The sequence below is a fragment of the Agelaius phoeniceus genome, chromosome 5, assembly GCF_051311805.1.
Source record: "Agelaius phoeniceus isolate bAgePho1 chromosome 5, bAgePho1.hap1, whole genome shotgun sequence".
NCBI classification, from domain to species: domain Eukaryota; kingdom Metazoa; phylum Chordata; class Aves; order Passeriformes; family Icteridae; genus Agelaius; species Agelaius phoeniceus.
In genome coordinates this window covers 26,737,811-26,975,139 of record NC_135269.1, presented here as the reverse complement: position 1 = coordinate 26,975,139, position 237,329 = coordinate 26,737,811, and the positions used below count along the sequence as shown (strand labels likewise).

Genomic DNA, 237,329 nt, shown 5'->3' with positions numbered 1-237,329 from the left:
GCTGTCCTGGCCATGCTCCCTCCCACTTGCTTGTGCATCTGCTCACTGGCAGAGCATGGGAAACTGTCTTGGCTTAGGGTAAGCACAACTTAGCAACAATAAAAACATCAGTGTGTTATCAACACTCATCTCATGCTACATTCAAAATGCAGCACTGTGCCAGCTACTATAAAGAAAATTAACTACCCAAGCCAAAAACATGGCAGATATCTTAATGTCCCACAGTCTTGTTTAGTGATTTTCTTAGCTTTCTTTTTAGTTATTTTTTGTTAGCACTTTTTCTGTTAATAATGTTTGGACATGACACAATTACCCTGAAAGGGGATTCAGAAGAGCATCATCATCATCATCAATCAATATTCTTTGTGAAACTTGGATGAGTTTCTTCACCTGGCACATGTATTTTGAGCACAGGGATTTTCTTTTACAGAGATGTCCCATAATTGTTACCACTTTATATCCAGTAATATCACTAGGGTACATTCCCAAGCATCCTTTTAGAAACTTTTTTCTAGTAGTAATTTTATAGAAGTGCCTGTTGCACAGACTGTGTTCTGTTTGTGGGCAATAACAAGGATGCAATGATATTTGCAAGTGTCTTATGTCTTAAAAACAACCATAAGCATAACAAGTTAAATATTTCAAGAAGCATGGTTCCCTAATTCCATGTCTGTCATATTTCCAATCCTAATCCTATCCAAATCCTACATTTGAAGAAGTGTAGAATTGGGAAAGGTCTTTGCTTCAGACCCTAATCATCAGGAAGTCCTTCAGGGTAACAACTTTTTTCTTGCAGTGTTTGTCCTCTCATGCTTAGCATGTCTGGGACACAAGGACAGAAAGACTGACTTGCAAAGAAAGAGATCAACAAGGAGAAAAGAGCCATGGTTTATGTCGACATTTTGAATGACGCCTTAGTCGTTTGTTTTTTCTATGTTCACATTCCACTGAAATTCAAATGAATGCAGTTTGCAAGGAAAATAATTTAAATGTGAGTACTTAATGGTCTTGAGAAGGGAACTTTATATTGTGTAACCAACTAATACCAACACACCTTTTAAAATCAATAGTGAGTGCTCCAGGATTGAAGGAAGTACTTAAGTTAGCCTTGACTACTGAGCATTTAAATCTGAATGATCAGGAGTCTATAATGCATTTGCTGGAGAACTCTTCTCTTTCATCTAAAAGAACAAATTTCAAAATATATTTATGGCCTGTCCATGCAGTGAGATCTAGCATACATAAATACTTGATCACAAGAACAATTAGTATGGGAATAAAACTGTGGTACAGATTTTACTTCTTTAACTCAAATGGATAAATAAGTTACATGTTTGAACTTTATTCCCATGTCTTTGGGATCTTTTGTTTATTTAAGGTGTTCAATTCTGCATCAACAGAATTACAATTCAACTAGTTTGCTTACTTGCAGTTAATGTATGAGAAAAGGCTGTCAAATGTTCACCAGAATGATGAACAAAAAATTGATTTTTTTTCTGAGTAAATTATTCTGAACGTCTGTATTCTGTTTCTGTTGTTTCCCTCTTTTTTTCACTACCTGCTATCCAAACTATCTCAGATCACATGTTCTAGCTGATGTTGTTTTGATATGTGTTTGCTTTAGGTGTACCATGTAGGGTACTTGGTTATGCAGCTTGGCTCCCTGCTGAAGGAGAGAGACAGGCTCTGCAGAAAGAAACTGTTGCTTTGATATGCTCCCTGGAGGAGCCTGTCTCTTTGCACTTTCTACAGAGGAAGCCTCTGGAAATGAACCTGGTAACTCTGCCACTTCAAAATACTCTGAAAAATGTTGCCTGCCACTGCCCCAGTGACCTAACTAGCTTTTTGATTATTTTGATTTATTTTTGCATTCATAATCCAGAGTGTCTATCATCAGTTCTGACATCTCCCTTATTATCTGCCTCCCATCCTCCTTTGTAATTGCTACTGCTGAATCCCCTGTGCTCCCTCAATCCTTTCATCTCCACCCCCATCTCTTCACATTAAGAAACTTTCTCTTTCTCCTCCCTCTCACACTTCTTCAAGAATCCTCTTCCTTTAGGACCCGCAGTCCCATGAGGCATTTCCCCCAAAATTGCTGTTTCCTATCCACTTCATTCTTCCAATTTTTTAATGTCTCTAGGAACTGACTGCCTTGCCTCTCATTTAAACCCCTTTTTGGTCATCTTCAGTTCTTCTACTCTCTGCCAAGGCTGCCCATGCTGAGATCACACAGACACATACATTGCTTGGAAATGTTTGAAAGCAGTTATGCATATTTATACCAGCTCTATGTGTTTAATTGCTTTGTTTGTCAGACATCCTCAAAGCAACATCCATCACCAAAAGTAGATAAAGAAGGAGGTTTTTCCCTCAGGTCCAACCATCTGCATCTGTTGACTTTGGCTTGGTTTGTTTCTTCTGTTTCCCTCTATAACGTGAGATTTGTTACACCTATTTCTGATGCTATCTGGACATTTCAAATAGCAAATCCCTGTTTTTTTCTGGAGAGTAGAAACCCTGCCAGCCTCCTTGGTCTCTCCCAAGATGCTGCTGGGACACACTGCAGGTTTTTTGGCCTCTTGCACTGCAGTCTTATGGCTGTTACAGGATGCTAAGGAGTGATGGATGGTCTGTGGTGGGTGGGGGACAGTGGATATGTGTCATGTGGATGTTCATGACCAAACTCCATGGCATGAGGATTTTATTAATCCAGGCACACTAAGACTCTTAAAATTAATGTCTGTTGCTTTAGTGTATTGTTTTCCAGTGTTAGCATGTGTTCAAATAGACTACTGGGTGGGGTTTGATGAAAATGTGGATTTGGGGCTAAGGCAATGAGGAAGAAATAATAACTTTAACATGCTTTTTTAAACAGGCAAAAAAATGTATTGATCTAGCATCATAAAGCCTCCACACCTTCTACACAGTCAGTTTAATACCATGTGATAGTGTTAGCAGTGTGCAAACTTGGTGAATGATGTGATGCACAAGGAAGCACAGCAGTAAATGGCATTCGAGGAGAAGCATTTTGGCTGCAGCTGGATTTAAGGGACTCCATCTCTTGGTACAGCAGGTGCTCTGTATCTGTACAGTGCCATTAGCTGATCCTCATTTTAAAGGGGCTCATTTCATCTCACACCAAAAGAGGCACTGGTAGACACCCTGCAAGCAATCTTCTATTGGCTATGAACACCAGGTGAAATATAGCCCTCTGTGCAGCCAGCAGCTATAGCCAGAGAGGTGAACTGCACCCCTGTGCTAAGTGTTGGCCCAGTTCAAACAGCCAGGACTTCATCTGCTTCAGAGTCTTTTGGGTTTTCTCTCTTAATTGGAGATGGAGGCTCATTTCCTTTTCCTTTATTACTGAAGTGTCAATCTCCACCTAGATATCTTTTACACAGGGATCTATTATTTCAGTATGTTTGTTTTATCAGTTCTTTCAATGGCTCCTATTTGATCTAATCATAAATTAGACCCACAAATCGGTATTGAAAGCAGCAGCAGTGTCCAAAAACTTACTTAAATTTTATGATAAGAAGGGACAGTCCTAATTTTCTTTTTCTTAGTGTTAGCAACATCTCTGCAGTGACAGCATCAATAACATTTTTTTGGTGGTTTTTTTGGTTGGCTGGTTGGTAGGTTGGTAGGTATGGTTTGATTTTTTGGTGTTTTGTTGGGGTTTTTTTTCTGCTTTATATAGACCAATATTGGAAATTTCTCATAAAGATCTGTAATTTAGCAGCTGGTATCAGCAGCTTATGACACGGTGGAAGAGCCAAGAAGGGCTGCTTTGTCTCTTGATGTTGTATAACTTTTTCTGCTTTTCTAAGGTACTCACAAATATTTAACTCAACAGAACACATCAAAATTAGACTGCTTCCTAGCAGTCTCAGGCATGTATGTTTAAATGTTTTTCCTTACAGTACACTGCAGAGCTGAGATTATTAGACCCTTTCTTCAGAGTTTCAGCTTTTGTACACTATGTCTCTTGGATCTATGAGATCAGGAATGGATAACTGAAGTACTGACTCTATTGGAACCTGAAAGCAAAGTTACAGCTGCATGAATACTATGACAGTTGAAACTTCAAATAAGAAAAGAAAAAGCAGCAAATTAATTAGCCAAAACATCAAACCTACATACCTAACTTGCATTCCATGAATGAGATGGATGCAGAGATATGAAGAACAGTACCAATTGCTTTGTACATAACCTTCTCTTCCATGCCAGGAACATACCATTCCTTTCAGTGAGCCTGGCCTTGTTTTTCCCTGAGTGGCATGCTGTAAACAGACTGTTAGTAGTCCCAGACACATGACAGCCAGCCTGAAATCCAGAGGGTTTCTGTCAAATCCAAATGCCCCTCATTTTAATGGTGAGCGTGAGATGCAGCGTGAGATGCATTCACATCTCTCTTCAGGAACAAGACTCCATCCTGCCTTTTAATTTTCCTTTCCATGCACCATGATTCCTCTGTGAATCCTCTTCCTGCTGCTTCCATTACTGTTGCTTTCAACAAGGCTGTAGCCAGTTCTGTTGCTGCTGTTGTGGCAGAGCAATGGATGAGGAACAACAGCTGTAGCCACCACTGCAAACCTCTCCTGTCCTGGGTCTCTCTGTGAACATGTGGTCTGTGCAGAAATCAGACCCTTTTTCCTTCTAACACAAATAATTTCTAAAACTTTCTTCTCCACCAAAAAAAAAACCCACCAAGAAAAACAAAACAAAAAACACCAAAAAACCAAACCAAACCAAACCACCACCACCAACAACACACAAAAAACCATCCCCCCCCCAAAAAAAACCCAAACAACAAACAGAAAACCAAAGCCTAAAAAAAAAACCCAGGTGTGGGTTCCTACTGGGCAAAAAACGGACATGAATTGTGGCAAAATTGTGCCAGGGATTTCATTGATCATCTATTGGTGTGGACAGTCCCTGGTACTGTTCAGTTTACTTCAAGAGATGGAGCTAGTACAGCCCACCTATTTCAGCTCTGCAGCAGGACCCTGACTTGAAATAGATGAGTCACTGGCCTAAGTGTGTCTAGGGTTGAACCAGGTTGTCAGTGCCCCTTTCTGTGAGGAAAGTCCCTAAGTTCAGGATATTTCAGACAGAAAATCTGGGATGTAAATTCCAGCCCCTTGTTCAACCCTCTCTGATCAGCAAACCTAAGGGTTTACTCTTCTCCCCATGTAATTCTCCCCATGACTCAGCTAGCATTGACCTGGAGTTGCATTATTTGCAGAATCTCTATGCTTCAGGCATATTAGAAAAAATGTGGCCCAACAGTTCCACCACATTGCAGAACAGGATTCCAGTATCTTGTCTGCTTTGATTTTGAAGTGCTCTCAACAACACCCTACATAATCTTGTGGGGTTTTCTTCCGCAAGGCAAGGCAAAATGCCAGCTAGAAGCTGAGGAGGAAACTGGCAGTGAAAATATGTCATTGTGTTACAAAGGGCTCATCTTGCTTTGCAGACAAATTTAAAAATTAAAAATCTGTTTGCTTCATTTGAAAGAATACACCAAACTACATGATACACTTGTATAACCTGCCTTCAACTCATGCCAGCTTCTCCCTACAGGAGGATTTTGAAGAACTCCTGTGATGCAGTAGGTTTACAGCCACATCCACCCCATCTGTGTGGTGACTCGAGACAGGCAAAGAGAAAGGCTTCTGGGTTCACAACCAGCTCAGATAACTGTTTAGTGTCTTTAATATTGATTGAGAAACCTAGCTTTGGGCATCCAAGATTGGAAGTTGTTTGGTCAAATTCACAGTTGTTTCTGTTCGTCTATTAGCCTGTTATATTTCATTTTGAAAGGATAAATCCTCACACAAGATAATTACCTATGCAAACTCCACTATGCCTCTATGAATAGGGTAAGAAAATGAAAATTTGATCGAACTCCTGTGCATCTATGCAATCTACAAGGTCCTCTGGTTAAAAATAGTCTGACCTGGGTGCTCATTGTCTTGTGTCAGGTGACATGTCCTTTAAGTCAGAAACTCAGCATCATATGGGCTTCAGGAGTATGTGCTGTGCTTGTGATTAATACACATTAAATATGACATAAGTAGGGCAACTCAGTAACCCTGCTTGGATACAATGTATTTATGTAGTTATTGAGCCATGTCATGTTGGGGGCATCCACAGGGGCAGTTACAGATATGCGCATATAATAGACTCATCCAGACTTCCTGAGACTACCAATTCTAGGATTAATTCTATTCTAACACAGATGTTTCAAGTACAAGAATATGTCTAGAGCTTCAGTGAATAGAAAAGGAGCCTGAAGTTGATGCTCAAAGGCAGACACATGCATTTTAAACATATAGGTTATATAACCTGAGATTAATTCTGCCCTGTGAGACCACCCTGGGTTAAATTTGGAGGTATTTAACCCCAATTACTACTATTAGACTAAACTACAGACTACCAGAGGGCAAGCCTGCTTTGCTTCTACATAAAGTGGCTCTGGCTCTTGCTGAGTCCAGCAAGTAGATTTAGAACTGCAGGACTAAAAAGCCCAGGAATGGAGGAGACACAGGAATCTTAGACCTGTTTCAGGAGTGCTGATGGATTAGAGTCAGGGACTGGTGGCTGTAGCCCACACTGGGTGTTTGAAGAAGTTGGATCTGAATTGGTGACTACTTTGGTAGACATGCATGCACTATTTTACAAAGGTTTCCTCTACATGCCTCTACTAGTATTACTACCAATAAGCCATTACTCTTCAGAAAGCCATCTGCTTTTAATTTTTAATGCCTGTAGCATAAATTTCTGAAGGAGAATTGCTGGCAGGAACTATCAGATAATCACAGGGTGCTGGAGCTGGGGCCTGCCCACAGATGGGAAAACCACATCTCTTACTGGAAAAGTAGAAGTCCTGAGGCTTGAGGCATTGCAGTCAGAGGGGAGTGTATGTAGTAAAGATATCATTAACATAGCTGCAGCTCATACACAAGCGGGGAAGGGCCCTTCTGGGTCACTGAACCTTGCCAGCTGAGGCACCAGACCTACTGTCCTGGCCATACTAGTATTGATACCTGGGCTATGAGCCTGAGGCTCACTCAGGTGTACCTCCAAGTGTGGTATTCAGTGCTGGCTGACACGCAGGCCGTGAGTAGCTCTTGCAACCAGAAACTCTCAGGAACATCAGCAGCTGCAGGTTTACCTTGTCTCAATCTTCTGAGAAATTGCCAGTTTACAAACACAAAAAGAGCATTTTTAGCCTTTTAAAAACTTCCTCTAATGTCTTTTATTTTTGCTGATGATGACTTCTGCAAGCCAGAGCACACCTGAGCTCTTCTCCCCATTACTTTACATGAATGTTAGATTTGGCTCATTTCCTTAGATGATTTTGTAGTGCATGCATCCCAAAAAGTTCTACAGCTCTATGAATAGATGCTATTCATAATGGAAAAAAGATGACTGTTTTTCACAAGTATACAATAGGTAGGAGACATAGTAAGTGAATTTACTAACCACTTCTGGAGGGTTGTTTGTGCTCTTAAACAGTTGCATATTGGTTCCTAAGGTCTTGTGGATCCAGACCTCCCAACATGCTTTTGGCTGCACTTTCTATGGAGATATTTGGCCTTGAAATCGCTTAAGCCAACCTTTTCAAACTTAAATACCTAATTAGGCATTCTCTTCCCACCTAATGCAAACGCCAGAAGTCCTTTCTATTCCTACAGCAGAAGAACAAGGTTTAAAGCTGTCTCAGTAGCTCTGACTCCACAGGTGCTGAAGCAAGCACGTTCCCCTACCTATCCAGATGACTATCATGCTAATGCCTTACTGCCTGCCTGTGGGCAGCCTTTCTGGACGCACCTGGCACTGTTTAACCTGCTGGGTCTGTTCGAAGCTGTGGGTCCCTACGTGCTCCTAATCGTGAACTTCAGCGTGCTCAAATCCACCTGTGTGTCTCTCCATCGGAACAGCCTGCAAGCCTGGTTTCTGACAGGGGCCTGGTCTGAACAGCCTGGAGCCTGGTTTCTGACAGGGGCCTGGTCTGAACAGCCTGGAGCCTGGTTTCTGACGGGGGCCTGGTCTGAACAGCCTGGAGCCTGGTTTCTGACGGGGGCCTGGTCTGAATAGCCTGGAGCCTGGTTTCTGACAGTGCCTTGAGCTGCCTGCAGCAGGCAGGACGGGCAGCCTCGGCAGGGACAAATTCTCAAGCTGGGCAAGACGCAACCTCGAACGACGGCGTGGTTCTGAGCTGTCCTTACTACACCTGCCCGCACCAAAGCTCCTTCCCACTTTAACTTCATCTCCCACCTCACTGACACGTCCTTCCCCTCCTGCAACTGCAGCCGCAGGCAGAAGCTCCCATAAACCGTGGTATTGCAAGGGACGACCAGTCCATAACCATTTGCTCTTGTAAGAGAACTTGGTTTGCATGCACTTTATCTGCGATGAACATTTTTGTTTAAATTGTTGAGGTCCGGACAAAAATCACTACTGAGATCAGGGAGCTGGGCAGCGGCCGTTCCGGGACGAGCCATCAGGTCTGTGCTGTGGGCTGCGCTCCGCCCCATCATCTTTCGCCATAGCACAAACTGCTCTTCCCTGGGCACCGCTGTGGCCTCCCCCGGGTACCGAGGTGCCTCAGCCCGCCGCCCTACACCACAGCGGCGGAGCTGGCCTGCTCTGCCCACGGCGCTGGGGAAGACCCGCTCGGTGCCAAGGTGAGCCGGGGACAGGACCTCCCCCGGCTCCGGGCACAGGTCCCGTTTGGCATCGCCCGCCCCTTCCGCCGGCGGTCCCGCCCCTGCTCCCGGCAGCCCGTGCCGGCATGGCGGCGCCTGGTGCCTAGGGCCGCACGTGTGGGACCCGCTGTGGGGCTCCGCCGCCGCCGCCACCGCCACCATGAAGAGCAAGCCCACGGCCCACAAGTCGGGCAACACGCACCGGGTGAGCGCCGGTATTAGTTCAGTGGTCGTGCCCGGCTGCCGAAGCGGCACCGCGGCAGGAGGCGTGAGGGTCGGCGGCGTGGCGGGCTCTGCTCAGCGCTGCGAGGGTCCCCGGGGCCGAGAGCGGCTGCTGCCCCGTAGCCGGCAGCTCCGGCCGCCGGGTCACCGTCCCTGACAGGCAGCAGGCTCACCGCCGCCCTAGCGTAGGAAATAATTCAGTGAAATTAACCAGGGCTGTTTCAGGAAGCCTGAGAGCGGGGCAGTTTGCTGAAATCTGGGTAGATTTCTCTGCATCTGTGTCATCGTGTTGTGCAGACGCGTGGGCTGTGAGCCTCTGTGTGCAGGTTGCGGGGTAGAGGGTCAGTCCTGCTCCTGGGTCTTTTGCCTTCATCTTCCTGTTGGGCTGATATTGAGGGGTATTATCCGGCAGCCCGTCTTTAGGAGTGGGATTTCTGTTTGCAGTGTGTGTATGCTATTGAGAGAGATTTGGAAGGGCTGTGCTCAGAATTGAGCAAGAAATGTGTCCTTTTTTTTGCAGTTTCTAACCTTTTCGGAGCGCCTAAGCAACATTAATATTGATATTATTCATCGGATTGACAGAACTGGGAGCTATGCTGAGGTGAGAGCAGCAATTGTGATTATTTTCTGAAATAACATCACAAATAGACATACTCCATGAAAGAGTCACTTAAGAAATTCATTTAGGAGGAAATTAGAAAGAAGCTCCTGCAAGAACTGCTTTTTCTGGAGCCTCATTTCATGCTTTGTTCCCTTTTACTTTTTTACCTGGTCTGCAGTATTGTCAATGAGGGACTTTGTCAGTACCACCCTGATGTCTTCCATCTGGCTGGTGGACCTGTTTCTGAATATGAAGGATGCTGCTGTTTCATTTAGCAGTCCTAGGACCAGGCTTGGAAGACTTGCATGTGCTTAGTAGCTGAGTAGTTGCAATAGAATCTGAAGTTTGAAAATCAAAAGCTGAAAAAGACCTCTAAGATTATTGAGTCTGACTGTTAACCTAACACTGTCAACTTCATCATTAAGCCACGTCCCTAAGTACTACATCTGCACATCTTTTAAATATTTCCAGGGATGATTGTTCTACCACTTCTCTAGGTGTCCTGTTCTAATGCCTTACCACCCTTTCAGTGAAGAAATTTTCCCCAATATCCAGTCTAAACCTCCTCTAGCACAACTTCAGGCCGTTTCCTCTTGTCCTATCACTTGTTACCTATGGACACCCATGTACTGGCAACATGTGTATAAAGTAGCAGCATGTGTCTTTCTGGATCATAAGGATCATTTCTATGTGTCATATATAAATCATCATTAAGATTATAGCACTTTGAGGGTTATTGCCACCTGGCCTTCTGGATTGTTCTGAACTTCCCACTCAATAGCTGAGAGGATGCCAAAAGAAAATCCCAAGGCATTGTGCTGGGTGAACTATGGCTCAGCATCTTAGATTATCAAGGCCTGTCAACGGAAGTATAAAAAGCAGTTGTGTAAACAAGTCCTGTCATCAGAAAATATTTTCAAATGTGTTTTGAATATTGAAAGAAAGGCTTATTTTCAGGGAAACTCCATAGTGCCTGTTGAAATGAGTAATTAAGATTTCTTAGAATATTCTTTAAATGATTAAGGCACTTGATAGTTGTCCTTATTTGAACCTCTCATTTTTACAGGACACATTCAGTAGGGTTGGTAGCTATTCTTCATCTTTGTTTTGGCAGGAGGTTGAAACCTACTTTTTCGAAGGACTGCGGAAATGGAAGGAGCTGAACCTCACTCACCATTTTGGTATGTCATTTATATTCATGTTTCCTGCTTCCCTTAGACTGCTAAAATATGGTTTTCTTCATCCAGAGCCCAGTGGGAGATTATTGACTGGCTTTTGGACTGGGCTCTGGAGCACTGTTATTCTTTAACACCCTACATGCTTACCAGGGATTGGACTAGTTTTCAGGCCTTCTCTTTTGTTGTTTGAACAGTGCAATTCTATAATGAAGTGGCCAACAAATGCCAGTCCTTCAACCAACTGGTTTATTACCAAAGTGCTGTTGTGCAGAGCTTGAAGACACATCTGCAAGTCGAAGGCAGTCTTGCTTACCAGCCCCTATTAAAGTAAGTATATGGTCACAAGAAGTAGTCATAACCCTTGATGGTATTACAACTAAGCATGATTCCTGTTGTAAGTGTTCTTTATCTTTATTGTGCTTGAGGAAATAAGCAATGAGATGCCCAAAGGGGTCATATTTCCCTGGTAGAGCTTTACAGTTCTTCAGGTCTTCAAAAAATACAGTTGTGACAAGGCAAACAAATTAGCTGGAGTGTTACTGAATGTCAGACATTATATTAATGTGCTTTGTTTGACATTAATAATTTGTTTTCTTGTTTACTGTTGTCTGCTTGATTTTTTGAAAATCTTAAGATTCTTGCTATCCGCAGCTGCCTAATAGGTGATATTTTTTTAAAAGTGGTATGTAAAAGTGATGCTGCCTTTCTTTCCAAGGAGACTGTGCTGGATTATGCAATGTTTGACTAGGTTTTGATTAGTTTGTTTTTGAAATGCACTAACACTGGTGTATTTTCTGAAACAGTCTAGTGGTGCAGCTGGCTCGAGATCTTCAGGCTGACTTCTATCCTCACTTCCCTGACTTCTTCCTGGCCATCACCAAGTTATTAGATACACAGGATACAGAGCTGCTAGAATGGGCTTTTACCTCTCTTTCCTATCTCTACAAGTATTTGTGGAGATTGATGGTGAAAGACATAGACAATATATACAGGTAAAAACCTTATTTAATGTCTGTCTTGATCAGCAGTTATTAGATGCTGTCGAAGTGTAAATGCCACATGAATACATGGTTTAATGCTTCAGTGTATTTTTTAGCATGCTTTCTCAGCTTTTTTCAGAGAGGAACTGGCCAAGCTCCAAGGAGTTACCAAATGCAGGGACTTCTAGGCTTGGGAAGTTCCTGAGCTACAGGTGCTTGAAGGCTGATTTTTTATGTGCTTGCTGTGTTTTTAAACCTTTCCTAGGTATCTGCTTTTGGCAGGTGCTGTAGACTGACTGAGCATGTGGCCTGACCCAGTGTGACCACTTGTTCAGTTTGAAATTGCTGATGTAGCTGGGCTCTTACTTTTGACATAGACAGTGGTTCCATGTTTTTTCCTCCTAATTTCAGTTTGGAACAGATGGAGCAAAAAACTGGTTACAAATTTCCTCCCCAGCCCAGGCTAAGCTGTCGAACATATTGAAAAATGATCTGCTCAATTTGAGAGAATCTGAGGCACCACTCCCTCTGCAGTGAACCTGTGATGAGCCATCTGCCACTGTTACTGATACCAGAAAACTGCAAATATTTGTCAGCCTTGCAAACTGAATCTTTCAAAACTTTTAAGTGTACAGGAGAGCCTGTTGGCTCAACTGGAATACAAATCTGTCATATAAATCAACTTTTGTCTCACTTATTGCTGCTAAACATATATCTTAAAAATCTTGATGCTGCAGTTGAATCTGTGTAGATCTGCAGATTTGAAAGGTATTTCTGATTGTGGCTTAATTTGCTTGGCACTGTCATTTGACCTTCTTTGCAAAACTCCTGTTCTTTATGCAGGGAGAGTGGAAAGGAATATAGATGAGGGAATGTATTGGCACAGGTTCTTAGTGTTTGTAAAAAGTGGTAATGTAAACTGGAAACAATTTTTTAACCAGCTAATGGCAATTCTTGCATTGCCCCTAAGACAATGGGTTATTTTGTGTCTTTGTAGCCTGTACAGCACCCTGCTGGCTCACCACAAACTCCACATCAGAAACTTTGCTGCTGAAAGTTTTGTCTTTCTAATGAGAAAGGTAAGTCAGATGTTTGAACTTTGATGCTATCTTCATTTTGAGGTGGTTTTTGGATTCAATGTGCAATATTAGGTTTTCTCCAGAGAAGGGTTATCAAAGCCTGAACTGGCATGCAGCGTGTCCTGAGTTGTCATTTTGTTTTTTGGGTTTTTTTTTGTCATACTGAGAATGTCATGCGTTCTATGTCAGTAGTGGCAAATAGAGGCCTTATCACTCTCTGTTTAGAGACGTTAAATGCCTTGGTTTATGTAAAATGAGTAGAAATAGTAAGGTTATCCTGCAGAAGGGAGGCTTGAATTTGTATGTGCACATTTTTTTATTGTCTTTTTCACCAATACTTAAAGCCTTTGTAGAACTGAAATTCTTGTGAGTTTTTCCACTCCTGAAGATCACTGTATGTAACATTCCCGGGCAGATCAGCCAAGATCAGGCAGCAGCCTTTCATGGAGTAAGGAAAAGGGAGTGTTAGTATTTGGGTTTTCTTTAGTCAAAATGTACAAAAGCCAGGATTCCTTAGACTGGCTAGCAAGTTTGAGTATCCTCATTTTTGTCCTAAGTTGAGAGACCTTAATAAAACGTGTTCATTTGCTTGGTTGTTTTTGGAAATTTCTGAACTTCAGTCAAATGATCGGAAACTGAGGTGTTTACAGTATTGGACCAGAGGTCCCTGCAGTATTCTCAAGTGTGGTTATAGTTTTGGACAACTGGATTCTGTGTTCAACTGATTCATGTCTCTGTCTCATCAGGACAGGGACTTTTTTGTTTCAGTTGTGACCAATTTAACAGTGCATTTATGCACGTGTTTAAATGTGCATGAGAAGAATGAAACCCATATATTTCAGCTGCAGTGACCTCAGCAGACCTGTGTACATTCTGGGGTTGTGGGAGCTGTAGTGACTGAATAGCTGATCAAATTTCTTCTTTGAATTTCCTTGTGTGGTCACAGAAATAATGAGTTTGAACTGTTGTAGGAAGGCAGAACTAGGAGAGCATGGTGCTGTGGAGCCTTTTGATTGTCTCTGTCCGTCTGGCAGCTCTGAATAGAAGATAATGGTTTTTTTCTCCTTATATTTTGTAGGTTTCTGATAAAAATGACCTCTTCAATTTAATGCTCCGTGACCTGGGAGAGCACCCTGAAAAGGTGGAAGGTGTAGGACAGCTGCTGTTTGAGATGTGCAAGGGTGTTCGGAACATGTTCCACTCCTGTGCAGAGACGGTAAAGACAAGATTGCTGCTTGAACTGTTACTGTAACAGGCCTTAGGCAGTGCTCACTGAAACCAGGAGTGTTTTCTCTTTCACCTCAGTGGCTCCTTGGTGATAAGCATGTTGGTAATTACATGGTAGGATCTGAAAGCCTTCTAAGAATATTTTTGGAGACAGGAAGGTTGTTTTAAGTAGTTCCTTTTCAGTATTCCTGTATGCTGAAATCACACTTCTTGCTGAGACATTTCAGATTTTAGGTGATAGCCTATTTTTTTCTCAATTCTAGAAAGAATTGAGGTCACTGGAATATTTTAGCAATACCTTGCACTAATTGGTTTTAGAATTGCTAGATTTATTTTCTAAGTGTAAGAACACTATATACTCTTTTCCTGTGCAGGCTATGAAGTTAATTCTGACGAAGCTGGGGCCTATGACTGAAGAAGAAATTGAGCTACCATGGGTAGCTGTTGGAGAAGCCTTCAAGCAAATGATCAAATCAGCTGCAGTGCATATCCATAAGGAGCATTTTGACATTGTCTTCAAGTGCCTGGAGGTACACTAATTGTTTTTCTTCTTACTGTTATTTTTTTATTCATGAGTGACAGAGAAAAAATTCTGCACTTATTGAGGAAAGTGTTTGTGTTTTACTGGACCAGAAATGGGTTTTTATCTGCTTTGGAAACACAAAATACAGAGTCATGGGAAAAATTCCACCCTTCTTTTCTAAGCTCAGAGTTACCCTGGTGGCTGTTTTGTGAGTGAGAAGGGAGCTACTGCAGGTGAGACTTGGAACTCAGTCCTGTGGCTGGGCAATGATGGTTTGTACAGTCTGCCTTTGCATGCACTGCAAAACCCTTGTTGGAATGTAGTGCTTGTTTTATGTTGCTGAACTATTGGTGGTTCAAAACCACTTTATGACAGTAAAAGGGAAGCTTTTTGCCCTTCGCATCTTTTTAAGGCAAAGAGTTAGGTTAAACCTGAAAATCCAAGTTTGAGCCTTGCAGCCAAGTAGTGAAAATCAGAATGTTTTCAGTCTGGGTGTTCCTGTGTTGCTGCTTGGGGGTTACACTCTGGTTTGAAGGAGCACAGCTGAGTGGTGTGGGCTGTGCTGTGTTGGATCAGGGTGATGTAGAATAATCAGCAATGACACAGCCTGGCAGTGTGTTTTGCTTACCTGGCCAATATTTAAAAGTTTGCAAACATGTGGTAGGGGGATTGAAGCCTTTTGCAACTGACAACAGACTGTGTCAGTTGTGCTCCTGAGGGATAAAACGGGAAACTGCAGGAAATGGTTCCCATGAGCTTTTTTAGGGTAGTCCTTCCAGCATGGGTAAATAATTCCTATTGGTTCCTTCTTGAGACTGCTTTCCTGTCACTAGCCAGTTTCCTAGAAAATCCCATTCTATTTCTCTGGCCACACCCAATATGGTAAGCAGTTTTTACCTGACTGTTATTAGCTACAGATTTGTTTATCACTGAATGTTTTGTATCTCTGAGGATACAAACCCTTTGTATATTTGACTTATCATCTGCAGTTGTTAGAAAATCTTGGAAATTTGTGACATATTTCCTTTTATTTTTAATGAGGCTTTTTCTTTTGCCTTGGAAACTGATGGATGCACAGGGGATATCTTGCTCAGAGGGAAGTATTCATGTAGTCTGTGATAGCTGTCTAAATTGAGTTCAATTTGTTGGATCAAGGGTAGAAGTTTATATCTTCTGTCTCTCTGGACAGAAAGAGACTAATGTAGAATGTAAATTATATAGGTAATCTCTCAGCATCCACATTAGCAAAATGATGCATAAAGTGTAAAAGTACCTAAATTCTGATAATTCCAGTGAAAGCTGGGTGCTTCCAACCCATTGTGGGTGTGGAACCCAATATTTCTCTTTCCTCCTTTGTATGTCAAGTGTCAGCCTTTCTGGGGACCCTTATTTTATGAGTTCCTTGTGTTTCTGTCCAAGGAGTCTGGGATGTGTTTTTACCTAAGGGAAATTTCACAGTGTTTCTGCACAGTTTAATTTGTGGAATATGTATGAAAGAGCCAGCAATAGTTTGTTGGGCAGCTGAGATACTGATTCTTCTGAATGTCCTTCAAATAGCAGTAACTGAAAGAGAGTCTGTTCATTTATCTGAAGCATTAAAGTTCCCTATTTTATTTAAACAGGAGTCACTCCTAGATTTGCAGAAGAAAATAACGAAGGTCAATAGCTCTGTGGCTTCAGAGCAGATGGAAAGGATTCTGCAAGCTTATCTGATCTTAGTGGAACATGCAAATGGATCTAAAATCTCACTGCCTGAAGATGTCTGTCAGGTGGGTCAGACTGGCACTTATATGTGTCAGAGAGGTATTGTTTGGATATGGAAGAGGTGTGGTCAGCTGAAGCATTTTTACACATTTCTGATGCATGTCTGGGCTTGGGATTTGAGTGAATGGAGACATACATATATTTTGAGTATTGCTACCTCTCTGATCCTGTGAGATTTTACCTCTGTATGGTAATGCTAGTGTAGCCCAGCTTCAAATGAGCAATGGGGAAAATGAGCTACTGCTTCTAGTGTCTGTTCCTGCCACTGTGGAGGAGATCCCCCCATATCACTGGTATAGAGCAGTTCTGCCAGATTCACATACATTTGACCCCATTAGGCTAGATTTAGGGCTTTTGGACTTCAGTGGGGCTAGTAGGATTTGTTTCTATGGGCTGAAGCTTAGAAATCTGTGCCCTCCTGATCCAGGGACTGTCCAGGCCATTCAGACCAGATAATCATTATCTTCATGGACAAATATGAGTTCTCTCTTTTCATTTCAGGTTTTAATGAAAATGTTACAGACACCATATCTCTCATCATCTTGCTGCAAGATGCTGCTGAATGCCATTTCTGCATTCTTGCTGGCAGAAAATGTTTTGTTGCCAGATTCTTTGACCAAGGAAGCTATCCAGAAGGTAACAAGGATTGCTGCTTATACCAGAAATCCCAGTCTTCAAATTCCCTAGAGCAGGGTGATTACTGGACATTCTATTTCAGGCTAGGAAATATGCTGTAAGGTTCCCTTCAGTCTTTTGCACAGATAATGAAGAACCTGCCCAATGCCTTAAATGAAGTCTGATGAGGTGTTGGGATTACCTGAGAGTCTTGCACAGTCTGTCAGTATAGCAGTGTCACCATGGCAGACATCATTGCAATGAAATCCAGGCTCTAATTCAAACACCTACAGCCTCTGTAGAGAAAGGAAGGACAACAGTGAAGGAATGCATCCTGCCTGTGATGATAAATGATAATCATCTGATAAAGCAGATCATTGAGTCAAACTTAGTGGAAAAAAAAATTTAATTAAGTTTCCAAGCATTTAATGAGCATGCCTTAGCCTTGTGGACAAGGTTCACACAAGTGCAGTTTTGATTTAGAAAGTACAGGGGTAAGCATATTTCAGTACTACCTTTGCTCCTGGAGCATTGACATTATTATCTGCATACATTCCTATCAAATGTAGTGTTGCAAAGATCAACAGGAGATTATACTATGGAGTCTGATTCCTTAGTTTTCATGTTACAGTAAATTATATTTTTGCAACTAACAGTGTGGACCACAGTTTGTAGTGTGTGTGAAAAAATATTTCAAATAGAAATGCCACGCAATTTACAATGGGAAAGCAAGACTTGCAATTGTTTAAAGAAGATCAAATTTCATCTGGTCTTCAGTGTTGACTTGTGCTGAAGTAAGATTGGTTTTGCCTGTGGCATGAGGCCAGTTTTGCTCAGCAGACTTCGTCAAACATTTGAGGATATTTGCGTGGGCTTCTGTTAAACTGGAAGGAGGCTTAAAGCTGTCCTTGTGTTCTGAAGGGTCTGGGAAAGAGAGATCTGGGTCTGTCTTTTATGTTGGCATTGAGGAGTACTGATCCTGGGTATCTCAAAGGACTGTTCCTATTTTGGATCATTCAAAAGCACAGAGGTTTGCCCATGAGGTAGTGAGCTTTCTGCAACCTGCTATGAAAAAATGCCGAGTTGAAATATGTTTTGGGCCTAAGCTTTTTCCTAACACTTAGTGTGTCTGTGCTGCAGTTCTAGAACTTTCAACTTCTGTTTTCCATATCACACTGAAGAGATAGCTCAGTTGGCTTTGCACAGAGACAGTAGGATTGAGTAGTGTTTGTCAAAAAGGGTTGTGTCAGTAGGTTTTGTTAAAAAGGACTGTACATTTCTGTACCTAAATTGTCTCTTGGAAACAATGTTGCTCTGTGTGCTGGAATTAGCAAGAGGGCCAGGCAGAGTATCTCAAGAGTTCAAAGAATGCTTGATTTGTATACCAAAAAACATGTCACAGGGGTAGTGAAGAGCTCACTATGAAATGTTTCTCTTTCTGCAACCTTTCACTTGCATCTTTCAGGTATTTGCAAGTAGATTTGAACGGCATTTTCTTTTGGACTTCTCTGAAGCAATGTTCACAATGAAGCAATTTGAGAGGGTAGGTGGAAGTGATTGTGCATTATGTTTATTTTTGTTGCTAAAGGGAACTGGAGATTCCACAGTATACTTACCTGCCTTGAATGCTGAAGGATTGTTGTGTATTGACATGATGTTTATTTAAACTTCTGTTATGATCTGATAAGAAGGAAAGAGGTTACTTGTGCTATTGTGTTCAAGTTGTTAAGGCTTCTCAGAGTTGGAGAAGGTGATAGATACCTGTTCACAAAAAGAAGCTTGTTAAGAGGGTGAGTGTGTTATGGGTGGGAGGAAGAGAATGAGTTCTGAAGAAATTAAGTAGAAATGAAAAATAAGCTGTATAAGTGGTGATCTGGGAGGAATCAAATTAATTAAATGAAATGGGAAGTGAAAGCCAAGTCAAGGATCTGGAGTGTCCTGATAAGACTGGATTTGGTGCAAAGTGAGTTTTTGCATTAAATTAACAGTCCCTGCTGGTGTCTAGGGGCACCAGAACTAAGTCCAATGCTTTGCTGGCTTATTTGTGAGCATTTGGATTTCCCTGTGGTTTGTGTCAAGGGTTTTTTTGTGGATTTGATGATGGTTAAAAGACTTTCCAATCTTTGACCTTTTTTTTTTTGTCTCTTCAGCATTTTCTCCCATGCTTTCTAGAATACATTGAACATTGCTTCTCTGGCACAGATGCAATCACAAAGGATGAGGCCGTGGCGATTCTGGCTAAACTCATTTTGGTGAAAGCAGAGCCTCCTACAATTGGTTCAATGGCATTTGAAAAGTACCCTCTTGTTTTCAGTGAGGCATCTGTCAGGTGAGACTTGTCAAGTTCAGCTGACACTAGATGTGTGTGTGGCTCTAGGCCTGAGGGCAGTGCAGAGCACATAAAAGTTGCCCTCCAGTATTTGCTGGAGTTGCATAAAATGGCACATTGCTGGCAGATTTGCAAACCAAGTGATATAGTATGACATCACTTGGCTTTTTGAAATCATATGAGAAGAGATGCTGCTTTGGAAAGGTGGTCACTGATACAAACAGTGTGTGGTGCACATATGATGGGGATCTGTTACACCATGATGCAAACTGCATCCCTTGGCAGTTAACCTTTGTAGTGAGTGCAGCAATTCAGCTTTTCATCATTGCTAACCTCCTGCCTGTGCCCCAGCTTTTTTCCCTGTATGCATGTGTCTTGTCCAGGAGCTTTCTTGGCAGCAGTACAATAGTCTTGCCATAGAACCCAGCTGGATATCAAAGGACATGTAATTAATCCAGAAGCAGCACTGTGCTGGCACAGCTTGACTGCTTTTAGTTACAAACCTAGCTTGGTTGCAATGAAGTGGTTGCTTTCCCTGGAGCCTCTTCAGAAAATTAGGGGTAACCACTGAAGCACAGAATGACCATTGCTAATCTAATGATAGTGATTTTTCTAGTAATTCTAACTCAGCTAATTCAAAACTTTTGACTTTGTATTGCCTTTTATGTAAGGTCTGGTTTTTCCTTTAAGCAATCTACTCTGTGTGGTTTTTTCCTCTTTTTATTTAATAGTAGTGGAAGCACTGAGGTTTCAGGAACAGAAGGTTGAGTCAAAATGATTAAATTTGGTTTTCTTCCCTTGTTTTCTTTTTTTCTGGATCTCTATTTTTTCAGTGGTTTGGAGTACAGAGCTGCAAGGACCTTGGTCCTGCTTGGACTGGCTTTTTGTGCTCTTGCAATGTCAGTGGTGTAAATTACGGTCAGGAGACATCTCAAGAGTTGCATACCCTGTCTCCTACCTAGTTTTTAAATACTCCAATTCTGGAGATTTCTGAGCTGCCTCTGGCAGTCTGGGCCAGTACTTTGGTATCTTTACACTTACACAGGTTGTGTTTTATTTATTTGGGCTTTTTGGCTTTTGTTTTTTTTTTCTTGGGTTGTTAGGGGTTTTTCCCCCAGTCCTCAGTGTATAACTTAAACCTTCTTTACAGCAGTTTAAATCCCTTGCTGCTTATCTTATCTGCTGGAAACATAAAGAGCAGAATATTTCTTACTCTTTGCATCAAGCTTTTACAAATAGCAGGCTTTCATCATCAAACATGTCTAAGATCTTCTTTCTCTGGACCAACAATCCTAATTCCTTGAGGTTTATTTCATAAACGTATTTTCTTATGCCTCTAATAATTCTTATTGTTGGCTTTTTATGAGCTTCTGTATTTCTTGACAAGTGAAGCCTATGCAGCCTTCTGACTGTGATGTTGCAAACACTGGGTGGAATGGAAAGATTGCTGTGCATGAGTGTGAAGGACTCCAGTTCATCTGTTCCAGTATGGTGTCAGCCCTTTCTGCCTGCAAATAGGCTTGTTGGTTTGGGCTCACCTTGTGATTCCATTTAAGTCCCAAAACTTTTACCTCACTGTTCGTTTTCTGTCATCCATCTGTGTCAATGTTATCATGGTATATTAACAACAGTTATAGAGATGACTCTCAGGTGTTTCTAGAGTCTATATGTCCCAGTTGTGAGGGTGTCCAACTGAGAACCAGTGTCTTTCTAGAAATATTATTTGACCTTGAAATAAAGAGCTGATATTTCTTGGGGGCCATGTTTTATGCTCTTCAGCATGACTAGATGATGTTTTGTGCAGTAGAAGGTACTAAGAAGAAAAAAATCTGTGTTATGCAAGTCCTTTTTGCTAGAAGTAGACAACGTAATTTTGAATATCATAGGAGCAAAAAAAAATCTCTGATATACAGTGGTGAATTATTAAAAAATTTGGGTTTATTTTTAGCTCTAATACAAGGCAACAAACAAGTAAAAGACAAGGAGAAAACACAGGAGTATCAGTGTTGGATCATGTACTGTCTTTAATGCATTTACCGAAGGAGGAAGACATCACTGACCTTTCACAGTCTTGGGTTGCCTTGGTTGTACTACCACATATTAGGTAAGGGATATTCTAAGGTACTGTTGTCATGTATTTCTGTAGTACTGTCTTCTTTCTTAGTGCCTATTTGCTCTCTTTCTGTAAGAAATCACTTTACTAAGGAAAGGACAATAAGTGCTAGTGCTAGGCTCAGGAAACTGGGGTTAGAAGACAAAAACAAGTGCTGTATGGAAATACCATGAGTCAACAGTAAAGACTGGAATAGAATATCAGCTTCTTGATTGCCTACTCACTAAATATGGTGCTTTAGTGTATAGAGATGTTCTTGACACATTTCAGTTTGTGTGTTTTAAGCACTATCCTCTCTCAACAGTATTTTTTCAGTAATTATTGAAGGACTAATTAGAAAGAAGATGCAGTGAGTGCTACAACTTAAATTGTGAGTCAGAAATAGCAAAAACATTTTGCTGCTGGTTTCAAACTTGGAATGAGCTACCTGTAATTTAATAAAGATAAACAGGATAGAAAATTTTATATGTAGGTGTCAGTGTAACAGAAATAAAAGTCTTCCCATTTATTTTGAACAGACCAATGAACAAAGACCACATTCTGCCTCATGTGACGAATTTTATAGACTCTCTCTTCACAGCCATTGACAAAGGAAGCCTCTGCAAAGGTCAGTTACAGTTACTTCCTGTTTATTTGCTTTTTGTTGATATATAAAAAAATAAAAGCAGTTTTTCTGATCTTACAAAGCATGAAAATGAATAGTGGTAGCATTGTATCCAAAATTACCAGCTTGACTTAAACTAGAAGAGCAAAGCTTGGGAGGAAACTACCTCCAGGAAAACGGAGGAACATTTGCTGTTCCTAATAATGATGGGGTGACAGATGTCCTGCATAGTGGAAGACAGAGGTGATTGGGAAGAAAAAGAAGAAAGTGAGGAAAAAAAAGAGGAAGGAAATCTATCTAAATCAAATCCAGGCTGAAAAGAAGAGACTGACTCATAAGCTCCAATTCAAACCTATAGTGCAAAGTTTAGGGTGTTAGCATCTGTCAGTGAATAGCTACTCATCAATGACAGCTATAAACTCCAATTAGATATCATTGTCTCAAACCCTTTGAGCTCTGTGTTGGGTGCCAAAGAAGACCCTTGTGGTTTAACCCCAGCTGGCAACTAAGCCCCACCCAGCTGCTCACCTGCTCATACTTGCCCAGTGGGATGGGGCAGAGAATCAGAGTAGTAAAAGTGGGAAAGTTTGTGAACTGAGATGAAGGCAGCTTAATAGGTAAAGCAAAAGCTGCACACAGAAGCAAAGCAAAACAAGGAATTCATTTACCACTTCCCATGGGTGGGCAAGAAACTTCCAGGAAAGCAGCATTATGCCATGCATAATAGTGACTTGGGAAGACAAACACCATCACTCTGAACATTCCCACTTTATCTGCTGAGCATGACCATATGTTTTCAAATATCCCTTTGGTCAGTTGGGGTCAGCTGTCCTGGATGTGTTCCTTCCCAGCTCCTAGTGGGCTGGTGGGAAAAGCAGAAAAGGCCTTGATGCTTTGTGAGTGCTGCACGCTGATAACAAAAACATCCCTGTGTTGTCAACACTATTTTCAGCACAGATCCAAGCCAGAGCCTCATACCAGCTGCTATGCAGAAACTCAGCTCTATCCCAGGCAAAACCAGCACATTCCCTGCCTGTTATTCAATGCCATTTATGTCATACTCAGGTACCACACTATCCAATGCAGCCTCATTATCCACCTCTTCCCCTCCCATCCTTTGATATATCATTCCCTTAGTCTGTGGACCACCCCTGTAAAATGTTCACAGAATTATCTGCCGAGTTCATTTTATCCACAAATCTGGGTTCCATCTGTTATGGTGGTCACTCAGGACAGGAGAGTTGGTGTCTTGTGTGGAATTGTTTGCCACCAGAGTCAGCTCATGTTAATTCACTGCTGCACTTACACTGCTTCTTGTAAAGCTTGTCTTCCATTGGTTTGGGTGGTTCCTGCTATAGTAGTTCCTACAACATGTGCCTTAAACCTACCACATACAAATGAAATGGGTTACAACAATTTAAAGTTGTATCTGTTATAATCTCCACCCCAGTCCCTTTGGGCCAGGCCACAGGGCTTAACATTGCAATGAACTCTTCTCCTTGCCCCTGCTTGGGTTTGAATTTACCCACAGTCTTGTGAGGGGAGTACCTGCTCCAAGTGGAGTCTTACATACAAGTCCCAGTTTCTCCTGGGGTTTACCTGCTGTGGTGTAGGCTTCCCCATCACCACAGGTGTTTTGGGGTGCATCCGTTCCAAGGTAGCCTTATCCATGGGCCACAGTGCCTTCAGAGATGTACCTGCTCCAAATGTGGCCTTACCCATGGCTGCTCTCCCTCAGGAATGTACCTGCTGTCATGAACTTGTCTGTGGCCACACACTTTGAGGTGCTCCAGCATGACCTCATGCATACCTGGGGAGGACTCACAGTGTACCTGCTGCAGCATGTACTTACCCACAGGCACAGATGCTTCAGGTGTACTTTCTCCAGCCTGGAATTACCCTTGGGTCACAATTCCTTCAGAGGTACACCTGCTGCAGCATAGACATAACTAAAGCCATAGTTGCTTTGAGATGTATCTGTCATGGACTTAACCACAGCCACAGATGCTTTGGGATATCCTGCTCCTGTGTGGACTCGTCCATAGGTCACAATCTGATTGACTCAAGTTCACAGTGGAGTTCCAGCCTGGCTGGTACAGCAGGACAAAAAGAGCAGCACTGCCCTGGCCACCTGCCCACCTGGGCGCATTGCCATGGCTGTTACCAAAATGTTCCCAGGTACAGCAGAGAAGGATGCTAAGCAGTACAGCACTACAGCTGTGAAAGCAAAGAGCAGTCACTAATGATCAGGGGCTGCTAAAATACAGTAAGACAAGCAAGCCTTAGGGCAGGCACAGAAGCTTGCCAATTAATATTAATAGCTAAACAGCAATAACAGCTTTCAATCAGGGTTCAGCCTGCACATTGCAACCTTGCATTGCTCAGGTTCTGTGTGTGCCAGAGGAACACTGCTGTTTCTTCTAACCTTGCAAGCCACATGTTGGGTACCAGAAAGAAGTGTTGTATTTTAACCTCAGCCAGCAACTAAGCCTCACACAGCTGCTTGCTTACTCAGCAGGGATGAGGGGAGAGCATCAGAAGGGTAAAAAGGGAGAAAACTCAAGGGTTGAGATACAGATAGTTTAACAGATAAAGCAAAAGCCATGCATGCAAGTGAAGCAGAATAAGAAATTCATTCACCATTTCCCAAAGGCAGGCACGTGTTCAGCTATCCCAGGAAAGCAGGGCTCCATCACTCATAACAGTTACATGGGAAGACAAATGCCATGCCTTCTTCTTGCCCCTGTTTTAAATGCTGAGCATGGTGCTGTATGATAGGGGATATCTCTTTGATCAGTGGGGTCAGCTGTCCCAGCTGTGTTCCACTGGTGGAGTTAGTTTTCATCACAGTGGCTGGTATGGGGCTGTGTTCTGGATTTGTGCTGAATACAGGGTTGATAATACAGAGATGTTTTCGTTACTACTGAGCCTACTGCTGCTGCCAAGGCCTTTTCTGCTTTTCATGGTGCTGTGCTGCCAAGGAGGCTAAGGGTACATGGCAGGCTGGGAGGAGGCACAGTCAGAACAGCTGACCAAAGGGGGATATTCCAGACCTTATCACTTCATGCTCAGTATATAAATTGTGGGGAAGGAGGAGGAAGGGAGGGGATGTTTGAAGTGATGGCATTTGTCTTCCCAAGTCACCCCTACATGTGATGGGGCCCTGCTCTCCTGCAGATGGATGAACACCTGCCTGCCCATGGGAAGCAGGTTCTTGTTCTGGTTTGCTTGTGTTCATGGCTTTTTTGCTTTATCTCAACCCACAAGTTTTCTGGCTTTTACCCTTCTGATTCTCTCCCTGATGCTGCTGGTGGGGGAGTGGGCAAGTGGCTGTAGGGGGTTTGGTGGCTGGCTGGAGTTAAATGACAACACCCCTCCCAATGCCTTGTGTACCTCCAGCCTCTCCACTGGTGGAGTGGGGTGAGGAGCAGGAAAGGAGCAGGAAAGCCCTTGTGTGAGTGCTATTCTTTGGTAACAGAAACATCCTTCTGTTATCAACAGTTTTCAGCACAAATCCAAAACAGAGCTACATACTAGCTGCTATGAAGAAAATTGCCTCTATCCCAGCCAAAACCACTGCACCATCTCTGACCCAAGTGGCACCACCAATTCTAAATGCTGCATCTTTTCTCCAGGAAGAGTTGGTTACTGGTTGTCTTCCCTCTCTCGCCAGAAAAAAAAAAATTAACTGAGCCTGCATAGAGCAGGGCAGTTACTCAGAGATCTAGAAAGTATTTGACCTTGTGACAAGCTAAAAACAACTTTCTGAATGCTTCACGTTGAGTATTCATTGTTCCTTTGTTTGTAAGAGCTGTCTGTCATTTTCCATTTATAATACCTTTGTTACTATTCCTAAATGTATCCACCAATCAGCTCTATTGCTTTTTCTTCTTTAAAGAAGCTTTGTCAAGCATTTAGGTCTTTCTTTTATCATATTTGCAGGTTTTTCATGCTGTCATGATTGTTTTATTGGTAATGTACTTAGCCTAAAAAAGGAATATCTAGAATTTCTTTTCTTGGGTCTCATCTTTGCTGGCAGTAGTAGCAGCACTGCTCAGGCTCTGTGTGCATGCCAGAGGCACATTGCTATTTCTTCCTTTGTTGATAAGGGAAAAGAAAGTAAATGCATCCTCAGTCCTGTACTCATGCCTCCTATTGTCCCATATTACACTTAATTGCTTGGTTTTCTTCACCCTTCCCCCAAACTAGAGTTCCTGGATACTTTTCTCAACCCCTGGCATTCTTTCCACCTCCATGACTCCTGCAATTCCTTCACCTTCTACTAGGACTCCAGTCTTCTCTCACTGCCGCTGCAAGGCTCCCTGTGCTCTATTTGACCTTCCTGCCCTCTTAGCCCTGAGGCAAAGTGCAAGTTTCAGAACTGGGTATTTCTGGTGTTCTGGTTGCTGTGGAGTGCAAGGAAACGGGCTTGAAAACTGGGTCAGAGCAACAGCAAGGTATCTCTGGCAGCTCTTCAGGGCCAGTATGGAAGTGCTTCCCTTATTGATCACACAGGAGTGTCTGTAGTGAGGTGGAAGCTGCTATCTTTGTCCAGCATGGGCATACTGCTACCAAAGGGCATGCAGATTGCACCTTGGGAACGGTCCTTACACTATGCAGATAGATGCAGAAAGTTTCCTCCTGTCATTACTTGATGTTTCTTCTCTCTTTGAGGAGCTCCCTGTGGAGGTTAATGGTTAGCAGGATCTGGGAAATTACATACCTGGGGAATTATGCAACTTAGAATAGAGGAATGTTTGCAGAGGAATAAATAGGATATGAATGTTCACTTCCCTTTCTTTTCCATTGGCAGCATGTAAGAGAGCTAAATCTTTTAAAAACTTTCTTTAATTTGCCTGGTTTAGGAACAGTATTTCTTTAACCTGGAAAGAGATGAAGGAGGGGAATTACTTTTTTTTCTTGCCTGGCATGGCATTGGCTATCTTGTGCTTCTGGCAAACCCTCCATCTCGAAAGGAGTCTGAGAGGTTTAGAAAGGAGACAGAATTCAGCAAATCCACCTGCCATTCATTAATATATACTCAGTCTTTAGGTACATGGGACAGCTTTAAAGATCTTACACAGTAGTGCCTTGCCAAAGTTCCAGTTTTATAGGCACCTGTGTAGTGGTGGCATCAGTATGTATTTTTGCTTTGTTTTTGCTGCATTCACATCAATTTGGCAGCATTTCTTCCTTTTGAGCAGAGTGCTGTCTGTGACTCCTGCCACAGTGCTTAGCTCCAGATCCCTGCTTTCTGCACATGTGGGTGTGATGGAAACATGCAAACTGGGAGCTGTCACAGTTTTCAGTGCTGGCTTGCTGCAGGAGGCACTTACTTTGATAGCCAGGGAAGCACTTCTTTTATGTGTTATGGTTGTGTGTTATGGTTAGAAAATACACATGCCAGTTCTGGGCTCCATATGCTACCTTATTTCTCTGACTCCAGCCGTACCAGGATGGGAATGCACCATACAAGCACAAGTCACTGAGAGCTGAGTAAATTTACAAGATGTTCTTGTTCTTTCTCTGCTCCAGGAAACCTGTTTGTGGCCTGCCAAGCTGTAAGTACTCTCCTTAGTTTGGTGGAATCTGCTGAAGTACTCCATTTGTTACCTGTGGAGCGTGTCAAGAGCTTGGTGACGTAAGTAAACTCTGCCTGTTCTGTGGTGCTTCATGGTTTTCCTTGGAAGGGCAAAAATTTGCCTTTGCCTTTACATAAGAGCTGGTTAAATGCTTCTTTGTGTGCTGTCCATTCTGTTATGCTGGTGCATTGCTGGTGCATTGCTTCAGTATTGTGGTTATGTAATGGAGCAAAGTTGTAGGCTCTTTCTTTGGAGAGCTAGGTGGATGTAGTTCCTGTTCAATGACATTTTCTCTGCAAACTGATGCTTTCTTAGCTGCAGGGTAGTGTGTCAAGTAAGTTGGTTCTAGTTTTATGTTGGAGTGCTACCCTGGTTCTGGTTTTGCTTTGGAATGCTGTACCTAGTAATTCTGTGTTACATTATAATGACAGAAGAGACAGGAACAGCACTTTCTGAGCTGTGTCAAAAGCCTGAGTTTGCTCCTGGTGTTGGGATTACACCATGTCCTTGCATACCCATGTTTGTGCTTGCTCCATGATGGGAGGAGATTTTGTGTACTCCATTTTATTTATTTTCACTCTATTTAACTTATAATTAGCACAGAAAACTCTCTGGCTGGAGGGACAGGGAGAGAGCTGAATGCTCTCTCTGGCATCTCCAAGTCTTTAGTGGCTTGAGCTTCAAAACATCCTGTTCATTTAGGAAGTTGTGGTGCTCATGTCTGGGGCATGATGGACATAAAACAACTTGCCCAGATCAGACAGGAATTATTGGCAATGAGCTTTAGCCTAATATTTTCCTGTCAGCTCTGTGCAGAGGATGTGAAACCTGCTTGGAGCAAGGGATGTAAGGTAGCAGAAGGAGGTTTCTCTGTGAGCAGACAGGATTCCTGGGGTCTCACCTAAACCTAGATTATTTCTCTTCTGTTGAAGTTGATCACTGACTGAGCACCTGGGCAGTACCAGAAGCCCTGGTGTGACCTATGCAGATTTATTTTCTGCAGCTGTGTGTCCAGCATGCAAGCCTCAGCTTTACAAGCCTGATTGACACAAAGGAGGGATCTCATGCCTCTTGGGCTGTCATGGGTTTTGCAGCTACAAGTCATTGTGCTGGTGAAGTTTAATTTCACTGGCCTGCTGGTGCAAGCAGAGTCTGAAATCATGGAATGTTCCCTTAATGTTGTAGTTATCACTACTGCCTTGTTTTTTAATACCAGTGTTGTTGCAGTGCTTTCTGTATGCTAATAAAATCATCTGTTGTTTTAGCACTTTCCCTTCAGACCCCTCTGCATTGCTGTTGGCTGATCTCTATTACACGAGGCTGGCATTATGTGGCTGCCAGGAGCCCCTTTCCCAAAGGAACCTAATGGACTTGTTTGAGAAGTTGCATCCTAATATTTCCACTGGTGTTTCCAAGGTAATCTGCTGTTTTGAGCACATGCAAAGTAATTTGTATTTTAACAATCAAACAAAAGTAAACTTAGTTAAATGATAAAGTCTGGAAGGAGAGGCATGATGAGACTGTAAAGCCATTACTGCCATAGTGTCTGCTGAGACCTGTGTCAATGGGGCATGAGTTAACAGAGGTTAACTGTTAGCCCTGTCAGCCTTGCCTCTTCCCTAGAGCTAAATCAGGGCAGGAGCATAATGCATTCACTTCTAATTGCTTTCTAGACTTCAGGAATTCATCTGTTTCTCAGCACCAAGGTGAACCTAGTGAAATCAGTGTGCTGTACCAGACATTAATCTCTCTGGAGGTGTGTATTTGTCAATTCATATTGCCTGACATATGCTTCTCCTTGGAATAGGTCCGGCTGTTGACGGTTCGAATTCTAAACCATTTTGATAATCCACCTTCTGCACAGATTGAGGTAGGGCTAAAGCTTTTCATTTAACATTTCAAAGCTATCTGTGTTTTGTGTGAAGTGTTGTTCACTTAGCAGAAACAAAATGTATCTGGTAGAGGTGGTCCTCTGCTTTTGTCCTTTCACATTCCAGTCTTATTTCTTAGTCCCCCACCTCCTGGTGTTCTCAGATGTGTTCCTAAATGGTGGAAACCAGAGCAAGTCCTTTGACTTTGTTCTTTTGTCCAGAATGGCTGTGAGTCTGTATAGTTTTTTTGAAGTACTTTTCAATGAGATAAAGGTACTCTAATAGAATTCATGTCACTTGTTTGTTCAGGGTGATGGCACAGGGGAATTCCAGCCATTATTTTCCATATTGCTCCAAGCAGAACTTGTGCCAGCAACAGTGAATGATTACAGAGAAAAACTTCTCCATTTGAGGAAACTAAGATGTGACATAGTGCAGCCTGCAATACCAAGTGGATCCTTGCAGGAGGTAAGGATTTATTGTCAAAAAGCAGTTGTCACATTCCTTTATTCCAAGAGAATGTTCTTATTTCATCACATGGATTGCAGAGTGTTTAATGAGAGTGCATCAAAAAAGTCAATTAACTCTCAGATTATGTTTTAGAAAACTTACTTGTTAGTAGGGATCCCAGATCCCATTGTCCTCAGGAGTACTGTGTTAAGTAGTAAAACAGTGGTATCCAGATAAATGGCCCACAGTCAGATTAATCTGCGTTTGAAGTCATGGAAAGGAAGGCAAATGATTCCAGGGAGAAACGAGATGTGAGCAAATTTAAACTCATGACCTTGCCATGTCCTCAGTGTGGTTGAACATTGGTAGGACTCTCACTGGCTATTGGTGACCTCACTTCTGGATCTTGCTTCAGCAGGAATTTTTTTTATGCCTCTAATTGTTGAATGTCCTCTGCTGCTGAGCTAAAGGGGGTCTCACATCCATGAGGAAGGATTGTAGGTCACTCCTCCATGTAGCTCAGTGAGGAGATCATGCCATTAGGCCTAGTGCAGTGAGTACTCCTCTGGGCAAACTTTCATCTGTCTGAGGTCCCTCATTTTGCTGTGGCAGCACTGAAGTTGATGAGAGAGACAGTCCAGATGATCTGTCCTGAACTGGTTTTTCCATATTCATGTTATTTTGGTATAGTTATGAGATCTCAGTGTAGCTTACAGTAAATGGGTTCTAGATTTCCACATGAAGCTATGAAGAAGTAAATTGGTTCTAGATATTCCACATGAAGAAATTATTATGTATGTGACATCCTTCATCTCTTGTAGCAGTCCTGAAAACATCTTAGACCAAAGTTTCCCCTTTGAGAGAAAGAAAGGTTAGAGGAGCTTGGTTGGTCTTTAACTAGTGTTTCTGCATCTCACAAGATGGTGTTGTGTGTCGTTCTAGGTGCCTCTTCGGTATTTACTAGGAATGCTTTATATTAACTTCAGTCCTCTCTGGGATCCTGTAACTGAACTTATAACGTGAGTATATGCAGTTGGATGCTGCAGTCTGTAGTTGTGTCACAGGACATTCCTTTCATTCTTCTGTGAACTGAAGCTGAGGTAAAAAATGCCCAGTTTGGAGAGATTTGTGCAAGAGAACCTTCATGTGAGATCTTCTGAAATTAATTTGATCTCTCAAATCTCAGCCTGTGTAGACTCTTCAGTTTACTTCCTGATTTTTTTACTTCAAAGGGAACTTGCAACAAATACAGTCAAATAACATCAGAGTTTCAACAAGAGTTTTTAGTCAGAGGTAGCAGGATTTGATTTATGTTTCACAAATGTTTAAAGGAACAAGAAATCTCTCTGTTTCCTCATCTGCTAACTTTTCTGTCCTTACTGGAAAACCTCTAAATCGTACTAAAGAGTAGGGAAGTCTTAGCATGGTGAAAAAATAAGTGACTTCTTTCAGCATGACTTCATCTTCTTTTTTCCTCCCTTTGTTGTATGATTAAAAAGGATGGGATTTTCCTCTTCAAACCAGTGAATTAATTAAAGAAAAAAATTAAACCAGCTCTTCAAAAGATATGTCCATGGTAATTCTTCCTTTGATTCTATATGATTTGCTGTACAGAAGTCAGTAGAAAGCTTGAGAATATTTTTACTCAATTTTGAGTTCATTTGAAGTCATGGGATACAACCAGATTATTTTAATAACAGTTGACATTTGGGATCCATGAGAAAAGGCAAGGAAGTGCTACAGCTGCATTGTGCAGATGTCCTGTCTCTGGACAGCCACATTAAAGCAGTGATCAAAGCCTTTGATTGTGGTAGTTGATAACTAGCTGAGTGACGCTTGCCTTTTCTTATCTTCCTTCTAATTTCATGCTGTATTCTGCTTTGTTAGTTCTCATGCAAAGGAAATGGAGAATAAACAGTTCTGGAAGGTCCTGTATGAACATTTGGAGAGGGCTGCTAGCTATGCTGGTAAGTCACCTATCCTAAGCATGGTTATCATAGCAACCCAGGTAAATGGTGAATTATATGCCTGTTTTTCAAGTTCCCCAAACTTATGTATGATGGGGGAATTCAGAACCAGTACTGCTGTCATGTCCAGGGCAGGAGTAGAGAGGCTTGTGAGGAAGCTGTGTCTCCTGTCCTAAACACCAAACAGTAGCTGGAAAAGGCCACCTGCATTACAGGAGGGAGTTGCAGGTTGTTGGAAACCCTTCAGAGTTTCATCTCTGCTTAAGGCTGGCCCTGTTCAGACTGGTCAGGAGCAGTGACAAAACCTGTGTAATGGTGCAGACCATCTTCCTGCTCCGTGGAATTTCTGCACACAGTGTGTGCTCTTGAGGTTCACCTATGGGTATATGCAATCTAATAGTTCAATACAGAGTCACAAGTGTGCAGCCATTTGTGAACTTCCCTGTTACTGAGGGGAACTGAGCCCAGTTGAGAAGTGCCAGGGTTGCAAGGCATCCTAGAACGCTTTCTGAGCAATGCGTGTCTTTCAGGTCAGTGTTAAATACAGTTGTGTCTAAACAGGAGCATGTCACCAAATGTATTACTTTTGTAATGGGGGATGGATTCCTTGCTATTGGTGATTATGAAGTAACCTGAAAAGATTTTCTTATCTCTTTTGTAGAAATGGAGCTGCAAGATGAATTAGATGAACAGGAGGAGAGCATTGCTGAAACAGAAAGTGAGAAGATGCCAGAAGGAGAGGTGGGGACTGTCTTTCTGGAGCAGCTGAGGAGTAGAACAGATTGCAGTGAACGGCTGGACCACACAAATTACAGGTTCCTACTTTGGAAAGCACTGGATAAGTTTCCGGACAGAGTGGAGCCACGGTCGAGGGAACTTTCCCCACTTCTTTTGAGATTCATTCGGTAAGTAAGATTTATTTTTCAGTTGAGTCAACACATTGCTTTCAATGTATTGCTGAGCTTTAAGAGTGGCTATCCCATTAGAGACTTTATTTCTTGAATGCATGGCTGATGACATGTCTGTTTCCAGTAGAGGTAACCTTTTAATTGGAGTGTGGATTCTGTTAGAAATGAAGCAGGCTGAAATGAAACTTACAGTAGTAGGTCTCTGCTGCTCATTCATTGACTTGACATTGTCACTCTCGTTACTCAGTTACAGAGTGATTTCAGTGGAAATGAAGTTCCTCTTTAATGAAAACACACTTTAGTTTGGAATCGCAGAATACCAAAGTGTTTTCCCCCAGGATGGGGAAAATACTGATTTTGTTAGAGGCTGATTCAAATTTCTGCCCCTGGAGGGAAAGCAATGGTGTGCTTGCATATGTGTGCACATATCAGACAGTATGATGGACATAATAAGATGTTACAGTAAGAATGGTGAGGTTTTTAGTTGATGTTGTTGCCCTAAAACCTTGAGAAATGTTATGCTTCTAATTCCTTCCTTCTTTTTTTTAAACACAGAAATGAGTACTACCCAGCAGATTCCTTAGTAGCTCCATCTCAGGATCTCAGAAGGAAAATTAGTGGTACCATAGCAGAAAAACAAATAGTCGCTGAAGAGGTGAATGATGTTGCTATGGAGGAGGAGGAGGAGGAGGAGGAAGAAGAAAAGGAAGAAGGAGAACCAATTAGTATAGGAGTACCGAAAAAGAAAACAAGAAGAGCTGCTGCTAAGTAAGTATTTTTAGTTTTCCCTTTTGCTAGTGCTCTCATGGAAAGGCAGATTCAACAGCTCACATTGAGATACAAGCTGTGGTTTTGTATATATTATTTTTTCTTCTTTTGCTTGTGCTTCATCATTTCTCAGTGGATTACAAGTCAGAGATTCTGCCTGTACAGTACTAAAACACATTGCCCAGGTTTTATCATTATCGCATTACCTGCTGACCTGTCTGTGGTGTGTTTTACTTTGGGCAAAAAATGTGTAGTATTCTGAAGTTTCCAGAGACTCTTGTACCTGGTTTCCCTGGCTTCTCTGTGCATATCTGTTAGTCTTTGAAAACTGTGGGCATTGCCAAACACTTCAAAAAATTAGATTATTTGTTTAGGTATAGAATATTTGGATTCTGTTATAGAATATTGGTATAAAATATTGGGATATTTAGGTATAGAATATTGGGATTCTGCCATTTCCTGCCCATTATAAATCTTGTCTTTGTAGGGACCAAGGTTTTTATTTGGTAGACTGAAGCTGCATGTTGCTGAGTGTCATTGTTGCAGTGCTGAATGCATGGAGAAAGTTGCTCTTTGTATGAATTCTCCCCAGTGATGACCTCTGTCTAATATCCCTTACAAATACAGCACAAAGAGTTATATTCTGACACTTCTTTTGCAAAGGATCGCCCTTGTAATGACAGAGAACTTCAAAATGTCACCTTATATGTTGGAACAAGACAAGTATACAAGTATTTGATATGTGACCTAAAGTGTCATTTCATCCCAGGTGTCCTATGGGTGTTTCATTTTTTTTCCCGGAGTCTGGCTTGTATCTGCAAGTTATCAGCAATTAAAATACAGTGACAGTCCAAGATATTTTTTTGTTTTCCCAGCCTCCATCTCAGAACATCTGTGCAGTGAAGTGGAAACATTAGCACCCGGTAGCTGTAACAAAGGCATGAAAGATTTACCGGGGGTGTGTTAATGAGTTGTGGAGTGACCTCTCTTCCCAGGTCAGGCCTGTGCCAGGGAGGACTCCCTTGTGGGGCTGCACCCTGTGTCCTGGGAAGCATGGCTGAAGCAGGGAGCACCTGCTCCAGGCTCCCCGTGAGGTTCCTGGAAGGCATCCTACTCATCCCTTGTCTGTGCCCAGCCATGGAAGAGGGTGGCCCATCTCAAGTGTGTGGAGGTTTCACTGTAAATTAGCAGCTGAATGGGGACAGCTTCTACCAGTCCCACAGCACACTTGGTAGAGGAGATCTCATTTATCCTGGTCTTCTCTGTCCCTTTCTGTCGCAGACATCTTTCATGAAAAATCCTTTCTTAGGATTTTTCCTTGTGAGAAGCTGCAGTTTCAGCAACCAAAAGTAAACAATGGTTATCTGCTGCTGTGGAATGCAACAGGTAGGCCCGTGATTGGTCTCCTGTGGGTGTTTGGATTTCCTGACCACTCATGGCAGAGCTGGCTCTTGCTCTCTATCTGAGACACAGATCTTTGTTATTCATTCTTTTCTATTCTTAGCTTAGCTAGCTTCTGAAGAAACCTTTTCCTTTCTATTTCTTTTTAGTATAGTCTTAATGTAACATATATTATAAAATAATAAATCAAGCCTTCTGATCATGGAGTCAACATTCTCGTCTCTTCTTCATCCTGAAAACCCTTGTGACCACGGTCACACCTTTCCATGAGGAGGATGTGGGGCAGATGTGAGGTGACCCTGCCAGTGCTAGAGGAACTGACTCCCATCTGTCCTTGCAGCCCCAGCCCAGTCTGTGGCTGAATGCAGCCCATCACATTGGTAGGAGCAACATGGGCACCAGTTATGGGCAAGTGAATAAACAAAAAGATAAATACAGAGTTTTGGTGTTCTAGGCTGGGTTGGCAGAGAAAAGTAATCATCCTTAATTTAAAAAGTAAGCATCTTTAATTTAAAAAAAGTAAGCATCCTTAATTTACCCCTTTCTCATGAAAAAACTGAACCTATCCAGTGCTGCTGAAGTAAAGGCGTTCTCTGTGCAGTGAAGTGACAGCTGGAAGGAGCTGCTTAGGGAGCAGGACACTCCTTGAGATGTCTGAAATAGTGCTGAAGACTTGGGATCCTCTTGTGTTGTGTTTTGTTTTCTTTCTTGTTAATGAATTTTAACTTAAGTTCCCTGTTCGTTTGTCTCCTGGATCTTTTTAAAAATCATTTCTTTGTTTTGCAGGCAACTAATAGCCCACTTACAAGTTTTCTCAAAATTCTCAAATCCTCGTGCATTGTATCTGGAGCAGAAGTTGAATGCCTTGTATACCCAGGTGAGGCTCTCTGCTTACTTTTAGAAATACTACTAATAAATCAACACTTTATTTGAGTGCCATGTCTAATACTGAGGAAAGCTGTCATTTTTTGATCTCAGCTGTGATAGCTGAAAAAGGAGCTGTCCTTGAGGGGACTTTCTAACAGGCTTCACTTGAAATGAGCCCCTTAGGCTAAGACCTGCTTAAGATACCTGGCTTAGTTTTCCAGGCACTGGCAAACAGATCTGACAGCTGACAAGTAGTAGTCTTTGGCAAGGTGGAAGAGTGGCTGCAGAGTATATCTGTTTCACTTACGCTTCATGCAGGATATGGGGGAGGATTTAGAATCCAAAACTTGGGGAAGATCTAAGGAGATCTGTCTTTGTCTATAGTGTTTTGTATACTAAGAGTATGGCCAGTATGTACAAGAGATTATCAAGCATCAAAAAAGGAATTTCTTCTTGAAGAATATTCAATTTGCTTGATTCTAGGGATTTCCCTGAAATAATTGTCAAAAGTATGACTTCAAAGAGGGATTCTAATTCTTTATGTTACAATCCTTAAAATGGTTTTGTTTTTTAATTTTTTAATTTCACAGGGTTGTGTTGGTTCCCAGTTTGTGGATTTGTTCAGGTCATTTGGGATTGCTCTCATTGTTCCCAGTTTGTTTTCTGAGGCTGTGGGTGTTGAAAGCTCCATTCCTTAGTCCCTGAATTTGACAACCTCTAGTAGACATCCACTCTGTTTCAGTCTATCTCAAAGTACTGCTTAGAAAAACAGTTGATCGATGTGTTTGCTTGCCTGTGTTCTTAGCAAAATATTGGGCAGTCGTGTAAAGGTCAAATCACTGTGGGAAGAACAGCCTGGCACAAGAAGAAAGATTATTTCATCACTTAGTGTTTGCATTTCTGTGTCTTAGTATATGCATTGTGATGGCTGGTGTGTCCATCTGGCATAGGGACGTCATGGCAAAGTGACCTCTGATGACACTTGCTGTGCTATTTAGTAGAAGACTGAAGAGCTGATAAAGATGCTGCCTGGGGAAATGATCTGTATTTCTCAACTTCTTTTCCCTGAGATTTTCCCTCAGATTTTCTGAATCTCAGAATCACAGAATATGCTGAGTTGGAACAGATCTATCAGGATCATTGAGTCCAGTACCTGGCCCTGCACAGGCCACCCCAAGAATCAAACCATGTGCTTGAGTGCATTGTGCAAACAGTTCTTTAACTCAGGTAGTCTTGGTGCTGTGACCACTCCTTGGTGTTGTTTAGTGCCTAGGTTATGAAGAGTCATCTTCAAGAGAGGGAGAATCTCACTGAGACTTTGCATACCAAGTCTTCCAAGTAGTTTGTGTTTGTCATAGGAAAGAAATACAGATATCTTGGAATGGTTTGGGTAGTCTGCTTTTTAATCCACTCTTCTTAGATACACAGCTGATAACTGGTTTTGATGATGAATGCAAACTCATAGTGGTCCAAAAGACAGCTATAAAAAAACCCATAATATTATAACTATCCTATGTAGGTAAGAAGGAAAAGTATATATGAACTGTCAGCAACCATGTCCATTTTTATGAGTGGAAGTTGTGCATGTACATCTTGGCTTTATACTGGCAACACATACATTCTGCTTCCATTTGAATAAGTTAGTCCAAAACCTGCTTGAGCCGGTAGCCTTTGGGTTGTTTCACTATTTTCAGTAAGCATTTCTGCCTCCTAGATAGGGACTCATTTTCTTTCTTTTGTTATTTGCAGTTACTGTCTCATCAAGATCAGAATGTGCAGAGAATAGCTCTTGACTGTATAATGACATACAAGCATCCTCATCTACTGCCATACAGGTAAAAGCTTTTATATTATTTTAGCACTGGTGAATTAGCCTGCTAACATATCAGAAGCCTGCTTTGGGGTCAGTTTTATTTGGGGTCCTGTATTTGTTGAAGACATATATGTAAAGTTTAATTTTAGTCAGCTGTATGTTTTGTATCTAAGAGAGGAAATCAGATCTTGAGGTTGATCAGTGTCTCTTTTTTGTTTAGAGAAAAATAGCAACACTTCCATTCTGGGCCAGAATAGTGTCAGTAGTGTTAGTAGTTCCATCATTTTCAAAGATGTCTTTTGTACTGATGATTTATAACCACCCAAAGAAAGTGACAGCATAAAAATGTAGTTTATAGTTAAATAATTTCCTTGGAATACATCCAGGACTTACCTGTCTACATCATTAGCTTGAACTTATTGCTTGTAAAATATTTTTTTAAATAAAAGAGTGAAAAAATAGTACTTTAATATTTTGTATACAGCAAGGATAGATAGGTAGGTAATTAGATATAGATGCATCTGTGTGTCTATCTGTCTATGTTTATAACCCTACCTGCCCTCAAATAATGTTTATTACTCTCAGGGAGAACTTGCAAAGGCTGCTGGAGGACAAGAGCTTTAAAGAAGAGATAGTCCATTTCAGTATTTCTGAGGAGACCACAGTAGTAAAAACAGAGCATCGACCAGATCTCATCCCTGTTCTTATGAGGTGTGTTCTGAAGTGTGAGTTCAAAAGCTTCATGGTGAAGTACCATGAGCAGATAGATGTAATGCTGCTTCTCATTTTGGATAGTTGGGATAAACCCATTCTTAATGGTATAGTTTAATGACTTAGTTTGTGATATTCTGTATGGTTTTCTTATTAACACATTTATATAATGTGTTATGCAAATGGTGTTTTCTTTAAAAACAGCATTTTGGTACATACTGTTTCTACTAAGGATTACAGAGGACTGTGAGGACATTTCAGTTCATGGAGTGTTGCCAGCTATTTGCAGTGATGTGAATTGTCCTGCAAAGTAACCAGTTTTATACCTGAAGTTTCCAGCAGAGCTTCCATTGTAGAAGCAGAAGCTGATCTTTCACTAAGATGTTTTTGGGCAATATGGAATAGTTCAGTGGAGAACCTGAAGGGAGAACTTTCATTAGAGAATATTTTTAAACCGAGTTTCTCCTGCAGAATAAGAGGCTGGAAAACAGATAGCTTGCTGAAAGCTAATGCAACCTCTTTTTGGTTTTTGAAGGATTCTCTATGGCAGAATGAGAAACAAAACAGGGAGCAAAACACAGGGCAAGTCTTCAGCAAGCACTCGCATGTCGATCGTTCTGCGATTTCTGGCCGGCTCGCTGCCAGAAGAGATCCGGATGTTCTTGGATCTACTCTTTGAAGCTGTGAAGCAATTCAGTAATGGTAGGTATGCCATAGAAGCTGGGGGTGTGGTATTTCCTGACTGTAGAGATGTGGGAGGATAAATAGGCTTAGTACTGTTATGTGCTTCAGTTTGTCTCTTAACCAAGCCTTGAAGGGATGAAAGTAAACCCTTGGTAAGGACTGGTTTCCCCTAAATTTCTCCTTACAAAGCATGATTGCTCTGTTTTACATGTCCAAGGCCAGAAAAACTGAACAACTTGCCACAGCTGTGCAAAAAAGTTGTAGCAGGCCAGGAGTGGGTAGTGGCTGGCATCATAGGCTAGCCTGAGTATCATGGCAGTAAAAAGCTTGTAAAGTGCTCTTATTCTGTAGCAGTGGGAGACGTCTAAATATCAGAGAGATGGAGACACAGAGCTGTTCTTATTTAAAAATCTGACTGTGAGGATCTGTAATTTAGGGCCAAATTCCACTATTTTTCACTGAAATTATTCTTGGTGGTGGGTGTCTCCATGATGCTTCCCTAGATAATTTGCTATTCCTTTGCCTATCACAGGGCCTTGCCAGACTGCAGTCCTTCAAAGTATGTCAGAGCTGGATTTAGCTAAAGTCCTGCCTCTTGGGCGTCAGCATAGCCTCTTCAATGGTCTTGAGGTTGTGTTGAAAAACATGGGACATTTGATCCAGCAATACCTGCCTGAAATTCTACAGATTCTGCTCTGCATGACTGCAGTGGTATCCTGCATCCTTCAGCAAAGAGAGAAGGTACAGTATATGCAAACAATATACAAACATGTAAATTAAGTTTCTTTCTCTCCTCCTCCTCTGAGCTTACACATATAGACAGAGCTTTACTGATTCAGATAAAGATAAGATGATGGTGGATGGATGGATACTCATGGTGGAGTGAAGCTTAGCAATTAGAAGTCTGTCAAAATAGAGGCAAGTGGTGCTTGTCTGAAAGTGCTACAGGGCTCAAGCTGTGCAGGCAAAGTTAATGTACTTAGAAAACTGATTTGAACTGTGTTTTTGTTTGAGCTACTGAAGAAGGAGTTGGAGGTGATCTCTGTGCATTGTTCCTATCTGTTTTGTGGAGAGATGGGCATGAGAGAGAGATAAATATTCTGTTGAAAACATGTAACAAGATGGAAGTTGAAATTTGCGGTAAAGATGGAGTTTCTTGGCTGCAAGGATAAAACATTTGAGCAGGGGAAGGAGGGGTTTAAAGTTCCTTCCCTGAAGACATGAGAGCAAAGCTTGTCCATGAGGTGTTTTGTTGCAGTGCTAGACCTCAGGGGAGCTCAGCATTGTGGATGATCATGGTGATTATCTGCCCTTTGTGTCTCCTGTCATGGGACACGGGACATGACTACCAGCCATGCTTTCAGCACACTAGAAGCATCTTCAGCTCTGTATCAGAAGTCATACTAATCCAGTGTTATTATTTGGGTCCTAGCCAGGTATCTGCAGAGCAGTGGAAATGTTTTTTCCCTTGCTGAGCAGTGGCTGTACAAGCAGAAGGGGTCAGGTGAGGAAAACATCCTGTTAAAGATTGGTTGCACCTGAAGGTAGGGGGTATTGGCTTATTGCTGCCCTGTGTGCAGGGAGCAGCACAGACATCCCTCAGCTCTAGTCCAGCTAGTGGGGTCTGTTGGCAGCTGCTCAGAAACTCTAACACTGAGCCAGACTTTTCTGTCTTCCTGGTGCAGAGCCTGCTCATTTATTAGGTAGGAAACAACCAAACTGCACAGTCATCATCACTGTGGTGTTGCAAGGTATTAGGAGATGATGGCCTGAGCAAGTGGGAACGAATGTTTCGTCACCATGAGCATGTTCTTGCCAAGACCCAGCTGTGAGCATTTGAGGTTAGAACTTGCTTTGAAAAAAAATCTATCCAACAAAGCAAGTCCTTGCAATAGGCAGTATCCAGGGTCTCATAGTTGCCTGCAGGCTGGACAGAACCTGGTAACTGTCTTAATTTACGAAGAAGATGAGCAAATTTGAGGACGTCAGCATCCCACAGTCTGACTTCAGCAGTGCATTGCATATGCCTGCATGTTTTCAATGAGGACAGGAGACAAGAGTTCTTAAAACTGCTTCATTAACTGCTAGGAAAGCCACATTTTGCCAGAGTTGCTGCAGTAATTCTGTCATGGTTGTGTAATATCAGGATTGACAGTCTGTTGTTTGTCTGAACTTAATTTAGCACTTCATTAGCCCAGGGGCTGTTAAAAGCTCCAGGAAGAGTGTGAGAAATCTGTTTATCTTGACTAATAATTAGAAGACATTCTTGGAGTTTGAGAGTAATTTATTGCAGACTGATACTGCCTGGAGAGTTAAACATCAACTTTGACCACTTTAAAACAAGTTATTAATTTACCATTTGTGGATGCTGTGGGACAGAGAGAGAGAAATGCTTACCATTTCTCTCTGTCTGTCCCATGGCATCCACAACCATTTCCTACTGATTGTGTTCACTATTGAGTTTCTTTGTCCTCTCAAAGGCTTGATGTCAGAGAACTCATGGTGATTGGATAGTGGGAAACCCAAAATGACTTCACTTGGAGGTTGCCATTAGCAATAGTATGGTTTGTGCTTTCTTTGGGCTTTCAAACAGTTCATTTGCCACCTGGAAGCTGATTGCACTCCATTGTGCACATTCAGCATAGCTTGGGACGTCCTGTTGCAGATTGATCAGCTTGATCAGTTCCTTTTCCACCATCTCCTCTTTGTCTTTTTTACTTGTGATTTTATATTCTTGGATCCACTTGTGGATCATGATATGGGGACCCAAAAGAGCTCCAATATCAGACAGTGGCTTTCATCTGCTCTCATGTGGCTTTGTTGTTTCTGAGGCTGAAGTTCATTACCTCTGCACTGTGGAGCTACTTCTTGTGCTCATGCTGTGAGCTGCATTGCACAGTATGGAAATAATTTAGGTTACTCAGGTCAAGACTTCTCTCAGGGAGGAGAGTCAGAATGCAGCTCTGCGTGAATTCCCTTACTGAAATGTTTTCCCAAAGAAAGGCTATGGAACATAGCCACTAAATGGGTACAGGAAGCACCTTCCTGTAAGCAAATGCTATAGCCCCCACCCTACTCCACTGGAAGACATAATTCACATTCTTTCCTTCTCTGTTCCTCCCCCCTTCTCTTCGTCTGTTGATTTCTTCCCAGAAGATCTCAGTGTACAAAGTACAACTTCACTTTGAAGAGGTGATTTCGGTCCTTTCAAGTGTAAAACAGAATTGTTTAAGTGTCAGAGTTGGAAATCTAATTAATTGCAGTGCAGCTTTCTGCATTGCATCCAAAAGGGGCAGATGCTACGGGGTTGAACCTATCAGCATGGATTTTTTATGACCTGAAGGAGTCCTCTGTAACTGCCTCAATGCAGGAACAGGCAGGCCCCTTCTAGAAACATTTAGGTCAGCTCTGAGGTGTACATTGCTACTGTGAACAAGTTACAAGAGAAAACAGAAGTTTCTGCACAGAATGTGTCTGGATGTGGTCAGTCAATTGCTGGATTTAATTTCAGAGCAAGTAGTTGGTAGTTGTTCTGCCAAGGTCTTACTGGGTTGGGTTTTTTGTTGGTTTTCATTACAGGTCCAACCTAGGTTGATTAATCCACTGAAGAATTTGAGACGTCTTGGTCTCAAGCTTGTGGCAGAGTTTTTTTCTGATTATGAGACCTACAGCTTTAGTGTGGAAGAGATCGATGCTGTTTTCCATGCTGTGGTATGGCCTCAGGTAAGTATTTCTTGTTTTTCCAAATAACTTGTTTGAAACATGCACCATGCAGAAAACTCCAGCTGTACTGCAGTCCATCATGTCAGCTCTGTCCATTGCTAGACTGGATGTGGCCTTGGACAGATTGTGGCATCCCAGTGTGTCTGTGCAAGGCCAGTTTCTTGGCTCTTCTCTGATTAGTCCTGGAATAATCAAGTCACAGATTAAAGTACAAATTAATTCATCTGAATAAAATGGATGCTATTTCCTTGTTCTTTAACCACAGAAGCAGAGTTCTTCCCTAGATGCTTCAAGGAAGCTAAATAATACGAGTCATTTCTAGGTGTACTTTGCTACTTTTCTGTGTGACAGCTGTTGGGTAGGGGACTGCAGAAGCAAATGCTGCTGCAGGAAAGGAAGGACCCAGGAAGGTCTGTCAGTGGGCTAAGTGGTCTTGAGCCTGCCTGCGAAGAGTTCCATGTGAGTACAGTGACAAAGCACAGGCACGTGGCTTTTATCAGAGAAATTCAGATCACCTCTGAGCTTGGAAAATGCACTGCTGTGAGATGGAGAGAGAACACAGGATTTAAAATTAAATTATATTGTCTTTGTCAGTGCAGTGTCTCTGAGGTTGTCAGGGAGTGCCTGTACCAGCTGCTGGGTTGTCTCTGCTCTAAAAGCAAGTTGTGTCCATGAAAAGGTTAACTGAGTAAGAGGGGCTGACTGCAAGCATGCTCTTCAGTAGAGGCTTTTAAGGTATCCAAATGCCCAACTTCCCTGCAGCAGAAAAGCCTGTTAAAGAGCACTGGTCTAGTCTGTGAAACCACAGAGCTGCTTCTCTAGACATTGTGTTTGTTTACTCCTACACTGTTTCTCTGCTCTACCAGTAACAATATGTGATGTATAGTATGGTTATGTGGAAAAACAGTAGATAAAAAGTACCAGGCAGTGCATATAGCTCTGTTTTGCACTGGGCTGGGCAACAGGGAAGTGCATGTTCCTGGTTTGTCCGTGGAGTCTTCTTACAGCTGAGGTGCTCCGTGAGAAAAGCAGTGGACATTTATTGCTGTTCCAGAGCAGTTCAGGCTATTGCAGTTCCAGGCAGTCAGCAAAGCACTTAAAGCTTTCACAGAGCACAGTGTTTGCAAATTCTGAGTAACTCTGAACAAGATGTACTTTTGTTACTAAATAGTTAGAATGCCTCTTGTCCTTACATATGTCAGGAAGATAGATGGTTTTGAAGCTTGGATGGTAGTATGATCCAGAAGCTCCCTCTGGAGTATTTTCTGGTGAACTTCATGAAGATTTGGTTTTGGCAAAAGAATCGTTTTGACTTGTGTGCTTTCCTTTTTTAAAACTACAGAACTGAGGTGTGTAAAACTGATGGAGAGGGCAAATTGGTTTAAGCCTGTTGAACCTGCAATTGGAGTTTGCTGTTGTTCATAGCCCAGGATTTTGCTGCAGAGACTTGTTAGCAGCAACACAACCCCAACACAGTTGGGGCTGTTTTGGACACAGAACCCTGTTAGGAGATCCCATTCATGGGAAGCAATATGATGTTCCAGCCTCCCCAGTGTGGAGATACAGACCAGGTGCTGCAGTCAGTCAGGGCATAGGAGATGTGAGAGGAGTGAGTTTTGGGTGCTGTGCTTGAGATTTCCTAGGTATGTCTGGGAGAGTTTGCTAAGTCTCTGTGGCAAATGTGAGGTGTTGTGGGAATCTAGTTTCAAGGGAAGGCAAAAATGGTAGCTGGAATATTGTATAAACAGGAGTGAAATTATCTAAGAGTCATTTGACAAATATTGAAGAAGTTTATAATTACCTTATAAAAGGTTGAAATTACTTTATAAAATAAGGTAAACTGTAGAATGTGAGGTCTTTGTTAGAGAGGACGTTTTCAAGTGGCTTTACTTACTTATGTTGCATTGGTATCTGATTTTTCTCTCCTTTAGGTCTGCAGATTGGCTTCAGAGAGTCAGTATTCTCCAACTTTTCTGCTCAAACTCATTCACACCTGGAGTAAGAACCCCAGGTAAGTGTTCTTTGGCAAAGAAGCCTAAGTACTTCGGAATACATAAAACACAAAGAAGAAGGAGCACACTAACAGGCTGTGAATAATTGTGTCCAAACCCATATTTTCTTTCTCCATTAGGCTCTTATTCTTTTGATAGCAGTCAAAGCAGCTGGGAAGTTTTCCAATTTATGCAAGAACTCACTTTTATAATAGGCTACTTTTTCCGTGTATTAATAACTAAGCAAATATGCAGCCCAAACTCAACCCACAGGTGAGGAGGAGGTCTGATTTCTTAGGGATATGTTTGTCTTGACCAATGACTTCTTAGTCTTGTGAGATGGGAAGTCAGTTTCACAATATATAATTTCGTTCATATTTTTAGAGTCTCTATTTCTTTCTATTTTATGAAGGAGTATGGGCAAGTTCAGCACAGAATCTGTGACTGAGAATCTGTTACTGAAAGTTGTAAAAGAGCTTTTTTTGATTGTGAGAAGTTCCAGCTCAACTGTCTTGAGGGATTTTTGCCTCTTCCTCAGACTCACTGTTTTTCCTTTGCTAAAGTACCAGGTGTTTCTTTTGAGACACTTCATTGGTAGGCATGAAGACCTTATGCACAAACTTCTGTTAAAAATTATGTTGCATCACTAGGTTAGGAGCAAACTAAGAGGAGACTCAGGCTGTGGAGAAAGGATTAGAAAAGAGACTTGATAACCTCTCAACCTCCATTCATTGCATTTTTGATGATGCTCTTCTGGTTTTTGTGCACTTTTTTCTTGGTTGAAGTGGAAGACAGTCATTATTTTTTGTGTGACTTCTCACACAGAAGAATTGTTAGCTGAAAATTCTGAACCTAATTTTCAGTGAACCTTTTTATAACTTTCTCTCAGGTATTTCCCTTTGCTGGGCAAGCAGCAGCCAGATCATCCAGAGAGTGATATACTGACAAATGTTTTTGCTGTGCTGTCAGCCAAGAATCTGTCTGAGGCCACATCCAGCCTTGTGATGGACATTGCTGATAGCCTTCTCAACAGCCCAGATTTTGAACCCACGGAGCAGGTTTCCAGTTTGAGCGTGACTGACTGTGTTGTCATGGCCACTGGAGACATGACAGAAGGTATGCCTGCCTGAGAGTTCTCAGAGACCTGTTGGGTGCTTTAGATGGAGGTGTTAGATTATGGTGAGGCTGTCTAAGAATACTGGGGAAGAGGACCTCCTGGCAGAGATGGAAACATCAAGGTACAAACTTGTCTTGTGCTCAAGAACTGTAAAGTCCTGCTTGCTTGATGACTGATGAAGTCCACGTTTGAGTGTCAGGATCCTGAGCACAGAGAGATTCCTTATGAAGGAATGTTGACCTGTTCTGTGTGTGAAGCTTTGACTGATACAAGTTCAAGAACTGCATTGCTGACTTGGCTCTGTGCCTAACACCAGGTTTTATATAAAGGCCCCATTCCTGTATGCACATGATCCTGTATCACTTTTATGTTTAGTCTGTGCTCCCTGACTGGAAAGACCTGGCGTCTTTGAGAGTTAGTAGACAGAACAGTAGTGTGCTGTGTTTGATGCTGTGGAGACAGCATCACTGTGCTGCTTTCAGCAACACTCAAAGCTAGTGGAAAGGAGCATGTGCCCTTGTTATGGCAGCTTTCATTTTACACAAGAGGTCAGTGGTGGAATAAAGAAAACCACATCTACAAATGTTCCAGTTATTTTAGATGTTGATACTGCTGAGGAATGTCCTTGGTACTTTCTAATAAGCCTACGCTTACAAGGGCTGTTACTGAAATCTGTGAGGAGAGTGGTTTGTGCTTTCTTTGATCCCATCTCAGACATATTAGACCTGGTCTCAGCAAGTGCTGGTGCTTCTTCCCAGCCACCAGCTGCCCTGCATGTTCATAGCTCCCATTTACTAATGAAACCTCCCTTATCCTAATTTCCCCTTTGTATAGTGTTGGATCTCCCTTCTGTTTCTTGCAGCAGAGTTTCTTGGGTGTTGCTAACTGTTGTATCTCTTACAGAACCCCTCAGCCTAGGTTGCCAGTTGGTCCTGCCTCATGTTCCTACCATACTTCAGTACTTCAGCAAAACAATGTTAAACGTGGAGAAAGTGAAAAAGAAGAAGTACAGAGCTCAAGTCAGCAAAGAGCTGAGTATACTTTCCAAGTAAGTGATTCTTAGAGCCTGAAATAGTTAAAAAGCTGGAAGGAGGGAGGAAGAAAGAGGCTTATTGTAATAGTTTCCAAATTAAAAAACACTGTGTCTCAACTTTTTAAAATCTGTTGTAAATACCTGGATCTGTCATTGACCTTGTTATTTGCTGGTTATTGAGGTGATAAGTTTTCAGAAGTTGATTCTAGCTGGTTTTGTTGCTGGCACTCAAACCTAATATCTCTTGAGGTTAGAAAAAGGTGCAGAAATGCCTGCAGTCATGTGGAACTGAATGCTTAGGCTGGGACTGTGAATTTGGTAGGCACGCTCTGTTGGCCTGGATAGGCTGACAAAGCCTTGTGAAATGACACTAGTGCTGACAGACTTCTTTGCTCTGTACTGGTGATTGAAATGATATCAAAGAGTAAATTATCTTGTCCAATTTTGCAGGATCAGCAAATTCATACAAGAAAAGAGCCAGAATTCAGTGCTTGTGAGCCTTCTCATTCCTTTCCTTTATCAGACTAACATGGAGCAGGTAGGTAAAAATTATTTCCCCGCCCCTACTTAACATATGATTTTATTTTAATCAAGTATATTTGTTTGTTTAAAAGTCAGATACATGCCATTTCTCATTATCAGCCTGCAATCAAGTCTTCACATGTTAGTAGTCTGTTCAGAGTGCAGTGCCACTGTGTGTAGATGTGCACTACTCACCCAGAGGTGCCAGTGTCCAGACTGATTCTGTTCCCCCTTGTCATGGGGAAGGTCTGCTGAAGTTATAATGCAGTCTTTACTTTCTTTGTCAATGTATTCAATCCACCAAATTGCTTGCAGTGTTTGAAATAATTGCTCTTCTTCAGTGTGTATTTTATGCACCCCAAAGCCACAGGGTCTGGACTGCAATGTGAATATATGTGGTTGAGTGTGTGGTGTACTGGGCAGTGCTGCATTAGTCTGCTGCTTTATGAAAGGCAAAGGCAAACTGTATACAGTAATATTTTGGGGTTTAAATCTGTGAAATATTAGGCCACCACATGTGATTGCTGTTGAGGGAGTTCGTTCAAGACTTTACTGTGCAGTGGCCGGGCCCCCTCACTGGAGATACTCAAGAAGTGTCTGGATGCAATCCTGTGCCAAGTGCTCTGGGATGACCTTCCTTGAGCAGGGAGGCTGGACCAAATTCACCCCTATGGTCCTTTCCAACCTGACCTATTGTGTGAAGTATATGGTGCTGTTAATGTTCACCTCTGGTGAACAAGACTGCTTTTTAAAGCTCTATTAGTTCTCCTGACCTTTGAGTCATGAGGAAAGACACATAAAAGAAGTCTTTATCGTGCTGACAGTCATCTCTTAACACTGTATTGTTTCTAATTGAGAGGCTGCAAGTACTTCTGAGAGATTTGATGATTGCATTGTGTCCTTCTAATTCTTTGTTCTCCTTCAGTATCTCTGATCTGAATGAAGTACAGCAATGTGCACTTCGTGTCTTGAAATATGTCCCAAGGAAATGAAATAATCTTGTGAGGTCTCAGTACTTATTGAGAGTCGTGTGTCTCTTTCAGGGTACACAAATTGACATTCTGGAGACGGTGCAGAACTTGCTGAGGCATTGCTCAAACCCTACAAGCTTTCTCAAACCACTGGCAAAGCTTTTTTCTGTCATCCAGAACAAACTGTCTCGAACTAAGTTGTGCTTGGTATTTCAGGTATTGCATTTCTACATCTTTCTATGCCTTTTAAAATTTGTTCTAAGAGATCAAGAACAAAATAATAGGAGTATTTCTTTTTGTGCATGACTTTAAAAACCATTTTACTCTACTTCTTGTGTGAAGTGAAAATAACAGAATTCTATGTGATAGAAATTAATGAGCTGCACAAAGATTTTTAAAAGTTTTGGCTTGCAGCCTGGTTGATGTGAGCCAGGGGTCTTTAGTGTAAGAGAAGCCTAGCAAAGCATTTAAACTGCAACAAATCATGCATGTTGTTGAAATAAGAATGCGTTTCAGTATCCTGAAGACAATTTTTATTTGTATTCTTCTCTCACAGTTTATAGTAGGATGTTCTGTATTACTTTGAAGTGACTAACATAAATTCTTAGCAGTAGAACACGAAACGTACAGTGTAGATATTTGGAAACTTAGGACTTAAAACACATATCCTCCAACTTACATGAGAAAGGCTCTTATGGAGGTTCTAACACGAGAAAGGCTAATGCTGCTGCTTTATTTATTTTTTGTCTCAAGTGGTAAAGTCTTGAGTTATCCAAATTTTTAACAACTATAAAAGTTAACTGGATTTTTATGTTTTTTAGACTTTATCTGACTTGGATGCTAAGTTGAAGTATATTACTGATGTTGTTAAGGTATGCACAGTTTCTCTCTCTGCTCCCTTTTTCCCCCCAATGATATGATCACATTTCTATCATTTTTCATTAATGACTTGTTGCTCTGTCTTAGCTGAATGCCTTTGATCAGCGACATCTGGATGATATCGACTTCGATGTGCGTCTGTCAGCATTTCAGTCAATCACAGCCCACATCAAGGAAATGCAGACAGTGGATACTGACTTCCTCATCCCTGTTATGCACAACTGCTTCTACACCATCCAGGTTGGCTGAATGTTCCTTCCCTTGCTATATGCACCATGTGTCCCTGATGAATCTAACTTTCAACTTACTTCCATTGCTGTTTTTTGGCACCACATAACATTCAGAAAGTATCTTTAGGTATTCTTACAAACATGTTTTTGAAGTTTTGTCTGTTTACCTTTTCATCTGTGTGTCCCAAAAGGCAAATACAGTGCAGCACAACTTTCTGTTAGTGAGCCCCGCAAATGTTTGGTCATTTGTACTGGATAAAAGGCATATTACAGGCTTGAAAGGCTGATTTTCAGTTTGTTGCAGCACGTTCTGGTTGTGTGGGTCTGCTGGTAAATGTAAAAGGTTTTTTCCTGATGGGTAGTTTAGACATTAATTTGGGACTAGAACTTCTATAGGAAAGCTCTCAAGAGTTTCTGAGTCTCTACAGGACTCGCTATGTTGTGTCCAGTGGTGCTGTTCTGTCCCAGCTTTTGGGTAGAGAAAGGTGTCACAGCCAGACTCATGTGGTGCCATTTCTTCATCCACTCAGCTCGGGGATATGGCTCTCAGTGACAACGCAAGCCTTTGCTTGACCAGTCTTATCCACCGACTGGCAGAGATCAGCCACACAGAAGATGAGTACAAGGAGCTGATCCAGCACACTCTCCTGGAGTCTGTGAGAAGGGGTCTGAAGAGTAAGACTGAGGTAAGGCAGTGGTATCTGATCACACATTTCCAGCTATCTTCATGAGATGTTTTTTGGGTGAGTTCTCAGAGTCCTCTACTGGGATAAGAAGTGCAGGTACCCACTGTAAACTTACCCTTAATTTGAAACCTTATAAAATTCTAAAAGATTATAGAAATTAACTGTGTTTCTCTGCTGTTGCTCAGCTTTTCTTAGTTGAAACTCGTTTTTTGGAAGGGAGGCTTTAATTTATATGCAGGCCATAATGGGTGCATTTGTTGTTACCAAGAATTAGGACGTTTGACTGAAACACTTGTTAATGACAGCACTGCTGTTCTCAGGAGTTTGTAGCAGCCTCTCCAAGGGATACTTACCATTCACTGCTTGCTATTTTTAGAGCATCCAGCAGGACTACACATCACTGCTTTCCTGCCTCATTCAGACATTCCCAACAAATCCCGAATTCCAGGATTTGGTCCAGCTGACCAACCGCCATGATCCTGACATGGACTTCTTTGAGAACATGAAACACATGCAGGTAAAAGACAGCAGGCATTTCTTAGTGCCTCTCTTCTCCTGCCGAGCAAAAGCGTCTTACTGTGAGGGGATGTTTTGAAAAGCATCTGTGTGTTGTCTGCAGAGAAATTGAACCTGTGTCATTAGATACTGTTACAAAAAAGAGGGATGTAGACATGATAAAGAGTGACTGAGAATCAAAGTCACATTTCTATCTAGAAATGTCTTTGGTTTATGGTATGGAATGGGTCTCTTTCTGGATGCTCCCTGCTGCTCTCAGTCTGGAGTCTCTGCAGCCCCTTCCCATTCACAAACCTTAGCAATATAAATGTTACACAAAGCCTGGTTTTTCTTGCAGTATGAAAATACATTTCTTCTGCTTTCAGAGGTGCAATCTGAGAGAGTCTTTGCTGTATCTGTAGTTATATGCAAAGTTGTAAGTTCTTAACTTGTAATTTTCTCTGGTCTTTGCATTTCATTGCAGCAGCTGCTGTTTGCAGTTGCCTCCCTTGTCTAACACCTCAAGATGGCACAGTCTTATGATTGTGAATCCACAATGCCATTGACTTGGAATATCTGTTGAGGCAAAAGGCTAGTGAAAGCCCAGAGATTTAAGGAAAAAGGCATGCCTTAGAAATGACTGTAATATGTTTATGCCATTACCTAAAACTGAGACATTTTCAGAACTAGGGGATGTAGGTACTCTCTCGTGCTAGCTGTGACTCAAGCACCACCTCATTCACCCTCTCCCATGTGACATGTCTCAGATCCACAGGAGAGCACGAGCTCTGAGGAAACTGGCAAAGCAGCTCACTGAAGAAAAGCTTGTGCTGTCTTCTAAATCCCTGCAGAATTACATCATGCCTTATGCTACAACTGCAATTTTCAGTGAAAAAATGCTTAAGGTAGGCTCTTTCAATTGAATGCATCTACTTGAATATTTTCCCCCTTCTTATATATACCATTTCCCTTAAAAACCTAACCCCCTTAGACAGCTGATATGTTTGTGAAGTGAGTGTCTCCATTGTAGATAAAAGTGCTGTGCTGGTATTGGTGGCAGAAAGAGGGTTTGGAAAGTGCAGAAGCAGTCTGGGCCCCGTCCTGTATCTGCTAAACTTGTCCTGCTTTTCAAAGGTTGATCTCTTAACTGTTTGGGTTAGGGTTTTTTGTTTTGTTTTAGTTTTTACTTCAGGTTTTATTTGTCTTTATTTTTTGTAATCAGCTTCTTATTTTCTTCCCTCTGCCTCCAAACTTCTGTCTTCCTGTTTAGTTGCAATATTCTTTGACAGTAGACTGTGGGAATATAATCTGCACCTAGTAACAGAGGTGGGAATAAATACAGTTTTCTCTGGATTTAGAGGGAAACTGCAGGAATTGGCTGGAAACATCTGAAATCAATAACAGCTTTGTAATTAAAATTTGAAGGCTGACGGTTTTTTAGTCACTTTCAGTGAAATTACTTGTAATGTCAGTGTGGACAGACTTTCCACCTGTGGCTCTTAAAAGCCAGGTTTCACACTTCTGTAGTTCCCTGCACACTGCCAGGAGAGCAGCAGAACTGCTTCCATCAAGCAAAGTAAATGTCTAATTTGCTTACTGTCAGAAATATTATTCTGAAGCTGAAACAATTAGAGCTCAGGCACAGGACCCAGCCCCTGCAGCAGTGCAGTCTGTGCCCCTCAGTAGAGTGACTCTTTGACCAGAGGACAGTAAAATGTGTTGATTGAAACTTTAGTGAAGAAATAGATACATTTTATTTCACATCTGAAATGGGTTTATAGTTGACCAGCAATGTGCCATGTGTTTGTGATTGGATGCCTTGACACTGGTTCTTGTTCTTAGTTCTTAGCACAAGTGAGCCCATAGGTTTAAGTATGTGAGGAAAAGTTAAATGTGCAGAATAATTTGGAGGAAGTGGGTCTGGAGATCTGCTTGATGGACTGTGATTTTTTATTTTTTTTCCCTACCTTGATGCTCAGGAGGAGATCTAAAAATACTGAATCCCAAGCATCCCCGCTAGACAAACATTACTTCTGTCTCTTGTTGCTTCAGGTGCTTTAGATGCACAATCATTATGAATGCTAACAGCAGCTGAATTTCTCTCTTTTGAGCAGCATGAAAACATGGTAACAGCCTCAGTTGAAGTTGTTGGAGCTGTCTGCCGACATCTTTCATGGTCAGCCTATTTGTACCACTTAAAGCATTTCATCCATGTCTTGCAAACAGGACAGATCGGTACGAAGCTGGGAGTCAGGTGGGTACCACGAGCAGTGCTGCTCTGGGTTTCTCCAAAGACTGCTTAGGCACAATTCAGTGGTTTTAGGAGCATCTCATGGACTTCTGCCTCTTCTCTGAGGTGAGAGATTGCTGGCTTTGAGGTGGATTTAGGCAAGTGAAGGTAGGCACGGCTTGCTGCCTGGCGCTATGAAGTTTTAACAGGTTGTTACTTAGTTACACCATGTCTCACTGAGTGCATGGCAGCAGTTCTGTCAGGCTGTCCCTGCTCCTGGGACACCTCCATTGCTCCAGTACCACTCTCTGTGAGGTTTCACATTGACCTAGGTCACAGAATATGTGTAGCTGAGAAGGAACCAGTTTTTATTTTCTGGAGTTTTTCAGGATAAACCTCGTTATGGTGAAATGTCACTAAATCTGATGTTTTCCAAAAAGCACTTGTAAGATTTTTCTGTTGTATATGCATCCTTTTCTTTTTGTGCAGAGGGCTGATCTTTCTTCATGTTTTCCTTCTGCAGCTTGTTAGAGACAGTGCTGGAAGCCTTTCACTTTGACCATAAAACACTTGAAAAGCAGCTTGTGACCATTGACAACCAAGGTGAGCTTTTTGTGTCTGCTTGTAAAAACACTCCTCAGACTACTCAAATGCAGCTGATCAAAGTTTTGTGGTTTACTCTTGACATCAGCTACTCGTGTCTTTTTAAAATGGGCATCCTGGAAGCTAGTGTTGACTTGTCTCCTCAAGAGCAGTGCAGATTTTCCTCCTGTGTGTTGACAAAGTCAGGAGAGGTGTAGGGAATCATGTCAACATTACCACTCCATCCCAGGCTTCTGTAAGCCAAAACAGCCCAGAACCTGTGTGGTTCTTAGGTTATCTGCAGCCAAGATGTCCTCACCTTGCTTCCCTTGCCATTGCATGGGACAAAGTTGTATCTTCAGCTTCTTCACTATTGTGGTTACCTATGTTGGGACCTTTGGGTGAAGGAGGAAGATGTCTTACAGCTGTGCTTGTCAGTACCTCTTGCCTTGTGAAATCCTCAGTTTTAAGTGAATGGCAGCTCTCTAAAGTTGAAGCACATTGACCTTTGCTCAGCTAACTGAGGGGTTCAGACACAGAGTAATGTAATCTTTGCTTTAAACCTGGCCCTGAGGGGTGCTAATCAGAAACCAGCAAGCCAAAGCTTCTTTTCCATGTAGAAGAAGCCTGGTGCTTATTGGTGGTTTGCTGTCAGTGGTGGTAGCTAGGAGCTTTATGTAGAACCAAGCTGTCACAGGAGTCTCAATTAAGGGCTCAAGTTTTATTTTCTTTTGTATTTACCTGTACTTTTGGCAATTACTTGATAGAAGCTGCTGCCATGGACCTCGAGCCAGTGGTGGAGGCTGAAGAAGCCATGGAGCTGGAGCAGAGTGAAGGGGAAGAGGAGGAGGTTGAAGAAAAGAATGGGAAGAATCTCTCTGAGAAGCCAGTAGAACCTGAGCAAGCAGCTGAGCCATCTGAAAATGCTGAACAAGTGCCCAAACCTGTTTCATTCTTACCCCGAAATAAAGAAGAGCTCCAGTGTCTGATCAAACACATTCAGGAAACAGTTACAGTCAACATCTTGCCTAAATTGCACAGGTGTATTGTTGCAAAGGTGAGGAGTTAATGTTTAAAAGGTATTTTGTAGGCTGCTACTTTAAGGATTGGGATACAACTTCAGAGCCAGTGAAAAAGCAACACATTAAAAAAAAAAGACACAACTGGAGAGAGACCTCTGGAAGCACAAAAAAGGCTTCATGCCCTTTGCTGAGTCATGGAGATTACTGACAGACCCTCTGGTCATGTGAATATGGTTTCCTAACTTCCCTGCTGAGAACTGTCTCAAACTACACAAGTGAAATGATTCATTTTGTCCAGCCTGTTGAAGAGTTCTCAGCCACTTGCTTGCACCAGCCTAGTTTCTGTATTGAAAACACAGGGATTTATCTCACCTGTCCTTTAGCTGTCTGGGTTTTTCCTGCAGTCATCAGAGGGTAGCAGCCTGCCATACTGGCCTCTTACAGGGTTTGTTGAGAAAAAGCAGAGTTTGTTTCTGTATATTAAAAGTGCATTATGTCTTGCTCTCTTAAAAAGGTTAAAAGAGACGAGGAGCACAAGCTTGTGAAATCCAATGTTGTGAATGATGATGAGGTAGTTCGTGTTCCGTTAGCTTTTGCAATGGTCAGAATGATGCAGTGTCTTCCCCAGGAAGTGATGGAAGCCAACCTACCAAGGTAAATCCCAGTGGGGCTCCTTACATCCCAGTGGGGCTGTTCATTGTTCAGGGAAGTCGCGCAGGCACCTTTCTTGAGCTGTGGTTACGTATGTGGTTAAAGAGGGACATCCTAACAGACCTTAAATACTTCTTTTGGAAATTCCTGTTCCTAGTGACATGCACCTCTGCACCTCAGCATTTAACTGCTGTAAATCCTGTCCCAAGAGCAGAGCTGTGAATCAAGGTGCAGAGGCAGGGCTGGTTGTGCGGTGGAAAGAAAAATGTACAGAAAGAAAGGATAATCAGTAGAACCTGTCCTGAAGGACAGTACGTGTGTGTATGCCTATAAAACCTCTCTGTGAGGCTGACTGTGAGTACAGCTGTGGTTGTGAAACAGTGCTGAAAAGCAGCTTCCTTGGCAGGGTAATTAGTTCTGCTCTGCTTGGAGGTGAACAAAGCTGTTTGTCTTTGTTTCCAGCATCTTACTGAAAGTCTGCACATTCCTGAGAAACAGATTTCAGGAAATACGGGACGTTGCCCGCAACACCCTCATTAAAATCATGGAAGTGTTGGGAGTGCACTACCTTCTGTATATCCTAAGGGAGATGCGGTCTGCACTCATCCATGGCTACCAGGTAATGCTGAAATTCTTCCTCTTCTGCTCTCTGTAGGCTTTTTTTCTAGTATATTGGGAGGAGAATCCAAAGGGAAGTTGCTATTGGAATTGTTATGCACTGGTAGAATAGCTTGGTATAATACAAGTAAATATTGTTGCTAATGCCTACATCAGTCTTTGTTATGCCTTGCCAAGTGTCAAATAAGGGTCTGTACCCTCAAAGAACTGAGAGTCTAAGCCATTTTCCTAGTGAAGACTTGAGGTATGAAGGGGAAGGATGAATTTCTGGTTCCAGGCAGATTAGAGGACCTTTCCATAAGGTCATGAGGGCTAAGCAGTATTCGGGGGGGGGGGAGTTTCCATGGAGACTGCACAGACTCCTGTGGTGATGCTAGTTGAAGGATTGCTTCCTAGATCCAGAGCCAAGGCTCTGACTATTAATTCATCTTTCCTCTTTCCATGGTTTGGGTTAAGAATCATTTTTCATGTGAATTACCACAGCGGAGTAGCATGAGCTTCTAGCTGCTGTAACAGTGAAAGAACCAATTAGAACGGCCTAGGTATATCAGTAAGAGCCTTGGAGAGAGAAGAGATTCCAGCCCTCTTGCCAGTATGGGGTGGGATAGTGATCCTTTTTCTTTTGCTACTACATAGATTCTCATCCTCCCAGTGTCTTTTTTTCCTGTAATGAAAGCTCAAGTGCAGTATGTGTCTTGTGATGTCTCTGGTATGGGAGTGTCCCCATGCAGTATGATTAAAGAGGTCAATGCAGAGGTTTGGAATAATCTGTTCTCTTTTTCTGTAGCTCCATGTGCTGACTTTCACGGTGAACCTGTTACTGAAGGGCCTTACTACCAGGCTCAGTGCTGGTGATTTGGACCCCTGCTTAGATATCCTGATTGAGGTAAAAGCTGTTCAAGGCTAAAAGAAAAAGCATCATGAAGTGCTTGGGACATATTCTAGGAGGGGAAGGTTTTGTCTGGATTGTCTCTGACTTGGTGGCAAACCAGGCTGTTGTGTGTGTATTGCCAAGGAAGGAGGCACCAGTAGGCCCTGTTGTAGATGGGAATCAAGAGAAGTCAAGCGTCTCTGGGGCTGTATCCTGAGCCCTGCATCCTGAGAGGGGATGGATTCAAGATTAAGACACCTACCTGTGTTTTCCTGTACTCTAAATGGCTGAGCGAGTCAGCAGAGATCTACTCAGTGCAGTCCACAGAGCCCAGGAACTCAGCTGGCCACACAGATGGGGTATAGTGGGTTGTATTGATCTGACTACAGTCCCATTCCTTGTGTCACAACACCACAGAGGGGTGTGAGAACAGTGTTCTCATCTGGTGTACTTAAACAAGGATGTTCTGTGTTGACAAAGGAAAGATAGACATGATTGGTAGGAGACCTGGAGAATTGTTTTTTCTGTGAGTGGGGGAAAATAGTGTTGTTCTGTTGCTACTGGAGAGACCTGCTTTTCTTCAATCATTCATTTCTCTTGCCTGTTTTCTTAAGATTTTCAACCAAGAGTTGTTTGGGAATGTGGCTGAAGAGAAAGAAGTGAAGGGTATTGTCTCCAAGATCATGGAAGCACGCAAAAACAAGAGCTACGATTCCTATGAAATTCTTGGGAAGTTCATAGGAAGGGGCCAGGTGACAAAACTTATTCTGCCACTGAAGGAGGTAAGAAAAGTCAGCCAGAGTCTCTCTTACAAACTGTGAGCACTCTCAATTCTGTAAGGTGATTCTAGAGCCTCTGGGTGGCTACTTTGAAATCACCTATGGAATCTTGCTTTGGCTTCCCATTTTCCTTTGGGAAAGCAGTGAGACTTTACTGCTGATGTCCAGGGTAGGGAGTGGCATTCTGGGAAGCTTTTAACTGCTGCTCAAGTGGATACATCCCACTTTGAGTTCTCCATGCACTCTCCCTCTGCCCACTCTTCTTTCCTCTGGAGCTTAGAAGTCCTGCAAGGAGCAAGGCTGCTCTGTGGTTTAGTCTCTTGTGCATGGAGGAAATGTCAACAAAATGTATACAGGGACTATCCATGTGCAATAATTGCCTTTTCAAAGATGCAGATTTTTTAGCAGAGTGCAAGCTCACACAGGAATGGAACCCTGGTTTGCTCATTAGCTCTTGTGTCCTGGTGGCTGTAGCTGAACTGGCCGGAGGCTGACAAGAGGAAGGGAGGGATGTTGGTGCAGAGCTGAGGCAATGGGATGCTATTCACCTAAAGAGCTGGAGACTGTGACAACATGATGAGAGAGAAATTTTTTTTTAGTTTTTTTTCTAGTTTTTCCCATGATTTCTGATTACAGATAACAGATAATTGCCATCAGGCTGTCCTCTTAAATTCTCATGTTTTTACCTTTGCAGACTCTGGAGAGCACTACAAGCTTGAAGATAGTCCGGAAAGTGCATGAGGCGCTACGTCACATCATGGCAGGGCTCATCTTCAACTCAGACATGAATGCAGAATCCCTCCTCCTCCTCAGTCATGGTCTCATCAGTGAAAATTTACCTCTGCTCACTGAGAAGGCCAAGTGAGTTCCAGGGTGTTGTTCAGCTGGTCTGGTATTGGTTTGCTTGCAGAAATGGCAGTTCTCAAATCCAGCTGATGAAATGCATGAGAGTTTAATTGCTTTCATTCCCCTTTTGTTTTCAATGTAACTGAATCATTTGGGCAGTTACAGGGCAAAGAGAAAGCTTAGTAATGGGAGTTAGCATTTGTGGAACTCATGGGAGTCTTCCCTTGCAAGGTCTCTGGACCTTCAGCAGGGCTTTTTCACTGTCTGATGAGTTGATAACATGCATTAGGATGTTAGGATGGAGGAACAATGAACAGTGTTTAGAAGCAGGCTGCAAACATTTCCATGGGGCCAGGAACAAGGAAAAGCATGGTCTTTCACTTTATTGCTTTGCTGCTGGGGCAGAAGATGAGGAGAACCATCAGATTTTCTCTCCATCTGGTGGTGTCACTGCTCAGAGCTGGGTTTGGGTGTCCTGCATTTGGTGTTAGGTAGGCTGGCTTTCTCTAGAAGTCTGCTGTTTGCAGGCTTCGGAGCACTGTTTGTAAGCCATCAGTAACTGATGTAATGATCAGTAAAGAAGAGCAGTGGGTAGTGGCAAGACGTGTATTTGCTTGAAGGAACTTCCAAAGTTGATCTGTCCACTAAGAAAAAAGTGAGGATGTTATACAAATGATTGTGTTTTGTTATCTCTGGAATAGTGGCATTGTTCTCAAGTCTGAGTCCTGTCTAAAACCAGTTTGAAAGCAGCCCTCATGCTGCTTTCAAACTGGTTTTATTTCATTGTGGTCCATCTGTGACCTGCTTTTGCTTGCTGTGTGGGAAGCAGCTGAGCACAGTTCAGCTCCTTTTACTCCCAACAGCAGGATTGTTATGGAGAGGGTTCATATCTGAATATTTTCTTTTGCCATGCATACACTGCTTTTCAGGAAAAAAGCTGCCCCTCCTCCAGACCCTCGATTGCAACCAGAGAGCTGCCTGCTGCTCCAGCCCACTCCCACAAGAGGAGGGCAGAAAGCTCGTGTCAGCAGCAGGACTAACACATATATCCTGGTTGATTCAGGACTTCGGGTAAGATCTCCTCAGATAAAAAATTTTGCATTCAAAATTTTGTTAAAGAGTATGCAAAGGAAAGTATTCTGGATATATTGTTTTAATAGCACAGCCATTAGCCTTAACTTCACTTTGTATATTGTAATTCCAGTGGTGCTTTTAGATACTTTTTTTAAAGTACCCAGCCTGTTGAAATATTTGTGTGGGATATGGCATAAATTCTACTATAACCTGAAACAGTTGTGGGACCTTACTTGACTCTTTTGCGTTCTGGCTGACTTTGAGATAAATGTCCTGATTTTTCTATGACAGCTACTGCACATGAGCCTGAAGAGATCCAAAGTAAATTCTTCTGAGGAGCATGCTTTGGAAATGCTAGACCCTTTTGTTCAGCTGCTTATAGACTGCCTGAAATCTATGGATGTCAAGGTACAATTCTGAGCTGAAGTCTGTGTGTTCTGTCTGCTGTACTAAGAGTCCTGCCCACAAATGTCATCTTAAAGTTAACTTGCAGGAGGAGAGAAAGCCACCAGTTTTTCAAACCTGCTTTAATAGGTGTGCAGATTAAATTGTTTGAGGACATGTAATCCCAAGGGAGTCTTGTGGCTGATGGAGGACTGAATGCTCTGCTCTGTGTTGCAGAGAGAGAATGTTCATAAGAGGAATTTACAGACTATTTATGAGGATGTTCATGAGATTCTGTGGCTGCTGGGAGCAGTGTTCTCACAACTGTTGTTTCTTCTGATCCAACTCCAAAGTCTTTATTCCTAGCACTGTAGGCAGCCACTTTTTGGGACAGCTTTTGGTTTGAGTGAGCCTAGAGCCCAAGGGTGGAAGGCATACCTCATACCCTGTCAGATACTTGGAGTGAGGCTTTCCATGTCTTGAAGGCAGCTCTGCTTCATATCTTCACCTGATAAAATCAAAGTTATAGAATATTGAAGTCGCAGATAGTGCTTTCAGAACTAAGAAACACTTGTGTTACCCATGAATGGTTTGAAATAGGTTGGGTTTGTTAGCTAACTGCCTTTTACCACAGTTTTAGATAGCCTGACCATGTCTGTCAAACAGTGAGAAGAGTTCTCTCAGTGTCATTGTACCCACATGCTGTCCTTTGGCTCTTTCTTCCAGGTCATAACTGGTGCTCTGCAGTCCTTGGTATGGATTTTAAAGTTCCCTTTGCCTTCTATCAGTACGAATATGGAGTCACTGATCAAGCAGCTTTTCCTCTTGCTGAAAGAGTTTGCCAAGACAGGAATAGCCAAAGGCCAGAATTTCCACCTGGTTGTGAGCTGTTTCAAAGTAAGTCAGACGCAGCTCTGCTCATTTCTGCTTTAGGATTAACTTTCTAGAATGAGACTCTTCTAGCTACAGATCCCTCCTGCAACTATCCCTGGAGAGGTAGTCTGGAGATCAAAGCTAGTGAGGAATATGTGGCCTTGCTGATTCTTTCCCAAATACAAACTTAAAGATAGTTGCTCCCTAAAAATGGACAGCTTGTATCTGAAAAAAATATCTTTATAGAAACATGTTTGCCTTTTTTCTTCATTATAGTAGTATCTTGTTCCACCTGAGTAAATCCTGGTAGCTGAATTGAGACGTGGGAAGGGTACAATTCACTTGTTTACTTTTGTCTCACAATTGCCATCTGAAAGCAAAATGTGATGAGAATAGTGTTGGCCACATGTTCTGGAGCAGCAGTTTGTCTTTTCAGGCTGAACTTGTATAAATGAAGTCAAACTTTGGCGTGCACCTTTACTTTATGGCATTGCATGTGTACTGACAATGTGCAATTTGATTTTGTAGTGTGTAACAATACTTGTGAAGAATGCAAAGAGTCAGATAACAAGCAAACAGCTCCAAGTGTTGCTTGGCTTTGCTGAAGAAGACATTTATGACTCATCACGCCAAGCCACTGCCTTTGGCCTTCTCAAGGTATTTCTGTGCAGCAGTTGTGAGTGTTCTGTGAGCCACTGGAACAGCAGTGATCCTGCTTCCTGGTGAAAGAAAGGCTGTACATTCTCACATCAGGAACAGGTTGCAGATGCTGTTGAAGCTCTCTGTTATAAGAGAGGAAAAGTCAACAAAATTTTACTGTTTGACTTGTAGTCCCTGTTTAAAAGTGTTTGGGAGGTTGTTTTATACACAATGCATATGAGGATGTATTTGGATCCGAGTATGTTTTTACTAAAGAATCAACATCTCTGATCATTAGACCAGATATTCTGTGTTGCCCAAAAGAAACAGATATGGATGTGTAAGCCATCTTTTGGTTTTCTTTTTTTTTCCTTTGAGTTGCATTGTCTGTGTGTGAAAAAGTCAGTGTTAATGTACCACCTGAGACCAGTGCTGTCTGGGTTGTAGACACTGTATAAGCAGAATGATGTGACTCCAGCTGTGCTTTCACATTTTCAGGCTATTTTATCCAGGAAGCTGATTGTCCCTGAAATTGATGACGTGCTGCAGAAGGTTGCCCAGCTGGCTATCACAGGTCAGAGTGAGCCAGTGCGAGTCCAGTGCAGGCAGGTTGGTGGAGTGAGGAGTCTCTCACTTTTTTTACAGCTGTCTAACAGGCCAGAGGGTTTAGTGTGACCATACTGCCTCTTACAGATATGTGCCTTGGCCCTGCTGAACCCTGAATTCCATTTCCCCTTCTTTGCTGATCTTTATTCCCCTTGCTGTCTGGCTTCAGTTCTTGAGACTGGTGCATAGCAGAACCATAGACTTCTTGCCTATAGTGAGACTGTGGTGTGCCTTCATAGAACTGTAAAATTGTTTAGGTTTAAGGTCACAGAGTCTAACCCTTAACCCAGCACTGCCCCATCCACCACTAAGCCATGTCCCTGAGTGGCACATCTATACTTCTTTTAAGTACCTCCAGCCTATTTTAAATAATCCACCACTTCCCAGGGCAGCCAGTTCCGGTGCTTGACCACCCTTGCAGTGCAGAACTTTTTCCTAATATCCAGTCTATACTTCCCCTGGCAAAACTTGAGGCCATTTCCCCTTGTCCTGTCACTTGTTACATGGGAGAAGAGACCAACCCCCACCTGGCTACAGCCTCCTTTCAGGCAGGTGTAGAGAGTGATGAGGTCTCCCCTGAGCCTCCTCTTCTCCAGGCCAAACAACCCCAGCTCCCTCAGCCGCTCTTCATAAGACTTGTGCTCCTTACCCTTCTCCAGCTTCATTGCTGCTCAGCACCTCAATGTCTTTCTTGCTGTGAGAAGCCCAAAACTGAACACAGTACTTGAGGTGCAACCTCACCAGTGCCAAGTACAGGAGAGCTGCTTAGCAGCAGTGACATGGTCCCTCCTCTGGAGGCTTTTAATCCTATGTAACTAAGCTTTGTTCTTTTTTAAGCCTCAGGATAAGCGAATTTGCCACAAATCCATAATTGCTTTCCTCTACTATCTTATTCTTTCCAATGTAAAACCAACTGAAAGACAGAACTGGTTACTTTGTCTCAAGCATTGGGATATAGGTGCAGTAGGATCAGGAAATACAGCTTTCATAGTTACAGGATGGATTTTGAAGGATGCAGGATCTCTTCACAGATGCCTGTGCAAATCACAGTAGTACTTTAAAAACTGATCCTGTTCCAGGCACAGAGCTTGGCAGCAGTTGTTGACCCTGTGTATAATAGGAACAGGATGAAAGGGATGATTCTCATAAGCTTGCTGCTCCGTCACTAAATTGTCTTCATAACCTTTTTACAAGCTTACCTGAGTGTTTCTTTTAACTCCTCTCCGTATTGTTTTTTCTTTCCAGATTTACTTGAAATACATTCTGGATTACCCTCTTGGTGACAAACTGAAACCCAATTTGGATTTCATGCTTGCACAGCTGGAGTGAGTTTATATTTCTGACTTGCAGTCACTGTTCTGTGAGAACAGAACTTTGTTTTTAAATATTCTAGTATGCCAAAAAGCTCTTTGTTATGAGCAGAAGGCATGGATGAAGTCTTCATTTTCCTACTTGTGAAACACTTCCCTTTTCCCAAGTCTGGCTGTTGGATGAAGCAAATGCTTTTTTCTTATCCCTGTTTCACTGCTAATATCGTTCTTTATCTGTTTGTAAGCAAAATTTCTGTTGTTTGCTTAATAGTTTACCACCTGCACTGGCTGTGAATCATCATAAAGTCACCCTAGGACACAGGTGAAATGGAAAATCCAGGAGGAATAAGGGAAGGTGCATTTTTAGGGGACTGCTGTCCCATGGCAGCGTCTCAAGTGCAATTGCAGGCACAGTTAAAACAACTGTACCGATTCCACAGGAGTGTTGTGCCTCCAACCTCCTCCTGAGCTTCACCCCTCCCTTGTTCAAGGTGACAGCAGTTACCAGGTTCCCCAGCACAGTGTGGCTGTGCTGACTCAAGTGGGCTGGAGTCAGCACTTCCTGGGCTGTTTGTGTCCCTGTGCTCATTCTCTGACAGACAGAGCTCTTGTCCACAGTATCAGACCAGGTCTGGTAGCTGTTGTAGAAAGATCTCTATCAGTGCGTGTTTCTGGAATTGGTTGTTGTAAATTATTGGCAACTTCATAGGAGGATTAACTCATTCCTAACAGTTAATCCTTTATTTCTTCACAGGTATGAGTATGAAACTGGCAGGGAATCTGCACTGGAGATGATCGCATACCTCCTCGACACGTTCCCGCAGGTAACGAGCACCCCCTGGTGTTCCAAGAATCAGGCAGTTACTGTGGGTTGCAGTAACAGCATTTTCCAAGCAGTTAATTTTGGAAGCATTTCCTAGTTCCTATTATCTCTTATCATGAGCAGAACATTCACTTATCTCCAAAGAACCTGGCTTTGCTCCAAAAGAGGAATGACATACTGGAAAGTCTGCAGTACTTCTTTGCCTAATGTGTTCTGTTTGCAAGTAAAATAAAGCTGTGTCAGCTGGAGTTTGGATAAACTCAGTTGTGATTTATGGCAGGAAGAAACACAACCAGTTTAGGAAACAGGGTAGGAATAGAAAGTGAGAGTTTTCTTGCTGTAAGGATTTTTCAATATTCATGAGAGATTGTTGACAGAACTGGTGTGTTCTGTTCGGTTGGCCTGACTGGAGAGGAAGGGCTTCTCAGTGGGGTGATCAACATAAAAGCTATAAACTAACTGCATCTATGCAGGATCACATAGGCAAAATCCTAAGCTGCCTTGAATCTCTGCAGCTGGAGCTTAACTGTGCATTCAGGACACTGGGAGAAGTGCAATCAAGCTAGAATTTGGAAGGAAGAGAAATTCTGCACAGTAAGCTGTGCTTCAGCACTGCCTGATGAATTAATATTTCAGATTGGTTCCTGGGAACTCTTTAAGGTGGCAAAGAACTGCAGTCTCTGAGAGAAGGACATTTGGGTGTTGCTGCAATGCTGAGGACTTAAGCCTGTTTCAGTGAGAGTTGGGCATGAAAATGCCCTCTAAGGTTTCACACTCACTTTGCTGACCCAGGGATATGGTAGCAAGTCAGAGTCAAAGCAGGGCTGGGGCTGCTGTACACTCCCTGTATTGTCCAACAACAGGGTCATCCCATTTTAGCAGTTCAGCTGCCTTGACATGGAGCCTGCTCAGGGCTAACACTGCTCCTGAATATAGTGCAGCAAATACTCCTCTTTTTCTCTTTTAATCCTGGAAGCTCCTTGTGTGTTTGTGGTTGATAATGGTTGTTTCTTTCTAGGATCTCCTGCACAAATACTGTGGGCTGTTTTTTCTCTCTCTTTGTATGATGATGATAAATGATGACTCAGCCAAATGCAAAAAGATGGCAGCTTTGACATGTAAATCTCTTCTCCGTAAGATCAGCAATGAAAAACAAGATCTGATGTTTTCACTGGTCACTGAGTGGTTTCACAGCAAAAAGGTATTCTTTGGTCTTTTCACTGACCAGGTCTGAACTCTATTGGAGGGCTGAGTAAGATTAAGGCAAGCAAGAGATTGCTAGTAGCAGAGTTGGTGGGTTGGTGGATTAGTTGTTCCTGACTTAGAGAGCAAGAAATGGTACGGCTTCATAAAGCTGCACAAATATAGGGACCTGCTGATGCTTTAGGTCAACCTACAGACTCTTCCCAGCTGCATTTTGCAGCTCTCTAAAAGTTCCACTTTTGGCTCAGTGTAGTCTTTGCTCAGGTTAGAGTTTTGAACAAATTCCTTAAAGCTTTTCTGATCCCAGCATTTTGTGCTGACTTTATCTCAGACATGCTTCATTCTGTTGCTGGCAACTGGAAGGCAGCAAACGGGGTCTTCAAGATCTACTGTTTGGATCTGGATGCTTGGGTGATAAGTCCTCTAGCTGAACCCAGGTTCTGTCCCTCTACACTAGTAGAGTTAGCATTCTCAAACACTTCATGGTTTCCATCCTAGGATGTTCAGTTTTGGTTTGTAACTGTAAGCTGCCTGTTGCATTGTGCAGAGTTGAAAAGTAACTCCCAGATTTCTGCAGTTGGGATTTCAGCAGTTCTGGCATTCAGTTTTAGGGTGCATTCCCAGGGATAACTTGTGCTGCCAGGTGCTTTTATACCTTGCTGGCAGCATCTCCTTTTTCAGTATACTCTGAAAACCAGCTTCTCTTAAGGTGCTATTGCTACAGGCAGAAAGTAAGGTTTGCTACCAGCTCCTGCACTTGGGAGCTGCAGGATTTGATTATAAGAGTTAATTTTTTGTTATTTCTTGTGTGTCAGAGCTCACACAGGAGGTTGGCTGCCCAGGCATGCGGTTTGTTTGTTGAAGTGGATGGAGTAATGTTTGAACGGCGCCTTGCAACAGTCCTCACTTTGATTGAAAAAGAAATCAACCCAAGTAGATTTGAAAATGTAAGTAACTTTTCTCCATGCATGAAGCTCAAGTGAAGAGAATTTAAAAAAAGGGAAAAAGTGTAGGAGAGATTTAATGGTTAAACTTAACTGTTCAAGACTGAGGAAAGGCACAAAACACATACATCTGTTCTGAAGAGGACCTCACTGACCTAGAACCTTATTTTTTTGCCTGTAAGCTCAAGTTTGATGTCATATGTCACAGCACAAGGGGAAAAGAAACTTTGCAAAGCCACCTAGCCTGAGCCTGCAACCATACAGTGTAACCAGCAGATATATTGTTCCTTGGAGTGTGGGAAATGTGTCTGCTAGCTGCAGAGATTTGTGCAAGCATTGCATGTCAGGAGTGCATGCATGCGACTGTCTGCTTTGTCCAGGGTTATCTACAGCTTTAACTTTCAAAGTACTTCCTGTACTTTAAGACCATGATTTTGTTGTATGGAAAATCTTTTTAGTGCACTTGATTAACTCAGAATAACAAGGCTGCCTCAGATTCTGCTTGGCATGTGATAATCCCAAAGGGATCCCAGTCACTGTGCCTGGGGAGTGGCCATGAATGTTACTTATGTTCAGCATGCTGCCCTTGCACAAGAGAGAAGAGACTCTCAAATCTGTAAATTGGCAAGAGATGAAAATAAAATACCTGCAGTGAGGAGAAATTTGCTGTAATCACACTCTGTGCTGTGACATTTACTGACGACTGACATCAAGCCAGCTGGTGGTTGCAGGCACAGTGAGGCCCACAGGCAGCACACACAGTGTTGTCATAACAACTTGGGGCTTCCCAGGTGATACAGACAAATCTGCACTCAGCTGGGCTCTGACGATGAGAATCAAATCTGCACAAGTACGTGCACAGACATAATGTGTGTAATTGCTTGCATGTAGAAACCCAGCAGTTTGTTACAGTCATGTCTGTATGAAAAACAAGAAGAATGATTCTAATACAATCTCCTGCAGAGATTGTCTCCAGAGGAAATGATTCAGTGAAGGTGCTTCTGTTCTGTTTACATTGGGAATTGGGTACAAGTCAGTCTTCTGGCTTTTTTTGAACAGTTGATCTGAAATTTATTTAGCCAGGACTAATCAGGACTATCCTCAGGTTCTCATAAGTATCTTTCTTCACTTGCTGATTTTATTAGATAACTGAAGAAGAAGAGGAGAAGGCTGCAGATAGGCTGCTATTCAGCTTTCTTGTGCTGGTAAAAAAGCTAATCACAGAGTGCAACTTGATTCAGTTAACCAAGCACAGTGATGTTGTGAGCAGGATCTGGGGTAAGTATCATTCAGGAGCTAGTACAGCTGTGCTCCAAGAAAGATTGTGTGCCTTCTGGTTTTTCACATGCTAATAGAAATGACTGAACTTAATTATACAAGGTTTCCATTCTGCAAAGTGCTAACACACAGCAGATGTTGGGCAATGAAAGAGAAGTTGCTAATGGAAAAGGTTACATGCTTGATGAAAACAACACACCCTCTGTCTCAGTTGCTGGGAAGTGCTTTCTATTACCCACAGAGCAAATAATTGGAAACTATTGCATGTTTCACCATAATTACATTCTCTTGGATGAAAACATTGAGGTCTCCTGAGAAGATGAGATTTCCTTGATCACACATACCAGCCAGAAAATGATGACACATGGTAATAGTGCTCTAAATACTGTGCCTGTCAGGATGTGAAGACCTGGAAGTTACTTGATTCAAGCAATTTCCCTGTGTGCAAGATTATAAAATACGAGGCTGGTTATTGCCATTTTGTTGCCCTTATTTTAACTTCTTCATTTGCTGCAATCAGAAGACCTGATGTGGCTGGTTAGTGACTTTGAAGAGTCCAGCCTGCCAGGTGCCTTTAGTGAGATAGCAGATAATCATTGTTATCCTGGATTTTGGCCAGAGGTGAGACAGGAGAGCAGCTCCATGTCTTCTCTGAAGGGGTTTGATTGGACCATCAGCAGCAGGCCCAGCTGACACAAGCCAGTCCCCCAGACATTCTGGGCAGATGAGCTGTGGCACCAAGTCCCCATGGGGAGTGTAGTTGTTGCAGAAACATGACTTGCCTGATCACTGTGGGGACATTTGGCTACCTGTAGGTTTTTGCTGCTCTTCACTTTGGCTGGATTGAGTTGCTAGAAACTCTTTTATTATATTCTGAGCAGATGAGCACAGTTCATTTAATTCACCTTTTTATTGCAGCATATGTTGCAATAAAAATAAATTGTTGGGAGTAGCCTCATTCTATTTTTGCTCTCAATGGACCATCTCCTTTGCTGAAAGAGGTTTTCTTTTCCCCAGATCATGTCCAGTCTCACCTGTGGTATCCTCATAACTGGGTCTGGCTGACAGCCACTGAGATCTTTGGCTTGTTGTTTGCATCTTATAAGCCAGAAGATCTTGTCAACAAATGGAAGGAAAGAAAGTCAGGGAAGAGAAAAAAGACACCAACAGAGCTGTCTGCATCCACAGTCTTCTTGACTGCTGAACTGGACAAAAAGGTAATGATGTCCATACTACTCCTTCACTCTGCTCATGCCCATTCCCTGACTGGGACATAAAAATAGTTCAGTTTGGCATGTATGTTTCTCTTTTAGTCACTTGTCTGCTGTCTAATCCTCATCACTCAAAGCGTTTGAGGAGGTGGCTCTGCTGCTGGAAGGGGGCTTCTCTGGGGTCTTATTCTCAGCAGCACAAAAATACCTTTCCAGTTTGTAAGATGCAGGCAGAAGTTGTGTTGATCCTTTGGTCTCCCCTGGGAATTGCCTTTGGTGACTGCAAAGTACTGCTTTGAGTGTCTGCTGCCAGCTCCCTTCAGTGGAGTCATTCCTTTCTCATTTTTCATTTCCCCAGATGAAGGAACTCGTGTTTGCATTCTGCCATCAGCTGCAGTCCAAGTTCCTGGACATGTCTCTGAGCGAGCAGGTAAGGGCAGGAGCCTGTCTGGGGCTGCAGGAAGGCACAGAGCAGGCCCTGGCATGTGAGGGATGTTGTGTCCTAGGTGGTGGCACAGAACAGATACACAGTTCAGGGCTAGCTGCTCTCTGCCCAGGGCACAATCCTCTGTCAGATCAAGTCTTGGCTCTTACAGAGGCAACCCACAGTGACTGACTCCTCTGTTTCCACACTTCAGGTTATAAAGAATTTACTTTTTGTGGCCAAAGTTGTTTACTTGCTAGCTCCTGCCTCAGAAGAAGGTAAAGAGGCAGATGGAGAGCTCAGGTGTGAAGTGGAAGAGCAGGAGGTCTCAGAGGATGAGAGAGATACTTCTGCTCAAGGAGAGGAAGAAAGAGAGGACACACAAGAGAAAGGCCAGCCAGCCACACTACTGTGGTTAATGAAGAAGCTCTCTGTCATGGGGAAGAGAGAAGCAGCATATTCCCCTAAGGTCCCTTTAAAGGTAAGAACAGTGTGGGGTCCCACTGCTTTTGATGAGGTGGGCACTTCTACAGGACAGTGTTGCTCTGGCTCTTTGCTTTCAGGGGACAAGGGGCAGAGGGTGCTGTGAGCTGGCACTGAAGCGAGGATTAGTAGGTGCTGAAGAAACACCTACTGTGTTTTGGGGCTCTCATGAAAGACTTGTGCCAGTCCTTGCTAATGCTTCCAGCCTCTTGAGGGGTGGGGGAAGAGTGGTAAAACCTCAAGGCACCAAGCTGAAGAGAACAGAGCAGTACCTTTGAATGCCCAAGAGTGCTCCTGCAGGCAGGGGAATGGCAGCAGGAGTAACTTGCTAGGAGGAGGAGGGGGGAGGTGTGGGAGAGCATCACCAAAAGCACTGTGGTTCCCCATGGTGCAGAGATAGGTTGAACTTGTGTGTCCTCAGCTGTTGAGAACAGTGAGAACAAGCCTGTTGTTCAAAGTGCCAACAGCTGCCAACCCAGTCCCAGCTCACACAGCAGGGGTTGTGTCTCTCTAAAGGCTGTACTTGAAAGCAGTAAGACCTTGAAACAGCAGTGAGTTTGTGACTCAGGTGTCTAAAACAGCACCTGCTGTGTTGAACAGTGATACATGGCCCTCTGGTAGTAGTTCAGTTAGGAAGCTTCCTTCCAGCTTTCCTTACTTCATGTCCCACACACTTCTTTTCAGAGAAGCTGCATCTTTAAGTTCCTGGGAGCAATCTCGGTGGATCTGGGGCAAGACAGGATCAAGCCCTACCTTCCAACAATTCTCACCCCTCTGTACAGGGAGCTGAACAGCAACTATGCAGAGCAAGGTAAGGGATTTCCCTCACAAAGAGGAACGTGCATCACAGCTATGCCCCCGTACAAACACTACCTGCCATTCCTTTTGTCTGCTGAGGCATTGATACTGTAATCAGTGAATTTCACCTGCTTGCTGCCTAACCAAAATACCAGGAAGGGAGGAGGGTGTATGTCAGCTGAAATAGAAACATGCATGTTCAAAGACTGGAATGAAGTTAGGAATGCTCCTGTGTTCAAGTGGGTAAAGCTTGAGCATGTGGTGTAGTGGTAAAAAAGTAGTACTCAAAGGTGGGCTCATGGTGGCAAGACTTAGAGAGTCCTTCCTGAGAGGAGCTTGGAAGAACTGTTTGAGAGACCAGGGGAAGTATTTGCCCTGCTCTCAGTTTTCCTTTGCACCTCTTTGTAGCCTTTTTTCACCCCCAGTATCTTTTTTTCCCCCCCAGTGATTGTAGTTAATATATTGCCATTAACTAGTGATTCCAACAATTAAGTCAGCCCTTGTTTTGCTTACCAAGGGTGCTGACTGGAATAATCTTTATTTCCAACAAAGCCTATTTCACTAGAAGCCTACTGGCTATATCTAGAAAGAAAGCCTCTTGTAATTACCTTTGGAATGTCTTCACCCTTCTAAAAATTTTTTTTGCTTCTCAGAAGCTTTGTTTGTTTGTTTGTTTGCTGGTTGAAAAGCTACTCTCTGGGAAAGCTGGTGGAGCACCAGCAGATTTCACAGGCACCGGTTTGGGCAAGGTTTATCAGTGCAGCCATCCTTTATTAAAGAAAGAGTAATCCATATTGTGCTCTTGGCTTTTGTTCCATATGCTGAAAAGATTAAGTAAGTAAGTCAATTTTGTTTTAATAGATCCAACACTGAAGAACCTTTCCCAAGAAATCATAGAACTTCTCAAGAAGTTAGTGGGGCTGGAGGCCTTTTCGCTGGCCTTTTCTTCTGTGCAGAAACAGGCCAACCAGAAAAGAGCAATGAGGAAAAAGCAAAGGGCTTTGCAGGTAAGATTCCACTTTCTCTTGAGAGGAAAAGAAATAGGGCTTCTCTAAAGGCTTGAGAGATGCCCAGGAACAGGAGTTTGAGGAAGAACTTCATCTTTATTTAGGACAGTTTCATCAGTTCCTTTATAAAACTTGGAAGAAGCTGTGTATGATCGGCCTCTTGCACAGGTTCTGGCTGACAGGGATGATTTCCTGCTTACCTGAAGGGCAAAGCAGCCTGAATACCACCCATGTGTTGTCTTAGCAGTCACCGATTTCTCAGGAAGTTCATGATTTTCACAGGGACTGCTGTTAGTTGTCAGTGAACTAACACTGTACTGTTTTTCCTTAGACTGTAGCAAATCCTGACATTGCTGCAAGGAGGAAGCTGAAGAGACACAAGAATAAAGCAGAAACCAGGAAGAGAAAGATAGAATCCCTGCGTCCTATGTACAAGGCCAAGCGACATCGAAGTAACGCACTAAAAGATTTGGCAATGGTGGAATAAAAGGGCTTTTCCTTCCTGGAGGATTAATTTATGAAAAGTAATACTGAGTTAAAGAACTAATTACTGTTTTAAAAAGTACTTACATATTTCAATTGTATTTATTAGTATTTTTATGTCCTTTTTCATCAAGGATCTTAAGTAAAAACGTCTAAATTTTTTCCAAATCTGTATATTTACCAGAGCATGTACAGTTGAATGGGCAACAACTATGATATTTTATATTAAATTTTACTTCATTTGTAAGAAATGGGTTTTGTGATGATTGCATTTCTGCCTGTGAACACACTGGTCTTGGAGAGACAAGTCTGCCTCCTGACTTTGATTTGGCCTTCAGTTTCTGCAGCTATATTGAGCTACTTACCTGTCACTTCTGGCTGAGAGTGCAGGAACAACAGCTCATGAAGGTGGAAGTTAAATTCAAGTCACTGCCCTGGCACATCAGGGCAGTAGTGTGTGCTGAAGACACTGGTTTTCCTTTCAGACACCCACTGAATGCCCTGTTGGCAGCCAGAGGTGCTCTCTTGCTGTACCTCACTGTAACAGTGTGTCTGCACTGCAGGTGCACCTCTGCAGGTGTTCACCTACATGGCTGCTGGAACTGGCAGCCCTTGGCCTCGTTCCTGTAAAGCAAGCAGCAAGCAAGCAGCCTCTAGGAAGCAACACACCCTGGGTATAGCTGACAGTTCCAGATTTTATTAGTGTTCTATCTACACCAATATGCTGGCCACCAAAACCATCAAAGGAAGGGGGGATGACAAAAAAAAACCCATCAACTTTCTCAGTCAGTAAGACTTTCATACAAATTACCATAAGTACATTCTTTAAACAAAAAGTAAGAAATGGAGTTTCATAATGTACACATTCACTTATTTCAGTTTTACAATTGGAGAGAGGCATCCACATTACAGAAGTCAAACTCAAATCTGATCTATTTACAAGTATCTGTGGCCTGAACATACTTAACTGCAGAAAGGAGGATGCTGGCTATAGCTGACATTTCCTTGCACTGGTCAGTTTTGTATCACTGCCTGCTCTTCAAGGCCTCCACCAACCTAGGAAAAAGGTTAAGTCAGTTTACTGAAAGGTCATTTCAATTCTGCTGAAATACTTCCAGCAGAAAACCAGCCATTCTTCTAATGTGGACTCTTTTATGTCAGACTATCCACAAATCCAGTCTTATAAAATCCCAAATGTGTAAAATTAGATATATGAATGAAGCATAACTAGACTGGTACTCACCATTCCATTGCTTCATCAAGCCCTGTGCCTTTAGTTGCAGAGGTTTTGAATATCTGCCATTTTCGGTCCTTCAAAGCTGGTAAGCCAAGGGCATTTGCCATTTCTGTGGGAGTCATGGCCTGTTCCATGTCCTGTTTATTTGCAAACACCACCAAAATGGCTTTCTTCAGTTCTTCTTCCTAAAAAAAAGGGAAATTGTGGAAGTTGTTGCAGAGACTTCTATGGAATTTAAGGAGAGAAAACCTATATAATAAAAAACTCTACATATAATAAAAAAGTACTTCAGCAGCTCTCAATTATTTTGTTTGCTGATTTCTGTTCTGTAGAAAATTCTTCAGTGAAAGAATGATGTTTATTTTCAATTCCAGTATGATACTGGAATTTCAATACCAATATGAAACTGTTCCCTATAGGAGCAGTTTCAAAACATGGCCAGTCCAGGTTATGAAATAAGCTGGTAGCTGGATTTAACAAGGCACATTAAATGAGCTTGCAGGTATTTTGGGTGGCAAGGCAAGAGAGAGAAAGGAAGTGTTGCTCAACTGATCTTACTTCTATTACCTTGTTCTGCATTTGTTCTTCAGCTTCAAAACATCGTAGGATGTCAATTACTAATTACTGTCAATCCTTCAGGGCCTGATCTTGCCACACTGCAGTATTGAGCAGCTGTCCTGGCAGGCAGGTAAATTTTCATGTGACTGCAAGGCTACATGAAATTAACTGTCCAGATAATGCTGCACAAAGCCATGAAATACCTGCAGAGTATTCAGTGCTTTTGTCAGTCAGAAGTGCTGCATGGGCTATGCTGAGGGCTGAAGTTTCACAAGTGAAGTTGAGTTTCACTTGGTTCACTGAATCAAATTTCATATTTACTCCAAAAAAAAAGTTTTAATTTCTCAATTTATTTTACTGATAACGACTGTGATCCTTGTTTTCTTACCTCTAACATAGCAACAAGCTCTGATTTTGAAGTGCCAATTCTGTCTCGATCACAGCTGTCCACTACATAAATGACAGCGTCTGTGTTTGAATAGTAACACCGCCAGTAGGGCCTGCAGAGGAGACAGAAGTTCCAGTCATGTCATTTGCATGTTAGCAGTTCCTTTTAGCTACATAATTAAAAACAGATCACCCAGAGGAAGTAAAAACTGTCCCTGGGGTGAAAAGCCCCAAGAGGCAAGAGATTTCTTCAAGAGGCTACAAAAACTAACAGATAGTACAAATACTCTCCGAGGCACAACAAAAAAAAAACCACCCAAAAAACTCCAACCCAACACAAAGCAAATAAAGAAGCAACTTGAAAACAGGGAAAGAACAGATATGCTGGGGACAGATTTATTTGGGAATCACATTGCAGGACATCAGACCCATAACTGAGGGACAGGAAAGCAAAGAAAGTTTAAAGACATAAGCATCTGCATTATAATCACCAAAGAAGGGTCACCGGAGAAATCTTAAATGAGTAATTAATACAGGCAAGTAATTAACAAGGATCAAAACAAAACACCTTTTTCAGAATTACTGTCCTGAAACTAAAAAGGGAAGGAACCTTTATCTCACTAACTGCACCTTCCTTACCAGCTAACTACACTGCACCTTGCTACTAAGCACTGAAAAAGGAATCACAAGGTGATCATACAGGGCTACTGTTAATGACTCATTACAAAACTTGTGAAGCTTGCTAAAAAATTGCCATCTATACCTAAATCCAACTTCACTACTCTTAAGAATGCAAAGCTAGGAAGTATCTTTCTGGGTTTTTATCACCCCCTCCACTCTTTCTCAGAATGCTACTCAATTGCCTCCTACACTAATAAATTTGTTTTTCAAAGTAAAACCAAATAAAAATGAAAACACTGGCTTGTTTTTTTCCAATCTGTGCATCACAGGTTTTACAAACTGAATTCCATTAGATGAAAATGCTCTCCTGAGAATGGGCTTTTAAAAACTTAAAACAATTTTCAGAAATGCCTGCTATGAGAATTCCAAGAAGTTTTTAGAGTAAGTTAATTGACTTTAAGAAATCTATTACCTTATGCTTGTCTGTCCTCCTAAGTCCCAGACTTGGAATTTCAGATTCTTGTAGGTCACCGTCTCAACATTGAAGCCAATAGCTGAAACAAAGTTAAACAATTTCACTGTTGGTGATTTTCTGTTTTTCTGAAGAATATCACAGCACTCAGTTTAAAATTTTCAGACCTGAAAATTCCCAGTAGCTCATGCCCTTTGAAAAGCTACCCCAACAAACATGACTCAAAATAATGCAGAAATATTTCTTTTTAACTAATAAAACCACATTGTAAACATATTGTAGAGATTTGTAAGAAATGCAAAGGTTGTTAAAAATCAACAGCAGTGTGTCTGAAATCACCAAAAGAAACAGAGCAAGGGTTAAAGAACTGGCCTGCTGTGATAACCAAGTATACAACTGACAGCAAGAGAGCACTGAGGAATGTGTCCTTCTGTCCAAACAAGGTCTGCACTCTTTTAGAGCCACAGCAGAACCAAAGCAGAACCAACTTCTCAGGAGAGGACTTGATACCAACGTCTGGAAGATGGCAACAAGGCTGCAGTATCACATATGTCATTCCTTGTCCTGCCAGCCCAGAGAAATGCAGCACAGGGAAGTGAACAGTGGGTACAGGCTGCTTAGAATTTATGGAGGCTGAAATAAAAACAAAACCCTCAGGCAAAAAGATTAAGTCCCAGCAAACTGTTGGCTTCTAAAAGGTAATAGAGGCCTGAGCAAAGTGAGATTCAGGAGAAACACAACAGACATGTCAGGGACATAAAAAAGTCAAGCTCCCCTTGTCCTTCATGTTACACAGAGTGATCATGGCCCTTGGGCACACACACTGGGTGGGTGTGGCTGCATGAATGCCAAGACAAATGGTGAAATCATCCTCTCCCTTGAAACCTCACATTGAGTTCTATTACATTTTCTACAGAATGTAAAGTTAAATCATCTTCTTATCCATGTTAAACAAAAGTGTTCATACAGCCCTTGTCAAAAAAAAAAGGTACACCATCCTATGTACAGCAACAATGACCTCTGAAGTTCACATAATACCTGTATTTGGAAACAAACTCATTATAGAGTGCACATTTACCATCTATTGAGTGCTGACCTACCACAAGTAGTCTGTGTAATCATGCTAACAATCTTGAGGTCAAATGCTTTTTGAATTTTTTAAGGCAGCATAAAATATTTTTTGTAATACTTTTATCCAGGAAAAGTTCTTAGATACAACAGTGCAAGGCTCCCACACCATAAGGTCCTGTTTATGAAGGAAGCATAAAAGCTGGCAAAGTTTCTATATCAGAGCTACAGGCAAATCACAGGCTCCAGGCAAATACTCTCCCTATGGGCAGATCACTTACTTGGAATGGTGGTAACAACTTCTCCAACCTGTAACCTGTAGAGAATGGTTGTTTTTCCTGCTCCATCCAGCCCCAGGATGAGAATCCTCATCTCTCGAGTTCCAAACAAACTGGAAAAGATGGTGGAGAAGAAGCCCCCTACAAAAACCAGAAGAGAGAGACATTTCAGTGTCAGCCGGCTCTGTGGAGGATATGCAAGGCAGACGGACTGACCTCATCTCTTACTGGCCTACAAGACATTTCTCCACTGAAAAAGGACAAGTCCAGGCTGTTGCCCAAATGGCTGCTCATCAACATCATGTCCTCCTGGTTTATACTGCCATTTTATGATTTTATGGTAGCTCACTCCAGCAAATCACATTGCAGCAGTATCAAATCTCACTGCAGTTACAATTTTATTTTTTCCTTTTCTCTCCTTCGCCAAAATATGAGTCATCTTCTTTTTGGCTTGTATCAGACTCTACCTTTTCAGTGCCAGAGATTATACAAGGACCAAAAGAAGCCTGAAAGAATTCAGCAACAGAAGATGTCTACGGCCTTCCACAGGACCAACCACTTCTTTTTTTCTTAAAATTAGGTATAAATCAGTTTGACCTATTAAATCAGTTCATTACAAACAGCAAGCTGCACCAAATCAAGTATGGTAATGCTACAGAGAAGTCTAGCAGCTGATTTTAAATGTCCTTCTCATTCTTTTTTTTTTTTTTTTTTTTTTTTTTTCCAAAACTGGCTTGCCCCAACATCTCATTTATTCTCTAAATGCATGCAAGAGAACTTGTGGCCAGGCTAATATCTGATTTATGCCTACTAGATTTTTATTCATAAAAAGAATACTGATATTCTAAGCCAGTAACAATTCCTTTTTTTCCAAAGATTTTTATAACAAACATATCTAATGTTAAATCATAACTTTGTAAATACACTTAAAGCCTGCAAAATGTAATGAAACATCCAACAAGCCAGAATCATTGACAACACTGACAAATATATCAGAGACAAATTAAGAAGATTTGCAACCAAAATCTTACTGAAAGATGCTTTGATAAAAATTATTCCCCATATTTGCCTATCTAGGCATCTGCTTTTCCAGGGAAAGGAGGGAGCAAAGCTTATACTTCAGAAGGAAATGAGACTGATAACAGGTTGCTTTATATCTTCTAGGCCCATCCCACCACAGAAGCCATACACTACAGACCTGGAAAACAAGAAGTTATAAGGGACCATGAGTTGCCAGTCTGCATAGTGCTGCTCATGGCACCTCTTACTGCCAGGCAGGCAAATAACCTTAAGAGAACTGAGCTGGAAAAAGGTATTTCGATAGAAACATCACAAGCAGAACGTTACCTCTGGCTGCATGGAGGCCTAAGATGCAAAAATTCAGTCAGTAACTTTGCTTGCCGCCAGACACCTCTCACTCCCTCTTTTTATATGCTATTGCTTTATTTATATGCTTTTCCCACACTAAAACACTGCTCACACACCATCTACAACAGGACAGGTTCACCTCAACCACTCAACCCTCAAATTCAGGGCCTCTCTGTAATATACCCTCTACTTCATTTACTGGTCTGCAGGACCTCCTCTCCTAATCCGCTCCTTAGCAGCAGCCCATTACAGACTCGATTCACAGTTTAGTTTTGCCAGGTGTCAGGAGTACAGCACCTGAGGATATGACCGAGCACTCCCTCCTGCGGCTGCTCGGACGAGTCCCCATCGCAAGGCAGCCCCAGCGCGGCCTCCTGCAGGGCCGGCTGCCCGGGGACCGGCCCGCGGGCAGGGCCCGGCCTGAGGGCGGTGGGCATCGCCAAGCGCGGCCCTCAGCCCGCTCTGCCGCCGCCGCCGGCGGGCTGGAGACCCGCGGGAGGGCTCAGCACCGACCCGTCCGCCCTCCCCGCCGCAGGGAAGGGTCCTGATGGACGGGTCCCCTCGGTCAGCCGCTTCCCGGCCGCTCCTCACCCATGTCGAGCCGCTCCGCCGGTGCTCCGGCCCGCCCCGCTCCGCTGCCCTCGCCGCGCTGGCCCTGCCGCCTCCGCCCGGCTCCACGTCGAACTCCGCGGCGAGTAAACAAAGCGCTCCGCGCCCGCCGCCGTTTCGACACACGGAGCCCGGCTCCGCCCCCGGCGCGGAGAGCACGGCCTAGGAGCGGGACCCTCGCCGCGCCCTCCCTGGACACGCCCGGGCGGGAATCAGAGCAGGGAGAAAGGTCCGGAGAATAAAAACCGCGGCCCCGGGGCCCGCGCGTGGCGAATCTGCGGCGGCGGGAGCGCGCGGCGGGCGGGGCCCGGCGGCGTCACCGGCCCGGGGCCTCCGCGCTGCCCCGGGAGCCGGGGGCGAACGGGAGCGTCGGCCGCACAACTGCTCGGAACCACAGCCTGCTGCCAAAGGGCGGGAGGGGAGACCTCAGAGCCAGCACGGTTCTTGGGTTAGGGACTGGTTCCCTCCGACTGGGGGAGAAACAAGAAACATTCCCGGCTGGAATTCAACAGTCAAAGTCCGGCTGTGTAACACTGATAGCAAGCTGCTCCTATGGATTAGCTAACAGGCTCACCTGACAGCAGCACTGTCGTCATCCCTGCATAAAAATGATGTCAGCCATGTAATCAGGTTGCACAGATAAGTAAATATGAAATCATAAAAAATGTGACATAATGAGAACTCAGAGGAAACAAATGTACAAGGCACACATGAACTGGGCCGTAAGCTCAGACTGAGTTAAGGGAGAAGTGCAACAGATCTCACGTCAATAATCAATGATTATGCTTTTTTTAATAGCTTTTTAACGGAAGATACAGGGATATGTGAAAGTCTCATAAGAGAACAATCTAACAATAGAAACAACCTACCACTCACGATTACTGGCTTCCTCCCCATGCACCTTATTCTGTCCTTATACTTGTGTTGCAGCAAGAAAAGCACAGAAACCTTTACTCCCCCAGACACAAGAACCAAACCTATAGCAGTTACCTTCCATGACTTTTATCGCTTTTCTAATTTAAACTTGTTCAAAGAGAAGCAGCTTGTACTTCTTCCAGCTGAATAAAAGGTAGGACGAGGGGGAGCAAAAATTAGCAGTTCACAGTGCAAAATGAATATAAAATCCACATCACAGTAATCAGTCTGCAAGTGATGACACGTCAACTCTATGGTTTCATTAAATCTCTGTGTGAAACAGGAACAACACAGACAAAGATGTTTTAGTTTTCTCTGAAAGCATCAACAAATGTAGTATCATCACAGCTGCAGAACTTCCTGTTTCCTTGAGGCCCTCCATTAGAATTCTTTCTTGCTTGAAATTTTACATTATTCATAACTCAGTCGAAAAGAATCCTTTATTTTTTATGTCACATTGGGAGCAGTAGGAAAGAATACACAAAACTCATCCACAGGGATAAAAAAAAGTAACAAAATAATTTTGGCAATACTTAGAAAATGTCTGATCTATAAAATGCAATGATCCAGAAGGCCTGCCCTAGCACACAGCTTCACTGGGCAAGCAGCATCTACCAAGTGTCTTTTAGGTCCTTGATATCCTTAGGAGACCACGGATACGTCTAACGAGAGCTTGAATAAAGGTGTACCGCGAGCGAATCTTGGAGTATAAACCCTCAATGTCCAGGAGCTTCTTCTGCAGAGATTCACCAAAGCTGTTTGTGGCTTCAATCTGAAGCTGAGAAACAGAGATTTGATGCAGTCATCAATACAAAACCTTTTCTTCCTGAAATGCCAGCTTGTCATCCACTGCCTGTCAACCCCTTCACTATGATTTATTCTCTGACCTGCTTTCCAAAGAATGGGTTTTTCTCTAGTAAGTACTACTTATTCTGTTTTAGGCATTATTGGTTATAATTCAGCTTCTTCACTCATCATCATACAAACACATCTTCCAATTAAAATTTTCCTAGTCCTTTAGGGACTCTTTAGAGAGTCTGTGTGCACCAACAACATTTTTTCATTAATGCATATGTAAAGAGTCACTGAATTAACTCCATTTGAAGTATTTTACCAAGATGATACTGTATACTTTACTTTTGAACAAACAAAATGAATTACACATGCCTCATCACAAAACACAGCAACTTTTCTTACAGTTCTAGATCTTATAAAGGTACTTGAGACTCCATTTTGAAGAACAGTTATTTTCTGCATAGTCATAGAAATGTCAGTGAGATTTATTAATATCTTTTTCCTGCCACTTCTGCATCAAATTTACACAAACTATTTTATTTCTGTGTAAGTGAAATTACTTCTTTTCTACCATTCACATTTTATAGTCTCCTCAGTTCTTGTTACTGTTTTGATCTCATTTCTCTATAGCCTAGCTGAAGCTGACCCATAGTGAACAGTTTGATCACAGAGAATTGAGAAAATTGCCCTCATATTGCAGGTCTTTCAAGGATATCTGGTGTTTTTGGAAAGCTGTACCATTTGACTGGTTGGTAAGAGAAAAAGAATTATTATTTTATAAGTATAGTTAATTTTTTACTTTTCATATTAAGATTCAAAGATATGTGCACAGTAGCAAAAGTGCCACCTGTTTCACAATATTTTCCAAAACAATTTTGTAATGCTTCACTAATTCTAAATTAAGTTCTATGCTGTTGGTGTTACTGCAGTTTGTTCAGAAGTGGGAAAACAACAGTCAGACTGCTTCTAATAGCTGCAGGGTAGCCAGGAGCCTTCTGTACCCTGCAGCAGACTGTCACATCTCACCTGGTCTATATCGTGCTGGCTCACTCGATTCAGTCCACTACTGAAATCCAAGCTTGGCTCTGATCCAAAGGAATCTGGCAACAGAAAACAAGATGTTAAAATTGTGTTGGCTGCTCCACACTATCTCTGTATCAAGTCATGAAACAAATTTAAAACAGTGTTCCAATTTGATCCAAAAGTAAACTTAGGCATTAGAAATTACACGATTTTTTTTTACTTAAATGACTTAAGAGAAAATACATAAACAGTGACTCATAAATAATTTTGAACACACAACATGGCACTCCTCTGCAAATCCACTCTCCCTGATTTCCTTCCATTTTCTTTCTTTTTTTAAAAGATGAAATTCAACAAACTTAAAATCCTCTGGTGAATCAATGGTGGCTATAATTCTAAATTTTAAATACTTTTAAAACCACCAATATTAACTTTATTTCATAATTTCATCTTAGATTATATTGAAATATTTTCCAATACACTATTTTGGATCAATTATCTGATTGTATTAGCTGAACTTCAGTTAGTTTGAAGGGCAGAAATAAAAATAATAGTTACTTTTACTTTCCTTTGGAGGTTGTGTGTAATACACATACCTCAGAAGTCTGGGAGTAAACAATATCAGTATTGCCAATTCTCCAGTGGAATATCCAAAGGTGTGCCAAATCCAAAATCTCTTTTATTAAATATAAAAGGCAAGATATTAATAGTAGGAAATCGCTTTTAAAGCTAATCACAAGAAGGTATTCAAAGGCATTTTGATGCTTGAGAAATTTTACCTTGCAGCCTTCCTTTCTTAAATGACATCCTAGAGGACAGCAGCGGGTCTTGGGAGTCAGTGGGTGTGCAGTGCAGTAGGTAGTGTTCCAGATGGCGCCAAAGGATGAAGAGACATATTTCTATGATATCTGCAGACACATCTCAGTGAAGGACTCCAATTTGGTTGTCTTTGGATTGTACATTATGTATAACATATATGAGCATATTTACACACTTGGAAACAGCTGAAGAGGTCAGCTCAACCACCTGTCACCTCCTACACTGCCATAACCCAGTGATGGATTGCTCATCACCCTGCAGAGCCTCAATCCAGCCCTCAGGAGGAGAGCAGAGGATGGAGTGCTCATGTGGTTTGTAAAGGTGCCTCAGCTGCACACAGTAAAGTAAAGCTGAGGTTATAAATCCAGGCATGGCAGGAGCATCTTAGGTGACAATGGAGAAGTGTGCAAGAGCACATCTTTCCCAAGGGAGGTTGCAGAGGAAAATTCTGATCTGTTGAAGACAATTCTTTTGTGCATGACTGGTTATTTCCATAGAATTACTGGTGTTTATGAGATTTAGGTTTATGCAAGGTTGGCTGTAAGACTACAAACTCCTATTATGACAGGCACATCAAAATTATTTTTCAAAGTATTTCTTCCACCATATTTGGACATGTGTGAATGTTTATGGGGTCTGGACACTAAAATTGAAGAGCTGGGCTGTAACAATTCCTTTATTAGCATATTGCAGAAAGTCCTAGCTGGGTTTCAAAATGGGAATCATTAACTTGAAAATCGTTACATTCTGGCAGTAGCAGAGCAATACCCTTGTAAGTTAATTGTCAGTATTTCAAATTTACTTTTTGCGAAGAATTTTTGTTCAAAGTGGTCAGAAATCCAGGTAAAAAAACCCTATTTCTATCTCTCTGCTTTTCTGGATCATCACCTTGAGGGTCATTTCAATTTTAGAAGGATACAGGAACAGAGAGAGAGCAACTTGGCTCGGTTATTTATTAGTTTCACCAGGCGCCGCCTTGCCAATACGTATTTTTGGGAAGTGGAAATCTTGTCAACCCCAGCTGGCATAACTGACTGACACAACTGTGATGGGAAGAGAAAAAAACAGAAAGACAGTAGCAAATTACAGAACATCAAGAGAAATAAGCAAATAAGATTACTTACTAGTATCTAGAACTTTCTTCTAAGCTACTATTTCTTTACAACCTTACTTTCTATTTTGAATTTGCACAACCTTGCTGACCAAAAAATGGAAAAATGAAACCCATCTCCAAGCAACTATAATGAAAGTCACAACTTTTACAAAGTTAAGCCAAATATTTTCCCTGAAGTTTTAGATCACTCATTCTATGGACCCCCTTCACCAACAACAGAAAAGAACATGCACAAGAAGTGGAACTACTTGCTTATCAAAGATGCTTTGGAGCCTTTGTTACAGCTGTGTCCAAATTACTACAATACAGTAACTACAGACTCAGAAGAACAATTACCTCTTTTATTTCATCTGGTGGCAGTTGCTCCACATTTTGCAGTTTGTTAACACTCTGACGATGGCTGTCATAGTAACTGAAGAAATCGCTAGTGCTCTGTTTCAGCAGGTAAACAATAATGCCCAGGCCAGGCAAGTGCCAATATGGGACCACTGGTGCTTGTGTATCTAGACAAGATGTTGAAGATAAGAAAACAAAACTAATAAACCCCCAAGAAATCAATCAGCTGTGCTTTCTGTCAATAACCTAGACAGGAAAGCACTGGCAAGTATGTTTTGCCCTTGTGTCAGAAGTAACCTAAATGTAAGTCTAGGCAAAAAGTTCTGTGACTGCAGTACTAAAAGGCAGTCAGCCTAGCGCAGTAGTGAGTGCAAAATGTGAAATGTAACTAGATTAGAAGACTTACTATTTACATATTTAATCCATTCAACTGCATAAAAGCACAGTGTAAACTCTTGCCATGTGTTGTAATAGAGTTCCAATCAAAACACATCTTACATGTCATAAATGAGGTCCTACTTTCAAATAATGTAATCCAGCACAGATGCTGAAATCTGATCTTGACTTTCCCCTGTCTTGTGCTATTTATTTACATACACACATTTCTTTACTGACATATATTTCTGAGGCTGTGAATGAAAAAACAATTAGTTTGTTTTAACTAGGATTAGTTTCCTGATTTGGCTTAGCACAAGGTTGAACAAGGATGGATGCCAGAATGAGAGAGTGAGCAGCTACAGTATTGGCATAAAGTGACTTAAACAGTATGTGAAACTACAGCCTCTGGTTCAGTATTTTCTAGTAGCCCAAATGTCACACTGTTCAGGCTCATAAAACAGCAAGTCAAAAATCTCACCCTGCCGAGGCCCATCTCGGTTGGTTGACTCTGACAGGCTGGGAGTAAACAGACAAACAGTGTGCTGGAAACTGGGGGCGCTTTGCAACATCAGTGACTCACAGTATTCCATCACGTTGGCACAGATCTGCCAGCAAACGGAAAAAAACAAGACAGCATGTCAATTACAATATCTACAGGCTTTGAAGCATTAAATTTTACATGGACAAATGTCAGTGAACAATATGCTTTGCTCCTCTATTCCCACCAGAACGTGATGATTCTATTTTCTCATCGGTTACAAACTCTCTTCTACTGCAAGTCTAGGACTTGCAACTTTGCCTCTTTCCCAAACCTGCTAACTAGAATTTCTGGAAAATTTTAAGTCCCCTTAGGCTTTAGTTAGTGTTAGCCATTTCCCTCTATACACAGCTTTCATTTTGAACATTCTATCAATTTAAGCCTTCAAAATTCACAGAGTTTGTATGCGAAACAATAAAGGTTTCTAATGCAAATGTAAGTAAATACATTTTCAAGGATTACTTTAAATAAAATGTGGACTCCTATACCACACTAAAACCAGTGTAGAGCATTACCACTATCATACGAAAGAACGATAACCAAACAAATCTGCACAGCAGGTAAAATGTTGAGACTGAAGCTTCTTTTATCTTGTGTCCTTACCTGTTGCATGGCCAACTCAATTTCATCCCTCTTGTTCACTCTGTCTCCTGCTACGTTATCATCTTGCAGCTTGAACTGCCGTAGCCTGTCTGACCCTCCAAACCGACTCAGAAGTCCTAAGCACTGGCGCTGCCAGAAGAAATGAACATTAAAATGAAGTGCACGATTCTTTTCACTTAAGTGATACATGTTCCTTAAAACAGTATTAAGAAAGCGACGCAGATGAAACTTAGAGCACTTTGTAAACAAAATTTAAGTTTTTAGTGTTTTGACTTACCTTGATTTAATTTAGAAATTAATGGCACCCTAAAACACTGTCAATGAGAAATGAGTGCAATTCACAAATGAACAACTTTTCTTGTGTCTCTTGCAGACTATTATACAGAATACTATCATTGACAGTTTAGGTTTACCCATTCCCACACCTGAAACACCTTTACCTATATAGACAAACAAAATCTAACATCCAGCAAAAGCAGAGTACAAAAACTACTTCAGTAACAAATAAATGAACCACTAGCATGTCTGATACATCAAATTGTTGAGCTGGAGACATGATTGTGGCCAAAGTGGTAACAGACCGTTTCTGCATTACTTCACATGCATGGGGAAGTGTGGGGAGACACCAAAAAACAGACCATCAAAACCCCACCCCACTCCCACGAAAAAAAAACCCCACACATTCTTCTTGATGCTGGAAAACATCTCTTTCCCAATTGCTACTATTCAAAGTAAAAAAAAACAGGAAGAAACACATCAAGGTGGCCAATTCTAAAAGGACATGGCTTAAATGTATGACTTTATTACCTGAAATCGCCCTATGTGTCCTTGTAGCTCCATCTGTGTCCCTTCATTAACATCCATGTCCAGCTCATTTAACACTCCTGATAAAAGACACAGTCATTAAGTAACTGTTTGTTTGGGGGTTTTTTAACAGATTTGTGCATTATATACATGTAAATACAAGCACTGTTCAGAAATATTTCAGCCAAACATTCAACTTGTATTTTGCATATTTTTTGAGCAAAACATTCAGATATGAATGCAGCTACCAGGAGATGCATGAGAGCATGGAACTTACTGTTCTGGTAAGTAATCAAATAAGGGCAAAGAGGAAGGGAGGCTGGCATGGAAACTACAGCTATTGTGCAAAGCTCTGTACATCTAAGCAAAGAAGCACCTGGGCTTAACCTACAGCTCTGCACTCCTTTCTACAGTAGTCAGACATCTCTCCTGAACAAAGAAAACCATTAAATCAAAATAGAGAAGTTATTTTGAACTGGCAAGCATGCAGAAGAAACCACTCTATCGATCACAATCATTATTAGCCCTTTGTGAAGAAGTCTCTCAAGAAAAATGGCAGTACACTAATCTGCAGTGCTTTCCCCCAGGAAACTTTATATTTTAAACAAATAAAAACAAAGAAGACATTAAAAAATGGGTATGCAAACAATTTTCTATCTTAATTTCCTCAGTTACAGAACTTAGTGAGTAAAAATTGTTTTTTGGTGAGACCACAGATACTTTGAGCACTTCTATTGGTAAATCACCTCCAAGACAAAAAGTACTTAGTGTGAGGTAGCATGCTGAAAAGAAAATGGGAAATCAGATACATATGGGTAAGAGCACTATGTCTACTGCATCTTTACTTCAAGAAAAAATTATAACATTTTTCGATTTTTCTCAGAGCTCCACATGTCAAAAAAAAAATCTGTATTGTCATGGATATTCTCTTCTGTCTTACTGTTTCTTTACAGAAAACAAAGCCTGAGATTCATGCAAATGGGGTTGAGACTTCAAAACTGCAGTTCCTACCAGGCAATGCTGCCTTGCTGATTATTCCTGTCAGGGAGGCCAGCTCCTGGAGAGATCCAGCACTTACATCTTGACACCTCAGGATTGCCTGGATTGTATCTGAATGGGAAATGAGGAACTGCAAAACCTGCACCACAAGAAAAAAAAAAAAAAAATGAATGACTCAAAATTTAATGGCAAGCAGAGAGGAAACAATGCTTCTGAAGAACTTTAAAAGACCTCGTGTACCAGTGAGGATGGGATTTAAAAAAACCAAAACAACTTACTGTCAGAGCAAAGGCACACATAATTTCTTTGAATGAGCAATACCAGTGGTACTCAAGCAAGTTTTGGAACTTACCTGTCCCGCAGCTTGCAAGTGTTGTGCCATGCTGGACGTGAGGATCACTTGGCACAGCTGGAGAGCTGGAAGAAGAATCTGGCGGTAACGCTCCACTGGAGCAGGAATGAACACTGGGGGATCTCTCATTGCATACATTCTTAGCAGGTATAAAAAGAAGGGAGAAAAAAAAAGATAATGAGTGCAAGAAGAGTGAAATCCACTAGTCAGGCAGAGCCTCAGCCTACAATCAATCAAGAACCTAAAACTATTCATATTTCAATAAGATGTCTAGACCTGAACTGACTTTATATTGGAAAAGCAACACATTTATGATACACAGCTGCTGCCAGACATTTTCTTTAAGCAGGGAAAATTACTTCTTTGTATTATGCTACACTAAACTAGAAACTTTGTTGCAGAAATACCATACCTGCTTACTGATATACAAAACTAAGTATTCTCAAATATTTTAGGAAGATTTGTACTTAATTCTAAAGCAACTGTCAAATGTAGTCCTCCACAAATGTCCTGTAGGTTTTATACAATCTTATTATGTCTATTTAGAACTTTCAAATAGTATACCTTGTCTAAGTCTTAAATTTTTCCAAAGCGTTTCAACTCTCTGTATTATTAAGAACTGTGAGTTTAAAAAAGGAGCCAAGGCTTGAAATCAACCCAGGTAATTTCCCCTAAATATGGAATTTCTTTCTCTGAGATCTTCTCTCAATCACCTCACAATGACTAATGTGGTATTAAACTTGTCAAGAGGCACATCAAGACACTTGCCAAGCAATATATAACTGTGATTTTTTTTTTTAAAACACATCATAAAACATTCCTGAAATAGCATTTAATTCACTGCTCTCTCAATATTTTATGATGGAGGACAGACTCTGCCCTTCACAAACTGCAAAGCCCCCAGAATAAGTTTACAGTGTAAGCTGTTTGTCAAACATTACAGTATAAATTATTTAATAATAATAATCATCATTTTTATCTGAGATATCAATTTTACGTAGTCTAAGTAATTAGCATGCAAGTACAACCTCATACCCACACCTGAAATTTTCCTCTCAATGAAAGGTACCTTTGAACTGAACTGATTTGTTAAGAAACACACACACAAAGAATAAACCCACAAGTCACAAGTCTGCTCAAAAATCATGAGGTTATAAAAAGATGTGATGTGCTTCCAGGAAGACCGTGTTATGGTTTCACCCCCAGCCAGGGAAGCAACACTTACCCCTGATGGTCTGTTTCGGGTCGCATGTCATACACCTGGCACTGTGCCAGCCGCACAATGACGCCGGACCGCAGCAGCTCTAGTGCACCTTGCTGACTTTTGGCTATTCGAGTGAGGAATGCCTACACAACAGTAGAGAAGGTTAAGTTTTGGAGATGCACAATGAGGCTTATAATGTCTACTTTCTCACTTGATTTTTGCATCATTTCAAATATACTATTTTAGTAAAATATCCTTAAGGAATACCTTCAGTGCAGGTAGCTCAGTGTGCAGCTGCAGATTGAGCTCTGGGTGGCAGGAGCCCCAAGCAAGAGCCTGTGAACTGCCCACCCTTTGCAAAACAAAGGGCACGAAGGATGTGGGGCACCAGCCAGAGGACTGGACACTCAGAGACACGGCAGGAGACAAGGACTCAGCTGAAGACCCCAGACTGACTCACACAGACTCCTTAGAGTACATAAAACCCAGGGGTTCCTTTGTTCAGGGTCCCTCCTCAGAGGCACCAGCTCGGGCTCTTGTTCTGTTGTTGCACCATGATTAAATCATTTTAAGGATCCAGATGTCTGAGACTGCCCTGGGAAACCTAGGGTCAAACCTGGGGTAAGGAAACCTGGTCTGAGTGTGTGAGTGTGGTGAGGGTAAAGCAGGGCACCCATCGGTCACTGGAGCCACTCGCTACGGAGGGGCTTTGATCCCAGCGGTTAAAATCTCTGGTGGTGCAAGTGTGACTGCCAGAGTGCTCTTGAATGGTCAGACAGGAAAGCTTCCTTAACAATATCTGTGAGTACAATCAATGCAAAGTGTAGACAAACAACTTTTACTAAAAAGTAAAATTAAAAAATTAACACTGTAACACAAAGTCATTTCTAAAGTACTGTTACCATTTTGGACTCATAGGTGTACAGCGCCTTGAGCAAAGGGGGCTGAGGTGTGAGCAAGCTCTGAAGAGCCAGATCATCATCTGCCAGGCTATCCACAAGCACCTTCAGGTAGCCACTATTGGAGAGATACAACAGCCACTGCTGCTGCTTGTCTACTGAAACAATGTGATCAAGTAAAGCCAATGCCAGCATCTGGGATGAGGGAAGAAAAACAAACAAATCAAAACAGAATTAAACATATAAGATCAATGAGATTTTTAATAAATACCTAGAAACATGAAATGCTAAGCAGTTTCTTCTAACAGCTTCTTACAAGCAGAATGCATTTCTTCACTACAATTGCAACTATTTATGTGGAAAATATTTTAAGAATTCTTGACACTAGTATAGTATGAGACAATTACCTTTCTCTACTATTCTTTTAAAAAACATTACAGATATTGTTGACCAACAACTAAGGCAAAATATTTTAAGGAAGTATTGCCTCATGCACGATTACTATTTACAACTAGTTTACCTTCTGAGGAAATTCTCAGCTACTGGCTACTATCAGAAATTACTTTGTCATGAAGTCACATCTTCCCAAGTTAAGTCCATGACTTAAAAATGCTAACAAGTAATGGTAACAGGGGTCCCTAGCTATATCTATTGCAGCAGAGCTTTCTACCCTTATTTTTAAACAATAGGACACATAGCCTCGTTGAGAAAAAAATTAATATGCACGTATGGCTCTACTTTCAGCAGCTTGAAGGATGAGTGGGAGGAGAGAAACATGAAACAGATCCTGTATCTATAGAAATGTTCTAGTTCTACCTCATGAAACTTCCCATCTTTGCACAGATGATGTTCTTTAAAACAAACAGAACAGTAACTTTAAAAGAATAGATTCATTTACCCTGCCTATCTCATGGCCATCACAAGCATCACGACAGACCACCTCCATCAGAGCTGCCCCATAACTCTCAATAGTTGCCATGTTTTCCCGTTGCAATTTACTAAACATATCTTCAGGAGCTGTCAAATGTTCCCACATAGTTTTTTTAGCTGTAAAAAGCAAATAAAACAAAAAATGAAAACATTCAAAGATAGGCATCTTAGCATTAACTTAGCTACATCCTTCAGGGCATTCTCTCTACGCCTTGCAACAGAAATACCCCAAACAAAGTCAAGGGTTTTTAAATGAACTGCAAATGTTCTACAAATCCACCCTTCCTTGAATATCACACAGACCAGCCAGAGCAGAAAGTGTGGACCAGTATAGATACATGACTCTTGTAAATAGTCTGCTTAACATAATTCAAATGTTCAGTACTTGTTACCTAGATAAACTAAGAGGCCTAAAACTGGAAATGTTCAAGGCTAGATTGGATAAAGCTTTGAGCAACCTGGTCTGGTGTCCCTGCCCATGGCAGGAGGTTAGAATGAGATCATTTTAAAGATCCCTTCCAGCCCAAACCATCCTAAGATTCTACGAACTTTCACTGGGACTAAACCATTAAGTGTGAGCTAAATTAACAATGTGACTTAAATGAGAGAGAATGAAACCAAAGTCAGTCAGATACTTCAAAGGGGTCATAACAAATTCATAGTTTGTCTTTTTCCTTTTACTACAGTAGCTCAAAACCCAGGTCAAGTAAAAGTCTGCATGCAGGTAACTAGCCCCAAGATTTCTTCTCAATTCCTGTCTGAACAATTATTAGAAACACTAACAATTCAAGTATTTTAGCCATTCACAGAGAGAATGTGGTATTTACCATAAGCACTCAAGGATAAATAGCAACTCTGGTTGGCTTATTCTTTGCTTATTTTTTTGGGAGGGGATGGTGGGGGGGTGTGTGTGAGGCTTTTGTGTTTGTTTCCCCCCTAGAGGGATCTTCAGATAAAGGAAGAGAAAGGGTATAAAATTATAAACAAACCTTGGGTTTGTTTTGAGGTTTTTTTGTGTGGTTGGTCTTTTGCGATTTTTTTGCTTTGGAATTTGTTTTGGTTTTTTTTAAATAGGATCACTATGCTATGTGAAGGCATTAGCAATTTATTTCAGAGGCTCTTAGAGCAAGATGTTTTCCACCTATTTCCAGAAGACAACTCAGCATGCAGAAACTGTACCCTCCAGGGTTTAATAATAACTTTTTTTGCTCTTTTCCAAATACAGTGGGGACCATACCGGCTTCCAAAGTGTCTGGTTCATCTGGTCTCTGGGCAATCTGCAAATAATAAAGCAGTGATCCATAAAGGTGTGTCCTCACTCTCTGGAAGCCACCACCTGTTAACAAGAAACATTCACAATTAAAACCAAACAAATGTAAATTCCATAACACCATCTTCTACTGGTACTTAATTTAACTTTCCTATGGCAGTGCTGGCAAAAGTAAATAAAGCAACTAGATTCCCTAAGGTGAAGTTCTACTGCTTGCATAAAAGTGTATTTATGAGTAAATTCAGCAAGTTTATGCTGTTCCAAAAGAATGAAAATATGAAATTCTCTTTACAGTCACTTACATATTTCTCTTAGGTTTGCTGTTCAGATTTTTTTAAGTGCTTGCTAATTTTTTTAGTTATCAACATTGCTTACATCTATACTAATGATGTATGATCGATCTGACTGTAACAAAAGTCTTCACTGCAGTATCTGAAAGCAGCTCAGCCCATCTTTTTACTCTTGGCAGTTGGAATTCACATACACACCCTGCAGAAGTCAACACACCTGTTTTCAAAATGAAATCCAGCAGCTTTTTTAAGATGATGTGGAGGGAGGAGTCACCAACAGAAGCAAAACCCATGGATATGCTCTCGGAGCCAGGTGATGAGGTAAAAGAACCATCCAGCATCAAGACATACTGGGACTGTCCTGCCATGGAGAGTGCAAGTGGCTGTTTCTGCTCCGTTTTCAAAGACTGGCTCAGGTGGGCAGTCAGGGTGAACACAGCCCCTGCCACCACTGGCATCAACTCCTGAGCTGCATCATCATCAAGGATCTTAATACAGAAGTAGAAAGACCAAAAAAAAAGGCAAAAGAGAAAAAAAAATGTTTAAAAGTGTCTGATTTCATGAGTTATTAAAGTAGTTAAATTAGCCTCTCACAACTATTAAATTTATGTATGCATAAGGATTTCATTAACATGACAGTATTTAAAACACATAAAAATCAGTAATGTCAGAAACTTGTTTAGAAACCTGAGTTGAACATATTTTAATTGAGAAGACCACTAGCCTTCTGGATTTTTTTACATAAATCACAGGCAGACTCATAATCAAATCTGGATGGCAGAAAGGGAAGAAATGTGTTGACATTTGAGATGCTTTATTAGTAAAATATTTAAACCTAAGCTAGGGAAAGAATAACTGGTATCTGCTTTGCTATACAGCTATTTTATTACCATTAAAAATGTGAAGGTACTACTTAAAAAACCCAAAGGGTTGAGCATCAAAGAAGCATTAAGACAATGTGGAAAAACACTAACAAGAAGTTTGCATGTATTGTTTTTGCTCACTCTATTATTTGGAAGGTAAATCTGCTATCTTTATTGCTAATGCTGAAGGAGCTTTCATTTTAAGCAATGTAGTAATTTTGAACAGCAGTTCAATTATTTGCAGTAGACAGTAACAATTTTTTTTTTCTCAACTTCACAAAAGTCTTCACCAAGATGTTACAGAAAATTAAGAGTCTGGAATTTCCTCTTTGTAAAGATTTTAGGAAAGAAATTTCTGCAGCTAGTGAAGGCCTTCCTTGTTTCCTGTTTTAAATTCAGTTCAAATAAAAAACAAAACCAGCACTCCAGTAAAAATAGGTAACTTTCAGGTAACTCCTACAGAAAAAAAATAATGGTAGTAACAAAAAAGTCTTTTCCTTGAAAAGATAAAACTTTTTAATACATATTTCTCAAAACAAAACTCTATTAATCAGAACTACAAACCACATAACTCTCATAATAAAGCAAAAAAATAATAATACCCCAGCAGACTAAAAATACAACAATCCTTCATTAAATTTTGCCTTTTAGAATGGATAGGTCAGTAGTAACTGTCTAGTCTGTCTCAAAAATTATTACTATAACTCAGCAGTAAAACACCTAGACTTCTAAGACAAACCCTCATACTTCCAAAAGCCCTTCTAATTGTAAAATCTTTAGTTTTTCTACTGTGAAGTTTCATTCAGCTCTCTAATTTTTCAAAAGCAGCAGCAGTAGGATTTGCAGTGAGTCATCTAAACACAGTAAATTAGCAAATGCAGCAGTTTGCCTTCAGCCTTCAGTAAGTTCTTTGTTTCTCATCAAAGCAGGGTGTTTCTTTTTCACACACCTTTGCCAGACTACCATAATGCTGGATGACACTGGAATGCCTCTGAAATCTGCCAATATATGGTTCACAGTTCAACAGTAGCTATGCAAGAATACAAAGTATCGCCTCTGTCTCATCTATCAGCATAGCAGCAACCAGAAAACTAAAACAAATACTAAAGGCAGGCAACATTTTTTTTTGATTACAATCAAAATTGCAGCACTTTCACATAAAAAGATGCAGCAACAAAGTTGAAGGAGTGGGCTGATTTCCAGCAGAGCACTACCTTGTCATGCACATCCTGCAAGAGATCCCGGATAATCAGCTGCCTGTCCTCAGCCTGGATGAGGTCCTGGGGGCAGGCAGTGAGTATGATTTCCACCAGCTGTCTCCAGGACTCCAGAGCATGCCTCTTGGCATGGAGGCACTGCAGCAGCTTGTTGCGCTCTACCACGTACTGCAGGATAGTGTTGATCTCCTGAAAACCCCCCACAAAGAAACTCAGTTACTATGGAATAAAACAAATTCATTGCCAAGACAGACTTCAAGATGACAATTTTTTCTATGAGTAGTAGTCTTCAGAATAAAATGTTAAGTCTTCAGCTTACTAGAAACAAGGTGCTATTGCTACTTTAACAAGGTAGCCCATTCCATTTCTGAGCTGCTTTTCACAGGGCGGACATCATGAATGTCTCAATCTCATAGGAAAAAAAAATTAACCAGGAAAATTCTTTTCTAGCACTTTGAAATCAGAACAAAAACATCTAGGAAAAAACTATTTGGGGCTTCTTTTTCCCATTTAGTCTGAGTAATTTCTCCTTTATCCTTTGCATCCATGTAACCAATTTTGACTTAAATTAAAAGATGGTAGGAAACTTATAAAATAACTGATCTCCAAGTCTGAAACTCTATCTGTGTAGAAAAAAGGAGAAATAAATCAGCATCCCCTGTGAGAGAAAGGCAAAATGATCTTGGCCATAAGATGAACATGCTTGTACTTGAACAGCCAATCTTGACATCAGTGTGTAACTGCTTTCTGTACAATGGGGTGAGGAGCTGCAATTGTTACCACTAATGAGGAGGGAAGAGGTTAAAGAAAAAAGGAAAACAGACTACAGGCCACCTGTTTAGGGAACAGTATGGTAAGAAGTACCTTAGCTTATCAGTTTTGTGGTTTTTGTCTTCAGGAGTTACTAAATCTAAGTTAGGACTCAAATCCACAATCTTTTATAGTAATGCTTACTGCTTGACAGGCTATGAAATCCACCAAGAGCAACAACAAACAACAGTTAACTTTTTCTGTACTCACCTCCATAAGTAAAGGTCTCTGGCCTATTGCTGCCATTCCTTGAAGGGCATTGACTTCTGCAACCAGAACTCTGTGGACGTACTGAAATTAAAAGTGACACTTAAATTAAATGATTGTACCAGTTTAACCTGGCAGGTAGATAAAACACCACACAGCAATTCACTCCCTCCCCCAGTGGGGTAGGGGAGAGAACTGGGGGGAAAACAAAGTGAAATTTTGTGGGTTGAGTTAAAGACAGTTTAATAGAACAGAAAAGGAAAGCAGGGGGGAACAATACAACATTTAAACTAATACAAACAAGGGCTGCACAAATGCAATTGCTCACTACCTGCCAACCACTGCCCAGCCAGTTCCTGAGCAGCAGCCCACAGCCAGTTTTCCCCTTAGTTTATACACTGAGCATGGTATCACACGGTATGGAACTTTGGCAAGTTTTGGGTCAGCTGTCCTGGCTGTGTCTCCTCCCAGATTCCTGTGCCCACAGCCTACTCACTGGGGGGTTGTTTGAGAAGCTGAAAAGTCCTTCACTAAATAAATATTGCTTAGGAATAGCTAAAGGATGAAGTGTTGGGAACATTACTGTCATCCTAAATCCAAAACACAATACTATACCAGCTACTATAAAGAAAATTAAGAGTACTTGAGTCAAAACTAGGACAAGTGACAAAGGAGATGTATTTGTATCTCCTAAAAGAATCTAGGAGATGGCTACATAGTGACAGATGCAACAGATGGACTGGGATTCAAACAAGTTTTACTCATTTTTTAGGGTCACAAATTCTTCAGGACAATTTATAATACACATGTCAAGTACTTGTCACAATGTGATACCTTTGTAAGTAAAGCCTCCAAGAACTACCATGGTACACAACAACATTGCACAAGTAATGTGTACACGTATGTAGTTGTGTAATAGCAAGGAAAGAAATACATACCTGAAACATACACCTTTTATGTAAAAGCAAGTTTCAAAGTATTATTAACACACTGATTTTTTTTTAATTATTAAGTTATAAAATAGCACATGCAACTTGAAAACAAAGACCAGTGCTAACCTTGACGTTGCAGACCACTTGTCCACGTGCATTCTTGTGCTCACAATTAGTAATGACTTGCTCAATTTGAGCCCGGTCAAAAAAATCCAGTTGTAAAGGCTCTGGAATGTCCTGACTGAAGTCAATTGAATCCAGGATATTTAAGATCTTTCTGCGTACTGGAAATGCAAATCAATTCAAATTGTATTCAGAATTATCAAGGGGAAACCAAAAAATTAACAAATAGAGCCTATTTACCTTTGTAAATCTAAATCTTCAGCTTAATGTGTAAAGTTTCAAAAGAAAGCATTAAATCTTCAGAAAGTGCTATCAACCTATGTAACAGGTTTAAAAACATTTTAAGACAAACTCTCATACTTCCAAAAGCCCTTTTAATTGTAAAATCTTTAGTTTTTCTACTACTTTAGTTTTTCTATGTTTAAATCCTTAAGATGTCTTATACTGTACAGTTCTCCTGTTATACATGCATGTCATCCAATATTTACAAACACAAGACTAATTTTTTCTCCAAAATTAAACCAGGCTGGTTTTCAATTATAACCATTGCAATCTTTTGTTGAGAAACCATAAAGAATCTGAATTTATTTATTTATGTGGGACTTACATTCTTTGTCATGAAAATACAAATATGTTCAGCCTTAGCAACAGTCTCACTGCTTCTACTTGTTAGCAATTAATTTGATAGACTGCCACTCTCCCATTTCATCCCTGCACAGATACCTAAACATACTCTTCAAATTGCCTTTCCAGTTCAGTGTTTTTCACTCACTCCAACCATCTGTATCAAGGTTCTTTTTTTTTTTTCCCATACTAAATAAAATTGTTTCACGTACTGCTGCTATTTAGAACACCCATTACTTTCTTTTCTGAAGTGTCCTTTCTGGAGGTGGCCCTCCTGCCTGTTCAGGAGCAGATACACTTTACTGATCAATAATCAACAGTCATAACAGTTACCTTTGGAAGCAGTGTCAAAGTGGAGAAATCCACTGACTGATCGACTTTCGTCTTCCATCCCTCCTTCACCATCAGCTGAAGGTAATAAAACATACTAAATAAATTACAAAAACAAATCTAAGTGAAAAGTATCACCTACTTTATTAATAGTGAAAGACAGGGCACAATGATAAACTGATAAACCTTTCACATCAAAGCCTTCTAATACAATATACCCTTGAACTCCTAATCAAATGAAAAAAATACTTATCTGACAAAAGCTATCCAGTTATTATATACAGATCAGAAAATCTGAGAAATGCTTAAATAGACATCCCACTCTTCAGTATGAATAATGCAGTTGGATGGACACCATAAAATGAGTAGCATATCTGAGCACAGTTTCCCATACTCAGATCCTCACTAGGAGGAAGAGAGTGCTCAGGCTGATAAAAATAAGGGAAAACACCATACTGCAGTGGCCTGTTAAAATATCTTCCAATATATTCTACCTTCTTCATGTAAAGAGTTTTATTGCCATGGTTTTATTTTTCTTAATTTACCTCTACCCTGTTCTAAACCTCTGAAATCTTGCCTTTTTCTTCAACATTGAATTTTACACTACATTGGGATGAAATATCACTTTTGTGATGTTATAATGTTAAAAGCAAAATTGATGTGTATCTACTATCCTCTGTGAGAGATTAACTGTTTACCATGGAAGACCCTCCACCTTCTCTATTTTGTAACAATTTTGAGTGGCAGGTCAAAATAAATTATTCCACAATTTAATTTTTTTTAATATTGCCACTCCTAGCTCATAAACAGTTTTTAATTTTTCCACCAGCAATGAACAAAACGATGCCCTGCTTTCTTTCACTTTGGAGTCTACAATCATCTTTCTTCCCATACCACAAATGAACTGCCACAAGCTTATGAAGAAAAGAATTCAAATGAAGTGTCTCATTCTCCATTTATTACAGCCTATTTAGCCTCACCATAAGTCCCTCTTACCCAGGTATGGTTTCACAGGCATGTCATCGAGCAGCAGATGCAGCAGCCTCTGCGTGTGGGAGCGCTGGCGGTTCAGGGACGTCACTCGCATTTCGATAGCTGCAGTCTTCATTAGCCAAGACATTTGGTTGAGTGTTGAAATCTCATGTTCTGGACAGGGATAAGGCAACAATTATAAAACAGCATAAATAATATTACTTACTCCAAGGAAAGCATTTTTAACTTGAGAAAGCTTTTAGAGGATGTCATTAGTTATTATTTGCTTACCAATTGTTTACAGGACAAAAAGAGAGATCTGACAAAAGCCAGTAAATGAACATGTGGTTGTTCTGAAAATAAACCATGTACATATATGCAATAAGCATATACACATACACAACCAAACTGGACACAACCAACTGTTAGAACAGTCATTGTGAAGAATGCAGTGCTTCATGAGCCAGTGGGGTCAGTTACAATTTCAGTGAAAATAACCAGGCATTTACCCACATGAACTGTAGCTTTAATCAAAATTGGTGAGACTGGAACACAGGTCTCCTAGAATCTTCCTATACTCATCTAATTTAAATTCCTAAGTTACATAAGAATCATCTAAAGCACTTTATACATGCTGGATACATGTACTTGAATGCTAAGTTTACTGTCATTGAACAAAAGACTGAGGGTCAAGCATCTGATAAAGCACATTTATTCAGTTTAAAACACCTGAGAAATCTTGATTTGAAATATAAAACATACCTACTAGCTTAAAAGTACTTTATTCAAAGAAAGGGGCAACACAGGTGGTTACAACCATCAGCCTTATAATCCCCTGGTTCTTTATAATACTCTTCAATTTTTTTTTTCTGTAGCGTGATCTAACAAAACTACAATGATAATTGCAATACAGATTAGGATGTCGTTCTGGAGACTTAGTGCACTCCAAAGCTAACATTCTTTTCCAAAAGTTCAGCACTAAAAATCTAAAAACTTCTTAAGTAGAGAGAGTTCAATTTTTGCAGAATTAAATGATTAGCAGAGCCTGTAATAAATTCAGTTTAATAATGCTACCTATGTTTCTTCTTTCACTCCTAAGGAGTCAAAAAATGCATTGAATTTTAAGCATGCACAATCTTATCATAGCATAAAAATTACCTTTGATAGAAAATGGCAAGTACTGCAGCTGAGTGAATAAGAAATCCTGACTGGTCCTCAGATATCTCATAGTTGGACCTGAAGTGTCAGAGCATGCACACAACTGATAGATCACCTGACAATCAAAAACAGTAGATATCCATGTATGGAATTTATTTGAAAACAAACCAACCACCAAATCAAAAGCATAATACTGTTCTACTGCTCAAACAATATTACCAGTATTTACAGTAAATTTTCCATCAGCTTTCTTCAAAGTTGAACATATTATTTGTAACAGATGTTGAATTATGATCTTAAAAGTACTAACAGCATGCGGGTGACCACAATGGCTGTTTGTTCACAACATGACAATAGATGAGCCTATTTGTTCAGCTCACTTAAAAATTAGTATTTTTCTGTCTGCATGTCCACCAAGAGAGGATATGTAATAAATTTTCCCTGCTTCTACAGAATTGCCTTTTGCTTTTAATAATGTTTAAAATCCTTTCTAGAGCCCATGGATTTTCAACATGATACAAGTGTGCAAGCATCAGCTACCTCACACATATGTCTAACTCAGCTGTTCCCCCCACCTGACACCCTCTCAGCCACACATATGTACATTCTCTATGGCTACAGAATAAAACAGAGAATTTCATTGGCTTAGTTGGAATTTTATGTTATTTGTTATCATACTACACTTCCAAAATTTAAAAAAAAAGATTTAAAGTTGGCATGTCGCAACGGACTTAGAGGCTGACCAAAAATATTTAGGTTAAGTTTTACTATTAAAATATTATTAGAGCCATAAATAATCTGTGTTCACCAACCAAGGAGTAGCCAATTTTATTTAGAGTCTACTTTTAGTATATGCCAACAGAAAATATGCTGAATACCTGGTAACAGAGTTCTGCAAGATGGGGAGATTCCCGAACTGCTGTAGGCCCACTCCTTGTTTCAGTACCCTTCTCCAGGATGTTCAAAATAGCATGAAGGCAAGTCCGTGGGCAACCCAAGACACCTGAAAAGAGAAAAATAACTTGACATTCTTGATCTTACTTTCCTCCATAGCCAGTATAGGTCAAGTACACAGAAATACAGAACCTAAATCGTTCAGATACCCTGTGCTACACTATACTGCTCCACAGAGCTGCAGCAAAATCTTCTGGGAAAGTTTTATCACCATTACTTAAAATCAAAGAATGAACCATGTTTCTGCAAAAGCCTAATGAAAACATTTATAGTTAGTCTGTAGGCTTTTGAGATGCTAGTGAATCAATTTGAATTCTTGTTTTACACTTTTAAACCAAGAGCCCTTTGACAATTTCAAAGAACAGCTTTAAAAAACTCCTGTCTTATTTTACAAATACAGCCATTATATGACTAATTCTCCTAAAGGCAGAACACTGCAACCATAGGGAATAGATTTTAATACTGAAGTCAAAATTCTGTCTTTTTGCATTCTTCCCTTAGCCAATTAAATCTTTAATCGACCCAAAAAGAGGTCCTGAAGCAGCAAAAGCATCAATAATCAGAGTTCTTACAGGGGAAATAATCTCTGTTTGAACATGTATAATTTATGCTTTAACAGGAAATTAGTATCTTGAGGTAAATGTCTTACAGTCATTATTTCTTCCCATTATTAACAAGAAAACTGAAAGATGTGGGCAAGGTCTCTCACACCCTTGAGACAGATTTCCTCATCACTGACCTAACATATGATAGATTCCCTGTAAAATTGTGTGGGTGCAGATTATTTACCTGTATTATGTAACTACAGATATTTCACAATATCTGAAGAAATAAAACTCAGGTCCTATCTATATTTCGTTTAGAACTATGAAGAACTAAAAACTGCTGGTCCATAGCATCCAATACAAACCTGAAGATAATGAGAAATATTTTTCTCAAAAAAAACAAAAATCAAATTATTGAATGTTGTTCAAACTTGTTTATATAAAACATCCTTGAAAACAGTTGAGAAATGACCTTTTATTTCAGACTGGAAGGGACACCATGACATCTCAACACCAAACTACTCTTAGCTATGATATCAAACCATTGTTCTTGGCTTTAGACAGTTGGGTCTTGAAAACCTCCAAACATGAAGACTGCATGACCTCTACAGCCAACCTGCTTCATTGTCTTCTGGTGACAAAATTTCTAATATATCCAAATTGAGCCTCTCTTGTTTCATTTCATGCCTACTGCCTCTCATCTTCCTGCCACACTCCTCTGAAAAGTCTGGGGTTTTATCCTGTCATTTATGTCTTTGCAGGTGTTCAAAGATTTCTATTAGGTTCTCTCAAAGTCTTTCTCTTTTCCAGACTTCCCTCAGCTGCTCCGCACAGGCTCAGTAACCCAGCTCCCTCATCATCCCTGCTGGACTTGTCCAGTCTGTTTTGTAAAATACCAATTAGAAACTGAGGAGGCAAACAAGACACAAAGTAACACACTATTACTCTCACCAGTTCAACTTGAAAGCAGCAGGAGTGATCTTTCTGAAGTTTGCACTGTCATATATATATAATTAATATATTTATATATTCCTAGCACTAGAATGAAATCCCACATTGTCCTAAAAGGTTTTCTTCTAAAACATTAAAAAACTAAACTGGTTTTCTTTCCTATAAAAAATTTTAAACAGGAGCTTGAGGAAGGACAGAACAATAGCCAAGAAGTAGAACCAGTTAAAAGCAACAATCTCTTTTGTAGGTTCACATGTTGTCATATGTAGGTACAACTTGGATCATCAAATCAACTTCTTTCTACTAGGGACACAGCTACGCTGTATTAAATAATAAATACATCAATGTTTCCCTTCTAAATTATCATTTTCCCCCACAATTCTAATTTCAAGTCTGTTCCAAAATACAACTTAAACAAAGACTCAAATCCTAAAGTTTTTAAATGCTGCATTTGAGTATTAATACATCTTTTCATGTAGCTTTTGAGGACTTGTTCACAGCCTGTTGTTTTATTCTTTAATTGAAGAGGAACTGCTTTTCCCCATGAATTTCCCAATAAATATTCTCAGTGTTGTTAGCAGAACTGATTAAATGACAGCTCAATCTCTCCTCTTCATACCTGGATCTTGCAAATTTGTGGTGCTGACAGGTTTCTTTAGTTCAAATCCCAAGAGATACAGAGCTAGGCTGGGAGGACTGCACTCAAGAGAGGTGATAAGGAGATTCAGAATATGGATCCTGGTTTCATGATGGATTTGTGCCCGCTTCTTCTCCGGCTCCAGTTCTTGATTAGAAAAAGAAAAGAAAAAGGAGAAAAAGCAGATATAGTGACTAATGAAGTAAAAAATCCATCTAATAGAATAATCTTCAGTGTCTTCAAGTTAAATACAAGAATGTTGAGGGATGGACTTATATTACTGCAAAGAGATACAAGAACAAAATTGCAAATTACTGTTAATACAGCTGTAAATAGTATATCCAAAGCAATGTTAAATACTTGTCTTCTGAAAATAGACTCAATTTGGAGCTGGCTCACCATACTGTGGACATACTTTAACAAAACACAGGCACTTTTCATTCTGTTAAAGGTCCAATTCCACAGAAAACAGAGGAAGATTGTTGTTTCCTGACTTAAGAACATTTTTTAACACTTCTTTCATTAACTTTATTCCATGCAAAAGACAACTATTTAAGCCATTTTAAGAAGCCTTTTACATACCTTCATCTGGATTAATTAATTCTTCTGCATCTTCATTGTCTAAACATTCCACAAATCCAGCCATCAGCTTCTGGCTAACACTCTGTATTCAACAATGGAAGGATGGAAATGAAGACAATTTTAAGAGTACTAAACCAAATACTTTTCATCATTCCCTTCATGTAAGTTGATAGAACTTTTAGACAAAAATTATATAATCTACTTAATAAGCAAGAATTAAAGAGTCACAGCTGTTCTAAGAACAGGTCAGCAATTAGCCAGTGAACAGGAAAAAAAAAATCTACTGTTGTTACATATGCTAAATTATTCTCACAGATTGATGACTATAAAGTCACAAAAAGATCTCCCTATCTCAAAGAATATTGCCCTTTTTCTTCTTGAAAACAATCATGATTTTGTTTTGTTCAATTAATTAAGTAATTGTTTTTCCAATGCCACAGTAAAAGATGTTTTATATGTGGGTAGATATAAAACAAAATATAGTTTTAATGTAGTTTCCTTTAAAGAAACATTATGAAGCCCTAGTATTTCTCCACCAGTTTCTCTTCCCAGATTCAAAGAAACAGATACTTACCTGATCATGTGTGAAATCACCAACTAGTTTTATCTGGATGTTGGAATTATCAGAAATACAGCACAAAATCTTGGCACTTTCAAAAGCTAGTTCAGGATTGCTGTTTCCATGGTAAAGATACCTTCAAAGACACAAGATTATGACAACGAAATTGTTGAGAATTTAACTTTTTAAAGATGGATAAGAAATTAAACAACATTTAAAAATGAAACATTTACAAATCAAATTACATGAGATAACATTAAAGCTTCTAACAAAATTTCACTCTGCATGAAACAATGAATGTTCCTCCATTGGGAGAGATTAGTAGGCTGAGTAGGGATAATAACCTTTCCTGGAATTTTTATCATTCTTTTTATCCAATATCTACATTAAACACTGCTGCAGAAGTTGAAACAACTGCTTGTAGGCATTTAATACAGTAAATAATGGGCAATACTGTAAAACGTGGCCAACAACCAAATTCACTGAACTTTCCCACTCTGTGACAACCAAAGTCTGGGGCAAAATGAAATTATATGCAAGGGAATCATTGAACATAAGGTAGACAGGAAGAAATCATGAGGGGAGGGAAATTCAGAAAGAAGAACTATAAATACAGATCCCAGTCTTGCACTAGACAATCACAGATCATACCACCTGTGAAGACATCTCCTGTCCCTCCAAAAAAATTCATGAGATGCTCTGTGTGAAGAGGAGCATTGGCTAGTGAAACCAATGAAAGGATTCAGGATCCAAACACTTCTGTGCCTCCAAAACTCCTCCCTTCAGAGTACTTTGCACATACCTAGCAATATTCACCACGTGATCAGCCTTTTTAGTGCGAGGATTGATTCCTTGAAGCAGCTGCTCCAGTGGTGTGACAATAAGGGAAAGGTGGCTCTCCCGCAACAGATCCATAAAAATGTTCTCCTTCTGTAGGGTTAAGTTTAGAAGTGCAAGGCAATACTGTACAGCTTTCTCTAAATGCTTCTTCCCTGCAGTGCACAAAGAACATGAGAAATACAGAGGAGAAGCTAAATAGACTACATTCAAAAATGTCATTCATCAAGCCTTGCACCAAGAAAAAAAACCCGTCAGTTGTTTACCAGTAGGAAAACTTCCCCAAAATACAATTTTTATATACAAGAGATACAAGTTACAGATAAGCAATGCTAGCTTTAAATCCTACTTACTATACATTTTAACTTCACATTAAAAATGAATTCTAGGCACATACCAGGAAACGGAGCGTAAGTATCAAGCTGCTTAACCCCTTCTTCTAGCAAACTAAGGCAAAGTTCCAGCATTGGGGACTCATTCAACAGATGATACATCAAATTGAATCCAGGTGGTTTATATGCTATTATTTCTTCTCCTAAAGACAGAAAGAGTAAAAAAATATATAACCTCTAAAAAAAACCCCTTCTATTACTCAAGTTAGCCTAAGCTACAAAACATAACAGCCCCCATAGGTCTAAGCAACATCCTTTGTACAAAGTCTTGAGAGATTTTCTTTATACAGAAGCCATTGAGGAACTTTTAAAAGTTTGGGAATAGTTGTAAGGGCAATTACCATTACTTTCCAGTATCCAATATCACAATTTCAAATTTAAACCCAAAAAAGATCTTACCAAAAAGAAACTGGAAAAAGTTTATGTCCCCCCCCTAAAACTGCACGAAGACCCTGAATGAGGGAAAAAGTAGTTCCAGAAGTCAAAGAGAATGTCCACCAAAAATTCCTATGACTGTTGAAATAATGTATGCAAAAACAAAACTACTAGCCTAAAATTCAAAGACCTTCGTGATATGAAATAAAAGAAGACTAATGCTTCCAGTTTGCCTAGGCTCTTCATAAACTGTGGTATATAAAAGCAGGAAAAGAGTAGAAATCTTTTTTAACACACAAGTGAGAACAAGGGTACAAGGGTTACTTTTGGCACCAGCTTTAAAAATGCCCTTCTTCCATTCATTCTGTGTGTGCAACTCCACCACACACTAACAGAGAAGACATGCCACTGTGGAGCCACACACTGAATCTGTTCAAAAAATGCACCTACTCAAACCTAGATTAACCCACTTCTCCAATGCATCATGGAACCCACAAAAATCATACAAGTTGAAGGATTAGCTGAGGACAGGAACAAGCTAACAAGTTTTCTGAGCTAGGTATGCTGCCAAGTACTCTTTGTCCAAGTATGAGGCACACAGGTCTTCCAACTCTAAAGCTGTTTTCAATTAAAAAGTGGTTCTCACAGCACTGCTACAAGAAAATCCACAAGCATCACAATGGAATTCACTATAAGAAACTTTGTTTCAAGAAAAAAAAATCTGGAGTCCAAATAAACCCTAGATTTCCTATAATGAGGCAAGTATAATCTACTTTAGCCTTTTAAAGAACAGTTGCTCAGAATCAAATGACTTCAGGTCACAATTCCACCATTACTCTCTGCTTTCAATAACTCATGTATTAATAATATTAATAGTAATGGTTATCTCAAATACAATGCTGCTTTTAAATTAACCCTACAAATAGTGGTGATTTAGATAGAGACCAAACAAGTCCAGAGGAACAAGCCAGAACTGAGGTGTTGTTCAAGTGTCAAATGTTGCTCTTCAGCCAAGTCAGAAACGAAAGAGACAGAAGTTATTCTCCTAGCAGAGACAGAGAAGTAGAAAATAGTGTACATGAGGACCTACTGAGTCAGCAACGCAGATCTCAATACTACGTGGAAATTTTTAACATCTTCCTATTTTAAAGTCTTGGCCTAGCTTTCCACCAGCTTATTTGCAATATTAAACAAGACCCCAAGACAGAGGCAACAGAGCAACACAAGCTACAATTCTGTTTGTCAGTGAACAAATGAACAAGCTAACCTTGTAACTCCACATATTGGTCCACAAAGTCTTCAAGTTGAGGCTCGTAGTCCCGCAATAATTTGTAAAACACTTCCAGAACTACCTCAGCTACTTCCCACTGCAGACAATGAGAAAACAAATAATACACAGATTAAGACTGTGTAACAAAGCCAAGATCACGAAGAACACAACACACACTGCAATGATGTACTGGATCAGAACTATGGCTAGCATTTCAAAATTATATAGTCATGCCAACAACACTATACTTCATTGTGTCAAATAATTTGAAAGCCCAAGCTTTCTTTCTGAAGTGAAAGGGGAACACTGAAACAGATTTATTACCTGCTTTATGCTCTATTATACAATATACATATTAGGATATTGTATTATTGGATTTATTGCTTATTAGGTTAAGTTTAAAAAAATAGTTTTAATTAGGTATACAGCTAAGAATAGATTAAGAATAGCCAGCTTCCAGGATACAGTTTATCACATGCCTCCATCCAGAAGTATTTTATCCAGAACCAAAGCCAAATTCCTTGGTTCAGCAAGTCAGAATTATTTTGTGATATAACATTGAGAAAAGGACAAATGTGACTTGTAGGTTTGGGCATGTCATGTTCAGAAATCATTAGCCATATAGTAGACTTGCAGAATCCTGCATAGCAAATTGAAATTTAGCAATACAAACTTCTTTTTTAAAAGATACTTTATACAGGCTCCTTTGAAGTATATCCTCATCCGTGAGTTGAAATATCACCTGCTTACAGAATCAAAACACTATCAAGTGCTCTAGGTTACTTTTGCACAGCTTTCTCAAACAGATCTAAGCCACATCAACAACTATATCCTAAGGAAAAAAATATTTTCAACCAAAACTTACTTTTTCAGCAGCTTTCCGGTAAGCTCTGGTGCGGAATCGGAGAAACACAGAATCCCTGAGGAACTGGAGGTAGGGATCAAAGCCTGGAGGGCGCAGGCCTGCTCCCAGGTTAGCTGGGAATGAACTCTCCACTAGTGTGCTGATGAGTCGACAGAAGGCGCGGGTTAAAGGATATTCCTCATAGCGGGACTCAATCTCATTCAATTCAACCTTCCCAGGAGGACAGCAAAAACAGGAGGAGACAAATCACAAATTTTGAGGGAGGAGGAAACATGTGAGAAATAATATAATTTATAATAATAAATTATAATAATATAATTTATATAATACTATAAATATTATATATTATAATATAAATAATATCATGTGGATTACTTCACAGTAAATCAATTTAGCAGCATTTCTGTCTACAGTACAACACAAACAGACCAAAAGCAGCAAAGCATCAATACTGTTATTTCAGTTCAGCAACACATATTCATTCCTTTCTGAGCTACTTGAAGATAACCCTCAACATTTACCTACTTTGTTTTTATTTACCACTGTTGTTAGACACAAAGAGAGCTACACCAAGATGTAACAAAAGTGAGTCCAATTTAGGAAAAAGTTAGTAAGAAGTGCTCATGAGGAATTTGATGGGTTTAGATGCTGTTCTGTTACTAGTATGAAGCTGAACTAGATGCAAAAATGGATAAAATTTTCCAGAAATTACAAGCAGGCTTGAAAGTAAATTACAAAGCAGTGAAACAACAGCGTCTATTAGAAAAGTTTCCCACGGACACATGAAGGAGAGGCAGCCTCTGCAAGTGCTTCCCAAATGCATATGCAGATGATCAGAGAGGCTGTCAAAGTACAGAGACTTTCTTACCTCAATACCAATTGCTTGTCTCTGGCCTGGACTTCTCACAGTTTGTAATATCTTCAAAACAGAAAGAGAAATGAAAACAGACCAACACATTTAACATAATCAAAGTGCATCTCCACAATATTTATCAGGAGTAAAAAAAAAAAAAGAGACTCATCACGTTTTAGATCTAAGAAGAGGTTTTCTAAATCCTTTTAAAGGATAAAAAGCCAAGATTTTTCTGTCTGAGAGGCTGAATTATGTTTGACACTTGTATGCTTCCAGCTTTATGTTCTCCAAGATCTGCATCACGTTTTCAGATTAATGATTTTTATCTTATATTGAGTAGGGGGGAAAGATATTTCCTTCATTATCTCTTACAATAGTATACTTTAAGAAATACCATAAATTAGGAAGCAAAGGTGGTGAGATGTCATTATTGTCAGGATCTCTTATTAGCAACTAAAAATAAGGCAGCAATTACAGTTCAAACAGGACTGTTAGGAAATTAGTACTGATGTAAAATAAGCACAGCCAATGACATCTCTGAGGTGATACTGTCATTTTCAAAATAATTTCAAAGCATTAACGCTTTGACCCCATTAACTGTGAAAAAAAATATATTCAACAATGGCAAAAAGCAAATTTAGGAGGAAATGCAATACTATTTCAAATACTGGCAATTTCAACAAACTCGGATGCTACAGTTCTAAGCACGGAAAATCCTAAGATACCTGTGTGTATTCCAGGGATTGCCAGAGTGAAGCAGCTATTTCAGGAGATCTTCCAAAAGCAGTAAGGGTTTCTAATAGCTCTGCTTTCAAAATAGGAGGAATGCTGCACTGCAGAAGTCCCAGGATGACCACTACTGGTGTCCACTGAGGGTGCTCACAAAGAGCCAAGCGAGCATTCTCACTCTACAGAGGAAACAGAAAACAGAACTGCACATTATTACTTTGAAAGCTTTTCATGTCTTACAATCTCTAATTCACGGTTCAGCACGAAAGACTGCTTTGTACTCAAAAGTACACAAGATATCAAAAGAATAGTAGACAATTCCAAAGCCAACCATTTTAATTAAACAAAAAGCTGAGTATAAAGACTTACAAGTACTAAAATTGTGCCTATCCACACAGAAAAATTATTTGGATAATACAAGCTTCTTATAACAATCTGCTTTTTTTAGTAGACAACCATTCATGGAATTAGTCTTTAAGTACTGACACTCCAGCAGCTTCTTCAACCATGGGTAGAGGGACTTTTATTCATTTTTCTATTACAAACATTCTATATACTCCTATCTCTATATATTTGTATGAACTCACACTTCATTTGGATGTTTTCTAAGAACTTGTATCAATTTGTTTTAGTCTAAGAACAGGATCATCACTCACATAAACTCACTACAGACTCTAGGATGAACCACTGGATAAGATCAAGCCTCTAGCCTCATCAAAGGGTAATTCCCTGCACCCTTAGAACAAATTTATCTTCATCCCAGATTATGATTTAATGATGACACGAAATATTACTTTTAAGAGTTCCCTTTATCCATGCATATCCAACACTGACATTACAGCTCGAACAGGATCACCCCACTACCATTACCACCAAAGACAATTTTTTAAAATTGTATTTAGTTTCACTGATCTGTCTTGTGTTTGAGTCAGCAAAACCAAGGCTATCTCCCTATATCACAAAAATTTTAGGCTGCAAAATCTGGTGGGTACTTAAGAGCAGAATTATACACTATTCAGAATTACACAGACAATTCACAACACAAAATTATGCACTGCAATTTTATTCTCCTGGAATTCTCTTCCAGTCAATTCATTCAAATAATTTTACACCCATGGTTTGGGGACATTTTAAATCATAACCCTAGAGGCAACTTTCACAGCTGATCATATTCCTAGCCAAATTTATACCACTTCCTTTTGAATTCAACTATTGCTTTTTCAAACTCATAAATAAAGGCAAAGAACTTTCCTACTCCACAGTGATTTATTGTGAATATACCTCACTTCTGAAAGACATTACCAGCTCCATTACCAGCACGAGAGTCAAGTAAGCAAGAAAATCAGCAATACCAAGAACACAGGAAAAGGAATCATCTCTTTCTGCTTCACCTACACCTTCAGTGTTTGGTCATTACAGTTACTCCTGATGCTTCCCATGCTTATGGAGTTCACTAATAAAATGACAACTGCTAGATAAATTTTCCTTACATACTTTTTTTGGTCAAGGAGAACTTCAGAGCTGAATGATGAAGATTTGCAAGGAAAAAAAAAAGTTTTAACAAAGAAAAGCAAATAAAATGTTACTTACCCAATTGACTATAACAGTGGTCAGCTGTAAAAATGCAATTAATCCATCCTGTTCTTTCTGTGTGATGCCTCGGAGAGGCAGGTGACGGTACTGGACACTGTCTGCACTTGGCAAGTCTTTCCTTAAGTGCTCATGATAAAGCATCAAGGAGTGGAAGAAATGCTCCCAGGAGACAGGACTGCCACCTGCTCCTTGGATGTTTTCCGCTAGAAAAATGACAAACAGGTGACGAGATTTTCTTTCTACTCTTTCACAGAGTGAAAAGCAGGATGGCTAAAACTAAAAGTTTCTTATCTAAAGAAAAAAGTAAAGTTGAAAGGAAAGTTATTGTATCCAAAATTAATCATTTATGTTTGGGGACTTTTGTTTGTTTATGGGTTTTTTTTGAGACAGAAAGGTGCTAATATAAAGAACTAGTATAAATAAGTTTTCTGTTTTATGAATTGGAATCTTTTGCAGCATTTTTTCTATTTTCAAAGGAGGGGGTTTTTTTATAATTTGACCAATACAAAATGAATGTAAAACACAGGACTGACTAGCATCTCCTACTTTGAGAAAGTGCTATTGTATTAAATGAATCAAAAAATTCTAACTGAACAAAGCGCTTCTGAACAAAGTTAGCTCAGGAGAGTTACATTGTGTATTTTGTAAATACAGCTAGCTTTAAGACATTACTTATTTTTTGTTTTATAATAAGCAACACTGACATTCTGCATTCCTTATGGTGCTAAGACATGGATTTTTTTTTTTAAGTATTATTTTGCTAGGTGAATTGCTCACATGGTGCTCAGACATCTAACTACCTCATCTGGCAGGTTTTATTTCAGATTACAGTTTCAAGTAAAGACTTCCAGTTTCACCTTCGTACTACTAATGAAATGTTAAAAGTATGAGGCCACAATTCATCTCAAATGAGTCTTCGCACTTTTGGAAAGTAAAGGAGTTGAGAAAGAGCTGAAGTGTCACTTCTCTTACCATGACTACTGCCATTGACTTTTAGCAAACTAAAGCAGTAATGAGCACACTGAGGCCCACTAGCCAGTCCCCGCAGCATTTTCAAGTATGGGATGTAAATTGTGGAAGGAAGTAGATCTCCCATTTGCCTAACAAACTTTGACAAGACAACCTAGAACAAATAAAGATCAGTGTTTAAAAAAAAAAAGGAAAAGCTGAGTATTATAGGAAAACATTAAGAAGTAAAAGTCAGAAAACAAATTCTAATGTAATGAGGGCAGGGTGGACAAGTTCCTTTGTAGACTGGCCTATTCAGTCAGACATGTTTGAAAGAGGAACTAAACAAAATAACTCATGTGACTGCACAATATACTAACTCTGCAATTCAGTATTTCTAGTGATAAAATTTACTTCAGCTCCCAAATGTTCCGCAGGAGTATTTTTAGCACATCTCACAGTGCAAGTAAAGAATTCAGTGTGCTTGTCATATACCTGAACAGTGACTCACACACACAGTGATTCCTTTCAGGGACATTAGGCTTGCTTGCACCTGGTCCTAATTTAAGTTGCCAGTATTCTGGGTGGGTCTCGGGATGTGTCTGATTTTTTTTGGTTTTTTTTTTTTGGCTAGGTTTTGCCTAGCACTGCACAGTCCTTCAAAAAGCATTTAGGGCTGACAGAACCCAAGGTACCCAAGGTGTCTACTTTATCTGCTTAGATTGTGTCTTCATTCTAATTTAAGTTCTGTCTCTTATGGACTATAATTTTAGGACTTTAAATAATTAAAATAGTCTTAGGACTTTTTACCCCTAAAATACTATCAACTGCAGTTAATAAAGTTTTGGTTTGTTTATTGTTAAGGAATCTAATTTCTCAGTTAAATGAAAAAGGCATGCAGAAGTCATCAGACAAAAAACACAAGAGAACTATCAGAATCCATTCAGCAACTGGAACAAATCAAACCTAAACAACATTTTCAAAGAGGTTTGTTAGTACTCTTTCTTGCTTAGTTTATTGACAACTGTGAATGGCTGGCAGAAGCAACAACCATGCCACGCAGAGCAGGACACATGCAACTTGGTCACTGAAAAAAGGTAAGGTCTTCTTAGAGCTTATCTGTAATAAGGTTACCAAAAAGAAAATTTGTTGCTTGAGGGTTTTTTGTTACTTTGGTTTTAAGTTACTGGTAATTACTCAAGAAAATCGAGATAACCTGGCGCTGAGGGGGTCGCTGGTGAGCTACTCCAAGGTAGGAGCCCATGATGGTGGAGGTCTGCAGGGGCTCTGATGGACACCAGTACTCGTGGGCAAGCTCCAGATTAAAGGGGTCCTTCCTGTACAACTCAGCAATCTGTCAGAAAAAAGAAGATGCAAGAAAAGTAACAACTCCAGGAAGAAAAAAAACAATTACTTCAAAAATAAGCACTGCTTCTAGATTAGCTAAAAAAATCTGAGAGGCAAAGCATCACAGGGCTGGTGTTCCAGTTCTTAAAACTTTCTGAAAATCACAGCCTCTAAATAACAGAACTGGAACTAGTGACAGCCAGCAAAATTCGAAATGTAGCTATCAGTGAAAATTTAATAATTTTCTATTTAACTATTATGGATTAAATCATTGCTAAAAAACCCAGTGTCATTTCTCCTTAAACAACCATATGCCTACCTTTATATATTAATTTTACAAGTTAGGTAGTATCATAATTAGAAACCTTATCTGCTATCTGAACATACAAATTTCTCAGAGCAAATTTTTATTTCTTCATTCAAGTTTACTATAGCTATATGAGATGCTTAAGAAAGCATTTCATTACAAATTTTCCTGCTGATGTCCTATAACCTGAAGGATATCTTTGGAAAAGACTAGCAATACAAGCTTTTAAATTATCAGAAAATATAAAACACCTCAGTTCAGTACGCAAATCTATTTTTCAACATAGATTTTTCTGAAAGTGCAGTAAAGTAACCCTAATAGCTAGTATTTAAACAAATGTAAGTATTTTTATTTCCATTTTATTTTATTTTGATTTTCTTTATTTTATTAAAAATATGACAGAAAATCATTCTTTTAAATGTATGCTTATGGTCAAAACTCTACTGAAATAAGGGAATTTGTAATTCCATCAGTCTTGATGGAGTCACCTTACTGAGCAAATATCAAACAGTCTTCCCAAACTCTCATTACAAATATATCAACACATAATTATTTGAACATTTCAATTATTTATCAGAGTAATTGTCAACAGTGGGGTAAAACATCTAAAACCTTCAAATGTAAGAAACAATGCAGTATTTCCTTACTAAAAAATAATAAAAACCATGACATTAACATCAGAAACCAAGGCAGCAAATTAACTCCTTTATATGAAAAATTATAGAAAAGTGTCTGTACTTAAGGAAAAAAAAAATTCATCCCAAAAGGGAAAGATCCAGCACCATATGGTATCATTCAGATACAAGTTTCAGATGACAAATGCAAGTCACAGTCATTATTTGTCACAGTAATTTACAAGAAAATAAGGCTTACTAGAAGCATTAAATGCTCCAGATCTCTCCGAAGGGAAATAGGTGGATCGTTACCCATCTGAATACTCATGTGGATCATGCGAGCATCTTCGTCAGCACGGTTCCTCAGCTGTTTCACCTGCACGATTTATAAAGTGGAAAAGGAAACAGTGGTCTATATTTAGCTAAGAATGAAATAAACAGAAATAATGGAATTGTCTATTCTAATGGCCTATTAAAACTATGAAAGCAAATGTACTTGCACAAACATGACAAGAATATTCAATTTTCTATTTTTTCAGTCCTCTCTCCCTCCCAAGAGCTTGCACGTAAAGTTGTAGTGATTGACTATAACTTACTGCCAAAGCCCTTAGAACATAGCAAAAGCCCTCAACTTGTACCATGGGAGTTTCTCCTAACTGATTGCACCAGATAATTTGGTTTTGCTCCAAAAGGTGGATCCTTTTCCTCTTTCTAATTTAAAAGCTAGACAGCTTAGTTTCAAAGGATGCTAGACCATTATTCACAAGGAGTTTTCTGAAAAGAAACATGTAAATGCAAACATGAATGCAAAATATTGATTCCTGTATATAGATCTCTGGATTGCAACTTTCTTCACCATTAAAGACTACTCTTACTTGCAGCTACTTTACAACTTGAAAAGGTCTGAACTGATGCAACTTTGGAGTTACTCCGTCTCAGCCAGAAGCATTATCACATGTCAATAAATACCACAGGAAAAACAAGAGAGAAGAGCAAGAAGAATGGCAAGCAATTTTTTTTAAAGTAACCATTTAATCAGCATCCTAAACTTCTTTGTGTTGAAAATGCTAATTATTAAACAAAAAACAGCTGACGTTTTAAATTCAAAAAGCTTTTGACATGAGACCTCGACAGAGGCTTATAGAAAGCAAACCGACATGAGATTATAAGTTTTGTTAAATATTAAGGAGACATTGAAGAACAAGAAACAGAAGTAAGCAACCAATTCAACACATAAAAAATAAAACGTTGACAGTCCGTAGAGACTAGTTCATGGTCTATAATATATCTATATATATATCTATATATATATCATAGAAACCAATGTGCAAAACTGAATGAGAAGCAAAATAATTGTTTAAAAAATAGTTTAAAAATAATAATAACAAGAAAAAATTATTAAAAACTCAAAATAACTGTGGAAAGGGTCAAAGGAAACTAGCTAAATTGGTATACTAACTGAACAAAATAAAAACTGTTGGTAAGTTAAATAAACAATAATTTGAGGTACTAAAGCCAATTATCAAGCTCTGAACAAATATAATGGAGGCAACCAAAAGATTTTCCAAATCATCACTGGCAAGCAGCATAAATGCAAAAACTATGCAGAAGAATTAATTAAAATGCTGACTTAGAGATTTAAGTAAAACTGAACCAAGGTTACACAGACACACAAAGCAAAACAAAGATCCTGCAAAACAGACACTTCTTTTTACCTAAAATTTGAGATTCAGTAGAAATAACTAAGGACATAAGCCAACCACTACCTATCAACAGTTAAGACAAAAAGTTGCCTTGTAAGGCTATACCTCAGTTGTCTACTAACAACTCCCTGTGAAACAGCTAGTACTGACTTACATCAAACTAGAATGCAAGTCAATGGTCTGATTTTGTCTTATATTCTGCATTACAAAATCCTGTTTGTAATGAACATCTCTCTTTGTCTTCAGGCATTAGCCACAACTAACTGAAAATCTGAGCCAAAGCAGGAAAAAACCAAAAAAACCAAACCCAAACTGAAATGGAATTTCTGCATTCATTTAAATTTTAATCATGTAAAACAAACACTACTACCACCATAAAAGCTTGTGCTGCAAATCTCACCACACTGAAGTGTTTTAAAAACCACATTCTACTTCGGTGTGGAAAACAAACCCCATACATTATGGCTTCTATAAAGCAAACAGGTTTTCTGAAGCTGGAACTCAAGCTGAGCATCACATCTGAATCTCTGTGCTACCTTGTCCAAGTAACAGAAACGTAGAAGAGATGCCCACACTTCTCAGTAAGTGCTACTCACCCAAACAACTTACTTTCATTGGCATGAGTGCGAGGAAGTCCGTGACAAGGTTATGGATTTTGCGAATGTAAAATTCCTCCTGGTAGAAATTTTCAGACGCCACAACGGATTCAGTGAGGAACAGGAAAACATAATCAGCAATTGCTAGCTCTGCCATTGCCTCGTCTGCCTCAGTGAATTCTGCTAGAGCTGGGCAACAAAATTCACAAGAGGGGAAGAAGTAAATAACAATCTGTTACCAAACAAATATATTTCAAGATACACAGACATGCAAATTTCCATGCTTCTATCAGCTCTGTTTTTTCTACTGTACAGGAGAACTAGACTGAAAAAAAGATAAATTTATGGCAGATGATGACCTCTACTTCCTGTTTTAATAAATGTTACAGTGCATATCCATTTACCCCAAAAAAACTAAGGCAGTCAACCAAGAACCACAAACCAACTTTATTTAAACATTAATTATATTGTTTACATTTTCTTTTTTAGATATTTTGGAGTAGACTCAATTTTGACGTAGTAGAAAGCTAGATGGTTTGTGAGGTTCAGAATGGAAAAAATAAAATTATTAATAGATTCATCATCTCAAGATACTGAGGTCTAACATCTACAGATGTAAAAAAAACACAATCAAGAAACCATTCTGGATTTAAGCAGATTCAAATGATACTAAAGCTGAAAATTAAATACTTGAATTTTCCAGTACGTTAAAATCTCTTTCACTTCAATGAGGCACTATTACTGTCTAGTAAATAATTACTTCTACATCTGTGTACATTTCAGAGCAATTCAATTCACTACAACGAAACTTTATATAGAAAAAGTTTTAAGGAAGTAAATAACAACACTTCAGAAAGGTAATGGATCCTTTGACTTACACCACTTGCAGTCTCTGAATACTAATGTGCAGCAACTGAACTTTACCTGTCACATCAGAGAATTGGGATATTCCTCGCAATGTCAGTGCCCAGGCTAATCTGACAGTGGCTTGCAGGCCTGGTAATTTCCAGGGCTGGCACTCCTGAAGCCGAGTGTGGATCGTTGCTATGTACTGTCTTTCTGATAGCAGAGGGAGCCGGTGCATCAAGTCTTCAACAACAAAAACACAAAACCAATACTCAGTATACAAATGTGAAAAAACACATGCAAAATCCTGCCAATTTGTTACTCATCAATAACAAAACAGCTCAAACAACAATTTATCCATCTGCACAATGTAACCTCAGGGAAAGCTGCCAGCATTACCTTCACGATCCTCTGCCCCTTGTTCCAGAAAGCTGACATCAAAGCAGTAAAGGAGAGCCATGAGAAGAGACAAATTCACGCCATCCAATGAGCCGTCAGCTTCCACTGTTACCTTCTCCAGGTAACTTATGAGGAGTAGAGTGTCATCCTTACTCAGGGGTGACTGACAGGTCCACACAAAGAGACTTTCAGCCAAGGACTGTCGGCATTCTTTAATGAGATCAGAAACCTTACAAGACAAACAAACAAACAAACAATAAAAACCAACCTGGTGGAGGTATCTATTCTGGTAACATGTTCAATTTCTCCTTCTCAGTCAATCACGATGACTGGCTTAAACTAAAAATCCCTCTGAACACAGCAGCTACAGAAAACGCTGGGTTTATTTGCTAAACAGAAAAAGGACCCTTCTGCTTGTATTCATTTATTTATTTATTTATATTCCTATGTATTTCATGAGAGGTGTGAGTAGATATCTGGGAATATGACTACACATAAACCAGTACCCCTGCCGAGGTCAAGAGACATCAATCTAAATAGAATTTACACAGCTGTAAATGGATCCCACAGAAAGGCACACTCCCGTCTCTAATTACACAACCACACTGGCAGTTACCCCAGTTAAAGTCAACCTTCCATTTGCCCCAAAAAATCAATCTTCAGGTGAAACTAAGGTAAATTAAGGTAATTTAAGATAAATGAGAAAGATACTCTTTTCACAGTTTCTAGATTCATAGTAAAAGTGTAAAGCTAGTTCTTTATCCAGTGGAAAGTAAATTGATTTATTATTACACAGAATGATTTTGAGGCAGATCGCCCATTAGAAATGAGGTCAAAAATTAAAACAATAATGTTTAAAATCTTCCTGCCAGCAAAATTATGCTGCAGTTAGTCACAGTGTCAATTAAGCCCAAGAAGTACAAAGATGACACTGTATTTTCAAGCAATTTTCACTTGACTATTAGAAATGCTTTCATTCATATTAACACAATTGGGTTATTAAGAGAATTATTCACCTGACTCAACTTGGTTTCAATCTGTTTTAATAATTTGTGAATTAGTTCACTTTTCTTATGTCAGTAGTGCAGATAATGGTAGTGCTGATAATTTAAAATACAGACTTCAGAATTTAGAAAAGAAGAAATTTACACACAGTGTAAATATTAGGCTTAGATTTTTACTGTTACAATTCTTCGCTACAAATAAGACATTCCCTAGCATCTGGGAGCAACAGCAAAATAGAAATGCAGGAAGCAATGTGAATCCCACACTGATATTGCACAAGCTGTGGAGCAGACTTTGTGCAAAGGTAAAGGACTCCTTGCAGTCTAACTCTATCCTACCCTGTTGAGTAACACAGAAGAATATCCATGCTCAGTGAATTTTACCTCTTTGCGATGTTTCTCACTGCCCAATCCCCGCTCTCTCTGGAGTTTATCAAATTCATTGTTCAAATCAATGTGAGACACAAGTGTGAGGATCTTCTGAGTCAAACCCTGCTCCATAAGGTCATCTGTAAAGCGTGTTGTCATGGAAATTAACTCTTGACTGAAATGGAAAGAACATAAATTTAACAATAATCATAGTTTTCCAGTCACAAACACATCTAAAATACTGAATCCCATAAAATGTATTTGATGACAAAAAACCATACAAATAAATTATATCCAGAGAGCAACTAAAGATGCATCACTAATCAGTAAGTAGTGCCCTCAAAACATTATGCTGAAGGGATACAGAGTCTTTAGGCAGCTGTAGGTTCAAGAGCATGGAATATGAGAATACAACAGGGATCAGCTAGTTAAGATTTCTATTAAAAGGAAAAAGTATTATACACAAGATGCACATAACTCACAAACTGACAGGCTCTTTCTTACTAGTAAATGCAATTGTCCAGATACTGCACTTGGAATTTATATTTACACTAGAATACATTTTTTCATCTTTCTCTAGCCAACTTGGAAGCAGTGTGCACTGCTTTCTTTTTCAAGGCAAAAAGTACTAGTACATTCCTTTTAAGTAAAGCCAGGATCACAATTCCCTTTTACAGTACACATAGTCAGAACACAGCAGTGTCCTCAAATACTGAGCAACGACCAATAGTTAGAGCAACAATGGCTGGGACAGTGTCTGAAATAAAATACTGCCAAAAGGTGAGGTAGCATGAAAGAACTGAAAGTAAAATAGATATCCCTATAATCCAACAAAAATATGTGCAAAAAAAGATTATGCTTTAGAAACAAACATGAAAGCAGCTGCATCATGTTACGAGAAAAAAAGCAAATTCGAGACTATACACATTCCCTTAGTCTAATTAATTCTAAAAGCACTTAAAACAAAGAGTTGTGATCAGCTTATTGCCCTGATACACACCTGAGTTCCAATGTCCACGTCTTGCCTTGGCGTGACTGGATGAGGGTTCGCAGCGAATTGGCAATGCACCTTTTTCCATCCCAGTACAACAGAACCGCCACTAGACCTCTTGTCAGGCCAGGAAAGTGAGGCTGCTGGTGCTCTCCTAGTGAATGAAAATGCACAGAAATAGACAAAGAGAGCTGAACATACATGCCTTGATAACAGCTCTGTATCTTTGTATTTCTAATTGAAATACAAATATCGCATTCAAAGTAACTGTGGTTATTCACTACCACTTTGATCTGTTTCAGACACTTAAAAGAAATCCCAGATATTTTGGGTGCTATTGGTAAAAATTATTACTCAACTACTAAAACATACAAATTTTTTTTAAATGCTAGTCCAAATGGTATTTGCCACTGGTATGTACCCATCTTAATAATCAATTTGAGATGATTATCAGAGAAATATATTTTATTCAAAATGAGATTTTCTATCTGAAACTACACTGAAAATTCAAGTTCAAAATAGAAAGTGAGCCTGACTTGAAGATAGCTTTCCAAAGGTGACAAATTTGCAATCTACTTCTTTAACAAATTTTTCAAGTTAATGAACAGTAGCTAGTAATAACTAACAATTTTAACATAATGATTCTAAAATCAATCTTCTACACAAAGAATGTGTCACTCTCCAGAATACTTCTCTTACTAATCAGTTATTAGATTACAGAATCACACAGCAATGTATAACTAACATATAATTTGAAGAATCAGTATCTATTACACTGCTTTACAGAGAAATTCTCAATCATGTTTTAATTACGTTTAAATTCAACGATACAGAAAGCAAATCATAAAACCTCCTCAGAATATATCCCCCCTTGCTGGGGGCTATATTAGCTGAGCATACAAACATTAGGGTTTGCTACCATATGACATTACAGTGAGAATTTTTTTAAGAACATTCTGTGATAGGAAGCTAAGGCCTTCACTGTATCATGCATTCACCTTAAATGTACACTTAAATAAGAAGGCACTATTAAGGCAGTATTTTTCCAGATCTTGAATATTTTCCCTTCTCACCAGCTAGAAGGAGCTCAACAGCTGCCAGCTCTCCAATATCAAAGAGGTCACTGAGGATAAAGGCTTCTCTGATGAGCTGCTCTGGCAAAAGCCTAGTTCCTTGCTGACCCTGGATGGCAACTCCCTCTGTGCTTGCTTTCTGAATTTTCTCATGCTGCTGAACATTTTTTGGCTGCAAGAGAAACAAGCACAGGAAGTTATTCAAAAAGGCAAGATCAAATACTGAATTAAAGCTTTACTCATTAATCCTTCCTCACAAATACAGTTCTGTCAGGTTAGGTTGTCATCATAAAAACAAAGGCAGTGTTTTTAAACAGATAGTAAAGGCATCCTAAAAATGCTTCATGCTTGGACAGCAGTGGTCTCTTTGTGGGAATGTAAAAAACTAATCTTATACAATCAGTGCTGACATTTAGTTTACTCAAAATACTAGTGGTTGAAAATAAACTTTGATAAAATTCTCAACAGACATTGACATCAACTCAGTTAAAGACATCTGGGTTGTTGATCAGAACTGTTATGTTACTCCCAACTGTTCTCTACATCATTCTTTTTCTATTAAACTGAGATGCTAAAATATACTGATGAAACTCTATGGCTGACTGTTAAATTTTCTGACCTTTCAATTTAAAAAAGCCATCTACTATTGGAGAAATTACACCCCTGAAAGAAGATATATTTCTAGTTACTACCTTATGATCCACCAGCCAAGAAACAGGGAGTTTTTTTACATTATCTGGCCTTCTGAACAAGACATATTCTGTATTTTTTAAATTCACGTGTTCACCTATTTTTTGGTTGTCAATCTGACTGAAATATGAACAAAACCAGACAAAATAGCTTTGTGCTTTCAGACACACAAGAGTAACAAAACAAGTTAATACATGACTGATGAATCATCAGATACTTTTATTACTCTTTTCAAAATAGCACTCAAATAATGAGAGAAAAAAAATCATCATAGATAAAATTATCCTGTAGATGATACAATATAATATGCATGTATTATTTTTTCCCACTTAATACTACTTGTATTCTTACAGCAGAACAGGACTGGTATAACACATCTGTGTTATGTACTGTAAAAACATGAAAAGAATAGTCATGATCTAAAATGGCATGTAGATAACAATATAAGACAGAGTAAATCATCAACTCTCCAGCTCATTCCAGAAGAGAGCATCAGTCCAGTACCGGATTTCTGAAGAGAGAAATGAAGTCAGATTTGTGCTTCTTTAAAACTTGATCGAGACGATGAACAGCTTCAGGTTGCCTTTTCCAAATGGCATTCATTACAGTCTGCCATATGTCCTTATATGGACCCCACAAGCTTGCAGCTAAAAGGAGAGATAAAACAATGTATTTGAAATAGAGAGAGGAAGAAAACAAATTATTTCTCTATTGCTTTCAATAAGTAGACCCTTTTTTAGTTTACTGTTACTCTTGGCATGTCAGTATACTCTTACATCCGTAAAGATAAGTATATTTTCCTTTCCTAAGGCACAAAACCAAAAAAAAAAAATAACCAACAATGGTCTGATATAAAATTTAATTGCATCTACAGAAGTAAAGAACCAAAAAAGATTATGTACACACCTAAATTCTGGTGCTGAAAGTCATCTTACAAGAATACTCACAATACAGGTATTAGGTTGGAAAAGACCTTTAACATCATTGAGTTTAAGCATTAATCTGACACTGCCAAATCCACCACTAAAACATGTCCCCAGGTGCCACATCTACATGTCTTTTAAATCCCTCCAGGACTGTGCCTCTACCACTTCTACAGAACACTCCAGAAAAGGAATCCCTTCACTATTAGCTAAACAACCTATCAAATCAAAATATACAATACTCTTGCATTACAGCAGATGGCTGAAGAAATATTGTTTCAACCATTTCCAAAGTGCTTGAGTGAGCAAGTTGGAAAACCAAAAGCAGTTTAAGCAAAAGCAAGCTATTTACATCACCCTTATTGCTCCTACATTGTCAGAGATGAACCAGTGTGTACTGAGTCATCTGGAAGGGGTGTAAAATCCTGCCTCACTAATCAGAGAAAAACATTTGCTGTTGAGAGACCACAAACTCCTTTGATTACTCAAACTAAAATTGATATCCCTCCCAACAATCAAAACACCAATCTCCTAAGCTTCAAAGTTCCTCTAGGATGTCAGATCAAAGACTGCCATACTTAAATGGTGAAGCCTACACACTTAAATGGTGAAGCCACTCATGCTGAGTAGCTACATGTGAATTTACAAATGACTGAGACAACACGTTTAGCAGTGCCAAACGCAGTGGCTGTGTCAGGCCAACCTGTAAAAAACGGACAAATTTGCCTTTTCTGAGCATCAGTGTTTTAACTCCTACAATGTCACCCCTGCCTAGAAATAGCTACTACTGCATGCATAATTTCACACTCAGCTATAACTGGCTGTCCCACACAACATCAGACTTCAGATTTATTTCCACTTGAAATTGTCTTTTCACTCTTACTACATTACCATGTACTCTAAACACCAGCAGCAAACCACAGTGTCTGCCAAAAGGTGTTCAATTACTTCCCTGGCCCATTTGTTTGCTCTTCTCCCTACCACATAATTGCTTTGCACCAGCCCAAACACATGAACTGTACTCTAGGGAATTAGAACAAATTAAGGATCTAATTTCTCAAAGCAAAATCTAATCCAAAAAGGAGTTTATTTTCAACAGGATCACATCTTCAACCCAGTTTGCTCTGCAATGACACAAAGATGAATTATTGCAGAGAAAGGAATAGGCACTAGGAATAGGAAGAGGTGGGACTTCAGCAACCATGCTGACTTTTTCCCACTTAAGCTGTTCTATTATTTCTAATTTTAGAATGGCCGACTGTCCCATCAGGGACAGCAAGAAAAGACAGGCTGAGCTGCTTCTCTTGGCAACAGTAGCAGTCGATGCATATATGCCTGAACACTTTACCAAGTGACAGACACTACCATGAGGTGTCTGTTCCCACAAAAAATATACTATACCTAAGGCAAAATCTTTACCAGTTCTAGTGCCACATCTCCTTTTAATTTTTCTCATATTTCTTGTAAAAAACTCCTTCTTCCCCTAGTTTTTTTAATTATAAGGTGATAGACTCTCTTGCTGTGTAACTCATAAAATAGTCTCATTTGATCTACTCCAATTTTCACTTCAACAAAGCCATAGTTTTCATTAAGAGTCTTTATTACTGCTTTTCTGTGAGGCTACAGGGATTCAATCCATTCAGTGAGACCAAAAATCTTCTCTGTAAAATCTGCTTGCCACAGGAATGGAGCTTTTAATTCTATTAGCCAGAATTAATAATGACTATTAACTGTCACTACTGACATACCAAACCTTATTTACAGATCTTTTGGCCTATATGTCAGTGATAACTGTTTTTCACAGGGTCTCCATTCTCCTTCTGTTAACCTAATGAAGCTCAACAAGAGTAAATGCAACATCTTGCACCCAACACAGAACCACTGCACAGGCTGGGAACCAAAGGAGCTTCTGGAGAGCAGCTTTACCCAAGTGTCAAACACCCAAGTGTTCTAGCAGACAGGAGGCTGAACACCAGTCAGCAGCACAGGCTCATAGCCCAGGCTCTATTAACAGCTCTATTAACAGCTGTAGCCAGAAAATGCAAATAAATGATTATTTAGGCATCTCAGAGTCCTTCACTCCCACACTGTGTCTAATTTTGGGCCCTCAGAGCTAGACACTGAAATAGCGAGCCAGAGAACAGAATGAATGAGAGGCTGAAAGAAGTGACCTGGTCCAGCCTTACAAAAAGAAGGCTAAAGAGGGATAGGGGCTTTGTTTTCTCTAACTACTGAATGGCACTACATGCAGAAAGCGGGGCAAGATTCTGGATATATTTCCTTTCTGCCTCTTACACCACACAGCATTAGGAGATGAGTGCAATACCGAAGTGATGCGTAACCACGTGCACACCGAGTTACAGGCTCCTGTAAGCAAGGGGGCTTTGGCTGCCTGACGTGACTCCCCGCCAGGACCAGCCAGGCATGGCGGCAGCTCTGACCGCGGAGCTCCGTCCCCGGCAGCTCTGCGCGGCCCGAGCCCGGTCACCGCTGCACGGGAGGCCGCTCTCCAGCGCCTGTCCGCACACCGCGCCCCGCACCGGCCTGGCGCCCCGCACCGGCCTGGCGCCCCGCACCGGCCTGGCGCCCCGCAGCGCTTCCCGCTGCCCGCCGGGCCTCGCCTCGCCGCCTCGCCACGCTCGGCCTGCCCAGGGCGGCCGCCCCGGTTCCGCGGGCTCGGAGGAGAGGCGCAGGGCCGCCAGCGGCCGCGGAGCGGGATGGCCGCGGGGAGAGGCGGAGGAGAAGCCGCAGCCCCACGCTCAGATTGTTCTTACCCGAATTTACCGCCAACGGAGCCGCCATCTTGGGCAGAGGGAGGCGCGTCGCGGCGCCGGCGCCCGAGGAAGGCCCGGGCGTGCCTAGGCCCCGCCTCGCTGCCGCGGCACCGCGCGGCTGGGCCCGGCAGGGGCAGCGGCTCCGGCGGCGGCGGGGCAGCCCCGCGCCCGGGCTGCTGGGAGCTGTAGTCAGTGTAGGTTCGTGGTTCAGCGTGCCGGCCGGCTTCGTGTGCGCTGCAGGCGGCTGCGGGAAGGGAGAGCGCCGGGCTTCTGCACTCCCGCCTTCCCTCCTCTGATGTAAATAACACAGCGACTCCGTGCCGTTCCGTTCTTCTTTCCCTTTTCCTTTCCAAGCCTCGCTCAAGTGAGTCTTTCCTTCCAAGCCCTGCCCTATAAGCCGTTTTCACTGAATATGCTAAATACCTGAATTCAGACACTGCACTAGGAGATACATTCACTAGAATATTTAAATTTATTTTTTAATTGAAGAAAAAAAATCATCAGGATGATTCCAGCTTGTCTGGTTTCTGATTGAAATCTTTAAAAAAATAGATACAATAAATAATTTTTGCATATGAATGAGGGTTTACAATCTTGTATAGGGGAGGATTAAAAAAAAACCCAACACCCCCCACAAAAAAACAAACAAACAAACAAAACCAAAAACAAACAAAAACCACCAGATCTGATAGGAGTTATCCTGTGAAGAAAGCTGCATTTAAACTCAATGTGCAAGAAAGAAAATGAAAAAGTACCAGGCACAAAGAAAAGAAAATAAAAAGCATGTTTATACACTTATTCATCTGGAGCTGAGGAACGAATATCAGTATCTTAGAAGTAGTCTGTGTCTGAAGTCAATTTACCATTCTCTGCCCCAGTAGTAATCAGCATTCTTACAGAAATTCCCTCCTGTATTACCTTTAGGATAAAATATTCCACCAAAAGTACTCATTTTTAGTTCCAATAGTTTCCCCTCTTGAACTTTATTAAACCAGTATTCCATGGTTGCAAAACCATGTCCAATGAACTAGACCCATGGTAAATTGGCAAAATAACTATCTTTGCTTCTGTAGATCTCCCCTGTAATGGGATGGCAGAAGGGGTAATAGAGAGAGCAGAGCTCCTGGGGTGAGACTGAATTGGCAAGGCAGCTCTAAGAAAAAGGAGACAGAAAACAGAGAAACTGTTTCACTTAGTCAGAAGAGGAGAGAGAAATGAATATTTTAGAAAAGAGGGGAATTCTCAGAGTTCAGTATATGAATGTGTTCTCAATAATTTGGCCTAATTTGTTGATTTAGTCAAAGATCTCATATTCTTTGAGATTTACCTTATCCTGGTCTTAACCATGAACAGACCACACCAATAATGATGAGAATGACAGTGAATTGTTCATTTCATTCCAGGAAATGAAGAATGCCAGGCAAGAGGTAAAAGTAGGAAATAAGTGAAGTTATTCCCCAAGCAGCTGAACTAAAGCAGCCTTGGTACCTGGATGGGGCATTCCTGTATCCTCTCCTGTGCATCCTTCCTTGTGAAGCCATAGTCCTGCAGGTATCAGACAAACTTGGAGATGCATATGCTGATCACCTGGCCACAGCAAAAAGTAGTGGATAGCTTGAGGTTTTGCTTCAGTCTTTCCTTCCACAGAGATTCTAATTTTGATCTTTTTCCTTAATACATTCCCAGATTTGCACTAAGTTTATGACCCCTCTAGCTTTTGATCAGATTAGGTTGGAATTGACCCAGAAATTGCAATAGGTTCAAAAGTTACTGAAAAGGTTTGGCTTACAGTGGGATTTCCTAAGCTGTGTTTCCTTAAGAAACATGAAGTTTTAAAGTAGGGAGAGAAATAAATAATTGATTTTTTTTCAAGCCTTTCCCAGGCATTAAGAGCTGTCATATTTCTTTTGGCATTCAGATACAGCCAGATTGCACCCACTTTTTTTGAACTCTGTTGAAGGAAAAAATCCTTTCTAACCACTGCAGATTTAGTATTTTAAATTTCCAAATAATTCTTTCCTCTCCTTGCCAATTGACCTAGGGTCACATAGCAACAAGAAAAAAAAGACAGCCTGAAATAGTGGATAGCAAGGGGTAGGTCATTGGGCAGCTGAACTACAGAAGAAAAAATACCACATTTGGCTCCAGCTGCACAGCATTTATTATATTCTTTCTCTGTCAGCAATGTGATATTTTAATGCAAAATAGTTGTGACAGTTCAGTTCCTAGTATGGATGAAGTAAGAGAGGCATCTAGCTACACCATACCATACATTCTGCACATATTTTTATTGGCATAACTGCATCCATCCATTCATGCTTTAATGAGTAAGGAAGTCCATTAATAGTAATTCTTGCTTATTCTTGCTTTATTTGCTGTCCTTTAATTAAGGTTCCCATTGTTTACCCAGGATCACTGGCTGGTTTGGTAGTCTATTTTTGACAAGTCACTATAGGGAAAGAATACCTCACTCCTCTCCCTAAGAATAGCTCTCAGCAAGTTCTGCAACACAGAGGGGTTCAATAAGGGACACCAATGTCTTTCATCCTTAATTACTAGACAGAAATCTGTGAAGTATCAAAGGTAGGCTGACACTAAATACCTGGGATGGATATTAATTCCCCTGGATTCCAGGGAAAGGAGGTTCCAAATTGCCTGTAGGGTAGCAAATTCTGCTTGTGTGGTGAGAGACCTACATTAATTTCTATAGGTGAAAATAACTCTTAGTAATAATTCAAATGAGCTGCACAGTGGGAACCTACTCTTTGTAACTTGTAGGTGGTTTGTGATGTGCTACAGGTGTAACATTCTTAATTTTGATAGTACTGTATTTGATGGTTCATTGTCAAATCATACATCAAGATACCAAGATAATAATGATGATGATGATATAATTTCTTCTCTTTACATATTATTATTATGAGGAAGAATAATTATTAGCCAAAAAAAGAGTATTGTTCAAATGCTAAGAGGCCCTACTTAATTTCAAACGTTTAATCTTTAGTGTCATTATGATCACATCTTTCACATCTCCATCGCACGATGGAAAAAAATTAGAAAATTCTTTTCAGCACTGCAGCTGAAACTGAAAAAGTTGCCTTGTAAAAGTACATCTACATAAATAGACCAGTCCTTGCATTGTGAAATATGCCTCTTTCCCAAAAATCCAGAAACATTTCTGGCTACTGATTAGTCTAATAAGACTTCCTGGAGCTCTTGTTTTGACTGACACCAACTCTGTGCATCTCAGCTTACTGTTCTGTAAAAATAGGTATAGCATCTCACAGCAGGCCTGGAATGCTGATCGAACAGATCTTCAGCCTGGCCCCATCATCTGAACAGAGGAAAAATAATGTATTTTTGTTTTATGTTAGTTGGCAGAAAAAAATCCTGTATTGTCTTATGTGCTGGCTAAATTTCCTAGAAACTTCTTAGCTATAATCCTGTCTTTGCTGCAAAAAGCATGTTTTATACATGGAGATAGTTTGCTTGGCATGAAATCTCAGAAAAAGGTCTGAGACCTTTGCCTTCAGCATTTCTCAACAAAATAATTTTGTAATTTCTGTCTTCCATCCTAGGTATTTCTGGTGTCACCATGGTATCTAAGCTGATCAAGGACACTGTGTGAGGTTGTCACTAGCTCGTGTAAGTAGTTTATCTAGCCAAAAGCAACAATGAGCTAAAAGTTCTCAAAGTTACATGAACACCTTCCTTGGGGTCAGGGAGCAGGGGGAGACGAACAGCAAGTGCTGCCCTTCCTGTGTAGGTGAGGACAATTAGTGACTATAGGCATCTGACCAGAAATGAATGCCTTGATAAGCAATATCCTGCTTGTCAGTTGGGTTTGTATGAGCCTTGTTCAGGCTTCAGAGCTAGAGTGAAAATACTGTTCTTGCTCCGTCATGTATCGTGAGTTATTTTTTTCCTAATTCCTGCTTTGGGGCTCTCTAAGCTATCTGTTTTGTTTCTGTTTCTTCTCTATTCTGGAATGAAGAACAGTCTTTCTGTAATAATTTCTCCATTCAGCTACTGAGGGCATTGAGGCAGTTATTAGCCCAGAAGGTGATCTGATTAGTGTAACGATGTAGCTGCCAGTAATTGAAAACGAGAGGTGCAGAAACCTACAGCCATGGAAATGCTGGAAAAACAAAGCATAAGCAAAGTGAAGATATTTGATATAGTAAATAGAAGTCTTGGCAAATCAACTGCCTTATTGATATTCATTCTGTTCAGGGATTTACATATCAGATTTAAGGATGGCTGATGTTTTTGCAAGTTGCCAGTTTTGCAAATTCAGGCTTTATGCTGTAATTCATTCTGAGCACTTTCTAAAGCATGTTGTATATATTCTGCAGCTGACTTACATACTTCTTTCATTCTTTTGGGTTCCCATCCAAGAACGGGTGGGTTGGAATAAGTGCAAAGCTATGAGAGAGTATAATGAGTTCACTTGGGCAACACTGAAGACGTGTAAAATTGCACAAAAATCTCTGTGCTATTAATGTAAAGCAGAGGGTTTCTGTAACTAGATATAATGCAAGAAATGGGAGAGGGAGTCAATTTAAACTAAATTGATATAAATCACTACTTTATACTTACAAACGGAGTGAAATTGATATAGGAACCAATGAGCCTCAGGAAAAGGCTACCTTGCAATGCCATCTCTACTGCAATGTAAAATTGCTTCACAAATTATACTACCATTTTGTTAATTATCTTCCCAGCACTGTCCACTTCTTTGGACTTCTCTGGGCAGAAGACAAGAAGCATCCTGTACCCAAAAGATGTATGCAAAATATAGTTTGTGCACTTCTGACAATTTGTTACTGAAATACTTTCCCTGTCTTGATGGTCTGAGATAACTTATTGGAAAAAAAACCCTATGTAAATAGATAGCATAAGAAAGGATTTGCTTTCTGTTCTGGTCGATTTTTTTGTTTCATGTAAGTTTGCAGAGAATCAGGAAGAATTATGTTCAGGAGCAAGAATTTAAAGAACATGGACTGAACAAATTCAATTTCTGGAACAAGAAATTGTATTAATCGATTCTGATGTCAAAATATTTCAGTGGAGGTCACATGTCTGTTAAAGTCTTCTGCTGTATTTGCATCACTCAGCTGCATTCCTGGGCATCTGCCTAGTAACAATATAATTTTGTTTTTCTTATGCATCACTCTGAGTCCTCTTTAATGAGCAGTTTGTCTGCAGAAACAAGTAGTTATGGTGAGGTCCAGCCCAGGAGAAGCTTGAGGTACTGACTCATTCTGAAACACTGTGGGAAAGGTTTGCTTGCAGGTATATTTAGACTATAACTACACAAAGACACTAAGCTATGAGAAACCCCCAAAAATTAGGTGGCCATAGTTTTAATGAGGATTTGATTATGCCTTTTGGGTGTCTTAGTTTGACATTGTTTCATATTAGATGATGATAAATGTGTTTCAAAGTATGTTTTCCCAGAACTTCTCAGAAAGTCTAGTGTCAGTTTTGAGGTGAGATCTGAAGAGCATTATAGGGAAGATTGATGCCTCCCTTTCACTGGAGAGGTTCAGATTACTTGTTCAGGTTGTGAGAGGCTTGCTAAATTCTTCCCTCCCAGCTTAATATGCAACTGCTACCTCCCATGAATGTTGGAGGGGTCTTTGGAATTCTATGCTCTCAGTCTCTTGTTAGTGACACTTCACTTTATGAAAATCATTAAACCTCCACCAGATACGCAACTGGAACCTGCCAGGGAACGGGGCAGAGAAAATCCCACCATTCAAAAGGCTAATCTGACCACCAGGTGAAGAATATTTCTCTTGTGATTTGTCTCAGTGATCAAGACTTTTTAACAAACACATCAGCATGTGTTTGACTCAAATATTAATTCACTTTATTTTCACAAAAAAAAAAAAACAAAAACAAAACCCAAACTTCTGTGTTAACCACTTTGGAGACTTCTTGAAAGCCTGAGTCATATGTGAAAGTGAACTACCAGCTCTGTCAACATGACCAGCTGTAACTTTTTTCCTTTACAGATATTCCAAACCTAGGCAATCTGTATTCAGAGTGGATTTTTTTTCTGATCTGAGCAAGAACAAAAGCATGTTTACATTTTCATTGATCACAGGCATTCTTTCAATACTTTCTGGTTTGTTTACCTACTCAGATAAATTAGTGAGTCATATAGCCCCAGTGCTCTCAGTAAACTGATTTCTTGTTTGAAAGTTGTGTCTTTTCTCTCTATTCATGGCTCCAGGAAATAATGATCCAGCTCCAAGTTTTGCCTCACACGAACTTTCACACATAACACAAGACAAGGAGCTAGCTTTTTGGGGAGCTAGTATCCCTCTAGAGTTAACAGCCTACTTCATTTCTAGGAATCCCTGTCTGTAAGAAACTTACCTCCTCTTTAAATACTGTGCAAACACAAACTTGGACAGCATAAAGGGGATAGTTATTAACTGCTGGTATTTAAAATCAAGGGGAAGAATACAATGCAGTACAGTAAGTGCACACTCAGCTCTAGTATCACCCAGGGCAGCGTGTGTTGTTCTCACCATGCTTCTCTGCCCATATCCTACATTTTCTCATCCAAATCATGGCTTACATAGTTTAGTAAGAAGTTCTTCAATTTAAGCATGGCTGCCATTGCTAGAACCCATTGACACAAGGACTGCTGTGGTAGGACAGGAGTAATCACTTCTTTGGTAACATTTTGTCACATGCTGTAACATGACCAAACTGCTGAAGCTCAGCCTTTTCTCCATAGGGCACACCTTGCAGATAATTGTGCTGTCAGTCTGCTCCATGGCAGTTGTCAGCCCTCTGCAGACTGAGACATGTAGACCTCCTGTAAGGAGGACATACCCATGCTCTAAACTTTAAAACTCTATATAAGATGAAGATGAGCCATGAAAAAGTAATTTGACTCTATTCATCATCTTTATTCCACAGTTATCTGAGAGGAAAAGTATCAATTAAAGGTGAATGCTGTATCAGAGCTAAGTTTTCTTAAGGAAGTACACTGCTCAGAATATTAGACAAGCACCTTTTACAGCTTTGATGGTTCAGTCATGTCAACAATTACAAAGCAATGCCCAATAAAACTCAACTAGGCCACCTGGTCCTTCTTTTTACAGGAGTACAACAGAACCATTATTCTTTCAGCCGTTTGCATCTTTTGAGATCTGAGTGCTTTTCTGTGCATCAAAGTAGACGTACCTCAAAAAATAGATACCTTACTTTTTAAACTATTTTTAAAAATATCCATAGTGGCATTTTCACTTAAATTATTAAATTTAAATAATCTTGGATTTTAATGAGACCCTTGTCTTGACTAAGAGCTCAGCTGAGATAACTCACTGTTTACCTGTCCTGAGGTGAGAATGTATGACTTCACTGTAGTAGGAAAGGTCTGGGACTGTTCCCTCTGATTTATGTGTCTTTGAAGTAGGCCTGAGATGAGTCAAAGTATATACTGCTCAGAAGAATGAGGAAAGGTATATATTACACAGAAGGAAGGAAGTCCAATGTCTAGGTTCCTATCTGCAAAGAGGAGGAGTGAAGAAGCAAACAACCAGCAGCTCACTTCTCTCTTGTCCCTGACTTTGGCCAAGTCTTTTTACACAAATGGGAAGCAGCTGGCTACCCACCTAATCTTAATGCTTGTAATATTGTACATTATGTTTTCCACAGTGTAGGTCTAATATTCAACACAGAATTTCTGTGTGGAAACTTGCAGAATGGAACTGTGTTTCAGAGAAGATGAGTCTTCATTGACCTCAGGAGAAGTTCCAAATGCTCAGTTGTTTTGGAAATCAGGATACTTTCATGGGATCCCATGCAAGTATAAACACCTAAAAGTTTCAGATTCTGTGGCTTTTAGACATTACATTGGTTTGTGTACTAGTCAGGAGAAATACTGCTAGGCATGGACTAAAACCACACAAAACACTGAGCATATCCTACCTTCTTCCCATGACAACCTGACAACTTCACAGTACATTTCAAGGCCCAGCATAAAGGTTTGCATAAAACAAATTATAAACCCTTCAGGTATGCATGACACAATACACCATCAGTGGAAATGTCTGGGGCACATCTGTTCTGAAGCTTTCCATGCTTCAGAATTTTTCCATGCAAAAAATATTTTTTTTTTCTCCAAGTACGGTAGCAACATAAAGAAAGTAAACAGGAAAAAAAAAAAAAAGAAAATGTGAAAGTAGGTTAAAATAAAAATCAGTACCTGATTTATTTGCTTTAGAAAACTATGGCACCTACCAGAGCTGACTGGCTACAGTTTAATATAACCTATTTAAGATGAGGTCATTTATCATTCCTTAAAACCCCACAAATGCTGGATTATTAGGAGTAAAACAAACTGGGTCTACCCAAGGCTTTAATTCCATGTCTGGCCTGTTAGCAGGAATTCTCATATTCATACACTGATGTACCAATGATTTTAAAATGTTGCCAAGGAAAACATAGTACAATTTTAAAATTAATATGGAAGAATAAAATAATGCATATTAAAACAGAAAAGTATATTTTCATGCTTTAGGTGTCTTGGTTAATCTATAAAATATGGTCAGGATACCAGCTTGGTCCCTGCTCTCCCTGGATATGTTCCTGACCCATAGTGGCTCTTGGCCTGGTCCTGTCATGGTGCAGAGTCTGGGGGAAAGATGGAGCAGAAGGGAAAGAGAGCAGAGCAGCACAAGGCACACAGCACAACCTTCCCTCTGTCGGCGTGTCAAGCACAGACTAAGAGGAAATGTTCTCTATCAGAATATAAGAACCAAATTTCTCTGTACAACAAGCAAAGATCTGTCATAAAAAGTCTCAGTTACAGTGCTGCCTATGTGTAAAACTGATCTAATTATTCTTGGATCTCTCATTTGTCCTCATTACAGCTGGTTTCCTGCAGCTCCTTAAGGAACATATTCATATTTCTGATTAATAAATGCTTTGACTTTCCTACTTCATTTATTACTTTGCCTATCTAACCTATCTTATCTCAGGCTTGTCTCTCTATCAGCATTATTTATATAGCATAAAATTAGCTGCAGTAGGTCACATTCCTTTTGGCAGAAGGAAATATATCTGTCTGGAAAAATGCAAGGTTGCAGGTGGGGCTTGGCTGGTGCAATATATTTACAAGCGTCAAAGTTCACACCAACCCTTTAATGCAACGTCATCTTTCTTGACAGGTGAGCTCCTGTCACACCTGGCTTATGCAGAACATGAGCTCCAACACAAGAAAAAGTCAGTGGAAGTTCTTGTAATGGACAGTTCCTGTTTATACAGCAGCCATGGAATCAATATGCAGGAGAAAGTATTGCATTTTCTCAAGTCATGCACTTTTTATTTCATCTCAGCAAATCCCATATGGCTGAGGCATTTTTATAAGAATGTGAGCAATTTTGAGCTCTGTGGAAAATGCTGAGTGCTGTTGGATGAAGGCAGAGAAGGGCAGAAGAGGAAAAATACATTCCTTTGAATGCACTAATATAGAAGGCAATTAAGGAATATGACAATAATGAGCAATCATTCTGTCTTGTAATGTATATTTTGCTTTAAAGAGCAGGTGATGACTCCCTGAAAACAATAATATGTAACATAATGAAGTCCTGTCTACACAGGCATGTTACTTCAAATATTTCAGATGAGTTGGCTTGAGCATATTTGTAACAATTGTTTTAAAGTGGCTGGCCTTTCTTTTTTTGCATGAATGAAACCCAGGCTCACTAGCCCTCAGCTATGAGCTGCATCCAGTTTATGAGAGGATTCTGCCCATTTTTGAATAATTTTCCCTCATTGTGTAATGTGATAAGGTTTCTTTGGTGTCTGGCCCCTGAGTGCTCTCTTCTGTTCCAAAATCATCTGGATCAAGTATATTAATCACTTCTGCTGAATGCTGATGGCTTCCATTGCAATTCCAGTATATGTGTGTTCCTCCAGATGCACACTTTTTTTTTTTGAGTACCACCTCTTTCCTTCCCTGATATTGTCTCATGGGTTATGTGTATCAGCACATCCAGCCCAAACTTTATGGCACTGCCTCAAATATTACTCTTTGTGACTGTTGGTCAAACTGAATGCAAGAGAGGGACATTCCTGAGAAATGGACCAGTGCTGCCATAAAGCAAAATAACGCCGGCTTTTCTACAAGAACTGAAGGGATGTGAACAGGACTTTCAGGACTTCTAACGGGCCAGAATAGGATAAGCTGTGAAAGATTTATCCATGGGAAGTCAACTGTTGAACCTCTCTATTGTAACAGACCCAGGTGACTTACCACAGCTATCACATGATGTCACTTCAAACATGGAGTTGTAGGCCTAATATTGTTTTCAAACCACTGAACTGAAATACAAAGACTGAGGTTACAAAAAAGCTGTTTGAAATCCAGAAAGGTGGTTAGCCTGAAAATGCTGCTGAGGGAAGTATTCCTATCACGTCCTATATTATGTCACAGCTCTGCAACTCTAAGCCAGGTGGTATCCAGATGCCATCACTGGCAGGGGAAATTGAGCTATATGAACCATGAGCCTGTTTCCATCTGTCTAGAGCCACCTCCTCTGCTGTGGCCATCATGCTGCTCCACAAACAAGGTCCCAGTCTTGTGTTCCCACCTTGTGCTGCTTGCTACACATCTGGGCTCACTGCTGCTCTTCCTGCCACTCAAAAAACTCTCATGGGCAGCATCCCATGAGTTAAAAGGAATACAGATTGTAGGGCAGGCATATTTATTGCAACATCAAATGCAGAAAAAAAAGCAATAGCAAATACACTTTGGCTTATAATTGGTTCAGCATTCTTTAGCTTCCTTTCACATTTTATAAGATGAATTACCAAAATTAAACATTTCAAAATGCTGAGATTATAAAACACTTGTAATCAAACCTTCAGCAATATAAAATTCTTGAATTCAGGCCAATTGCTTTACAGTCTGTTCCCTTCTGGTGCACATGATGCTGACCTGCATGTGTTGCAGGAGGTCGTAGGGCAAAGACTGTGCTTTTATGCACAGAGCAAAGCAGTGCAGCCCTCTGGGTTTCTCATCTGTATGGTCTCTCTCACTTCTGCAGTTGAATATACTTCAGTACCCTTCTATGCAATGCTGCACATCCTTCTGATTTATCCATTGGCTTTTGCTCTAAGACTTTTTCTCAGCTCTTGGAAACATATTCAAGGTAACATTGCTACAGAGGTGCACATAAAACTGCAAACTCAAGCCCTGTTACTATTCAATAACAGGAAACTATCTCTCTCTTTAGCCCAGCATCTTCTTCCCTCCTTCTCATTCCAAGATGAGCACAGGATTTCTACAGAAAAGAGATGTAGAGAGAGAAAGGCTTCTTATTTTTACGCACTATGGGGTTTGCTGAGAACAACCACTTCCTAGGGAAGCCCAAACTGAAAAAACAGATGGGAATGACATTCCAAAATTGATTTGAAATTGAAACCTATGATCATTGGCACTGAGTTCAGTGCAGAAATAACAAATAACTGCAATTTATCTCTGACAACAAAGGCGCCATTATGATGAGGAACTTTAGCCTAACAGGTTGCTTAATGAACAAAAAATACTTCAAAAAGGAAGAGAATAGGAAAGAGAAGTTCAAGGATTCTATGAATGGATTTCAGCACAGGAGCCAGAAAGCAAAAAAAGAGCTGGAAGGATGTTTATGACAACTTGTGTTAACATGGACATGAGTGTCTAGATTCAGAGGAGTTTGGGATAAGGGAAAATGCCACCAGCAGGAAGATTTGCTGTAAATTGTAGAAAAACCCCAGTCCTCTGAAGAATATTAGGATCTTATGCCACTACTTCAAGTGCACTCTGTGGTTAACAAATAGTGGGAGCTTCTTGGAGATCCCCACGACACCCTTTCCAGAAAACAGGAATGATTTCTGCTTTCTGCAAAGATAGGTGCACTTAGCAGATAAGGTGTGCTATGCCAGAGTTATGCTGAATAAATAAGGTTGCAATGAAAAAATTGGCTGTAGCATCCCATTGAGGTTCTCATTTTCCCCTAATAATTCAAAAACATAACAAAGATACATCTCTCTCCTTATCTTTATAATATATTAATTTTTCACCACTCTATTCTCTCATTTAAGAAAGAGCAGGACAATTCACTCACCTTGTTTTCCTGAGCAGCACAGAGATCTCCTTCTCCTCTCATGGACTTCCAATAAGACATAGTGAACATCTGCCACTTGCAGCAAATATTGATCAGAGTGTTTGTAAGGCTCCTCCACCTGCCCTTAATTTCCCAACAAAGCCCTTTATTATTATTTTACAGTTGGTCAGAACAGTCATGCAGTTCCTTTCTCCAGTGCATTTGCCAAGTAAAAGGCATCATTAGTCAGAGAAGCAGAAAGATGTTTAGACCTCCAAGAGTGAGAAAAGGAGTGGACACATCAATAACATCCATTGCAGTCTGCAGAGCAATTCTTATTTCTGTTTCAGTAAATAAGGCTGAATTTCCAAAAAACCTGTTATTAACCATTGTATATAATTCTATAACATAGAACTTTCTGTAGCGATTCATAAGGCTTTGCTTGAAGAAGCTTGAGAAAAAGAATTTTTTTTCTATTTATGAAACCAAATTTTCAGCTTGAAATATAGGCACATTCAGCCACTGCTGCCAGCAGAGCTTGGGGTCATAAACTTTGTAAAACAGGAAGTATTTCTTCAGTACCAACACAGTGAAATATACATGTGATAAACATTTCTAGCACATACTGGTAGACCATTATCAATCCCAGTGAGCAGAAAGTCCACATGTAGAGGTGCAGCTGTATTGTCTCTTTGCTGCTGAATATTCAGACTGCAATCTGTACAGATGCTTTGCAACTTTACCATCCTAAAGTCCCAGCATAATTACTCTCTATCCCAACCAGCCATGGAATGACTCGGTCTCCACCTCCTCCTTTCCTGCCAGTATCACTACCCCACCATCATGTCTTTCTCTAGTCCATTCTCTGGACTCTCCATCGTTTCCTCCAAACAGGTGGGCAAGCATTTGAAATGGTGGTGGCTTAACACTGGAGGAGTCCTGAAAATAGCTTGGCTTCACACCAAACTGCAGAATCCTAGCAGGTTCCTGTGTTTGTTCCTCAAGACAGTGACTGCGGATCATTGCCCAGGAGAACAATTTCCCGGTACAGGGTGTGAATCAATGCATGACAGTGCATATGCAAAAAATGTCAGAGAACTGGGGACTGAACCACAATATATAAATCATATGAACAGACATTTTTACTCTAGCTGGTACATATTGGTTATTTCCAAGAAAACGTGTTCCAAAAGCTTTTCTTTATGAACATGGAAATGATTTCTTACAAACAGTCCTGCTGAGTTGCCAGACCCATTCAAAACAAATCCAAACATTTCCAAAAGTAAATAAGGTGTCAAAATGCAATTAAGTAACCTTATGAAAGCAATTCCAATTACTTAAAAGTAATTAAGGACATCTTAAAACTTTAAAATGGCCACATGATGGCCTAGTGCATTATTCTTACCAGATTAAAGAAGAGGTGGAAGCAGGGCTAAGAGGTGGAAGCAGGGCTATGGATAACTTTTGGTGACATCAGCCAGAGTAGTCTTCAGCCATGTAGATTTTTTCCTACATTATTACTGGATGCTGCTGCTATCTGTTCACGCACGTCTCAGCAACATGATTTGAACAGACTTTTACTAAGGGAAAGACTCCTTAATTCTGAATTAAAAGAAAGTACAGATTTCACTTAATATTAACAGCCTCAATTCTGATTCAAAATTGCAGGTCTTAGCTATATTATTTTTATCCTTTCTTTCCAAGTCTGAGTACTTGCTTTTAATCAACAGGAAATGTTGCTGGGTATTAGGTGTGTCAACAATCACATCACTTATATAAGTTACTTACATAATGGATACTTCTGGAACCTAATCGTTTATATATCAGTTGACAGGAAAATATGAAAATAATAAAGTTTTTGAGAAATACATTGTTATATACATACATTCACCTGAATTTGATTAATATATAGTAACTAGTTACTTTTCCATTGGTATATTAAGTATATGTTACACTCTAAGATATATGCAGAGAAACAGGATTTCTCACGTATATGGGTGTTTACATTCCATTTTATGTTTTGTTTTCTGAATAACGTTGCATTTGAGTTTACATGTCAAGACTACTGCTGAGAACAGCATATCTTTTTATGCAGACCTGGGTCTTGCTGACAGCAAGAAGTTGTAAAGTTAATTTGTAGAGCTTTCCTGTGGGGGACATACATATATCAATCTAAAATTTAATATGCACAAGGTAACATTAACTTGTTTTAGGAAGGAGATAAGCTATGTCAACACAAGTTCCACTGTTAGTTGAACAAGCATATTGTACAAAGCTGTACTGGTATAATACTTCAAACTAAGAAACAAATGTAAAGGAGAAAAAATCCATGCCCTTAAATGTAACTGTTGTGCCAGTGCATTCGGTGATGAACACCTCTTTGTCCTACCAACTGCTGAAATAAGTCAAATTCTCAGGTGAATATTGTCATGGCAAAAGTATTGATAGTTTGTGCACTAGAGATAACTCATAATTAAACACCCAGGATGAGGCTGGCTGCCCGGAGAGCTAAGGATGCCAGGCCAGGAAAGCCACAAGAGAGCTATAAAGGCGATGAGTAAAAGCATTCTGTCAGCTGAGGTGATGGGGTCTTCCGTGCAGCATCGGGGATCGCAGGAAAAAGAGAGGGATATGCATGCAATTTGATCAGATCCATGGTACAGCGCGTCTGTGGTAGAAAGAGAGGATAGAAGCAATACAGTTTCTCTGAGTTTCTACAAAATAAAAAGTGAGAATAAAGCGAGGGGAGGGTGAGACGGGAGCGGCGCGGGGTGGCCCGACCGGCTGTGGCGGTAGCAGGGCGCAGTCCCGCTCTGCCGGCGGCCGAGGGCCCGAGCGCCGTGAGGCGGAGCTGCCGCGGCGGCTTCGCGGGGGCCGCGGCCAGCCCCGAGCGAGCGAACCGCTGACAGCCGTGCCGGGCGCTCCGGGCAGAGCACAGCACAGCACAGCACAGCACAGCCCCGACGTTGTAGCCAACAACCGGCAAAGACCGATGAGGATCGCTTCGACCCGGCAGGGGGAAAAACCCCAAAGTAACACCTATGACAGGGAAAAAAAATTTAAAGAAATCAACCCACTGCTTGAAAACCGCGCGGTTCAATGTCCGGCAACAGGTGGCTGAAGTTGCAGGGAATTTACGGACGGGGACGGCCCTGCCCGGCGGAGAGCTCCGGATCCCCGGCTTGGCAGAAGAGGACCGGGCTCCGGCTGGGGCCACCTCCGCCTCCTCCCGCGCTACCCGGGCCACCACCGCCGCCTACAAGTCCCGTCATGCCCCGCGCCGTCGCGGCCGCTGCCGTCACGCCCCGTCCCCCCTCCCGCGCCGCTCCCCGCCCACTGCCGGCAGCGCACGCGCAGCGGGGGCGGCGTCCAGGGCAAGTCTCCCCAATGTAAGATGGTGGCCGGGCTGGCAGCGGAGCGCCCCGAGCTTGGAGATCGCCCGTCCCTCGCGTAAAGGTCGTCGGAGCAGCCGCCCGAGCGCCCGACCGGCTGCCGCCATACGTCTCGCCCCAGGAGCACCGCTGCGGGTTTCTCCTCTCCGCTTCTCTCCTTCCTCGCCGCCTCTCTCCTTCCCTCCCCACCCTTCTCCTCCTTTTCCCCTCGCCTCCTTTCCCGCACGCTCACTCACCCACCCGCCTGGCCGCCCCCGCCGCGCTGGGCAGCCTGAGAGGGAGAGCCGCGCACACGCACCGCGGGCCGGGCAGGCAGGAGGAAGGCGGGTGAGTGCGAGCTGAAGGCCGGGCCGGGGAGGGAAGGAGGAGGGAAGGAGAGACGAGGAGGAGGCGGGGGGGAGCCGGGCCGCTCTGACTACGAGAGCGCCGAGGCTTCGCTGGGACGGCGCAGGCCGCAGCCCACCCGCCGGTGCAGCCCCGGCGACGGCAGGACGCGCTGGGCCGCTGCCGGGCGCCGAGGGCACCGGGCCGTAAGGGGAGGGCGCGGGGGCGAGCGGGCGGCTCCTCCTCCCCGGGGGCACCGGGGAAGGGGCTCCCTCCGTGTCGCTGCCCGGAGGAGGCTGTACTGATTTCCTCCTCGCCCCCCCCTCCGGCGCGGGGAAGCCCTTGGGACGAGCCGGGCCACCGGCCGGGCTGGCGGAGGGACGGTGGCCCCGGAACCGCTCGCATTTGCCGGGGCAGGCCGGTGCGGCCAGGCGCGGGCATCGCAGCGTGATTCACTTAGAATTTGCGTGGAAATTTCCTCTCTCCCCTTCTTCCTCTTCCCTGGAGCCAGGCTCCATTTCTTCTTGTGATAGGCACTTTTTTCCTGAGGGAGAGGCAAACAGATGGTGAATGGCAGCCTCTTAATTTTAGTGTTATTTTGGACAGTCCGTGCAACCTCCTGAGATTTGTCTGTCAGTAAAATAATCGGTACGTAACTTTCTGTCTCCTGCTTGCAAAATCCTAGAAGTTCTTTCCATTTTGTGTATTAGCAGAAACAAATGACAAGGCTGTGTATGGGTGCTTATCCTGCTTCTAGCGACGGTCCTACAGCTCTACCTGCCAGTTTAAAAGTGAGCAGCCGGTGCCTTTGTATGTACAGTAAAGGGGAGGGAAAATACACTAGATAATTATCTTAAAATGCTTTGTTACTATACCAGAGAGGATTTAATTGTCCATGGCTTGTATGCTTCTGTCAGTGTGGTAATACTAAGTATGCTGTTCAGAGGAGAAGCAATTCTCTCCAGAGTGTATGTTAATGTGAGCAAAATCCACAGCTGGTTAAAGCTGTGGAAATTCTAGACCTGCAGATGTTGGCTTACTCCTGTCCAAAAGTTTTAGGAGTTAATTTTGGCCAGTCACATGTTTACTGAGCCTGTACAGGTTTCTAGCTTGCTGTGTTTTAACTGCCTGTGTTTTGTTTTAGTTTTGAGATGTCTTGACTCGAACATCCCTGTACTTTGACTTCATATTCATGTAAACATGGTGTCTGGCACTAGGAGAAGAGCACACGTACTGAAAGATGAATATGTAGAGGAATGAAACTTTTTCTAGCCCCTTTCACTGCTTAAAAAGGAAAGAGAAAAAATAAAATACAGGCTTATGAAGAGCAGGGAATAAAACAGCCTTGTTTGACTCAAGAGTGTGAATTAGTTTCACATGGCCTTCAAATAGCGAAATGTACTGCTAGTTTCTTAGCACCTCTGTAATAATGTAGTGATCTAACTTGTGGTCTAGGATTCAGCTGTGCTGCACCTTAGGCTTTTGGAATTCTGCAATAGAGTTTCCATTTCATAAACAAGATGAACACATGTTTAGAAATGCTTGGCAGTTGAACTTGGCTGAATTGAAAACTAAGTTCATTTTAGGGGAAAAGATTGTTTTGGAAAGGGGGAATACAGTGATAAAATTATGTATTCTTTTAACTTGCATGTTTCTTTAGATGCCTCTTTGTTAGCTTTTTAAAATTAGGGTGTTGGAGGATCCTAGCAGTTTTTCTTTTTACAGAGAAAAGGTGGTGAGTGTCTGTCAGGAATAGTGCTCTACTAGTTTCTTGGTGCTTCAGAAAGTTTAAGACCATCCTTAGAGTGCCAACTAAATAAAAAACTTGGGTTAAAAAGGCTGGTGAGAGAGCATACACGAGTACATGGCTTTTTATGTAATAAAAATCATCTTTATGTAAAAGTACATGTTTTCCTTCATGGCTATTGTTCATAGAAGTTAGGATATTCTTTGTGAGCTAAATGTTTTTGAAATAGCTCTGACCGAGATCCTAAGTATGGGCCCTGAAGGCTTAACTCTGGCAACTATTGCTCAAAATCTCACCTACCTCTTTGAAATAAATGAGATTATTTCAAATAGACCACTCTGTAAGCACAGGTAACTGTTAAGTGGCTGATAACAGATTGCATCTTGGGTCTTGGTTGCTCTGGTAAGATGAGGCTGATCTATAGGCCTTAACACATGCTGGAAGGAAATTACTTGCTCAGCAAGATTGCTGGGGTCAAGGGTTCTTAAACTTTCACACGGTGAATAGTGCCTTAGGTTGTACAAAACACCTCTTGTCCCACTTGCAGTTATGCTGTATTGCTGAGATAACTTGAGTAAGTGCATATGTGAAAGACTGCATAACTTACCTTGCTTCAATGTCCTGAATGTTTTTTCTCTTTAAGGGTGTTCATGCTTTCTTTTTGGTTTTTTTTTCAGTGTGTCTCTTTCTACCTGTTTAGTCCCCTTTTTATTGGATGGTAGCAGTGTGAGGAGATGGAACTTTATGAATAGAGTCCCCATCCCTCTGGGCCGCCCTCTTCTGTTTCTTGGAGAATAGTCTATGAATTTATTCTTTTCAGAAGGTTGGTTAACATTTGTCAACATTTTAACTACTGTAAATACTTTCCATACTTGGAAAATTAAGTATAGCAGCAAATGGTTTGGCATGGCTTGAGCTGCTGCTCAGGCCTTCTGGTTCTTCCTGTAAGTAAATTGGGAGGGCAGTGCAAGTGTCTAGCATGAAATATGAATATAACATATCTAAGTAAAAGCATGCATTAGACTGTTTGGATCAGTTAGGTGCATGTTTTTACCAGACTGGGATTTTTTCTGTCACACCAGAAACTTTGACGTGCTTGGTTTCGTCAGATGGCATATTTCTTGTATGAGTTAGAAAAAGGAATCTTCATCATCTTCTTATTTCAAAATTGTATTCAAGATTATACAGATTTAGTGAGTATTCAGGATACATACTTTTGGCTTCTGGTTAGCTGTTATTAGACTGGCTGCATCAGCTCAAAGGGAAGATTAGTGTCTAAACTAGTGATTTCTACATAGTGCTAAAATCAAGTAAGTTTTGTGATGATATGTTTTATTTTCTTTCCTTCCACTTGGCTGTTCTGGGAACTTGACAACTTCAAGGTATTTCTAGTAGGAATCTATCATCATTTAAATGGAGCTGGCAAGTGTTTTCTAACCATGGATGTGCAAAATAAGGTGTTCATAAATCTCAAGCATGTGCTTTAACAACTTGAGGAAGCCTGCATCCAGAGCTATCAAGACAATCACCGGCCAAGGGAATGACACTTCTTATCCTTTTCTGTGTATCCTGAAAACTATGTTTTTATTCTGGAGCAGAATATGTTAGTGTTGATTTCATAATGGTTAATCAGTTGTTAGTGTATTTTTATTGAGGTATTTCATCTGTTGCTGGTTTTCAAATTGAGGAAAAATAGGTTGGGATCAGCATAAGGGAGATTTTTTAATCCTTTAGTCACTGAGTTAAAAATAAAGGTAGATGTAGAGATCAAGCAAACATGCTACTGAACTTGGTGGAAAGGGAGCTTGGATCTTTGCTAAGGCTTTTTCTCTGATCAGTGCTGTCTGATTTTGATCCAGTTCTGTTCTCTTTCAAGGGAAAAATGGAAAACTTCATCTGCAGCTTTCTAACATACTGTGATCCCAGCATCTGTTTCTTCTATCTCACTGTTGTCTTGAGAGCAATAGATGCCCAATATGAAGTGGATTTCAATTGACTACAAAATCAGATGTAAAGTAATTGTACTTCTGCATATCTTGGTTGAGAGATGGAGGGTCACTTGTTGTAGTGCAGGCTCTTGTACTGTCTGAGCTCCTTCTGGGCTTTGAGTATTTTACTTTTCTCAGCTTAGCAGTCTTTCATTGCTGGCAGGTGATATTGCAGTATTTTGTATTTGATTGCAAGAATCAATTATTAGCACTAGAAATTTGGGGTGATGTTTTTGTGTTGTTGGGGTTTGATTTATTTTTGTTTTCTTTTTTCAAAACAAATGAAGTGAAAGAAACTGCAAAAATGGCAGCACACTTCTGTCTTCACTTCTAACGAGTTCTTCAAATCCAAAACAGAATCACATGAGCTTTGTAGGGATGGCCAAAAAATGTGATAGGCATGTGTACTGTGATTTTCAAGCAGTGCTTCATCCCAGGTTTTACTTTGGGCCATTTTTAGGCCTTTTTTGTGGTTGAGTGCTTATGTTTCACGCTGCTGAGGCCTAATCTTTTCCTTGCTTAACAGAAGGGGCATTTATTTTTTCCTGGTGTGGATGTTCTTAAATGTTTTCTTCCAGATAAGATTTGATATGCAAAAGTAGTAACTAAAAGGGTGGCCAACTTAACCCTTGTAGAATAAAATACACTGCATTGGTAGACTTGTAACAATTTTTCAGGAGCACTGAATTCAACAGGTGAGATTTATTTGAAAGCAGGCTTCATGTTATATTTTGGTTTAGAGTCTCCTTCACCAGTATGGATTTAATGTGGATCCTGCTTGAATAGTGTATATTAATTTTAAATTGCAAGATACATGAGCTAAGACACCTCGAGTGTGAAATACTGTACTTGCAGGTGGAGTAGTTTTGTTATTTCTAAACCTGTCTCTTATTACCTGTTATAGTAAGTTGCTGTCCTAAAAAAAACAAATGGAGTTTGAGTGGAGGACTGGGAAGAGGTAATTATATTTGTGTGTGCTTTGGAGCTGCCTACCTGAAGAGTTTATGATAGAAGTTTTGATGCAGGTTATGTCCCAGATTGGTAAGCATGTGGTGGCTGTTGTTCAGAGTTTGTTTTCTACTACAGCCTAGAATTATAGAGAAACAGGATAGGGAAGAAGTCTGTAGCAATAATCACTAGATGTGGGGAGAAAGTATTCAGCTACTTTTTTGTCTTTCTCTGTCTTCTCTCCAGATATAATGAATGAAGATAGGTATGTGTAGCTATAGCTGTGCCTGTCAGTTAAAGACCTAGAGCTTCTCTGTGATCTGTAGATATTACCTTGGGCTGTTGGACATTCAAAAATAGAAACTATTCCCTGTCTTTGAATAGCTCCTGCTTCATGACATGTGACTTTTTTTTTTTTTATTGAATGAAACTAGAATTAGTCTTCAGTATCTCATTCATAAAATGTCTGTCCCCTGAGAGCTCTTAAACTAGCATAAAAGGCCAAAACTTGCTAGGTCAAAATTTGTGTTTATAGGTCAGCATGCCCAATAGTTAATTTGAATGCATTTCCTTCAATCAGTGTGAACTGTAAGAGCTCCTAAACTCCTGAAGTTCTGTTAAACACACTGGTCTGAATTGAGAGAGGCCCAGTAGCATTAATCCAATTTGTCTAGTGACTTAATCTTACTGCCATTTATCATGTAACTGCTGCTCCTCTGAAGGAGCCTTCTTGCATGTGTTTCTGTTGATCATTTAGCATGCCTGAATCCCTTTTCCTAAGAAGGTAATCTTCCCTTTTATGAAACTTCATCCTAGGTTAAGGGTCAAGTAATTTATAACTGAGAAACCACGTTACAGAAGTTAGAGCTTCCTCCCATCTTTGAAAGCTCCTTTGCTAATCCTTTCATTTAGTAAAGCATATATTTAACATATTAATGTGGTTTCACAGTTAGTGGCAAACTGGTTCTAGGACATAGGTGGTAAGTCTGAAACCAGAAGGTGATCGCTGGTTTTCCTTTACATAACTGTTACTGTACGTTGAAAATATGGAAGAACAGCTGGGAAGTTTAAGGAAATAGCAGCTCTTATATCAGACTGTTTTCTGCACATGGGTAGTGTTATCTGACTGGATTACAGTTTCATTTGAGTCTTGAGTAGTAGTTATAATTGTGAGCATGCTTCCAGGTTTGTCTATTCTCATGTTTTCACCAGTGTAATGGCTCCCTCCTTTCACTGAGCCCTTTTAGAGACATTAATTTCTTAAATTTTTATGCTCATGCTCTCATTCTGATTTAACTTGAGGCTTGTGATTCTCTGGGGGTGGGGCAGGGGTATAACTTGTATGAGAGCTATTCCTCTGGTTACTATGGTATACATACATAGCACAGTGAAACTTGGTGAGAGCCAGCTGTGTTGTGTGACCATGTGACTCTGACAGTCAGAAGAAAACACCATACCTTGGGCAGAAACTGCTTAGAATTGGTTCTGTAGTATCTTTTCCTGGGAAACCAGCTATTTGCTTTTGACTTCAGTGTCTAAAAAGAGAACACTATCTTTATGTGCCATCTTTATAAGGAAGCCTGCAGTGGCACGTGGCTTTTATTCTTTGAGCACAGTTGTATAGAGTATAAGTGAAGTGAAGAGTCAGAAAACAGGCAGTTTTGGAGTAAAATGTTTATTCTCTCTCTTGTAATTATACCAGTTACCGTGAGGGTATTTTTTTTTAATTCTTTGCACGTTTGTATTAAACTATTGACCAGAGGTGCAGCAAAGTTTGTTTTCAAACTTATGTGATTTGGTGTAATGAGGTGAGAGGGAGGGTCAGGTTCCTTTTGGCGTTTGCAGTGCTGTAGTCATCTGCTCTTAACACATGAGCTACTTAGTACCAGCTGCTGTTTCTGCTGTATTCAGTGTGTGCCACCTCTGAAAGCCCGGTGCATGTATCTTCTACAGAGGGGCAGTGCAGCATCTTTTGATTGTACTGTTTTTTCCTGAGACTTGTGATGGACTTAGAAAATACCATAGTATATGAAAGTATAAGAAAGGAGATAGACTCAGTGTCAGTCTGTTTTATTTGGGTTTTTCTTTTACTTTTCTTATTTACTAAATAGAAAATCAGATATTGAAGAGCATATTCTCAAAGCTGACAACAGCATAAATGTTTCTGAGGCATCCTTAATGTCTTCATTTTGTATTTTGTTTCTTCTGGTTTTAAAGGAACTTAAATCTATCAGCCAGTTCTTTGTTCTCTTAAGGCAGTTGTTTGATTTTCTTATGGGTTTTGATTAGCTTGTGTCTCATATGGGTTTAGGCTTCTCCAAAGGAATTGCATTCAGCTGCTCTTGGTTGGTAAAACCTCAGACCTGTCTCTTAATATTAAAAAAAATCACAGCATTTAAAGGACATGTTGGGCAAGTGTATTTGCAGTCAACTTGAACTTCTATGCTTTTTATAGCATATATTTGTCACAGTCTGACAAATTGTTTGGGATTTCATTCAGCACTTCATATGTGCCAAATGACTCCTTAAGTTCACTTGCCTGAGTTAATGCAGCTCTAGGTAGTGGAGGTAGCAGTAGAAGGAATTTATATAAATCTAATACTGCACATTCTGCTTAAATTTGTGGAAGCTGATGCTGTTATTTCTCATTGTTGTCCCCTTTTTTTTTTCCCTAAGAAATTGCTTTATGTGTGTCTGTCTCTAAAGTTTGTTTACCACAGCATATAGATTATGTTCATGCAGTTCTCTATGTTCTGTTCCTCACTGGGATAAAGGTGCTTCCCTCAATGCAGGTCTTGATCCTTGTCAGCTTTGTTTTTTAGTAACAAATCTGTATTTCCCTGAAAAGCAGAAGTAGGCAATTATAATTTGGGTAGCAGATATGTGGGAATAGGTATTTATGATGTGGGTGAATATTGTGCAGAGCAACTGCCTTTCTGGATTTCTAGCAGGTATGGGGAGCATGTGTGATAAGATGGTTCTTTGACTCTCCAGTGTTTTTCTGTGCTTCTTGTTAAATTAATGGTTTGAAATAAATCTCATTTTTTTAATTACTGAATGGAAAGTAAAGTAAAATTCTAAGTATTCTGTGTAGAAGCCAAACCAGCTCCCAACTGGAATTTGTGTGACTGTAACATGGTAGATATTTTTACCATTTTCTGCTGACTCCTATGTCAGTACATGTTATTGAAACAGCATCCTGCTCTTGTCTGAAGGAGACGAAGTCTTAAGCATAGTATTCTTACTTTCCATACAGAACTCCAAGCTGATCTCTTTCTTCAGCTAATAGAACTTGATAGCACATTGGATTTGTTTGCTTTGGCCCTTTAATTAGATCTACCTTTTATGTTACACAACTGTTTTATAAATTACTAAAAGAGAAACCTTATTGCCTTGAATTATTTGCTAGAGAATTACAGATTTTAGAGAAGCCTCATCCTTTGTCATTTTCAACATAAAACAAGGAATAAGCCACAGGCCTCATTTCCACCTACTTTCAGATAGTGCCACAAGTTTGAGCACAGGACATGTGCTGTATTTGGAATTGACTTTACCTCCCAGGTACACATCAAGAAAAAGCTGAAATGGTTCACTCATTTATTTTTTCCTTTGGGCTTTGCAATTAATAGCTACAGGGGCTAATGCTTTATTTACTTTTTCACTCTTGAAAAAGTGTAGGTACCTTGGTGTAACTAGTTTCTTTAAAGTGTAAGTGGGTTTATATGTACTAAACTTCTCTTGTATCTTTACAATTCCACTGTGCCTTGTGTATTTATATATTAAGACTTACATTGTGTAACAGCAGCGCTCAGGGTAGGGAATTGTTATAATAAAACTTAAATTTTTGAAGCTAATATTGTAAATGTAGGCAATGTTTTTATGTTCCAAACATGTTCTCTAGCCTCATTGTCATCAATAGATCTATTCCATTGGGTAAAGTTTACTACTTAAATGTTTGTAGGATCACAGCCTTAATTTGTAGTATTTTGGTTTTCTGCCTTGAGCACCACCTAAATGCAATGAAGTTGTAATGCATTTCTGTGTTGACTTAGGTTTAAAGTGGAAAGTATAGAAAAGTTCATAGAATCACAGAATGGTTTGGTTTGGAAAGGACCTTAAAGATCATTTCACTCCAACACCCCTGCTATGGGCATGGACACCTTGCACTTTTCCAGGTTGCTTAAAGCTCTATCCAGCCTGGCCTTGAACACTTCCAGGCATGGGTCATCCACAGCATCTCTAGACAGCCTGTTCCAGTGCCTCACCACCCTCATAGTGATGAATTTTTTCCTAACATCTAATTTAAATCTACCCTCTTCCACTTTAAAGCTTTTACCCCTAGTCATATCACTTGACTTCCTGATAAGGGTCCCTCTCCATACTTCTTGTAGGCCCCCCATGGGATACTGGGAGGCTGCTGTCCAGATCTCCCTGGCGCCTTCTCTTCTGCAGGCTGAACAACCTCATAGGAAAGATACTGCAGAGTTCTGCTCATCTGTGGCCCTTCTCTGCACCTGCTGAAACAGTTTCCTCTCTTCATTATGCTGGGGATCCAGCATAATAAAGTTACTCAACCAATAATGTTCTGTCTCCCAGTTGTCCAGTGTTCATTCACCTGGGGCTTAAACTGACTTGCCTCTCCTGACTGTAGTGAGGGGTGAACGCTGCCACATTTTGCAGAAGTCAGGTTTGCTTTTCTCCACTTGTGACTAAAGATACTGAGTGGGAATGGCTGAGAGTGAATCTGGGGGTAGTGGCTGCTGTCTCACAAGTTTTAGCATGAGGTTGAAGAGGCTGACCAAATCCTCCTTGTTCTCTGTATTTCTTGGTAGTTTCTCAAGGATTCTGAAGAATGATTTTAAGCCTGTGCAAGGATTTATTTTATTTGTATAGATTTTTTCTAATAGGCTGGATGATGAGTACAGACCTTTTTCTCACATATTTGCTCCCCTTCAGCTGTGAATGAAATACAGAATGTGAGTTTTCTAGAGCAATATGGAGAAGATTCCCTTTTTTTTGTTAAGGAAGCATCACTGCTTCTTCCACTGTAGCCCCCCAGCCTTTTTCTTTTGAGAAATGCTGGAGCATATCTCACTTAGTGGTAGGAGGTATGAAATAAAGCTTTGGATACATTTCTTCTTTACTCCTTCTCCTGTCTCAGGGATTTCTTGACTGACTAGTCATGATGTGAATTTTCCAGTGGTTAATAATTCCTGATGTTATTTTCTTTGTCAAAGAGTATGGGACATTTTCTGAAGAGCTGTTACTGTTCTGAAATATCTTATTGTTAGTCTGATAAGTAACTTTGGAGGATTGGGAAGACTGATACAAGAACTTCTGTGTGTAATTGTTGGTAGGGTACTCTACCTTACCAGGAATTTGCTCCAAGGGCTGGAGTACTTGTGGTGTCCTTGGTAATGTTTTTACTTTTTTGGTGCATGTTTTTGTCTAAACTGACAATGGTTTAGACAGCAGCCCTATAATGTACTCTTATTCTCCTCCCTGATATATTTCTGATCTTTGAGGCTTGGTAGTTGGTTTGGTCTTTTCTTTCCCCCTCAGTTCAGGGCATCTTTTTTTCTTCCTGTGTGTGTATAAATATGAGCTTGTAAAACTACAACTCTTCATTTAACTGTATGATGTTTTTCTAGAAGTTCATCCATAACTTGTAATTCTAATTTAGAAAGAGAGCTGCAGGCTGAATAGGGGATGTTTACTTTTAGAGTTGATGTACATTGTTGAGAGGGGCTATAGTGAGCCCAGAAAGGCAGTACGTATAACTCATTTTAGCTTGTACTAGAGCGGATTTTATTAGGAGGTCTTAGTTCCTGCAGTTGTATCTGGTGAAGTGCAGGGATAAAGATAACAGCTGCTTTGAATCAAAACTTTGTGTTGGAAGACTTTAAATCTAGCAGATGTGTATAAGAAGTAACAGTTTGCTAAAATTCTGTCTGCTGTTAGGGACATGCATCCTCAGGCTGCAGGAAAGACTTTAGGAAGCAGGGGGAACTAATGGTTGGAGTACCTATGGGCATGCTATTGAAAATACTGAGCTGAACTTGCTAGAGCAGTGTGTGGAAGGCAGGCAAGAGACAGCAGGCATGCATTAAAATAACTTCATTTAGGATAAACGTGTTTCTCTGTGGAGTGGGACAATTATTGTGACAGGTGAAAGGTTCTGCAGTGTTCAGCTTTGAATGTTTTGATGCCCAGCTTGATAAAGCACAGTGTAATATAGACTTGTTTTGCTTATTTTGTTTTGAGAAGGAGGTTGAATGTAGAACCCTAGAGATCCTTTCCAACTGGAATTATTCTGTGAATCTGTAGCCAAAACTTAACCATCCTCAACTTTATAAGTATGAAATTGTCCATGTTAGAGCTTGAAACTAAAAATCATTGATAAGCCTATAAACTCACATGAGGCTTAACAAGACCAAGTGCAAGGTGCAGCACGTAGGTTGGGGGGTAGCACCTGTTCATCCCCCAGAGGTATCAGCACTGTCTGGGGGATGAACAGATGGAGAGCAGCCCCTCTGAGAAGCACTCGGGGGTACTGGTGGATCAGGGGCTGACCCTCATGCTGGGACATGACCCAGCAATGGCACTCACAGCCCAGAAAGCATCATGTAGTGACAATCAAACTGAGAGTAGGCTTGGCTTAGATATTAGAAATAAATCATTACTGTGAGGCATTGGCACAGGTTGCTCAGGGAAGTTGTGGATGCCCCATGCCTAGAAGTACTCAAGGACAGGAGGGATGGAGCTCTGAGCAACCTGGTCTATTGCAAAAGGTGTTGCTGCTCATGACAGGGGTGTTGGAACTAGATGATTTTTAAGGAACCTTCCAATCCAGGCCATTCTGTGATTGTGTTAATTGGCTTAAAGCAGATGTGGCTTCAGTGGAAGTGCAGGAAGGTTTATTTAAACTAAAAGATAATCCTTGATGTAAATACTGAAGCTTATGGATGTAATGCAGAATCCCTGAATCTCTTGCACTGAGACAGGATGTTCATCTTCCTAAAGTTCAAGGTGGTTGCTTAAAACCTCAGTGATGAAATGCTCAAAAGGGAATGGGAAAATACCAGGCTTGCTAGTGATGTGCAATGGGATGGTGTGCCAAAAAAAAAAAAAAAGGAAATGAGCGCTGATGGGATCCCTCAATGCTACAAAGTACCACACCTGAAATGTTTTTACACCAATACAGGCAGCATGAGGAACAAGCAAGACTAGCTCCAAGCTTTGGCCCAGTCCTAGAAATTTGATGTTGGCATAAGTGAAACCTGGTGGGATGAGTCTTGTGATTAGTGTGCCCTGTTGGATAGTTGCAGGCTCTTTAGGGGGAATAGACAGGGCAGAAGAGGTGTGGGGAGGATGAGTGGGGTTTGGGGCTGAGGGTGGCATTTTTTTCAATGGAAGGGATAGATAGAATCTGTGGAGTGCACAGTTGTCAATGGCACATTCAAGAAGCATTTTCACAATGCTCTCAGGCACATGGTGTGACTCGAGGTGCCCTGTGCTGGGCCAGGAGTTGGACTCAATGATCCTGATGGTTCCCTTCCAACTCAGCTTATTCTATGATTCTATCAACTTTTCCATACACTGTCCATGGTACTGCAGTTGCAGACATTTCCCTTCCACAGCTGTAGTCAGGCTGAGAGTGTGTTGGAATAAAAGTGATTTAGTATTGAAGTTGGGCTGGATTGTATGTGTGTGGGGTGGTTGTGGCTGTTTTAATTCCAATCTCCCTTGTAAGGTTTTTGTTGTTTGTCCTTCAGGTTAAGTACTTCTGTCCAAAGCCCCAGGAATAGCAACAAGGCTGTATTTGGTTAAATGTTTGTTTCTGTAGTTGTGTCTATGTAGAAAGCTGGAGAAACATACTTTACTTCTATTGGTTAAAAAGCACAGTTTTGATAATCCAGAGTAATTTCTCCAATTTGTAACTGCAAATGTGCTATGATTTATCTTAGGGCAGAATTTAGTCTAAGACTAGGTAGCTTCAGTGTGATGATCAGGACTATGAATAGAGCCCCTAATGAAAGATAAAATTAGGTGTTGAACATTGTGATGGTGTTTCATATCTTCTGCAGAGTCTCTTGGGAGAATGAAGGAAAATCTGGTCCTAGCAATTAGCTTCATCTTTGCATTGTACCAATAGATAATGTCCTTTACACTAGTTATTCTAGATTTTGCAGGTATTCTTTCTCAGGCTTGGGAATTTTGTTTGAGTAATTAGAAAAGTGTTTTTAAACTAACTCATTATTATCTTAGTCTTGCTTTTAGATTAAATCTGAAGGACATGTATTTTTTTCAGCCTATTAGGGCTTGTATTTCCTTTAAAAGCAAAGCACTGGACAGTAATTATCACTCTTGACTCTTAAGACTTGTGAGGGTTTAATGGCACTTGCAAAATACAGCTAATTAGGGATTGATAAATGAATACATGTGTTTGTAAACCTTTATAGAATGCTGTAAAAGAAGCGTTTGAGTGAGCTTTTTGTGTGTCTAGTACTACTCTTTGTTTCTTTGTCAGTCAGGGAAGTTTAGCAGGTGTAATGCAAATAATCATACACTAATTCTGGCCTGAAGGAATGCAAAGGTACTTCATTCTTTCTGCTGACCTTTTTTCTTGGTTTCTCCCCACAGGTGGTAACGTAGTTGGTTAAGGGCAGTCTGTGGGCTACTGTGGGTGCTGGCTACCTGGGCTGACAGGTGTAGTGAGTAGCTTACATGTGTGCTGTGCTGTAGAAGTGGTGTTCTGTAACTCAGTGTTCCAATGAAATACTCCAAACCACGAGCTGCTTGCTCACTCCTCCCTCCCCCTACAGCAGCCTGGGGAGGTGAAATGGAGGCAGAAAGGTCAAGACCACGTATTGAGGTAAGAATTTACTGGAAACAGCAATGAGATAAGCATGGAACAGTAACAGCAGCAATACAAATGACAGAGGGTGCAAGAAAGAGGTGAATGATGCACAAGTGATTGCTCATCCCAGGAAACCCCTGACAACACCTGACTTCCCTCCATCATACTGTGTGACCTAAAAGGGATGGATTCTCCCATCCCTGGAAAATGGCCTGGAATAACCTCTGTGTCATAGCAGTGCCCCCTTCCTAACTACTGTAAAAACTAACCCTGACTGGGACCAAATTTGAGTTGGGTCTAGGTGCCAGCTGGAAGGTCAGAATGCTAGAACATTGAGTGGCTACTGGAGATGTAGTGCTCTGCAAACAAAATTTTGGTGTTCTATTCTAAGAGCAGAGGTGATGAAGGACAAGCTCTTCATCTAAGTATATGATTTTTTTAATCCTTTTTTTTTTTTTTTCTTGGAACTGTTGAACATAAAAAGGTGTTTTCTGTTGTGGGTTGTTTCCCTCCTATATAATTTCAGTGAATTATATCTGTATTTTAACTGCTGCTAGATATATTGAAAATAAAATTTAAATAATATCGTCTTTGTCTAAAAATGCAAGTGTAACATTTGTAACAAGTGAAAGCTTTTTTGAAAGATGGGGGAAGGCCACTTATATTTGTTCAATTCTACATCATAGTCGTTTTGTAGATAATTAGTATAAGAAAACAATTCTGAAAGACAAAATGGCTTTTAAAGGTTGATGGAAGTTGAGAAGCAGATCCTATATGTTTTGTGGAGAACAGTAAACTTTTCAGTTTAAGCTGTTCTAAGTTAATTTTTTTCTGAGCAAAGTGCATAGTGATAAGGAATTCTAACAATATGCCACTGCAGTTCTGCCTAAAATACTTACTTACATGTAATGAATTTTGCCACCTATACCCTGAATTTATGTTGATCTGGGAGAAAAGAACAAATGAGATTTGTAAACACGTTTAAATAGGAAGCAGAAGTATTTGAGATGTTCAGCAATGATAATGGTGCCTATTACAGACACTGTGGAATGACTGTTTAATAGATACTTCAGGGATTTTTTGATCCCTTTTAAGCTGATGCAAGATGCTTATTTTACTGCTCAGTTGTATGCTGAGGGCTCTGGTTTTTTCCTTTTACCTTGTCTGAAAAGACTTTGCTGTAGTGGATGACTTACAATGTGTATGTTCCAAGAGTATTCTAGAGCTCTTTTACCCCTACCACCCCCTAAGTGTAGCTATTGGTTTTCTCTGCCATAATGTAGTTGATTTTGATCTATGTACTTTCCAAATAACAATGTTTCTCCTTTTGTTGTTTACTGAGAATATCAAGGTAAATTACTATTAATTCTTGTGCACACTCTGAGATAAATTTATCTTTAACAGTGATAAAAATTTGGGAAGTAGCTTTGTATCAAGTGCTGAATATAAGTTATAAATAGGACCTTTAATATATCAGTCAGTAATTACTGAATTTTTAAAATGTCAGACTTTGTCATCCCGTTCCCCTGTCCAAAATGAAGGCTGCAGAAGTAGCATCTTGTTGGGTGCAGAGATAGTACCTTGTGTTAGACCAATAAACGAGTTCATTGTATGCATTGGTTTAATAAAAGAAGCAATCTCCATGTAGAAACTCTATGGCTTTTTTAGAGTAGGATGAATGTAGGAGTGTATGCAAGGCACAAGGGTGACTTCTTCATCTTAGGCAGTTTCAGGACTCTGCAGAAGTGTGCAGTGCTAGGAGGAGACAAGTTTTCTCCATGTTCATGCTCATCTTGTCTTGTGGCTGTCCTTGATCTCTGTCCTGCTGAAGGAAAACTGCTGTGGGCACATGCTTTGCCTTTGGTATCTCTGTGTTCAGGGTGTGGCAAAGTGGCTTGTGACTTCATGTCAAAAACCTTAATTCTGCATAGTGACGTGATATTTTATATGCTGTCTGTGCATTTAATCTAGAGGGAATATTCTGTGTGCTTTAACATTCTTAGTCTTGTACATAGCTATGTTTTTTAAAACAACTTGTGTGACTATTAATGCTCTTTTAAAAGTGTTCAGAAATATTTTTAGTCTTTCATAGAAACTGTTTTCATATGAAAGTTGAAAAACTAAACTGTGTAATTTTCATTGAAAGATGGTTACTGGGAACGTAGTTCTTTACCTTGTGACTTCTTGTGGAGGAGAAATAATGTAAATTCTGTGTGTGGTTGGTTTGGAGCTCTTGCCTTACATAGAAGCAGCTAACCTGGCAGCTGTTGTAATCTGTTACCCTAAGGAATGGGGCAGTGGGAAGCATGTCCTTGCCACTGACTGATGTCAGCCTGCTTTCCTCTGCCTGGGAGAGCATGTTACTTTTCTATTGCTCTATAACTGGATTTCTTGTCTGCACTACCTACTCCACCCAAGGAGCATTTCCTTCCACAAGGTCAGGGAATTCAGTTGCTCATGTTCCAGCAGTAGCAAGAATATTTCATCCCTTTCCAAAGGCTCACTGTTTGTATAAGAGGTGGGAATTTAACTGACTGACATTCTAGTGTGAATTTGGGAACAGTGATGTAGTTGAAACCTACAAAACTAGATATTGATAAACAGAATGGAAACAAAATGGCTGGAGAGCACTGCAAAACCAAAGGTGCTTTTATTCACCCTGACTCTTCATTTTTGACTGTCTGCAGTCACAGTAATGCTTTATAGGCAGTCTCAGCTACCAGCATTTCTCCATGTGTGTTATGTCATCAGTGTAAACTCTTGACAGCATCTGATTTACCTATCTGTATGCACAGTACTGATCATGAGCCTTTTCTGTTACAGTAGGCCATGATTAAACACTAACCTCTTCCAAAGATAAGTCTCCTATCTTAAAAAGTGGATAAAAATCTGTAATTTTATTAAATCAGAGGGGCAGAAGATACTGTATGTGATTACTGTATGGGTCTGGCCCATCATGCAGATGGGTATTAAAAGAACCTGGAATGTGTAAACTGTTCCTTGTCAGGAGGCAGATACCCTGGGTGCCATATCCCTGAATAATATGATATTCCCCTGCTGTCTCTCTTAAATCCTCAGAAAAAATGTTGAGAAATATCTTTGTATAACTCAGGGAGTAAATCTAATGCTTTCATTTTGAAAGTGGACATTGCTGTTGGGGACAGTGGCAACCACTCCACTCTGATGTAGGAACAGTAATACGGGTTTTCAGGTCTCTCTTTAAAACAATTACTATTCAGCACCTTGCAGATGAAGACTAAACCACACAAAGTTTCTATATAGGTCTGGAATCACGCACACTAGCCCACACAAAAGTAGCAGTGCAGTATGACCCATTGTTTTTTCTTATTTCTGCACACGCAGTTCGGATGGAGTATCTGTGTCTTTAAGACTAATTTTGAAAGACTTTCTCATCGAATTAGGCTCTGTGCTTAGCTGTTTTCCTAAAGTATATTGCATGTCAGATACAGCCAGTATCTGTCCTGTACTAAGTATCCATAGTAAGCATAAAAGTAAAAACCACACATTTGTATTTCATTCTGATTCACTATTACTTGTCTTCCTGATGCCAAGATCCTAGAAATTCTGAACAGTAAAACAGAGTGAGTGGGTCATTTTTCTTGTAGAATGCACTGCTGAACTGATTTAGGTTTATTTGCATATTAATTTTTCAAATACCTTTATTAGCAGGGGTTTATGGCTGTTTATAATAGCTGTGTAGGTTAGCCATTTTCCCTTTCAAAATGAGATTTGCAAATTATTTTCCTCCAAACTGAGTGTGAGTTGCTTTTTTAGAGAATCAGGTTTTAGAATATGTGTGAGTAATGCAGTAGTTATATTCAAGACTCAAATAGAAATCTTACTAAGTGGAATGTCTTAATGAAAAGAGAATGATACTGTCAGAAGAGTAGTCAGAAATTGTTGAGTTCTGAAAACCAAAGCACAAGAGTCAATAGCAGCACATCTCAAACATGTGGTCATAGCAAGGAAAAGAATGTTGTTTTGCTGCTCACTGGATTCTGTTCTCAGGGGTCTTGTACACCAGTCTGGACACACTGAACAAATCTGTCCTGAGCAGCTGTAGTCCTTGGCCCGGGTGGGTTGCTGGAAGAATAAGAAGTAAGGGTGCAGACACCTCTAGGTCCTGATTTGCCACAGTTCAGGAGTTATGGATCCTAAATTGATGTGTGTGATTGATTATATGGCTGCTTTTAGAGTTAGGCTTGTTTGGAATCCATCGCTCTTTGAAATTGCTCTTTGGTACTAATGACTTTTTAAATAAAACACCATGTACATTTTGTTTCTTAAAGAAGTCCCTGCAGCTTGTAACCTTATGTCTTTGAGGTCTGCTTTGATATGTTTTTGTATGGGTTCACCTTCTCTATAGAAAATGCTAGGAAAGCCTTCCTGAGCCTGTAGAGGCCTCTTCCATGACCACTGTCTTTAAAGAGAAAGGATTGTTCTGCTGAAAGAACAATTGGTGGATTGCAATACTGATCAATGAACAAAGATGTTCTTTCTGTATTTAATGTTCTAGGCCTACTACCTTGAGACTTCTAGAATCTCTGTTCCTGCCCTTTTATCTAGAGAGGACTGTGAAGCTTTTGGGACTGTTCAGTCCTGAGAACTTTTGGTGATTATCATGGTGCTGGCCATGCAGAGTCTGGCACTGTAACAGACCACAATAAGCAGAGCTTTTCAGTTGTCCCTGAGAGTGTGTAGCCAATATAGATGTACAGCCCAAAAAACTCTTTTTCTGACACTCCCATCTCTGGCCCCAAACAAAAAATGCTTGCACTGTTACTGATGCAAGACAACTTTCTACTTGTGTTTCTCCCCATAGTGGGAAAAAGGGCCATGATAATCAAGTCAAGGATTTTCAGTGAAAGCTACAGCTTTTCAGGAAGTCATGATGGCATACTAAGTTCCCCCCCCCTTATTTTTTTTTGTGCTTCCACGATCTTTCAACCATACTAGGTTGGATGGTGTGAAGTGTTAGTGGGGAAAACTACCTTTCACAAAGGCAAGGATCTCAGCTGCTGTGGGAGGCTACAAAGAAACTCATTCAGCTTGTTTTGTAGAAAGGTAAGAAATATTTTACAAATGCTTTCAGGTTTTACTGAGATCTAAACATTCAGCCTCCTAAGTCTATTTTCATTGATCTCTAATTCAATTAAGGAATGAGTTGTAGATTTTCCAGGAATGGAGCAAATTTGCCAATATATTCTGAAAGCCAATCCTGAATATAAGGAATGTGACACTTAACAGTGTTATGAGTTTTCTTGCGTAGTTTCAAACATTGGTTGTTTCAATAGCAACCTAATCCACAGATAATACTGTGTTCTTACAACTTCTCCTTAGCTCTTGAAATCTTGCATAGTCTCCTATTTCAGGGAAAATCTGGGTGTTTTCTTGTGAGGTGGTGTTACTACAGTCATCTCAGCTTTGTTAGCACCAGCCCTCTGAATTCCTCTTCTGCAAGACGGGTTCTGTACACATAATGTATCATGTCTAGAGCAATGATTGAGTATAATGGGCCTTGTTTAGGAATGAGTGATCCTTCTGTAAAACAAACTGTGCAAGGAAGCTTTCAGTTTGGGGTAATCTGCCAGACTTTGAAGGTTTTATGTTGCTGTTTCACAGTAGAGGTGCCTTGTGGAGGGGGCAAGGAAAGGTCTTGGTTTGGAGTTTCTTCTTCTCCAGGAAGTGATTTAGGCTTTTCTCTGGCTCCTTTGATAGGGCCAGATTTGTAAAGATGAGTAGATGCTTGTGTGCTGGTTGTATGAAGGCCTATCTAGGGACTTGTCTCTCATTCCTGTTTGTTGGTGTTGTAGGTTTGATCATCATCAGAAAAAGTGAAGAGAAACTTGATTGTGGTACTCATCTCTGTGGGGTGCTTGCCCTTGCTGAGGAGACTTGGGCTTTCTCTGAACGTGCCCAGGCTACATGTGATGATTTGTTTATGCTCCCTGGGGCTGGTTGCAGGGTGTTCTCTGTGCTCCTGCCATCCTTCTCATTACAAAAGAACTCTGGCTTTTTGGTCCACTGTGGAGTCTTCCCCATGCCTTGCATCTTGAAGATTTAGATGGACTATTTTGATCCATGGCAGCCTGCTTCCTCTGCTTTATACCTGTGAAGGCAGAGTAACAAGAACAAGCTTACTTTGGCAGCTAACTGGAAGAACACTGGGACACGGGCTCATGTGACTTGACTTTGATTTACCTTATCAAAAATACAGCACTATTGTCAACTTCAGCTCTAAATTATTGGCAGAAGTGGGCTCAAACTCTTAATCTGAACAAATACATGATTAACTAATTTTCTTCCCAGAAACTTTATCCAAGGCAAAGTAAAAATGCATGGATTTTCAAACTCCAGCTAAGAGTATTCAAGCAGAAAATGATTGAAGATGATCTTTCTCCACCTAGAGGGAATCTTGACATAAGGTTTGCTACCAGGTGATAAATATGCACCCCCATGGACACTGCTCAAACTGGGCTTGTGTAGCCTCTATATTTTTATTTTGTCCCTGCACATTTTACATATAGCAGTACCTGAAGTTCTTCAGAACTCTGTGCTCTGTATATTTTGATGCTGCTCTTTTCCAGAATTTACTTCTATTGATCTTTAGGTTAAAACTGCCCTCTTGGCTGTTGAAAGCCATTTGCTGATGAGAATTGACACTACCAGCATGAAAAACATTAGAGAAGAGTCCTTCTAATTAAGCAATATGAGGCCATGTAATTTACTGACTGTGGATGTGTTGTTTCTTTTTTCTTCAAATGTTTAAGATTTCAATTGTGGCTGTCTGTACAGATTATGTATGAAGTTGCAGTATATTGGGAGGTGCTTGGATCTGGTTATTTGAGATACTGCTGTGCCTAGAAATAAGTTTTATTTATCATAACAAGCAAACCAACAAAGAATAGTTTGGTCACAAGCAGGTTTTTCCAAGTGATACTAGCAGTAAGTAAGTTAGTCTCTTTTGTCAATGCTAAAGTTTTGGAGTTGGGTTATAACTGGTTTTTTGTGTAATGATGTTCAAGTAATACTACAGAAACATCTGTCCTCCCAGTTTACACTTAGATCAAACCAATCTCAATGTAACTAATGTCTTCCTCAAATTTTTATCTCTTGCTAGTGACTAGAAAAGCATCTTATGGACAGTATCTCAGTGCTATGGGTAAATGTTTGTACTTAATAATATATGGTATTGCTGGACACAGAAATGCTTTTTGCTGTAGATTTGCTTATGATGTCTTTTAAAGTCTTGTAAATGAAAGCGCTGCAATACACTAGAATCCTGGGAATGTCAGGTAGTACCTGTAGTGTGAAAATAAGAGCAATGCAGTTGGCAATTCTGTGTGTGTAGTGTGAGTATGGTTACCTGGCTGATTCAGCAGTTTGTAACATTAAATTAGCTTCTTGTAGGTTTTGTTGATCAGAGACATAATTTCCTGATGTACTTCTGCAAAGAGCTGTGAGATTTCATGGAGTGTGTATCTGTTGCCTGACTAACTCCTGGTAGCTATCTTCAGGACTTCTAATGAAGTTATGGTGGGAGAGCTTTTCTTGATTTAAGTTAAACATGAGAATTTTTATACTTTATCTTTTCTGTGTGAAGTACAGGCTGAGCAGGTAAAAACTCCCCAGTTGCATTATCAACATGGGTCACTGACAAGACTTTGTGAAAGTAAACCTGGATGTAAGTTATAAACTTGTAGAGACAAACCCAATCAAACTCCTAAGTAAAATGGCTTTTAAAATAAATATAAACTAGAATTTATAGCTCTTTTGCATGAAAAGTTTATGAAGAGATTTATTCTTTAACCTCATTGAAGTTTGTTCGAAAACAGATCAGGCATTAATTATGTTTGATTTTATAAATTTTCACTCCTTATTTGTAGCAAGTAGAACTTGTATTGAAAAAGTATTGGGTAAAAATGAATGTGCACGTATGGAGGGAGAAACTTCTGCCAACTTTTCAGGCCATGTGTACTAACACATTGGAGCTTCTATAATTATCAATGGAGGCAAGAAATCTCAGTTCCAGACTATGGGTGGGTTAATATATTCAAGATGTTTGTAATATTTAGTGATTGGGAATGTCAATTCACATGTCAGCATTCTGTAATTGATTGCTGATTGCCATTCTCTTACTCAAACTGTGTATTTTTCTTGAAAATTCAAAATGCAACTTCATTAACTTTGGCTTGATGCTCCTAAAGAGAAAATTCTGGCATTGTTCTTCATGTGCTGAATCAGGAACACAGTCAGGAGATCTGTTCACTTTTTTTTCTCCTTTTCTTTCTTTCTTTTCTAAGTGAGCTGTAGACCACAGCATATTCAAAAAACATGAGTTACATGACGAGAAATTACTGCTGAGTTACCTGGTTAAAAAAACCCTCAAATTCTTCATCTTGGTTTGACTATATGTAATCAGAGTCACTTAAAGGCAAAATACTTGATTCAGACTTGGAAATAGTTAAAATGGGATAGTACAGAAAAGCTGGTAGTCTGTCAGAGGCTGTTACTGCTCCAGCAGTTTTCCTTGAGTTCTGTCCTATGTAGAGGAATGACAGCAGCTGACTATTGTTCCTACACCATATCTCTAGATCCAGAAGTACAAAGTGTTTAATATTTTTAAAGTAAATAATTTTACTGTCTCTGCTTCATCTTGACCTTTTCAAGAATGGCTTATATGGTGATGACTGGGCAGGGGTTTGATGATTATCACTACTTACTCTGTTGTGGTCTTCTTCAGTTAAAGTCAAGAGCTCCAGTTAGTAGCCAGCAGCTGATGCTGCTGCTCCTAGGACTGACCTAGGTGTGGAAACATTACCTTGAGACAGAAAGGTGTGGTTCCTGTTGGCTTTCTGGGGGAGCAATTGCAGCTTCAGAAAGGAATCTCTGGAGTTTTTTGACTCTGATTAAAGAATGTAGATTTTATTATATACATATTAGGCTACTTTTCCCTTAATTTTTTTTTCCTTTTGAGGTCTTTTTAGAAACTTTGAGGAGTGAGACAGGCTCATCCTGTATCTGTACTATTCAAACTATTCTGGATTATCACAGTTCATGCTTAAAAGGGCCTGAGAAGGTTTCATTGCTTCATGGCATCCAGTAGGACACTGAGTTATGAGGAATAAAGCTGCAGTCTGCAGAATCAGATGTTCATTTGGATTCTTTGTAAGTATCCACATGATTTTGGAGTGAAATGAAATTTTTTTACCTAAGTTAATGTTGGACATAAAAGTACAAACTTCTAGGGGAGGCACTGACATAGGTGCTTCACAGTTTGTAACTAGGGAAGGGATGCAGTAATAGTTTGTGTTTTACTAGTATAAGACAGCATTTCCAATGTAGTCTATGGCTTTACTTTATGCCAGTCTTCTAATTTCTGGCATCAGCTGCCAGTGAGTTTCAAGATGGAATTGTGGGCACTGAGAAGTGCTTGGACTTTGACAAAGAGTTTTTATTCTTCTGGGCTCAATGCTTTGCATTATTACTTGACTAGCAGAAGCACTCAAGCTGGAATCACTACTCATCCAGAACCTATAGATGAGCTGTATAAGGCTTTCTTTCTCTGTCTTAAACTTGTTTGGGTGCTTTTCTCCCCTTCCAACCCAACCAAAAAGTCCTTTTGCTTTCATCCGTTATGGAGAAACATGAGAGATTTAATACTGTTGTTGCTAAGAAATCAGTAATTAGGCTGATATTATGTTCATGTTTGCTGTTTAAAATGACTTGAAAGTGGCATCATAACTGTTGCTCTGTAAAGGTCAAGTTATTTGAAAATATTGGACAACTGAGTTAAAGTCTAATAAAAACATTTTGAGAAGATGGAGAAGAAACAAATAAACATTAAATACTCTGTTACCTGTTTCTTGAAGGTTGTTTTAAATAAATTTTTAACACATACATAAGAAACTTTGAGAATTACTTAAAATTGCTTCTGTCTCAGATTTTCTGGTGTCTTAACTAGCATCCTTGAAATTGGGAAAGCAATGGAAGGGAACTGAGGGGTAGTTACTAACCCTAGCTGAATCTCCCATATCCTCATTCTGAAGTGTATTCAGCTGTGTTATTAAGCTTCAGAGTGAATAATTCTTAGTTTTATTCATGTCTCAGTAACAAGGAAGAAAGGTTATCTTGTACATTGATTTGTACTCTTTCTATTGAAGAAAAACAGCTCAAACAGTCTGTGAAATCACAAACAATGTTCAAGGGGACTCTTGGCTAGAGGCAAGACGTGTGGAGTGGTCAATCCCCCCACTTAAACAGAAAATTTACTACTTGCTGTGTGTCTTGTGTGAGGGTATTTTGATAATACTAGTATGTGGCTGCTACACTTCCCTAGTTTGTTATCACTTTGTTATCACTTAATATTGCTGTGACAACTTGGCACTTCATAAGGAGAGTTCAAGAATTTGGAAGGTTCCTGATACACTTAGCAGGTTGAGAAAAGAAGCCATAAGCTGTGATCATGCTGATTTGGGTTTTATAGCTAATTTTCTACAAGCAGTTTTGGTAATTCTTACTGGCTAAAGGAATATATGTGTGTCTTTTATTTGCAGCACCATGCACTATAGAGTGCATATCTCTTCAGTATCATCAGCTTCTATCCTCCTTTTTTGTGCTTGTTCCCCCCTGCCCCTAGCAATTCTAACTTTCCAAGTATTATTCCCAAGATAATTTCAGAAGTGTGTGTGTTGGCTATTGGATACTATTCCCCCAAGAGCAAAAGTGCTGCCTGTTAACAATTAAAAATCTTAGAATCTTTGTAAAAAATCCAGAGAAAAAATTGTGTAGTGTGCTTTTGCTCTGATGACAAGATAAATTTCTTTGGTTATGCTTTGTGTGGTACTGTTTCTGTACCTGCTTCTTCAGGGGCAAATAAGAGACTTCTTCTGCTATAGAGGAAGGCAATTATCTAATAGATACTTAAATGTCTGGAGATCTGTTTGCTGGAGTTTTAACTGAATTTTCTTTTTCCTTCATTTGGATAACATAAATATCCAGGAACAAATAAGAAAACTGCTTACAGGTTTTTTGCACTGGACAGTAGAACTGCTGTAGTTTTAAAGAGTACAGCTGGATAAGCAGGCTAGGACTTCTAAAGATGCTGCAGTGGTCTTGTTCATGCTGCAATGTGAAAATGCAAATCAAGAGTTTTTTTATAATGTAAAAGCTGAGCTGTCCTTGAATGCAAGTTAAAAAAAAAAATTATATGCTTCATTCTGGGCATACTGTGTTGGTGTTCTGTGCCAGATTGTTCTTCAGCGGTGGCATGACTTTCAGATCAGACCAGTTGGAATATTTAGTCTGTGTGAACTAATGCAGCTGGAGCAACAGGTCAAAAGTAAATCCTTCTGGAAAATTATCCAGAAGGTAATGGCTGCAGGCAGAGTTATGCAAATGGGTTATATTCAAATACAGTCTTAGTCTTACAGCCTCAAGTGGGCTGATTTTCCTGTGTGTGTAAGAATTTCTGGGTCATTGCTCTTTAAAGGATGTGGAGTTCTTCAGACCTGAGCTGTTCTTTCTAATTGGATCTGAGAATATTTGCCATTATTATTAAGAATGCTATCTAGTACAAACTAACACAAGAAACTTTTGTTATAGATTGGCATGTTCTCACCTCTTCTGTGAAGGAAGAAATGGACTGATAAAAACTCTGATACCTGGAAGCTTGGAACAAATGCTGGGGTTTTTTTCATCTTTCTGGTGAAGGCATCCTACAGAAATGTGAATAGCTTGAATGGTACCAGGAGATCAAATGAAAATGGGAGATGGTGAGAGGATTACCTAGGAGACAGGAAGAGAGAGCTGAGCTGTGTCATGGGAGATGGAAGAATATCCTGAACGGCAGAGCAGAGGGGAAGGGTATTGGTGATGTGGTGACTGGGGTGGCATGTTGAATTTTTGTGAATTTTGGAGTTTAAGTTCTAAATTAATCTGTAGATCATGTCTCAGTGTATGTGGCACCTTAGTAGGAACTAGCTAGAACACAACGTTGTGGAGAAATTGGACTATGGCACAGTGATGTGTAGACACCCCAAGTGCAAAGCAAGTGTTTGATGCTGGAGTGCTGTGTGAGCACCATAAAGCCCCTCCATTGCCCAACAGCCGGTTTAATAGCCACCTGTGCTTGCTGCGTGATTGGCAAGTTGGTATATCTAGATCATGTTTCTGACAGTGACTGCCAGCAGATGCTCTGAGGAGAAGCTACAAGGCATGGAGTAGTAGCCTTTTTCCCAGTAATGAGAAATTTAGGGATTTTAGAGTAGTTCAGATGGAACATATTTAATATTAAGTGAGAGCAGACAGATTTATTTTTGTTTTAGTATTACATTTTATGGTCTCTGTAACATCCATTGACAACAATTTGTGAGGTATGATTTGCTGTATACAAATGTGTAGAAGTATAGCTATTTTGCTTCACTTGTTGCTTGAGCATCTACTTTGTCAGAAGGAAATAACCATGCTGGAATATATATACCAATATTACATGGTCTCTGTGTGTGACAGAGACTTAAACTACGTAAACTAATAATTGTATAGCCCATTTCTAATTCATTATCCAATTGCTTTAGACATGTAATATCTATATATAGTGATGCTGTAAGTACAGAAAATAAAAATTAGGGGCCTGCAGAAAGTGGAAGAAAAGGAATCCTAGAACTGAATGTGGGAAATTAATTTTTACAATTAGAGGCCAATATTATGCTTGTAATTTCATTGAGTGAGATGACCTACATGCTGGGATAGTGTTGTCTTGTATAATTATGTCCAGACCTTTATGAGCTTGTGGATGAATTTGTCAAAATCTTACTTGGCCTTTTTTCTTTCTGAATAAATTATGTCTTGATTCTGTTAATGACTTGTAAGAAAGTAAGTTATCTGAGTAAATAATATCTTACTTGGCATTCATGTGTCACTGTAGCCCTTTATGCAGTGTTCTGGGTGCTGTAACAATAAGCCAATAATGACCAATTCTTGGTTCTGTTTAAATGAGAGAAAAGTATCTTTTTGTGGTCTATAACTTTTTTTTCTTTGCCATGTAACTGTCTTAAAATAGTTTGTGTTCACTTTGGGTTTATAAAGAATGATTAGGTCCCTTTTCATTTAGCAGGAGTCATCTGACTATTTTTGTTATTAGCTGCCTTGAGGGCACGAGGTAGAAACTTCTCAGGCGCTTTCTTTGGCTGTGTTGCACTGTTGCTGAACATGCTGCTTGAGCAGTTGCTACTTCTAGATGTTTGTTTCTGTGTTTTCACAGTAATTGAGCTGGCTTCTGTATGGCTGTGTGATGGAGATGAAGGATGGATTTAGTTAAATATTACCATGCAAAGATAGTTATGTTTTGGTCTTTTGGTTCAAGTGATGGTACAGCTGCTTATGCTGGCAGAATTTGAAGTCTGAGACCATGAGGGTGAGCTCCCTAGGCACCTGTAGGGAGACACAAAGCAGGGGAGTGTCTAGAGGCTTCAGTTTTGACCTCTGAGCTAAATAACTTGGGGATAATCCTAGCCAGTGTAACAGTGTTTTCAGAAGTACTGAGGTGACTGCGTGATTCCTGGTCATACTTTCCAAACATTTGGGACTTAGTGTCTTAACTTTTCTTAGAAGTTGTTTGTCCTGTGATCAAAATGTAGCTGTAGATTACAAACACAGTAATAAACATCCCAGAAAGAGGCCGTGGGGGATAATGGACTTTGTAATTACAGGACATGATTTTACAATCTGTAGTACATTTGCTTTAAATGTTCAGCACAGTCAGGAAATAGAAGGAGGAAGTGAACTTTTCATTGGTCTCAAATGAAAATTAGCTTGGATGAATTCAGGAGCCTGCTTGCTTGCTACTGAAGTGTCTTTGTTCCCAGTCAGTAACAGAGCCACAAAACTCAGAAAAGCATAGCCCTTTTTCAGTACTCCTGAAAATGTTGGCTGTCTCATATGTCAGTATCGCTAACCAGGTGATTGTAAAATATTACTGTATTTTGATGTGAGTGAAGGGCTGGTGGGAGAAAGCGACCTCTCTTCTTTGGTAGGGCTCAAAAAAAGGCAAATACAGGGTAGCATGCCAAAAAGATGGAAAATTATGTGGAAGTTTCACAGATTCTTCTGAATTGCATGGATGACTTTGTGAAAACAGCTAGTCTTGTGTCTGTTACAAGGATTTGGTATGTTGGGAACTTTCTGCCATATGGATTATCTGCTAACTCACCAAATCTCCCTCAGTTCTGTTTTTAAATAGTAAAAATTGGCTTTTCTTTGTAGTGTGCCTATGAAAGGTTTTAAGGTGAAGCTTCAAGCGGTCACTGCAATGCAATGAAGTGATAGCCTTTCTTACTTGCAGTCTGAAGAAGGTGGGCATTGTTTTCCTTCTAACAGTCACTAGTGGAAGCAGGTTGTCTTAAATGTGCCTCAGCCGACTTACACGTACCCCCCTGGCAAAGCTGGCCAGAAGGAGAGTGCTGTGCTGACAGAGCTGCTGATTGTACCCTGCTTCAAGGAAGGGATAACCCATTATTGCTGCTGTCTGCAGTCTGCTTGTCCTTCTCCCTCCAGCTTGTATATGGATCAACATGGAGGTGAAGAGTAGAAAGGGAAGTGATCCTTCAGCAGAGTGGGAGCAGGGGTCTTGCCAGGGGGAGCTGCCTTCCCAGTAGCATTATGTGGGCAAGCATCTGCATACACTGAAGTTTTGAGACTTCTCATGGCTGATGAGTTTCAAGAGATACAAGGCCAGGAAAAAAGCATGGGTTTCTGTTTGCGTAAGTTTAATGAGCCCTTACTAAAGGTTCAGTGCATAGACTCCGACCTGTTTCACTTCAAGTGTCAGGTATGTTTCAACTTCAAGTGAAACATTAGCTAATGCATGTCTGGATTTTTTTTTTCCTTCAAGAGGCCCTAAGTCTCCAAATACTTTCTGGGATGTGAGTCTTTACTGAGTTTTTTTCATAACTAGATTTTGAGAACTTTTGTCTGTGACATTTGTGTTTTCTTAAAGCAAGTAGCAAGGCTGGATTCACTCCATTGTGTGAGAAGAAGAATGTGTCTGTATTCTCTGGAGCTAGCTGCCCCTCCTGGAGGAGAACTTAAACTGTAAGGGACGTGTTTACTAAAATGAACTGCTAGCAAATGGAGATGTTCTCATGTCTGCTTTGGAGAGATGAGGAGTGTGTGTCAAGTCTCAAACTGTTGAGGAAAAACAAGGCATAATAAGTTTATTTTTTCCTCTGCCTCCTCCCCTCCTTTTTTTATGACCCCTTTTAAAATTAAATAGGGAAGATATACTGCTGGAAGTTAAACTTGTTTGCTCGCCTCAAGTGCAAGAGAGAAAGGCAGCAAGCATCTGCATCCTAAATGGGCTGAAATCACTAGGTATATTAGAAGTTGTGTTTAGGTCAGTACCCCCAAATAGTAGGATCACTTTTTCCTCAGCTGCAAAGTCCAGAGGATTTTATCAGGAGTAACAATTGTTTGGTGAAGCTGATTAGACACAGCTGCCATCTGCTAAGTAAGCACTTAAAGTTAATAAAAATGTCTCCATTTTTTCCATTCCGTATGTGTTTGGAAAAGAACTTATTAGTTGGTACAGTACAAGGGATAAAGCACAGAATTTCATATTTCTGTAGTTTGGATATTATCTTTTATAAAATCGCTACACCTCAAGCATGCTGCTGGACATTGTCCACTTCTGCTTCATCTCTGTGCGAATATTGTGGCATAGTGTCCTGTAAACAGGATGGCGAACTATTGGAGCCATGTTTGACTTCAGTCATTGGAGTTTTGGATATGTATGTACAAATTCTATTTGCTTGTAAAGCATGTGTAGATGTGCACAATCTTCTTCCCTTTCTCCTGAGACGTGATTAATTTCATCTCTTTGAACTTGATCCCAAAGACAAAATACTCTGGATCAAGCACAACATATAATACTGCCTTTTGTTTTTTGCTATTGCTTTGTTACTTTTCCTGTGCTGTTATCTGGAATTGTTCAGAATGGTCTTAGAGCTGACTAGTTACTCTGTGTTTCTTGGTAGTGCATGAACTATATGCAGAATGCATTTCTGATGCCTTACTCTGCATGTTATTCCAGTTTTGAAAAGAAACAAGCGCTGTTCCGATGCAGATTTCAGACACAAATCCTGGTATATAAACCCTTCTGAAATGGAGACACACTCCAGTGGAGAATCTCTGAATGGGATGCTTGAATGGTCTGTGGCCAAGTAAATAAATATTTCCTCAGTTTCAAGAAACATGGCACACAGCTGCTCCTTACTCCTTGTTGTAAAATAACAGGCCATTTGCTGACTGAAGCAAGCTATTGACATTATTGCTAGCAGCTGCTGAACTCTTGGTGTTAACTTAAACAGCTCATAAATGTTAATTATGTTGCAGTTTTGTTAGAGCTCATCTGCATATCCCAGAGGCACTAGCTAATATGTCATGCTTTTTATCCACGTGAACTGATGACATTTCTTAGTGGAGATTCCAAATAATAACTTTCTAAGTCAGTTCAGTGATTTTACTGTAGCGGTGAAAGTTTCTCTTTTAACTACAGTTTCACTAGTACTAGTATAGCTTTACTTAAATGTGTTTCAATAGGCTCAGAGCTGCTGAGCATGTGGTGGATTGAGTATGAAGTATAAAGAATAGACGGAGTGCTTACTGACCTGTTGTTGGGAGATCTGTCACAAAGTTAAATCCAAAGCCAAACTGAACAAAATCTGTTGAGTTTATCCCTTTGATTTAAAGTAATTTTCATATTGTTAATGGTTTTGTTGCTGTACAAGTGTGAAAAGCTTACACAAAGTGTTTACAGGCTACTGTAAAAGTGTGTGTTATCTGCCTAATAACCACTTAAATGATCTTTTGGGGCCTTTTAACAGTCCCTCCCATTTTTCAGCCAGTGGGGATGTGTTCTTTAAAACAAAGCTCCCAAACAAAGTAATCCTTTTTTCCCTTCAGGTCAGATTCTGCTAGCATTCTTTGTAGGAAACTCTGGCAAACTTCCGGAACCTGGTTTTGAGACTGTCAAAATGATTGTGAATATAGTATGAATGAAAGCACAGATAATGAAATGAAAGCTGCTGTATTATCATAGAAGTTTAACTTTTTGATTTTAGTCATTGTGACAGTCAGAAAGAGGACAGTGTTGTTCTATATTATACTAATACATACTATATAGATGTAGTAGTACTATATTATACTAATGCATACTATATAGAGAAGTTATACTTACAGCATCTGATAGTTGTTCTCTCATCCTTACTTTTTTGTGGTCATTTCATTTCTCTCAAGGGCACTGGTATATGTTTACCAGAAGTACACTTTGTGCTTGGAGGATATACTGCCTACCAAACTAGTTGGAATTGCAGGTAGTCTGGTCTTCTGGTATCAGCCTGTGATTGCAGGTTAACCTGGTGACAATGCAGCCATTCCCATACAAAGCTATACGCTCTCTGCTGTGTATTTGGATGGTGCTTTGATTGCATGTGTGGTTTTACCTCCTCAGGGTTCTTTCCTGGCTGCTTGTAGAGGAATTTCTGTCCCTGAAGTGGTGTGCAGACAGGAATGAGTATTGCAGACTGATGCTAGACAGATCTGGTCCAGTAAGGTGGGGGGTCCCAACTTGAGCTGGAACCTCTTGGTCTTCTCAAGATAGACTTCATGCAAGAAAGTATGATATGGGGTGAGGAAGATCAAAATACAACCAATTGTTTGGTTTTTCTTTTTTAGGGGGGTGGTAAAAGTATTAAATCAGTGCTATCTAAGGCTAACATCAGACCATACTGAAATCTGTGAGCAAGGGTTTGATCTCACAACAATTCAGTCATCTTGTTTCCAGGGACAGAATTGAATGTCACTCTTCCTCAGATAGAGGTGTGTGAGATTTGGTTTCTGGATTTTCTCGTAAAAGCCTGGAGAAATACTGGTCAGTACACAATCCAGTAGCTTTTGGTTAGAAATGAAACAGAAAACTTTTTTGGAGAGTAGAGGGGGACTCCAGATTTTGTGTGTGTGGTTCAATTATAATTCCATTAGTGATGTTTTGGGAAAAACATGGTTGTAAAAATAATTCTGTATTTTAAAAACTTTAGAGTTCACTTATTTCTAAAGAAGTGGTGTAGTTCATTAAAGCTAGTATGACAATCCAGCTATCAATTCTGGTCACATCTTTTCACTATTTATCAATGGGTTTTTAGTTTTTGTTCATTTGTTCCTTTTATTTTTCTTCCAAAGGTCCACCTAAAAATTCTACTGTTGCCCTTGATTTCTGCCCCATCTACATGCATATCTCATGCAGCAGATGGAGACAGCTTGTTGAGATTGGATACAATTTCATATATCCAGAGTGTCACTTAAAGAAATAAGAAGAAAACAACCCACATTAATTTTCTCAGTGGTGACTCCAAGTGTCTTGTTTTGAATCTGAAAGTAAATTTCCTGTGCTGCATCCTTAAACTGAGAATAGAAGCATACTCAAATGGCTGATTTCAGGAAATTAATAGTGACTTGAATATTGGCCTTCTTCAAAATTCTCGTTCAGAAATATCTTCTTGTGGCTGCACTCCAAATTAAAACTTGAGCTTTTTCAACCACATTGTGTGTATTTTGGCTTTGGTGTGAATTGGGTGCTGATGAAAAAGATAGCTGACTTGGATGGAAGTTTGACACATGTAGAATGATGTGTACCTTAAAAATCATTGCTAATGAAGTAGTCCTAAGGCTGACCTCAGATCAGTCTCTGGACCAAAACAATGAGATAGACAAAATAAATAAATTATCCTGAGTAAGAAGCTTTCCTTGGTTTTGTTTGTTAATTCTGTAACCTCAAAAGTTTGAATGGATGACCTAAATGTTACTGCAAATCTCATTGTTCCAAGTCTCTGAGCAAAGGAATAAATTGTTCATAAACATTAAGTCCCGCATTCAAGGATTTGACTTTGGGTTTGTAAAGGACTTCAAGAAAGCAGTAGTTAAAGGAGGTTAATGTACATAGCATACAACAATGTATGGTATACACTGATTTCTCTGCAATCTGCATTTTGAAACCCAAAGAGGCCAGTGAACTACCAAAGTGCTTGTCTGTCCAGGTGGGGAGGGTGCATCACCAGTACCACCGTTTTATTATTTGTGAGGCTTGTAAGTAGGAAAAGACAATCAAATCGATTTGACAGAAACTTGTGTTTTAGTAGATAACTTGTGGGGGGAGAAGAAAAGTGATGAAAACCTGAAATGTTAAAAGGTACAAAAGAAAAGTTGTACACAGTTTAAATAATTTTTTTTCTTTTTATTTCCCTCTTACAGACCTTCAAGTGCTGACCTTCTTGGTCTATTAAGTTATTATAAACTTTTGCTGCTCTGCGAACATATAAAGATGTCTCGCAGCCCTGACGCTAAGGAAGACCCTGTGGAATGCCCTCTTTGCATGGAGCCTCTGGAAATTGATGACATCAATTTCTTCCCTTGCACCTGTGGGTACCAAATCTGTCGTTTCTGTTGGCATCGTATTCGCACTGATGAGAATGGACTTTGTCCTGCTTGCAGAAAGGTAAATCCCTGGAACAGCGGCTTGTCTTGCATATTTCACAAGGCTTTTGTGTTGTGTTGGTACCAAAGACAATCATCTAGCCATGGCCTAGATCAAGGGTGAGGTGTTGGATCTTTCAGATTCTGTCTGCATATGTATTGAAGCTGTTACGACACAGCTGGTCTTGGTTTATTAAATTCAGAACCGGATTGGTAGGGGAAGCTTCGGATCAGAACTAAGGCATGCTGATGCTGTGAGAACTGCTAAAAATAAAAATTCTTTGAGCTGGGGTACTAATGCATTAACAGAGTCTTTTCAGGAAGAATAGTGAGTATTCCAGCATTGGGTTTGCTGAGAGCTAAGGTTCAGCTAAACCGACAGAGCTGACTGAGAATCAAGTTTATAGAGACCTACTTGTTTTGTTGTGGCACTGGAGCTTTTTAATTCATATTTTAGTGGATACTAAATGTATAAAAACCTTTGGAAAGATATCCAGTGGTGTTAAATTTTGAAGCATTTCAAAGTCTAGACTGTGTGTCTAGTATTCTGATCTTGTTGACAGATGCTTGAAGGTAGTACTTGATATCTCCCTGTGTCTTGATGTCTGGCTGATTTGGTTGGCCACAACTGTAAATGTCAACTTCACTAAGTTGCCTGTTATTTCTTTTGAATTATTTTATTTCTCCTTCTAGTGTTTTGCTTAAACTCAGTATTTCCTTATCTTCAGTGTTTAATAAAATTCCTTTTCAGTATCTTCTTGTCTTTAATGCCTTCCCTTGACTGTAACTTTCTTGCCTGGCCTTTCTCTTCTTGTAGTTGCAGCTCCTTATGTCTTCTTGTTCTCCTACTATTTAATCCTGTTTAATGATCCTGTCCCTAGTTTATGCCTCTCTTGTCTTCCTGTCTCATGTTACAGCTTCCTTTTCAGCCCCCCAGTAATCTTACTGGGCCTCACTATCTTTATTCACTGCCACAGTATTTTATAAGCACTTCCAGTCATATTTTCTTGCTGCTCTTTTGAGCTTTGGCCACGCTAGAGCTGCTACTGTTGACCTGTGTTTGGATGCCTCTGAAAGCCTGAAGGCTCTCCCACAGCAACATGTTTGTTTAAAATTTCTGTAAATTTGCTGCAATATTTGAACTCCGTGTTCTGCAAGATAGAGCCACGTGTTATCAGCCAAATCATTCTCCACTTGGGATACCTGCTGTAGATGACACATGATGTATAGTAATTTCCTACAGTACAAGAAGATTTCTACTCTTCTGATACAACACAAGATTTCTGGGATTTCCTTGTCTAAGTCGCTTTGTTTTCCTGGATTGGTTACACTACTTACCTGTTTGTTATTTGAAGTTTGTGAAATGTATTTGAAGAATCACAGAAGCAGTGTGCTAGTCACTGGTTTTGGGTGTCTGAATTTTTTAAAATATGCTCACCTCTTAATGTGGAATACTCTGCCCTATGGTTGGATGTGCAAATATTTTGCCTAATTGGATACAGTTTGTTCAGAAAAACTGTTCATGAGGAAACCTCAAGTGCTATGATTGGAGTGAAACATACTGGCCACTCCTGGAGAGAAAGGAGACATCATCTTTCTTAACGGATGAGGATTATGCTGATACGTTCTTCATTTATGGACTGCAAGATATTCTTGAGTGGATTTGGAGCTGTATCGCTGGATTGTAAGAGACTGGCCTGAAGAAGTCCGGCCGAGGAGGACATCTCTTCCGTGGCACAAAGACATTGTGATGCAGAGACCACACCAGGATCTTGGGAATAAATAGTCTTGAGCTACAGAGTTACAGCATTAAATAAGTGAAGAAGCCATCTTTTGAAGTGTGCTGGACAGAAGGAACCAGGTATGTGTATTTGTGTTCAGTGTGTCTAAGTAGTCGCTGTCTGTGCATAGTAAGGCTTCTGGGGAAAGAGCTGAGCATTTTTCTGTTTGTAGCTACTATGGTGTACATTGATCGCGGCCACTTAAAATGCTGAAGCACAGAACATGGCAAAGCAGCAAAGTTTTAGCAGGAAAGTTTATAGTAGGTACAGTGGTTTAAACAGGTATGCCATATTGTTATGATGAGTATACCAGTGGAGGATACTTATTGTGAAATGGACTGTAGATAAACATATATTAAAACAAGGATGAGTTTGTTATTTACAATTACATAATAGAAACCTGCTATTTGTGCCAATGTTACTGAATGCAGTATGACTTACCCAGTAATTTGAGCACTACTCCATGGAGAGGAGCAGTGAACAACCCCATGTCCAGGGGTTTTGGTTGAAGTGTTTGGGGGAGATTTTGGAAAGGTCTGTAATAAAATAGCTTGGCTGAATGCTGTGGTGGCACATATGCCATTAGATCTTAACTGTGCATTGCATATATACCATTATCTTCTTAAGCTTCTTTAATTCACTTCTAACTGAAGAGATGTTAGCATGTGGTTTCTTCTGCCCAGGAGAGAGTACTTCTGTGTGTTTGAACTGTCATATAACTTAATATCTGCACATGCAGAATACGTTCATGTCATTGCAGTCAATTGATTTAGTCTGCCTTAAGTTTCCTCCTGTGAATAATAGTAGTACACAAGCATTTTCTTCAGTAAGGTGCTAGTGTGAATTAAACTTAAATGCTGGTTGGAAACTGGTACATCTTACTATTAACATGTTAAAAACTTTCTAAACTTCATTAAAATCTTCTGAAATAGCCTTGAAAAAGCCTTATTTCTAGAGAAATAGAAATTGTTTTTATTTAATTCACTAACTCTGAAAGTACCTACTTAAAAAAAAAATGGAGCTATCTGGCTTTGGGTTCCTGATGCCCTTCAGAATTGTAGGTATAGCCAGTTGTAAGATACCAAGCAAGGCTTCTGATTTTTTCCAGTTAATTGATTTCTTAACTGTAAGTGAAATAGCTGCTAACTAAACAAAATAGAATGAAAATATGCTGTCTTCAGAAGAGATTTCTGTAGCCAGAAGCTGGTTTGCTTGTCAGCAGACTTGCTTTTTCTTTGCAGGGATATTTCTATTATCCTTTCTGTAAAATTCAGCAGTCTAGCTCCTGTTTGTCATGTGAATAATACATCCTGTCTCAATTGCTTAATTAGAACATGCCACTCTTAGCCCTTAATGTCAGTTCCTGCACTTTTTTTAATCCAGCAACAAAAAAACCTAGCTTGTTCATGTTTCTTAAGTATTTTGCTCTTCCACCAAATAACACAACTTGATAGACAGTTGTTCCTGTGGTGTGGCTTTGACTTTTTCTCCAGTTCCTTGACTGAGTGTCCTTTATCTCTCCTATGAGAGATCTAGCACCTTGTGCTAGAGATGGAGGGAAATAGCATACTGCTTAGATGTATGATCAAGAAATTAACATGCTTTGTCCATGTTTCTCTTACTACTTCTGTGTAAAAGGAAGACTTAGTCTTAATGCACAGTCTCCAAATATCAGTGTTTCTTCCTATGCTTTTTATCCCACAACTGAGTAGTTTGGTGCAGCAATTGATATTTTGAAATAGATAGGAAATTTCTTTTTAAAATGTAAGTACAATGGTGTATACTGTGCATAAACCTTATTCATTTCCTTTGTATTTCTTGTTTCAGGACCTATTTGGTAGCAAGACAACAAGTGGGAAATGCTGGTGCATCCATTCTGTGGAAGGAATGTGGCCTACCTGGGAATGACAAAAGCAAAGTGCTTGATAAATCACAGCTCAGCTTTCAACAGTTGGGAAATGGGGGAAAAAAGTCTGAAAGGAAACAAAACTGAAATAAAAAGACCAAATTAGTCAGGAAGACTGAGAATTCATCAAGGTCTTTCTCTGATTAGAGAAACAAAGACTTCAAGAGACATTCAAACTTTTTGTGATGTTCTTGTAGGGACTACCTTGCACTTAGTGTAAAGAAAATTTGGTCATATTCCATGATGGCACACTTGTTTTTGGAACCTCAGTGTTTTTGTCTGAAAAGTGCTGGTATAACTTAAGTGAGAGGTGTCAGCTGAACTTAGTCAGTGAACTGGTCATGTTGATATTGCCTAATGTCTTGCATCTGAAAGTACATCAATGCTGATACCATTAGAGGTAGCTACTTTGTTTGGATCTCAAATCCTTTATCAGCTAAGGCATTAGAGACAGTATGTTAAGCAAGTATATTGTTTTAAAAAAATAAGCTGTAGTCATGTCAGTAGCATTTCTACTTTTTTGTTGCAAAACCTGGGAGGCTCTGTTATGTATAGTCCTCTCTCTACTTCTGATTTGTAGGGTTAGACAGCAAAAACAACATAGCAAATGGTGCTGTGAAGTACACCAGCTGTCAATCCACCTTGCTTGGCTTTCAGAGACTTGTTCCAGCAGTCTGCAGTGCATGCACCTGTTTGTAGTTGAACCATCATCCAAGTTTGTGAACTTCATCACTGGGAAACAATGACTCTGAAGATGAAATAATTTATTTCCCTATTTGGAGACTGATTTTTTGTCCTTTATTTGAAAGGAAAATGATTTCTAATACTATTTTTTTTTTTAGAATTAGTTTCTGAGATGTTGATGCTATGCTTATTTGCCTTCCACCTTCTTTAAATGTGCAATATCTCCTAATTTGTTATTATGCCACACATGATACATAGCTAGGAAAATCATCTACCCATCAGTTGTTTTTGGGTTATTCTTGGGATTCAAGAGATGTGTGCAGATTCATTTATAGGTCCTGCAAGTCAGCATATCAAACTATTTCTATTCCTTGGGAGCATTAGAAGCATGTCATATGGGTGATGCACATACAAAACATGTATTTAATACAGCCCTACAGTATCTAGTGAGAACTTCAGAAGATTCTGTTGCTCAGACAAGTGTGGTTATCCATGGTGGACACCAATTGCTGCTGCTACTTAATGACTGAAGTTCCTATTCTGCTAGTCTCAAGCTCTCTGCTGTGATGGAGACATTTCTCTTTCCCTGATTCTCAAGCTGCCCAGTTGTGTTCTACTAGGAGTTTTTATGCTTTTCTGTAGAAATACAAACTACTGCTTGAACATAGAAATGTTCTGTTCAGGATTATGCTTGAGCTACCCGGGATGTTTCCTGATTCATGTTCAGTACCTCCAGCAGCAAATAGCTGTACAGAGAAGGAATATCCTGTCTGATTTGCTACTCACTTGTGAATATGCTCTGAATGTGGCTGGACTTGGCAAGAAAGAAGCTGATGACTTTTGACACTGCTGTAGTTTCCTTGAACTTTCAGGAGCCTTACTGAATCTACTGAAAACATTAATGCATTTCTTGCACAGTACCAGAGAGCAGCACTCTTGCAAGTTTTGCCTTGCATAGTATGGGATGTGGAGTAGGAATTAATCTTTGAAAGAATGGATTGTGGATAGGGCATCACTTGATGTAGGGCAAGCCATATTTTTGGAACTATATCTGTTATACTGGTGCACTTTTCTTCCCATTCCTATCTGAACACACTGATAACTGAGATAACTCAATCTTTGCCCTGAGTAGTCTTTCTTTCCTGTAAAAACCTAACATTTTTCTTCTTTAGTTGATGTGATTGACTAATACAGATTTTGAGAAGCTCATTAAGTGTAAAATTATTCTGCAGCTCAGAAGTCCTCATATGTAGATGTGTTAAAACACAAGATAATAATTGGCTATAGCAAATCTCAAGTGACCTTACGAGTTGGTTGTTGGTGTTCATCAAGTATATTTTGAAATCTATATAATGTATTCAGTGTTATCTGAGTTAACTGAGTAACTAATCAGAGTAATACTGAATATCTTTTTGAGAAATGTTATGGTTTTGACTGTTCTTCAAGAGTAACTTGAGCCCTTATTGTGTTTTCATGTTAAGGACACCTATCATGTTAAGGACACCTGCTAAAGTATCTTACACATTTAAATTCCTTCATGATACTAAAACATGTTCCAGAGGACTTGATGTTTGACTGTGAGATGCCATCTGCTCAAGTCAACTGTAGCATATTTGCAGAAGATATCTCATGTGTAGCTTAACAATGCTGAACTTTAAACTGAAGAATGGATTTCGATTTGTTTGGGGATATACTCAGAAGGCTATCAGGTCTGAGCACTTGGTGGCTCTTGGAGTAACATCATGCAACTATGAGGAAGATATGCTTTTAACCTAAACATTTTCATCTGTTGTAGATTTTTCTCAAGTTATTTAGTATGACAGCTAGTTTTGTACTTTTGTCATTAAGACAGTAAGGAAAAAGTTAAATTCATTTTTGTTGGACTTGCACACTGAAAGCTTTGGTTATGGTAGTACAAGCAAAGACCTTAGTTCAACATACTGGTGAGCTTGAGCTTAGCTTCTTTGTCTTAAGTCTTTGTCTTAATTCACATGTCCTGTACTCTTCTCATTTTTTACTTGGTGTTTAGAAACTCTTCCTTCTGTTTGAGATATGTTCTATGTACTTGTTTTTGTGCTTAGCATTGCTTTCTGTGTACAGTGTGAAACCTCACTTTTCAGTCTGAAAAAACTGGGGCAGGTAAGGAATGTGGGACTGCTTTGAGGAGTAATCTGGGGCAGAGGACAGTGCACTGTAGTCTGCAAGACCCAGCTAAAATAGTGCCTTTATAGCATGAATAGAGCGGTCTTTCTAGGTAACTCTGAGGATACTTGTACTTCTCTTGCATACTTTTGAGATTAAAATATACAGTGTTATATCTGTGAGGAGTTACCTGTAGGGATGGAGAGACCAAATTTCAAACTTGTACATAAGCATGGCAAGAATACTGTCATTAATTGTGTTGAAATCTGTCTCTTCACTAGAAATTAACCATGTAAACTTTGAGTAGTATAATGATGTTACTGTCTTGAACTTAGTGGACCACTGAAACTACATTTGTATTTTCATTTCTTATCTCAGAAATACTTAAAGATACTTAAATGTCTTGAGTACATTTAAGTACCCAGATCTGTATCAGAAATAAATATAAAGTGCATGCTTTCATCCTGCTTACACTAAGCTCTTGTTAGTAAAATTATAACAGGATGTGTTGGCTGTCATGTTGTAGCTGCTTGTGATGTTACCAAATTGACTAGGCAGCTGGGTTAGAATTTGGTTGCCCAAATCAATATTATGTCTATAAATAGAAGAATTCCATGTAAATGCAAGAAGTTTACCCTTCCCAAAGGACTGAGTATGCCTCTATAATGTGGGTGTCCATAACAATCAGATCAGTATAATAAAGAAATTTTTACATTAAAACATGGTAATTAATGGTTTTCGAAGGTGTTGTTTCTTACATGGATTGTTTTAATGCTGTTTGTTATGTTTAGCCATATCCAGAAGATCCAGCAGTGTACAAACCACTCTCCCAGGAAGAGCTGCAGAGGATAAAAAACGAAAAGAAACAGAAACAAAATGAGAGGAAACAGAAGATATCAGAGAATCGCAAACATTTGGCCAGTGTACGGGTTGTACAGAAGAACCTTGTCTTCGTGGTAGGGCTATCTCAGCGCCTAGCAGATCCAGAGGTGAGCAGTTCACACTTACAGATCTTGCTCTTAACTTGATGCCATGAAACATTGGAATATTCTTGTGTTTCTCTGAAGGATACAAAATTAAGCTGTATTGAAATGGTTTGCTGCTATGAGGCCTCCACTTCTTAAGGGAACTTAGCTTCCTGCTCCATAATACCCTCAATAAGTGTTTGTCTCTGTCTTAGGGGAGTACAGGTGCTCTGTGATTTTTTTTTTTTTTTTGGGTGGGGGGGGAAGTTGTTCTTTGTTTAATAATGGGAGCTTGGTTTTAAGCTAAAAATAAGCATAAGGGCTGTTCAGGTACTCATTTTCCTAGGCTGGATCTGCTGGCACTATACAGCTATGTCATGAATCACCAGTTCTAAAATGGGAGCTTGGTTGGATTATAAAGAACTGATATATAGTATCACACAAACCTGTAGGGACAGAAGAAAAAAGCCAACCCTTGGAAGTATATAGTAGGAAGAACCATAAGGATTATGTCCTTAAGAAGCTGTGGGGAAAAAGTTAATAAGAGGAAGACCCCAGAAAAAGTTGGCCTACTACTCTGCATCATCAAAAATAAGGTTTTCATTTGAGAAAACTGATTATATTTAAAATGCTTCATTTACTTCCATCATCAGTCATAGGTGCAGGTGGCCAATGGAGTAAGTGCTAATGCATAAAAGTATCTTGAATTAGAATATGGAGGAAATTACTACAGGGTAACATAGATGTCTTCAAAATTACAGTGCCAGATTAAATTCACTTCATCAGACTAAATTATCTGGAGAAGTCTCAAACAGAAGTGGCTGTTTCTGAGGTCTCAGAGTATGGTCTGTATTTTGCTAGACTGTTAAAGAACAAGTGTAAAAAGCAAAGCTGCTTTTAGTGAAGGAGAAAAAAAGGGAGGATAAGAAGAGAAGACAAAAAATCAAGTTAAAACTGATCTGGTGTATAACACTTCAGTGAGTACTGAAATATAGCAGCAAGTATTTGCAAGCAACTGTCAGCACTGGCTTGGGGCTATTTTACCATTGAAAAATGCAGTATGAATTTATTATTGAAATTTAATTTCTTTGACCAGATGGAGGATTTGTAATTAAGAGAAATAGTAGTAAATACAGTTGATTTATATTTTTTTTTTTTTTTTACACCTCAGATAATTTTACACTGAATACTTGAAATAACTAGGAATGGGTTGATTTGGGGGGTGGGGATGTGCTGCACTAGGTGTATTGGTAGCAGTATCTCAATGACATACCAGAAAATAGTGTGTACTTACTGAATGTTGCATATAGCACAAGATGACTTGATCTTCAAGAAACCTAGCCTGAGAGAGATGAACTAAAAAAAGTATACATTATATTCAAGTTTTCTACTTAAGCAGGCAACAACCTCCTTCATAAATTGAGATTATTTGGAATGGGAGCTTGGCTGTTATGTGCTGTTTCTGGAAATATGTCTGTGGATCATAGTGGAGTAAAGTGGATCCTCTTCTGTTGATGTGCTCTTAGGAGAATTGTGAAGGCTGTGCTGTCATATTGTACCAGGAGTATAATCTGCAGTATGCTTAGGTAAAAGGGAGGTTTCTTTAGGATTGTCATTCTCTTCTGGAATGATGCCTTCAGGGTGGGTGTAGTATGTTTCAAGAGGGTGTAGACCAAATGAAGAACAGTTAGAAAGGACAATGAATGCCTGGTTGTCTGTACAACATACCCTGTAGTTCTTTGGGATGTTCCCAGTGTGATGCTGTTAGTTCTTGAAGGCATTGATGCTTGCTTGGGAAGGGAGAGGGGTAGTTTAATTCTTGGATCAGTCCAGTTCACCTGCACTATCCAATGCTAATATGAAGATGGAGCAGAGGATCAAATCTTCCTTTATAACCTCTCAGGTTATTTTCTAGAACTAGAAATGCCCTTTTGTCTAGTTTCAGTCTGAGTAGTCAGTACATTTGTACCTTCTTCCATCACAGAAATGGGAAAAAAAAGCTTTTGGTATAAATGTCAAATATGCTTCCACTTTCATTGGTGCACAGGTAATGGTTATGCAGCAGAGTTGCTTGATATGCTGGTGATGTTCTTGATTTGCCCAGGGTCCCTAAATGATTTGTTAGTGCTAACTGATTCCTGGGAGGGCAAGATGAGTATTTTTTTTCCTTTATGGATGTGATCATCCCTCATTCATTTCAACATGATACTGATTCCAAAATGTTTTTTATTGTCCCTAGAAATTTTCTTTTGTCTTCCTTTACTTAGTCTGGTCTTGGGAAAACTTGAGGTTATCTTGAGCTAATTGGTTTACTCCCTTTTTTTTTTGGAGTGTGGGGAATGGCAGCCAGGATTCAGCATTTTATACCTAGTAATTAATACAGCTGAATGCAAGTTTAAGGTGTATGGTTATTTGGAAATGAGAATTAATGTGATTTTTAGTTTTTTAAATCAAATTATAAAACAGGTATATACAGGAACTTCTTATGCTGAATGGGATATATTTTACCAGGGTGGGATTTGGGTAATCAGAGTACTGAAAGAATTTTTAAAAGTACAACATGAAATGTGGGATATTTGTCATTCAAGTTCTGCGGTGACAACATACTTTGTATTGCAAGTAACCATGTTTTTATGTGGGAAAACAAATCTAAATCTTTGTGCTCTTCTTTTAGGAGAGACCTGTTTTTTATTAGTTAAAGGTTTTAGCTGCACAGTTTTGCAAAAGAATAAGTACACCTCTGTATGAATTATAAGTTTACCATTTGAACTTTGTTTTCTTGTAGGTTTTGAAACGACCAGAATATTTTGGGAAGTTTGGTAAAATACATAAAGTTGTCATTAATAACAGCACATCATATGCAGGCTCACAGGTAAGTCAGAGGTCTTTGTCATTTTTTTACTTTAATTCCTTTAGAGAATACATGTGTGCAGAGTGATTCTAGGGCTCCCTATTTCTGATTAAGCAATAGGTAAGAGTGTAAAAAGAAAAAAAAGTCTTGCAAGGATCAAACTACCATTAAGTTACTGAGGCATTTTCCAACCAGGCTTTTGAAGCTGGATGCAGAATGCAACATAGAAAGATTGAAAATTTGGAGACAGGATGAGAAACTTCAAAGAAGTAGCAATATAGCATTTAGTCACTAGTCTGCATTTTGGGGATAAAATGTCTTTTAAGTATTTTTAGAACATTAATGCAACATACTGATGCATTTCTCTTTTCTTCATTCTTTTTGCATCACAAATGAGTTTTTATGGTTACTCCCTTTTTTGTCGGTTTCTTGTTAAAAACATCAAGCCCTTAATATACCAGTTTATTAAATGATGGGCTAAAAAGGTGACTTAATGATTAGATCTGTTTGGGGAAAGAAAAACAAGTAAATAGTGTGTTTTCTTCCTAGGGTCCAAGTGCCAGTGCATATGTAACCTACATCCGGTCAGAAGATGCCCTCAGAGCCATACAGTGCGTCAATAATGTGGTGGTAGACGGCAGAACACTTAAGGTGGTAACATTTATGTGTTCTTGCATATGTGTGCTAGAACATTAATATCAGGGATTGGCATACAGTTTTGTTTGTCTTGGCTTTTGACTTCTTTTCCTGGTATTCATCTCAAACTGGAAGTTCAGTGAGCATCCAGCTGGCAGTGTTTTGGTGGGTTGGCAGATAACTTCTTAAAACAAAGTTTGAGGCAAACATATGGACCTCCTGTCCATGCTTATGGTGGCTTTTTTGTTGTATAGCATAATAGTACAGTGTGAAAACCCACTGTTTGCTTTTATAGGATGTTTCTGTAGTCCGTACACCACACTTCTCTAAAGCTCCCTGGGAAATCAAGGTTTTTTTTCCTTTTGGTGTCTATGCAAACAGGTCTTCAGGCTGATTTGGCCAAATTGGTGGCTATAGAGAATCTAGTTACTATTCATTTCCTGACCCTGCTTACATGTCTCCTTATGATTATGCAAATATTTACTGAGATTCTTACTTAGGCATTTATTTAGATTAGGATGCATTTTTATTTTCATCCAATTATCTAATCCTCAAGAATATATATATTTCTTATAAATGGACTTTTTATTCCATCTGCATCAAAAAATGCATTATGGTGGAATTTCAAATCTTGAGGTAATTTTTTAGATATAACTTTATCTTATATGGTTAAAGGCATTCTTAACCTCCAGTACTTATTTTTTTTTCCTTCAGGCATCCTTAGGTACAACAAAATATTGCAGTTATTTTCTAAAAAATATGCAGTGTCCAAAACCAGACTGCATGTATCTACATGAGCTAGGTGATGAAGCAGCCAGTTTCACAAAAGAAGAAATGCAGGTAAGTGTAGTGAATGGGAAACACATGAAATGTGCCACATACATCTTACTGTTTATGATTTAGTCTAATATGTGTCATGTGTTGCTGAATGTTATGGCAGTGATGAATTTTGAAATCCAAAAGGTCATTAACCAGGATATTGCAAAGAACAGTTAGCTCAAGTTTTTTCATTGCATGCTGTTTTTAAAGTCTAAAAAGTCCAGTGACTGTTCATAAGGCAAAAAGATGGAAATAAACTCTTAGCCTGGAATTCAAACAACCTGAGCTAACTACTTTCCCTTTTTTCATACTAAAGTAAGGTAGTGTCATTTTTGTTCTCTGTGAATGAAGTTAGTTCAGATCTGGGTTTTATTGTGAAATTGGTGTGTGGACAGTTATGGATTGACTCTTGTGCTGTGACTGACCATGCTGTCTGAAGCCCAGTAACCCTCCTAACCTGTGAAGCATTTAGAAACCATTTGCAAATAAAACGTTGAGGGTTACTACAATAGCACATAAAAAATTATGCTGGGATTTTTTTTTTACTATTTCAACATCAAAATGCTTATTGTCTAGAGTAGGGAACCAAGTAAATGGATAGCTTTACTGTCTCAAATGTCATGCATTCTGAGCAAGACCATTTCTGGTCTGTCTCCATCCTTCTACATGAGGCGTGGTAAAGCTGTTAAACTCAAGTATGCCAACTTTGCATCCATGCTGTCGTTTTTGCACGTGGTCTGTCCCTGAAGCAGAGGGTCCCCACCCTTAGTGCTAGCACAAATTTTGTTCTAGTATAATTTTCTTTATGTTAGGCTGATGTAAGCTGGAGAATAAAGAAGAATCTCCATACCTATTAAATACTTTCCACAAATCATTTCTGAGGATTTCAGCAGATAATTGCAATAGAAGGAAAAGTTCAAGGACAAACCAGGCCACCTTCCCTGTATGTTTTCCTGTATTTCTCCCACCACCTAGATCTGTTACATATGTAGGTTTGGGAATATATTCCCATCTAGTCTTTTGAGTTTTTTATAGACCTGTCAGCCATGAATTTATTTAATCCATTTTGAACCTGTTGATACTGCCAACCCTTTAGTCTTTTGTGGCAGCAAGCCCCAGAAATTCACTAGCTGTTTTGTAAAGTGCTTTCTTTTGCCCGTGTTGAACTGGGAACTCGTTCGTTTTGTCAACTTTCCCTTAATCTTAGCTTCATAGTGCTTGCTGAAAGCAAAACCCCTTATTCACCTTATTCATTGCCTTTGTGTTCTGGCAAAACTTGATCTAGTCTCTCCCAGTTTTCTCTCCAAATCATAGTTTTTGGTCTTTTAAACTTTTTAAAGCAGTTGCTCCATTTCTGCAGTGTCTGTTGCCTTTCTCTATATTTTCTAGCTGTGTCTTCCTTGAGATGGAGAGATGAGATGCATGATGTGGGGGAAGCCAAGTTTAATTTATCAGTTTTCAATGTGCTGTATGTAGTGTGATACATGCTTTTTTCATTTTGTTTTAGTTTATTTGAAGTGGCCTTCTTAGTTATGCCCAGCACATCTTTTGTGGCTAGTGCATAATCAACTAACAGTTTCTGAGCTCTGTTGGCAGTAACCTCAGCATCTTTTTTTCTGGGCTGTAACAGCCAGTTCACAGATCAGGAGTGGCTTACTATGGTCTAAACTGCTTTTCCCTTCTTGTGTCATCTGACATGTCCTTGGTGAAACTTATTTGCCACCATTTGCTTATTTACCGATTTCACTGGGTTTCCTTTGAAGCTCCTCATTATCAACATGACAGTTTATTACCCAAAAAGCTTGATATTGTCAGCAGAGAACTTGCTTTTAAGTCCTTTCTCCTGCATGCTGATGGTGTTGCATAGAACTGATGCCAGTCATCAGTGCTCATTGCTTGCTTCTGCACCCTAAGAGTTACACTTTGAACCATCTTCAATTCACACTCTCTTCCATGGCAGATTAATAAATAGCTGGTATGAAACCTTATCAAAAATGTCTTCTTTCAAAGTTTTGTGGAGCCTCTCTATTTATGTTTACTGACTCTGTGAAGAATTCATGTTAGTGAAGCAGGGTTTCCCTTTACAAAAGATACTTAGATTCAATCCCAGTGGCTTGTGTTTATCCATGAACTTCTATTTTTAACAATTATTGTTATTGTTAGTATTATCATCTTGTAATCTTTGGAAGGATGGAGGTTTACTTAGCAGCCTGTAGTTCACAGAATCTTTTCTACAGCCCTTTTTGTAGAAGTCAGTGGCAAACTGTCAATCCTCTGGCCTGACTGCTAGTTAAAATTGATAGGCTATGTACCTTGGTCAGGATTTCATTTTCATGTGTGGGTTTCTTCAGAAGTCTTGAGTGGATTTTACATCATCTTGGTGACTTACATGAATCTTCCTTCCCTGTTCCTTGCTATATTGCTTAAACTTTTATTGAATTTCATATTGTTTTCTTAAGAGTAATTGGAAATTATACACCTGCTAAGTACATTGTTTTTTTTGGTGTGCCAGCCTTTCTGCATTTGTGTGTCAGTGAATTTCCAGATCCATTTAATGAGATTGAATGTTCATTGTTTCAGACTTTGACTCTGTATTTTTAAAAAAAATTGAAAATGGATGATTTGTATTCTTGGTTAAATAATTAATAGATCTAAACATAGTGATGATAAAATAAAAAGAATTGGTAGAACTCCAGGAAGTCTAGGAAAGTGAAGTTGGGAATATTAGGTGGGTTGGAAATGCCAAGTTTGGCCTCTGGGTTGTCTGCTATAAATAAAATACAATTACTACAAGCTTCTGTATAGGATTTTAATCTTGTTTCTTTCTTGCATTTGTGTGGCAAATAAATGAATTAAGACTGACCACTGATGTATGTGGCTGTGATATTCAGTCTTTAGTCACTTAAGCAAATTGAGAGATCCAGGGAGGTTTCTCCTTACTCATCTGCTTAACGTTTGCAAATTGTTAATTGTGCAAATCTGTGCATCAGCCTAGTTGCTACAGTCATAGTGGATGGTGAAAGAAGCATTTCCAGGGTGCAGAATATCTCAAGGTTTGCATTTAGGTGAGCCATACTGTAGAACCACAATTTTTCATACTTTAGGTAGCTGTTTGGGTGTAGACACTGACCAAATGGGTAAGATGATGCATACACCAGATGTTTCAATCCTTCTTGAGAGGTGTGTACGTCGACTACATTAAGGACACATTCAGGATCAGTCAGTAATGGAGAATTGGAGGATTAAGTAGCAAAAGAATGAACTCATTGATAAGGCTTGACCTGAAGTATTTCAGTGAGAGATGCAGTTGGCCTTCTACAGGCATCCATAAGGGAATGTAGTTTATCAGCAGTACTATTTTTTTGTATTTTGTCTATTCATGCTTAATTTTTTGTAAAAAAAACCAAGTTATATTTTTCTTTTAGGGTGTAAAATTTTCCTAGGGTATGTGCACATTGAGTGTGCATTAATTCCATTCTTGTTCCAACAAAATAGTAAGGAATCAATTAATGTTACAGAGAGTTAAATTTTATATGTACAAGTAGTGTGAGAGCTTCTTAATCAATACTGAAGATCATTAATTTGGTGTTTCAGACTTACGATTCAGAAGACCTGACCATTAATCTTGGCATTTGTTTCCTTTGCTAGAGGACATCTAGTATCTGGAAACGCTAGAGAAAAGCTATTGACAATTTCAAATTCACTGTTTTATTTTGTATCTTGATTCAACTCATAATAAAACTTAACTTGCAAATAATAATTCTTAGGTTGGAATGTTGTAGCAACCTACAAAAACCATGAATGCTCATCTTGGAATTCAGATGTTACTCTAAGTGTTGGGGGTAGGAGTAGATTTTGCTGGTTTTGTTTTTTGTATTAAGCCACAGAATGTTATCTGCAAGCTAGACTGGAAAACACCCTTTTCCTTCACTTGCCATATTCTAGTACTCTGGAGCTGAATTGGACCTCCACAATTTCTGAAAGCAAGAAATTGTTCTCAGTTGATTCAATTAGCTGAAAGAATATTTTAATATTTCAGTTACTAAAAAGAATGATTTATCAGTTATTGCTTAGAAAATGCTGTTTGTCATGTCATACACCTCTGCTGTTTTATTAAGCTAATATAAAATTGCTTTCATTTCAAAAGAACTTTTTGTTTCAAAGGAACTCTTTGTTCCTTCCCATCTTCTGAAAAGCGTAGTATGGTTGGAATATGAAATGCAGACTGCCTTGGAAATGTCACTGTTTGTGATTTCTATGGTATATTTGTGAAGCTCTTGATTAGAACTGAGGAGCAAGTTCTAAGAAGGTTGTCAATGCTTTTCTGATTTAGAAGTCTCACAAAAATATGAATAGTATGAATAGGTGATTTTTAGGCAAGCTTTAGAGCTGTTGAGATTACATCTGTACTGAGAGTGAGAAGCACTGTTTTGAGTTTGGCAGGAGTGAGCTGACAAGTTGTAAAGGCTAAAATAGTAAGCTTTGGGACATATATATGGGTATATTATATATATTTTAAAATTATAACTATAAATTTATATATGATACCAGTATTCATTCATTGTGAGTTTCTCTTTCCTTAGGCGGGTAAGCACCAGGAATATGAACAGAAACTACTGCAAGAATTATACAAACTAAACCCCAACTTTCTCCAATTATCTACGGGTACAGTTGACAAGAACAAGAACAAAGTGACAGCACTGCAGAGGTACGATGCGTAAGTACTGGTGCTGGACTTCCTGGTTATTCTTTCTGGTTATTCCAAAGAAAGCTTTTATTCCTATTTCATCCCCCAAATGGCCTCCTGTTTTTAGTACCTACTATACAATAAAATCTTATAGGTTTTCTCTGTGGAGAGACATTGTTTAGGAGTGATAGTCTCCAATTTAGAGTGTTCCCTCTGAAGCCGCTCCACATTCCTCCCCTTGCTCTCCCCTGTACCAGGCAGGAGAGGAGAATTGGAGGCACAGAAGGTAAAAATCAGAACAATTTACTGGAAACAGCAGTGAGATAAGAAAACAGTAACAGCAACAGTACAAATGACAGAGGGTACAAGAAAGAGTCCAATGATTCACAAGTGATTGCTCACCCCACAGAAGCCCCCAGCAGTACTGACCACTTCCTCTGCTAGGCCATGCTGACCCAGAAGAGAGCTCTTCCCCAGAAAATTACTTAAGGTGGTATGGAATTGTCCTAGCCATGCTCCTTCCTGGCTACTGCAAAAATTAACCCTGTGCTGGCCAGAACCAGGACACCTGCACCACTTTGTTCTAAAACAGTGTGTATCTTCAGAAAGAAATGTGTTTTGCATTTGGATCGGTAGTTCAGAACAAGGTATTCTGAAAGAAGACCTTGTATTTTATGTTTGTAAAACCAAATACATTTTTTCAAGACCAGATGTGTACTTTCTTGGTATGATTGATATCATTATGAATGCAGTCTGTATTTTTATAACTGAGCTATCTTATAACCTTAATGTTTTTTTACATCATGATTTATAGTGCAGTCCATATATTTTTTTACTATGTTGTAGCTGCAGATATAACTTATTATGCCTTGCTAAAATAAGGTTCTGTTGATGTAGTTTGTTCAGTAAGTTATGAAGAGATATCTATCCATATGAGTATATAGTCACACAAAGATAAATGCAAGTCTGAGGTTACCAGTCCTTAATTATTCATTCAAATGTCATATGTAAGATAAAGTAATAAAAACTGTTGACAATTTTTCCACTCCTTTTTGTAGGAGTTTGATAAAGGAGATGGGCAGAGCAGAATGTGAAAGTTAGATTGCACTTCATATGAACCTTGACCATATATTTAGGGTTTTTGTTGTGTGCCAGTTCATGCCCTACTGTATTTTTCAGACAATAGTTTGCCAGTGGCAGCATCACTGCACAGCCCTCTAAGCAAGACAGTGGGTACTGTGTCTGAAATACTGTCAATGGGTCTTGAATGAGCAGAATACAATTCTGAGAACTGGTATTCCAGCTGGTATACTGGGACTATTTTCTTTCTTTTAATTTCTGGAGGCAGTTTGATATGCACTTTGACTGCAAGTGGTCAGGGCTTCCAGAGGGATCTTTTTCCTTAAGGACAGAGCTGCTCCCTATTTCTCAGGCACTGGTTCAATATTGACTTCAAAGGTAAAGCAAGCAAAACAAATACACCACTTCTTGAACTTGGGTATTAATGATTTTTAAGTTTGAAATCTGAACTAATTTTAATTTGAAACCTGATTAGATCCCAGCAAAATAAATTATACCAGTGTGGGAAGAATGCACTATCTGAAACTGCAGCAAACTTTTATGCCTTTAGGAAGCAATTAGGAGTTGGAGCTTGGCCAGTTTGTGGTGCTAACATTTAGCACTTACACTGAAAATGGCATATTACTCTAAAGGCAGCAAGTGGTAATTTCTGGAGGTAATTTCTCTTGTCAGTTGAACAGCATAATCACAGCTTGGACTCTGTTCTTTGCTAATGCTTAGGTACCACCTTTAGGGTTGCAAAGTGAATTTCCTGCAGCTGGGATTTGGACATGTTTTGTCGTTGCTTTTGCACTGGTGAATGAATGCACACTGTTCTTTCACAGTTTCTACCCAATTGGGTTCTTGTAGGATTGTTTTTGTAGGATTCATTGATAGGATATTCATATTTCTAGCAGTTTGTCACAGCCTCTGACAACTGCAAACTGGTTCTTGTGTTTCTGGGGTGCAGAATTTCTGTTTCATAATGGAAAGGAACAGAAGTTGAGCTCTAAGTAGTAGATACTTAATTATAAATATCCAGTAGTAGAAAAGAGTTTGTTAAACTCTTAAGTGTTTTTCTAAAATTGTTTTAATTTGAAAGGTCCTGCTTGCAGACCTTTTCTTCCTGTTGAAGACAACTGTTAAAATCCCCTAGGGCCACTCTGTGTACTCATCTCCTGCTATGTTTCTTGATAGTTGTGGTGACTGTCTTCTCTTAAAATTGGAGATAAACTCCAGATTTAAGACAGATCAAGCTTTTTTTATTTCCTTGATGACGTTTTTCTGAAGAACTGAAATGAGTGTTTTCTTATGCTACAAGAACAAGCAATTATTAAGCACATACTGATCTTTTAGAGAACAGCCTTTCAGAGACATGCAGCCTGAACTTAACTAAAACAAAAAAACCCACGTACACAAAACCCCCCACCTCAAAATACACACCAGTTTGTTTCTCTTTCCCTTTTCCTTGGATGCAAAACTGACTTTTAACTGGCATTTTAAAGTTTGTTTTAGTATAGAGATGGCTTTGCACTGTAGTGAACATAAATTTGGATATTTGAAATAAATGGATTGACCGTTTTCATAATCCAGATTTCAATTCATTTTTGTACAATGACACTATTAAATGACAGATATGCCGCTGCTGTCTCTTCATTCCCTGATGTTCTGTATCTGATCAACTCATTAGCTCTAACATAGTCCAGATGTGAGCAAAGCCAAGATGAGATCTGTAGATCAGGTCAAGGTACTCATCTATCTACATATTGTATATGTAGCTGAGAACAGGTGGATACAGAATAGCAAATGTTAAAATACTGAGATTTGAGAGGAGCTACTATTACTAATTTTATCTGAATAGAAGTAGGAAGCATTTGTGTTGCTGTAAGCAGTTACTGAAATTTCCGGATTCTGACTGTGAAATTAGTAAATTGACCTAAAAATGTAGAGTAAATGTTGGACCATGTAATAGAGATATACCAACGTAGGAGAGCATCAGGAAGGACAGATGTATTAAAATATTTTTTTGGTGAAAGCTGCTTTATTATGAAGACAGGACTTGGACACTAAAACCAGCTCCTAATAGAAGCAAATGGAAAGCTACAGGTAATGTAGAAGAACTTGAGAACACAAAAGAAGGTATTTTATAATAAGATTGCAGGGTTGACAGACAGCACTGTATTTGAAACCATTTGGCTATAGACTATATTCCATTTTGCTTAAATTTGTACAGAATGTAACTATTTACAGCAAAAACTTGGACTTTGAGTCCTCTCTTGAACTTTTTTCAGTTCTAATGTGCACTCTAAAATGAAATCTAATATTACTTTATAAAAGGGAATTAATTATGGTTTTAAACTAGAAATGAAGGAAGCAGTAACTTGAGCAATGTGTTTGTCTGGCTGATCTCATGGTTTGTTAGTAAAGCTGTGGACTCCTCTGTAGGTGTGAAACATAAAACTTCATCTGCTATGGCCAGGCGTGATAGGACTTGGAATATAAAACATATATTAAAAAAAGTATGACTTAGCTCATGACTTACAGAACTTAAAAATAGTTATGGGCTAAAGCAAGTAATTCTGAATGAGGTATGCAGAGGTCTGGACACTTGAACTGTTGATGGCATTTTTCATTTTTATTTACATTTTTTTCCTCTTCCTCAAATGGGCAAGTTTGGACTCTAGGATTCGCAAAGCAGCTATCTATTCAGGAAAGAAAACAGAATTCCCTCTGGTTTTCTCTCTACCCTATCCCACTAATTTTTTATGTCATCACCTTTTAAAATCTGAGAAATAATATCCAGATAAATCTATTCTTACGGATTGTCTGGTACAAAGATTTATTTCCCCAGTGTTTACAATTTTTAAAACACTTTCTTCATAACTTGAACTCTTCAATTTTTTTTTTTATTTTACTCTTGCCTTTTTCCAGACCCAACAGTAATAACAAAGATGCCTGGCCATCATTACAGAGTTCAAGTAAATCGGCCAACGGTTTAACAATGGAACACAGGAAAACGCCTCCTATATTAGAAAATGGCACAGACCCAGAACACATGACTCCAGATGGTGCAGACTCAGATTTCGGGTAATTGTGCTGCCTTTTGTACTTCAGACAGCTTGCTTTCTCTCTCACTGATTGGTGTGGAGGGAATGATTCTTCAGTCTCTCTGGTTGGAGAGCTGGATACAAATCCTGATCAGGTCACAAAAAGCTGGGCTTAGTGTAGCCCATGTTAAAAAGTCTGATTGGCACACTGTGCAGGAGAACCCTAACATGAAGTTAGTTAGTGACAGTACAGGTAATGGCTGAGGGGAGCAGAATAACCAGGGGATCAACAGCTTGTACAGCTGCACAGTCCCACTCAGAGCTGAGTCCTTCCTTTTTTTCCATACAGAAGCTTCCACAAAAATATGCCATTTGCTGTACATCAGGAGGTTTGTCACCTGGAAAAGCTTCAGTAGAGGGAAGTTAAATGTAAAAAGTTAATTTCCTTCCAGTGATGTGTTCCAGAAACACAACACAGAGGAAAGGGCTCCCCAATTACCACTCAGAGGGACAACAGGGCAGCAGGTTGAACTGAGGCTTCTTTGTGTAGAGGAAGTAATTCATCTGCTTACAATCATCTCTTATTGCCAGCCAACTTTTTTTTTTTGATGCCCTTCTTGAGTAGAACTGGTGTCCTCTTCCACCTTATGCATCACTAGCAGTTACAGTCCTAGTCTGTAGTCATGCTGGTTTGTTTTTTATGGACCCCTTAAGGTAATAAACATTAGGCTCATTCAGAGGTTGGATGGGAAAAAAAACAAGGTAAACCCTAATATTTCAAGCAGTGGTGCTGCTGATGAGGTAGCCAGTCTTCATTTTAAATCAATATTGAACCAATGCATTAAAATGGAGAGCGTTGTTGGAAGTGGTACCTTCTTGTTAGGCTAAATAGCAGTCCCCTTGAGGAGCAGAGAGCCTGGGAATTGCATCTCAGTAGTGATGTGCAGTTATTTTTTTTCCTGAAAATAATGTATTTAATGTAAATAAAAATTTTGTAGTCAATAGATAATGAGCCTTATTCGTTCCTGAGAGCTAGAAGTCTATCTTGCAAATAAAAGCTCCTTAGGCAGGTTCGAGTATAATAGACATTTTAATCATTTAGATTGTCAGTAAAAGTTGTCTTACTCATAGCTTTTTAAACTGCAGTATGGTGAATGTTAGCGCTGTAGGAAAGGAATTTGACTGGAATATCAACTCTTCAGTCAGAACTGATTGTGTAATGAAGAGTCTACAGCAGATTTCTATAGGAATTTAGAAATTACTAACCAAAAGCAATGTCTTTCAATTGGAAGAGCTTTATTCATGCTGTTGGATCACTAAGCAGAGAGGATTTGTAAATCTTCACTGGAGTAGAGCAGTGATTTTTCCTTTATAGTCATAAGTATTTCAGCTTAATTTATCTGTTTGAGATATTGACTCAATCAGTTGTCTTTTTTTCACCAAAAAAGGTATTGATGATTACTCTTACACAGTGTATTTTAGAGTGGAAAATTGTGCTGAGTTTTGATTACTCATTTTGGTGTGAGGGGAAAAATTACAAGTGGAAGAAATCTTACAAATAGTTGACCTTACTATATGGCTGTATGCAGTAATTAAAGTTAGCAGCACCAAGGGCTGTTTGAAAACAAGGTGTATCTAGAATCTGAAGTCTGCACCCAGTTAAAAGAAATTGTTACATATATTTTTCAACATCATGACTGTAATTTGACTTGTATCACATTGTGGCCTCTTAGTGGAACTGAAATTCATGTTCTTACTTCTGATGCTTGTTTGTAGAATCTTTGTATTGGCCTGTGGAGCCTGATGCTTGTGCATCTTTTCTCATGGGTAGATGAAAATGAGAGTACCTTGAAGTTGCAAAGCAAAGATTTTAGTGTGAACTTCAATAACACCATTTCATTAGTGCAGTATTGAGATTTATTGAGGCAACTCACAGATGCCCATAAGAATCTTGAGTCCTGAGATGTGCCATTTCAGCCAAGTCACAATAATTTGCAGTGAATGGCTTTCTGAGGTGGTTTTCTGCTGTACCTTATATTATCCTTATTTTTGGCAGGTTTTTATGCTATGTTTTTTCTCCTTCTGTCATCTCAAACCTCAGTCTTAAAGGCTGGTAGGAAGCTTAACTTGCCACCAAGACTAAATTGTTAATTTAATGTTTTATCTCTCCCAGATTTATTTAGAATTTGTATGGAAACAGAAAACTTGTGTGTTTGGAAAATAGATCTTCTCCAGTTTCTTTACAGTAGTATCTTAGATGGAACTGACTGTTACAAAATACTATCATCATATAGACTTCTAGGGTTTTGTATGGCATAGAGCTGCTATGAGCATGTTCAAAACTTTAATTTTGTTCCTTAAGGCAGTCACCAAGCAGAATGGCGAGTGATGAAAAATATTACAGTATGTGACAAGTTATTGGAATGCTTATGATTAAAAAAGCAGTCTCATAAAAAATAAGTGCACTTTTCCCCTTCTTGATCCCTGCTTTTTAATTTTTGTTGTAATTTTAAGGCTTTTCTTCCACTACGAAAGCAAATGTTTATTTTTCATGTTAAATACTTGAGTCTCTTACTGTCTTTTTCCCTCCCACTTTTGCAGCCCTATCGATAAACCTTCAGATTCCCTCAGTATAGGAAATGGTGACAGCTCTCAGCAGGTAAGACACAAAGATAAGTGCTCTGAAAGTAACAGGTGGGTTTGAGGACTCAATGCCACTTGCCAGTTGGAGAAGCATGTGTTTTCTGAAGTGTCTCATAATTGGGCATTGGAATAGGCCATCCCAGAGGCAATGGAATCTCTGTCTCTGGAGGTGTTTAAGAAAAGACAGATGTGGCACTTAGTGCCGTGATCTCATTGACAAGGTGGTGTTTAGTCATAGGTTGGACTCAATGGTCTTTTTCCACTCTAGTTTATTTTGTGATGATTTTAAACAAAATTTAAAAATGCTATTGCTAAGCTGATTTTTTTGTTTGACCTTGTGCTGAGGCATATATTAACAAACCTAATTGTGGCCAGGAGTTTTGAGGAAACTTTTCATCTGAGTTAGTGAAGAATATTTTTATATATAAACTCATGTTCTAATTTTTCTCTTTCTCTCTTGTTTGTAGATAACAAACAGTGACACACCTTCACCACCACCTGGTTTAACAAAACCCAATCCAGTTATACCCATCAGTTCATCTAATCACAGTGCACGGTCTCCTTTTGAAGGGGCTGTAACAGAATCACAGTCACTCTTCTCTGACAACTTCCGGCACCCTAACCCCATCCCCAGTGGGCTTCCTCCATTCCCCAGCTCTCCACAGACTTCAAGTGACTGGCCCACAGCACCAGAACCACAGAGCCTCTTCACATCAGGTACGTCCACAGCTTACATGGCTGTGTGCTGCCTGCTTTTGCAGTTGCTTAAAACTTGTACAGAGTTGTGCAGAGCTTAAAACTCTGTAGAACCTAAAACTCTAGGACTTGTTTTATACTGTGTCTTCCCCCCTTACAAATGGTTAAATTTGTCACTTAACTGCAGATGAATTGCAGTGACCTAAGGGTTTCTTCTTAAAGAAACTTTGCAGAGCTTTCAAGCTGCATGACTAAATTATCAGAGTGCTTACTTTAGTTTTTCTTAGCAACATGCATAGGATGTGACACGTATGCTTTAATATTTAGTGTTACAGATTTTTATTGAGAGTGGGGAAAATACATGGTATCAATATATGTTGATGTGATAACCTGTAATTCTAATATCAAAAGCTGTTGTGTAGAATTCAGAATTTTCTTAGTATCCTGCATAGTTATCTGAAGGTGTCTCATCTTTCTCTTTGAGGTGAGATTCTATAAATTCAGACAAGTTATGTTTAATTTCATCAGATATTTATTTCATCAGATACCTGTATTTTGCAGGTACTCTCCTATGAAATACCTTGTCATATGCACAAAACATTGTTTTAGTTGTAATTATATAGTCTTGGGAATAGTTAATAGTATTGAAGAATTCACAGATAACTCTGAGGGAATTGTTAGGAAATGAAATGAAACAATATCAGTAAAAAATTGAATGAAAATAATATTATATAGTTGGTTTACTTAGTGATTAGTCATCTTTTGATGTTTATCTTGCTCCTGGATATCATAATTCTGTTTGTAAACAATATTTATTACCAAGGAAATTCCTTTCTGCTAATGCACTTGATGCACCAGTTTTGTGAGGATTAAGTAGCAGTGAGATTTCCAGGTAGTAGAGATCATAGTTAATATAAAGTGTATGGTTGTGGTTTAAATAAGAACGCAGAGGACAAGTTCTTGTTGGTCCAGCAACTCTTTTATCATAATGGATTTTAGAGTCAAAATAGAACTGTCGGTTTCTTCTCTGAGAGGATACTGAACCTTCTTAGAGCAGCACACCAGGTCCCTACCAGCAGAGGGAGTTAATGTTGCAAGTGATGCTACCCTGTACTTAGCAGGTTGCTTGACCACAATTTTGAGGAAAAATATTGTGAAGATAGACCAGAATTCACTGAATCTGAATAGCAAACTTAACACAATCATGAAAAGAAGTAGTAACTGAAAGTGAGGACAAATTCTGATAACTTTTTTGCAACACTGCCTCAAAATATTTAACAGTATCTTGTAATGCAGTTCCCTTTTTTGTTTTATCATTGTCTCCTCAAGAATTTGACTTGTTTCTCTTCATAATGGTAGACAGTAGGGGATTTTTTGTGGGTTTTGTTTGTTGGTTTTGGTTTTGTTTTTTGAACTACTGCTCTGAGGTTCTTCCTGTTGAGAGGGAACGTCCTGGTATCTTTTTTGCACATCATTACTGGTGAAAGCAAAATATTGAACTGAGTAAAGACCTTATTTATTATGCTCTGCTTGTTCACACTTCCATGAAGTAGCATGGGGTATAGAAGGTTCTGAGCAAGTGGTCATTGGTCTCTTTCTGCTTGGGACTATTCTTGAAAATACTTTCTGGATAAGGATTTTCCATGGTTCAAGAACAGTGCAGCTGTGCAGTAAAAATGTTATTTACTACTTCTCACACTTCACCTTTAGTAGAAGTCTATGACAGTTTGATTTGAATATGGCATTCTAAGCTGATGAATAAGGTATCTTTGGGGAACATAAAGTAGTATTATATGGAAGATAAAAGGCCACAGTCAGATACACAGGCTGAAGCTTTTATATGGAAAAATGATTTCTAACTCTTGTTCTAAATCCTGTTCCTTTCTTCTCCAACAGAAACTATACCAGTATCCTCCTCCACAGACTGGCAAGCAGCTTTTGGGTTTGGTTCCTCCAAACAGCAAGAGGACGACTTAGGGTTTGATCCCTTTGACATCACCCGCAAAGCCTTAGCAGACCTGATTGAGAAGGAACTGTCAGTCCAAGACCAACCTTCCCTTTCGCCCACATCTCTTCAGAACCCTACCCCACACACTACAACTGCCAAAGGGCCAGGTTCTGGATTCCTGCATCCTGCTGCACCCACAAATGCCAACTCTCTCAGTAGCACCTTTCCAGTCATGCCACAGAGGTTTCCACAGTTTCAACAGCATCGAGCAGTTTACAACTCCTTCAATTTTCCAGGCCAAGCAGCTCGCTATCCTTGGATGGCCTTCCCACGCAATAGCATCATGCACTTGAACCACACAGCAAATCCCACCTCAAATAGTAATTTCTTGGACTTGAATCTCCCACCACAACACAGCACAGGTCTGGGAGGGATCCCTATATCAGGTAGGTGAATAGGGACACCGATGAATATGATTTAATTCATACTCTCAGCTTCTCTGAGTTAGAACAGGAAAAGGAAATAGCCAGCAACAAGCAGTAGACTGTTATCTCTTGACTGTTGTACTAGATTATGAACAGAGGGAGGAATATTGTTTTAAATAGGTCCTTTGTATTAAAAAAAAAAAAAACAAAACAACTAACTGGATATTTAGCCTTGTAAATGTTGAGCTTTATAAGGAAGGTGGAGTATTATGTGCCCGTTTAATATTGTGCCAAAGCAGATTGGTATTTTGGTTCTTCAGTCTTGCCAGACTGGCTTTACTTAAGTATAGGCCCTGGAAGTGCATTGTGACTTTCATGTTGGCATGCAGGTGTTGACCAGAGTTCTTAAAGTCGTGCAAAAAATTGTAATGATGGTAATTTGTGCCAGATGTCTTGGCTGGGTCGTTCCCTCTTGCGCATAACTGAATGGCTGCACAGTAAAACATCTAGTGCTTTTCATTTCTGTACTTCAGATGGCCTTAATATTATGCTAATCTTCACTGAATGGGTGCTTCCAATGTGTGTAAGCGGATTCATCCTGATTCTGAGGGCCTTGATGTTGGAGAAAAATAAATGTGAAGTCAGGCCAGCTTAGGCTGTGCTGAGTGGATTAATAGGCTCTTGCATTAAACATAACAACTAAGGAGCTAATTGTAACAATAATTGTCTTGATTAAAAATTTACTTCTGGGGTTTGAAGTTCTTCCATACTTCCAATTTAGCTTGTCCCAAACAAATTCTTTTCTTGTAACAAGGGAAAAATTGTATTACATGAATAATGAACTGCAGGTAGAAAGTCTCTGTTAGCTCTTTGTAGCCTTGAGGGGGAGAAAACTTCTCCTTGAGATGTTGCCAGTATTATTTTCTTTTCATGGATTTTAGAAGTACTAGCTTTACTATAAGAAAATGACCTAGGAAAAAGTTAGTGGGTTTTTTTGTGCTCTAGTACAAGGACTAATTTTGGCTGTTACTTTGCTGTACTTTGCTCCTCTTTGAAGGCTTTTTGCAGCTACTGTACTGTTGAAGGGTCTCTAGGCTGATACAAATATAAACATGGTCCATACTGCTAGTGCAAGTAATTCAAAACTCTTTACACTGGCAACAGCAAAGTTTTAAGCCTGAAATGACTGATATTGGTTGCACAAAAAAATTGTTTCTGTCATGGAGTAACAAAGTATAGCATCCATAGCTGCACTGTTGCTCCCTTTCCCCTAAACTACATACAACTTTCAGAAAAACAACAGGACATCACTTTTCAACTCCACCAGTCAGTTGTAAAAACTGCTACTTTGAGGGGTCATTAAAAAGACTATCTTATGACTTGGGGGTCCAGAAAAATCCTTTAATGTTGAAAAAGATCTGTTCAGGTTGATTTCAGGTTTGCAAAAATATTGCATTATTTTAATTTTAGTTAGCAGTTTGAAAGTGGAACTTTTTGTGTTTGTAGGAGATTTGTAGATTTTTTTTTCAACTTTTGAAAAGCACCTTGTATGGTACTGGTTGATGCACAGCCCAGGCCATGTGCTTCCCCCCTATGTTTTAAGGTAACAGAATTGATATTTAAGTATGTCCCTCTTTTGTATGCAACTGATACAACCAATTAATCCAAAAATATTTTCGGCAAATATTGTGCTAAAACCACAATAAACATCTGCTGTGGTAACCATGGAAAGTTCTTTATGTTGGTTTTAATCTCTTTTTATAGAAAATATTGTTAGTCGACTGGCTGACAATTAGATAGCTGTTGTTGCAGTGCAAACACTTCTCAGCTGATATATGTCAGCTTTGATATATCTTGAAAAAAGGATATTTTGCACAAGGATGGATTACTCCTTTTTTCTGCTGCCAGAAATCAGCTGAAGTCTCAGTTGTGGTTTAGTTTGCTGGGTTATGAGCTGATATTATTTATATTTATTTTAGTGCTCCAACTGCTTCAGAAGTACAAATAATTTGAAAGTCAGGAGATGACCTCATAGCTCTTTTCTTGTGCTGACTTGATAGTTTCTGGTTTTGGTTTTTTTTTGGTTTTTTTTTTTTTAATCTGCATCTAGAGTACAGGTCTCTCAATGAATCCCTTTTATTTTCTGTTTGAAAAAATAATTCCTGTTCTTTGTTTTTAATCTATCAGTAGCAAGTATTTAATTACTGAATTTTCCTAGTTTCCTTGTAATTTACAGATACATCTGTCTGGTGGGATTGGGGAAAGAAAGTGATACCCAAGTACAGAGACCTCATGTGCATAAGACTATATCATACCCTAGCTGACCTGCTAGAAAGGCAGTGCATATCATAGCAGCTGTTTAGCAGTATGGAACAGTTGGTTGTAGTGGACACCTAACTTTTGAACCAAGAGAAGTTCCTTTCTCTTGGTTCTTTTGTTAGTCCATATTAGGATGTTTTAGTGAATGTTACCAGCTTGGCTGGTTCAGATATAACAGGAAAAGAAACCAAGTGTAGGTGAAACTTTGCATTCTGCCTTGTAGCAGAGACCCTCTACTGCTGTAAAAGCCACATGTTCTTTAAGGTCTTTGATCACAGGTTTTTACAGGATTATAAATTCTTAAAGTAGCTAATACTGGACCAGTTACTGGTAAAAAAAAAAGGGATGGGAACAGGCACATGATTGTGTGCTTGCTCTATTTAATCAACCCTTTTGAAGCTTTTTATTTATGTCAAAACAAGCAGATCTAATAACTTCTATAAATTCATATGTTAACACAATATTTTCTAGGCTTTCTGAATTTGAATTTGAGTTGGTTTCACTAGGTGTATTTGTGGTATAGAAGCTTGTATTAAGAAAATGGTATCTTGTAAACTGCTGCTGTTTCTACTTTAGACATTATTATTCACATGAATTTGAAATGCTCCTGTGTGACATGTTAAATGTAATTTGCTGAAACTGCCTTTTGTTTGAGCTGTGCTGTGTTCATAAACTCACAGCTTCAGGCAGGTCTCTTCTGTGATGTACCCAACTGAAATAGAGGAACACAGGCACTACCTACATTTCTTTTTTTTAAATTAAGGTCTCACTTAAAAATAATTTCTATATGGAATTTGGTTGCTTATTTCTTAGAGGAAGTAGTTAATTATTAACTAATTCAGTGGTTTCCAGTGAAATGACACAATGACACGTGATTGACTTCATAGATTTATTATGCATGTATTTGAAATGTGTCATGCTCATCAGGCATACATTTGTCCCCAACCCATATTTAAATGAACTTTTTGATTGATTGATTCCCAGAGTAACTCTTTTTTCCTTCCCTCACTGTATCATTTTTCAAACTGTAGCAGATGTTTCATCTTGTCATTTTCAGGGACAATTTAAGTTTATTGCTGTTCTCTGGAGTGGGATGGATTAGATGGTTTACTATGAAATTATAAATGTGTAACTGTGCTTCAGGAGAAAAGTCCAGTGACTTCTTCATGGACACTGTGATTCTTGCTGCAAGCAATCTTACCCTAGATTGTATGCAAGCCATCCTGAGAGTATTGGCCAGCAGTTATGCTTTGTTCTGCAGATAATGCCAAGGGAAAGATTGATTTACTAGCAGCAATGTGGGTGGGTGTGTGCCTTTATTTTTATTTTACTATAGGATAACAGGAAACTCTTTGTCGTTCGATAGCTAGTACACTATCATCTTTGCTACCCTGCTGCCTGGTGGTGTGTTCAAAAATAATAGGTATAATACGGGATCATAGAATAAGGTAGGATTCAGATTAACAGTGTCTTTTGTACATATGTGTACAGATTAACAGTGTCATTTTGTACATATGTGTACAAAATGAGATTTAGACATATTAATTTGAAAATAGTAAATTCAAGAAATAAAATCATATATTTATGAGTGGTTGGTACTCATTGATTTTGTTACATAGAAGTACAGTTACAAACTCACAGAGTTAAAAGGATTAGGAAAAAGTTGAAAATGGTTAGTCCACATTCCCCATCAGTTCTATGCATAATGAAGTACTTGACATTTTAAAACACTGGCTATTACTTCATTTTGAAATTTCATAATTACCCTGAATGTAAAACCTAATTGTAAGCTCTATGTGGACCAGAATAATGAGGTAGTTTGGACTCTTCCAAGACTACTCCTACACCTACACTCCTGTGTATATTCTTCCCAAAAAAAAAATCATTGAAGCCCCTGAGTTGGAAGGGACCCACCAGGATCATCAAGTCCAATTTCTGACTCTGCACAGGGCAGCCTAAATGTTATATGTCTCAAAGCTTTCTCCAAATGCTTGTTGAACAGAGACAATTTATGTATATCATATATTAAAAATCTAAATAGAGGAAAGAGTCAAGTGGACACAGACAGATATGAAGCATAAAGAATTTAACCTTATTTAGGATGGGGAAAAATATTTTATTCATTGTCTTTGAAGATAGCCATTGTAAAAAGTTCATCAAGATATTTTAACTATGCAGCTGACTGATACAGGAGCTGCCATAGGATATTTCAGAACATGGGGGTTGAATGTTATAAGTCTTTGTAATAGAATATAATGAAGAATCAAAATTTCATTTTCTCAAGACCTTTTAGTTTTGATGTTGTGGCTTATAGCTGTTGAATATGTATATCCTTATTGATTGATATTATGTATATTTAAAGATGAGACTTAATAAATGAGTAGGCAACTCTAATAATTTTGGGTGTCCCCCAGCAGTGTCTGTGGTAGTGGTGTTGCATTCCTTATCCAGACACAGATTAGCATGCATGTCTTCATGTCATGGCTGCATTTAGGTTTTTGTGAAGCAGTAGCTGCTAGCAGGGAGGACAAAGCAATGACAGTTTTATTAAGAAGGTCCAACATCTTCCCACCTAAAGTACTTCCCACCTATGCTCTTCCATTTCTGACCTGTTTATGGTGTTGCATCTTCTGCTGCTTTAAATTTTCTGGTCTCTATGCTCTCCAGCTGTTGATTTGCCTTGAACATCAAATCCTTTCTTGCCTAATGCTACCTTTTAGACTAGATTTTAGTAAAACAAGGCAAGATCTCTATATGTTGGCTGTGGTCATATTACTTAAAGACTATTTACAGCACGAAAAAGGATGACATATCAGAGTAAAGGTTAACATGTTTTCCCTTTAATACTAAGATTCCTTGTCTGACTTGCTATTTTCCCATAACATAATTGCATTTCCATTTGAGAGACATATTTTTTTATTTGGTCTTTTTTTTTTGTCTCCTCTCCTTGGGTTGTTTCTATTTAGTGAAAACAGACAGACGCATACTCCAAGCCTTGTTTTATACAGTCTTGGACGGAAACAGAGAATTTGTGGCATAGGAGCTGACATTGTCCTGTGGTCTCAGGATAATGATTTGATACAGGGTTGGGTGTGTTCTGCTACTGTGCCTTTTCAAAAGAGGGTTTGGGGTATGTGGTATGGCTGTCGAAGTCAGCATGCTGTAAAAATTCTCCAAGTGCTGTGTAAAAAAGGCATTTGATCCCACACCCTAGCAACAAGAATGTGACTTAAACAGTGGCACTTCACTTCTCTTTATTTGGATGCCATGGTAAAACATTTTCCTATACTTTTCCTCTTGACCTGACAGTATATGAAAGCCTTAATGCCTGTTTTAAGTACTTGTTTCCTTACTCTTAACAGTAAGAGAGGCATTAGTCAATTATTTTTCTGTCCTAATCTTTTTAAGAAGACCGCTTGCTCACTTGGTGTTCTTCCTTGGTCTTTGGCTTTCCAACACCAGCTGGACAGAAAGCATGGCAGCTGAATGTCATTTTTTCTCTGCCCCCTGGCTAGATCTATGCCTGCCTGAAGTCTTTCTGATTAGGGGTAAATATTGAAAATAGGAAATCTGAACATTTTAGCTGATACAGCTAATAGTTGTAGGTGCCACATGTGGCATTTCCAAAGGCTTGTCTCTTTTCCAGAGTGCAGAGCAGCTGCTCTCAGAAGTAGATGTATTGCCCTGTTAATAGGGTCACTCCTCATTTGAAACTGCTTTGGAATTGTAAAATGAAAAGTACCTTCTGTAAACAGCCCTCAGCTATTTACATTATTGCTTCTACTGATTCTTGTATATCCTGGTTTCCTCAACAAAGATGACTGTTCGTACAGCCTTTGCTATTGAACATTTTGTTCTTCTCATCAGTCCTTTTGCTCACAGCACCCTTTTTTTTCCCATGGAGGTCCTTAGTCCTCTTCAGGAGATGCTTTGTATCTGTGTGTATCACCACCTTGAAATTCATTCTCCTTTTATTTCCCATCATAACTAATTTTCTGTTTCATTGATGAAGAAGTGTTCAGCGCAATATGGAATTAATCCATTTTGAAAATAAACTTTTGGCTTGCTCATTTCTGTTTATCTGGAGGAGTTTAACATTTTTTTCTTATGCATCCAGGTTTAACCTAAATAAAATGGAAGTGGGATTTCAGATTAATTTCCAAAACATTAAATCAGTGTCAAGATTGAAATCCGCTGTGGATATTCCTTTTCTTAGCTCTGGTGTCTTGTCCCTTAACTCCCATTCACTTCCTAAATTGACTACAAAGGCCTGGCTTCCTTGGTGTAATCTTCTCATGGTCTCTGAGAGAACTTCATCCACAGCACCTGTCCTTTAAGTCCTGCTATTTCTCCATCTGTTCCAAAATCTCATCTTGCACACCCACCCTTCCTTCCAGTGCCTTTTCAATGCTTATACTGCAACTGTTTTCTAAATCCTGTTGAACCTTTTTTCCTGTGATTATATAGGTGATACTGTTTCAAAAAAGACTTGATACATAAATATCTGTCTTGATCTCTAGCTTGGCTTTAAGATCTTACAAATTTTATTAAATCTTTGATTGCAAGATTTTAGGCATGACGCTGAAAGACTGGCATCCTGCTTTTTTTGGGGTAGCAAGATGCCTATTTTTAAGTGTGTAATTTTATTTTGGAAGAAGAATATGTATGTGACAAAAAAGTGGAAGAAAAATCCTCCAATTTGGCTGCAGTGTATCAGAGGAGTGACTAATCACATTAACTCTACTACATTTGAAATAAACATGGGGTTGGCTGAAATAGGTGGCCTGAGTAGCTGACTCAGTCTGCATTCTGCACTGTTAGTCCTGTCAGCTTTTTTGGTAACTTTCCAGAAACAGGGAGAAACAAGCAGACAGGAGTTTTTTCACGTCAAATTTCATTACTGTTTTTGTCTGTAGTAGTGTCACCAATAGAACTTCAGCTACACTAGGTGTTGGCTTTTGCCTGGGTCTTAGGGATGGAAGACTGCATTTATTGTTAATAGAACCTCTTTAGGACTGGTTCACCAAAACATAGAAAAGCTGTTTCCTTTCACAGGTAACTGGTAAGATATTGGGATGGCTCTGCAGTAGTGTAAGAAGCAGTTTTGTTGTCTTATGTGTCTCCTTCCTCCAGCAGGCAGGTGCTTAGCCTTGGGATGTTGTGTTCTCTTAGATGCTTTTCTGAAGTCACTTCAAAATATGCATTAGGTCACTGGCATGAGTTAAAAGGTGCAACTGTCTTAGTGATGTTAAAAACATGGCATTTTCCTTTTAAAGACTGGAAAGTGAGTGCACTTGGCACTGCCACCTCAGTGTCTAACAAAAGGCTGTGCCTTGGCATGGACCTGAAACTTTGGCTCTTTCTTGGTCTAATTAACAAAATACCAGTAATGATGCATTTCAACAAAAAGTACAAATAATTCTAAGGCTTTCTGCATAAACTTTTTCAAAGTGCTTCCGCTTGAAAAACAACTGAGAGAGCCAATATAATCTTTTTAAAAATTGTATTGGGGAGGAGCATAAATGAATCCTGAAGGAATAGCAACTGAGAGAGCAGCTTTGCAAATAGTGTTTCTCCTCCCAGTACTGCCAAATCACATTTGAGGGCAAAAAAATTTTTTTTCCCATCCCTTGCCATCTCCTGGTTTCTTCTACACAGCTCATTTGAACTTTATCTTGTCCTCAGAGGAATTATTTTAAAAAACCTATTTAAAAAATAGGTCACTTCTATTAGAAGACAGCATCTAGTAATCAGAATTAATTTCATGTCATAGAAGGTGAAAACTTGGCTTTCTTGCAGTTTATCTAATTTTCCCACAGAATTATTGAAATAATCTACAAATATACATCAGCCTTAATTGTTTGCAGATGTGGGAAGATTAGAAATGAGTTTGTTTGCCAGAGTATACTTTCATTGTGCTACTGCTGGTCTCACAGTCTGAAGTCAGAGGGTTGGTGGATTGGTTGGATATTCCTGGAATCCAGAATCTCTGTAACATGATAGGTGCTTGGTAATTGTTACTATAGCTTTGAAGATCTCAGTTTTATTCTTTGCAATTTCTAGTTTCTGCATTGCCCATAGGGCAAATTTCAAATATTTTGGTTTTATTTACATATGTATCTATCTGTGTACCCACAAGTATATTTGTACACGTGGGCTTTTCTTTTGAAGTCAAAGTTTGTTCTGTTGACAAACAGGGTAACCTGGTGAGATTGAACTCTGATGCATGATACGAGAGGAAGCAGTTTATGTTAAAATGAACTTGATTTCCCAGATTAATGGAATTACATGCTTTCTGAGCTTTTTAATCAAACCGTTCTGTGTGTAGGATTCAAGTATCTATTTCATTTGTTTCAATATCTTAAGTCTTTGTGCACTTAGTTTAGATTTATGGTATTAAAGATTATCAGCAGCAAACCTATTTTCTTATGGAGTGAGTAATAAAAAATGTGGGATGCTGTGGAAACATTTTCTAGGAAGTCAATCATGTTTTTCTAAGCAACTTGGAATCTTAATTTAAAATTTGCTTATAGATGGAAATTGGGTCACTGGCTGCTATAATTATGGTTTGGTCTCTTGAGCTGTGGTAAGTGTAAGTCAATCACAAGAACTCTCCAGAATACTTGATGTAACACAGCTTTTCTCAAGCCTAATAAAATTCTGACACTGTACATGCAAGCAAATAGGAGTCTTCTTACTGCCCCCATATTAATGTTGTAGAAGGAATTTCCTCAGAAAATAAATGACATTTTCTGACTTGTAACATTGACGTAATCACAGAAAGATAAAATTTTGTACTGTCAGATCATCATCAAAAATCATTTAGAAAATCTTATTTTCCCCCTTTAAGTGTATAGTTTAGAATTAGTATATTCTACTTGATAGTTTGGCTAACTGGCAAGTTAAGTTGCAGTTGGATTTATTTGACATTGAAAAATAGTGTGCTTCTGTTTACATGGCTGTCTTTTAAATTGAGTGGAATTACTATAACCATGGAAATCAATATGGAATAGAGGTAAAATGTGCTTTATTTGCAGTATTTTAAAGCTGAGGGTAGTCTGGTGTCTCTTGTCTACCAAGGCCAATTTTGTAGGTGTGTGTATATACATAAACTGGATGTACATGTGCTCTTTTGTTTCCCCAGCTCTTAGAGCTCGTGACTGCAAGACTTTCATTTGACATTCACACTGTGAAATGGCTCTTAAAAATCTGGGTTTTGTGAATTGTTGATTTCTTTCTCATGTGTAGACAATGTTTGTGAGGCTTTTAAAGGTTCACTGCAAACAGCTTTACCTTCTTGTGCTCCTCTCTCTTGATGTCTCTGTAATATGATGAAGTGGCTACTTGTATTCCTGATGGGCAGCACTGCTGTTTAAATGTGGACAATTTCCCTCTTCTCTAATCTGCCAGTAACATTCTTAAGTCTCTGTGCATGGATGAAACTTCATTTTTTGGTTTATGCATTGTAGGATTTCTAGGAGTCATAGATATAGAGAGTCAGTGAAGCTGAGAGAGAAATCCTTCCGGTCACAGATGTTTAAATGGGATTTTATTTGTGATTTAAATAATTTCATGAGCAAACAAGCTTATTACTCATACTGAAGTGAAACAGATATAGTTCTTATAATAACTGTTTGGTTGATGTTTAAATATACAACTTTTGAATGAAAAGCTTTTGAGTTTATGTAATGTGATGGTCATAATTTCTTTTTTGGATGTGATAAATTGTCCTGTCTTTCTCTCTCCCCTTCAAAGGGAAGTATTGGACAACTTTTTCAAAACAGAAATACCGTAGAAAGTTATTTTGAGATCAAAATAGAGAAGTCCCAGTCACTTCTCAGAATAGGGCAATAGGCTGTTTCAGGGAAAACACTTAGAGTCTCTAAACATGGTAGCACAAGGCAGAGCCTGGGATCAGAGATGTCACTTGAAAGGGTATGTTTCTCTGGTGGCCCCATTTGTTTCTAACTGAGTTGAAAGACTCTTGGTGAACTCCTGGTGGTCCTTCCTCTTTTTTTTTTTCTCTCATTTTTCTTTGGCTTCAAAATTTGTTGTACAGCGTCTTTGAAGATTTCCCAAGGCCCTTTTTACAGACAGGTTGTTGAAATAGCTATTCTATTACTGAATATACCTTGGTAGTCTCTTTGCTTCTTTTGTTGCCATTCTTTGCAGTCTGGTATGTCACATAGGCCAGAAGTTTATTTTTCTCTCATATGATGATTTCCTCTGATTTTATTTTGCTTATTTGACTACCTTCTGTACTTGACACACTGTGTGTCTTGGTCACACATATGACATACTGATGGGTTCTTTAAAAATAAATAGTTGCAACCAAGATTTGCAGCACTGTTTGCTTTTCAGTGGGACTAGAATATTTAGTACTTGGAGTGAAGGTATTTAATGTTTTTACTCAATTAGCATGAAAATAGGCTTTTGTAATGGCTTGGAATGCAAGTTAGGTAGAGCCAAGAAATGCTCTTGCTTTACCTGTAATGTAACAGTCTTGTGATTTTTCCTATTGGTTATTTACTTAAGCATGTACTGGGTGAATTTTGCTTTGGATTTTACCATAGGCTTGTGTCAAAACTGGGCAATGATTTGAAGTTATCTAGTCACGGTGGAATATTCATTTTAGTGGGCTTGTCTCACACCAAGAAAACTGGCAGTTGTGCTATCCCATCAATGTAAAAGATTGAGTGTGTCAGTGTCACCAAAGTGGCACAGCCAAATTTGAAACACCTTTGGGTCTTCATTGCAGTGTCATTGCCAGAATTTTAGAAGTCACAGAACAGCCTGTATCAGTGCAGCAGACACTTGTGCAAACATCTTCAGAAGTACTGATTATGTGCAACAGAACAGTATTCTGGCTTGGCCAGTAATCCTCTTCATGGCCTCTCCCCCAAATACACACTGCTTTGCCTGCTTTGAAGGAAGAGTGTTAAGGCATTGCAGGTAGAGAATGAGGTAAAACTACTTGACTGTCTGGTGGGATGTGATAATGGGGCCATGATTTTATTTAGAAATTCATTAAGTGACTAGTTTTATACAAATTAATGTTCAGGCTTCTCAGAATGTATTCTTTTTCTTAAGTTAACTTCAAATGTTTTTTTATTTAGATTGGATGGACAAGATGCATTTGTGATGCTTTTTCTTTCTTTTCTCATTCTAAGACAGTGGTTGACTTTGCAAATTTTACATACAAGTGCTTTTATTTCACATTAACATACGACCTCAGACAGAGGAAAATTTCAGTGCTAGAAGTGTGGATCTGTTCACCGCTGTAAACACAAGTTTCCACTGGACCGGACAGGATTATGAAATGTACATTGAGGGAAGACCAGAGTGCAGGCTGCGTGTTTGAGAATGTTTTTCATGTAAATAGTTCTGCTTTCAGTATGCTTCACCAGGTTATTCTGTGTTTTGGGAGACAAAGGGCATGAGGGGAGGAATCTCATATTTATCTTAGTTTATAAAACACTTTCTTTGCAGTCATATGGGGTTTACCTTGTTTTCTTCTGTGTTTTCCCACTATCAGTGGGCATGCTGCTTTAAGCCTTTTAAGATTGGCCTGTGGAAGGAGACAGCATTTTTACTCAAGAGAGGGAAACTGTTGTATTGGTTCTCACACCCCTAGGTTGTTCACACCCCTAGATTGTAATGTCCAGCTGTAAGGTCTGCTAATAGTCAGAAAATTACTTCTTCCAACCAGTTAACTTTAGAAATAGGGAAAGATAATATGCAAATGCCCATTTAAATACATCTGTATTAACTGAGAACTAGCTTTTTCTCATTTTTACCTATGGTCCTAGCTTCATCATGAAGCATAGACATATTTAACAGGAAGAACAAACCAGCTGATGGATGAGTAATGATTTCTGAAGAAATGGTTTTCCTTCAGTTAGTAGAAGTAACTTCTGTCTCTGGGGTAGATTTGCATTTTCGCTTAGGCTGTTTAAAACGTGCCAGAATTCAGCAAAGAGGTGCTTGGGTTTTTTTTTTTTTGTGTCAGGGGCCAGTGTTTTTGTCCTGGCTTGCTTTGAAGCCTCACAAGCACACCTGTTTGGAAAAGACAATAAATTTTTTGTAATTCTCTATTTTGTCACTTGTATACCTAGGAGCACAAGATTTTATCAAACTGACTTTCTCATAGATAGCAAACAACACCATTTTGGTAGGTACTGAATCCTTTTAGGCCTTTCATCTCTTGACTTCTGTGAATCCAAGTAGATTTTGTTCAGACAGTTGAGGTAAAAAACAGTCTTCTTCAATTTATTATTTCCTGTTGTTTTGTGTTAGAGAGGATACACAGCAGTGGTGCACTATGCCTGCCTCAGACAGCAGTGTTTCCTCACCACAAAGTGCCAGCCTTTTCCATTTCATGAGTCTTGTATCTAAACACTTGCTAGCTTTCTTGACCCTTATGTGTGCTGTATTATGTCTTTTTTACATGGAGAATAACATGACAAAAACATACATATTTTCTTAGCCCAAGGAGACCTAATGCCCTATGACATTAATTTTCCTATCCTGTTCCTTATAACATCCTGCAGACTTTGTCTTAGTCTTCCTCGATGACATGTTGCTGGTAGTTTACCACAGGTTCATTTTCTTGCACAAGAGCTTTGAGGGCGTGTTGGAGGTTAGTAAAGTTGGTGACTGAGACCTTTCCAGATCCCCAGCTCACAGGTGTTGAGATGAGTATGTTTGCTTATGCAGTAAGCATTTTTGTGTGCTTTTTGCATTGCAGTAGAAGTAAATAATTAAACAGAGCTGTTTCTTTGTACAAGCTTTTTGAAGCAGCTGTGAGGAAAAGAAGTGGAAACTAATGGTGTACAATGCAGAATTTGTTGTGTTTATTTCTGTGATCGTGAGCTGGCTGCTTTTGTTCCAAAAAGTTAATTTAGAACTTGTTTCAAATGGGCTTATGGATGTTCTAGAGGATTGTGAACCATATCTCTTGAGGACATTTTCTACTAATACTTTCTAAAACTTTGATTTATTATTTTTAATCTCAGGATTGTAGGTTTTGATGAAAAACGTGTGGCACTGAATTCTTTAAAGCATTTATTCTTTAAATGGAAAGATAAATGAAAAACACTATTTATGTGCAATAGTGTTGCAAAGGAAAAAAGGAGGAGCTGTGAAATGACAGGATTTCAAGTAGTTTTCTTGTTTGGTTTTGGGGATTTTTTCTCCCCCTCTCGTTACTAAAAGGTGATTGCTCAGGGCGCCACTTTTTTCTGAACATTCAGCTTTACAAAAACTGCCAGGGTAGGTTTTGATAGCAATTGAGACTGCTTTCTTTACTCTCCAAAATAAGGTTGTGAGTTAGTGATATCCTCTAATTTTCCAGGAGGACTTAAATCTGTTCTGTTGTTGATGAAGTAGCAGTATTAGCAAAGTATCTCTTTATAACAATTCTGATTCAGATCAAGGTCCTTCCCTCAATCAGGACAGGCAGAGATGTTTGGGGGGGAAAAAAAAAAAGGTTGTGTTCTAGATATTTGTCAAAAAGACAAGCATGTGCCAACATACTGCCTAATTCTTCCCTTCCAAATAAAACTGACCACAAGCTAATAAAGTATGACTTGCTGTATGGGATGATAAATACTGGTATGCTCATGTCCGGTTTGTCCTGCTTTGAGATACTTAAAACGAGAGATGGATCACAGAACCAGATAGTCTGTTCTAGATAGCATGGTGTGATTTTTGTGTTGAGGGATCATTTGCTGTAGCCACATTATCCTGTTGTTCTTTACCAATATGTCTTGAAATGTTGAGGCAAGTAGTTGAGACTTGACTGCTTTGGTGTCTGGCTGGTTTGCTTGTTACCAAAGTTTTGAGGATACTGTTGTGTCAGAAATTATTCTGGAAGGTCTTTAAGGAATTTTCACTACTGTTCTTCAACTGCAAGAGGAAAATTCACTCCCTCCAACTTCATTACCATTTCCTTCGGAAGAACATCTCTAGGGCTGTGAATGAGCAAGCTGTAACAAAACAAAAGACATCTGTGATTTTTCTCAGCCTCCCTGGTTCCATTTCTATTGCAAAGCCCTACCTAGCCTTTCTTCATTTTGGTGCACATCACCCTTTTGAGCCTGCTGCCCATCAATAAAGCAGCCAAATTGCAGCAGTTATTCTCATCAAGTACCTGGTAGATTTTCCCCTGTTACTAATAGAGGGAGAGCCACTGTGTCCTTGATTATTCAAGTCTCTGAATCAAAATGGGGAAATACATATTGGGGGAGGAGTTATATCTTTCTCCCATTCCCTTACACTTTGTTTAAAACCTGCCAGCCCCTCTGAGTAATTCATCAATCATGGAAACACTGACCCTAGGTTTTGGACAGGGAAAATATTAAATGATTAGCTTAAAAAGTAAAAGCAAAATCCCATACCCCACCAAACAAGGACATCTGTTTCTAACTTCAGCTTTTTATTTTTTTATCTTTCATTTTTTTTGTTGGTAAATCTCCCAGACAACAGCAGTTCTGTAGAGAGTTTAAATATGAAGGAATGGCAGGACGGGCTAAGGGCACTTCTACCGAACATTAACATCAACTTTGGTGGACTGCCCAATGCTTCTTCCCCCTCCAACGCCAACCACAGTGTACCAACGTCCAACACTGCCACCACCGACAGCCTGAATTGGGACAGCCCTGGCAGCTGGATGGACCCCGCAATCATCACAGGTAACCGTTTCTCACTCCTTCAGCTCCACTGGCAAACCATCCAATGGGTATTTGGCACAAACTGATTTACATCTGGAAAAAAAAAAAAAAAGAAAAAAAAAAGTCAGTATGCGGTGGTCTCTTCCAGCTTCCATCCACAAAACCTCAAGGGTCCAGGAATTTTTGTGGAACCTCTAGGTATAACAGAGCGTCACTTAGGCCTTTGCAATGCATGCCCAGGACCTTTGCAGGCAGTCAGGTGGATCAGTGCTTTCCTATAGGGTCAATCTATAAGGTGTCCCTTCTGCTGGATGGCATGTCCGGTATGTGCGTCGCTGGTCCTGAGGCACTGGAGGCAATCACTGGACTTGGTTATTTAAAAAGGGACATACTCCACTTGTTTATAAAGCTCTCTTTTATAAGGCTGTCTGGTTGTGTCTCCCTGTTAGAGAGGCTGAAGCATGAGTCAAGTAGGCAGAATAAAAGGTGAAGCATGAGTGTACTGGCAGCTTAGTGTAAGGTCGTGTTGACAAGGAGGCAGTTCTTGAGCAGAATGTTGGATAGAAAAATGTGTGTTTTCTGAAGAAGTGCTCTGAGGGTGAACTCTCTCCTCTCTCGGTTTAATGTTAAATGTTTTTTGGGCAGAGTAATTATGCATAATAATGTAAAATGCATTTTCTGTACAAACTAATAATGTTTCTTCATTGTTTTTTGCTAGGTTAAATTGACCTCCTTCATGGTCAGTTTGTTGCTTCTCCTCTGACTTGCCTGTATCCTTGTTTTTTTCTTCTTTTCTTAGGTATCCCAGCCTCCACAGGAAACAGTTTAGACACTCTTCAAGATGACAATCCTCCACATTGGCTAAAATCTCTTCAGGCCCTCACAGAGGTGGACGGCCCCAGTGCAGCGCCATCACAGACGCACCACAGTAACCCCTTCGGCACACAGATCCCTCTGCACAGAGCCAGTTGGAATCCCTACTCTCCTCCTTCAAACCCCACCAGCTTCCATTCCCCACCTCCAGGCTTTCAGACAGCCTTCAGACCCCCCAGTAAAACCCCCACAGATCTACTACAGAGCTCAGCGCTGGATCGTCATTAGGAAAGGAAGAAAAAAAGAAAAAAGAAAAATAAGACCCAAAACGTTAGAAATGCAGGAAGTGTCCCACCCTGACTCCTCCCCACGCCCACCTACTGTTCCCTGTCATATCTTTCTTTCTGAAGAATCCAGTTCCTGATCAAACTTCCCCCCCAAATGCAATGCCATCACAGGGTCATGACCATTCTTTTTGTTAAGTTTCTGCAGAAACAGTGTTTGAAATACACTGTTTGAAATACTTTCTAACCATTCTAAGAAAAAAAAAAAAGAGAGAGAAATCAAAATGCAGTCTCAATGCTTCAGGAGAATATTAAGAATATTACTGTCTTACGTCTTTTGCACATGAGTATTTCTGCCTAGTGGAAAAGTGTCAATCTGCAGTAGGGGGAAAAGTGCAATGCAGAATCAAATGCAAGAACATAGAAAAGGTATTTAATTTAAATGAAGTTACTGAACATGTGGGGCAAGCAGTGGCCCAGCATTTATTTTGCATTCAGTGTGGCACTACACAGGGAAATTGCTATGTTGGGGTTGGTTGTTTTTTTGTTGTTTTTTTTTTTTTTTTTTTGAGCAGGGGATTTTATTGCATCAGTCAGAGTTTGACATGAAGTGTGTGGAAAGACAAAACACTTATAGCTATGAGTAACTGGCATGTTGCTAGAGTGGTTTAAAGAGGGGAGAATAAGATTTTTCTTTAATTTTGGCTTTAGATTTCAAGTAAACTTTAATGTTTTAAAAGTATTCACAGATTTAATACCTAGCATATACGTAATATAATTATAAGCAGCTGAAACACGAGTGATATTTACTTCAGTCTTTCTGTCTCCTCTGTCAGTCTCTCTTTTTTTTTTTTTTTAAAACGATTCACCTGATTTGGGCACTCTGGGATAGCACTGCATTGGGGCCACATGATCACCATCAGGAGCAACCTCTGACCTCCTCTGCCTGCAGCTTTTACTTAACCCTGTAGTTTCTGGACGTTTGTGCAGTATTGAAAAGACAGGAAAAAAGAAACAGATAAATAAACATGGTTATAACCTGACGCTAAAACTAAAACCAAGGAAATGTACCTCTTTCTTCAGAATTAAAACTAAAATCTTAAATAAAACAGAAAACTTGATGATGACTTCATGTTTGCTTTCTGATTTTTTTAACCTTGGATTTTTAATTACTGCATCTGGTAAAAAGTGTATGCCATTGCATGTTTGGGGTTTTCTTATTCATCTAAACCAGAACTACTTTATCATTGGAAATACTGCTTTGTATGGTAACTTCTGTACTGAAGGGTGGAAAAAGCATAACACTTTAAATCTTTTAAAGGGATTCTGTTGTCTTTACTCATGGCAATAGCTCGAGGCAGTCAGTCTCTAACTGTTATTGGTGCTATCATTTTAAATCTGAAGCATGAAAATCTTGTTTGTATTTTCTGAATTAAATGCCACGGCACTTGGGGTGGATAGCATACAATAATATGCCTGAAGATATGGCAGAGAATTTGTTACAATTCCCTGTGTTCATCAACAGCCTTGCATAGAAATTTAAAATATGTCACTGCACAACAGAGGATGAAGAGCTCTTAATGGACAGAAGGCCTCCAGTAAGCTTTTATACTTGCAAGCAGACATACTTAAAACCTGTTAACCTTGTGGTTGGGCTGCTGCTGGATGTAGCTTACGGGGGTGGCAGCAGAGAGCCTGGAATTCTAAAGGTGCCTGTGCACAAGGACTCTCACCTGATGTGAGCAGTACAGTTCAGGCTGGCCGCCTTCTGAAAGTGTTGGCTGCGGGCAGGGGCAAGGAAGGGAATTTCCACTGATGAACTGTGAACCGTAAATGGGGATGGGGTGGGGAACTGGCCTGTCAGGAAGTGGGAACAAATGCTGAATCAGCCACTGGACAGAGGAGCAAAGGTCTTGAATCTGCACAGTGTTTCTAAATATCCTGTTACACAAAGCAGCACTTGGTGGCTACGTGCCTTTGCTCTTCTCTCACTTGCATTGCCATGTTAGTGCTGGATTTATTACTCTGTATTAAGGGCCTGTATGTGCTGTTTCTGATCTGTCAGCATTGCTGCAGATGAGTCATGTGCCCTAGTTACCTGGGGGAATGTGCACACCCTTTGATGCCAGTGCTCCCCAAAAAGTAAACTATGTTTTTGTCACCCAGCCATTTCCTATAACTGCTGCTGGTGGAAAGAGAAGTGCTGCAGACTGGAATGGCCTCATCTATGGCAGTGCCTACTGGTACCAGTGAACTGGGGGTGCAGCCCAGCAGGAACTGTCTGCTGGAGGTGTTGGTGGAGATATAATTCATCTTTGGTTTGGATTTTTTTTTGTGTCTCCTTCCACAGTTGATAGGCATTTTTCCACCTTTAACATTTTGTTTTAGAAGGATGCCCTTCCTGACTCTGAAAATTAGCAAGGCTCCCAAAGTTGCTCCAACTGCTTTCTATGTACCACAGTAATTCCTGAAGCTGCTGCCTTCTTCAGTTTTTTATTTGTCCCTTTGTTGCAGTTTAGGAGGTGCTGTGGCAGCCCTGTGCCCATGGTCTGCTGCCACTGGAAACCAGGTTTTAGCTGCCTTGGAGACACTTCCTCCCTGCTGCCATGCAGCACCTGGTGTGGTTGGCCTACCAACAAACTCTCAGCCTTCAGGAAAAAGTTTGCAACACAATGCCTTCTTCTCCTTATGGTGCTGCGTCCCCAAGAAAGACTTCTTGGTGGGTAACGTTGGCATTCCAACAGTAAGGTGTATCAGTGATCAGACTGATATGTGCTGGGTGCAGCTTTTGTCACATTTAGCCTATTTTTGTGTCCACTATCTGATGTGGATTCTTCATCCCCTCAGTTGGGAACCAACCTGGTGTTGCTCTCTGTTCAACTGTGTGGAGCTTTTTTCTCCTGAAGTTGTGGGTTTACTGGTAAGGGGGAGGAAGGTGGGTTTTTGTTTTGTTGGGGGTTTGTTTTTGGTGTGGTTTTGGTTATTTTATTTTAATCAATTGATGGAATTTTCCTATGGCAAGAAATTCTATACAGGAACATTTACTGAAAAGAGAACATCAGTGTGATTGTCTTAGTTCATGGTCTGTTGTTTCTTATATTGTATGGATACTTGCAACTCTTTCATGTGTTAAGCAAAGAACAGTGCTTGACTGAAAGGCTGGTGACACAGGACTGGCAACACATTTGGTAGATAATGTGTAAAGGATGGGCCAGACTTCTCTTCCAAAATGTGCATGAGTATGTGTTGAGGGAAGGAAGGGGATTGTTGGCCATGAATGTGTTGGTATAAGAAGCTGTGTGGCATTTTTAAACACATTTACAATTCAGGTGTAGTAATTTGAGGGTGAGCAGTGCTGGACTGATAGTAAGGGTTCCTGCCCTATGGCTTCCCCTCCCCATCTTTCTAATATCAAACAAGGGAATTATGTTTTTTCTAGATACAGCAAGGAATAAAATGGCACCTTCTGGCTGAGGTGAAGAGCCGTTGCATGAATTCTTTTTCCTTTAAAAACTTTCATTGCCTGGTTGGAAATCAAGTGTCAGCACGTATGTGGCATTGTAAATGCAATGTCTTGAAAGACCTGTTTTAATCACAATTAAAATAGAAAATAAAATTTAAAAGGGCAAAAGAAAACAGCTAAAAAGGGAAAAAAGTTAAAATATTGAAAAAAGAAAAGTTAAAAAGTATTAAGGAGGATCACTTGCAAGTGGCACGTGCTCAGCATGTACCAGGTTACTGTGAAATTCAGTTTTCCTCCTGCTGGGAAAGCTTTGGCAGTGCCCTGGGCGCCCTGTGCCTGGCCCCAGGAGCTGGGTGTCAGCTGTGCCAGGCTCTGACCCAGCCTGGAGACCTGAGCAGCAGCTGCTGGGAATGAGGGAGGGTCTGGTTCTCTGCTGAGCTGGTCTCAGGTGAATCCACCCCCTGGCACCCCGAGCCTCCTGCAGCTCCTGAAACGCTGTTGCAGTGCTGCTGCTGGGGCAGGCACTTCAGCTGTGCTGGCCGCCACCGACTGGGTCAAGCCACACCTTCCTTGTCCCCGTTTGAGGGTTTCCTGAACTCAACTTCTGTTTTTCTTTTTCTCCATCACAGAATCTTGTTCAGTAAGTTCTTTTCCCCTTAGATGCTCATATAATCATAAACATTGAAGATGTTGGATTTTAGGGAAAATGGGGGATGGTTTTGGCTTTGTGGTTTTGTTTGTTCTGTTTTCGTTTGGAGGTTTTTATAATTTGGTGGAGTTGTCATGCTGCTGTGGATATTTCTGGCTTTTTTTTTCTTCTGGTGGGACGGAAATGGTCATGCATCAGTTTCCATCCTTATGCTCGTAAAAGAGCTTAGAAAAATACACTTTAAAAGCTTGTGGTTCCTGGCTACTTATTGTTCATCCCTCTCCTCAGAACATGTGGAAGTTGCCTTAGTTGCAAAGGAGCTTGGCACTAGTGTTGGTCTCTAGCACACAGAAATCCAGTGCTTGGCAGGTGTTGCATTGCTTGGGGCTAATTCCCTCTGGGGAAAGCTGTTGTGCTGGTATAAAAACTCACTGCTCAGAACTGAGGTGTGTCGAGAAGCTGAGAGGTGGCAGGCAGAGTGCTTGAAGGGTTGGGGGACTGGGGTTGTCACAGCCTGACTTTGAAGGGCTTATAGGTACTTGTAATGTCTTGAGGGGGATGACCTCTCCTCCAGTCCAGCTGGAGTTCTCAGTGTGGCCAGAGCCTGTACTGTAAAGTGGTGTTTGGCATGAAGCTGTGCTTTGAGTGCTTGTTGCTTTACATCTCCAGTAGTGTGTGGCTGCATGGCCAGCTGCAGATGTGCTTGCCACTTCACTGGTGTATGGTCATCTGTTCCAGCTGAATGCAGATGTAAGAGCTTGTGCTCCTTCCTCTTTGCCCTTATCTCAGCATTTTTTTCCTTCTTTGGGATGTTCAACTGATAGCCATGCCCAAAGATTCTTAGCTTTTTCATGTATTTGTAGCTTTGTAGATTTTTAAGATACAGTTGTATGGTTTCTAGTACCTTTCCTGCCCTCACATTTTAGAACAATAAGCTAAACCTTTCTAACACATTCTTGAAATTTTGTTTAGTCTTATTCTTAAAAAGAGAATTTCTGACAAGGACGTCTTGTTTTCCACCAGAACTTGAGACATAACAAGAAATAGGGCAAAGAAGCCCTGGGGCTGACCTAAGGGTGGATTACTGGGGCAACTGATCTATTGGATGCACTGCTGGATATAATGAGTAATTGCACTTATAAAAATGGTAGGAATCCTTTATCATAGGTGTGTATATAGCCATATCTGCGCACCCAAAAGCCTTCATTCAAGAATTGCTTTTTATCTTACCTCTCTTAATAATTTTTGGAAAGTTTTTGTCTTTTGATTCCAGGCAGCAATAGGAAGGAGCTCTTGAGCTCTCTTAATAGCTGAGACCATAAACAAAGCTTCTAAAGAATAAAAATGTGAAGTATCATCATAGCTTTGGGTTGCAGTGTAAGAAAAGGCATAGCCTCAGGATGCTGTGATCCACATGCAAGAGTATTGTTAATGAGTGAGGTGTTCATCTTCCCTACTTTTCTGGGCTATGCCTTTGCCCAAGACACACTGCTGTTATGTTTCTGTGGCAAATTGAGGGCTCTTCAGATGGAAATGGCCATACAAAGTTGTTGCCATACAAGTTCAGGGAGCTGGAATGACTTGTGGTGCTCAGAATTGCTGCATTGTGAGGGTTTGAGGTGAGTTGGGTGACCTGGCAGCTGCAGATTTGTTACTGGCTTTGCTGATGAACAGTACTGGTCTAGAGGGGTCTGATGCAGTGCCTTAGGTGTGGAAGTCATTTGAACAGAGATAGTATCACTGCAGAGGAAAACAGTACAGAAAAGTCCTTTTTAATCTAAAATCTGTTGGAGAGTGATCTGCCTGACATCTGATGGTCAGGAGGTTCCATCTCCTACAACGCAGGTGAGTCTTTCAGTGGGATACAGGCATCACATAGTTACTGTTGTTGTCTCCTGTGAAATCTTGCTAGATTGCTATTTCTTTTTCCCAGTCCTCAGACTTAAAACTTTGACAAATAATGTGTGTGTTTGAGGTGCATAGAGAGAAAATGAGACTTGCTCAGCTCTTTCCTTTTCCTACCAGCACTTAAAATGTTACTCTAGAAAGCTTGTACTGCCAGAAGGTGGCCAGTGTTTTCAAGCTCACAATGAGTGTGTTTTTAGAATTTCATACCTTTAGTATTTGGATGTTACAGGTGCCAGCACTAATCTTGGCCAGATCTCCAGAGAGTCTGAGATCTCTTCTGCCAGTGCTGAACAGTCTGGTTCTACCAACAGGAGGCTGGTACACCAGCCTTCACGGGAGAATTTTAAGTTGTGACCAAAGCTTGTTTAGCTCTTTTGAGATAAGCATGCAGGCTGAGGTTTACAGTGTGGAGTCTGAAGCTTAAAATCCTGTTTATAAAAAGAACCAACTGGGAATGCTTTGTTCAGACACTCAGCAGAAAGCTACTGCTTGTGAGGTTTGCCTGGGACAGCATGGGCAGTGAGTTGGCCTTGCAGCTATCTCCATCCCACTTCAGATGGTTTCCTTCAGTTCCAAGGTCCAGCTCTCTGCAGAATATTGAATGTATATAATTTAAAATTTTAAAAAAGGTGATATATGTGGTTCAGTGGATGCTGGCTCCAACAGGAACCTCTGTGTAACATGGCAAGAATGCATGGGATTATGGTCTAAGAGGTTTGCTTCTTCCAGTTTACAAATTACTTCAAGCTTCTATAGTGTTGCCTTCCTCCTCCCTCCTCATTTGGTAAATAAATGCAAACTGTGCTTCTTGTTGCCTCACTGATGGTGCCTTCCTGAGTTGAAGCTGAGTGTGGCTTTTCACACTTTGACTCAGCTCTTGCTGCGCTGGTCCGGGGAGCTGAGGCAAAGACTAAAGGGTAGATAGGGAAACTTGTATAGAGCTGACCGTCCTGCCCTTAACCCATATTTCTTCTCTTGGTTCTCCTGCTACTTGAGATGACTTTTGAGGAAGACTGTGTGCTCTTTCTTGCTGGAGAAATTTGGCTAGGACAATGATTTGGGATCAAAGAGTTTTGTTAGGAAGCAGAGTTTGCATGCATGCATTAAAAAAAAAAGTCAGGAAAATGTTACTCCAAGGAAACTTTTCAATTTTGTCAAGTAAATAATTTTTTTAAATACCAATTGTATAAAATGTTTGATTCAAGTTGACAATTTTGTCTGTACAAAAAACTACTGTCAGTTTTTTATTGAAAATGCCAGCTTTTAGTCATGACACTTCATGTGAAGTTGCTGACAAATCAGCAACTTTCTAGACATGTTTGGCAAAAGATTTTTATATCTGCAATGTGCATCATTTCAGTTTATAGTGAAAGCAGGTGTCAATCTCTAATATTATGTAGCAAAAAAAATCACGCTTTTGGTTTTAAAGCATCACTCAGATCCAAGAAGTCCCAAATATATTTTTTGAACAAAAATCTCTTTGGAGAGAGAGAAGATTGTAGTGAGGTTTTTGGATTCATTAAAACATAACAAGGGAGAGGAACAGAGAAAGAAATAGATAGGAAAAGTCTCATTCCCATCCTATTCAATTTTTCTTTTGAACAGTTTACCTTGAAATGGGATTATTCCCCTCCCTGTGCATTAGACTTGGCTGGAAGAAGAGGGAGGAGAAGGTAAGGTTAGGATGTGAGCTGAAGGGAAGCTCACAGCAGGTCTTGTTTTCCCTGTCCTTTCTAAGGCATCAGTTGCCTTAAGAGAACGAAAGATTTTTCTTCCTTCTTGTGCAGTTGCTGGTAAATGGCCACTGCCAACATCATCATTTTCCAGGGATCTGTTGCAGTGTGATTTCCTGTTTCACCTATCCCAGCCTCTCAGGTGTGCCAACCTTCCCCCTCCCCATTTTGCCCTCCTGCTGAGAGCTGTCCATCAATCTTAACTTTCCAGCAGGGTCGTGGTGTGGTTGGCAGAAGTTCAAAAGATGCCCCTCAGGTCTGGGCTCATTGGCCTGTCCCAGTGTCTTTATCCCTTGAGCCTTCCCCTCCTCACACCTGGTTGGTGCCTCAGCTGTCCCTCCCCTCCCCCTGTCCCCAGGGCTTAAAAGGACACGAGACCATGCAGTCAGGTGTTCTAGTGTGAGCTGTTGCCACATTCAGAGGTCTACCACCCTGAAATAAAACTCTGGATTAAGACTCTACGATAGAATCCGCTCTTTTCACTGTCGCCTGAACCTTTTCCACCAGAGGTAAACTGAGTTCCTACTTTGCCTGGATTTGTTCTGAGTGCCCAGCTGCAGCACCCAGCCAGCCAAAGGTATCTCTGAGGTGAAACACCACAGCTGCAGCCTTTGGCCCAGCAGCAAGGGTCAGACGAGGCCAGGCACACCAAACCCGGAAACATCGGGATTAATATTCTATAGGGACCTGTAAAAGTTTTACTATCTGCTTCCAGACTTCCCATAGCTTGGTCATGTGAAAAAAAAAAAAATTACATAGGAGATGAAATTGAAATAGATTCCTTTATTATTATTAGAAATAGAAAAAAACAGCGTCCCTAGCCCTCATTCCAGGGAAAAGTGGCAGCAGTATCAACATCTATCAAATGTCCTCTTATCACAAGGAAGTGCTGCCTTGCATCTTTTTAAGGCTTCTTTCCTTGAAATGCAATGCAAATGTTGATAGAAACGAAGTCAGCAGACTAAAACTCCCAGCCTGTGTAGCAGGACTGCATGAGTGTCACGTGTTGGATCCTTGAGCCAGCAGGGCATGCTGGGGTGCTCCTTCTTATTGCCAGCCGCTCCTCTAGCACCACAGCACCTCTGAGGTCCCAGCAGTGTCTCTGCACAGACCTAATGCCACAGTACTCAGCAAGCCCGTGTGCCCAGAGTGCCTCGGGCATGCTGCAGGGCACAGCTGTGTCCTGGGGTGCAAACAGGGGCTGAGGTGTCCTGGAGCTGCCTGGCCAGGCTCTGCATATGCTCCTGGAGCATGCCCCTGGACTTCCACCCAGGAGATGTTGGACACAAATACAGTGTCATTGCTTTCTGAATGCAATTGATGGTTAGCTCTTTGAGTCCTGCTATGGGTCCTGATACAGGTGATTTGAATTTCTAATGCTGGAGAGAAGAGATGAAAAACCCCCAAGAGTTGGGTTGGGGTTTTTTTCTTTCCTTTTTTCTTTTTTTCTTTTTTTTTTTTTTTCTTTCAGAGGGGGTGTTGTTCTGTTTGTTTTCAGATGTGCTAGATTCTTTGTATGAAAGATAAATTCATGTCTTCCCCTTGACTGGCTAGCTTTGTACTCTTGTCAGTACATCTTCCAAGTCGAAGACTGTCCATATGGAAGTGGGAGGATATGGTGACTTCTGAATGCCAACGAAAAAACCCTTTAAGTCTCTATCTATATTCAACTGCAATTAATTGTAAATGCTTCCAGATATCTAATCTCATTCTTTGTTCCTGGTAACTGTTTACACTTTCAGCCTTTAAAAGAGCCCTAAACAGAAAACCAGACTCATGTTCAAAACCCAGAAGTCTATACATAGACTTTAGGTTAAGCTGGGGCTGCTCAGACTTGACTTAAGAAGTTTATAACCTGGAAACTCCTCTTTGAAGCGTGCACTGCTGGGCAGGGGAGGGAAATAAAAGGATTATATAAAAAAGTGTCAGGTTTTCTCCATTTGAAAACCCAGGTGCAGTAATTGACTCTTCCGAAATGCTTTCCTGAGCTCAAGGATTTAATAGCGTTTAAAGGGGAGGAGGGGGGGAAGGAAGTGGAATGGCAGTTTAAATCCTCAAACCGGCTTTCCGAAGTTGCTGAAGAGCTTGTGTTCCTCCAGGCCGGTGCAGCCGAGGGGCAGCAGGAGGCCGTGCCCGTGCCGGGGCAGCCGGGGCCCGTGCCGAGGCAGCCGTGGGCCGTGCCGGGGCAGCCGTGGGCCGTGCCGGGGCAGCTGGCAGGGCAGGCCGCTGCCCGGGGCGGGGCCGGGCCGGAGCGGCGCCGGGGCCTCGCAGCGCCATCTTCCCGCGGGCACCTTCGGCTGCTGGGCTGGGCTGCTGGGAAAGGCAAGCGGGACAGGCCATGGTAAGGAGCCTGCAGCCTACCCAGTGCCGCTGAGGCAGGGCAAAGGGAGCCCCGGGCCTCCGGCTTCCCGCCCGCTTGGAAAAGAGCAGCGGGTGCAAGGATTATTTCACTGCTGTCGGGGCTAGGTGGGGAGCATGTCAGAGGGTGAGGTAGGGGATTGACTGCTCAAGGACTTGAGCTGTTCTACAGGTGGCTGCTCCTGCCTGCGGGAAGCCTGAGAGCAGCTCGTCCCTGTGTGAGGAGCTTGGGAGGCAGCGGCAGGGGCTGGTGCTGAACCGTACCTGTGGAAAGCCAGGTTATCGCAGCCTGCGAATGCCCCTGGGAACACGGAGCTGGAGACGGCCGAGAGGTGGTAATCGCGCCGGTGGTAGTGCTTGAGTCTTCCAAAAGCGTTCCTGCCCCTCTCGGCCGTGGAGGGGCCACGCTTCCATCCTCTGACTTTCCTTCGCTGCTGCTGCTGCCTGCCGGGTGGTGAGAGAGATGCCATGCAGGTGCTTGCTTTGGGCTCTGTGGTCGGGCTTCTATTTGCTCACACCCCTGGAAAGACCTGGCATGTTTGTATCCTAAGGCAACGCTGTCACCCAGTGATTTTTACCCCGTTCCTGTGTTCCCAGAGGAAAGGACTGACGCTATTTCAGCCCCGCAGAAAAGGGCTGCACCACCCAGGGAAGAGCAGGCTTGTGGGGAGAGGTGTGCTTGGTGCCTGTTAAAAGACTGAGATGCTCTCTCTTGCTTGCAGGGATTTTTTTTTTCTCCTTGTCCTTGTGCACTTCTGATAATGAGTTAGGCTTTTGGTTAAGGTGTACTCCTAGGCTGCATGGTCCCTGTTACTTTTGTATCCGGTGCCCTTTGCCCAGCATAAAAAAGAGCCCTTGCTGGACTGCAGTGTATGCCAGGCAAACTGGGCGGTGCTGCTGCAGAGATGGTTCTCTGTGACTGTGGTCCTGCTACCTCTGTTTGTCCAGTCCTGCTTCCCACCATGACTTTTCTCCCAGCTATTTCCAGAGAAGAGTGGACCTCTTTTCCCTCCCCAGCCCTGGGCTGTGCACTGAAGTTAGCCTCAGAAAAGTGATACTCCTATTAACCATCCTCCATGTACTATCTGGTCCCTTCTTCCTCTGATAATGGGGAGCTTTTTGTAGATCACCAGGCTCACAGAATCATAGAACAATTAAGTGACCTTTAAAGTGACCCCACTGCAAGGAGCAGGGACACCTTCAACTAGATCAGGTTGCTCAGAGCTCCATCCAATCTGACCCTGAATATTTTCAGGGATGGGGCATCTATAGCCTCTCCGGGCAACTTGTTCCAGTGTTTTACCACCTTCATTATAAAACCCATTTTCTTTATATTCAACCTTAGCCAATCCTCTTTCACTTTAAAATAATTGCCCCTTGTCCTATCATAACAGGCCCTGTTAAAAAGCTTGTACCCCTCTTTCTTGTAGGGTCCCATCAAGTATTGCAAGGCTGCTGTAAGATCTTCCTGGAGCTTTTGCTGCTGCCTGAATGCCAGCTCTCACAGCCTTTCTCATAGAAGTGCTCCAGCCCTCTGATCAGCTTTGATCCTCTGGGTGTTACTCACAGGTCCATGTCTTTGTTACTTTAGGGACCTCAGAGCTGGATGGAAAGAGGGGTACAAGGACTTGGGGGTGCAGGTGGGGGTCTTACTGGAGCAGACCAGAGAGGTAGAATCCCCTCTCTCACCCTGCTTTGGATGCAGCCCAGGATACAATTGGCTTTCTGTGCTGTGAGTGCCATTCCTGGGCCATGTCCAGCCCCTCATCCACCTGCACCCCCAAGTCCTTCTCAGAGGGGCTGCTCTCCATCTGTTCGTCCCCCACAGCCTGTGTTGATACCTAGGGTTGCCCTGACCCAGGTGCTGCACCTTGCGCTTGGTCTTGTTAAACCTCATGAGGTTTCCATGGTCACACTTCTTGAGCTTATCCATGTCCCTCTGTATGGCATCCCATTCCTCAGGCATGTAACGAGCCCCTCTGCAATCACCAGCTGCAGCATCCCCACTGATGGAAACCCCTGTCACAGTCAAGCATACCTTGGCTTTGGAGCAGTGGTTTAACTGTTTTTATGCTTGATAGTTCCAGATGTGTGAGCGGGAGGGTTGTGAAAGGGCACAAGCGGGTCCCAAGTGTCCCGAGTGGGCACAACCCGCGTGTCTCAGCAGATGGCAGCAGCGACGCTCCTTCAGCTGCTCCTCGCTCCTGCCGAGCGCGCCGCGCCGCACCGCTCCCGCCCCACCTCCGTACTCACCCGCCGCGGCTCTTCCTCGCCCTGTCCCGCCAGCAGCACACGGCGAAGGAGACGGACAGTGCCAGGATGACGGCTCCGCTCAGCAGCGAGGCGGCCACCGCCATGCGGGACCCGGTGCCCGAGGGCTGCGCGGCGGCTGCGGGCAAGGGCCGTGAGCGGGGCCGGGCTAAGGGAGCCACCCTTGCTCCCGGCCGCCGTCCCCCGTGCAGGTAACCCCGAAGGGACATTCCAGAGAATATTTAGTAATAACCATTATAAAACCTAATGGTGAACGTGGGTAATAACCATTATAAAACCTAATGGTGAACGTGGGTGATGCCACGCCGGCTCAATGCACCAGAAAGTTGATGGAAAAAACCCCGTATTAACATATCATATTTTTTTTCAGATAATTAATATAAAATAATCACACGGGGCAGAAAATATAAAGCATTTGATGTGTCTTGCATTAAGCATAAGGGTAGTAGACATTAAGCCCTAAAAATAGAAAGGAAAAAGATTAAACAGGGAAAGTAGAAAAAACTTAAATGTAATAAAGTTAAAAAGGGGAAAAAGTTTAAAAGGGAGAAAAGTTAAAAAGGAAAAAACGTCGAAAATGTAAAAAAGAAAAATTTAAAAGGGCAAAAGAAAACAGCTAAAAAGGGAAAAAAGTTAAAATATTGAAAAAAGAAAAGTTAAAAAGTATTAAGGAGGGTCACTTGCAAGTGGCACGTGCTCAGCATGTACCAGGTTACTGTGAAATTCAGTTTTCCTCCTGCTGGGAAAGCTTTGGCAGTGCCCTGGGCGCCCTGTGCCTGGCCCCAGGAGCTGGGTGTCAGCCGTGCCAGGCTCTGACCCAGCCTGGAGACCTGAGCAGCAGCTGCTGGGAATGAGGGAGGGTCTGGTTCTCTGCTGAGCTGGTCTCAGGTGAATCCACGCCCTGGCACCCCGAGCCTCCTGCAGCTCCTGAAACGCTGTTGCAGTGCTGCTGCTGGGGCAGGCACTTCAGCTGTGCTGGCCGCCACCGACTGGGTCTAAGCCACACCTTCCTTGTCCCCGCTCAGGGCGGCCGGGTCACCCCACCTCCTGCTGGCCCCGCTGCCTTGGTCAGAGTGAGGAAGGCCCCGTGTGGGGGCCGGTGCTGCCCCTCCCCACCCGAGGTCCTGCTCCCCCCGAGCCCCGGGAGCGGGGCAGGGGCTGGGTGCCACCCGAGGGCTCCTTACCCTGGCACCGGGGCGGCTGGTGGCTCCAGGATGAGGTGCTGTCCTGGCGGAGGCAGGCGAGCCTCTCGCTGCCCACCAGCTGGTATCCCTCCTGGCACCAGTACACCAGCACCGAGCCCGGGGACACGCCTGAGCCTCTGTCCACGTAGTAGTATCCATAGCGCGGCGGGGGGAGAGCTGTGCATGGCACTGGGGAGAAGGGGACATGTTAAGCGTAGGTGGTGACAAAGGTCCCCACAGTGATGCTGTTGAAAGGGCTGCTAATCCCCTGTGTCACCCCTGCAAGCCTCTGGGACATTTTTGTTGTTTGGTGGTTTGGGGTTTTTTTGTTTGTTTGGGGTTTTTTTTTTGGGTTTTTTTTTTTGTTTATGTGTGTGTGTGTGGTTTTTTGCATAGTCCAAAGGAAATACATTAGAAAGTCTAGCAGCTTTATCTGGAAAATGAGCTTTTCAGTTGCAGACTCTCCAGTGTGAGCAGCTACTGAACAGCAGAAGTGAGACTGGAAAGGTGCAGGCTAGGGGGACTACGTAGAGAGCAATTTTTAGGAGGGAAAGGAAGATAATGTTTTTTTATAACATGATATTCTGGGAGAATATTGTTGGTTGGAACTCAAAGAAATGTTACTCTCTTACTCTGCTAGAGAGAAAAGCTTTTTTCATCCCAGCCTTTAATTTTTTAACTAGTCTGTAACTCACAGCTATTCAGAGCTACTTAACTATCCTGCTTAGACCATCTCTTTTGCATTGCACTAATACCTAGGGAGACCCAGAAGTTAGGTAGGCTCCAAAAAGAATGGCAGTCTGACCATGTGCTTGGCAACTCCCCCACCTGGATATTCTACCATGAGGCCAAGAAGGTGTGGTAGCAGTATCATGGGTATCAATATCCTAAATTAAAGGAAAATACTTTGATCAACTCTAATTTAACCAAGCTTAAAACCTGCAGGCAGAAATGTGCTTTATCTAGCTTAGGAGTAACTTCTGTGGGGAATTCCAAGTGGAATAGTAAAGCTAATGTGAGAGAAAGGTCTGCTTTCCCTCTGCTTTTACTGAGATGGTGTAGGCTTTTAGTCCAGTGGAGCCGATAAGGAACAAATCAGGCTAAGATCAGACTTTCTCTAATTTCAGCAGTGCTGTTAACAGGTAGTGCAGATGTCTGAGTTAATTCAGTAGTGCCAGGGAGGCTGCTGAGTGCCTGGACTGGATCTCTTGCATGATTACATTGTCCAGCCCCAGTTGTTATGACCTTTGCCAATAGTCACCACGGTTTGGAGCATGACATGGGCTCTCTGAGCTGCTGCCAGCCCCAGGTGGGTGGTGACCCCACAGCAGCCCTGAGGCCATATCTCACCTACTGGGGAATGGTGCATGCTTTGCCCTGAAAAGTGGATTAAAGAAAAATAATCCCCCTCAGCAGCTGGAGATTATTTGTGCTTTTTTAAAAAAAAATCTCTATTTCTTCCCAAGGGTCGCAGCTCAGCCTCTAGGGGTAGGGATGTGTTCAGTGCTCCCACACCCTGAGCAGACAGCTGGTCCATCATCATATGCATAGATGTTAACGTGGAGGGGGACTTTTTACTTTCAAAGGAAAACATCAGCTGTCGAGTTTCCTCCCTGTGCCTCCTGACTGCTTCTGGTGCGACACATCTCTCCCATATCACAGGAGCTGCTGTGGCCACCACAGAAGCCTTGTGGTCCCTGTGCATGCACAGGGAGTGCCGCTGTGTCCGACGAGAGAAGCATCATCATGCCCTCACACCGTGTCCCTGCGCCCTTCCCCCTGGCTCCGAGGGGCCCCAGGCAGCCCGGCAGAGAGAGAGGCGGGGATCGCTCATTTCAGTACCTGAGATGTTGCTCTGCGCGTCGGTCCCTGTGGCAGCGTCTCTGGGTAGCCCCTTTCTGACGTGTCCTGCACCGAGCGAGGCGGTCCCGGGCCCAGCAGCATCACTCCAGGCAAAGCTCAGGCAGCTCCAGGGCAGCAGGCAAAGGACGATGCATTTCCCGAGCCTTTGTCCCGTCATGGTTTGGGGAAACACGGCACCATTGGGTGCCTGGCCGCCCCGAGCGCCTGCGGTTTCCCTTGGCGTCTGAGCAGCAATCAGCTGGGCTCTTAGTGCATTAAGCCCTGAGCAGCAAAGCTAGCAGCCGGCACTCGCCTCTCCTCCGTGTGGGCACAAGCCCCGCGTCCCTGCTCCTAGCACTGCCAGCCCTGCTCTGGCCACTCGCCTCCAGAGCCCCACGGGGAAGGAAAACAGGTGTGGGAAAGAGCAAAGCCTCAGGATCCATCCTTTACAGCCCCTGTCTGCAGAGACTGGTGCTGGAGCTGCACATCAGGAACCCTCCTCCTCCTCCATCTGCCAAAATCCATGCTCGAGCTCACTGCTGAGACTCTTATGCTGCAGACCCTCCTGTGCTCGTCTCTTCCTTCCTGCCAGAACCTAAGGCTGATTTTCTGTCAATGGCAGTGGAGTGGGATATGAGCCATGGGAATCCAAAGGGTTTCATAGCAGCAATTCTGCTGGCTTTGCCACTATGGGAGCTGCAGAGAAATCTGTGTTTCCTTTTCTCTGCTTGGCATCTCTCTGCCTGTCATTTCAGGCTGTGATGTTTTACAGGTGGAGGGGCTGTAGTAGCAATCAACTCTTGCCTCCTGGAATGTATGTTGCTCTTACCTGCCCCACCTGCCTGCTCACTTGTGTACACCCATGAAGAGAAAAGATGCTCCACGCTGCCTGAGTGCTTGAGAGCCAGATGTTTTGGAGCAGGCAATGCCTTTGTGCCAGGGCTCTCCCCAGCAGCCAGTACAGAGCTGTGTGACCAGCAGGACTTTGGGGTGACTTTTGGAGCATCCCCTGTCTTCTCCCCTCCTTGCACCTGCTGGAGCTCCCCTGGCCTGTGGGTCTCCTTTGCCCCTCCTGTACTGCATCCTTGCCTGTCCTGGGACTTACTGCAGGTATAAGGGTTAGAGGCTGTTATTCACTAATAGCATTGGCACAACTATAGCTTTGCATGGAGATGGGTCAGTTTTGGTTCATTTCTCTTTTTGTATCTGTGACCTTTAGCTGTAGCCAGTGTGCTCGGCTGCCTATGGCTGCCCCAGTGGGTTCTGAGGGGGGGAATGTTGGCTTGGATGTGTGAGCAGCTTCTATTTCTAAAACCCAGCAGTGGCCTTACCATCTTAGTGTGATTTACTGTAGTGCATAAAGGAGAAATAAAAATGTCAGACAGGATCGAGCTCTTGTCACATCCCATCCCAACACAGGGATGTAGATGAGGGCGTCTGCTGAGTGGGAGTTGTGGGGCCAGGCAGTGGCTGGACCTTGCTTGCCTTCCTCCCCAGGTGGGACCTGCTCTTGCTCCCACCTGGAGTAGTTCAGCAGTACTCTGGCCCTCCTTGCACTTGCAGAGAGGTTTCTTGTCACCTCCATGGGGTTTTGGATGTGGGAACACCTTAATCCTGGTCTGTTTGTCCATCCGTCTCTCAGTCCTTTTTTTTTTGTTTTGTTTTTGGCTGGGCTGGTATTTCTGGACTCGGTGCTCTCTTCTCTCCAAGGGATTTATTTGATTTCTTAGGAAAACCTGTTTCAACCTCCCATGACTCCTAATGATCTTGCTTAGAAACTACTTTCATTTCTTCACTTTTCTGGTTAATCCTTCTTAAGCAGTGACCTTTCTTTGGCTCCCCCTGGAGAGCTGACCAAGGAGGTATGTTCCTCCCTGTTCTCGGTGAATATTGCTGGTTTCTTGGGAGTTTTTAGTTTTTGTTTTTGTTTTTTGGTTTTTTTTTTTTTTTTGTTTGTTTTTTTGTTTTTTTTTTTTTTCTCTATCTGACTGCAGGGATGCTGCTGTTTGCTCGTGCAGTAAAGGTAAAAGCTGTGAGGCAGGCTGGACTGTGTGACAGTGTAACGCTGTCGCAGAGGAGCCTGCCTTGGGGCATGCCCTGGGTCAAACCCCCTTCTCTCCTGGAAGCTGGAGCGCAGGCAAACCCCTGGCCTCTGGGAATGCATCTGCCTGGACAGGACCGACCCTCAAGTGCTCCCTCTATGGAGCCTGGAATCTGTGCACCTTCTCCGGCCGGGGTTTATGAGCTGGTGCCTCTGCTGCCGATGCCTGGGGACGGTGGGAAGAGCCCGAGGCAGTGCCCCTCCCGGCTGCTGGATGCGCCCCGGTGCGCTCCGGCTGCGGGCCCAGCGCACGGCAGGAGCGTGGCCTTGAGCGCTACGGCTGCCACCCGTGCCGGGCAGCGACCGGCTCAGCAAAACCCCCGTGACACAATGGCCACGCTTGTGCTCAAAGGGCTGAGTGGGTGACAGGGATTAACCCTTTGCTAATGCTCTTAAGAGCTAGCCTGTGGCTGAGGGAGATAAAGGGGCTTGTTATTAGCAGATCAATATCCTGCTGAGTGGGATTTCAGTGCTGTTCCCAGTTCCTGCTTTCCAGAGGCAGACATCCGCATCAAGCTGTGCGCCAGAGCAGGGCACCAGGCTGTTCCTGCAGGGAGTGAGCCTGGGCTCAGGAGAGGAGATGTCCATGCCCCAGGTCAGTCCTTTGCTCGTGAGGAAGGCTAAGAGGAAGGAGCAGCTAGTGGGGAAGCTGTCATGGCTGCAGCTCTCCTAGCTCCACAGTCTTGGCTGGGGTTGTCCACCTTTGCTGTATATTCCCCGTGGGTGATCTCCTTTCAGGGCTGCTTCTCCATCACAGCAGCCTGCAAGGCAACACTCAGCTGATTCTGTTCAAAGCTGGCTCAAGTGTCTCTTGTGTTTGCACTCAGATCTCCCTGCTGGCTGGTGGGGATGCACTGAGGGGTAAAGCTTTCCTGAACCAGAGGCATTTCTCTCTACCTTCTCTTGTGCCCCTTTGAACCTTTTAAATCTTCCCTCTGCAAAATGTCCCTCTCCCACACTCCCACTACTGAATTCTGAACTACAGAGGAGTTGTGGATGCCCAGAGAAATTGTGAATGCTCTGTCCCAGGAAGTGTTCAAGGCTGGCTTTGAAGCAGCCTGATCTAGTGAAAGGTGTCCCTGTCCATGGCAGGGAGCTTGGAACTAGGTGACACTTAAGGTCCCTTCCAACTCAAACTACTCCATGATTCAATGAACACACAGGTACTAATTTCAGGTCAGTGACCATGGGTAATCCTCTTTGCTTGCAGAAGGTTTTGCAGACAGGACATAGAGATGGTTTGTAACTACATTAGTAATTGTAAGTCACTTGCTTAGTTCTCTTGCTAGTCCATCCTTCATGCAAACCAACCAGGGCTAGAGCTGTGGAAGAACAAACTGTTCTTCAGAAAGATGATTGCAGCGTTTGGTGTTTTGTTGGGTTTTTTTGCACAAAGTCTCCATGACATGCCTCTTCTATACTGCACTCCTTTTATTTCATAGCCCTGAGTTCCCTTTAGACACACCTTTGTTCAACCCCAGGAGCTGGGATTCAGTGCCACAGGTTTGTGAGAGCGCTGTGGATGAACCTGCTCTCTCAGTAAGGGGCTTGGCACACCTCAGCAAATCTGCACCTCCCCAGGTTAGATGTGCACAGCCCTGCATGGAGGAATGCCTCTCATTCAGCTTTAGACATCTTCACCTGTGCCAGTCACTCTTGGTTGGTTCATAATTTGGGAAAGAATATAGTGCTAATAACACCAAGGCTGTGGGCTCAATCCCTGTGTGGGCCATTTCCTTAAGAGTTGGACACAATGATGCTCGTGGGTCCCTTCCAATTCAGAATACTCTGTGAATCTATCCCACTTGGGACTCCAGTTTTAAGGTGCACTGGAAGTTTTGTAGGTACTCAGGGAAAGCAAAGGGAGCTCCTGTATCAGTGCTTGCATTGCAGAGACAAAAAGTTTGAGTTATGCCCCCCTCAGGGGCATAAACTGAGCCAGCCTTTACTGTCATGAGCAGCTGGCCAGGTCACTTGACTGACAGCAAGAGATATGCCAGACACACAAGTCTAAAGAAATCTGTATTATATTTTTGTTTGCTTTCCTAAAACATTATGAATAACTTGAAAAGGTGTGTACCTGCAGACTTATACTGAAAAGTCTTTTGTATAATTGACTGTCATCAATAATCAGTAGTTCAAAACATTGCTGTTCAAACATGCATTTTTGCTAATTGAATAATGCCTTGTTCTGAAAAAAACTCACAAGTTAGTAATTTAGTGATAATTCTGTTATATATATTTAAATATGCACATATATTTGCATATATTTGCATGTACAGAGAGACTTTTCACTTTTCTTACTTATTTCCAAAGGCAGGATATTCCAGGCTGGGGCATTTTACATGGACCCCATAAATTTCTACTTTGACATATACATTGTGCTATTTCATAACCTTCATCTAGACTCCAGATTATTAACCTTCTGTTGACCAGAGGTTGGTACTGTTAAACTCTTCATTCCTAACAGGCTTAATGTTCAGGCTTTTGGCTATGTAGGACTTCCTTCTTGTGTTTTTTATTAAAATCTACAATTTCTTGGTACTCTAAAAAGTGCATTTTTTGCACTGCAGGATTTCCCAGGGCGGGGAAACTGGTTTTCTGCCCAGCTTTTTTTGAGGAAAAGGATTGATGTTGTTATTATTATTTTGTTCTTCTCATCCTGTTCACTTAATACTCTTTTGTGTGGGCAGTTTCCCATGCTAGTCTAGGTGACACAGGTGTTGTTATGCACCTGTGCCTTTTGGATGTTAAACAAATTAAAATTGTTTAAGAAGCCTTGGCACTGAATGTCTGGGTCTCATCTGAAAACAAGGTTATGGCAGGACTGAGGAGTCACTGAAAAGATGCTGGGCTGAAATTAACAGGTATTTTTATAAAAATAAAAAATTACTGAGAAGATAAACTAGCCCCAGAGGAATATTGTGCTATTCTAGTCAAGAACTAGGTAATCTTTAAGCTCTCTTCCAAACCAGCCCATTCTGAGTCTATGATTCTATGACCTTCCAGGTCTTTTCTAACACAAACCATCCTATGATTCAATGATTTTGGTATCTTAGAATTTATCTGTCCAGCAGGATGTAACTTCACTGATAGTGTTTAGGGCGATGTTGTCCTATCCTGTAATGCAGTCCTGGTCTCAAGAGAAGATCTGACAATACCAAAGCTCTACAGAAGGAATAGGGACTGGAGTTTGTTTCAGTTCCACTGCATCCTTCAAGGAAACCAGGAGATATTGCCAATGGCTGGTTACTAAGTGTAGGTGATAACATGCCCTCCTCTGAAGGAGTTCTTTGCAATTGAAGCTCACTGCCTTAGGAAGCCATTAAACTAAATAGAATTTAATCTAAGTAGGGGTAGGGTGGCTGGAATAGTTTGATGGAGCATTAACACCATTAGCTACTTTAAGAAAAGGGTAACTGTGCTTTGGCCATCTGATGGTCACAAACTAGGATGCTTAGCTGTATAGGGATAATCAGATGACCTGAAGTCATCTTTTTTCAATCTTATGTTTTCTATACCTCTTTGGTGTCATGTTCTGATGACTTGTGTGAAAAGAGAAGCCACTGCCTCAGTGTTCCAGGAGTCAGTCACCCCCACACCCACACATCCCCCCAAGACTACACCAGCAGAGACCAAAATCCCTTGCAGTAAGCAGCTCCATCAGCCACTGAGTGTCCTTTCCTCACTCACACACACACACATGCTCTCAGGTGCACTTCCTCCTCATTTGGACTCAACCATAGGTTTCCTACAAAAGAGTCTCAGGCATCAGAATTTATACAAATAAAGAATTTAATAGAGAGTACAGCAGCATGTCAGCTTGAGCTGGATGCCTTCAGAGAGGGACCATGAACAAAGAAATCCCCAGGCAGTTATGTGCTTAAGATTACACACCTGCCCTTCATGTGCTCTTAATGCAGTTTTTTAGT

At 40.4% G+C, this 237,329-nt stretch overlaps 5 protein-coding genes and 2 long non-coding RNA genes across 14 annotated transcripts; 3 read left to right on the top strand and 4 right to left on the bottom strand.

The window, feature by feature from the left end:
• The first annotated feature begins 8,782 nt into the window (after positions 1–8,782).
• Positions 8,783–72,565, top strand: UTP20 (UTP20 small subunit processome component). The gene is made up of 62 exons (XM_054631257.2): positions 8,783–8,928; positions 9,466–9,546; positions 10,661–10,727; positions 10,919–11,051; positions 11,528–11,716; positions 12,702–12,783; positions 13,862–13,999; positions 14,385–14,540; positions 16,156–16,302; positions 16,799–16,933; positions 18,378–18,455; positions 19,063–19,241; positions 21,190–21,345; positions 21,873–21,961; positions 27,494–27,599; positions 28,806–28,956; positions 29,348–29,410; positions 29,721–29,879; positions 30,804–30,880; positions 31,749–31,828; positions 32,490–32,733; positions 33,292–33,504; positions 35,692–35,782; positions 37,522–37,607; positions 38,171–38,296; positions 38,832–38,998; positions 39,513–39,721; positions 42,560–42,703; positions 44,635–44,714; positions 45,584–45,810; positions 46,715–46,859; positions 47,295–47,382; positions 48,410–48,553; positions 49,159–49,209; positions 49,304–49,456; positions 49,977–50,132; positions 50,509–50,649; positions 51,395–51,532; positions 52,742–52,881; positions 53,381–53,460; positions 54,207–54,496; positions 54,976–55,115; positions 55,575–55,731; positions 56,518–56,616; positions 57,216–57,383; positions 58,075–58,241; positions 59,156–59,297; positions 59,592–59,708; positions 60,411–60,581; positions 61,086–61,214; positions 61,695–61,805; positions 63,048–63,127; positions 63,867–63,936; positions 64,954–65,136; positions 65,954–66,085; positions 67,228–67,360; positions 68,378–68,577; positions 68,930–69,001; positions 69,210–69,476; positions 70,163–70,289; positions 71,138–71,283; positions 71,615–72,565. The coding sequence occupies exons 1-62, from the start codon at positions 8,884–8,886 to the stop codon at positions 71,768–71,770; spliced, it is 8,391 nt and encodes a 2,796-aa protein (XP_054487232.2). The 5' UTR covers positions 8,783–8,883; the 3' UTR covers positions 71,771–72,565.
• Positions 72,442–78,619, bottom strand: ARL1 (ARF like GTPase 1). Of its 3 annotated transcripts, none has more exons than XM_054631259.2 (6): positions 78,347–78,619; positions 76,391–76,528; positions 75,042–75,123; positions 73,950–74,061; positions 73,010–73,188; positions 72,442–72,822 (listed from the first exon to the last, which is right to left on the bottom strand). In XM_054631259.2, the coding sequence occupies exons 1-6, from the start codon at positions 78,348–78,350 to the stop codon at positions 72,792–72,794; spliced, it is 546 nt and encodes a 181-aa protein (XP_054487234.1). In that variant the 5' UTR covers positions 78,351–78,619; the 3' UTR covers positions 72,442–72,791. The 3 variants fall into 3 exon arrangements, with proteins under 3 accessions (XP_054487234.1, XP_054487235.1, XP_054487233.1); XM_054631260.2 differs by lacking the exon at positions 78,347–78,619 and adding an exon at positions 78,066–78,207; XM_054631258.2 differs by lacking the exon at positions 78,347–78,619 and adding an exon at positions 78,053–78,119.
• A 1,082-nt stretch (positions 78,620–79,701) lies between these two features.
• Positions 79,702–124,718, bottom strand: NUP205 (nucleoporin 205). Its single transcript, XM_054631910.2, has 43 exons — positions 124,596–124,718; positions 121,403–121,545; positions 120,209–120,380; positions 119,145–119,289; positions 118,160–118,319; positions 116,772–117,000; positions 116,451–116,615; positions 115,540–115,715; positions 113,487–113,603; positions 112,176–112,313; positions 110,984–111,134; positions 110,009–110,214; positions 108,415–108,597; positions 107,705–107,755; positions 106,837–107,046; positions 105,969–106,068; positions 104,332–104,469; positions 103,900–104,089; positions 103,113–103,233; positions 102,539–102,620; positions 101,939–102,103; positions 99,748–99,872; positions 98,870–98,984; positions 97,736–97,885; positions 96,743–96,817; positions 95,789–95,946; positions 94,734–94,814; positions 93,711–93,902; positions 91,851–92,121; positions 91,311–91,409; positions 90,042–90,190; positions 89,147–89,338; positions 88,266–88,387; positions 87,041–87,179; positions 86,701–86,827; positions 85,693–85,769; positions 84,886–85,014; positions 84,223–84,349; positions 83,367–83,533; positions 82,836–82,959; positions 81,877–82,005; positions 81,101–81,174; positions 79,702–80,057 (listed from the first exon to the last, which is right to left on the bottom strand). Exons 1-43 carry the CDS (start codon positions 124,621–124,623, stop codon positions 79,905–79,907), a joined length of 6,045 nt encoding a protein of 2,014 aa, XP_054487885.2. The 5' UTR covers positions 124,624–124,718; the 3' UTR covers positions 79,702–79,904.
• A 10,593-nt stretch (positions 124,719–135,311) lies between these two features.
• LOC129119637 (uncharacterized) lies at positions 135,312–139,970 on the bottom strand. Of its 2 annotated transcripts, XR_008534147.2 has the most exons (3): positions 139,786–139,970; positions 136,730–139,376; positions 135,312–135,907 (listed from the first exon to the last, which is right to left on the bottom strand). It is a non-coding gene; the product is annotated as an uncharacterized LOC129119637 (long non-coding RNA). The 2 variants fall into 2 exon arrangements; XR_013182359.1 differs by having other exon boundaries at positions 135,312–139,376.
• Positions 139,971–140,109: 139 nt separating this feature from the next.
• Positions 140,110–217,015, top strand: CNOT4 (CCR4-NOT transcription complex subunit 4). Of its 5 annotated transcripts, none has more exons than XM_054631081.2 (13): positions 140,110–140,427; positions 173,291–173,534; positions 180,817–181,014; positions 183,776–183,862; positions 184,391–184,492; positions 185,192–185,317; positions 189,880–190,013; positions 193,974–194,129; positions 196,691–196,748; positions 197,200–197,449; positions 199,325–199,822; positions 214,600–214,812; positions 215,591–217,015. In XM_054631081.2, exons 2-13 carry the CDS (start codon positions 173,361–173,363, stop codon positions 215,890–215,892), a joined length of 2,298 nt encoding a protein of 765 aa, XP_054487056.1. In that variant the 5' UTR covers positions 140,110–140,427; positions 173,291–173,360; the 3' UTR covers positions 215,893–217,015. The 5 variants fall into 5 exon arrangements, with proteins under 5 accessions (XP_054487056.1, XP_077034807.1, XP_077034808.1 ...); XM_077178692.1 differs by having other exon boundaries at positions 140,295–140,427; positions 189,880–190,004; XM_077178693.1 differs by lacking the exon at positions 193,974–194,129 and having other exon boundaries at positions 140,295–140,427; positions 189,880–190,004.
• On the top strand, positions 173,548–180,745 carry LOC143694127 (uncharacterized). Its single transcript, XR_013182360.1, has 2 exons — positions 173,548–175,373; positions 177,121–180,745. It is a non-coding gene; the product is annotated as an uncharacterized LOC143694127 (long non-coding RNA).
• Positions 217,016–224,404: 7,389 nt separating the features above from the next.
• On the bottom strand, positions 224,405–231,762 carry LOC129119084 (uncharacterized). Its single transcript, XM_077178691.1, has 5 exons — positions 231,297–231,762; positions 229,455–229,643; positions 228,253–228,388; positions 226,264–226,443; positions 224,405–225,951 (listed from the first exon to the last, which is right to left on the bottom strand). Exons 1-5 carry the CDS (start codon positions 231,472–231,474, stop codon positions 225,696–225,698), a joined length of 939 nt encoding a protein of 312 aa, XP_077034806.1. The 5' UTR covers positions 231,475–231,762; the 3' UTR covers positions 224,405–225,695.
• Positions 231,763–237,329: the final 5,567 nt, after the last annotated feature.

What these genes read in the sequence shown, in the direction of transcription:
- UTP20 (XM_054631257.2), top strand. Translation starts at nt 8,884, where the DNA reads ATGAAGAGCAAGCCCACGGCCCACAAGTCGGGCAACACGCACCGG. An exon ending in TGCGAGTCCAGTGCAGGCAG is followed by an intron (nt 61,806 to 63,047) that starts GTTGGTGGAGTG and finishes TTTTCTTTCCAG; the next exon opens with ATTTACTTGAAATACATTCT. An exon ending in ACCCAAGTAGATTTGAAAAT is followed by an intron (nt 66,086 to 67,227) that starts GTAAGTAACTTT and finishes TGATTTTATTAG; the next exon opens with ATAACTGAAGAAGAAGAGGA.
- ARL1 (XM_054631260.2), bottom strand. Translation starts at nt 78,192, where the DNA reads ATGCCCACCGCCCTCAGGCCGGGCCCTGCCCGCGGGCCGGTCCCCGGG. An exon ending in GCCGCAGGAGGGAGTGCTCG is followed by an intron (nt 76,529 to 78,065) that starts GTCATATCCTCA and finishes TGGTTTTTGTAG; the next exon opens with GGGGCTTCTTCTCCACCATC. An exon ending in GGAGGACAGACAAGCATAAG is followed by an intron (nt 74,062 to 75,041) that starts GTAATAGATTTC and finishes TCTCCTCTGCAG; the next exon opens with GCCCTACTGGCGGTGTTACT.
- NUP205 (XM_054631910.2), bottom strand. Translation starts at nt 124,623, where the DNA reads ATGGCGGCTCCGTTGGCGGTAAATTCGG. An exon ending in CACGTGGTGAATATTGCTAG is followed by an intron (nt 103,234 to 103,899) that starts GTATGTGCAAAG and finishes GTGTCTTTGAAG; the next exon opens with GTATCTTTACCATGGAAACA. An exon ending in GTTGCTCTCTCTCTGTTCCT is followed by an intron (nt 82,006 to 82,835) that starts GTATCCTTCTAA and finishes ATGTGTCTGCAG; the next exon opens with ATATCATAGAAATATGTCTC.
- CNOT4 (XM_054631081.2), top strand. Translation starts at nt 173,361, where the DNA reads ATGTCTCGCAGCCCTGACGCTAAGGAAGACCCTGTGGAATGCCCTCTT. An exon ending in ATGGTGACAGCTCTCAGCAG is followed by an intron (nt 196,749 to 197,199) that starts GTAAGACACAAA and finishes TCTTGTTTGTAG; the next exon opens with ATAACAAACAGTGACACACC. An exon ending in GGGAGGGATCCCTATATCAG is followed by an intron (nt 199,823 to 214,599) that starts GTAGGTGAATAG and finishes TAAATCTCCCAG; the next exon opens with ACAACAGCAGTTCTGTAGAG.
- LOC129119084 (XM_077178691.1), bottom strand. Translation starts at nt 231,474, where the DNA reads ATGACGGGACAAAGGCTCGGGAAATGCATCGTCCTTTGCCTGCTGCCC. An exon ending in CGCGCAGAGCAACATCTCAG is followed by an intron (nt 229,644 to 231,296) that starts GTACTGAAATGA and finishes CCTTCTCCCCAG; the next exon opens with TGCCATGCACAGCTCTCCCC. An exon ending in GCGAGGAAGAGCCGCGGCGG is followed by an intron (nt 226,444 to 228,252) that starts GTGAGTACGGAG and finishes ACCACCCGGCAG; the next exon opens with GCAGCAGCAGCAGCGAAGGA.